Here is a 243,793-nt window from a genome sequence, read left to right on the forward strand (position 1 = left end):
CCTTCAGAGAACAGGTGTCTCTATACTGCACTGTAATTAACAAGCATGGTACAGTTTTGTTTAGGAGTCGAGTGGAGTTGTAAAGTTTCTCACTCATGGTTCTCAGTCATCCTGGCTCCCTGAGCAGTCTATGACCCTCTTCCCTATTCTTGCCTGCTGCGAATGAGCTAGGGACAAGGGGGAGACGAGCGAGGTTACTCACTCCAGGTGTAAAATGTAAAATGTGTCAAAAAACTCAGTAATCAGGGCGCCTGGTTGGTTCAGTCGATTAAGCGTCTGCTTTCAGCTCACATCACGATCGCAGGGTCCTGGGACCAAGTCCCACGTTGGGCTCCCAGCTCAGTGGGAAGCCTGCTTCTCCCTTTCTTCCCCACTCATGCTCTATCTCATTATATGTATGTGTCTCTCTCTAATATATAATAGCTTTAAAAAAAACTCAGTAATGAAAATAAATATTTTAATGCAATATTTTTCGAATTAAAATTAATACAAAAATGTCTTTTCAGGTCTTCTGCCCATTTTTCATTGGATTATTTGATTTTGGTATTGAGTTGTATGCATTCTTAACGTATTTTAGATATCGATCCATTATTCCATGTTCACGGACTGGAAGAACAAATATTGTTAAAATGTCTATACTACCCAAACCTATCTACACATTCAAAGCAATCCCTATCAAAATAACACCAGCATTTTTCACAGAGCTTGAACAAACCTCAGCACCAGGGAAATACAAATCAAAACCACAATAAGATACTATCTTACACTGGTCAGAATGGCTACGATGAACAAGTCAGGAAACAACAGATGCTGTTGAGGGTGTGGAGAAATGGGAAGCCTCCTACACTGGTGGTGGAAATGCAAGCTGGTGTAGACACTCTGGAGAAGAGCATGGAGAGTCCTCAAAGTTTAAAACAGAACTACCTTATGAGCCAGCAACTGCACTACTAGGTATTTACCCAAAGAATACAAAAACAGTGATTCGAAAGGACACCAGCCCTCCAATGTATAGCAGCAAGGTCCACAATAATCAAATTATGGAAGGAGCCCAGATGTCCATTGACAGATGAATAGATAAAGATGAAGTAGTATATACATATATACATATGTGTGTGTGATATGTGTACACACATCACACACACATACACATGGGATATTACTCAGCCATCAAAAAGAATGGAATCTTGCCCTTTGCAAAAATGTGGATGGAAGTAGAGGGTATCACGCTAAGTGAAGTAAGTCAGACAAATATCATATGATTTCACTCATATATAGAATTTAAGAAACAAAACAGATGAAGAAAGGGGAAGGGAAGGAAAAATAAAATTAAATAAAAACAGAGGGAGGCAAACCATAAGAGACTCTTTAGGAAACAAACTGAGGGTTGCTGGAGGGGAAGGGGTTGAGAGGAAGGGGTAACCAGGTGATGGGTTTTAAGGAGGGCCCTTGATGTGATGAGCAGCAGGTGTTATATGCAACTGGTGAATCACTAAATTCTACCCCTGAAACTAATAATATACGAAATGTTAACAAAATTGAATTTAAATTAAAAAAATTTTTTTAAATCATTATCAAGATATATCACTTGCAAATATTTTCCCCGATTCAGTAGGTTGTCATTTTGTTTTCTGATGGTTTCCTTCACTGTAAAAACTTTTTGGCTTGATGTAGTATCAAATTATTAATTTTTGTTTCTATTTTCCTAGCCTGAGGAGACAGATGCAGAAAAGTATTGCTAGGGCTGATGTCCAAGAGATTACTATCTATGTTTTCTTTTAGGAGTTTTACGGTTTCAGGTCTTAAATTTAGGTCTTTTTTAAAGATTTTTATTTATTTAAGATAGTAAGTGAGCACGAGTGAGGGGGAGGGGCAGAGGAAAAGGGAGGCATAGACTCCCTGCTGAGCAGAGAGTCCAATGCAGAGCTGGATCTCACAACACTGAGATCATGATCAGAGCTGAAGGCAGCCACTAAATCGAATGAGCCACCTGCCCCTTGATTATTATAGCTTTGTAGTATTATCTTGACACCTGGGATTGTGATACCTCCAGATCTGTTCTTTCCCAAGATTGCTTTGACTATTTGGGGTCTTTTGTGGTGCTATGCAAATTTTAGGATTTCTTTTGTTCTAGCTCTGTGAAAAATACCATTCATATTTTGATAGGGATTGCACTTTATCTGTAGATTGCTCTAGGTAGTACAGACATTTTAACAATAGTAATTCTTCCAGTCCATGAGCATACTATATCTTTCCATTTGTTTGTGTCATCTTCTATTTCTTTCATCAATGTCTTATCATTTTCAGAGTATGAGTCTTTTACCTCATTGGTTAAATTTATTCCTATGTATTTGATTCTTTTTGATACTACTGTAAATGGGGCTGTTTTCTTAATTTTCCTTTCTGCTACTTCGTGATATATAGAAATGCAACAAAGTTCTGTATACTGATTTTGTATCCTGCCACTTCACAGAATTAATTTATTAGTTCTAATAGTTTTTTCACAGTCTTTAATATTTTCTATATATAGTATCATGTCATCTGCAAATAGCCAACTGACACATGAATAGATGCTCAACATCACTAATCATCATAGAAATGCAAATTGAAACTGAACCGCAAAACAGTCAGAATGGCTAGTATAAAAAAGCAATAACAAGTGTTGGTGAGGATGTGGAAGAAAGGAACCCTTGTGCATTGTTGGTGAGAATGTAAATTGGTGCAACCACTATGGAAAACATTATGGAAGTGCCTCAAAAAAACTGAAAAGAGAAGTACCATATAGTCCAGTAATTCTACTTCTGGGTATTTATCCCCCAAAATGAAAACAATAATTGGAAAGACATATATACTCCTACATTAATCACAACATTATTTACAATTGCCAAGATATGGAAGCAAACTAAGTGTCTACTGATATATGAATGGAAAAAGAAGATGTATACACACACACACACACACACACACACACACACATACATACAATGGAATAGTACTCAGCCATAAAAAAGAATGAGATCTTGCCATTTGTGACAACATGGATGGACCCAGAGGGTTTTAGGCTGAGTGAAATAAATCAGACAGGGCCACCTGGGTGGCTCAGTCGCGTAAGCACCTGACTCTTGATTTCAGCTCAGGTCATGATCTCAGGGTCATGAAATTGAGCGCCACATCAGACTCTGCACTGGGTGAGGAGTTTGTTTAAGAGTCTCTCTATCCCTCTTCCTCTGCCACTCTGCCCCCAACTTGCATACACTCTCTAACAAAAATAAATGAAAATAAAAATAAATCAAAGAAAGACAAATATGATTTGACTCTACTTACATGTCAAGAGATGGGTCGAGGGATAGACAAAATAGATGAAGGAGATTAAGAGGTACAAACTTCCAGTTATAAAATAAGTCATGAGGATGAAAAGTATGGCATAGGGAATATGGCCAATAACATTGTAATAATTTTATATGATGAAACAATAAAACCACGCTTACTATGAAATGCTTACCACAATTGTCAAGTCACTATGTTGGATACCTAAAACTGATATGTCAACAATACTTCAATTTTAAAAAATAAAATTTAAGAAGTAATTTTTAAAAATTAATGCAAAAATTCATGATGAAGATAATATCAGGTGTTTAAATGATAACAAGATCCACCAAGGCTGGGATTAGGGCAAGGTAAGGGAAGTGGGTCATACAAATTCTAGGATGATACTGCCCCTTCTCTTTGCCCCACATGTCTCTCAGCACCCTCAGACAATGGGGCCAATTTCCTGTTGCTTTCCTAAGTGCTCAGTTTATAGTGCTGAGTAAACAAATAAATGAATGAGCAAACAAAGAAAAAAGTCCTTTCTGACCGGTTCTTTAGTATTTAGTCTCAAATTTGGTTTTAATTAAAAGCAGTAATATAGTGGTTTGACACAATTATAGTCAAAATCCCATTAGAGCTTTTTTTAAAATATTTTATTTATTTGACAGAGGGAGAGAGATCACAAGTAGGCAGAACAGCAGGCAGAGAGAGGGAAGCAGGCTCCCCACTGAGTGGAGAGCTCAATCCCAGGACCCTGAGACCATGACCCGGGCTGAAGGCAGAGGCTTAACCCACTGAGCCACCCAGGTTCCCCTAGAGCTTTTTTTAACTTGAGACATTGGTTCCAGCATTTCCATTGAAGAGTAAGTAGATGAGAGTAGGGAACAGAACATGAAAGAGGCCTTTTCACAGTCCAGCAGCCCTCAGCCACCTCCACACGGTTGTGACCCAACAGCAGCTCTCCACTGTGGGGCAAATCACATGGTGAGGGATCCCCTGCAGATCTTTTTAATCTCTCACTCCTCCCCCTAGACTATCCTCCACTCCTGCCCCAGGTCCTGGCAACCCTGCACCCACCTCTCTTCTAGCAGCACATACTGGTACACTGCCATTTCTCCTACCTCTTGACCATCTCTGGCTGCCCCCTCTGAGTGGACCTCAAAACCCAAGCTGAGGAGGGCACTCTTGCTTGGTCTAACTCTATCACTCGAGCTTTTCTCCACCTTTAATGCCCTATCCTCTCCCTCATCTCTCTCGCTCAGTCAAGCACATGCACACACGCCCCCTTTTTCTTGGTCCATCTGTCCCAGACAGTCTACCTGTTGCTCTTTCTCCCTTTTCTATCACCCGGGATGCATCTGCATTCACAACGATGCATTTGCCAAATTCTTCACTGCGGGACCCCCTTCTGCAGAGCAAAACCTGGGGTGGAGGGCCTGAGGCTGAGAATGGCTGCAAGCCTAACAAACTACACTCTATGCAGATGTGGGGGAGGTTGCAGAGAACAAAAGCTACCTAAGATGGCTGGTTGGTGGAACTTTCTCAGCTCCTGAGGGCTATGTGCATCCTTGGGTTGTGTCATTGGGTCGATGCCATGTGGCCTCAGTGATGCTAAGTGTCAAAGGATTTGAGCATCAGAAAAGGGGCTCTAAGAATCTACCTAGCAGAACTTTGAATATGGAAATTTAGTACCACTACTGTCAGTGGAAGACCATGTCCCAGTATCCTGATGTCACACCATACCCTCACTTCCTCTAACACCAGAGGGAGAAATGGAACAGGAGACGAAGAGCTAGACTCTTTCCTCTAGAATGATGTCTCAGTCCATTCGAGCTGCTCTAATGAGACACCATAGACTGGGTAGCTTATAAACAACAGAAATTTATTTCTCACAGTTCTAGAGGCTAGAAGTCCAAAATAAAGATGCCGGCAGTTTCAGAGTATGATGAGAACCCACTCCCTGGTTCATACATGGCCATCTTCTGTGTCCTCAAATGGCAGAAGAGGTGAGGGAACTCTCTGTTGTCTCTTTTATGAGGCCACTAATCCCATTCACGAGGGCTCCCTCTCATGACTTAAGTCCCTCCCAAATGTCCTACCTTCTGTTACCATCACTTTGAGGGCTGGGTTTCAACATACGGATTTGGGGGAGACCCAGACACTCAGACCATAGCAGGTAGGTAGGTACTCATTTCTTTCCTTTCTCCCCTTGAGGTAAAGAAGCTTGTCCTTTTGGGATGACCTCTGGCTTTCAGCTCTTTGGCCTTTGAAAATATACTCTGTAATCCGGCTTCTCTCCAGAAGGTAGTTATGGCCCAGAGAGACAAAAGTTCATGGTTACAGCTTGGGCCATCCTTGACCGCAGTGATTGTGACTCTGGGAGTGAGGCCCTGTGTCAATGTCTGGGCGCAAGTCTCTGCCACGTGGCTTCCTTTCAACTCCCCGTAATCTTCTACCCGTTCTTCCCCCCTTCCATCTTCTCCTAGTACCAGACTCTGAGACAGAGCCTTGAGGAATCTGGGTACATTCCTGCATCACCCAGAGCCAAGGCAACATTTATAAAAGGAAAGTTGATCCAAAAATAACTGCTAGTTAACATATTCCTGTGATGACTGAAGTAGTTCTGTACTTTCTGGGAAGAAAATATGAACTAGCCTGTTAAATGGGTCTTCTTCATCTGATAGGATCCATGTTCTCTGACCCTCTGCTACTCCTTCCCTGTTCATCAAAGCGTCCTCATCAGGTGCTCACGCCATCAGGATTTTCACGGTGCCTTATCAGCTAATTCATAAAGCAGTGATTTTCCAGCTGACCTGCCTAAAGACTTAATATGACTTTTTGCCTATATATAAAATATTTATATTATTTTAAAAATCCATTATGTTTCAATAGTTGTGGGGGGAAATGGTGCCACAATTAATAGGCACATGAATGTTGCTGAACTTCAGAATAGTGTCTCCTATTGTCTCTGAAGACATTTTTTTTTAAGATTTTATTTGACAGAGAGAGAGTAGGCAGAGAGGCAGGCAGAGAGACAGGAGGAAGCAGGCTCCCCGTAAAGCAGAGAGAGCCTGATGCAGGGCTGGATCCCAGGACCCTGGGATCATGACCCGAGCCGAAGAGAGAGGCTTTAACCCACTGAGTCACCCAGGCGCCCCACTGAAGGTATTTTTGAGCTTCTTGTGAGTGAGCTCTCTGTCAGAAAGAGAATGCCTAGTGAAAATCTTAAAAAAAAAAACAAACTCCAAGGCTGCAACATCTGCTCATATACTGCTTACACGCCTGGGGGTGGCGGGGGGAGCACAGAGCCAAACCTGGATGGTAGGCATTCAAGAGCCTGTCATAAAATTACACAACACCATGAAGTGAGGCAGCATGTTATAGGAATAGTCACTGAAATATTTCGCCTTGGGGGTTCTTCTTTTCTGTATTTCCTTGCAGCTGACTCTTGTCTGGACAGCCGGGGCACCCGTGTTGCCTTGAGGATGACTGGAGGCAGAATGCAGAGAGAGGACGTTCAGATTTTACTGTCCAAAGACCTTGAAGCCCACAGGAGGGGAAAAAAATCATTTTGAAGGTGAAATCAGGATTGGCTGAGAAAAAAAAAAAATCCTGATAAAAAGAGAAAGGCAGTGTTCACCCTACCCAGAAGGGCAGTTCTGTCACGGAGGTACAGTCCATCCCATCGTAACTAATAAAATACCTGGTGATAGAGAGCAAAGAACCTAATGGAAACAGAGAGCAAATGTCAAAAACTGTGGGCTAAAATAAGTTTTCTTCAAAGTAATGAGGTAGGTTTTCTAAGAATATGCCCTCCGCTCAAAGTCAAGTACCTCAGTTTATGAATCTACACAAAGAGGAACTTGACCAACAAAAAAGAGAAAGAATGTCCTTCCTTTCAGGCTTTTTTTTTTTTCCCTGTGTAGCTGAAGATTTAAGTTTATCTGTCATTTGTCATTTAACATTCCTTCACATTAAAAGGCAGGGTGCTATTCCAAAACACAAAATTTAAAAAGCCAAAGCATAAAACAAGTTCTTCCTTTTTATCTTAAAGAATTTTCTATTAGATGGAAAGAAATTCTTAAAACCCTAGAGCTATCTTTTTGTGCATATCATAAGTCTACACACTTTTTCTTCTAGAATGAATTTTCCTTGTGTTGTACCTATTCAGTCAAAAACACTATAATAGACCAGATAGAGTTTTCCCGATCAAATGTGCATGGGTTATAGAATGTGCCAGCTATAGAATGCACTTTGTGTGAACTTTAAACTCATTCAGTCCCCAGTTTTATTACTGTTTTTCTTCTCCGTATAATTTTCTCTATGTTTCTACTCTGTTCAGGGAACAATTGGGAAGGAAGCGCGCAGGTAAAATTAAAACCTGCCACTTCCCACATAAAATATGTAAATAGTACAACGCAGTTTGCCATTTTTTAAGGCAGCAACTTCAAATTCTCTTAAGTAGTTTAAGAAAAAAAACAAGGATTAGTTTAACCCCGTGACCTCCAGCCCTTCACATTCCACGGGATTTTTATTCTAATTAATGAGAAGGATTAAACATCTGGATGTTTGGCTTCCCTCTAACATCTACCATTCAGTTGACTTGGTTTATTATCTGCATATGACCGAATGAGCCCCTTAATCTCATTCTTCTACTTCTTTTTTTTTTTTTTAAGATTTTATTTATTTATTTATTTGACAGACAGAGAGCACAAGTAGGCAGAGAAAGAGGAGGAAGCAGGCTCCCTCCTGAGCAGAGAGCCCGATGTGGGGCTCAATCTCAGGACCCTGGGATCATGATCTGAGCTGAAGGCAGAGGCTTTAACCCACTGAGCCACCCAGGCGCCCCTCATTCTTTCATTTCTATGAAAAGCAACCAAAATAAAAAAATCTCTTCTGGCTCCTGCCTTGGAAAAGAAAGTACTGGTCAGCATTATCAGAATCAGACTATGGCAAAATGATACACACTGCCTTAGAGCTCACTACCGACACTCTTGGGTTTCTAACTGGGATGCTGGAGTTTTCCAGAGAAGAACTGAGGGCTATTGAAGGGCTTGATTTCACATATATGTTTTTTTGAAATTGTAAATATTTATAATACATAGGTTTACAGTACTGGAAATAAATACACATTGTTGATTGAGACACATAAAAACTGATGCCTGCCCCTACATTTCCTCAACTCTTCCAAACTTTTAGAGTTGCCTTTTTTAATTTAAATTCAACTTCATTAACATATAGTCTATTATTCATTTCAGGGGTAGAATTCAATGATTCTTAAGTTGCAAATCACACCCAGTGTTTATTACATCAAGTGCCCTCCTCCCCCCTACCTCCCTTCCCACAACCTTCAGTTTATTTCCTGGACTTAAGAGTCTCTTATGGTTTGCCTCCCTCTGTTTTTATCTTATTTTTCCTTCCCTTCTTCCTTCATCTGTTTTGTTCCTTAAATTCCACATATGAGTGAAATCCTATGGTATTTGCCTTTCTCTGACTTATTTTGCTTAGCATAATACCCTCTATTCCCTCCATATTATTTCAAATGGCAAGATTTCATTCTTTTTGATGGCAGAGTAATATTCCATTATATGGACTATTCCATTCTTCTTTATCCATTCATCTGTCTATGGACGTAGAGGATCCTTCCATAGTTTGAGTACTGTGGACTTTGCTATAAACATTGGGGTGCAGGTGCCCCTTCAAATCACTACATTTGTATCCTTTGGACAAATATCTGGTAGTACAATTACTGGGTCATAGGGTAGTTCTGTTTTCAACTTTCTGGGGAACCTCCATACTATTTGCCAGAGTGGCTGCACCAGTTTGCATTCCCACCAACCGTGTAATCTCTGCATCCTCGCCAACATCTACTGTTTCCGGAGTTGTTCTTTGTAGCCATTCTGACCAGTGTGAGGTGGTATCTCATTGTGGTTTTGATTTGTATTTCCCTGATGCCAGGTGATATTGAGCATTTTTTCATGTGTCTGTTCGCCATTTGTATGTCTTTTTTAGAGAAATGTCTGTTCATGTCTTCTGCCCATTTCTTGACTGGATTTTTTTTTGTTTTTGGGGGGGTGCTGAATTTGAGAAATTCTTTATGTATTTTAGATACCAGCCCTTTAACTGATATGTCATTTGCAAATAACTTCTCCCATTCCATAGGATGCCATTTGGTTTTGTTGACTGTTTCCTTTGCTGTGCAAAAGCTTTTTATCCTGATGAAGTCCCAATAGTTCATTTTTGCTTGTGTTTCCCTTACCTCTGGAGCAGTTTCTAGCAAGAAGTTGGTACAGCTAAGGTCACAGAGGTTGCTGCCTGGGTTCTCCTCTAGGACTCTGATAGACTCCTGTCTCACATTTAGGTATTTCATTCATTTTGAATTTATTTTTGTGTATGTGGTCCAGTTTCATTCTTCTGTATGTGGCTGTCCAATATTCCCAGCACCATTTGTTGAAGAGACTGTCTTTTTTTCCATTAGATATTATATCCTACTTTGTCAAAGATTAGTTGATGACAGAGTTGAAGGTCCATTTTTGGATTCTCTCTTCTGTTCCATGGGTCTACGTGTCTGTTTCTGTGCCAGCACCATCCTGTTTTGATGATTACAGCTTCATAATAGATCTTAAAGTCCAGAATTGTGATGCCTCCAGCTTTGGTTTTCTTTTTCAGCATTACTTTGGTTATTTAGTGTCTTTTCTGGTTTCATACAAATTTTAGAATTGTTTGTTCCAGCTCTGTGAAAAATGCTGGTGGTATTTTGATAGGGATTACACTGAACGTATAGATTGGTTTGGGTAGCATAGACATTTTAACAATGTTTTTATTCCAATCCATGAGCAAGGAATGTTTTTCCATTTCTTTGTATCTTCCTCAATTTCTCTCAGAAGTGTTCTATAGTTTTCAGAGTACACATCTTTTACATTCTTAGTTAGGTTTACTCCTAGGCATCTTATGGTTTTTGGTGCAATTGTAAATGGGACTGATTCCTTGATGTCTCTTTCTGCTGCTTCATTGTTGGTATATAGAAATGCAACAGACTTCTGTGCATTGATTTTATATCCTGTGACTTTGCTGAATTCTGGCATCAATTCTAGCAATTTTGGCGGTGGCAGTAGAGGGGAGGGTCTTTCAAGTTTCCTACATAGAGTATCATGTCGTCTGTGAAGAGTGAAAGTTTGACTTCTTCTTTGCCAGTTTGGATGGCTTTTACTTCTTTTTGTTGTCTGACTGCTGAGACTAGGACTTCCAGTACTGTGTTGAACAACAGTTGTAGTTGCCGTATTTTTTAGTATCAAATGTTCTGAGCCTCTGAACTAGTGAGGTTAAGCTAGGCTATGCTGCAGTAATTAATTGCCAATTCTAACATATATTACTTCTCACACAAAATCCAGCATGGGTGTTCTTGTTGACAGGCTCTCCCTGGTGGCTTTCCTTCAAACCATGACTCAGGGGTCCAGACTCTAACCTCATAAGCCCATCATTCCCTACATGCTTGGGATTCTCTAAATTTGGTTAGCTAATAAATAAAGTGACTGAATACAGATGATCACATGGTATGATTTAGGGGCCAGACTTAGAAGTGACGGACAGCACTTCCAGCCACTTTGAGTTAGCCGGAACAGATCACATGGCCCCAACCTAGAAAGTTGAGAAATGCAGTCATAACTGAGTGTGCAAGAAGAGCAAATGGGTCAGACAAGCATCTAGCCAATCTCTGTCAGAACCCTATGCCATGCACCAAGAGAAACCACAGTTCTCTCTCCCACAAAAATATATTATTAAATATCATTATATGTAGTATTCTACATCGTGTTGTAGCAATGATTCACAGCTGAGGGTGATCTGCCTTCTCTCCAGAAAAAAACCTGGCAGTTGTGGTTGTCACAAGATGGCAGATGGCAAACTTCTGGTTTCTGTCCAGCATGTGAGAATCTTGGAAGTTACTACTCCCATTCTCACAATAAGAAAAAAGCTGAAGAAACTGAAAATCAACAACTTCTCTTAGGTCCATCCAAAAATTGAGGTCACAGTGCAAATCCAAAAGTTTAAAGAGATAAAATCACAGCTTACTATCAGGAGCAGAAACCAGTACTGGAACCCGTACCCGGGCAGGAAAATGTACACTTCAATTGATGAAATGCTGATGGCAAAGTATGGACAAGGCTGTGAAAATTAAAATCATGGAGGGGCCCAGCCCTAAGGTGAGCCCACACTTTTATGAGTTTAACCTTCAGGAGCCCTGTCAGGTTCTCATAGTTAAGACAGATGTGGGGCAGGGGGGCAGGGGGGAGTCTCCCCTTGCTTCTAGTAGGGGGAGAGGAAAAGTGGTCATTTTAAAATGTGCCCAGAGCATGCTGTTTTTCTTAACAAGGCCTACGCTTAAGAAAAACTATTTTGCTAGAGCATAACCAATTAGGTGTTTTACTAGAGCCTATGTGATCTGGGAGAAGGGAAACACCCAACTTTAGCCCCATCTATCCTTCCTGTTTCATCTAAGGTTGGAGAGGGATGAAAAGCACTTGTGGAGGTCACAGCCCAGGGGCACAGACTCACCAAAAGGCCAAGACCTAACCATAGGGTTAGAAAATGTGTCCCACCCCCAACACCTTACCATCACATCAGTAGGGTTCTTGTATAATAATAGAGGAATACAACTGAGAGACCTGCACATCTCAGAGCATATTTAAGAAGTCTGTAGGGAAACCCAAAGGCAACAGCAGTACAAATATACGGACACCAGAGAAAATTTTAGCCTTTCCACCTACAGCTACAGCAAACAGTAAACACAGTCTAACTCCTAGCCAGGTAGAACATAAAACCTCACATTAGTGGCCTATTTACCTCAGTTCCTTTTACCTATTATATCACATCTGGCTTTCTTAAAAAAAAAAAAATTACAAAGCACACAAAAAGGCAAAAATCACAGTCTAAAGAGACAAACCAAGCATCAGAACCAGACTCAGATATGGTATAGATTTTGTAATTGTTAGACTGAGAATTTAAAGCTCCTATAATTAATATAACAAGAGCTCTAATAGAAACTGTAGACAACAGAAAGAAGCAAACAGATAATAGAAGCAGAGACATGGAAATCCTAAGAATCAAAAGGAAATTCTGGAGGTAAAAACACTAAAAGCATTGAAGAATTCCTCAGATGGGCTCAGCAGCAGGTTAGAAATGGCTGAAGAAGGAATTGGTGAGCTTTAAGACATGTCAACAGAAACTTCTAAAACTGAAATGCAAAGAGACGAAAATGAAAAGAGAGACTGGAACTATAGGATAATTACAAGAGTGTCACATACACATACTGGAATACCAGAAGGAGAAGAAAGAGAGGAAGGAACAAAAGAAATATCTGTAATAAGAATGACTGAGAATTTTCCAAAATTAATGACAGACATCAAACCAAAGATCCAGGCATTCAGAGAACACCAAGCAAAATAAATATTTAATTCAGAAAATCAAAGACAAAGAAAAATATTGAAAGAAGACAAAGGAAAAAACACCTTACTTACAGAAGAGCAAAGATAAGAATTACATCTGACTTTTCTTCAGAAATCATGCAAAGAAAATGAAGTAAAATACTTAACATGTTGAAAGAAAAAAACCCACCAACCAAGATTTCTGTATCCAAAAAAATTATCCTTCAACAATGAAGGAGAAATAAAGGCTTTATCAGACAAATAAAATTAAGGGAATCTGTTGCCAATAGACCTGTCTTGCAAGAATTGTTCAAAGAAGTTCTTCAAAGAGAAGGAAAATGGTACGGGTCAGAAAGTCAGATCTACAAGGAAAGGAAGGATGCTAGAGGAAGAATAAAGAAAGGAAAAATAAGACCTTTTATTTTTCTGAGTCTTAACTGACCGAACAGATAACACTTTGTTCAATATAGCAATAGCAAGAACATATTCAGCAAATACAGCTTATAGATAAGTGAAATAAATGAGAGCAGTGCTATAATGGATTGCGAGGATGGAATGGGAGTATTCTGCTATAAGGCGCTTGCACTACCCATGAAGCAGTACAGTGTTATTTGAAAGTGGACTAGAAATAGTTATATATGTATACTGTAAGTTCTAGAGCAGCCACTAAATAAAAGTTATTTTAAAAATTTAACTGTTATGCTGAGAGGAGAGAAAATAGAATCATATAAAATGCTCAGTTAAAGCCAGAGAAGACAGAAAAACAGTGGAAGACCAAGGAAATAAAGAACAAGAGGAATGAATAGAAAACAGTGACAACTAGAGATATGCTACTGGCATCTAATAAGAGATCAGAGATGCTACTAAACATCCTAAAATGCACAGGATAAGCCCCCACAACAAAGAATCATTCAATCCAAAATGTTAATAGTGTGGAAGCTGAGACACTCTGTATTATAACAAATTCTCTTCTACCCCATGGATTACATACCTGAAAATCTGCTTAGTAAATGTGGCAGAGACAGCTAATCATACAATAAAAACCATACATTCCCTTCCATGATATAGAATTATTGTTAGGAAATGCCTTTTCAGCCAGGTTCTATATTTCTAGCATCTAGATAGAGCAATATAGCTAGTTTTTGACAAAGGAAGGTGAGCAGAAGTGACGTGTGCCCCTTCTGAACCCAGGGGATTAGAAAACAGGTGTGCCTTCTTTACCTTCTTTTCTTCCACTTGGCTACTAGCTAAATGCAAAGGATTAAATATTGAAGTGTGATGCCCTAGGGACAGCAAAGACACAAGATGCAAGGAGCCTGGTTCCCTGTATGACTTCATGGAACACCGACTGCTGACCAGGAACTTTCTCTTGAATAGTTAGGAAGGCAAGAACAAATTCTATTTTGTTAAACCACTAAAACTGGGGGGGGGGGGGGCGGGCTACCTTTCATAGCACCAAGAGTCTCCCTAACTAATACAGTAAAAGTTTATTTTTGTTTCTGTTTTAGAGAAGGAGAGAGAGGGGAGGGAGTGGCAGAGGGAAAGAGAGAATCCTAAGCAGGTTCCACACCCAGTGTGGAGCCCAATGCAGGGCTCCATCTCACAATCATTACCCGAGCCAAAATCAAGAGGTGGACAATAAACCGACTGAGCCACCCACGCACCCTCAGCAAAAATTTTAAAAGGCACTTTCTTCCAAAAGAATCCTGAATCACCAAAGTCAAAACTTAGCAAACTCAACACCCAAAGAACAAATAATCCAATCAAGAAATGGGCAGAGGACATGAACAGACATTTCTGCAAAGAAGACATCCAGATGGCCAACAGACACATGAAAAAGTGCTCCATATCACTCGGCATCAGGGAAATACAAATCAAAACCACAATGAGATATCACCTCACACCAGTCAGAATGGCTAAAATCAACAAGTCAGGAAATGACAGATGCTGGCGAGGATGCGGAGAAAGGGAAGCCCTCCTACACTGTTGGTGGGAATGCAAGCTGGTGCAACAACTCTGGAAAACAGCATGGAGGTTCCTCAAAATGTTGAAAATAGAACTGCCCTATGACCCAGCAATTGCACTACTGGGTATTTACCCTAAAGATACAAACGTAGTGATCCGAAGGGGCACATGCACCCAAATGTTTATAGCAGCAATTTCCACAATAGCCAAACTATGGAAAGAACCTAAATGTCCATCAACAGATGAATGGATCAAGAAGATGTGGTATATATACACAATGGAATACTATGCAGCCATCAAAAGAAATGAAATCTTGCCATTTACGACAACATGGATGGAACTAGAGCGTATCATGCTTAGCGAAATAAGTCAAGTGGAGAAAGACAACTATCATATGATCTCCCTGATATGAGGAAGTGGTGGTGCAACATGGGGGCTTAAGTGGGTAGGAGAAGAATAAATGAAACAAGATGGGATTGGGAGGGAGACAAACCATAAGTGACTCTTAATCTCACAAAACAAACTGAGGGTTGCTGGGGGGAGGGGGGTTGGGAGAAGGGGGTGGGGTTATGGACATTGGGGAGGGTATGTGCTTTGGTGAGTGCTGTGAAGTGTGTAAACCCGGCGATTCACAGACCTGTACCCCAGGGGATAAAAATATATGTTTAAAAAAAATAAAAAATAAAAGGGAAAAAAAACTTACTATTGGGGCACCTGGGTGGCTCAGTGGGTTAAAGCCTCTGCCTTCAGCCCAGGTCATGATCCCAGGACCCTGGGATCGAGCCCCGCATCAGGCTCTCTGCTCAGCATGGAGCCTGCTTCCTCCTCTCTCTCTGCCTGCCTATCTGCCTACTTGTGATCTTTCTCTGTCAAATAAATAAATAAAATCTTAAAAAAAAAACTTACTATCAAGGTAACACATCTCTTGAATCAATTTCTTGAACTGTTTTAAGACACTGCAGAGTCTGTCATGAGGGCTATGTTATGAAGATGCCACAACTCAAAGTTTTCAAATAAGTTTTTGTTATCTTGAAATAATGACTTTTGCATGTCATTCTACTTTATCCTGCTCCCTCCCCAACCCAGTTTAGTAAGATGTATCTATTTTTTAATAGCAGCCCCTAACTAAATTGCCTAGGAACTCTAGAAGCCTATAGGTCAATGACCTTCCAGCACTTCCACGAAGACAACTGTAGATGCCAACTCACTTGCTAGTAGAAAACCAGTTCTGTTTCTTTTCTCTAGAAGACACTGAGTTCAGTAGAGTCTGGTCTAATTGTTAATACTTTGCATATTTAAAAAAGTGAGTCCTTACTTATATCTAAACATATCCCACTTAAAGCTATAGTGAACGGTGACAGACAAATACATATAAGAATCTGGTATGTAACCAAGGTCATCATACTAATCAGTGGTGAACAAAAGCGTTATTATATAAACTATCCCAGGTTAAGTAGTTGACTCAATCAGAAAAAAAAATAAAACAGTTAAATTCATATATCCCCTCATAACACAAAATAACTTCTTGATGGGTTAATGACTAAAAAAGACACACAAATTTTAAAACAAATGCTTAAATTACACTGACATCGTATCAAATTATCTAAGCATAAAAGCAGAGGAAAGGATACTTTCAGGGAAGATGGAGGAGCAGGAGGACTCTAAGCTCACCTTGTCCCACGGATACAACTAGATACACTCATATCCATGTAAATAACCCAGAAAACAACCAAAGACTAGCCAAACAAACTCCACAACTAAATGTACAGAAGAGGCCACATCTAAAAGGGTAAGAAGGGTCAGAGATGCAGTGGGGAGCTAAACTCCATGGGACTGGCTGGGACTGGCTACTGGAGGGAGGAAGCCCCAGGCACGGAGAGGAGTGAGAAATAGACTATCACACCCGGGAGGCTGCATGGGGAAAATAAATCCCCATAGCACTTGGCTTTGAAAATAAGACAGGCCAAATTTTGTGAGTTTTTACAATCAGTGGGACTTAAAGTCTAGAACTTTCAAAAAAATTAGCAGGTTCAGCTCTGGGAGAGCCCAGAGGGCAATAAGAAGCTAAGTCTCTGCCTTTAAAGAGACAGCACAACAAACAGCCTGTGGAAATACACTAGAGAAGCAGTAGTTTTAAAAAACACCTGGGGCGTGTGGGAGAGTTATTTAGTTATTTAGAATTCCTTGAGGGACTTCTCCAGAAAAAGAGTTGCTGCTAGGCACAATTTCTCTTCCCCAACCCCAGCAAAAACACACCACTACCCGTAGGAAACAGCCTGGAACCAGCTTTCCGTACCTAAACTTATGCTGTGCCGTGCCCCACACCACCCCCAACCTCAGTTCCAGCACTGTGGGTACTTTCCCCAGACGACTGTTGCAAACCTCACCAAACACTGTGTCTCCCAACTGTGTGCCCTGCAGGGTCTTGGTCTCAGCAGAAGCCACTGGTCACCTCCTTCAGAATACAGTTAAAACTGTATTCCCACCCCACCCCACATACTTTGCAGACCAGTCCCGTCCAGCGCCCCCCCCCCCAGTTTCCACAGCAGGGGGAGTATCCCAGGGTGGGGGGAGAGGGCTGGCACACAAAGCTTGAGAGGTTGCACACACACACACCCCCGTGTGCATTTTGCAGAGTGGCCTCAGCCAGCCCTGGTTTCAGCAGCAGCTCTGTGTCCACTGTGGAAGAGGACCAGCCCCACCTTGTTAAAAGTACATGCCCTACCCAGTACTTTCAAGAGTAAGAGACAGAGCTGACTTTCCTAACAGAAAAACAGACAAAGAGAGGGTGTTAGACAAAATGAAGACACAGAGGAATATGTTCCAAATGAAAGAACATGACAAACAGGACAGCAAGAGACCTAGGCTGAACAAAGATAAGTAATATGCTGATAGACAACTTAAAGTAATGATCATAAAGATACTCACTGGACTTGAGAAAAAAGTGGAGGACATCAGTGAGACCTTTAACACAGAGATATAAAAGAACCAATCAGAGATGAAGAACACAATAAGTGAAATTAAAAATACATTAGATGGAATAAATAGCAGGTTAGAAGAACTAGAAGAATGAATCAGCAACTTGGAGGACACAGTAATGGAAAGTAATCAAGCTGAGCAGATTTAAGGAAAAAAATTGCCAAATGAGAACAGACTTAGGAAACTCAGTGACTCCAAAAGTGAAATAAACTTTGCATTATAGAAATTACAGAAGAAGTCTGTAAGAGACTTCTTACAGAAGAGAGAAAAGGGGTGGGGTAGAAGTGTATTTGAAGAAATAATAGCTGAAAGCTTCCCAAATCAGGGAAAGGAAAAAGAAATTCAGGTCCAAAAGGCACAGAAAACTCCCAAGAAATTCAATCCAAGGAGGTCCACACCAAGACACACAGTAATTAAAATGTCAAAGAGCAATAATAAAGAATTTTAAAAGCAGGAAGAGAAAAGAAAACCATTGCATACAAGAGAAACCCCATAGGGTTATCTGATTTTTCAGGAGAAATTTTGCAAGCCAGAAAAGAGGCATGATATATTCAAAGTGCTGAAATTAAAAAAACAAAACAAAACAAAACAAAAAACCCTGCAGCCAAGGGTACTCTATCCAGCAAGGGGATCATTCAGAATAGAAAGAGAGATAAAGAGTCTCCTAGACAAACAAAAGTTAAAGGAGTTCATGACCACTAAACTAGCCCTACAAGAAATGTTAAAGGGGACTCTATGAGTGGAAAGGAAAGACCATAAATAAAAATAAGAAAAGTAAAAAGCACAAAACCAGTAAAAATAAGTATATCTATAAAAATCAGTCAAGGGATTCACAGCATAAAACACTGTAAAGTATGACACCATATACCTAAAATGTAGAGGAAGAGGAGTAAAGAATGAGATCAAACTGAAGTGACCATCAACTCAATATCGACTGCTATATACAGATGATGCTATATATAAACCAAATGGTAACCACAAATCAAAAACCAGTAACAGATATAAAAAATAAAAAGGAATCCAAGTATATTAATAAAGAAAGCCAACTTGTGGTAAAAGGAGAGACTAAGAGAGGGAATAGAGAGGATCCATAAAAAACAAACAGAAAACAAATAAAATGGCAATAAATATATACCTACCAATAATTACTTTGAATGAAAATGGACTAAATGCTTCGATCAAAATACATAGGGTGACGGAATAGACTAAAAAAAAAAAAAAAAAGACTCATTGATATGCTGCCTACAAGAGACTCACTTCAGACCTAAAGACACATGCAGATTGAAAGTGAGGGGATGGAGAAATATTGATCGTGAAAATTGATGTGAAAAGAAAGCTGGAATGGCAAGACTTACATCAGACAAAACTGACCTTAAAACAACGACCGTAGGAGCCCCTGGGGGGTTCAGTTGGTTAAGTGTCGAACTCTTGATCTCAGCTTAGGTCTTGATCTCAGTGTCAGGAGTTCAAGCCTTGTACTGAAGCCTACTTTAAAAATTAATTAATAAATTAATTAATTAAAATAATTAATTGTAGGGCACCTGCTGTGAAGTGTGTAAACCTGCCGATTCACAGACCTGTACCCCTGGGGATAAAAATATATGTTTATAAAAAATAAAAATAAATAATATTTTTTTTAAAACTGTAGGGTACCTGGCTGGTCCAGTCAAAAGAGCACACAACTCTAGATCTCAGGGTTGTCAGTTTGAGTCCCACATGGGGCGCAGAGATTACTTAAATAAAAAAACTTTCAAAATTTTTTAAATAAAAAGCAAAGACTATACCAAGAGAAAAGAGGGACACTATATAATCATTAATCAACAAGAAGTCATAACAATTATTAATGTACCCAACACAGGAGCACTCAAATACATAAAGAGTTAATAACAAATATATAAGAACTAATTGATAGTAATACAATAATAGTAGCAGACCCTTGCATCAATGAACAGATCATCTGAACAGAATATCAAGGAAACAGTGGCTTTGAATAACATACTGGAGCAAATGGATTTAATAGACATACATACTCAGAACATTCCTCCTAAAACAGTAGAAAGCACACTCTTTTCAAGTGTACACAGAACATTCTCCACAATAGATCACATATTTGCCCAAAAAACAAACTTGAACAAATTCATGATCAAAGTCATACCACACATCATTTCTGACCCCAACACTATGAAAAAAGCTGACCACAAGAAAAAATCTGGGAAGAATACAAATACATAGGAGTTAAGTAACATGCTACAAACAATGAATGGGTCAACCAGGAAATAAAAGAAGAAATGAAAATTATATTAAGACAAAAGAAAATGAAATCACAATGGTCCAAAACATTTGGGATGCAGCAAAAGCAGTTCTAAGAGGGAAGTTTATAGCAATATAGGCCTACCTGAAAAAGCAAGAAAAATCACAAGTAAACAGCCTAACCTTATATCTAGAGGAGGTAGAAAAAGAACAACACATAAAACCATCAGAAGGAAAGAAATAACAAAGATAAGACTAGAAACAAATTTAATAGAAACTAAAAACAACTATAGAGCTGACCAATGAAACCAGGATCTTGATCTTCAAAAACATCAATAAACTTAATAAACCTCTAGCCAGACATATCGGGGGAAAAAAAGAGAAAGAACTCAAAAAATAAAATCACAAATGAGAGAGGAGAAACAACAACCAACACCAGAGAAATACAGTAGCTGTAAGAGAGTATTATGAAAAACTATATGCCAACAAACTATATACCAACATGACTTAGAAAAAATAAATAAATTCCTAGAAACATATAACCCACCAAAACTGAATCAGGAAGAAACAGAAAATTTGAACAGTTATCAGCAATGAGATTGAATCAGTAATCACAAAAGTCTCAATAAACAAAAGTCTAGGACCAGAGAGCAACAAAGGTGAATTCTACCAACATTTAAAGAAGAGCTAATACCTATTCTTCTCAAACTATTCAAAAAAAAAAAAGGAAAACTTCCAAATTCATTTCATGAGACCAGGATTACCCTGATATCAAAACCAGATAAAGATGCTACATGAAAAGAGAACTACAGGCCAACAACTCAGATGGACATAGATGACAAAATCCTCAACAAAATATTATCAAACCGAATCCAGTAATACATTAAAAGAATGATTCACGGATAAAGAAGATGTGGGGTGTGTGTGTGTGTATGTGTGCGTATAAATATACACACACACACACACATATATATATACACATACACACACACACATACACACACACAATGGAATACTATGCACCCATCAAAAAGTGAAATTCTGCCAAGGTATTATGCTAAGCGAAATAAATGAATCAGAGAAAGACAACTATCATATGATCTCTCTGATGTGAAGAATTTGAGAGGCAGGGCGGGGGTTATGGGGGAAGAGAGGGGAAAAAAATGAAATAAGATGGGACCAGAGAGGGAGACAAACCATAAGAGACTCTTAATCTCAGGAAACAAACTGAGGGCTGCTGGAGGGGAGGGTGGATGGGAGGGATTGGGTGGCTGGGTGATGGACATTAGGGAGAGTAATGTGCTATGGTGAGTGCTGTGAACTGTGGAAGACAGATGATTCACAGACCTGTACCCCTGGGGCAAATAATACATTATATGTTCATTAAAAGAAAAAATCGAATCATTCACCATGATCAAGTGGGATTTATTCCTGAGATGCAATGGTGGTTTAATATTTGCAAATCAATAATGACATATCACATCAATAAGAGAAAGGATAAGGAATATATGATCATTTCAAAAGATACAGAAAAAGCATGTGACAAAGTACAACATCCAATCATGATTTAAAAAAAAAAAAAAAAAGCTCTCGACAAAGTGGGTTTAGGCAGAATGTATCTCTACATAATAAAGGCCATATATGAAAAACCCACAGCTAACATTATTCTTAATGGGAAAAAACTGAGTTATTCCCCTAAGATCAGTAAGCAGACAGGATGTCCACTCTTACCACTTTTATTCAACATGGTACTGAAGGTCCTTAGCCACAACAATCAAAAAACAACAAGTCATCCAAATTGGTAAGGAAGAAGTAAAACTTTCACTATATGCAGATGACATGACACTGTATATAGAAGACCCAGAAAACTACTAGAACTGATAAACGAATTCAGTAATGTAACAGGAAAGACAATCAGTATACAGAAATCCACTGCATTTCTGTACACCAACAATGAAGCAGCAGAAAGAGAAATTAAGAAAACAAACCCATTTATAATTGCACCAAAAATAATAAGATACCTAGGACTGAAAGACAATCTACAAAATGAGAGAAGATATTTGCAAATGACCTGACAAAGGGTATCTGTATTATAGAAAGAACTTACACAACTCAATGCCCCAAAACCAAATAATCCAATTAAAAAATGGGGAGAAGACATGAAGAGACATTTTTCCAAAGAAGACATCCAGATGGCCAACAGACAAAGGAAAAGATGCTCAGCATCACTAATCATCAGGGAAATGCAAATCAGAGCCACAGTGAGCTCTCACCTCACACCTGTCAGGATGGCTAATATCAATAACACAAGAAACAAGAGTTGGTGAGGATGTGGAGAAAAAGGAACCCTCTTGTACTGTTGGTGGAAATGCAAACTGGTGTGGTGTGGCCACTGTGGAAGACAGAATGGAGGTTTCTCAACAAATTAAAAACAGAATCACTATAGGATCAATTCAGTAATTCACTACTGGGTATGTACCCAAAGAATATGAAAATACTAATCTGAAGGATTACATGCTCCCCTGTGTTTACTGCAAAAAGCCAAATTATGGAAGCAACCTAAGTGTCCATCAGTAGACAAATAAAGGAGATGAGGATGTGGAGATACATACACACATATACACAGATATATTATTCAGCCATAAAAAAATAATGAAATCTTGCCATTTGCAATGACATGGATGGAGCTGGAGAGTATAGTGCTCAGCAAAGTAAGCCAGTCAGAGGAAGAATGAAACAAAGGGGGGAAATAAAGGAGAGAGAAACAAACCAAGAAATAGACTCTCAACACTAGAGAACAAGCTGATGGCGACCACAGAAGAGCTGGATGGGGGAGACAGGTAGAACAGGTGATGGGGATGTCCAGGATGCACATGTCCTGATGAGTACTTAGTAACTTAGAGAATTGCTGAATCACTGTCTTGTATCCCTGAGACTAATGTAACATTGTACGTGAACTATACTATCCTGATAATACCACAGATTTCGGATTAAACTTCCCCACCCCACCTACACCTGGGAAAGAAAAGTGACTCACCCCCAACACCACTGATGGGGCTAATTTGGCTAAATGTAACTATACAGCCCCTTTGACAGTGATTGGACAGACTCCCAGGTCTAAGCCGGTCAGCACATGGTACTCTCTCAGGTTCCTGGATTATTCAAAGGTTTATGTACAACCAGATTTGGGCCAATGAGACACAAAGGATACTTTGGGGAAACTTCTTACAAGATAGCTAGTTCCTGTCTTCCTTGGGTGTTCTGGGGTGTGGAGCTGAGCCCCCAAGTTACTGCAGTATCCTCTAGCAGCCTGGGAATCAAGCCACCCTGTGGAGGAGACCTGAGAGACTCTCAAGAGAGAATAAGTCAGCGCGTTGGTTTTTTTTTCAAGATTTTATTTATTTATTTGACAGAGAAGGACACAGGGAGAGAGCAAACCCAAGTAAGGGGAGTGGGAGAGGGAGAAGCAAGCTTCCCGCCAAGCAGAGAGCCAGATGCAGGGCTCCATCCCAGCACCCTGGGATCATGACCTGAGCTGAAGGCAGACGCTTAAGAACTGAGCCACACAGGTGCCCCTAAGGGAGCCTTGATAGACCCAAGGCTCATCACCGCCCTGCCACCAGGCTCTTCCATATGTGGGGCTATTAACTTCCCATACTTTTCAAGCCACTTTAACATAGATTTCCTAATATATGAAACCAAAACTGATTTTTCCCACTTGCAAAATGGAGCTATCATGAGGCAAAAAGGAATGAGAACAAATGCGATGAAAACTAAGAAATTTTGCTCTTTAACATTACAATTACAGATAATGAGGGCATCTGGGTGGCTCAGTTGGTTGGGTGTCTGCCTTCGGCTCAGGCCATGATCTCAGGGTTCTGGGATGGAGCCCCACGTTGGGCTCTCTGCTCAGTAGAGAGTTTGCTTCTCTCTCTCCCTCTGCCTCTCCCCCCTACTTGTGCACTCGCTGTCTCTCTCTGTCAAATAAATAAGTAAAATCTGAAATAACAACAACATTAGGGGTAATTATATCCACTTGAACCAAACCAAAATTTAGGATGGCTCTCCTGTAACATGAACAAGGGTATTACCAAGAAGGTCAGGTCCAATATGTCCAGAACCAATAATGATTATGCCCACAGGCCGAACAGACAACTGCTCTGCGGAGTGCCTGAACAGGATGTGGTAGGGTGGGTCTGGGGTCCCAAAACGGAGAGCCAAAAGTTCTGGAATTCTGAGCTGTGGTGAGAAGCAGCAGGAAAGTCCACAGACTTGGTCGTCAAAATGGGTATGAAGCAGCCCTGAGAGGGCCACCACTTTCGGCCAGTGCCCGAAATGCCATGAACCCCTGGATTTAAGGCTAAGAAGAGGCACATGAGGAAGTTTAGGAGTCCCTAACATCTCACCACAGATTTGGGGATTTTAGCCCCACTGGGATTTGTGTAGAATATTTGTATGGAATAAGGGAACAGTGAGATGGGAGTCCCCATGACACGAAGGTGAGGGGAGAGAGAAAGAGATCCCCAAATCTAGAGGGCACTGAGGACCCACTGCTGAATCACACTTTTACAGATGGCAGAGAAATGTGGCTGACACAGTTTTGCCAATGGCAGGCCATTTACGTTTGTTTAAGGGACCTCTAAATAGACCTGCTATATACCAGGCACTGTTCTGAGTGCTTTACAAACATTTATTCATTCCCCCTCAACAAGCCCATGAAACAGGTATTCTTATCATCCTTATTTGCAAGATCAGCAAACTGAGGCACAGAGAGGTTAAGAAACTTGCCCGAGTTCGCACAGCTAGAAACCAAGGCACAGAGAGATTAAGAAATTGGATCTAGGTCACACAGCTAGAAAGTGAGGTGCAGCTGGTCACACAGCTGGGAAGTGGTCGAGCCAGGACTCGGATGCAGGGTTTACAGCCAGGGCCCATGCTTCTAATCACCACGCTCCACTACATGCTGTCACATTTCAGTGTCATTGCGTACTTGCTGCTCAATATCCCCTCCTAGGGATGTTCCTCTCTGCATGACAGTTCCCCCTAGGGCCTTGGTGAAGCTACAACAGATTTCAGTACATGTGGTGGTTGTGGGTGGTTCTTCTGTTGGGTCTGGCCCGCAAGCCTGGGACCTCGCGTTGCCACAAACTCTGGTTCTGTCACCTTTAACCACCCCAAAGAACAGCCAAAGCTTTGGGTTTGTTAGAAATGCAGCTGACCAGGAGGCTCAGGCCAACCATTTCCCTCTTTACCCAAGCTTCCTGATCATTCCAGTCCTCTGCCCATCACATACCCTCCTTCTTAAATACTATCATCAGTGCCGGGGTCATTAGGGAGAAAACCAATGAAGAGGAAATGATTATAAAAGTTACATCTGCTGTTCAGGCAGCTGTTCCCTTTCCTCATTAGGACAATCAATCATTTTTCAACATCATTTTTGTAACTAGGAAAAGGCTTCATTTATTCTAACACTAAGGAGCAGGAATGAGGGAATTAAATCCCATAGGTCTTTAACTGATAGAATTTTTTAAATATTCTGTCCTCACCAATGACCTAATTAAGCTTTCAGAGAATGATAAACTCTCAGCTCCTCTGTCTCGTTTCCATCTGTGCCTTTGCAGAAGGGGAGCTTCACACCCCTAGGAGTCCATGCCTTCTCTTCTGGCTTTCTCTTTAGCTTCGTCTTCATAGATTAAGCCCAAATTTCTCTGACTTTCTGCAAGGGCTTCTTGGAAATGTGTCATCATCACTAAAACCTTACCATTAAGCTGCAGATTTTCTCAGAGACATTAAGTCCTATTTCTGTGGAATCACAGAACAGTAGCGTAGGAAAATTTTCCCTTGTAATGACCATGAGCCCCAACCAGGGAGAGAAAATGTCCAGGTTCATGTATCAACTTTGTCCCTTACTAGCTATTTGACCTTGGGTGCATTACTTAGCCTCTTGGTGCCTTGGTGTCTTCATATGTAAAATGGAGAATGAAAGTACACACCTACCTCCTAGGGTTGTCATGAGGATTAAGTTTACAGTACATGTGAGGCACTTACAATAATGCCTGGCACACAGTAAAGGCAAAATCGTAGGTTTCTTTATTATTGTGGCTACTACTGTTGCTGCTGCTGTTGACATTACCTGGTCCATCTGGCTCTGATGCCTATGTGCCCTCTTGAACATCCTCTTCTTCAAAACCTCAAAGTCGGATCACCCCAACCACATGCCTTCTCCATGCCTACGCCCTGGCTCTCAAGAGCTTTGGGGAAAATCAAATAAGCGTGTGAAATGCAAACTCATGGTCTCCCAGCTAAGCACACTCCCCAGATACTCTGTTGTCTGTGCCTCTCTGCATCAGTCATGGTCCAGGGAGAAAGATAAGCAGCACAGTTAGTTCCGCAGAGGTAAAGCAGGGATTGGAGGTGAAATTGCTGAAATGAGTATTGGAGGAGTCAAAAGGTAGAGAGGGGGATGCTGAGATAACACGGAGATGGGAGCTATAGGAATCAGAGGCCACCCCAGCGATGTGGGGGAATGGAACGGAAAGAATGGGGTTATCAAAACCTAGAAGTCGGGAAGAGGGATCCCATGGAACTGTTATCCAGATCCCCAAAGAGGGGCATTACCCATCTCTGAAGGGACACAATAATGCTGATTATGAGAGTGTTGGGAAAACCACAAACTAGATGTTATGAACTGCAACTGCTGGGCTGACGGTCACAGCAATAGGAAATAGACACGAAACCCACAGGAAGCAAATGGGAAGGAGTAGCCACCTGTTCTGTCTCCCATTGCCAGACTGATCTTTCTAAATATCAAGCATGGCTGGGTCACAAACCTTCTTAAAGTCCTTCTGTGGCTCTCTCTGCATCTCCAGCGAGTCTGGAATGTAGTTTGGCATAGCGGGGGACTGGAGGTGGCCCTCACCTATGCCTAGTACTTTCCCACACTGGACACTCTCTCTCCTATGACACCAGTACCAGCCATATTCATCGCATTCTTCCAAACACTCCATGCTTTGTTCCAGCCTGAACAGCTCTTCTCTCTGAAGTCTTTGTTGATCACCTAAGCTAAATGGCTCACCTAGTGTGTATCACGGTAAGCCCTTCATACTTCTTTTAGCTGATGCTGCTGGGGCCCTTCCCACATCTCTTTGGCCTTTGCCTCTACTGCTTACTATAAACACCAGTGGCTCCACTAAGGGCTGTGGATCTGCCCACCAAAGTGCATCTGGCCAGGTGGTCAGGAATTAGGCTAGGGAGTTAATCTCCCTTGAGGCAGTCTTCAAATAATGACTGGCATAGCTGTGTAACCCCTTGGTGGGGAGAATAAGACACGTTTTATGCTCCCAGAGCTCCCTGGGGAGGTTGAACCCCAGTTTACTATAGTACTAACTACCTGGCTTTCTTCGGCTCTCTTCCTCAATTCCTTCATCTTTTCTACCAGTACTTCCTGGGATCGCTTTCCAGATAAACTGCTTACACTCAAATCCTTCGCCCATCGCCTGTTTTGGGAGAAAGCCAAATGAAGATACTTTTCTCATAGCCCATTACACAGTGTTGTACTTAATTGCTTAAAGGTCCCTATCACCCTAAGTGCTCTCAGTTCTCTGAGGGCCAGGACGTTATATCATTCTTTTTTCAGATCTTCAGATAATAACACAGTGCCAGGCACATAATAGGCCCTCCATCCATGCTTACTGACTGAGGGGAGATATGTGAAAACCAGAACAGTGTCACTGTAGAATGTGATGTGTGATGAGCACGGATTACTGAAGGACGCTGGCAAGGAGCTTTGAAATTAACAATTCACATTTTTGGAGGTAGGGCCACTCAGGGAGCCAAAACAAGGGAGCAGAATTGCTACTATTAATCTTTCCATTTCTTCAGAGGGGAATGAAAGAACAGTACCAGAACTTTAGACACATACATGTATATACACACACAATGAAATGTGAGTCACAGGAATTTTGCCCCCTTCACCATATCCCATAGGTATGGTCCCAGAGCAGCTGTCACCTCTGATTCTTACAAGCGTAGATCCCTTCACCCAGCTTGAAGAAATGTCATGCCAAAGTCCTATCAGTAAGCCAGTGCTTCTTCTCTGAGAAGCTCAGAGAACAGGCAGTCCTAATACTGTCTGACATGGCTGATGTCCAGATTAAAGGCCATCTGCTCCCTCCCTAATCAGGACCGACCATGTTGGGCACACTCCCTCCAGCTTAATCCTTCCTTTGAATGAGACTGACCATAAATAAGAGTCCTGCCTCAATGCCCAAGAGTGTCCCACTTCTCTTATGATGGCCAGCATCAGAAATAAAACCTCCACATACCAGAGTCATCTCAGCTTCTTGACTGGGAAAACTTCTGTAAAGCCTAAGGACTGGATTCTATGAAGTAAGTCAGTCTGACCTCTTCTAGCCAAATTCTACACCAACAGTTTCCTACCATATGCCCTCCTGCCTGGACAGCTTGCAGGTCTCTAAATCAAGACATTTCATTACTTTTTCCAATACTGTAACTACTAGACAGGATTTTTAAATAACAATTATTTTAGTATCTAGCTTTTTGAGGCCCTACAATACACAAGAACCAGTTACAAAGCACTGTGCAAAATGTTTTTCATAGAGAAGCCCATTCGAACCTCCGAACAGCTAGACAGGAAAGGCAAGCGGATTAGCTTCATGTCACAGCAGGGGAAACAGTGGGTGTGCATAACTTGCTTCAACACAGGCTTTCCAACTCCAAGGCTGGACACTCCACCACGGTATTATTCTGGCATTATTTCAAACTTCATACAATAGAGTTTTAGTTCTGGAAGGGACCACAGAGATTAACCAAACTCCAATCCCCTTTGAGGTGCTCTTCTCTGGTAACTGAAGGCATGGCCTTGGCAGACAGACAGACTTCAGTATAGGACTTACCAGGTCTGCCACTTAATAATCTGTGTGATCACAGACAGGCCTCAATCTCCCCATCTATAAAATGGAGGTAATAATAGGTACCTCTTGAGTATAGATTGCTATGAGGGAAAAATGAGATCCTGTATGAAAAGCACTTAGCCTGTTGCTTAGCAAATGCTGATTAAATATTAGCTAACACATACATAGTACTAACTACATCCCCGGTACTCTTCTAAGTGCTTGTCACATATTTAATTAATCTTAATTCCCACGATATGATGTAGCTATCATAATCCCTACTTTACAGATGGATTAACTGAGGCACATGTTATCCACCAAACCACAGGTACAAGAAGCTCAGAGAACACCGAGCAGGATAAATGAAAACAAAACAAACCACTATGCCTAAGCATATCATATTCAAACTGCAGAAAATCAAAGATAAAGAAACAAAATCTCAAAAGAAGTCAAAGGAAAAAACATATTAGCAATAGAGAAACAAGGATAAGAATTGTTGGACTTCTCAGAAACCATGCAATCAAGAAGAGAGTGAAATGAAATATATAAAGTATGAAGAGAAAAAAACGCACCAACCTAAAACTCTGTACCATATGAAATTGCCCTTCAAAAGTGGAGGAGAAACAAAGACTTTCTAAGACAAAAATGAAGAGAATTTGTTGCCAGTAGACCCACCTTGCACGAAATGTTAAAAGAAGTTCTTCCAGTTATAGAATGAGTAAGTCATAGGAATAAAAGTCATAACATAAAGAATATAGTCAGTGATACTGTAAAACTTATGTATTGAGATAGATGGTACCTACACTTGTAGTGAACATAGCATAATGTGTAAATTTGTTGAATCACTATGCTATACAATTGAAACTACTGTAATGTATGTCAACTATGTTTAAAAAAAAAAAGTTCCTCAAAGAAAAGAAAAATTGTATAGATCAGAAACTTGCACCTACATAAAGAAAGGAAGAACATCAAAGAGAAGATTAAAAACTTACTTTTCTTATTCTTAACTGCTCTAACAGATTATCTGTTCAAAAAATAATGGCAAGAATGTATGCAATTACATATGCTTACATGTATGTATGTATGCTTACTTATATGTAAGTAGAAGTGAAATGAATGACAGTAATGATTCAAGAGATGGAAGGGAGAAATTCAGATTCTTTTGTCATTACTAAGTACCTGCACTATCTCTGAAGTGGTATAGTGTTACTTTAAAGGGGACTTGGGGCCACTTGGATGGCTCAGTTGGTGGAACATGTGACTCTTGATCTCAGGGTTGTGAGTTCAAACCCCATGTTGGGTGTAGAGATTAGTTAAAAATAAAATTAAAAAATAAAGTGGACATGGATTCACTGTACTTGTATACTGCAAACTCTAAAGCAGCCACTATGAAAGTAAATTAAGTAGTAGATATACTAAAAAATGAGACAAAAAGAAATCGTATAAAATGCTCAGTCGCACGTATTGCATGGACCACTGGGTGTGGTGCAAAAACAAGGACTATTGTTACGCTGAAAAGAAATTTTAATAAATAAATAAATAAATAAATAAGATTGATGGAAACATACACACAAAAAAAGAATAAAATTATTTCCTTTTTTGAAAAAAAAACACAAAAGGCAGAAAATACATGAAAGACAAAAATAGGAACAAAAAATAAGGGCAACAGAGTAACAAATACTGTAGATAGCAATCCAATTGTATCAATAATCACTTTAGACATCAATGGTCCAAATACACCAATTAAAAGGCAATGATTATCAGAGTAGATTAAAAAAAAACAAGATTCAACTATATGTCATCTACAAGAAACTCATTTTAAATATAATAACACAGGAGCACCAGGGTGGCTCAGTCAGTTAAGCATCCGACTCTTGGCTCAGGTCATGATCTCAGGATGGGATTGTGCCCCACATCCACATTGTGCATGAAGCCTGCTTAAGAGTCTCTCTCCCTTGCCCTCTACCCCTGCCCTCAACACCCACATGTATGCCCAGGCTCGCTCGCTCTCTCGCTCTCTCTCTCTCTCAAAAGTCAAGATAAAAATCAAGATAAAAAGCTTCTGCACACTGGGCGCCTGGGTGGCTCAGTGGGTTAAGCCGCTGCCTTCGGCTCGGGTCATGATCTCAGGGTCCTAGGATCGAGGCCCGCATCGGGCTCTCTGCTCAGCAGGGAGCCTACTTCCTCCTCTCTCTCTCTGCCTGCCTCTCTGCCTACTTGTGATCTCTCTCTGTCAAATAAATAAATAAAATCTTTAAAAAAAAAAAAAAAGCTTCTGCACAGCAAAGGAAACAGTCAACAAAACAAAGAGACAACCCATGGAATGGGAGAAGGTATCTGCAAATGACACTACAGATAAAGGGCTGATGTCCAAGATCTATAAAGAACTTCTCAAACTCAACACCCAAAAAACAAGTAAGTCAAAAAATGGGCAGAAGAAATGAACCAATGCTTCTCTAAAGAAGACATACAAATGGCTAACAGACACATGAAAAAATGTTCAGCATCATTAGCCATCGGAGAAATTCAAGTCAAAACCACATTGAGATACCATCTTACACCAATTAGAATGGCAAAATTTGACAAGACAAGAAACAACAAATGTTGGAGAGGATGTGGAGGAAGGGGAAACCTCTTACACTGTTGGCAGGAATGCAAGTTGGTACAGCCACTTTGGGAAACAGTGTAGAGGCTCCTCAAAAAGTTAAAAATAGAGCTGCCTTATGATCCAGCAATTGCACTACTGGGTTATTTACTCCAAAGACACAGATGTAGTGACAAGAAGGGCCACATTCACCCCAATGTTCAGAGCAGTAACGACCACAATCACCAAACTGGGGAAAGAGCCAAGATGCCCTTCAACAAACAAATGGATAAAGATGATGTGGTCCATATACAAAACGGAGTATTACTCAGCCATCAGAAAGGATGAATACCCAACTTTTGCATCAACATGGATGGGACTGGAGGAGATTATACTAAGTGAAATAAGTCAAACAGAGTTTCACTTACTTGTGGAACATAAGGAATAGCATAGAGGACATTAGGAGAAGGAAAGGAAAAATGAAGTAGGGGAATCAGAGCAGGAGACAAACCATGAGAGCCTATGGACTCCAAGAAACAAACTGAGGGTTTTAGAGGGGAGGGAGTTGGGGGAATGGATTAACCCAGTGATGGGTATTAAGGAGGGCATGGATTGTATGGAGCACTGGGTGTTATATGCAAACGATGAATTATGGAACACTACATCAAAAACTAATGATGTACTATATGGTGACTAATATAATAAAATTTTTAAAAAATAAAAATCATAAATAAATATCAAATAAATATTATTTCTTTAATATAATTTAATGTATTTATTTACTATAATTAAAATTATTAAATAACATATAGATGAACTATAAAGGAATGGAGTAAGATATGCCAGGCTAACACTACTTGAAAGAAAGCAGGAGTAGCTATATTAATTTCAGACAAAGCAGACTTCAGAGCAAGGAAAGTTATCAAGGATAAACAGGGGTATTTCATAATGATTAAAAGGTCAGTACTCTAAGAAGACTATGTGTATGCACCTAACAACAGAGCATCAAAACATGTGAGGCAAAACAGATAAAACTGCAAGGAGAAATAGATAAATCCACTATTGTAGGTGGAGACTTGAACATCCCTCTATCAGAAACAGACAGAGCAGGCAGAAAAGCGGTAAAGCCAGTTGAACTCAACAGCACCATCAATCAACTGGATTTCATTGACATCTATAGATGACTCCATTCAACAATAGCAGAGTACAAATTCTTCTCTAGCTCACATGGAACATTCACCAAGATAGACCACATTCTGGGCCATAAAATGCATGTTAATAAATTTAAAATGTATCTTAATACATTTAAAATATATGTTAATAAGTTTAAAAGGATGGAAATCCTATAAATGTGTGCCCTCAGACCACAATGGAATTAAAGTAGAAAACAATAACAGAAAGGTAGCTGGAAAATACCAAAATACTTGGACAGTAAGAATACATTTCTAATTAACACATGATTCAAGAAGAAATCAAGAGAAATTTTTAAATATTTTGAATTAAATAAAAGTGAAAATACAATTTATCAAAGTTTGTGGGACACAGTGAAAACAGTGCTTTAAAGGTTATTTATAGCATCTAATACATATATTGCAAAAGCATAAATATCTAAAATCAGTAATCTAAACTTCCACTTAGAAAACTAGTAAAAGAGCAAATTAAATCCAAAGTAAGAATAACAAAAATCCAAGCAGAAATCCATGAAACTGAAATCAATAAAGAAAATCAATAAAACCAAAAGCCATTTCTTTGAAAAGATCAATAAAATCAATGAGTCTCAAGCTAGGCTAACTAAGAAAAAAAGAGAGTAGACACAAATTACTAGTATCAGAAATGAAAGAGGAGACAGCACTCAAAGATAGACATTTAAAGATCTCATGGACATTAAAAAGAAGATAAGGGAATATTATGGACAACTCTATGCCAGAACCTGATAACCTAGATGACACAAACCAATCCCTTAAAACACAGAATCTGCTAAAACTCACATTTGATAAACTTGATTAAAAAATAGCTAAAAATACTCTTAACATATGCTTGGTCCTCGGTATTTATCCAGATGAATTAGAAACTTATATCCACAAAAACCTGCACATGGGTGTTTGTGGCAGGTTTTTATTTTTAATAAATTTCCAAATTATTAATAACTGCAAAATGTGGAAGCAATCAAAATGTTCTTCAAAAAGTAAATGGATAAACTGTAGTATGTCCAGACAATAGAAGAGTATTCAGTGCAAAAGAAAAAATGAGCTATCAAGCCATATAAAGACATGGAGGAAACTTAACACGTACTACTAATCAAAAGAAGCTAATCTGAAAAGACTACATACTGTATGATTCCAAATATATGGAATTCTGGAAAAGGCAAAACTATGGAGAGGGTGAAAAATCAGAGGTTGGCAGGGCGTAGCAGAGAGACAGGGATAAATACAGCACAGTGAATTTTAAAGGCAGTGAAACTATCCTGTTATGGCACTATCATGGTGGGTACACGTCATTATACATTTGTCCAAACCTCAGATTATACAATATCAAAATTGAACCCCTAAGGTAAACTGTGGTCTTTGGGTGATTGATATGTCAATATGGGTTCACTGATTGTAACAAATAGCCCAGTCTGGTGGGCAGTGTTGTTAGTGGGCGAGGCTGAGCATGTGCATGTACGCGACCAGGGGTTAAAAGGCAACTCTGTACTTTCTCTCAATTTTGCTGTGAACCTAAGACTTCTCTAAAAAATCAAGTTTATTAATTTTTTTAAAGATTTTATTTATTTATTGGACAGAGAGAGAGATCACAAGTAGGCAGAGAGGCAGGCAGAGAGAGAGAGGAAGGGAAGCAGGCTCCCCGCCGAGCAGAGAGCCTGATGTGGGGCTTGATCCCAGGACCCTGAGTTCATGACCTGAGCCGAAGACAGAGGCTTAACCCTCTGAGCCACCCAGGTGCCCCAAGTTTATTAATTTTTTAATAAGTTAAATGGTACATTCTGCAACCAGCAAAAGAGTTCAAGCTTCAGCTAAATGTAAAATAAAGAAGAAAAAAAAGTAAGAAGCTGAGGTACAGACTGTTTTAGGTAATAAGATCAGAGCCAGAACTTGAACCATGGCAACCTTTTTCTGGAATGTGTTCACTTGCCCTCTATTACCACCTTGCCTCTCAACTGTTTGTTGCTATTATTACTATTATTTTGCAAATGGGAAAAATGAGACTCAGAGTGATCTGCCACTTGCCAGAGTCCTAGATTCAGTGAGAAACAGTCTAAGATTCTGGGTTTCCTGAACCCCTAAATCCTAGTTCCTCCTCCACTCTCTCATATTACCTCTACATTTCCCCATGTCCCCTCCACCCAAATATCTGGACAGATCCATGTGTATTGTCCTGGAAAAGGGGAAACTTTTGTTCCAAGCACATTTCAGTACTCAGATTCTTTTGAAAGCAAAATGAACTCCTCATTTTCAACCTGGCTTTACCATCAAACTGAGAAGAGGATATGGCTAATGCTAGCTATCAGTGAATAAATGGTAGGGTGGCCAATCTGCTTCAGGACTCCAGCACTTTGATCATGCCTGGTTTAGGCACCAATTTGCATGGATGCATGAAACACATAGCATGAGTAGAACAAAGACCAGAATGAAATTCAAGTAGGTATATAACTGAGAAACGACTGGTAGATGCAGATTAAAAAAAGAGGAAAAAACACCCACTGAGAAGCACTAGAAAAGAGCTAGAGACCTTTTTTTTTTCTTTTAAAGCTTGTCCAGCTGAAAGAGATCTTCTTTGGTATAATTCCCTGACCCACTTTTTTTTCCTGATAAGAGATAGATAGCCAAGATACCCAGATGTGAGGGATAGTCTATTTGTAGAAGGCACTTATTTGATTAGACACTGCTTTCATTTTATAGCAATTCATATTTCCAAGGGCATCTCTTTGTTTCATTTTACATCCCAATTTCTATTTCCTTCCACAAAACCCAAAGCTCTGTATTTTTCAAGTTAATACCACAGTGCGCCAGAATGCATGATTATGTGCAGTCTAATTTCCTTTAGGTCACGCGCTCACATTCAGTTATTTTATACATATTGAGAATAGAGCTATCTTTGCTTTGAATTTTTAAGCTGTGAGTTCTGTCTGCTCTAAGATAAATTAGACATAATTCCTAAGGCTTAGTGTGCTCTGGTGAACTACCCTAAGGCCCCAGAATTTCAAACAAATGCCTTTCTTTTTCTCCTTTCAGAAAACTAAGCTGGGTCTCAAAGTATGTCCCTTGCTATTGTGATTTCTTATTATTTTCTTTCATCCTTAGAAGAAATCTTGCAGTTCAGTATGATCCAATGTCTCGGTCACAACTGGCTGAGTGATGTTTGTTTAAATAATAACCTTCCCAGATGGCTGATGTTAGCTTTGGGTCAAAACATCATGAAATTAAAGAGTGATCGACATTCAGAAATCACCAGCATGTTGCTGGGTATGTAGGCATAATGCAATTCTACCAGATTCTCTGATTCATAACAAACCTGAGAATAAGAAGTTGGAGGAGGCAATTGGGGGGGGGGTTGCTTAGTTGGGAGGATAGTGGTAAGAAGAGTTTCCGACCCCTGAGGATGAAGAGCTTCAGAAAAATGACAAAGGCCAGGCATCTGGGTGGCTCAGTAGATTAAGCATCTGCCTTCAGCTCAGGTCATGTTCCCAGGGTCCTGGGATGGAGCCCCATGTCAGGCTCATGCTCTCGCTCTCTCTCGTTCTCTCTGTCTTTGTCTTTTCTATCAAATAAATAAATAAAATCTTTATATATGACAAAGGAGCTATGTATGTGTATGTCCATAATGAGATGTCATGCACAACAATCCTAATAGATATCCCATCTACAATACCCAGTCCTGGGAAGATTTTCAAAGAGAAAGAATGTACCACCTATTATCAAACCTATGGTAGGTTTTATTGTTTGGAAGGTTAGAAGTGTCTTCAGTAGCCTGGCAAAAAATTGGGCTGAACACAAAATGGTACTTTCCCTTAACTCCATCCTAGTATAATTCCACCAAGGCATTCAAATTATGAAATGTCAAAGGTTCATTTATAATCTCTACTTTCACCCCATATGAGAAAATAGATTATCCCATTAAATATACTTATATTTGATAATATACTGTGACCAACTAAGGAGTCCCACCAAAAAGAATACCTTTTTTCCACTTTTTTTTCCACTCCTAAAATTAACACTCAAAGGTAGGTAAGCCAAGGATTAAGGATTCCCTTCCTGTATATTCTGTATACATTGATTTACACTTTTCAAGACATTTTCACACATTTTCTTTGACCTTTACAAAAACTCTAGGAGAAGGAAGAATAGATATTGTTTGATCATTTTACCATTGAGGAAACCAAAATCTAGAGTAAGGCCAATTATTTGGACCAAACTATGCCCCTTTTCCTTTTTGGCATACATCAAGACTACAATTTCAATCCTTTGCAGTTAGGTGTGAATGTGTGATGGGCCCTGTCCAATAGAAGGTAGGTAGAAGTGATTTGTACCACTTCAAGGCCTGACCCATAAAATCCTCAAAAATATAAGCTCCCCATTCTTTTTTTTTTTTTAACACCAGCAGTTTAGCAAATATTTATTGGGTGTTAACAAGACCAGGTGTCAGAAGCTAGAGTACAGATGTCAGGGAATAAGCAGAGAGAGAACAGCATTCCAAGGTGATGGTAGAACAACTCCTATGAAGAGCTGGGAGAAAACTGGGTGCAAGAGAACAGATTGCCCAAAACAGGCCCCAGCAGGAGCCCACTGAAGAAGAACCAAAGGTTTAGAACACTGGTCTTGACTGTCCCCTACTGAACTGGGCAGTGGTCCCAGTGAGAATGATGGATCAGCACAGTCAGAGAGAGCACACACCCCCATTTTTTCCCTCAATGACTAGCTGAATGAAGACTACTCAAAAAACTTAGAGAATAGCGAGGCGATAATCTGGAAGAAGTTTGAGTCACCACTTGGAGGAAAGTGTCCAGGAAAACCAGTCAACTAGGAATATGTATTGATATTGTATGAGTGAGAAAGAAGCTTGTGTTGTTTTAAGTGATCACAATTTGGGGGTTGTTTGTTGCAGCAGTTACCTTACATTAATACAGAGAAGTTAAGTGATTTGCCCAGTGTTATACAATTAGTTTTTAAAAATAAATAAATAAATAAAGTCACCGAACACCTGGGCGGCTCAGTTGGTTAAGCATCTGCCTTTGGCTCAGGGTCCAAGGGTCCTGCGATGGAGCCCCACATTGGGCTCCCTGCTCAGCTGAGAGTCTGCTTCTCCCTCTGCATCTGCCTCCACCTGCTGCTCCCCTTGCTAGTGCTTTCTATCTTTTTCTCTCGCTCTCTGCCAAATAAATAAATAAAATCTTTTTAAAAAAATAAAGTCAGGACTAGAACTTTGTTCTTCTAGTGCATAGTTTAATATTCATTTGTTTACCAGCACCAACCTTAACAGGCACCCTGCTGTACCCTGTTGCTACCTAAGTAACTGAAAGACTGAAAAGTACAACAAATGAGCCACATATAGTCAACTCTCTGAAGGTGACTTCTTTCTGTTTCTTCCATGTGTTCTTCTAGTAGTTATCTGAAAATTATCTCTCTTGAGTTCCTTTCCTTCCTGGTAGTACAACCAAAAGCTAATAAAACATATATTGTCTCCTACTGAGATAAACTCAAACAGACTTCCTTTAAAAGGACACTGATGAATGAAGCTGCCAGTACATGCAGATAAAAAAACAGTGACTAAAGTCCCACTAGGCATGGGTCACAGATAGATTGTGTCAAGGAGCTGGAGTCCAGAGGACAAGTGTCAAGGCAAGAAGAGGCAGTGAATCCTTTAAGGGGAGAGACATTAGTGAGATGAAGATTCCATCAGGTTGGAGAGAGGTGCAGGCAGTGTTTCAGCACCTTGGAGAGCTCCTATGACAGCTCTCAGTATTTAGCCTGAAACCCAAGCACATAGTTTGCCTGTTCTTCTGAACTCTCTAACTGATAACAAGGCTCATGTGCTTTCTGTGAAAAGCTTCATCTGTATAGAATAAGAGATTCATTCTCATTCCTTCTGAGTTCAAGGCCTGAGTCCAGTAGGTAAGTTGGAGCTGCCTCATCTAACCTTACTGAAAACCACATGAGATGTTCACACCGTGGAAAATCTAGAAAAGTACATTCTCAAGGGACTTTACCCTCTTTATGTTTTAGAAACTCTCTTCTGGGTTAGAGGCTGGTTCTTAGGTGGGCCTGGGCACCAAACACTTCACCAAAGCAAAACCATATTACTATATGAACTACATCATAGCCCTATAATCTTAACAGGATGCTCATTAAAATTATGGGTCCCTTTCTTTCTGAAGGTGTGTTCTCAAGATTCTTTATAGTCTATGAAAAAGAATTCTATAGAAAAATTAATTTTAATAAAACTTGGATTAAAATACTTAATACTTAAGGTGCTGTCATATATGTTTTCTCTCTACAAAATACAATGTGATGAGCATCTTCAGGCATATAATTTTTTCTTCCTCTCTTGGGATTATTTTTCCCTTTAAAGATATGTTCCCCGGGACGCCTGGGTGGCTCAGTTGGTTAAGCAGCTGCCTTCGGCTCAGGTCATGATCCCAGCGTCCTGGGATCGAGTCCCACATCAGGCTCCTTGCTCGGCGGGGAGCCTGCTTCTCCCTCTGCCTCTGCCTGCCATTCTGTCTGCCTGTGCTCGCTCTCTCCCCCCTCTCTCTCTGATAAATAAATAAAATCTAAAAAAAAATAAATAAATAAATAAAGATATGTTCCCCAAAGTGGAATTCCTAAGTTAAAGGATTTGAACAATGCTCTCAATTGACAGGTATGGCCAAATCCAAATAGGATTGTGTAATTTTACTTTCATTGGAAGTATATAAAAGTATCAGTTTTGGGATGACTAGGTGGCACAACCGGTCAAACATTCAACTCTTGGTTTTGGCCTAGGTTATGATATCAGGATTGTGAGATCAAGCCCTGTGTCAAGCTTCACACTTCACCCAGAGCTTGCCTGAGATTATCTCTCCCTCTCTCTACCCCTCCTGCTCATGTTCATTCTCTCTCTCTCTCTCTCTCTCTCTCTCATGATTTCTCTAAAATAAATAAATCTAGAGGCACCTGGGTGGCTCAGTGGGTTAAAGCCTCTGCCTTCAGCTCAGGTCATGATCCCAGGGTCCTGGGATCAAGCCCCGCATCAGGCTCTCTGCTCAGCAGGGAGCCTACTTTCTCCTCTCTCTCTCTCTCTCTGCCTGCCTCTCTGCCTACTTGTGATTTCTGTCAAATAAATAAATAAATAAAATCTTTTTAAAATAATAAATAAATAAATCAATCTTATATATATATATATATATACATACATATATATATATATATATATATATGTATCACTTTCACTAGTATCTGATTAGTAATTTGATTTGTAGTCTTTGGTGTCTATACCTAGAACTCCTTTGATAAAGTGCCTAGAACTGTGCCTGGCCCACTGTAGATGCTCAGTAAGTATTTAAGATTGAAGTGAAAGGCTTAACACTTTTCCATTTATATCTGTTTACTGAATATAGTTCCTCGTTTGGAATTGTCTTGTCCTTTTTTTTATTATTGTGATATTAATATTTTCCTTTTAATTTGTCTAAGATATTAAGCCTGTTTTCCATTTGTTAAAAAATATTTCCTCTATGCTTTTAAAATTTCTTATATATAAAGTTTTAAGTTTTTTATGTAGTCAGATTTTTCAGTCATAATTGTAAGGTCTATCACTTAAAGGCTTATAAACTTTAGAGAGAACTCCAGAGACCTCATAAAATTCAGTGTTTTTCTTTATGAATTAAGTTTCTATATATATTTTATTCATCTGGCATTATGGGGTGAGGTGTGGGTCTAAATTGATTTTTCTCTAAATTAGTAACAGATACACCAATACAGTTTATAGCTAGAGCTTCTTTTTCCGCAGTGTCTTTTGACTTTTACCAGTGGCACTCAGTAGGACATCTGGGTTGGGGAAAAAAAGCAAGGAGATGAGAAAATGAGAAAATATAATATGAGGTAAAAGAGAATTATCTAACACTTTGCTGTGTGGGTTACATGACCCCACTCTCAAAGGGTTTACAATCTTGTTTGTCAACGGTCAGATTTTTGTTTACTTCATTTATGCGTTTGAATGCAACAATCTAGCTGCCTTCAAGTGTTTCAAAGTAGGCATTGAAATTTCACTTTTACTACAACCTAGATGCACGGTATAAATATAGTTTCTCTATTTCCTAAAAACCTGATATATTATTCTGATCCCTGGGGGCTTCTCAATGGAGCCTGGTCAATGGAAATGGAACTGGTATTGGAGAAAAGGTGTCCTTGTATTCTCTGGTGCTGTGTTCCCTGCTAGCCTTGAGGTCAGAGTCCAAAGCTGATGACCTTGTTGTCTATTTCTGTTTTTGTTTTTGTTTTGGCTCAGTCACTATTCTAGGAACATATTGGCCCTCTCCCTCTAGCTGCTTTAATCTCATCTCTAGAAATCCTTCTCACTCCCCATCACAACTTCCTTCTCACCCTGGGAAACAGGATTCACTCTTTATTCTCTGTGGTGGCCAGCCTCTTGCAGGCTTCCAACACAGGGTCCATACCACATGGAAACTAAGGTTGACTCGGGTTAACCTAACTAAGGTTGACTAAGGTTAACCAAGTCCTCACTGCAGAGGACACTCTTGGTGCTCCACAGTGATCCCCTTTGCCAACCAATTCAACAATCCTTCCAGAGGCTGTGTGTTGGTTGCTAACTGCTTGCAAATGTCCCTTTCTTTAAAGAATGTCACCCAACTGTGTGGGGGCCATTTTACCCAGGAAGATAGGCTTACCCCCTCCTTTGGGGTACAGCTCACAGCCAAGGACTAAATGCTACGGGGGGGGTGGAATTCTGTCCCCCTTGACTCAAGGGGAACCAACTCTATGGTACAATTCATACTAAAGAACTCCCTATGAGATCAGGCTAGAGCTAAGAACACATCCTTGCTTAGTACCTTCCCCTGCCCTGTCCCACTTCCCACTTCCCTCACTCCCTCTCTCCTGAGAGCACTCCTCCAATAAACAGCATGCACCAGAATCTTTGTCTCAAGCTCTGCTTCTATTGAACATGACCTAAGACACTCACATTGTCTAATAATTCCTCTCTTGACTAGGCTAAGTCATCCCATGTTGGCACACTGGTCTCTGTCCAGAGGACTCTTCTGAGACTTTCAAACCATGAATGAGACAAAAGTTCCCTGGCCTCAGTTTTCCCCAATTTTTTCTCTCAACACAACCCCAGCCTTTTCCTCAGGCCATGCCTATATGAGAGTTCTTATACATCAAAATACTAGTTTTCTCAGTTTTCTGAATTGAAAATACCTTACCTCACTCTGTGGTTTATCTTTTCACTCTTTGTTTGTTTGTTTTGTTTTGTTTTGTTTTTTTATGAACAGAAGTCCCTTTTCCTTATAGTTAGGATATGTTTTGTCCCTTTTTTATGAAATTCTTCCCTATTCACAAGCTCATGAAGATATTTCCCTATATTACCTTCTACAAGCTTTTTATTTCTCATGTTCAGGTTTTTAATACATGTGTAGGAATATATTAGGGAGTACAGTGTGAGATGGGGTTTAATTTAACTTAATTATCACTCATCTCAGTACTATTTATTCTAAGGACTGACATTTCTCCTCTGTTCTACAGTACAAAATATGTCAAATACTGACCTTCTGCATGGCTATATTTCTGGGTTCTTCATCCTATTCCACTGGTCTATTTTTTTTTTAAGATTTTATTTATTTGACAGAGAGAGAGATCACAAGTAGGCAGAGAGGCAGGCAGAGAGAGAGAAGGTAGGAAGCAGGCTCCCCGCAGAGCAAAGAGCCCAACGCGGGGCTCGATCCCAGGACCCTGAGATCATGACCTGAGCCGAAGGCAGAGGCTTTAACTCACTAGCCACCCAGGCGCCCCCTATTTTTTTTCTATCCCTGAAGAAAATATATACTGTCTTGATTTCTAAGGCTTTGTAATACTCTTGTTATCTAGTGGATAAAGTCTTCCTCTTTATTCTTCTATTTCAAAAGGGTAATGGCTATCCTTAGCTTCTTGTATTTGTATATGAATTTTAAAATCAGTTTGTTAAGTTCCACCAAAACACATGGGGCATCCTTGTCTTGTTCCTGATCTCCAAGAAAAAGTTTTCAACATTTTACCATTTAGTATGTTTACAGTAGGTTTTTTAGAGATTAAGAATATTCTCTTCTGAGCACCTGGGTGGCTCAATGGGTTAAGCCTCTGCCTTTGGCTCAGGTCATGATCCCAGAGTCCTGGGATCAAGGCCCACATCGGGCTCTCTGCTCAGCAGGAGCCTGCTTCCCCCTCTCTCTCTGCCTGCTTCTCTGCCTACTTGTGATACACCTAGATAACACCACATCAGCCTTAATAACCCAGAAAAAAACCCGAAGACTGGCAGAACATACTCTCCACGGCTAAATATAGAGTAGAGGCCATATTAAAAGGGTAGGAAGGGCAAAAACATGGTCAGGAACCAAGCTGACCTGTAGGACTGTCCACGGGAGGGAGGGGTGTTGTGGGCATAGAGGAAAGAAGAGCAGACCCCACCCCAGGCAGCCCAGGAATGGGGAACAAGCACCGGGAAGACAAATCCCCATAACATTTGGCTTTGAAAACTAGAGAGGCTTACCTTGATGAGTTCTTACAATCAGTGGGACTTAACAAGTAGAACTTTAAAAATCAGTGGGCTTGACTCTGGAAGCGCCAAAGGGTGACAGGAAACAGTCCCCACCCTTAAAGAGACAACACAACAAACAGCCCCAGAGAGATACAGCATAGAAGCAGCAGTTTGAAAAATGCCTGAGGTATACAGGATGGAGATTTGTTTACTAATCTCAGGATGTGGTGGAGGGGCAGGAAAACTTCTTTAAGAAACTGCTCAAGGAACAAAAGAGCTTGTAGGCACCATTTCACTCCCCATCCCCTAGCCTAGATACACAGACATCTGTGGGAACCAGCAGAGTGTGAACACTCTCCCTCGAGCTTGCTAATAGTGCACTCACCCCTGCACTCTTCTGCAGACTCACCCCCTCCAACCAGCCATGGCAGGAGTTTTCCAAAGCAGCAACGAGTCCCCTCCCACAGCAAACCAGCCCAGACCTTGCTAATATCACACACCCTATGTCTACGTGTACTTCTGTGTACTTCTGCAGACCCTCCCACTCCAGCAGCACCTCCACAGGAGTCCATCCAAAGTGGTGCCACAAGTAGCAGTATGAAAGCAGCCCTAACAGTGATTAGCACCACCCCAAAGTGACTCCTGCCCTGAACAGAAAGGAAAAGACACACACACACACACACACACACACACACACCAGTCTAACTGAGGCCCCAGCAGTCAGCTGGGGGCAGACATCTGGTCTGCCTGCAGGCCCCACCTACCAATGAAAGCTTTTCAGGGGATAACACAGGGAGAGTGCCCTGCAGTTCACTGCTACTGCAGCTCGGGCAAACACCTGGTCTGACCGAACTCAAGCCCAAGGTAGCCCCAATCTGGCACACTAACACCACCATGACCAAACCCTGCCCATAACAGGCAAAGAAAGCTATTGCAGACTGAACTGCAGGCAAATGCAGCTCAGCCACAACAGTAGGGTACATGCAACACACATAGGAGACACCCCTGAAGAACGAGGTTCTGGCACATTGCACTGCAGGGAGCTCAAGACCTCTTCTTCATAAGCAGGAGAAGAAGCTGACTTTCTTAACACAGAGAAACAGACACAGAGAATTAGACAAAATGAGGAGACAGAGGAATGTGTCCCAAATGAGAGAATAGGACAAAATCACAGTGAGAGAGCTAAACAAAACAGAGATAAGTAAGCCTGACAGAAAATTTAAAGTAATTCTCATAATTGTCACTGGACTTGAGGAAAGAATGGAGGATCTCAGTGAGACCCTCAACAAAGACATATAAAACATAAAAAAGAACCAATCAGAGATGAAGAACTCAATAGCTGAAATTAAAAACACACTAAAGGGAATAAATAATAGAATGAAAGAGCATGAGAATGGATTGGTGACCTGAAGGACAGAGTATTAGAAAGCAGCTAGGCTGAACAGGAGAGAGAAAAAAGAATAATAAAAAATGAAAATGGACTACAGAAACTCAGTGACACCATCAAGGTCATTATATTATAAAGATCCCAGAAGGAGGGGGGGGCAGAAAATGTATTGAGGGAAAAAATTGCTGAAAATTTCTCAAATGTGGAGAAGGAAATAGAAATCCAGATCCAAGAGATCCCAACAAAATCAACCAAAGGTGGTCCACACCAAGACACACAGTAATTAAAATGGCAAAAAGTAGAGACAGAGAATTTAAAGGCACCAAAAAAAAAAGAAAGAAAGAAAGAAAGAAAGAAAGAAAACAGTTATGTACAAGGGAAAACCCATAAGCTATCAGCTGATTTTTCAACAGAAACTTTGCAGGCCAGAACAGAGTGGCATGCTATTTCCAAAATGCTGAAAGGAACATTTGCAGCCAAGAATACTCTATCCAGCAATGGCATCATTCAGAACAGAAGGAGAAATAAAGAATTTCCTAGACAAACAAAAGTTAAAGGAGTTCATGACCACTAAACCAGCCCTAGAAGAAATGTTAAAGGGGACTCCTTGAGTAGAAAGGAAAGTCCATAAGCAGAAGTATGAAAAGTAGAAGGCACAAAGGCAGTAAAATTAAGTATATGCATAAAAATCAATCAAAGGATTCACAAAATAGCAAGATGTAAAGTATAACACAATATACCTAAAATGTAGGGAAGAGAGGAGTAAAAATTTAGTGCTTTTGGAATGGGTTCAAACTTAAGCAACCATCAACTTAATATAGAATGCTATATGCAGGGGTGCCTGGGTGGCTCAGTAGGTTGAAGCCTCTGCCTTCGGCTCAGGTCATGGTCTCAGGATCCTGGGATCAAGCCCCGCATCAGGCTCTCTGCTCAGTGGGGAACCTGCTTCCTCCTCTCTCTCTCTCTGCCTTCCTCTCTGCCTACTTGTAATCTCTATCAAATAAATAAATAAAATCTTTTAAAAAAAAAAGAATGCTATATGCAGAAAATGTTATACATAAACCTAATGGACACTCTATATAAGTCAATAACTTGAAATGGATAAGTAAAATACAAAGAAAAAGGAATGCAAACCTGTCACTAAAGAAAGACAGCAAGCTGAAAGAGAGCAAGAGAAGAAAGGAAACCCTAACTACAAAACAATCATAAAACAAGTAACAAAATGGCAATAAGCACATATTTATCGATAGTTACTCTGAGTATAAATTGACTAAATGAATCAATCAAAAGACAAAGGGTGACAGAATGCATAAGAAAGCAAGACCCTTCTATATGCTGCAAACAAGTATTCGTTTCACACTTAAAGACATATAGATTGAAAGTGAAGGGATGGAAAAAGCATTTATCCTGTAAATGGAAGTTGAAAGAAAGCCAGGGTAACAATACTAATATTGGACAAAACAGACTTCAAAACAAAGACTGTAACAAGAGACAAAGAAGGATACTATATGATCATAAAGTGCACAGTTTGACAAGAAGATACAACAATTGTAAATATTTGGGCACCAACATGGGAGCATCCAAATACATAATACAACTAAAAACAAACATAAAAGGAGTAATCAATAGTGATACAAAAAATGGTTTGAGACACCTCACTTACATCAATGGATAGATAATCCAAACAGAAAACAAACAAAGAGTCTTTGAATGATACATTGGACTAGATGGCTCTAACGGATATATTCAGAAAATTCCACCCAAAAACAGAATACACACTCATTTCAAGTACATATGGAATATTCCCTAGAACTGATCATGTATTGGGCCACAAAACAAGTCTTAGCAAATTCAAAAAGACTGAAGTCATATCATGCATCTTTTCCAACCACAGTGCTATGAAACTAGAAATTACAAGAAAAAAAATCTTGAAAGAACACAGATATGTGGAGGTTAAATAACATGCTATTAAACAGTGATTGGGTCAACCAAGAAGTCAAAGAGGAAGTTAAAAAATACACAGAGAGAAATGAAAATGAAATACAACAGTCCAAAATCTTTGGGATGCAGAAAAGGCTGTTCTAAGAGGGAAGTTCACAGCAATACAAGCCTACCTCATGAAGCAAGAAAATTCTCAAATAAAGAACCCAACTTTATACCTATAGGAGATAGAAAAATAACAACAAACAAAACCCAAAACCAGTAGAAAGAAAGAAATAATAAAGATTAGAGCAGAAATAAATGTATTAGAAACTAAAAAACAATAGAACAATGAAACTAGGAGCTGCTTCCTTGAAAAGATAAACAAAAGTCATAAACTTCTAGCCAGAATCATCAAGAGAGAGAGAAAAAGACTCAAATAAGCAAATTCAGAAATGAAAGAGAAATAACAACTGACATCACAGAAATACAAACAATTATAGAAGAATATTATGAAAAATTATATGCCTACAAATTGGACAACCTAGAAGAAACAGATAAATGCCTAGAAACCCATAACCTACTAAAACTGAATCATGAAGAAATAGAAAATTGAACAGACTTATTACCAGCAATGAATTGAATCAGTATTCAAAAAACTCCCAACAGACAAAAGTCTAGGACCAGATGGCTTCAAAGATGAATTCCACCAAACATTAAAGAAGAGTTAATATGTATTCTTCTCACACTATTCCAAAAAATAGAAGAAGAAGGAAAATCCAAATTCATTCTATGAGGCTAGCATTATTACCCTGATACCAAAACCAGATAGAAAACACTACAAAAAGTGGGGGGAGAACTATGGGCCAATATCTCTGATGGACATAAATGCCAAAATTCTGAACAAAACATTAGCAGACCAAATCCAACAATACACTAAAAGAATCATACACCATGATCAAGTGAGATTTATTCCTGGGATGCAAGGGTTGCAAATCAATCAACATGATACATCACATCAATAAGAGAAAGGAAAAGAAACATATGATCATTTCAATAGATGCAGAAAAAGCATTTGATAAAATACAACACCCATTCATGATAAAAACTCTCAACAAAGTAGACTTATATGGAACATATCTTAACATAATATAGGCCACATATAAAGAATCCACAGTTAACATCATCCTCAAAGGTGAAAAACTGAGAACGTTCCCCCTGAGGCCAGGAACAAGACAAGGATGTCCATTCTCACCACCTTTACCCAACACAATCCTGGAAGTCCTAGCTATAGCAATCAGACAACAAAAAGTAATAAAAGGCATCCAGATTGGTAGGAAAGCAGTAAAACCTTCACTATATGCCGAGGACATGATACCATATACAGAAAATCTGGGGTGCCTGGGTGGCTCAGTCAGTTAAGCATCTGACTCTTGATTTCAGCTCAGGTCATGATCTCAGGATTGTGAGAGCAGGCCCCACATCAGACCCCACACTGGGCATGGAGACTGCTTGAAATTCTTTCTCTTCCCCTCCCGTGGCCCCTCCCCCTCTATAAAAAAAAAAACAAAACCAAACCTGTAAGACTTTGCCAAAAAATTCATAGAACTGGCAAGTGAACTCAATAATCAACATACAGAAATTCATTGCATTTGTATACACTGATAATAAAGTAGCAGAAAGAGAAATTAAGAAAACAATCTCATTTACAATTGCACCAAAAATAATAAAATACTTAGGAATAAACCGAACCAAGAAAGTGAAAGACCTATACTCCGAAAAGTATAAAATATGGATGAAAGAAATTGAAGTAGACCAAAGAAATTGGAAAACCTTCCATGCTCATGGAACAGAAGAAAAAATACTGTTCAAATGTCTATACTACCCAAAGCAATCTACACACTTGTGCAATCCCTATCAAAATATCAACAGCATTTCTTACAGTGCTAGAACAAAGAATACTAAAGTTAGTATGGAACCACAAAAGACTCCAAATAGCCAAAGCAACCTTGATAAGGACAAACAAAACTAGCATCACAATTCTGTACTTCAAGTTATATTATAAAATTCTAGTGATCAAAACATTATGGTACAGCATAAAAATAGACACATAGCTTGATAGAACAGAATAGAAAACCCAGAAATAAGCCCATAATTATATGGTCAAATAATCTTCGGCAAAGGAGGAAAGAACATACAATGGGGAAAAAGTCTCTTCAACAAATGGTGCTGGGAAAACTGGACAAGCCACATGCAAAAGAATGAAACTGGGCCACTTTCTTACAGAAAAATAAATTCAAAATGGATTAAAGACCTAAATGTGATACCTGAAACCATAAAAATCCTAGAAGAGAGCACAGGCAGTAATTTCTCAGACATTGGCCATAGTAACATTTTCCTAGCTGTACCTCCTGAGGCAAGGGCGGGGGGAAGCAAAAATACACTACCGTGACTACACCAAAATAAAAAGCTTCTACACAGAGGAAATAATCAACAAAACTAAAAGGCAACCTATGGGATGGGAGAAGATATTTGCAAACAACATATATGACTAAGGGGTTAGTATCCAAAATATATAAAGAAAGTATACAACTCAACACCCAAGAAACCCACAAATAATCCAAATTAAAAATGAACAGAAGACATGAGCAGACATTTCTCCAAAGAAGACATCCAGATGGCCAACAGACACATGAAAAGATGCTCAACATCACTCATCATCAGGGAAATGCACATCAAAACCACAAAAAGATAGCACCTGTCAGTATGGTTAGCATCAAAAACACAAGAAATAAGTGCTGGTGAGAAGGTGGAGGAAAGGGAACACTTCTGCACTGTTGCTGCAAATGCAAACTGGTACAGCCACTGTGGCAGACAGTATGGAGGTTCCTCAAAAAATTAAAGACAGAATTACTATAGGATCCAGTAATTCCACTACTATTTACCCAAAAAGTACAAAAACACGAATTTGAAAAGATATATGCACCCCTTTATTGCAGTGTTATTTACAATAGCCAAATTATGGAAGGAAGCCAAGTGTCCATCAATACATGAAAGGATAAGACGACATGGGGGGGGTGTCTGTGCATTGATGTATGTGTGTGTATAATAGATTACTGAGCTATAAAGAGGAATGACCTCTTGCCACTTGCAAAAATATGGATGAATCTAGAGTATAATGCTCAGTGAAATCAATCAGCCAGAGAAAGACAAATACATAATTTCACTCATATGTGGAATTTAAGAAACAAAACAAACAAAGAAAAAAGAGACAAATAAAAATCATTCCGAAGGGGGGCCTGGGTAGCCCAGTTGTTAAGCGTCTGTCTGCCTTCGGCTCAGGTCATGATCCCAGGATCCTTGGATCAAGCCAGGCATCGGGCTCCCTGCTCTGTAGGGAGCCTGCTTCTCCCTCTCACACTCACCTGGCTTGTACTCACTCACTCTCTCTCAAATAAATAAATAAATATCTTTACCAAAAAAAAAAAAAAATCACTGTGAAATACAGAGAACAATCTAGTAGTAACAAGAAGGGGGGGGTGATAGATGAAATAGGTAAAGGGGATTAAGAACACACTCATCATAGGGCACCTGGGTGGTTCGGTCATTGGGCATCTATCCTGGGTTCAAGTCATGATCCCAGGGTCCTGGGATCGAGCCCCGAGTCAGGCTCCCTGGTCAGCGGGAAGCCTGTTTCTCCCTCTCCCACTCTCCCTGCTTATGTTTACTCTCTCCATGTGTCTTTGTCAAATAAATAAAATCTTTAAAAAAAAAAAAAAGAATATACTCATCATGATGAGCACTGAGTAATGGTGAATGTTCAATGTTGAATCGTGAATTGGGTAAGATGGTAGAGGCCATTCCACAGCGGACCTAGACCAAGGAGCATCAAGTAGCTACCCAAGAAGGGCATCATCAAGCTTTTAAAGAACCACGGTTTGGATTTGTTTCTTGCAGAACAGAAGTTACTGGGAAACACTGAAAATGTGGACAAAACAGCTACCAAGGACCATTTAGTTATAGCCTTTAATCATCTTTTTAAAAGTAAGCATTTCAAGGGTACTGAAAGTGTAAGTAAAGTGTCTGAGCAGGTGAAGTGAAGCTTAATGAAGATAAACCCAAAGAAACCAAGTCTGGAGAGACTCTGGAGGAGGGTCCACCAAAATATATAAATTGTGTTCTTAAAAAAGGAGTTAAAAACCAACACTCCCAAAACAGGAAGTGCTGTTCACTGCTGGTATACAGGAACGCTACAGGATGGGACTGGTTTTGATACTATATTCAAATGAGTTCAAAGAAGAAAAATGCCTGCCCTTAAGTTTTAAGCTTATAACAGGCAAAGTTCTCAGAGGATGGAATAAAGCGCTCTTGACTATGAGTAAAGGAGAAAATGCGCAACTAGAGACTGAACCAGAATGGGCTTATGGAAAGAAAGAATGGCCTGATGCCAAAATTCCACCAAATGCAAAACTCCATTTCAAAGTGGAATTAGTAGGTATTAAAAGAGCACTGCTTCAGATATAAAGACATTATGATGCAACAATAAATCATAGCTTTGAAAAGCTTATGGAACTAATGAAACCTGGTTACCACTGTTAGGGAGGAGTCAACTTGAAAATTCGGGAAGCTAAATATTGTTTACTCAATCCCCAACTTTTAAGATATGTAATCCATTATAATTCCCTAAAGTTTGAAATATTTTACTACAGCTGTATAAAATACTGGTTAAGAACTGGCTTCCCTTTTACCTCCTGTTGTAAACTAAAAGGCTCAATAAATATACATCCATTGTCAAAAAAAAAGAATTTTGAATCATTATATTGTATACCTAAAACTAATATAGCACTGCATGTTAATTATATAGGATTTAAAATTTAAAAGAAAGAATACTCTCTTCTCCTACTTTGCTAAGAGTTTTTATCATGAAAGGATATTTAATATTGTCTATGAACTTTCTACATCTATTGAAATAATCACATGATTTCCCCCTTTGTCCTCTTAATGGGATGAATTAAATTGTTTGATTTTTTTTAAAGATTTTATTTATTTATTTGACAAAAATCACAAGCAGGCAGAGAGGCAGGCAGAGAGGAGGAAGCAGGCTCCCCGCTGAGCAGAGACCCCCCCAATGTGGGGCTCGATCCCAGGACCCTGAGACCATGACCTGAGCCAAAGGCAGAGGCTTTAACCCACTGAGCCACCCAAGCGCCCAATTGTTTGATTTCTAAATTTAAACCCAACTTTACATTCCTGGATAAAGTCACATTTGGTCAGGACGTGTCATGCCCAATGAACATTCTTACACATGTCTTTTGATGCACTATGCACACATTTCTTTCAGCTACAAATATAAGAGTGGAAATGCTGGGTCATAAAGTATGGAAGTTGGTTTCAAGGAAAGAGTAAGGCGCTAGGTACACTGAGTCAAGGCTTCAGGAGGACTGGCGGTAAATGTCAAGCAGGCAATTAAAAATGTGGGACTGAGTTTGAATAGAAGTCAGAAGTGTGGATTTGCGAGTCACCAGCATTAAGCTTCCGTTTGAAACCACTGGGAGGGAAAGCTCCGTGTTGGGGAGGGTTCCGGGAGAGAGAAGAGGATTCCAGATCGACGCTTGAGGAACATCTGTAGCTAAGAGGCAGGATGACAAAGAGCCAGGAGAGAGAAGCATGACTTCAAATGGGTGCAACAAAAACAAAGGAGATCAAGTTTTCACCATTACGGAGAAAACAGGGGTAAGGAGTCTGCAGTCCCGGTGACCAAGAGACCTTCATACTATTTTCTCCCGTGCTGTAGCTGCTCTAGCCTTCCGTTTACTTTTCATCTTTCTAAAGTTCTTTGGCTACTTTTGGAATCATGCCAATGTGCAGGACTGTTATCACCCCAGCAGCTGCTAAGAACATTCTCTACCACTCCAGTGAAACACTCAGGACACAACACTTAATGAGCACTTACTAAGCATAGGCCTATCAGTCAAAATTAGGACCTCCAAAATAGCAGGCTTTCAAAAGTCAGCTGAAGGTGCATGTGCCACAGGACAAGGCAGTCACACTAATGGACAAAAAGAAAAAAAAAAAAAGAGGTTCCCTTTAAAAAACTATTAACTTCATAGAACTGGGCAGCTGAGATTTCCTGACTTGCTATACTGAACTGACACCCACACTACCTCTTACGACTTCCCGCCGCACTCTTCAAGGAGCCTTTCTAAAGGCTAGTGGAGAAAAACCATGAGAAGAGAGAAAGGGGAAGAAGAGGACAGGTCAGCTGAGTTCTGAGGATAGAAACACTATAGCTTGCCCCTATACTCTCTGTGAGCAGGAAGTAAAGCAATAGACACGCTCTGCATCATTAGGTACACAGCAGCATCCTTCAATACGCAGTGAATGTTAGTCCACAAAATAAATATTTATCATGCTTTTACTCTATTCCAACAAAAACAGTATTTACAAAAAGTAAATATCTTATCAGCGGCATAAAAGGTTAAAAGGCAATGGAGAATGAGAGCAGGCACGCCTGGGTGGTTCCGTAGGTTAAGCGTCCGCCTCTTGGTTTTGACTCAGGTCGTGATCGCACGGTTTTAAGATCGAGCCCTGTGTCAGGCTCCACACTCAGTGCACAGTCTTAAGACTTTCTTAAGGCTTTGTCCCTCTCCCTCTGCCCCTCCCCACTCTCCAATCTCTCTCTTTTCCTCTCTCTAAAATCAATAAATAAATCTTAAAAGAAAGAAAGTGAGAGGATAAAATAAGTGTTTAAAAAAAAAAACAGAATGGATAACTTCCAAAACAGAAGAAAGCAAAAATCAAACAAACAGGAACAACAAGAAAGCAAAAAATTAAACTCAAATATATCAGTAATCTAAATTTTTAGTCACTATCTTTAGTAGGTAATTAAGTCTGTTTATATTGGGTGATGAAAACAAAAGCTAGAGCTGGGCACACCTAAAACACAATGACATACATAAGCTAAAATAAAAGGAATGGGAAAAAATATACTAAACAAATAACAAATAACCTAGTAAAATTAGTAACAGGCAAAACAAAATTTAACGGGGAAATATTCAGTAGTCATAAAGCAGGACCTCATTCGATGACCAAAAAAAGCATTCTATAAGAAGCTATAAAAATTTTGAACTTCCAACCATTAATAACATAGTTGAAAAATATATAAAAGAACACTTTTATAAACTCCACCATTATAGAAGATTTTAATTTCTCTCAAAATGTAAACAATAAGGTGAGCTAAAAACACACATATTAAGAATAGCAAAACTTTAATCATGTCAGATTCCAAGAAGGCTTCCTGATGAATCAGAAAATAGAACATAAACTAAATCACTGGAAACTCCATACTTTGGGGTGCAGAAGCAAAACCAGTTTAAAACAATATAATGAGAAATGATCGTGATAGTTTTATTTTACAGTTTACTGCTTTCTTTGGCTCATGTTTCTATCCAGTTGCAAAGTATCAAATCATTTCAACTGCCATCCTCTGTTTGTTATACTTTCACAGATACTAATTAACTTGATTCTCATAATAAACGTGTGAGGTTGAAAAATTATTATTCTTGTCTATTAAACTCAAGTAAATTAAAACTGCTCCTGCCCATGACCAGAAATAAACACGTTTTTGGTGGTGGAAGTCCCAGAGCTTGTTGAAAATTATCTGAATAATATTCTGGATATACGATAGCATCTTTGTGGTACCCACCCATATCCCTAACCCACCAGCACTTTTTAAAAAGATTTATTTGATGTATTTATTTTAGGTGGGGGGGGGGGGAGCAGGAGACAGAGTTCCAAGCACACCCCATGAGGAACGCAGAGCCCGGCAGAAGTCTGTTTCACAACCTGAGCCAAAAGCAAGAGGCAGTAGCTTAACTAACTGGGTCACCCCGGCACCCCACTAACCCACCAGCATTTTAAAGCCCATTTTTACCACCAGGGCAGCGGCCTGAAAGGCCTGGAAAGTTAGGGCTCCCCCAACAGTCCTCAACTCAGAATTGAGAGGATTTTCCAGCTTCCTCACCCCCAGGAGGGAGCGCTCTGAGGCACATTTTCTCCCCTTCCCAGAGCTCCCCAGCAGGCTTGAGCTCTAGTGGCGCCCTCTCGTGGTTCCTTCCTTGGCCTGTCTCATTCCAGCACCCCTCTACAGTGCTCCTTCCCCTCCCCCCCAGTTCGATGATTTGCACTTGAGTCTTTGTCTCCGGTCTACTTCTACAGGAACCCAAACTAAGATAATCTTTCATTCTGAAGCAAAAATGCATGCTTTACACAATTTTTGTTTATTTTTTAATGTCAGAGATGACAGAGTCATCGAGGTATGTTTCTGATCTCCCGAAACACAGAGAATTCGCAATAAAATGCAGTGAGCACCCCAGCATGCACAACCGGGACTAATGGCCTTATTTACAACAGAACACCACAAACCAAGTACCATTCTGGCTACTGCTGAGGGAGAAGGAAGAGTAGAATATTAAGGAATTTATGAAGGATGTAGGGCCAGGGAGAGATTCACAATTCTTCATGCTATAGGGTCGCCTAGTGGCTCAGTCGTTAAGCGTCTGCCTTCAGCTCAGGTCATGATCCAAGGGTCCTGGGATGGAGCCCCCCACCCCCCTCCACCCCGCTCAGCAAGGAGCCGGCTTCTCCTCTGCCTGCTGCTGCCCTTACTCGAGCTCGCTGTCTCTCTAATTAATTAATTATTAATTAAACAATTCTTCATGCTACGGGGGTATCACAAATGACTTGCCTGTGTGTGCTCTGAGAAGCTGCACAGGTCAACTCTCCAAAGGCTCCTTGAGATTGCAACGGGGGTTCACATGGCCCTGATTCCAAATGGAAACTGCTACGCTCAACATCACTGCCACATTCAGTGGAGATCTCCCATGAAAGTGGAGACACTGTCTGGGCAAACTCGCTCACTCTCTGAAAGATCAGAGAGAAGCCTGGCTCCAGACTGCCCAACATTACAGCTCCTACCACTTGTGGAGTAAATTATTAAGGAACATTTCTTCTGCCCTTTATCCTTTACAAGAAGATTTGCAACCAATGATCCTATGAGGAAATCAAGGGAAAACTGGGAGATTTGTGGATGAGTTACTTGGTTCAAATTATACTTTCCAGCCTTCTTTCAGCCTTCCTTGGACGGAAGAAAGTCTCTAAAGATCATGCCAGATCTTCCTTTGAAGTGACAGGTAGGACAGTGAAAAATAGTTCAAAAAGACCTTTCATTTTCTGAAAGAATGTAAGACCTTGCTTCACCACTCTGCAGTTTAAATAGCTTTATAGAGATTTGGAGGTTATATTTACATTCCCCCTCCTGCTTTGTATCCATGTTTTAAAAGGCCAAATCCTCCCTAAGATAAATAAAGCTTTATCCCCAGGAAAAGTGACTTTGAGTTCTTTGCAATGCATGGCTTCTGCTTCTGGAACTATTGTTTTTCTTCTCCAGTGGGATAATGTTTTCCCCTTGTCTGAATAAATGAAGCACATATTAAACCTGGGGCCAAGAGGGGGAAAAAGAAAAGCAGAAGGAAACTAATGTTTACAAAAACAACGCGAGAACTTCCCTTGTTCATTCTTGTCCTAGTTCCAGAAAGCGGCTAGTGCGGGCAGAAAGGGCAAAGTGTTCTTGCTCAGTTATGATCACGGTGGAGAGGCTCGGCAGAGTCAGATGCCAGTTATGTTTAGCAACACAAGCCTTTCCTTTTTATCTATTATTGTTTTCAGACTTCACATTCCTATGTGGAAGTCCAGAACTATCCCATTGTGGCTAGAGATAGGAGAGGGACTGGAGACCAATGGTTTTCAAGGGGCAAATTCCTTCCTAGGCAAAACAATCATATGTGAATCTTCAACATAAAAAAAGCAACTTTAGGGGAGCCTGGGTGGCTCAGTGGGTTAAGCCTCTGCCTTCAGCTTGGGTCATGATTCCAGGGTCCTGGGATCGAGCCCTGCATCGGGCTCTCTGCTTGGTAGGGAGCCTGCTTCCCCCTCTCTCTGCCTGCCTCTCTGCTTAGTTGTGATCTCTCTCTCTCTCTCTGTGTCAAATAAATAAATCTTTTTTTAAAAAAGCAGCCTTATAAGTGGCATTTTGGGGCACCCGGGTGGCTCAGTGGGTTAAAGCCTCTGTCTTCAGCTCAGGTCATGGTCCCAGAGTCCTGGGATCGAGTCCCACATCAGACTCTCTGCTCTGCAGGGAGCCTGCTTCCTCCTCTCTCTCTGCTTTCCTCTCTGCCTACTTGTGATCTCTGTCAAATAAATAAATAAAATCTTTTTTTAAAAAGTGGCACTTTGTCTAAATTTATTTTGTAAGCTCTAAGTCAGATAAGAAGCACCCAAGACTTACTAGGAAAAAAAGAGTAAATGAAAAAAGGAAAGAAAAAAACTAAAAACCTACAACTCTATGCAACCTGATATGGACACAGCAAAAGCTATTACATTTTCCCTTTTGGGGGGACAATGACATTTCATCCAGAGTAGTACACATGAGTTGAGAAGGTGTTTTCCATGAGCGCCAACCCAGAGGCTTGAATTAGTGAAACAAAACAGAACAAACACACTTGACAAAGCTGTAACCTTGCAAAACAACAAGACATGTATAAGAATGGGACTCCGATAAACAAACACACCATAAAGAAAAGCTGTGTACTGGATGCTGTGGGGAGCCACCCAGAACCCTCTGGAGGAACGACACATCCATCCCCCGTGAGGGCTGCACTCTCCCACACGGGAACCCTAGCCCCTCAGCCCACCCCTGACTCCCCATCCCCAGGGTAGCTCACATCCAATGACTGGTGAGTGAGGAGGCATAAAGCCCTGGCCCTCTTGCCTCAGGGACAGCTGTCCCAACTGCTGAGCCCCCAGGACTGGGGCTCAGCCTGTGGTTAGCCCTGCTGTCCTGCTGCCTCCCCAGCGAGAATGCGCCGCCCTTAACTTCCACAGAGAAACATCAGTGGGTCTCAGGCAGGTGAAAGTCCAACCAGGACCCACATAGCCTACACATGAATCCAATAAGCACTCTCATTTTACTATATTTACTTTCACCGTCTCTCCACATAGACACATATTTAACAGGTATATAGTTCCCGAACTTTTATCTCGAAAATTCTCAAGCCCACGCAAAGAATATCACGAATACTCCTATACTCCCACTGGGTTCAACAATTCTTAACATTTTAGCATACCTTGTCCTTACAAACCTATGTTTTCCTTTGCTACACCATGTGACAGGGTTGCTGACACCTCACATCGCTTATCTCCTAAATACATCTGCGCACACCGCCCAGGAAGAAGTGCCATCTCCACCAGCACAATATTGTCATCACACTTGAGAAAACCAACAATTCCATTCATTACAGGCTTAAAATATTCTTAATGCTGTTTTCAATGATACTCTAATCAAACATTTGTAAAACCTGTGAGGCTTCTTACACTCAAGTTCAAGAAACATTTTTTGAAGGGTGCCTGGCTGACTCAGTGGGTTAAAGCATCTGCTTTCAGCTCAGGTCATGATCCCAGGGTCCTGGGATCAAGCCCTGCATCGGGCTCTCTGCTTGGTAGGGAGCCTGCCTCTCTGCCTACTTGTGATCTCTGTCTGTCAAATTAATAAATGAAATCTTTAAAAAAAAAAAAAAAACCTGGGGCGCCTGAGTGGCTCAGTGTTTTCAGCCTCTGCCTTCTGTTCGGGTCATGATCCCAGGGTCCTGGGATCGAGCCCCACATCGGGCTCTCTGCTCAGCGGGGAGCCTGCTTCCCTCTCTCTCTCTCTGCCTGCCTCTCTGCCTACTTGTGATCTCTGTCAAATAAATAAATAAAATCTTTAAAAAAAAAAAAAAACCTGAAGCGTCAACACTCTGAGGGTAATGAACATATTAGCAATGCAATTGTACAAGCCCCTCCTCCGGCTGGGCTTGGATAGTCCTGTTTAAGTCAGACACCTCAGTTAAGCACGGCTCATATCCGGTCATTTAGGGACAAGGAAAATATACTGGACATAAGCATGCATATATATGTACCTTTTCCCCCTCCCCTCTGTCTCTTGCCTTTCCCCCGCCTCCCGCCCCACACCCCTCTTCCTGTGTTTGAGAGGGGAAAAGAAAAGAAACCTACCAATGCCTACACCTTGAAGGCTGGTGGCTGGCATTTCCTTTAAACAGACATCTGAAATAGCTTCTGTTTAAAACAACAAGGATTTCAAGGATTAAAAAGCAAGTATTTCAAGGGTCAGAGGATGGGTGGAATGTAAAAAGTTCATTCCAGTAAATACAACCTACTATGGTCCAATCCCTGCGTCCTAAGCCTGATGTGGATGCCAAGTCATTTGTGGCTCTGCCTAAAGGAAAGCTCATGTTCTCCTCGTAGCCAGAGGTAAAGTCCTTCCCACTCCCCTTGGCCCCCAGATCTCTTGAAATTACAGGGTAAGAGAAAACCAGTCACCCTACACTCGTCGATACAGTGAGGTAAGCAAGCAGAAAGCTAAACTTACTAGAGCCAGTGGCTTTCAAACTGTTTTGAATCGTGACCCAAATAAGAAATGCATTTTACAGGGCAACCCAGTTTCTATATACAGCAGGAATACAGCACTAAGAAAACATTTTCCAAAATCACATTGTCCTCTGATATTTTCTATTCTCTTTCTTTGAAATGCTAGTCCCAACTCATTAAACTGATTTTATCACCCACTGACAGGAAATGCCCTGCAGTGTGAAAGTCGTGCTGGAAAGCTGAGATCAAAACTGTATTTTTGGGTTAGACTGCATTCAGAGAAGATCTTTGGCTGTGGCTTTCTTTAGAGCTGACTAAAATCCCACTCTTTGACCATACATTCACATGGCTGGTAGGAGATTCGAACAAAAGTGCCTCTCCACGCCCATTCCCATTCACTGCCCTGCACAGCCACAGTAAATGACCAGACAAGTATCTTCCAACTTGTGTGGTGCATTCACATATCACACGTAACCACACCCATGGTTTTTAATCATGTAAATGGAACTGTATTACATTTGCTTTTGTGTGACTCACGGAACTTAAGAGATGTCTTTAGCATCAGGATATGATTTTCAAATCAGTTTATCCAGATTGACAACGTTCTTTTTGTCAATAGTACTTTGTTGAAGTATAATTTATACAGGAAGTGCACATAACTTAAGTACAGCTTGAGGACTTTTTACATATGTATATCCCTGTGTGACCATCAACCAAATCAATACAGAGAACATTTCCATGATCCCAAAAAGTCTCCTTCGTGCCCCTTCCAGTCAATACCAGGCCCGCAGAGGTATCCACTATTCTGACTTCCGACACCATCCAGTAAAAATTTTATATTCATGATATCATAGAGTAGCTATTCTTCTGTGTCTGGATTCTTTCACACAATCTAATATTTTTGAGGTTCATTTCTGGGTTTGCATGTATTAGTAGTTTGGTGGGTTTTTTTTTTTCTTCTTTACCAAGTGCCATCCCCATCATAATTTTGGTTGTTTTCAGTTTGGGGCTCTTGTGAATGAAGCTACTATGAATGCTCTTTTAGAAATCTTTCTGTGAGGGGCGCCTGGGTGGCTCACTGGGTTAAAGCCTCTGCCTTTGGCTCAGGTCATGATCCCAGGGTCCTGGGATCGAGCCCTGCATCGGGCTCTCTGCTCAGCAGGGAGCCTGCTTCTCCCTCTCTCTCTGCCTGCTTCTCTGCCTACTTGTGATCTCTGTCTGTCAAATTAATAAATAGAAATCTTTCTGTGGACATATGCACTAATTTGAGAATGTACTTCTGGGTCATAGGTTGTGTGCAACTTTATTAGAGACGATTTTGTGACCATGACTATGCCATTTTACATGCCCACCAGCAGTGTAGAAACTTCCAGTTGTCCAATCCTCATCAGCACTTTGCATTGTCAGTCTTTACAATGTTAGCCATTCTGGGGGGCGTATGCTGGTTTCTTGTTACAATTTTAATCTGCATTTTCCTGATAACCTACGATGTTGAGCACTTTTTCATGTATTTATTGGCCATTCCAATATTTTCTTTTATGAAATACTCATTTGAGAATTTTGCCCAATTTTTTAATTGGGTTGTTCATCTTTTTGATTGGCTTATAGAATTTTTAGATACATAATGGAAGGGTGCCTGGGTGGCTCAGTGGGTTAAAGCCTCTGCCTTTGGCTCAGGTCATGATCCCAGGGTTCTAAGATCAAGCCCCGCACTGGGCTCTCTGGTCAGGAGGTTGCTTCCCCCTCTCTCTCTGCCTGCCTCTCTGCCTACTTGTGATCTCTGTCAAATAAACAAAATCTTTAAAAATAAATAAATAAATACATACATAATGGATACAAGTCCTCCATCAGACATATGTATGCTGAATATTTTCGATCTCTGGTTTGCCTTTCACTTTAGTATCTGCCATATTCTTTGCAATAGATGCATCTTTCCCAATGCAGTAGGTTTTTTTTTTTTTTTAAGATTTTATTTACCCATTTGACAGAGATAGAGAGCCCAAGTAGGTGGAGTGGCAGGGAGAGGGAGAGAGAGAAGCAGGCTCTCCACTGAGCAGGGAGCCCGATGCCGGGCTCCATCCCAGAACCCCTTGATCATGACCTGAGCCGAAGGTAGACACTTAACCGACTGTGCCACCCAGGCACCCCTGTAGTAGCAGTTTCTTAATGTTACTAGTTCTCTGTTAATGGATATTTATACCAATGGGTAAAAATCTGTGCTTCAGTGGAAAACTGCTCTTTGTTTGGAGCAGATCATTCCTGGTTAGCTGGTTCTGATTTTCCATTCTGTAAACTGTATATAACTGATAGCAATGGAAAATAATCCTTAGCTATAGACACACAAGTAAATTCTCCAGTGGAGAGTCAATTAATTGCTGTCCACCACTGTGGGAGAAGCCAGTTTTGCGTCCATTTGCACTTTCCTTTCAATATTCCTAATCTAATAAAAATATGTTGTTTGGTTATCCTTTGAAATGATCGTGCCATCTTATTGGTTCCCTAATTAGTAGTGAGTTAAGCAAAATCTCTAACATATGTTTATTTTATATCTGTATGAGAGCCATAATTTTACTGTTTTAAAAAATATTCTTTAACACATTGTTGCCAATTTTTTATCCTATTACAGAGAATGCCGCAACCCTTCTCACACATTTATCTTTGTGTAAAAGTCTCTCAAGACTAAGAGGTCCTCAGGCTCTCATGCTCCAAACTGAACCAACTTTGAGCAATGGATTTAACAAGTTCAACTCCATGAAGGCATACAGGATGAATATACAGAACTTAGAATTTTTACAGGGGAAAAGGTCAAATTAGGCTCAAGCCAAAGAAATCAAATTCATGGTGAAATTTCAGACATGGTAAGGCAGAGTGAATGAGGAATGCCTTTGTTTACTGAGCACCTACTACTCCCAGACCACTGAGTTAGGCGCTGAAGACAGAAAGGTCAGGCTAGAGGGGGAGAAAAAGACTTCAGCAATTAAGGAATGCAAAGACAGACTGTGTGTGCTCTAATATACCAACTGGAAGAAAGGGAATTAACCCATCTCTAGTCTTCAGGTAATGGTCTCTGAAAGCTTTCAGAGTTCCTGGGAATGCTTTCATATGGGAAGAGCCTTTTATATTTGAAAAAGAAAAACTGAAATCGTCCTTTTGAGTTGTTACTGAAATACGACATGTTAGATTAGTTTCAGGTGTACAACATATTGATTCAACAATTCTACACATTACTCAGTGCTCATCACAGTAAATGCAGTTACTGTCTGTCACCATATGATGTTACTGGAATACCGCTGACTATACTAAGTACTAGGCTGTACTTTTCATTTCTATGACATAACTGGAAATTTCTACCTCTTAACCCCCTTCAACTATTTTGCCCATCCCCACATGCTTCCTTTCCAAGCAACCACCAGTTTTCTCTCTGTATTTAAGAGTCTGTTTTTACTCTGTTTGGTTTTTTTGTTTCTTCATTTGCTTTTTTAGATTCCTCATATAAATGGGATCATATGGTATTTGTCATTGTCTAACTTATTTCACTGAGCATAATGCTCTCTAGGTTCATCTAGGTTGTCATAGAGGACAACAAATGACAAAATCTCATCCATTTTTATAGCTGAGTAGTATACCATTGTCTATATATACCATATCTTCTTTATCCATTCATCAGTTGATAGATAGCTGAGCTGCTTCCGTATCTTGAATACTATAAATAATGCTGCAATAAAGATAGGGGTGCATGCATCTTTTCAAATTAGTGTTTTCTTTTTCTTTGGGTAGATACCCAGTAATAGAATTACTGGATTGTATGGTAGTTCTATTTTTTTTTCTTTCTTCCTTTTTTTGTTAATTATTTTTTTTAAAGATTTTATTTATTTATTTGACAGAGATCACAAGCAGACGGAGAGGCGGACAGAGAGGGAGAGAGGAGGAAGCAGGCTCCCCGCTGAGCAGAGAGCCCGATGCGGGACTCGATCCCAGGACCCCAAGAGCATGACCTGAGCCAAAGGCAGCGGCTTAATCCACTCAGCCACCCAGGCGCCCTTGTTAATTATTTTTATTAACATATAATGTATTATTTGCCCCAGGGGTGCAGGTCTGTGAATCATCAGGCTTACACACTTCACACCACTCACCATAGCACACACCCTCCCCAGTGTCCATAATGGTAGTTCTTTTTTTAATTTTTTGAGTAGCAGCCATACTGTTTTCCCCGGTGGTTGCACCAACTGACATTCCCACCAAAATGTCTGAGTGTTCCCATTTTCTCCATACCCTGGCCAGCACCTGTTACTTCTTGTCTTTTTTGTGAGAGCCATTCTGACAGGTGGGAAGTGATATCTCATTGTGGTTTGGATGATGATGAGTGATGTTTGAGCACCTTCTCCTGGGTTAAGAAATTAAGTCTTGATCATCACTCTTGTCGTGTAGGAACACCCATTCTGACAAGCCATTCTGATAACAAAGATGTTCAGCTTTATTGCTCGGAACTGTCTGAAGTAGTCATTCAACAGCTCGTGGGTGGATATGGATATGGGAGTGGCACAACTGACTTGTGAGTTCCCCCATCTCTCACGGTGCCTTCCTCCTGGGCAGGGAGAGGATTAAACGCATGAACACTTGTACTCTGTCAGGAGTCAGTTAAGAGAGCAGGAATAAAGGGTTTTAGCATAGGAATTACTAGTTTACGGGACTACTAAACAAGGTAGAAAAGACAAAGACAAAGGAGGTGTCACCAAAGGTCAAGAAAGCAAACACTGGAGACCTCAGCTTGAAGCACCAACGAAAATTCTTGAAGGATTACTGGAAAGCTGCTGAAGAATCTCCAAAAATCCCTTCACTCTACCCCCACCTGTCTGCAGCAGGGAAGTATCTAATCCTCATGAATTCTTCAGGAAGCTTCTGTAAATCTCACATCTGTCCATGCATCCTCGCTGTGTGGCAAAACAGCTGCTTCTTTGCTTCTGCCTTCAAATTTCATGCAAGTTCCTCTCATCAACAAACTTGAAACTGGAACCACACTGAGACGGGGGTTATAGGAAAGGTGGCTCTCAGCTTCTCTTTTGCAAAGCCAAAGTTCTAGAAGCGGGAGGTGCTGATGCTGAGTTGAGACCTGGCCCAGAGCTGAAGCTCACTCAATAGTGACCAAAATCACCACCGTCCATGAAGCAGCAGGGACACTGAGCAACTGCTTGAGTTCACAGTGTTTGCATTTTTCTCCGTCGTTATCTGTGCATTAATGGTTCAGCCTCCCCTTGCCCCTATTTCATTGTGCAGGCACCAAAAAAGGACTCGAGGGTCACCATCCTAAAAGTCAAATGCTTAAGTCAGTAGTTTAGAAAAACATCTGAGAAGATTTATAGGTCTGTGTTAACAGCCTTCACATAAAAGTGAGACTTGAGGTCCAGTCCTGGCTGTGGTGCTAACAACTCTAGGTCTTGGGGCAAACTGCTGAACCTTCTAGTAACTGTTTTATTGAAAAGTTCAAGGCTGTGATGCTTTGAGAAGAACACATCATTCCCAAGACTGTACAACCTCCGTCTTATCAAGGGAACACCAGACAAACCCAAATTGAGGTACATGTTGCAAAATGTCTGACCAGTACTCTTGAAAAGTGTCAAGGTCAGGAAGAACAAGGAAAGATGGAGAACTCCCATAGATTGGAGATTAAGAGACATGAGAATTAAATGCAATATAGGATCTTGGATTGAACCCTGAGAGAGCTTTCTTTAGTGGAAAACCCGGAAAAATACAAAGAAAGTCTGGAGTTAACAGTATTGCACCACGTTAATTTCTGAATTTTGGTAATTGCACCGTGATTACGAAAGCTGTTAACATTAGGAGAAGCTGGGTGAAGGGCGTACAGGAACTCTCTGTACTATTTTTACAATTCTTCTGTAAGTCCAAAATCCTCCCCAAATAAAATGTTAAAATATAAAACTGTGCTACTTAAATAGTTCCGAATCTTAATTCACCATCTTCATTGGGCCCTGCAAATTATGTAGCCTGTCCTACATGGAAGTCTACGGAGAAGTGGATAAAACCCTTCCCATGACACAAAATAACAAAACAGCAGCAAAATGATTTCCCTGAGCTTGAAGGGAACCTGGAAGGAGCAGGATAGGCGCTTCTCCAATCGCATGGGTCTTCAGGGCAGGAATAAGAATGGCTCTAGGCAGCTAAAGCCCAGCTGAGACAAATAGATACCCCAGCTGATGATGGCTAAGAAAAATGACAAAAACCTGATTCCGAACCCTCTCCTCAGCTCTGGCAATGTAGAAGACCACTAAAACTTAGAATCAACTCTGGAAAAAAGGATAAAAACACCCACCCATTGGTATTCTCCCAGACCTATCTCCATGCATGTCCTGGGCTCTTTACTTGCATTCTTGGGAAACCCAAAAGCCTTGAATGATTAAGGTGAAGTTTCTACTCCCAGTGCGGGAAGGGTCAGAATAGAAATTAAGAGTGACGTCACCAAGATGGAGACATACGGGGGGTCCTGATTTCACTCTCCCGCGCTAGAACTATCAACTATTCCCCAACAGGACACCACTGAAAGAATCCCGGAACACCGGGCTGATGCTGAGGTACTCCCTGCATCTCAGGGAGCAAGGCAGACGCCTCCGAATGGTAAGAGCCTGACACAGGGACCATGACCCAGGGACCATGACCCATGGACCGCACAGCCCCTCCCCAGCCCAGCACCGCGGGAAGAGGCCTCCTCTGGGCCTCAGGTTCCTGCGATGGGAAAAGAGCCCAGGTGACAAGCAGTGCCCCAGCATTGCAGGTAGCTCCGCGGGGACCCCTCCCCTGGTCTCCTCCACCGGGTTTGCAGGGGAATCTCAGTGGGACAGAGAAGGGGGAGGGGCTTGCAACAATTCTCGCAGGGGCCTGGCGGGCACAGCTCCCGAAGGCAGTGCCCAAGCCGTGACCTCAACCACGAGTTTTGCTCACCTGCAAAACCAATGAACTTGGCAGGGTGCACGTCTGCCGCACTCGGGTCCTCATAGGACGAGGCGTTCTGCCTGCCTTAGAGTCCAGTGGGCCCAGGCCCCAGCCAGGGGCACAGTCACAGCCGCACGTGCGATGTGGAGAGTCTCGGGACGCACTGACCAGCGAGCCTGGTGGGAACAGCTTGAAGCCTGCGCCTGCGTGCCTGAGCTCAGAGGTGGGTAGGCAGGGCTGCTCGCCTGGGCCCTGCGGGGCAGAGCTGGTACCGCAGTTGGCAGGAGGGGTTCCCTGCCCCTCCCAGACCCGGGATGAATTCACAGCCAGGGCTGACGGTAGCTGCCCGCTTCTCCCCCACTGGAAAGCCTGTTTGAAACAGTGGGTGCTTCCAGGAGTGGCCCCCCCCCCCCCCCCCGTCACACCAAGGCCTGGGAGCTGAAGCAGAGCCCCACCCATCATGGGTCCCAGGTCCATCTAACCTGAGGGTCTAGTGAGAACACCTGGAGGCTGTGTAATCAAAATAGCAATTAAGTTGTTACAGAAAAATAAAGGAACATTTCTTGCCCAATTATGTTGGTGTGGACATTGGCGCCTGTCACCTGTCCATCTTACAAATTAATTTTACTACTTGAGATTACCAAGTATTCCATCTCAAAGAGGACCAGCAGGATTTTTATCACGGTGAAAAAAAGTCATTGCAAGCTTAACGAATTGTGAGTTAAAATAAGTTAGGCTGGGAGGAGGTGGCAGGGGACATTTTAAAAAAAAGAGAAGTTGCAGTGGAGGAAGCAAGGAACTTGAATGTGGTTCGACCACCACTGGTGCAGAATGCTGCAGAGATCGTCCTCCACCAGGTGAGGAGAGTCTCTAAAAAGTGGAAAACAGCTGAATATCTAAGCCTTGCTGGCCAAAATAAAAATCTTACCATATATTTAGAGAAGTATTAAAGTATAAAATGCTGTAATGCTTTAGTAACACTTCAATTTTACCCAGGAAGGGTAAAACACTTCCGAAGTTTTCAGTATCCTTATGACTATGCCCACAATAGTAAATTACTGTATTAAGCAAGAAAGCAAACATGCTAAGGGTGCCACATCTATGGACCTGAATGAAAAATATGTTATCATTAATTTTTTTTAAATCACTGTGGATTGCATTAGGAAAAGTTCTGTAAAATTACTCCATTGGAAAGAACAACCTAACCATCTGAATTAAGAATATCTTAAATGGGGACGCCTGGGTGGCTCAGTTGGTTAAGCAGCTGCCTTCGGCTCAGGTCATGATCCCAGCGTCCTGGGATCGAGTCCCACATCGGGCTCCTTGCTCGGCGGGGAGCCTGCTTCTCCCTCTCCCTCTGCCTCTGCCTGCCTCTCTGTCTGCCTGTGCTCGCTCTCTCCCCTCTCTCTCTCTCTGATAAATAAATAAAATCTAGGGGCACCTGGGTGGCTCAGTGGGTTGGGGCCTCTGCTTTCGGCTCGGGTCATGATCTCAGGGTCCTGGGATCCAGCCCCGCATAGAGCTCTCTGCTCAGTGGAGAGCCTGCTTCCCCCTCTCTCTCTGCCTCTCTGCCTACTTGTGATCTCTGTCTGTCAAATAAATAAATAAAATCTTTTAAATAAATAAATAAAATCTAAAAAAAAAAAAAGAATATCTTAAATGTCTGTTCTTTGTATTTATTTGAAAACAAGACAAGAAGATAAACTTATTTATCAAAAACAAGCCTTAAGGGCACCTGGGTAGCTCAGTGGATTAAGCCTCTGCCTTCAGCTCAGATCATGATCCCAGAGTCCTGGGATCAAGGCCCGCTTAGGGCTCTCTGCTCTGCAGGGAGCCTGCTTCCCTTCCCCTCTCTCTGCCTGCCTCTCTGCCTACTTGTGATCTGTCAAATAAATAAATAAAATCTTTAAAAAAAAACCAAAACAAGCCTTACGAACAGGCATTTTAAATCTTTAACATTGGATTAATGCAGTAATGGAATGAACCTGTGAAATTTTGAAGGCAGAAAAGGTCTAATTTAGTTTAAAATAAAATATGAAGCACCTTTGTGAAATTTATTTTGCTCAGTGTGGTTGTGAAGAAACCATGTGTAAAAAAAAATAAAAATAAAGAAGTTGTGTATATATTTTTATAATTCAAACCATGGGAATCATTCTAAAACACTTCCTTAAAAAATGGATATTATAAACTGTGCTAGCCAATACAGCAGCCACGATTCACATATGATTATTTAAATTTTTAATTAGCTAAAATGAGGTAAAATTTAAAATTGGGTTCCTCTAATTTTTTAAAGATTTTATTTATTCATTTGACAGAGAGTGAGAGAGCACAAGCACCGGGGGTGGGCAGCAGAGGGAGAGAGAGAAGCAGGCTCCCTGCTGAGCAGGGAGTCCAACACGGCTCTCCGTCCCAGGACCCTGGGATTATGACCCAAGCTGAAGGCAAACCCTTAACTGACCGACACACCCAGGCAGACACATAACCAACTGAGCCCTCCAGGCACCCCCCCACATGTGGCTCTCAAGCACTTGAGATGCGGTGATTAGAGAAAATAAATTTAGGTGCACCTGGGTGGTTCAGTCGGTTATAAGCATCTGCCTGGGCAGCTCAGTCAGTTAAGTGTCTGCCTTTGACTTGGTTACTGCTCCCGGGATCCCGAGATGGAGCCCCACCTTGGGCTCCCTGCTCTGCGGAGAGCCTAGTCTCCCTCCCCCTCTGCCTCTCCCTCTGCCTGCGCACCGTACACATGCACATGCTCGCTCGCTCTCTCGCGAATAAATAAATAAATAAGATCTTAAAAAATAAAAGCCCACATGTGGCTAGCAACTACCATGCTGGACAGCATAAATTTATAGAGCATTACCAATATAATGGTACTGGACAGCAGTGGTCTAACAAATTATATAAGCAGCCATCATAATAAAGTGAACCATGTAATTCCTGAAAAATTTTTGTAAATATAAAGTTTTTGCTTTTGTAATTTTGTTTCTAATCCAGGGAATATTTCACATAGCACAAAATACAAATCAAATTTGAAATCTGCATATATAGTTTAAAATTTAATCTTGCCTAGAATGTAATTTTACTTTTCTATATTAGCTGTATTACGAATAGTGTGTAAAATTATTTGTAAAACTGAATGGTGAAGATGAAGACTAGCTTAGATGAATTAATCTAAATAACCCCGGTCAAAACTCTTTTGCAGTCTATGGAAGATTTTTTGGCTTGAATTATTTATTTTTTAAGACCACTGTAGGGTGCCTGGGTGGCTCAGTGGGTTAAGCCTCTGCCTTTGGCTCAGGGTCCTGGGACCAAGCCCCAAATCAGGCTCTCTGCAGGGAACCTGCTTCTCCGTCTCTCTTTGCCTGCCTCTCTGCCTACTTGTGATTTTTCTGTCAAATAAATAAATAAATAAATCTTTAAAAAAAAAAAAAAAGACCACTGTAGGCATAGCCTAAACATAGAAAGATATGTGTAGAAATACTTTAATTTTATTAACATAAAGGTAACCAACAACAAATTGTTTATGTGGAGAATGGGGTCATAAAAATCATACCTTACATTTTAATCTTCCTAAAATTAGTTATACTATATTTCACTAACATACTCTAAAAACTGAATTTAATTTTCAAAAAATATATCATTTGAAAAATTGTATCTATTCTACAAATGGACCATATAAGGCCATCCTAAACTACTTTATGAGTCACAAAAATAACAATATTTGTCAACTTTCACACAAATTACCTGGACCAACTTATTACTTTTTATTGAATTTCTTCTTTGCCTTATCAAAAGACAAAGTTAATTAATGTCCACTAAAAAAGAAAATCCATGGGTTATAAGCAAATGTGCATAACTAAAGACTGAACTCTCACAAGGAAAAAAGCTGTTTTTTTGAACAATACCTAAGAATGCAATAAAAGCGAATGTAACTGAGAGTTGTTCCATACTAAAAGTTGAGATGACATTATAACTAACAAACATTTCTCTTTTCTCTGACAAAATGTTTCTTAAACACAAAACAATGAAATTATACAGTATTTTCTATGGCTAAAACATTCAAGAACTTTAAAGTGCTTAAGCTAAACATAAAATTCTACTCATAAGCAAAATGGAATTTTTTTTTATTTGCCAATATTCCTGCTAATAGCCTTCAAGATCACTTTTTTCTAATTGAATTTCTGATCAATATTTTCATTTAAATATGTAAGATTCAAATTTGTATGCACTTCAACTAGTAGAATCAATCAGAAAAACAAAGTAAATATATTAAACCTTTACCCAGACATTTCAGAAACCATAAAAACAAAAAAAATCAGTGTCTGAACCTGGTCAGATTCTTTTTATTCATAGTGATATATTCTTAAATTTGAACTACTTCAACAGAAATAAAAAGCCTCCTGACATGATTTTCTGTGATGACTCTTAGAAAACTGTTGTGATAAAATATTATCAGGAGGTAAATAAAAGGATGCTGTTCTTACCAGAAGCAAATCAAAAAACCATAGGTCTCATGCCTGGAAAGTTTGGGTCAAACAAAAGTATGTCAATCCTACGAATGCCCTGCTCGTGGATATACAAGAAAGCCAACATGCGTGTTTTGGTTATGTGTAAACCGTGCCTCCCTTCTCAATCAGTGGAGCTTAGACCTCAGATCTGCAGTGATGGTCCACGTGACAAATACGCCACTCCCGGCATCATGGTTTGCCTATCCAAACAACTACGTCTACCTCACTACCTATGCATGTGTCCCTGATGCTCAGATCATACCTATCGCTAAGAGCTAAACATGCTATTCTCATTCTACCTTGAAACAGCAATGAAAATGACCTTTAGGAGTATACTACCATTCCCTTAATCAGAGGTTCTTATCGGAGTACTGCCCATCACTTCGTTTACAAGATGAAACATTATACATCTTCCGAATGCAATTCTGTCTGCTATGTGGGCAGAGAAAGAACATCAGATATTTCTTCAGTTGTGAATGTAGAACCACACTCCCGCTACAACAAGCTAATTTTGGAATGACAACTTGAGAAACTTACAGGATGATACAACAGTGTTAAAAAAAAAAAAAAAAAAAAAAGAATGTAGGGTGGCTGGCATTCAAGTAGTTGAGTCAGTATCTCTTGGCTCTGACTCTGCTGGAGGAGTTGTTGCGGGAAGCCACTATACTTTGGATGTGGACTTCTTGAGGTCATAGCGAAGACTACGGATGGAGCTATTGATAGCTGTCACACACAACTTCCAGTCATATCCAGTTTCCGAGAGACTGCAAGTCGGGTAGATGTCTTGAAGAAATTCTGGTGGTAAAACCCGAAAACATAAGTTACTTAGAAAGCACTTCTCAGACAAATGAATTTATTCAATCTCTGTTCTATTGTGGTGACTACGGAATGGTCATTAAAACTTTAATTAAAACTCATGGAGTATAACTATTATTAAATGAGCTGAACAAATCCTTTCATCTAAAAGGATAATAGGAAAAAGCACCATTCTTAAATCACAGTAAAATAACAATATCCCATGACCTCGCCACATAACCAGAATGGAAGTCCTCTCGGGAGTAAACTTTTCCCATTCTTGAATTTATCAAACGTGCGTGTTATTCATTGTATCAAGACCTGCTAAGACTTTGTAACACACAAGAGGCTGCAATGTCTTTTATACTCTGAGAGGCAAGAAGCTGTAACTGCTAAATATTTTGGTACTGCTTGATTTCTCTCCCACGAGAAAGAAGGCGTCTCCCCATCTTGCAGTTGGAGGAAAACGTCTGTAAGGGAAGGCTGCAGAGCAACGTGGCTCAGCGCTTAGAGAAAGTGGGTGGACAGACAAAGGGAAAGGTAGAGAAGAGATGTTTTTAACCAGAGGAGCAGAACTGTCCTCAGATATTTTTTTAGGTGACTTCCAAAGTGCCTTTGAGGCCTTAGGATAGGATCTGTTGAGCACTACAGGCCGGCATTAGCTGACTACATTAATTTCACTTGTTTTTCTTTTTTTAATATAATTTTTTATTAACATATAATCTATGATTAGCCCCAGGGGTACAGGTCTGTGGATCGCCAGGTTTACACACTTCACAGCACTCACCATAGCACATACCCTCCCCAGTGTCCATTACCCCACCCCCCTCTCCCAACCCCCCTCCCCCCAGCAACCCTCAGTTTGTTTTGTGAGATTAAGAGGCTCTTATGGTTTGTCTCCCTCCCGATCCCATCTTGTTTCATTGATTCTTTTCCTACCCCCAAACCCCCTAATTTGCCTCTCAACTTCCTCATATCAGGGACCACTTGTTTTTCAGTAAGATTAAAAAGTTGGGAAATCAGGAGAATGTCATGAACACAGCATAGGTCCAAAATTTTTAGCAAGGCAGGTGACAGTTAAAAAGCTTTTATACTCAGGACGCCTGGGTGGCTCAGTTGGTTAAGCAGCTGCCTTCAGCCCAGGTCATGATCCCAGCGTCCTGGGATCGAGTCCCACATCGAGCTCCTTGCTTGGCAGGGAGCCTGCTTCTCCCTCTGCCTCTACCTGCCACTCTGTCTGCCTGTGCTCACTCTCGCTCCTCTCTCTCTCTGATAAATAAATAAATAATCTTAAATAAAAAATAAAAAGCTTTTATACTCAAAGGACTACTTACTACATCATGGGGTAGCCTAGGAGGATTTCAGTGATATGTTCCTGGATTCAGTATCAGGGAGTGGTTTTTTATGTTGCCAGACATCTTTTTTAATTTTTTTTATTTTTATTTTATTATTTTGCTGCCAGACATTGTTATTAACAATAACTAAGAGACTGTAAGAGAAATACAAGCACCCACAAAGCTCCTGAAGTGGTTAGTGTTTCCCCAAAAGTGTTCTCTGAAATACTATTCACGAAGAAGTTTCCCGGGGAAAAGATCCTGGTTGTGCAAATGAGCCATGCTACACTCCAGAGGTGGTTCCCTCTGAAAAATCCCGCAGTAAAGAGACCCGCTGATTCAAAGGTGACAGAATCAGATGCGTGAGTTGGGCATATAAATGAGGAAGGTGGCAATGCAGAAAACAACCGAAGGTCAAGACTATGGAGATCTGGGTGGGCTTCAGAACTAAATGCATTCAAAACGTGTTTCAAAACAGAGTCAGGTGAAATAGATCTATAGGGTAAGGCCCTGGGGGTGCCTAATCAAGAGCTTCCCTAGCCATTTGACTATAAAAAGCACCTTATTCATGAAGCGCCCATTACCATTCAGGTGTTTTTAAGAAATATTGTTTGGGGGATGCTTGGGTGGCTTAGTCAATGAGTGTCTGCCTTTGGCTCTGGTCATGATCCCAAGGTCCTGGGATCGAGCCCCGCATCAGGCTTCTTGCTCTGTGGGGAACCTGGTTCTCCCTCTGCCTGTTCCCCTTGCTTATGCTCGCCTGCTCTCTCTCTCTCTCTCTGACAAATAAATAAATAAAATCTTAAAAAAAAAAAAGAAACATAGTTTGGGGAATGCTGCTCTACACTAACAGGATAAAATGCAAGGGAATAAACATAAAATCCTACACTTACATAAAAAAAAATACTAACAGTATAAACAGGAATAGTCCAAACACTAACAACATCAGTACTAGATAAACATCAGTATATAGAAAAAAAAGATCTAGGGGTCTTAGGTGACTGTAAAATTAAAAATGGCAAGTGCCATTTTAGTCTGCATTAACATTGACATTGGTCTCAGCAATGATTTTTTTTTTAAGCTGACACCAAAAACAAAAACAACAAAAGCAAAAATAAACCAATGAGACTACATTAAACTACATTTGCTTCTGCACAGCATTAAACTACATTTGCTTCTGCACAGCAAAGGAAGCCATCAACAAAATGAAAAGGCGATCCACTGAATGGGAGAAAATATCTGCAAATCATGTATCTGATGAGGGGTTAATATCCAAAATATAAAAATAACTCAGACAACTCAACAGCAAAAAAAAACCAACCACATGACTTAAAATATGGGCAAAAGATCTGAGTAGATGTTTTCCCTAGGAAGACAGACAGATGGCCAACAGGTATTGAAAAGATGCTAAACATCATTAACCATCAGGGAAATGCAAATCCCAACCACAATGAGAGATCACCTCACCCCTGTCAGAATGGCTACTATCAAAAAAAAACAGTGTGGGAGAAGATGTGGAGAAAAGGGAACCCTCGTGCACTGTTGCTGGGAATGTAAACTGGTGTGACCACTACAAAAAAAAAATAATAATGGAAGTTCCTCAACAAATTAAAAATACAACTACCATACAATCCAGCAAGTCCGCCTCTGAGTATTTATCCAAAGAAAACAAAAATACTAACTCTAAAAGATATAAGCACCCACCCTGTTCACTGTAACATTATCTAGTGCTTGCCCTGGCAGCACATACACTGTAGCATTATCTACATAGCCAAGATATGGAAACAACCTAAGTGTCCAAGTATCCACGATGGATGAATGAATAAAGAAACTGCGGTGTATACACGTACACAAATACACACATACACACACACTGGAATATTATTTGGCCATAAAAAATAATGGAATCTTGCCCCTTGGGACAACATGGATGGACCCTGAGGACATTACACGAAGTGAAAATAAGCCAGACAGAGAAGGACAGATACCCTATGATTTCACTTACGTGTGGAATCGAAAACAACAACAAGATACAGAGAACAGACAAGTAGTTGCCAGAGGCAGGAGGTAGGGAGAGGAAGAAATGGGTGAAGGGGGTTCAAAAGATAAAAAAAATAATAATAATAATAAAATGAATACATGTTACAACACATATACACATAGAAAGGAAGGAAGAAGAAAGGGAGAGAGAGAGAGGGAAGGAAAAAGGAAGGAAGAGGAGAAAGAATGACTTGGCAGGAACAATTTGCAGAGACAGCATGTTTACCAAAAAAATAAAATTTAAAAATTAAAATTAAAATGGCAAGTGTCATTTTAGACTGCATTAACAGCCTAATAAATAACAGTATTATTGTATTCTGGGTTAACTTGAGAACATCTGAAGTTAGTCACTGAATCAGATCATGAAAGATTAGGCAAATATTTCTATGAGGAGTTCCTGAAGGAAATGGAGATATTTACCTGTAAAAGTAGAAGACATAGTGGGGAAAAGTTGTGAATAACACTTATATTCTCAAATTCTCATGCTTCCATGTAGAGGAATCTCCAAGTTGGGAAGTTTGGGAAAACTGGGCATGTATGAGCTGATATTTTTATCTCCTCCTTCCAAATTCTAGTGGTTCTCTCTCGCTTGGTTCCAAACTTGAAAGTGGGGAGAGAGGGTGTATTTACTCTCTCTCAATGCTCCAGCAGGAAGTAATAGCTCTCTCTACATACTTGAAGGCCTATCATGTAAAAAGTAATTGGACCTACCCTAGTTAGCTCTGGAAGGGATAAGTAGAACAGATGTGTATTACATGCAGGGAAGTAAATTTTAAGTCACTTGGAGGAAAAACCTTCTCATGAATTAGAGCTCCTTTAAAATGTCTTGGGTTGCTGGAGGCGGGAGAATATGGTGATGGAGTAGGAGGACCCAAGACTTCTGTCACCCCGTGAACACAACTAGACAGCCATCAAATCATCCTAAATACCCCAGAAATCAACCTGAAGTCTGACGGAACAAACTCCACAACTGATGGAAGAAAAGAGGCCACATGGAAGAAGGTAGGAAGTGTGGGGATATGTTTAGGGGAGAAATGGGTGGCAGGTGCTATGGGGTGGGGGAGCCACGCAGAGGAGAGAGAGAAAGAGAAAGGGAGAATGAGAAAGAGAGAGTAGCATACAGGGAATGATACACAAGAAGAACAAGATTGGCTGAATTTCCTGAGTTCTTGCAATTGACAACAGCGATTAAAGCTTGGAGTTTCAAAGGTTAGTAGGCTTGACTGGGATAGAGCCCAGAGAGCACCGCCCTGCTCCTGCCAAGAAGGCAGCCAAACTCCCCGCAGGGTGTGGAAACAGTGATTTGAAGAATGCCTGGGGCACACAGGGAGAAGATGACTCTCTCTTCTTGGAGCATTGTCCCTGAGAGGCAGCATTCATGGAGGTGGCTCTCTGGGAACAAAGGAGCTGGCTGGGGCTCCATTTCCCTCCCCCAGCCCTCAGCAGAATCTCAGAGCCACCTATGGGAAGCAGCAGAGGGAGGACGCTGCTTGCCTAACTTGCTTACACCAAGCCTCACCCCACCCCATTCTGGCAGGACTGCCCTTCTCGGTCAAGCTTGCCTCTGTCCCAGCCTGCTGGGCCCCTTCCAAGAAGACCAGAAGAAGTCCCTGCCCACACCATGTCTCCCGACCAGAGAGCTCTGTGGGCCTTCAGTTCTAGTGGAAGTAGCATCAGGTCTCATTTCACAAGCAGATCAGAGCACACCTACTTAAAACTCACCACATTCTGGCCAAAAATCAAACTCTGCACCGCAAGCAAGGAGAGCTTCTGCAGATGGACAAAGCAGCCAAAACACAACAGCAGAGTGCCTGGAGCACCCAGCAGAGATACTCCCTGAATTGCCAGGCCCTGGGCGCAACATGACCTCTTCTTCATAAAGCCATACTCTCAGAAGCAGGAAACATAACTGGCTTTTCTAACACAGAGAAGAAGACAGAGACCGACAAAATGCCAAGGCGAAGGAATTCATCCCAAATGAAAAAGCAAGATAAGGCCATGGCCAGACATCTAAGTGAGAGAGATCTAAGTAACACACCTGATGGAGAATTTAAAGCAACAATCATAAGGCATCAGGGAGACCCTTACCACAGAGATAAAAGAGTTAAAAAAAAGAATCAGTCATAAATGAAGAATGCAATAAACGAAATTGGAAACAGGCTTGATGCACTGAACTGTAGGCTGGAAGAAGTGACAAAGACAAGAAAGGATCAGAGAAAATCTCCAGAAACAATAACAAAATGAGTAATATAATAGCACTGAATACAAATCTATCAGTAATCACTCTGAATGTAAATGGACTAAATGCTCCAATCCAAAGACCTAGGGCGTCAGAATGGATAAATAAATGAGACCCATATATATGCTGCCTGCAAGACACTCATTTAGACCTAAAGACACCTGCAGATTGCAAGTGAGGAGACGGGGGAAACATGTATCACCCAAAGGGACATCAAAAAAAAAAAAAAAAACAGAGTAGCAATAGTACATCAGACAAACTAGATTTTTAAACCAAAGACTAATAAGAGATGAGGAAGGGCACTATATCACAACAAAGGGCAGAATCCAACAATTGTAAATACTTATGCAGCCAACATGGGAGCACCAAAATATATAAAACAATAACAAACATAAAGGAACTCATTGATAATAATACAATAATAATAGGGGAATTTCACATCCCACTTATATCAATGGGACAGATCATTGAAGCAGAAAATCAACAAGGAAACAATGGCTTTGAGTGACACACTGGACCAGATAGACATAACAGATCTATTCAGAACATCACAGCAGAACACACATTCTTTTCAAGTGCGCACGGGACATTCTCCAGAATGGATCACATATTAGATCACAAATCAGGCCTTAACAAACACAAAAAGACTGAGAGCATACCATGCGCATTTTCTAACCACCAAGCTATGAAACTAGAAGTCGACCACAAGAAAAATCTATAAAGACCATAAATACATGGAGGATAAAAAAACATGCTTCTAAATAATGAATGGGTCAACCAGGAACTCAAAGAAGAAATTAAAAAATACATGGAAACAAATGAAAATGAAAACACAATTGTCCAAAACTTCTGGAATGCAGCAAAAGCAGTTTTAAGAGGTAAGTTTACAGCAAGACAGGGCTAACTCAAGAAGCAAGGAAAGTCTCCAATATGCAACCTAATCTTACACCTAAAGGAAATAGAAAAAGAACAAACAAAGCCTAAAGCCAACTTAAGGAAGGAAATAAATATTAGAGCATAAATAAATGATATAGAAACTTAAAAAAAAACAGATCAAAGAAGTCAGGAGCTGATTCTTTGAGAAAAGTAATAAAATTGATAAACCTCTAGCCAGACTTAACAAAAAGGAAAGAGAAATGATGACCCAAATAAAATCACAAATAAGAGACAAGAAATAACAACGAACATCACAGAAATATAAACTATCATAAAAGGATATTTTTTTAAAAAAACATATTCCAAAAAATTAGACAACCTGGAAGAAATGGATAAATTCCTAATAACATATAAACTACCAAAACCAAAACAAGGAGAAATAGAAAACTTAAACATCTTGATAACCAGCAAAAAGAAAAAAACAATAATCAGTAATTTAAAAATCTCCCAATAAATAAAAATACAGGACCAGATGACATCACAGGTCAATGCTACCACATATTTAAAGAGTTAATACCTATTCTTCTCCAACTATTCCAAAAAATAGAAAAGGAAGGGAAACTTCCAAATTCTATGAGACCAACATTACCTGATACCAAAAGCAGATAAAGACTCCACTAAAAAAGAGAACTACAGGCCAATATTCCCAATGAACCTGGATGCAAAAATTCTCAATAAAGTACGAGCAAACCGAATCCAACAGTACATTAAAAGACTCATTCACCTCAATCAAGTGGGATTTATTCCTGGGTTGCAAGGGTGGTTCAATATTCCCAAATCAATCAACATGATATGCCATATTAATAAAAGAAAGAATAAGAACCATATGACAATTTCAAAAGATAGAGAAAAAGCTTTCGACAGATAAGTTGGGTTTTTTTTGTTGTTTTATTTTGTTTTAGTAGTCTCTATACCCAATGTGGGGCTTGAACTCACAACCCCAAGATTAAGAGTTGCATGCTCTTCCAACTGAAGTCAGACAGGCGCCCCTCACCATTATTTAACACAGTACTGCCCAACAATTGGACAATAAAAAGAAATAAAAGGGGGCGCCTGGGTGGCTCAGTGTGTTAAGCCGCTGCCTTCGGCTCAGGTCATGATCTCAGGGTCCTGGGATCAAGTCCCGCATTGGGCTCTCTGCTCAGTGGGGAGCCTGCTTCCCTTCCTCTCTCTGCCTGCCTCTCTGCCTACTTGTGATCTCTCTCTGTCAAATAAATAAATAAAATCTTTAAAAAAAAAAAAAAAGAAAGAAAGAAAAGGCATCCAAATCAGCAAGGAGGAAGTAAAACTTTCACTATTTCCAGATGACATGATACTCTATATAGAAGACCCAAAAGATTCCAGCAAAAAATTGCTAGAACTGATACACGAATCCAGTAAAGTTGCAGAATACAAAATCAACGTGCAGAAATCTGTTGTATTGCTATACACCAATAATGAAACAGCAGAAAGGGAAGTCAATTCCACTTACAACTGCACCAAAAACTCCAAGACACCTGGGAATAAACCTAACCAAAGAGGTGAAAAACTTGTACTCTGAAAATTATAAAACACTGATGAAAGAAACTGAAGATGACACAAACACTTGGAAGAATATTCCATACTCTTGGATCAGAAGAACAAATATTGTTAAAATGTCTATACCACCCAAAGCAATCTATGCATTTAATGTAATCCCTATCAAAATACCAACAGCATTGGGGCACCTGGGTGGCTCAGTGGGTTAAGGCCTCTACCTTCAGCTCAGATCATGATCTCAGGGACCTGGGATTGAGCCTTCTACTCAGCAGGGAGCCACTTCTCTCTCTGCCTGCTTCTCTGCCTACTTGTGATCTCTCTTTGTCAAAAAAATAAATAAAAATCTCTTTAAAAAATAGCATTTTTCACAGAGCTAGAACAAACAATCCTAAAATTAGTAGGGAACCACAAAAAGACTCCAAATAGCCAAAATAAACTTGAAAAAGAAAAGCAAACCTGAAAGCATCACAATTCTGTACTTCAAGTTATATTATAAAGCTCTAGTGATCCAAACAGTATGGTACTGGCACAAAAATAGACATATAGCTCTATAGAACAGAATAGAAAACCCAGAAATAAGCCCATAATTATATGGTTAAATCATCTTCACCAAAGGAGGAAAGAATATGCAATGGGAAAAAGAAAGTCTCTTCAGGGCGCCTGGGTGGCTCAGTGGGTTAAGTCACTGCCTTCGGCTCAGGTCATGATCTCCAGATCCTGGGATCGAGTCCTGCGTCGGGCTCTCTGCTCAGCAGGGAGCCTGCTTCCTCCTCTCTCTCTCTCTCTCTGCCTGCCTCTCTGCCTACTTGTGGTCTCTCTCTGTCAAATAAATAAATAAAATCTTTAAAAAAAAAAAAAGAAAGTCTCTTCAACAAATGGTGTTGGGAAAACTGGACAAACTACACGCAAAAGAATGAAACTGGGCCACTTTCTTACACCACACGCAAAAATAAATTCAAAATAGAAGAAAGACCTAAATGTGAGACATGAAACCATAAAAATCCTAAAGGAGAACACAGGCAGTAACCTCTTCAACATCAGCCATAGTAATATTTTTCTAGACATGTCTCCTGAGGCAAGAGAAAGACAAGTAAAAATAAACTATTGGGACTTCATTAAGATAAAAAGCTTCTGCACAGCAGAGGAAACAATCAAACTAAACTAAAAGGCAACCTATGGAATGGGAGAAGATATTTGCAAATGACATATCCAATAAAGGGTTAGAATCCAAAATATATAAAGAACTTACAAAACTCAACACCCAAAAAATTGGATAATCCAATTAAATAATGAACCAAAGACATGAGTAGCCATTTCTGCAAAGAAGACATCCAGATGGCCAACAGACACATGAAAAGATACTCAATGCCACTCATCATCAGGGAAATGCGAATCAAAACTACAATGAGATGTCACTTCACACCTATCAGAAAGGCTAAAATCAACAACACAAGAAATAACAGGTGCTGGCGAGGATGCAGAGAAAGAGGAACCCTCCTCCACCACTGGTGGGCATGCAAATTCGTTCAGCCACCCTGGAAGACAACATGGAGTTTCCTCAAAAATTTTTGAAATAAGTCAAGCAGAGAGAGTCAATTATCATATGGTTTCACTTATTTCTGGAGCATAACAAATAACACAGAGGACATGGGGAGATGGAAAGAAGGGAGTTGGGGGAGATTGGAAGGGGAGGTGAACCATGAGAGACTATGGACTCTGAAAAACAACCTGAGGGTCTTGAGGGGGCGGGGGGGGGTGGGCGGTTGGGTGAGCCTGGTGGTGGGTATTAGGGAGGGCACGGATTGCATGGAGCACTGGGTGTGGTGCATAAACAATGAATACTGTTACACTGAAAAGAAACTAAATTTTTTTTAAAAAGTTAAAAATAGAACTACGCTATGATCCAGCAACTGTTGTACTGAATATTTTCCCAAAGAATATAAAAAGGCTAATTCAAAGGGATACATGCCCCCTGTTGTTCACAGCAGCATTATCTACAACAGCCAAATTATGAAACCAGCACACATGTCCATCAACTGATGAACTGGTAAAGAAGAGGTGGTATATATGTACATTGGAATATTACTCAGCTATAAAAAGAATAAAACGTGGGACACCTGGGTGGCTCAGAGGGTTGAGCCACTGCATTTGGTTCGGGTCATGATCTCTGGGTCTTGGGATAGAGCCCCACATTGGGCTCTCTGCTCAGCAGGGAGCCTGCTTCCTCCTCTCTCTCTGCCTGTTTCTCTGCTTACATATGATCTCTCTCTTTCTCAGTGTCAAATAAATAAATAAAATCTTCGAAAAAAAAAAAAAGAAGAAGAAGAAGAAAACCTTGCAATTTGCAAGGACATGAAAAGACTTAGGAAGTATTATGCTAAGCAAAATAAGTCAGTCCAAGAAAGACGAATTCTACTCATATGTGGAATGTAATAAACAAACAAAAAAGAATGAACAGATGGAAAGAGAGAGGCAAATGAAGAAACAGACTTTTTTTTAATATTTTATTTATTTATTTGACAGACAGAGATCACAAGTAGGCAGAGAGGCAGCCAGAGAGAGAGAGGAGGAAGCAGGCTCCCTGCTGAGAAGAGAGCCTGATGTGGGGCTCGATCCCAGGACCCCGGGATGATCTGAGCCGAAGGTAGAGGCTTTAACCCACTGAGCCACCCAGGTGCCCAAAAAACAGACTCTTAACTATAGAGCACAGAGATGATTACCAGAGGGGAGGCGGTAGGGGGTTGGGTGAGCCAGGTGATGGGGATCAAGGAGGGCACGCGTCCTGATGACCGCCAGGTGATGTACGGAAGTGTCAAATCACTACATTGTACACCTGAAACTAATATTACACTCTATTTTAACTAACCACGATTTAAATAAAAACTTAAATAAATACAAACAAAATTTTTAAAAATGTACTGGATTGCCATCAGTAGAAGTGTTTGAGCTGAGGGAAGGCAACTATGTCAAAGCTGAAATCAAATTCCTGCTCTGGGGGAAAGGTTGTCTTGGAGGATGTGTAACGTTCTTCCTATTGCTAAGACTTTACGGTTCTGTGATATGCAGAAATGGGTGGAGAGCACAGGAGTAAGGTTGTGCACTGACTGCAAATCTGCCACCCACGAACTGTCTCCATGTAAAGCACTCTCTAAAGACCCCTGAAGCGATACTGAACTCTCATCAGAGAGCATCAAACAACAGTTTCTTCGTAAAATCAATACCTTTGGCTAGCAGATATATTTACTTTTGATTATTAGTTTCCAGAAGAGTGCCCCCAAATAATAAAATCTTAGAATAAAAAATTATATCAGAATAGAAGAATCAACTACTTTACTTAGTCAGTGGGATACCAATCAGCAGTTAAAATCCATGAGCAAGATCTCAAAAACATAATGTTGAGTGATAAAAATTTGCAGAAGGGGGCGCCTGGGTGGCTCAGTGGGTTAAAGCCCTTGCCTTTGGCTCAGGTCATGATCCCAGGGTCCTAGGATGGAGCCCCGCAGCATCAGACTCTCTGCTCAGCGGGGAACCTGCTTCCCTTTCTCTCTCTGCCTGCCTCTCTGCCTAATTGTGATCTCTCTCTGTCAAATAAATAAATAAAATCTATAAAAAAATTTGTCAAAAGGACACATACTATATATCCCTATTTCTGTACATTAAAACAACCATAGAATGACATTATATATTATTTATAGATCTATCAATATAGGTAGCAAAAGCATAAAATACGTATGGGAATGATTCATCTAACTCTAAGATTATGGTTACTTTTGGGGAGAAAGACAGGGGAAACAGTTGGTGAGATGAGTTTTAATTATATCAGTAATGCCTTATTATTTAAAAAAATAACCTGTAGCACAAAAAGCAAAGCATCTACATCTGTACTGGGCTGCCAGGTTCTTATTATATACTACTATATCATTTTCTGTACATTTTTGTGTGTTTTAAATTATACTGAATCAATAGTTCTAAAGAAATTACACTGGAGACTATAAGGTCCAGTCCTTCCACGAGTGCAGAAATCTCTGGTCACTCGGCCTTTGTTCCGACTCTTCATTCTCCAAGTTCATTTTATCCCTATATTAAAGTAAAATATGCTTTCTGGTCAGATTCCCCTCCTTGGGCCTGGCTCTGCCCACAACCCTAGGACAATGATGATGATTCTCTTGCATTCTCTCTGCTGAAACAATTCACATGGCTGCCCTTCCATACAGGAATAGAACTTGGAGTCTTACAGCAAATTTGTTAAAATATGCCCCATGTGGATAGTATGTCAAACTCATACTGAATATTTTTTACTACAAAAGACATCTTCTCAGCTTGTAATATAATCCAATAAGGGATAAAACAAAATGAAATGCATAGAATAATATCTTTAGTCCACTTTTGAGGAACTAATATATTCCAGATATTTAAAGAACTATAAAAGTCACCTCTTTTCCCTCACTTAAAAAAATGTTTTTAGAAAAAAACATGTTTTTAGGGCACCTGGGTGGCTCAGTGGGTTAAAGCCTCTGCCTTCGGCTCAGGTCATGGTCCCAGGGTCCTGGGATCGAGCCCCACATCAGGCTCTCTGCTCAGCAGGGAGCTTGCTTCCCCCCGCCCTCTGCTTGCCTCTCTGCCTACTTGTGATCTCTGTCTGTCAAAACAAAAAATGATTTAATTAGACTGGGGTGCCTGGGTGGCTCAGTCAGTTAAGTTAAGCTTCAGGCTCTTGGTTTCAGCTCAGGTCATGATCTCAGGATGGTGAGATGGAGCCCTACATCAAGGGGAAGTCTGCTTCTCTCCTCCCTCTCCCTCTGTCTTGCATACACGTTTTCTCTCTCTCTCTCTCTCTCAGTCTCTCTCCCAAAAATAAATAAATAAATCTTTAAAAAGATTATTTTAATTAGAAAGATATTTCTCCTATAAATACCTTCATTTCCAAATTGTTTACAAAGTCTGTGTTCTTTTTTTTAACCAGAAGAGGTATTAGGTTTTGGTTTTTTGCCCAGTGGGTTAGCTCCGTGATGTCCAAATTGCCAACTGTGACCAATTACTAGGTCGTGATGTCAGTGATGGCAGCACTTTTAAAAAATGTAATAGAGGGGTGCCTGGATGGCTCAGTAGGTGAAGTATCTGCCTTCAGCTCAGGTCATGATCCTGGGGTCCTGGCATCAAGCCCACAGCTGGCTCTCTGCTCAGTGGGGAGCCTGCCTCTCCTCCCTCTGCCTGCCGCCCCCCCAATTATGCATGCTCTCTCTCTCTCTGTCCAATAAATAAGTAAATAAATAATCTTTTAAAAAGTGTAATAGAATAGAAACCACTGGAATGTAATCTCATCGAAATAAACATTGTGAAGCTTTTGCTTGCATTTTTTTTTTAAAGATTTTATTTATTTATCAGAGAGAGGGTGGGGAGAGAGCGAGCACAGGCAGAGAGAATGGCAGCAGAGGCAGAGGGAGAAGCAGGCTCCCCGCTGAGCAAGGAGCCCGATGTGGGACTCAATCCCAGGACGCTGGGATCATGACCTGAGCCGAAGGCAGCTGCTTAACAACTGAGCCACCCAGGCGTCCCTTTTGCTTGCATTTTTAAAAACTCATACACACATCTCCTGAGTCACAACATAAACCATATTTTTTAACATGGAGTTGCAATAAAGAAAAAAGACAAGTTTGAAAACAAGTGGGTAGACGATAGCGAATGCTTACAGAAGGTCCTGCAAGCCAGGCTTCTTTAGTTTAGTCTGAAACACGAAGTGTTCAGATTTGCTGGGTATGTGTGATATGAAGACAGGAACCAAACAAGAACCAACTAAGATCAGTCTGGGGCTCAGAATCTCTCTTTGCTGGGGCCCAGTGACACAAGTAAGAAGTATTCTGCTTCCGGCTTTGTCCAAATTTAAATTTGCACAGGATCGCTTTTGGAAGCTGTGTTATATCATCTCTACACATCACAGATAAAGACTGCCCTGAGCTCACGTGCACAAGAAAAATCTAGCAAATTACCCTGCTGTGCTATTGTTGACACTCTGGCAAACTGACAAAGCCCGGCAGCTTTGACCTTGATCCTCAGTAAACCAAAGTGTTTGGGTTTCCCTATGCCTGGCAAGACAGAGCAATTAGCCTGGAGAGCCCGAATGCAGAAGAGAAACAATTCATGGAACCGTTCCTTGTTATACCCTAAGGAGGGAATTAGTAAGAGTTCCCTCTCTCCTCAGAACACAAACAAACTGAATGGATTGTAGTTTCAGCCCTTCTGTAATGTAACTAGCTTTTTATTTATTCTCACATACTGAACATGCAACCAACCTCGAAGAGCGTGAATCCTGTTGGGGTTAAGGGCATACATGCCATACCCCAGATTTCCATAGACATTACTTTTTATCAAGACTTCTTCTGTGAACAGGTTGCGAATGAGGTATCTGGCTGCCAGTTCTGGGCGAGACTTCCCTTTGGCTATAGTCAGTACTGAATGTGGCAACTGTATATTTCTACCTGGATTTCCAAGATATTCTAGAAGCAAAAGAGGGAAAAGATGTCAATGTTCATGGCAAGGTCAAGTTGTTTGTTTTTTTTTAAGGCTTTGATTTTTCTGAATTTTTAGGCTCCAGAATCTGAGAACTTAAAAAATAGTAAGCCCTTAAGCTTTTAGTGTATCATGAGATAGCATGAGAAACAAAACAGGAATCACTGCTGATGTGATTACGGATACTCCAGTGGTTTAGGGAAACGACTCAGTGCTCTTGTACCTAGTAGGACAGAATCAGTTTTATTAACATTATGTTTATTTTTCATAACAAATTCTAACAAAGTAATTTCAGTGCACTGTTATCCTCTTTATAACAAAGACTTGTTCAAAAAGAAGCAACAAGATTCTTACTAAAATATTTACAATTTTTAAAAAGCAGGTTTTCTGTTGGGTATTAAAGTCATCATTTAAAAATCAGCAAACTCAGCTATCATATTTTAGTTACCTTACTTGAACTGAAAAATAAATTTTAAGTCTATTTTCATTCCTCAACCCCACAGCCTAACCATGTTCATCTCACCTCAGTCCTAGTGATTCAAATTAACTACATTTAAAAATATTCTATTTTATATACAATAAAGAATTGTTTATTGGAGAAAATATGTTAAAGAAATATAATATGATTCTTACATGTCAATAAGCATATTTTTCATCTTGGAACATTCATCATTTAATGGGTGGCTGTATTAATTACTGAACCCCCCAGATCCAGCATTTACCAAGAGACACTGAATTATTTAAAAATAAGTTCATTTAGCGGGTCTTAAGACTTCACTCTAGAAGATTCTCCTAGTAGTATTTATCAAAGTCAGAAAAACAGGTTAATACTCTTTAACCTGGTAATTTCAATTCTGAGGACCTAACTTAACAATCCAAGGGGTGCCTGGGTGGCTTAGTTGGTTAGGTGTCCAACTCTTGATTTTAGCTCAGGTCATGATCTCAGGGTCTTGGGACTGAGTCTTGCGTCCAGCCCCAAGCTCGGCATGAAGTCTCCTTGTCCCCCTCCCTCTGCTCTGCCCCGCCACTTGCATGTGCACACTTGCTCTCTCTCTCAAATAAATAAATAAATAGAATCTTTTTAAAAGATAATGCTAAGTCTTCTGTTCATGAACATGGGATATCTATGTATGTAGGTCTTTCCTAATTTATTTCAAAAATATCTTGTAATTATCAGAAAGCACACCTGGCACTTCTTTTAATAAATTCATCCCTAAACATTTTATTAAACAAAAGGCTCCATGCTCAGCGGGGAGTCTGCTGGAGATTCTCTCTCTCCCTCTCTCTCTCCCCCTCTTCCTGCTCACTTGAACTCTCTTTCTCAAATAAATAAATAACCTTTAGAAAAAGAAAGAAAGAAAAGAAAAGAAAAGAATCTGGGACTCCTGGGTGGCTCAGTAGTAGAGCGTCTGCCTTTGGCTCAGATCATGATCCCAGAGTCCAGGGATCAAGCCCCACATCGGGGTCCCTGCTTGGTAGGAAGCCTGCTTCTCCCTCTCCCACTGCTCCTGCTTGTGTTCCCTCTCTGGCTGTGTCTCTCTGTCAAATAAATAAATAAAATATTTTTTAAAAAGTAAAGAATTCAAAGTATGTACAAAGCTATCCAAATGAGTTTTTTGGCAGCATGATTTGTGTGACTGATAATCCCCTCCCCCAAAAAAAATCCTCAAAAAAAAAAAAAAAAAGTAAAGAGGCAGGTAGTTAAACAAGTTAGGATATACTTACTCAATGGAATATTATACACTGTTAAAAGCAATGATCATAAACAATGGAGATTCTTGAGGAAAACACACATATCATGTTTATTTTCTTTTTTTTATTAAAGATTTATTTATCTATCTATCTATCTATCTATCTATCTATTTATTTATTTATTTGACAGAGAGAGACACAGCGAGAAAGAGAACCCAAGCAGGGGGTGTGGGAGAGGGAGAAGCAGGCTCCCCGCCGAGCAGAGCGCCGGATGCGGGGCTCAATCCCAGGACCACGGGATCGTGACCTGAGCAGAAGGCAGAGGCTTAACGACTGAGCCACCCAGGCGCCCCACACATATCATGTTTAAAAAGAAGCGTGAATATATAGAGACCATAATGTTTTAAAAGGTAAGAAAAAAATTAGAAGAAAATTAAAATATTCATCTTAGTTCTTTATGGTATCTTGATCATAGGAACCTTTCTTTCCTGCAGAATATTTTTGACCTTTTCAAAACAAAACGGTGTAAGAGACTGTACACAAAGTGGGCAGCTGCCTGGCTCACAGTTCATTATGTTGGACCTATCTCCTGGTTCTAGACCTGGGACCTAAGCGCTGTAGATCAGATTCTTTGTCCTAGGAATCTAACAGGGACGAGAGAGAACTAGAACGTAGAGATCATGGAAGATGCAGACAGAGCCCCCATAGACCTCAGTGGGCGAGAGAGGTCACAATCTAAGGGTTGGTGGTTTGGCTCCTGTTTACGGCTCGGTTTGCTCCACGCTTCTTCAAATCCAGGAGCTCTTCATCCACTGATTTTTGCTATGGTTTAATTAGGCCAGGGTTTGTTTCTGCGGTATACAGCCTGAACAAATACAGTAGTTACAGGGGCGCCTGGGTGGCTCAGTGGGTTAAGCCTCTGCCTTCGGCTCAGGTCATGATACCAGGGTCCTGGGTTCGAGTCCTGCATCCGGCCCTGCTTCCTCCTCTCTCTCTGCCTGCCTCTCTGCCTACTTGTGATTTCTCTCTGTCAAATAAATAAACAAAATCTAAAAAAAAAAAAAAATCCAAAAAACAAACATAGTAGTTATTTTACTTTTATAATGGAAAAAATATATATAAAGATGCACCTTTTAAATAATTTCATTGGAAGAGGTTCACAGGTCATACCCTACTGAAGGTTAGCAGGGGAGAGACGGAAAAGAGTTTGACCACCTCAGGTGCCACTAAACCCAAGCAGACTGAGGAGGAGGTGTCCGGAAGCATGAGTGGCAGGTGCACAGTCACCTACGGAACCCACCGCCTCTTGATACGAATGCAGTAGGATGTGCCTCCAGCCGACAGCGAGCAGTGGGGGCAAAATGTTTTGAGGAATGAGATTCATTAATTCACACAAAAACCGTTTAAGGAGCACCTGTCATGTGTCAGGCACAGAGAGAGCAAGACCCCTGAGTCGCAACCCGCTGTAGCTCCTTCTGCCTAACCAGAGAGTTTGCCCGGCTTGAAGGAACAGACCCAGAGTTGCTTTCTGAAGGAAAAATAGCAGATGTAGCTTAATGTTAAAAACTATCAGTCTCGGGGCGCCTGAGTGGCACAGTTGGTGAAGCATCCAACTCTTGGTTTCAGCCCAGGGCGTGACCTCAGGGTCATGAGATCGAGCCCCGGGCCGGGCTTCGTGCTCAGCACAGAGTTGGCTTAAGGTGCTCTCTCCCTCTCCCTCTGCGCACTCACGTGCTCTGTTTCTCCTGTCTCTCAGATAAATAAATAAATAAACCTATCAGTCCCAGAAGTAGGTTTCTATATTTCATTAACCCATTAATAGGAGAGATTAAGTTGTTTAGATGTCTCATTATGAAAAGTTTCAAAAATCTTTGAAAGTAGAACAGTACACTGAGCCCCAGGAATGTACCATCCAGACTCAACATTTAGCATCAAGAGAACTTGTATTAATAACTCACCCAGTGCTTCATAACATATCACTGAATTCTCAGTGGGACGTTCTTGAACTCCTTGAGGGTAAACCCTGCTGTTCCACCAAGAATTCCCATTTTCTCCTGTTCTGAAGGCAATGGTTCGCTCACAAAGCTGGGAACTGCTTTCATGGCCATCAGTCCCCCCTTTATCGTTCAAATCTGTAGGCGCTGGGATGTCGAGACTGGGGGGACCTTTATTGCTGTCACCAGTTTTCTGCTGAAACACAACATTGTGTCTATAATAACCAAAGTCCCCCTGTGAGAAGATATGGTCACGCTCCATCACCTGCCAGGGCCCCCCAGGTTGGCGAGGGAGCAACGGTCTTTAATAAGGTCACCAGAAACCCCCAGGTAGTGTGCGCCGTGACAGAAGCAGACATGTGGCTTAGCCTCTTGGAGGGCTCGGTAGCTTTATCTAATGATAACTGCTGGCGCCAAATAAGTGCTTAGTAAACATTTCCTGAAGAAACGCGTAAATGAGTCTGTTCTGAGTTGACAATTTGGGGGTTTTAATTTTTTTACCATTCTTGTTTGTCTTCTCTTTTTCCCCAGTGGCTAGAGACTCTAGGAATCTCTAAAGACCTTGGGGATTTTTTTTTTTAAGCTGTGCTTGAGACCCACTTTCTTGGCATATGTCACCAGACCCTCTGGTGCCAAGGGTGGGAGAGCTCCAGCATTCACGACTTTCTTTGAAAGCGTCTCCCGTGATTCGGTGACAACCCGCGCTCTAGGCCAGGACTTCCCACATGGCTCTGTACACGCGAACCCCCTGGGGTCTTGCTAAAATGCAAATCCTGCCTCTGCAGGTCTAACGGGACCCTCAAGACTCTGCATTTCTCACAAGCTTCCCTGCAGGGCTGCCGCTGTCGCCCGTCAGGGACCGTCCCCCTCGGAGTCAAGGACGCAGCAGGTACATGGCAGCTGCTGCTTCTCTCCTGACGCTGAAGCACATATGCAAATTAGCATTTTCCAGGCAGCATCATAATTTTACATTCAAATGTTGAGGGTGCAATTTTTGTAGGATAGAAAAGGGAATGTGAAAAATAAGCAGATTTGGTTTCAGACAGATGGTGCTTGAGCTATCACTGAAATCAAGCCGTTCACCAGGAAAACAGAAGCTCAGCTACAGATATTCTGGGCAACTAGTTTCCATGCACTTACTCTAGAGATGCAGGACCAACGAGACATGGCGAGAATAACATGGGCTTTGTAGAGAGGTGGGTGGAAATGAGAAATTGTTAAGTTAAATGCTTCAACAGGAGAAAGCAATAGACGTGACACTCTCCACTGCAGGCCCATTTGTGTTAAAAAAAAAAAATCTCTAATGCACTTTCATGATTGAATGGATGCGAGAAAAGCCAGATTCCTGTTTAACAAGTAACTAGGGACGTGGTAAGATACCGGCAGCAGCTGAACCTCACGGCCAGCACGACATCCACCAGGTTCTGCCATCACTGAAAGTGGACAAAGACAGAAGCGCCTCCCTTTGCTGCCATGCCACAGTCTCCCCTTCTCTGCGGTACTCAGCGGGATGCTGAAAAAGATTTCCCAAACATCTCTGCAGCTGAGAACTCTTCTTCATATACCCTATGCCTTCAAATACACTGATCGTAACACTTCGTAACACTCCATTTGATTCATTTTCTCTTTAGGATATTTGTATGGAGCATAAATATCAAAGAGTAAAATAAACAGGCAGAGACCATACACTGCCCCCAAAATTAAATAAACAAGATTTTGAACACACGACCTAAAGATGCCATGTGTCACACTCTCCATTCTGGAACTGTATACAGTATGCCCTGATACAGCAGTGACCATATTTAAATAAAAAATAACTTACTGGTGCTGTGAGGGATTCGGCACATAAACAATAGATCAGAGAATTGATATCAGCAACACAAGTTTTCCAGTCTTTTCCACATTCACGCAAATCATGGTTGGGAAAATTTGTTGCCAGATGTTCTGCAAATAGTGGAAAACATTGATGAAAATTTTATAAAAAGAAAACAAAACCCAAAGAACTGATGAGACTTTTTTAGTTGAAAATACTGACATTTTCTATTTTGAATTGCTGCTCTTTTCTCTCTTTCTGAGAGTTTAAAAATTCTACCAAAAAAGGATGTTTTGCTGAGTATCTCACTTCTTCTAAGGTGCAATTCCCCTATAAAACACTGATGTGGGGAGCCACTAACGAGGTTGTGGTGCTTTTATTAAACTAAGAACAGATACTATACTTAAATCTTAGCCAAACAGCTGAGAAGCGATGAGGTTATGGTGCTTTCAAAAATAAGTGTGTAACAGAATGTCAACTATTTCTGGGGGCTAATGCCACTGAATAACCCTATGGATATATTAAAACTGAAAAGGAAACCTGTAAGCAGAAAATGGTGTTATAGCCAACACTCTTAGACTGCAGTGTATTTATTTGGGACACTACGTGTCCGTCTTCCCTAGAAGCTATTCCCTCTGCCTAGAATATCCTTCCTATTTATCTAGCTAAGGATTTCAAATCTAGCTCAAGTGTTCTGTCCTTAGTAAGCCTCCCCCAGTGCCCTCAGAGTAGTTGCTTACTCTCTGAGCTTCTACAACATTATCGCCCTGGACTGGGATTGATCTGTTTCCCTCAACAGTACTTTCTAGACTGTGAACTCCTTGAGGTCAGAAATACTTATTCGTTGTTATGGTCTCAGTGCCCATGAGTTCTACAACCTTCAACCAAATTGCTGGAAGCGGGGAAGGCAGGAGGCTGAATTAGATTAATCATGACTTTCTATTTCTCTTTTGTCAAGTTAGTAGCACCAAAGTGTGTTTTAATCCTCCCCATTTTGGGGGGCTTTTTTCTTTATTTTTTTAGTACCAAGCTTGAGCACTAAAAAATTGACTTAGTTCTAGCCATAAGCAGCTATAATCAATAAAGCTTGTCTTGGGCGCCTGGGTGGCTCAGTCGGTTAAGCGCCTGCTTTCAGCTCAGGTCATGATCCCGGGGTCCTGGGATGGAGCCCCATGTAGGGCTTTCTGCTTAGCAGGGAGCCTCTCCCTCTGACTGCCACTCCCCACCCCAACTTGTGCAGTCTTTCTCTTTCTCTCTTTCTCTGTGAAATAAATTTTTTTTAATCTTTAAAAAAATAAAAAATAAATCTTGTCTTATTCCATTAGTCTATGGACAAGTTGCATTCTTTACAAGTTGTTACCCATTACGTAATGTTAAATTGTAAAATCGGGGTCAGACAGGTGAAAAACAGCTCTAAGATTTACACAGTCTTCCTCACTAGCTCTTAAACTACCAATAACATTCATCAGACAACCCAGTGATGATCAGACAAGACTTCACAAAGAGTTTACATACCTCTTATTGCAGCCACTTTGTTTGGATCTAGAGGTTGGCGGCCTTGGGAGTTGATGCCTACCCAGCTGCGCACCAGAATTTCCTTGGAGAACAAAACATGAACCAAGTAGCGGGCTGCATGCCTCGGATGGCTCTTCTTTTGTGCAGTCAGCAAATTAATATTAAGCAACCTGACATTCCTTTTTGGATCACCAAGATACCCTTTTAAAACACAGAGAGAAAGTAAAGTCTTGGTTTTCTCATGCAAGGCTACCAAGAAAGTGCCCAAGAAAATTAAACTAATTGATTTCTAATTCACTAATTTCTACTTGGATAAATCTTTTCCTATACTTCTCTCTCCCTTCAAAAGGTCTCTGATGCCATCTGCATAACTTAGCATTTTTCACTTTTGCTCTTCTTGAATTTTTGGTACTTGAACTAGTCATTTCACTGTCTTGAATAAATTCAACTCTTGGGCCAAAGATGCATATGCAAACATGTGGCTCTGAGATCCCACTGCTTCCTTTTATCATCTAAAAGTACACTCGGAGCCATATTACTGTAGGAGTATATGTTCCCTAAAGATAATCTAGAAAGTATGGGCGGGCATAATTAAGAAAATTTTGAAAAAGCTAGCATTTATTGAGTAACTACTATATATATCAGGCACTAGGCTAAATATTTTATGTCTATAAGCTCGGTTTCATTATCCTAACAACTTGTTACCCCTTCGAAGAGGAAACTGAGGGTCATAGAAGGTAAGGCATTTGAATAAACTCACAGAGCCAGGTTTTAAATCTGTTTATAAGCAAAGTGCTGTGAACCATTACTCTGCTAATGCCTTCTAGTCTTTTTGTTATTTCTTCTTTTTTAAACACAGAATTAAAATCATACTTTGTATATAGTCTGAATCCTGCTTCTTCAGTTACCATTCTATTTCAAGCATGTCTTCATTTTCTTTGGGTTTTTTCTTTCAAGTCGGCATTCCTATCTTCATGATTTTCCTGACAGGTGACATTTATGTTACACTTACCTTCTGAGCACTGTGTTAAGGGTTTTCAGTGAATTATTCCATTTGAGTCTCACACTTCTATGAAATAGGTACGATGATTTTTGTCACTTCCCCAAAGGAAGAAACTAATATTTAGGTTAGAGACGTGGCTGAAGACCACATGGTTAGTAAGACACAGAGCTGGGATTTGACCCCAGATGGTCTGACCTAGGAGCCCATGCTCTTGACCATTGTGCTTTACTGTTTCATACCCCACGGATATACCAGGAATAACTTAGTTAATTCCCTATGGTTGCTTGTTTGGCTGCTCCCGATTTTTCACGATTCTGAAAAGAACATCCTGTACCAAAATTTAAATACAAATCTTTTCTATTGATTGAATTTTCAGATATCAGTGGGATTACTGAGTCAACTGGCATGAATACTTCCACGGATTTTTATACAGACTACCTTTCAGAAAATTCTCACCACCGTATACTTCTAACCACAGCATATCACAGTGCCCATTTAGTAATAAAGAATACAATATTTGAAGTTTTTTTCTAGTTTAGTTAGCAAAACAATTTAAAAGAAAAGCATCTCCTCTAGGACAGGAGTCAGCAAACTCCAGTCCCCAGGCCAATCCCAACACCAGTTTGTGTAAAGCGAGTTACACTGGCACAAAGCCACACCCATCCATCTACCTACATCTGTGGCTGCTTTCATGCGACAGCAGCAGAGCTAAGTAGTTGTGACAGACACCAGATGGCCCAGAGAGCCTAAAATAGTTCTGATCTAGCCCATTACTGAAAAAGTTTGCTGAGCCCTATGCTAGAATATTAATAAGAGAATAGCTACCAGAAGTAGAGACACAAAGGAACTATACAATATTAGGAAGGCTTGCCCTTAGAAACTACAGAACTTAGGGTCCCTTCCTCTCTGCCACTGTGGCTTGGCAGGGAATACAGGAGGGTGTGAAGAAACATGAGCTTTAAGTCAGAGAGGACCGAGAGTTCCAGAACTGTCACTCACTAGCTCTGTGACTTTGAGAATGGGAATAATAAAAACACCTACTTATGAAGTCATTTGAATATTAATAGAGAAGAGATATGTCAGTTGATTAGCACAGTGTCTTGTGCATAATACTCAATAAGTGTTAGCCATTCTGATTAATATAACCTAAAACCAACCTTTAAAATAGAAAACAAAAAGCTTCCATTAGCCTGTATCAAGGATGTTTGAAGAATATAGGTTAAATGGCGCTGCTTGTAATACGTGTCATTTCGCACTCACCAAAACCAGAAGGGCCACAGAGAGATGGCGAGATAGAATCTTGGCTATTGTCCTTTTCCAATACAACTGGGTAGTTCATTATCTCAGGGACGTCTCCCACGTTGTTTTCTGCTTTTAACAGTATTTCTACAGGTAAAAGCGCTGGAAGAAAAGGAGTCTCAATTGTAAATTCACCATCCAGCAAACTATCGCTCAGGTGTGAAGGGGAAATAAACACATTCTCAGACAAAGAAAACCACAAGTGTTTGTCACTAGCAGACCTACTCTTAAGGAGAGGCTACAGGAAGATCAACAGAAAAGTTATGATGACATAAAGAATCTTGGTGCATCAGGAAGGAAAAGGGAACAACAGAAATAGCAGAAGTATGTATGAAGGGAAACTTGATCTTCATTCCGTATAAAATGGAATGGCTACACTGGAAAACAGTTTGGCAGCTTCTTATAAAACTGAATCTTCGATGATCACATGACACAGAAATTTCGCTCTTGGGCATTTATCCCAGAGAAATAAAAGCTCATGATATGACACCAAAGCCTGCACATGAGTGTTCTTACCTTTATTCATAATAGCCAAAACCATGACAACCCAGCTGTCCTTCAGTAGGTGAATGGTTCAACAAGCCATGGTAAATCTAATACCACAGAATACCATTCAATAATAACAAGAAATAAAGAACAGAAGAGGCAGAAATATGGATGAATATAATGCAATCATGAGTTCTATAAATCATGCTTCATGACCGAAACAAAAATGAAAACACCATCTGACATCCAAGACAGTAAGTTAAAAGTGAGGAGGGCACAGGAAACTAAGTGGAATTAAAAGTTTCAGCACTTCATTCCAAGTGGTAAAATGCTGAGACCAGTAGACTGTGATAAGTCACATATATATAAAATAACATCCAGAGCGACCACTGGGAAAACTGTACAAAGCAATATATTAAAAAACATAAAGATGGAACATAGAAAAATATTCAGGTAACCCACAGGAAGGCAAAAAAAGATAAACAAAAAAAGAATGAGAGGGGCGCCTGGCTGGCCCATTCAGTAGAGCATGCAGCTCTCAATCTCGGGGTCGTGAGTTCAAGGCCCACATTGGGTGTAGAGATTACTTAAAAAAATTAATTGAAGGGGCGCCTGGGTGGCTCAATGGGTTAAAGCCTCTGCCTTCAGCTCAGGTCATGATCCCAGAGTCCTGGGATGGAGTCCGAGGACAACAGGCTCTCTGCTCAGCAGGGAGCCTGCTTCCCCCACCCCCACCTCTCTGCCTGCCTCTCTGCCTACTTGTGATCTCTCTGTCAGATAAATAAATAAAATCTTTTTTAAAAAAAATTAATTGAAGAAACTTTTAAAAATGAGAAAATAGGAAACAAAAGAAATGTAACAAAATGATAGACTTAAGTCTATGATAGCAATAATTATCTGGTATGTAGTTAACCTAACAATATCAGTTAAATGAAAACAAGTGATAATGTGGATGAAAAAGATCAACTCTGTGGTGTTTACAAGAAACTCTGTAAGTTCAATTACATAGATTGATTGAAAGTAAAAAGATGGAGAAGAATATACCATGCAAACATGAGTCCAAAAAACAGCAGAGTAGCTGCGTTGACATCAGATAAAGTAGACTTCAGAGCAAAGAAATTTACTACAAACAAAGATGAAAAAGATCAACCCGAGGAAGACAATGATTCTCAACATGCCAAATGATAAATTCTCAAAATACATGAAACAAAAACTGAAAGAGCTGAAAGAAGAAATAATGAAATCCATAATTCAAGTTGAGGATCTCACATCCCCCCTCTCTTAGCAACTGGTGCGATAAGCAGACCAAAAATCAGCAAGGTTATAGAAGATCTGAACAACACACTCGACCAACAGGATTGTCATTATAGAACATTCCACCCAACAAAACCAGAATAGATTTTTTTTTTTTTCGAATGCCTATGGAACAAATGTTCCTCTGTGCCAGGGAATATGTGCAAAGTTGAAATGCCTGCGGAGCTTTCACCAAAACAAGGCACATCATACACCAGAGGAAAAAAATCTCAAGTTTAAAAGAAAAGATATCATATTGAGTATATTTTCTGACCATAATAGAATCAAAATAGGAATCAGGAATAGACAATAGAAAGTTTTCAAAGAAATAATAAAATACATAGGAGTTCATGAAAATAAAACACATCAAAATATAATTAAGGCAGTACTGAAAATGAAATCTACAGCATATATCTGTAATCTGAAATCTATAGCATAATATAAATGCTTACATTAGAAAAGAGGACAGTTCTAAATCTATAATCTAAGTTCTTACACCAAAAACTAAGAAGAGTAAAATAGACTCCAAATAAGCAAAGAGAATGAAATAATAAAGAATAAAAATCAATGAAACTGAAAAATATGAAATCAATGAAACAAAAAACTGATGCCTCCAAAAGATTAATAAAGCTAATAAAACTCTAAAAAGAAAGAGATGACACAAACCATCGATACCAGGAATGAAAGAAGTAATCCAGCAGCCATCAAAATGATAATAGGGAATATGACAGACTGCTTTACGTTCATAAAATTTGATAACCTAGAAGTGTTGAACCAATTCCTCCAAAATTACACAGACCAAAACTCAACCAAGATGACATAGATATCTAAGCAGTCCTATATCCACCAAAGACATTAAATTTGCAATTAAAAGCCTTCAGAAAAGGAATCTATAGGCCCAAATGATTTTATCAGAGATTTTTCATCAAACATTTAAAAAAGTAACACCAATTTTTCATATACTCTTCTATAAAATACTATAAAATTATAAAGAAGGAGAGAACACATTAGCCTTTGAATGGGTTAGAGATGAAGCCAGGGAAGGAACAACACACGACATGGTTATAAACAGGCAACGAGAGGGTTCTTGGAAGTAACTCACCACTATAGTGGCGAATACCTGAACGCAAGCATCTTATAAAAGTACAGAGCACAAAACACACGCGAAAACATACAAATGAAAACAAATCAGTCTGGGGACATATGAATAGATGTGTAGACTGTATTGATGCCAAAATCCTACTTTTGATATTTTACTCTATTTTTATAAAATATTAGCCTTGGGAGAAATGTGGTTAAGGGTACACAAGATCTCTCTGTATTAATTTCATGTATTACATGTGATTCTGAAATATCTTCAAATGAAAATTTTAATTTTGAAAAAGCTATCACTAAGAATTCATATTAAGAATGTTGATGAACCTAAATTAGAGAGTGCTACTCACAATACGTATCATTTCGAACTCACCAAAACCAGGAGCAAGAAAGAAAGATTCTGAGCCAGTATCTTGTTCGTTGTCATTTTTCATTAAAATTGGGGAACTTGTTGTCTCAGAATTCATTTCTTTGCCAGATTCTGTTTGAACAACATTTTGATCAGTGAAACATTTTCAAGCGCTGCAAGACAAGACATCTCAACAGTGATTTTTCTATCACGCGAAACTATCTTTTAAGAATGAAGCAGAAATAAAGACATTGCCAGACAAAGGAAAACTACAAAAAAAAAACGTTGCCAGCTGACTTATCTTTAAAACGTGGCTAAAGAGGAATATGAGCAAAAGGATATGATGAAGGAAGGAGTCTTGGAGCATAAAGAAGGAAGAAAGAAGAACAGAAAGAGCAGACTCGTGCACGCAGAAAAAACGAGATCTCTCATAAATCACTGGTGGGAGTGGAAATGGTACAGTGACACTGGAAAGAAGTTAGGCAGTTATCTTACAAAACTCAACTTACCCTTACCGTAGGACCCAGCAAATGTGCTCTTGGGCGTTCTCTCAGAAAAACGAAAACTGATATTCACACAGAAGCCTGTACACGAGTGCACATGGCAGCTTTACTCCTAATAGCTCAAAACTGGAAACGACCCAGACATCCTTCAACCAGGGGCAGATAAACAAACCACGGTAGATCCATACTGTGGAATAGTAGTCAGCGATTAAAAAGGAAGAACAAGAGACATACATGGCAACTTAGATGAAGCTGGAGGGAATCATGCTGAGTGAGGAAAGGCCATTCTGAGAGATTATATGCCATGAGAGTCTGTCTGCAGAAAGCTCTTGAAAAGACAAAATTCTAAAGAAGAAGAGCAGATGAGTGGCTGCCAAGGGCAAGGACAGGGCAGAGTAGGCATAAGCGAGTAGGAAGAGGGAAGCAGGTGTGGGTTTACAGGGTGATGAAGGGTATGAAACCCTACTCACATCATGAAATTACTAACATAAAACTGAATACACACACACATAAACCCATGCACAGATACAAATAAAACTGAGAACATCTCAATAAAATCCGTGGATTATATCCATGTCTATACACTGCTTGTGATACTATAGTTCTGCCAGATTGTAACATTGGGGGAAACAGGGTGAAGGGTACACAGATGTGCAGCCAAAATTTTCTCAATACAGAGCTTCTAATTTTTACCTGTTAATTTTAATTAATTTTTAATTAGGAAAAGCTACCATTAGATCACATGAAGGGTACTAATGATTCTAGATCACATAGGGCTACTTGTAATATGTTTCATTTTAACTCACCCACATTGGAAGGAATGAAGTAATATGCTGAAGTTTCTTGACCACCATCATTTTCCACCAAAGTTTGATAATCTGTCATCTGGGTGCTATTCTCCAGGCTGGTTTCTGCTTTGACCAAAACTTCTATAAGGACAACATTTTTTAAATGCTACCAAAAAAGACTACCAACCTCATGTTCTATAGCCCATGAAACTATTCTTCTGTACTGAAGCAAAAATAAAGATATTTATGGACAAAGAAAACCAAAAATATTTGTCACTAACTGATTTATGCTTTAAAAAAAGGTTAAAGGAAAATCTTCTTGCAAGAACACATATAAAAGAAAGAATTCTGGAGCATTGGGGAGAAAGAACAATGGAAAAAGCAGAAATATGGATGCAGAGAAACTGGATCACCCATACATTGTTGGCAGGAAAATGGTACAAGCTACACTGGAAAGCAGTTTGTCAGTTTCTTATAAAACTAAGGATGCGATTACAAAAGGACCCACGGGGCGCCTGGGTGGCTCAGTGGGTTAAAGCCTCTGTCTTAGGCTCAGGTCATGATCCCAGGGTCCTGGGATCGAGCCCCGCATCGGGCTCTCTGCTCAGCGGGGAGCCTGCTTCCTCCTCTCTCTCTGCCTGCCTCTCTGCCTACTTGTGATCTCTGTCAAAAATAAATAAATAAATAAATAGATAGATAGATAGATAGATAGATAAAATAAAAAATAAAAAAGGACCCAGAAATTGTACTCTTAGGCATTCATCCCAGAGAAATAAAAACTTGTGTGAAAGAGTGCAATGAATTTGAAAAGCAAAACTAAAAATGATAAACAAGTATTCATAGCAGCTCTAACCCAAACAGGAAACCTGGAGGTTTTGAACAGATGAAGAGATTTTTAAAAATCTTGGTGTATCCCTACATTGGAATAGTACTCAGCAAGAAAAAGGAAGAAATGACTGATCCCTGCAGCAACACGAATGAGCCCCCAGGAAATTACACTGAAGGAAAGGAACCAGTATCAAACACCATGCAATTCCATTTATAGAACAATGCTGAATGGGCAGATTATAAATCTGAAGAGTAGATTCCAGACTGCCAGTAGTTAGAGACAGTGCAGTGCAATGCATGGAACTGGGGAGAAAAGTCCTCTGGAGGGAGTAGGTGTGGTTACAAGAGAGCAATATGTTGTGATTATTTTCTACTGTTTTTGCAAGATGTTACCATTGGGAGAAATCGGAGAATGGGAACACAGGTTTTATCTGTATTCTTTTTTACAACTGCACGTGCAGCTAAATTTTTCTGAAAATAAAAACTTTGATCAGAAAAAGTTACCACTATCAGGGTGCCTGCGTGGCTCAGTCGGTTAAGTGTCTGCCTTCAGCTCAGGTCATGATCCCCGGGTCGTGGGATCAAGTCTCACATTGGGGGTTCCCTGCTCCATGGGGAGTCGGCTTGTCCCTCTCTCCCGGCTCCTCCCCCCCCACTTGTGCTCATTCTCGTTCTCTCTCACTCTCTCTCAAATACATAAATAAAATGTCTTTCTAAAAATTAAAAAAAAAGAAAAATCTACCACTATCTTACACTAAGGATGTTGATGAGTCTAGATTAAAAATGCTACGTGTCAAATGTGTCATTTCGAACTCACCGAAACTGGGAGGAAGGCAACGTAACGATGAAGTGTCTTGACCAATGCTGTCTTCCAATAAAACTGGATAACTTATGGTCTCAGGGTTCTCTTCTGGGCTGGTTTGAGCCTTTACAAACATTCCTACAATTAAAATATTTTCAAATTACGGAAAGACGCAAAATCTCAGCCGTGAAATCTCGATCGCGCAAAACTGTCCTTCAATAAAGAAGCAGACTTGTGAGAACATGAGAACATTAACAAATGGACTTGGAGGGTATTATGCTAAGTGAAATAAGCCAGACAAGTAAAAAAAAAGACAAATACTGCATGGTATCACTTACATGTGGAATCTAAAAAGAAAAAAAAAAAGTCAAACTCATAAAAACAGAAGGCAGAATAAATGAACAGCAATTGTCAGGGGTCAGGGGGGTGAGGAAAGTGGGGAGAGGCTGGTAAGAAGGTACCAACTTTCAGTTATATGGTAGGTAGGGACAGAGGATCTAGCATACAACCTGGTGACCATAGCTCGTAATACTGTATCGCATCACTGAAATTTGCTTAAGGTAGAACTGAGCATTCTCCCCGCCAAAATATGAAAGGTAAATATGCAAGATGGCAAATATGTTAATGAACTCAGTGGCAGGAATCATTTCACTAGGTACAGTACATCAAATCATCACCCTTTACACGCTCTAAATATATTGCAACTTTATCTGTCAATTTTACCTCCATGATGCTGAAAACAAGAAATGAATATCCAAACTGTTAAAAGAAAAAAAGAATGAAGGGAAAATCATGACATTCTCACACAAAGGAAAGCCAAAAGTCTTTGTCACTAGCTGACTTACATTTGAGAACAGTTAAATGAAAATCTATCAGGAAAGAATGATGAAAAAACAAATTGTGGAGCATTAAAAAGGAAGAAAGAATGACAAACACAGCAGAAATCTGGATGCAGAGAAACTGGACCACTCCTACATTGCTGGTGGGAAAGTAAAATGGTGCCGCGTCTCTGGAAAACCACGGGGGCAGGTTCTTATGATATTAAACATGCAATTACTGCACAAGCAAGCATTTGCACTCTCCAGGCATTTATCTAAGAGAAATCAAGATTTATGTTTACACAAAAACCTGTCCATAAGCGGTCACAGCAATTTTACTTGTAATACTGAAAGCTGGAAGGAAGTCCAGATGTTCTTCAACCAATACACAAACCGTGAACCCCCGCACCATGGAATAGTACAAAGCAACAAAAAAGAAGGAAATGCTGATACACGCAACAAGTCAGATGACTCTCCAGGGAATTATGCTCAGATGGGTGCGGTTTCAGAAAGGCAAGGTGACGCATCCTCATGGTGATGGCAATGTTCTCTATCTTGACCGTGGTTGTGGACACCAAACCTACTCATATGATAAAATCAAACAGGATTAACACATACACAAAAACCAATACAGTGGAATTGGGGGCCTTTCAATAAGACCCGTGGGTGGCATCAATGTCAGTACCCTGGCTGTGATGGTCTATCATAGCTCTGCAACATGTTATCATTGGCAGAAATGGGTAAAGCATAAATGAGATCTCTCTGCATTATTTCTTACAACTACATGGGTATCTTAAATTACTACGATATCACAAGTTTAATATTCAAAAAAAGCTATCGCTAGCTGGCATGAAGAATGTCGGTACTTCTAGATTAAACAGTGCTACTTGAAATACGTATTGTTTCAAACTAACCGAAATCAGGCGGGATGGAGAAAGATGAAGAGGCAGGAGCTGGGTCACTGTCATTTCCCGATGAAGTTTGGTAATACACTGTCTGACAGCTGTTTTCCAGGCTGGTATCCGCATTTTCCGGCGTTTCTACAAGTACAACTTTTTCAACTGTTGAAAGACAAGAACTCTTAACTGTGAATTCTGTACTGAGTGAGATTATCTTTCAGGAAAGAAAGAGGAAATAAAGACACTCTTGCACAAAGAAAAATCTTTCTAAAAACTGTTCCTAGCAGATTTACTATTAGAAGATAGCTAACGGAAGATCTTCCAACAGAAAGGATGGTATGAAAGAAGGAAGCTTGTGGCATCAGTAAGGAAGAAATTGTACTAGAAAGATCAGAAATATAGATGGGGAGAAAGTGGACCCCCCCCCATACATTGCTACTGGAAATGTAGAATAGCCCAGCCTCTCTGGAAAACTGTTTGGCAGTCTTTATAAAACCAAACATGCTATTATCGTTAAGACTCAGCAACTTCGGGGCACCTGGGTGGCTCAGTGGTTTGGGCTGCTGCCTTCGGCTCGGATCATGATCTCAGGGTCCTGGGATCGAGCCCCGCATCGGGCTCTCTGCTCCGCAGGAGGCTTGCTTCCCTCTCTCTCTCTCTCTCTCTCTCTCTCTGCCTGCCTCTCTGTCTACTTGTGATCTCTGTCTGTCAAATAAATAAATAAAATCTTAAAAAAAAAAAAAAGACTCAGCAACTTCGCGCTTGGCATTCATGACAGAGAAATGAAAACTTGTATTTACATAAAAATCAGTACATGAATGTTCACAGCAGCTCAACTTTACTTCTCGTATCCACAAACTTGGAAAGGAAAAAAAAAAAGCAGATGTCCTTCAATGTGTGAATGTTTAAAAAAAAAAAAAACTGTTGTGTATCTATACCACGGGAAACTCTCCACCAATTGAGAGAAATAAAAACTTATATTTACCCAAAAATGTGTACACAGATATTTATAACTGCTTTGCTCCCTAATGGCCAAACACTGAAAAAAATTCAGATGTCCTTCAGTAAGTGATCAGACAAAATGTAATATATCCATAACACTATTTTCATCAATAAAAGGAATAAACTATTAATATAGAAAACAAACTAGAGGGCGCCTGGGTGGCTCAGTGGGTTAAGCCGCTGCCTTCGGCTCAGGTCATGATCTCAGGGTCCTGGGATGGAGCCCCGCATCGGGCTCTCTGCTCAGCAGGGAGCCTGCTTCCCTCTCTCTCTCTCTCTCTCTGCCTGCCTCTCCGTCTACTTGTGATTTCTATCAAATAAATAAATAACTAGATGAGTTTCCAGGCAATTCATCTGAGTGGGGGGAAAAAAGCTAATCTGAAAAGGTCACATCATGGAAGACTTTACTTCTATAACAAGCTGAAGAGACAAAATTACAGCAACAGAGAAAAGATCGGAGATAGCCCGGTGTTGAAGATAGGTCTTGGGGGCAGGGAAAGTGGGTAGGGTTGTAAAAAGAGGCACTAACGAGGGATCCTTGAGTGATGGACGTGATCTCTACCTTGACTGTGGGAGATGTGCGAACCCACTCATACATTCAAATTACATAGTAATAAATACACACATGCACGCACATACACAATACACACACACACACACGGGTGCAAGTAAAACCGGAGGCATCTCGATCACACCTGTGAACCGTATCAAGGTCAATGGCTGGGTTGTAACACTCAAATACGGCTCTGACGGGTGGTATCACTGGGGAAAATACGGAAAGCATAAGCGGGATATCTCTGTGTTATTTCTTACAACGGCACCAAATCTTGAATTACGTCAAAATTAAAAGTTTCGACAAAAGCTGTAACTGGCTTGTATTAAGGATGTTGATGAACCTAGATGAAACAGAGCTACACGTTGATATGTATCATGTTCAACTCACCGAAATTGGGCGGGAGTGAGGCAGATGAAGAGTCAGTCCCTGGGCCATTGACACTTCCCAGTAAAGCTGGGTAATAGATTGTCTTAGAGCTGTTTTCCTGGCTGGTTTCTGATTTTTCCGGCACTTCTATAAGTATGAATTTTTCAGCCGCTGAAAGACAGGAACCCTCAACTGTGAATTCTCCATGAGGCAAAACTACCCTTCGGGACAAAAGTGAATTCTGCAACAAAGGAAATCTAAAATCTGTCCCCAGCAAACTTACCTGTATAGAAAGAGGAAAGGAAACTCTTCCAACAGAAAGGACATGATGGAAGAAGGAAATGTGGAACGTCAGGAAGAAAGAAAGCACAACGGGAGGAACAGAAATGTGGCTGCAGAGAGACACAATCACTCTTCCATTGCTGGTGGGAATGAAAACTGGTAGTGTCTCTGGAAAGCTGTTTGACGGTTGCTTTATAGAACGAAACACGCTATTACCAGAAGATCCAACATTGTTGGCATTCATGACAGAAACAAAAACGTATTTACACAAAAACCGGGACGTGGATGTTCACGGCAGCTTTACTCCCAATACCAAAAACCAGGGGGGAAAAAGCAACAATAACTCATGTCCTCCGGTGGCTGAATGGCTGCAAACAACTCTTGCACCCTGCAGCTACAGAAAAGCGGGAAGGGGCTGCTCCATCCAGCCATCTGGACAAATCTTCAGGGAATTATGCTGACTGAAAAACACCGAACAATCTTCAAAGGTTAATACCATAAGATTCCCTTTATAGAACACTCTTGGAGTGACAAAATTATAGAGAGCGGTGTTTGCCAGGGGCTAGGGGAATGGACAATGGTGAAGGAAAGGACAGCCCGATAGAGGGGGGTATGGTTCTAAAAGTGCAAGACGACGGGGCGCCTGGGTGGCTCAGTGGGTTAAAGTCTCTGCCTTCGGCTCAGGTCATGATCCCAGGGTCCTGGGATCGAGCCCCACATTGGACTCTCTGCTCAGCAGGGAGCCTGCTTCCCCCTCTCTCTCTGCCTGCCTCTGCCTACTTGTGATCTCTGTCTGTCAAATAAATAAATAAATAATCTTTAAAAAATAAAATAAAAGTGCAAGACAAGGGATGCCTGGGGGCTCAGTCAGTTAAACCTCTGGCTCTTGGTTCCAGCTCCAGTCATGATCTCAGGGTCATGGTCTCAGGGTTGTGGGATCAAGTCAGACTGTGTCAGACTTCTCCACACTTGGTGAGGAGCCTGCTTGAGATTCTTTCTCTCCCTCTAGCCCTGCCCCTGGCTCGTGCACTCACACACACACACACACACACACACTCTCTCTCTCTCTCTCAAATAATAAATAAATAAATAAAATCATTTTTAAAAGGAGCAAGATGAGGTATTTCAATGGCAATGGAAACATTCTGTATCCTGACTTGGGTGGTGGACATCAAAGCTACTCACCTGATAAAATGAGATTGAAATAAATACAAATGCACACAAATCACCACAAGTACAGCTGGGCACATCTCAGTAATATCTGTATATTGCATCCATGTCAATACCCTTGTTGGGGCATTTTACTACAGTTTTGCAAGATGTTATCAATGGGAAAAATGGGCAAAGCATAAAATGGATGTCTAGATCTTATTTCTTATAAATATATGTGAATCTAAAATTGTTTTAAAATAGCTTAATTTAAAAAAAACTACCACTAGCTTCCATTAAGGATGCTGATACATCTGGATTAAACATAGTACTACTTACGATATGCATTATTTGAAACTCACCAAAATTGGGTGGGAGGCAGACAGATGAACATTGGTCACTGTTATTTCCTGGTAAAGTTTGGTAATTTGTCATCTCAGGGTTGTTTTCCAAGCTGGTCTCTGTTATTACTGGCATTTGTACAGAAAGAACATTTTTCAAGTGCTTAAGAAAAGATCTCCCGACCATTAATTCTCTATGTAGCAAAACTATCCTTCATTACTGTATAGGAAATAAAGACATTGTCACATGAAGAAAACCTGAAAGAACTTGTCCCTTGCAGACTTACCCTTAAATAAAGGCCAAAGGAAAATATTCAAACATAAAAGATATGATGAAAGAATGGATCCTTAAGTATCAAGGAGAAAGAACAATGGAAAGAGAAGATAAAGGCATAAAGAGAAATTGTGTCATTTATATATTATATGTGGAAGGTGACACAGCTCCTCTAAGAAAATGTTTAGCAGTTTCTTGTAAAACTACACATGAAATTGTCATATGACCCAGAATTGCCCTCGTGGGCATTCACCCCCCAAAAAAATAAAACTGGGGTGCCTGGGTGGCTCAGTGGGTTGGGCCTCTGCCTTCAGCTCAGTTCGTGATTTCAGGGTCCTGGGAACGAGCCCCACATCAGGCTCTCTGCACAGTGAGGAGCCTGCTTCCTCCCCCTCTCTGCCTGCCTCTCTGCCTACTTGTGCTCTCTCTCTGTCGAATAAATAAAAATAAAAATCTTTAAAAATATATATATAAATTTAAGTGTCCACAAAAGCCAATACATAACTGTTTACACAGTTAAACCTCTGATGGCCAAAAGTTAGAAATCTCCTGGATATCCTTCCATGGGTGAAGAAACAAACAGGTGTACATCCTTACCATGGGAGAACATTCGACAATAAAAAGAAAAATTATGTTTAGGGGGAAAAAAAAGTCATGCCCAAAGGCTATATCGTATTTTAATTCCATTTAAATAACAATATTCAAGGGACAAAATTCTAGAAAGGGAGATCAGGTCACTCTTCGCTGGGATATGAAGAAAAGGTGGCCAGAGGAAGGTTGTTGAGGTCATAAAGAGCAATGGGCAGTGACAATGAAAGCATTCTGGGTCACAACTATGATGATAAATAAAATTCATGGAATAAAATTGCACTGAACTGAAAACACACACACACACACACACACACACACACACACATACAAATGTGGACTGAATCAATGCCACTACCTAGTTGTGCTATTTTACTATGGTTTTCCAAGAGGTGATCATTGGGGAAAATGGGTAAAACATAAATGGGATCCCAGATATAATTTCTGACAGCTACATGCGAATCTACAATTACCTCAAAATAAAAAGCTTCATTAAAAAAAGAGCTGGCACTGAATTGACATTAAAGATGTTGGGGAAGCTAGAGGCATGACTTGTAATATGTATCACTTCAAACTCACCAAAATTAGGAAGGATGAAAACAGATGAGACAGTATCTTGGCCACTGCCATCTCCCTGGGAACTTGGGTAATATACTGACTCCATACTGTTTCCAAGGCTGGCTTCTGCTTCTCCTGGCATTTCTACAAATAAAAGGTTTTCAGGCGCTGTAATACCAGAACTCGCATCCACAAATTCTACATTGGATGAAACTATCCTTCCAGAAAGAAGGGGAAATAAAGACATCGCACACAAAGGAAAACAAAAAGATTTTTGTCCCTGGCAGGCTTACTCCTACAGAAAGCTTAAAGGAAAATCTTCTGTCAGGAAGGATATGAGGAAAGAGGTCTGAAGAAGGAACAACGTAAAGACAAGAAATAAGGATGTGGAGAAACCGGATCACTCATAAAAAACTAAACATGCAAATAATGTATAACCAGGAATTGCACTGCTGAGTATTCGTGTCCGAGATACGAAAACTTGTATTTACTCAAAAACCTGTACGTGAACATCCATGGCAGTCTTACTCCTAATAATCAAACACTGGGTTTGGGGCAGGGGGACAGGAGGAACCAGAAATCCGCTTTGAGAGATGAACAATTAAACTATAGAACACCTATACACAGAACAGGACCGAACAATAAAAAGGAAGGAGCTAGTGATACACGCAACAACTTGGTTTAGTCTTCGGGGACCTCCCTGGAGTGGGAAAAAAAAAAGCCAATTTCAAAAGGTGACATACTGTATGCATCGACTATGTAACAATTTTGAAGCAACAAAGTTCTAGAGAGAGAGAACAGATACAGGGGGCCAGGAGTCAGGGAGAGGAGAACAGAGACGCGACTCAAGTAAATGTCCTGGTGATGGCAACGTTCTATACCTTGACTGTGGCCATGGACGTGCAAACGTCACGTGATAAAACTGCAAGGAACCAAATGCACCGACACACAGTGAAACAAGTCAGTCCAGGGTGAGTAAGATCTGCACATTACAGCACATCAGTATCCAACTCAGGATGTTTCACTGTAGTTTTTTACAAGATGCCACCTTTGGGGGAAATTGGCTAGGGGGCATCACTCGATTATTTCTTAAAACTACATGTGAATCTACATTTATCCCATAAAACTTTTAACACAAAAAATAGCTGTAGCCAACCACGCTTCAATTTAAAAGCCAGCTATTGCTAGTTCCCATTAAGAATGTCTTTAGGGACGCCTGGGTGGCTCAGTCGTTAAGCGTCTGCCTTCAGCTCAGGTCATGATTCCAGGGTCCTGGGATCCAGCTGTGCGTGGGGCTCCCAGGTCAGCAGGGAGCCTGCTTTTCCCTCTCGCTCTCCCCCAGCTTGTGTTCCGTCTCTCGCTGTGTCTCTCTCTTCCAAATAAATAAATAAAAATTTTAAAAAATAAATTTTAAAAAGAATGCTTTTTAATGCGGATGAGAGGATGCTATTTATAATATAGGCCAGGTCAAACTCACCAAAATTGGAGGGGATGCAGAAAGCCAACGGAGCCGGGTCAGGGCCCGCGTGGAAAGGCCCCTGTCCAGTTGAGCAGCTGGCCACCTCGGGGGAGAGTGCCACGAGGGGTTCTGCCGGGGGCAGGAGTGCTGCAGGCAGAGCCGGACGCTGGGCAGAAGAGAGATCCCCGGTGACCTCTTCATCTCCTTCACTGAAAACATAGGACAGGACAGGAAGCCCAGGAGCTGGGCTGCCTGGTGTGACACTGGGCTGCAATGAAAACGTGGAGACAATTTTGGGAAGGGGAGGACTCTCCCTGACGACCAGCTCTGGCAGCACAGCTGGCTGAAGAGAGATCTCCGCAGGGTTGCGCAGGACATGGTCCTCCTTCCTTCCCGCTGGTCCAGGTGGGTGGTCGTCTCCCTGTCCAGGGTAAGAGAACACAAAGGGTTATGCTCTTGTCTTTGGTTCCTGGACTTGAACTTGTTCATGAGGTAGACAATTAAACCTTTTTTGTGTAAATCCAGATGACCACAAACCCATTATAAATCATCTAAAAAAGTTGATACAAGCATGAACGGCTCCTTTCTTTGCAACATCATTTTCCATGGTTAATGACAAAGCCTGAATTTTTATTACATGATTTTTATTCCTCTCCAAACCTACATTTTGACTGCATATTCTACATTACGGTTACAAACATAAAAATCTTCAGTGTCATGATTTCTCAAACCTGAACTTCAGCATTCATCCAAAAGATGTTGAGTGTCCCATCTGTTGCTAAAGTAAGTATACATCAGCCCTGCTAATCTCAGAGTCATAGTTCTCTCTCACTTCTAAGATACTGGTCTCTTTAGGAACTACAGGTTTATCAAAGTAGCATCAATGTATTTATAATACTTACACAGTTTGGCAACAGTGGTTTCTCCCAAGGCTGTTGCATTTTTGAAATGATTCCACAAAGGTTGTTTACCTGCCTATTGGTGCTTTCAATAAGTTCATGCAAGTCCTATTACAATAAAACAAGTATTTTAGCAGTTCCTATTTCAAAAGAAAAGTAACATATGAGAAAATACCATTAAGCCACATTTTAATTGATACAAACAAAAAAAGCTCTCAAGTCCTCAAAAATGTCTTGTTAATGCCACAGGATGCCTGGTTTTGGTGACACAGAGCGGAGCTGAGGGAGATAAGCAGCCCAACCTCCTACTCAACAACTCCAGGCCATGCGGGCATTTTAAGAAGCTTTAATACTGGAAAGTAAATGTACCACCATTCTTATAAGCCACCATATTTATGATGGAGTCGTTTTATATCAAGGAAGGGGCTATTTTAGGAAAGAAAGCTTCAAATCTGCTAAAAAGGCCAAAGAGCCTCTTTCCATATAACCATGGTGAGAACTCAGAGGCAGTGGGCATTCTGTGCTGCAAAGAACAGTGAGCCAAATAGAACAGACGAGACTTTTGGCTTCAAAGTATTTCAAAGGTAATCAACAATTAACCTTATAAAACCTTCCAGTATATGTTCCCTATTGGCCAACCAGGTATGTGGCTAAAGAAACCTGAGAATTTTTCAAATACACAGAAATTTTATTCAGGCCAAAAATACACTTAAGCAGGAGGCCAGGACCATTTCCTTATTCATTCACTCAAACATTTATTGAGGGCCTACTTACTACCTCTTGGAACTGCTTTGCCAGGTGCTGGGACTGTGGACAGAAAGGAAAACAGGAAAACGACGAGAGCCTGCCCTAAGGAACAGCCAGGTGAGTCGGGGAGAGAGGATTTCAATAAAGTGATGGGCAGCCTAAAGCAGTGGTTTTCAAAGTGTGGTCTTGGACCAGTAGCATCCATGTCTCCTACTGGCTTGTCGGAAATGCCCCATCACCCACACCACACCTGCTAAATCGGGAACTCTGAGAGCAGGGGCAGCGATCTGCTTTCACGAGCCCTCCAGGTGGTTCTGGTGCATGATCAAGTGACCCAATGACCGACAGCACTGAGGTGAACCGTGCAGGCTTTAGGGGAACACGCCTGGGTGCAAGGACTAGCGTTCTGCAGCTTATCAGCTGTGTGACCTTGGGCGAGTCACTTAACTTCTCTGTGCCTTAATTTCCTCATGTATAGAATCCAGATGAGAATCTCAGAGTTCTCTCAAGGACAAAGTGAGGCGCTGTGGTGTGTTAGTACTCCCATCCTAACAACAATACTACATGACAACGCGCCCAGTAGTGCTCAACCATCCATCAATAGTCATATTATTGCTGTGGCTCTGATGGCTACGACACAGGTAAGAATGGGAGGCCACGTGTGCACAGAACAGGAAGACCTAACCCAGGCTACCGGTCGTGGCAGTGTTGTCAGAGGAGATGTCCCCATTGAGGACTAAAAGACGAGACGGTGTTCACCAGGAAAGATGCACGGAAGGGCAGAGAGGGCAGAAGGAATAGTAGATTCAAAATACCCAGAGAGAACACAGAAGTCAGATGTGTAGACAGTGAACATAAATGACGTCCAAAGAGCCGGCTGTCCTAAGGGAAGGAGAGAGAAGGCGTGACAGAAAGAGGGACCGGAGGCCCCACGCGGAGGTGAAGCTGTGGGAGGGATGCGGAGAGTGATGGAGACGGAAGCCGAAGGGCCAGTAGGGGGCCACTGACCAAGGGAAGCGTCCTGGCACAGGGAAAGAGGCTCAGAGGCAGAAAACAGGACCGCCTTCGCCATATAGAGGGAGATGCCTGAAGGACAGATCCCAGCCTAGTGGCTGGCTGTGGGGAGAGGAATTGCGACTCAGAGGGATTTGAGCCTCACGCTCCACCCCACCTTGGCCTCCCTGAAATAAGCAGCGAGGGCCGGGCCCTCCGGAGCTTGCAGGGGACGGAGAGGGAGCTGACCAGAGTGCTGGCGAAGGGCCACGGGACAGTGGAGGGATCCCGGCAGGCGCCCCCTCTGCTTCCCAGCCTGCACAGGGCTGGAATCTTCCTGAAGAGGACACTGGGCAAGGACAGAAGAAGAAAAGACGGAAGTGTACAGCGACCGGTCTCGGCCGGTAAGGGAAGGGGTTGAAGAAAGGAGAGAGCTCGCACGCCGGGAGAAACGGGGAGGATCCCCGATGGTCCGTTTCGGGGCTGGGATGGGACACTGGGCACTTCTCCTCCTCCACGTTCTAGCTCACCACATCTGGCACCATCGCTCAGAAAGAAGGCCCTGGCAGAGCAGTGGCAGCCTGGGGGTCGTGGGTGCTTACATGAGGCAGGCCGGGAATGGCCCCCCTGGAAATCCGAACCCCCCCCTCACCGCCCACCCTCCATACCTCCTTCCCCAAAGACCTGCTATGTTCCTTTGAAGCAGTCCACTTCTGCTCTCAGTAACAGTGATACTCACCTAAACACACTTTATTAGACTGGGTAGCTCATCTTAATCCAACAAACTTTGTATGTTAACAACTAGTTTTTAAAAAATAAACTTCCATTACCTCTAGAGGATGCAGCTCACAAAATCCTTGATAATTACCCCCATCAATCTCTACCAGCATGCTAACTTTCACAAAATCCCCTCAAAACTACGTAAGATATACTCTTTAAAAAACAATGGGATGGGGGCACCTGGGTGGCTCAGTGGAGTAAGCCGCTGCCTTCGGCTCAGGTCATGATCTCAGGGTCCTGGGATCGAGCCCCGTATCGGGCTCTCTAATCAGCAGGGAGCCTGCTTCCCCCTCTGTCTCTGCCTGCCTCTCTGCCTACTTATGATCTCTCTCTCTGTCAAATAAAATAAAAATAAAATCTTTTAAAAAAAAAAAAAACAATGGGATGCTGCCATTTTCTTTCAATTGAGAAATCTTGATAAGCATTTAGACACAGACTAAATTTCACTGAACTAAGCTAATTTCCTTAAGAGAGAATATTGGAGAAATTAAATACTAAACAATTTAGATGAAAGAGATTTAACGACATTTAATCAGCTATGGGTTTTTCAGTTTTGTTTAAGCTAAAAAAGCCGTATTTTTATTTCAAATTTTTCACCTAGAGATACTCTTCTAACTAGAAAATTTTCTTGAAACGCGTCACAATAGAGTGATAATCATACAGAATTTGACATGACAAACTTTCTACTAATAGCACAATGACATTAAATGAGGTTAAAAAAAAAGAACTTCACTCAAAATTTTGAAAAAATACATTTAACAGATAGAAATTTGATACCTTGCAATGGTGGTGTAGTTCTGTAAGTCGGTTTTGATGACTTTCATCATGGAAACCTTCAAATGAATTGCTTGCCTATTAATATTATAAAAATAAGAAGTTAAAGCTTAATATCAGTAGGACCCAAACTAAGCACTAGAAAAATCAGTACTTTATATATTTGTCTTAATTATTTTCTTTTTCATCTGCATTCCAAAAGCATTTCAAACATCTTATAAAACAGAGATAAAGTAAAACCAAAATCCATATTCACATGAGAATGAAACAGATAAGAGATGATTAAAAAGGGGATGAGGGGCGCCTGGGTGGCTCAGTGGGTTAAAGCCTCTGCCTTCGGCTCGGGTCTTGATCCTGGGATCCTGGGTTTCGAGCCCACATCAGGCTCTCTGCTCAGCGGGGATCCTGCTTCCCTTCCTCTCTCTCTCTCTGCCTCTCTGCCTACTTGTGATCTCTGTCTGTCAAATAAATAAATAAAAATATTTTTTTTAAAAAGGGGGGGATGAGGAAAGAAGTTATCATATAAGAACTTGGGTTTAAGAAAAGCTGCTTAAATCCAAGTTCTTATATGATAGCATGAATACATAGTTTATAATATATATAAAGACAGATATAGAAATAAAGATGTATGTGTATGCTTGGAATAGTATACGTATGTTTCCTAGCTCTGTCCGCTGGGAAGGCTTAAGGTCAATGACACAAGACAACCAGTGAAAATATCTGGTGTCCAGATAATGGTTTCTAAATACCATTCTCCAATAAAGGAACCAGGGCTCCTTGGAGAGAGGTGAATTCCAGGGCTAGGTCCCTAAAAGTATGAATGAGCCTAGAACATCTTATGATGTCAGAAAATCAGGAAGTGCTCAGAAAAAAGTTGGGCCATGTGAAAAGGCCACAGGATCCAACTGGAAGGAGCTTCCAATAACCAAAGTTGGAAAATTTGATCAATAAAATAATGATAACATGGGATTATAAAAACTCATATAATATACAGTGAACGCTCATGCATCCATATAAATATAAAATACATAATTGAATAAATAAATGGAATAGAAAGGATAGCTCTTCCTGACAAATGAATTCCTTTTAATACATACATGGGAATGAGACAAATAGAGAGTCACCATTTGGCAAACACCATACTAGTGATTATTGCAGGTAAAATCCACAAGCTAACTCAACTCAGTGTGGGTAAAATGGTGAGGAGAAAAAGGATATCAGCAGAGTCCCCCAAAGTACTTCCCGCCTAAGGAATTTCCCCACAAGGGGAAAAGCAGTAACTTTACAGTGGAAAAATCCAGAAGATACCACGTTAACCAAGAGATCGATGATAACATCACCAGTAAAAAGATACACAGACACCATGTGTCCCTGATAACGATTCAATAAGGAGACAACATTTGCGTGGTGTTCTTGCCAAAAATGGATAATCTCGATCTATTCAAGAGAAAAATATCAGACATACCAAAACTGAGGGACATTTTACAATTGTACAATGTACATTTGTAAATGTACACTCATCACAAATGTCAAGATCATGAAAGACAAGGAAAGAATGAGAGATCGTCAGAGACGAGAAGAAACTGAAGAGAGAAAACTAAACTCAATGTGGGATCCTAGATTAGATCCTGGAACAGAAAAAGGACAAGGGGAAGAATGGTGAAACTCAAACAAGGACTGCAGTTTAGCTAATAGTACTGTAGCGACGTGAATATCGTGGTTGTGAAAACGGTACTGTGCTTACATAATTGCCATAATTTTAAGTTAACATTAAGGTAAGTTAACATTAAGGGAAGTTGTATGAAGTGTATACACGAGAACCCTCTGTAATATATTTGCCCCTGTTCTGTAAATCTAAAATTATTTCAAAAATGAGAAAGCTACTCAGAGTACAAGACTGCTGTGAATTCCCTGTTAGTCAAGGAAAAGAAGGAAATCAAATGGTTAAGTGTTCATTTGTCTTGTTATGGAAGCATCTAGTCATGAGAGAGAAATATTTCCTTTAGCTCTCAAGTTCAGAGTAACTCCACAGTATGTGAAGGTTGAAAAAGAACTTAAATCATTTTCCTTATGATAGTAAGTGTGAATACATTTGGCAATTAGCAATTAATATTATGTAAATATTCAGTCTGATATGCATTCATTGATGACACTTCCAACTTCTTCCCAATCGGGTATTTGTGTTCTCGTCCAGGGACGATTTATTAATAAACCAAAAGAAAAAGAAAGAACTGAAGAAACATTCAGGACTTCAGTTCTGCTGTCAACAAGCACCAAAGGCGAAGGTCCTTTGCCCACTGCAAATACTACAGCAACACACAAAGATATACAGCTGACCCTTAAACAACATGGGGGTAAACTGTGCGAGTCCACTTATATATGGATTTTTTTTCAAAGAATATAGTGCAATACTATACACGTATTTTCTCTTCCTTGTGATTTTCTTACTAGCATTCTGTACTCTAGCCAGCTTTTTGGTTCGAATACAGTATATGATACATATAACATGCAAAATACGTGTTAATTGACTATCGGTAAGACTTCTGGTCTACAGTAGGCTATTAGTAGATGGGTTTGGGGGAGTCCAAGTTACACGTGGATTTTCGACTGTGCAGGGGTCAGCATCCCTAACGCCCACATTGCTCAAGGGTCAAGTGTACTTGTTGACTATTTTCTCATTCACCCAACTACACTTAAGACACCATTTTTACCAAGCTTAACCCCTTGCGTACTTCAGGGTAAAAAGACTAGTCTTCTAGTAATCTGGCACCAGAACTGCTTTAAAAGCAAGTATTTCCAACCGGAAACAAAGAACCAAAGGTTTTATGGCTTTTGATTCTCAAATAATCCAACAGTGACACTCTGTGGACAATCTAAGAAGCACTAAGGCCCCACCTTTTCTCAATCAATTAATCTCTAAGATGCCTTAAATTGTTTTTTGGAATAAAAGAAGGTATAAGTAAGTAGACAGACAGCAAATAACCATTATATTTAATTATAACAACTCTAAGGATGAATTATGAACTATAATAATAATTTTAATATAAACATACCAAGTAAATATTAATGTTTTTATATTAAAATGTTATCAATCAGCCCTGCATTGCCAACTTATTAGACAACAAAAATTATATGGAATTACAAAAGAGACTAGTCATTATAGAAACAATATTGCCATCTTACCGTTGTGTAATGCTTTATACTTTTCACAAAGTGCTTTCGCGTAACTATGTCTCTCAGTAGGCATTTAACATTATTCCCAAAGATGAACATAGTGGGGCTGTTAGAAGTGCCTGTACTACTTAGGTATTTACGAATGTCCTCATCCTTATATAAGTAAGTAAATATATTTTCTGGTAAGCTAGATTATATATAGTCTAATAATCTATTTCATTCTACTTCAGAGATCAAGAAGCACGGCAGAGTAGGATGGAATTGTCAAACAGTACAACTACATCAAGAACTGGCAGTTTCTTCTAAACTTTATCTATCCTGTGACCCAGTGTTTGTACTCCTGAGTCCTTACTCAAATTAAATGTAAACATACATTCACAAAAACACTTCCATAATCATCTTCAGAGCCACTTTACTCATAATACCCCAAACTGGAAACAACCCAAGTATCCATCAAAAGGAGAAGGGAGGGGTGCCTGGGTGGATCAGAAGGTTAAAGCCTCTGCCTTAGGCTTAGGTCATGATCCCATGGTCTTAGATCAAGCTCAGCAGGGAGCCTGCTTCCTCCTCTTTCTCTGCCTGCCTCTCTGCCTACTTGTGATCTCTGTCTGTCAAATAAATAAATAAAATCTTTAAAAAAAAAAAAGGAGAAGGGATAAACAAATTATGACATTCATGCAACAGAATATTACTCAGCAATGAATGGGAATGAAATGTCAGTAAAACCAGATGAATCTCTGAAACATTATTCTAAGAAAAAGAGACTGTGCCACAGGAGTACATACTGTATGATTCTGTTTATATAAAGTTCTAGAACAGGCAAAAATAATCTATAATGGGGAAAATATTAGAATGTTGTTTCTCCAAGGTTTGGGAGTAGAGAGACATTCTGGGAAGAGAGAGGCATGAGGGAACTTTCTGGGATGGTAGAAGTGTTCTCTGTCTTGATGGCAGAGAGAGGTATACACATTTGTCAAAACTACTGAACCGTTCACTGCATGAAATTAAACTCAATTTAAAAAAAAGAAGTAAAGCAGAATGAAAAAACAAAAAAAAGATATTCAATTTAATATACAAACCATATTACCCACCCTTAAAAAAGATGAGCATCCTCTTTTGAGCTGTGGGGAGAGAAGCTCCATTTCCACTGAGTTCGAGCTGTATCTTTTTAAATTTGCTAGATGGTTCATTTGTGGAACTGCTTGGTCACTTAGGGCTGGTAAACCACCTACTCCTGAAAAGCAACACATTAAAAAAGTTATTTCACAGACTTACTACCGTCATCAACTTAATAGGGATATGTTCTCCAAATGCCACTCAAACTGAACCGGAGTCCTGGCTGAATTTTAGAGAGTGACAAAACAATAACTCTCCCAGTAGTGATGTAGAATATACCCTTAAAAATTGAAGGGCTAGGTTGCCACTCCTAGGAATAAGAATCAAGATCACACACAAATTCTAAATTATGAAATGAACGCTTCACAACCGAAAGGCTACAGAGTAAATGCTGGAAACAAATAACAAGAGAACCTAACTGCTTTTTGAAAGGAGCCCCCCAAAACCTTTTTACTTAGGGAAGCAGCAGGCCTCCAAATGTGAGTCATGAGTCTATTCTGGCATGGGCCACTCCCTCCACAGTGTGGACTGGGCAGACCACAAAGACATGGCCTCCTCATCTGCCGGGTGAGAACTGGTCCACATTAGCTCTAAGTCACTAGAACTCTAAGATTATAATTGTTTCCCTAGTTACACTTCATATTAAACCTAAACAAATGTACGTGAAATATAAGCCCCAGAATATTCTAGAATGCTGTAGGCTCGGTGATGGTTCTGAACTCCATAACGAGGAAAAGATACAGAATGCAGTGTTCCCATATTCTGTCTTGTAGTAGGAGAGCCTTGGGGGCTGGCATCACTGTCCTGGGAGGGGGACCTGCGTGACAGACCTAGATGTCATTAGCCATCTTGAGCCAGGGAAGCAATCAGAAGCAGAGTGAAGGAAAATTAACTCTCAAGTTAGATAAAGGCAAGCCAACACGGTGGGGAAAATTCAATGATAAACTAACTCCAATTTGAGGTGTAACTTCAATTTTTATTTTTTAAACTGGTTGTTTTATTCGGATTGTAAGACTGAGAATGAATAATTGAACCGGGGTGTTTTCACACAAAGAAAGCCTACACAGCGATGAGGACGAGCCAACTATTGATACACAGGGAAGAAGTTCACAGCCCCAACTCGGAACAGAAGCCAGACGCCAAAGTATATAATTATGAGTTATATTAAGAGATATATATTTTGGGGGCCTGGGTGGCTCAGTGGGGTGTCTGCCTTCCGTTCAGGTCAGGATCCCAGGGTCCTGGGATGGAGTCCCGAGGTGGGCTCCCTGCTGAACGGGGAGCCTGCTTCTCGCTCTGCCTCTGCCCCACCCCCTGCTCATGCAGGCGAGCGATCCCTCTCTCTCAAATAAATAAAATCTTAAAAAAATATATACATGGGGCACTTGGGTGGCTCAGTGGGTTAAGTAAGCCTCTGCCTTTGGCTCAGGTCATGATCTCAGGGTCCTGGGATCAAGCCCTGCATGGGGGTGGGGTGGTCTCTGCTCAGCGGGGAGCCTGCTTCCTTCTCTCTCTCTGTCTGCTTCTCTGCCTACTTGTGATCTCTGTCTGTCAAATAAATAAATATTTAAAAATATATATATATATATACATATTTGGTCTCCACGTGTTTCTGGCAGATCCCCTAAAACCCTTGGAATTTAAGTGAGGAGAGTGATAAAGGTGTCTTTTGTTATGTTAATGAAGTGTAAAGCCTCTAGATCACCTAAGGCTGAGGGCTGGGCCGCCCGGCGGAAGGGAGCTGGGATGAGAGGGTTGGACCTTTCAGTCCTACCCACTGACCTTCAGGAAGGGGAGGGGGCTGGAGGTTGTTAGTTGCCAGTGGCTAATGGCTTAATCGATCATGCCTATGCAATGAAGCCTCTGTAAAGACTCAAAGCGCAGGGTCCTGGAGAGCTTCCGGGTTGGTGAGCACAGGGAGATCTGGAAAGAGTGGTCCCGGAAAGGGCGTGGAAGCCCCCCCCTTCCCCCATGCCTCTTTTTTCGTATCGCTTCTGGCCGGCTGTTCCACGGTTGTATAAACCAGCAATCTGGTAAGTAAAATGTTTCTCTGAGTTCTGTGGGCTGCTCTAGGAAATTAACCAAACCGGAGGAGGGGGTCACGGGAACCTGTTCAAGTCACTGAGTCAGAAGACTGGGTAATGCCCCAGGCTTGCAACTGGTGCCTGTAGGGGAAGGGGGGTGCGGTCTTGTGGGACTGAGCCCCGCACATGTGGAACCTGACGCTGTCCCTGGGTGGATAGTGTCAGAATTGAGCTGAATACTCAGACACCCGGCTTGGGTCCAGGAATTGCCTGGTGTTAGGTGAGAAGCCCTCAGCACCAGGACCAACACAGTCTGGAACTCGGTCCAGGAACCTGAGTGAATTGTGTATGATTCAGTTGTTCTGAAGCTCAAAAATAGGCAAAAGTCATCAGTGGTGGGAAATGTCAGGATAGTGCTGCTTCACAAGAGGGCCCGAGACTGGAAGGGAGGTGAGGGCTGATTCTGGGGCTCCGCACCTTCTATTTCTTGGTGCTGGTGCTGCTTATACTTGTGTTAACCTGCAAAGTCTTTAAGCTGAGTATTTGTGATTTGTGCATATTTTTGTGTGTGATAGATTTCTATAAAAAATCTACCTAAAGGGGCACCTGGGTGGTTCAGTGGGTTAAGCATCTGCCTTTGGCTCAGGTCATGATCCCAGGGTCCTGGGATCAAGCCCTGCATGGGGCTTCCTGCTCACCGGGGAGCCTGATTCTGCAGCTCCCCTGCCTGCCACTCCCCCTGCTTGTGCTCGCTCCCCCTGATAGTGGGAGGGTTTCTATTTTACCAAATTCATTAATGTTACTACGATTTCTTGAACTACTGTTACACTTAGTCTTCACTAGGAATAGAAGAACATTCAACTAGATTTTCTCCTAGTTTTCTATACTTCCATTCATTAGATATTCAACTCTTTAATCCATCTTGAAATTATTTAAGTGTGTGATATGAGGTGAAATCCAATGGACTTTTTCTGCCAATAGTTAGCATCTGTACCAGTATGATTTACTATGTTTCTCTTACTAAAATACTACAGTGCATTAACTCCAAATTCTTTGTTTTTATGAGCTTCCTGCTGCATTAAATCTGGCTCCTTATTTCAAAACTTATACCATCGTATTTTAATAATTGTAACTTTTAAAATGTTTTAGTGTTTCATATGGTAAAATACCACCTGTCCCTTAAACATATTTTTCCAAGATCTTTTTTTTTAAGTTATATAAGAGTGTTTTTTCTCCTCTAGGAACAATTTGTTTCTCTTCACTTAATCAAGTCTTATTTTATGACCTTCATTAAAGTATTTGCTCCCCTTTCATACAGATTCTGCTATTTTTGTTCATTTATTCCTTAGGATTTTTAATATTTAGTTGTAGCCATTATCAACTGGGTTTTCTTCCATTTTATGGAAAATACATATATATTCTTTTTATATACATAAAATTATATTATTTATTTATTACTAATATTTATTACTATTTATTAATAATTATTATTTATATTTATATGTGAAAATATAATTGCATATGTAATATATTTAATAATAAAAATACATAATATATAAATATATATATTCTTTTTTTTTTTTTTAAGTAGGCTCTATGCCCAACATGGGGCTTGAACTCATGACCAGCCCCAAGACCATGAGTCCCATGCCCTAACTACTGAGCCAGCCAGGTGCCTCAATCCTATATATATTCTAAGTGCTTAATGTTATATAAGAAAACAATTTAGGGATTTTTGGTTTTGTTTCTGTTTTTAGATTTTATTTGTTTATTTATTTGAGAGTGAGAGAGGATAGGCAGGGGGTGCAACAGGGCGAGGGAGAAGCAGGCTCCCCGCTAAGCAGGGAGCCCAATATGGGGCTTGATCCCAGAACCCTAGGACCATGACCTTAGTCAAAGGCAAACACTTAACCAACTGAGCCACCCACACACCTCAACAATTTGTTTTTATAAATTTAAAAAATTATCTATAATGACTCAAGAAAAAAAAATAGAAAATCTCAGCAGACCCATAACAGGTAAAGAGATTGAATCAGTCATCATAAACCTCCCAATGAAGAAAAGGCCTAGACCCTCTAGAGGGCTTCACTGGTGGATCTACCAAACATTAAAAGAATGAACACCAATCCTTCTCAACCTCCTCCAAAAAACTAAAGAGAGAACACTTCCTAATTCATTCTATGAGGCCAGAATTACCCCAATACCCAAATGCCCAATAGCCAAAGCTAGAAAAAGGCACTACAAGAAAGGAGAATTATAGACCAATATCCTTTATGAATACAGATGCAAAAATCCTCAACAAAATAATAGCAAATGTAATCCAGTAGCAAATTAAAAGGATTATTCACTATGCCTAGAGGGATTTATCCCAGGAATGCAAGGGCGGTTCAACAAAAGAAAAACCAATCAACGTAACACATCATATTAAAAGAACAAAGGGAAGAAGCATGATGTTATGTATATTTTACCACAGTAAAAATTTACCTGGCCAACTTTTCTGAAATCCCTTATCCTAAATTTTTACATTGGTTGGAAAGATAAAAGGGATCAGACGATAAGGACTGCATTGCAACTTCCTTTTCTTTACTAAACATGTATTGGTCTTTCCAAACTAACACTTTTAGATATACTGCAACCCCTTTAACAGCTTCTTACTTTTCTTTTTTTTTTTTAAGATTTTATTTATCTATTTGACAGACAGAGATCACAAGTAGGCAGAGAGAAGCAGGCAGAGAGAGAAGGAAGCAGGTTCCCCACCGAGCAGAGAGCCCGATGCGGGGCTTTATCGCAGGACCCTGGGATCATGATCCAAGCCAAAGGCAGAGGCAGAGGCTTTAACCCACTGAGCCACCCAGGCGCCCTGCCTCTGACTTTTCTATCATGCAGATAGGCCATGATTCATTGAACTAGTCCCTAATTCACGGATATTCAAGTTACTTCTCAAGCTTTGCTCATGTGAAGAACACTGCTGAACAGTCTTACCCATCTGCAAATAGTTCTGTGGGATAAAGTCCTAGATGTAGAAATGATAAGTCAAAGGGTATCCACATTTGAAAAGTCTCCTAGTTCTCTCCCACTAAAGAGGGCTTCTGGAATCAGCCAGACATTCTGTAACACACTAGAAAGTATTCTGCTGGTTCTGCACATAGTTTTAAAACCAGAACAGAAGACAAGTGCTATCAACATGTTTTGACGTCAGTTCGATCAGGGGTTGGCAAACTACAGCCTACAGGCCAGATCCACCTTGCTGCCTATTTTTTATGTAGCCCACAAGCTAAGAATGCTTCTATTTTTTGTTTGTTTGTTTGTTTTTACATTTGAAATGATTAAAAAATGGGCGCCTGGCTGGCTCAGTCGGTGGAGCATGCAACTCTTGATCTTGGAGCTGTGAGTTCGAGCCCCAACACTGGGCATAGAGCTTACTTAAAAAAAATTAAAATGTAATTGTATTTGAAGTGTATAAAATTTGAGTAACTCCTAAAAATGGAGATTAAATATAAAATATCAAAAAACTATTTTAATTATTTTAATATGAAAAATTAGTTTCAAAAATGATTAGAGAACAAAACCAAAAGAGTATTTTATGAAATGGAAAAATGATAGGAAATTCAAACTTCAGTGTTCGTAAGTAAAGTTTTACTGAAACACATCACACTCCTCTGTTTATATATCAGCTGCTTTCTTCACCAGCAGAGTTGAGCAGTTGCAACAGAGCCTTTATGGCTGTAAAGCCAAAGATATTTACTGTCTGGCCCTTTACAGAAACAGTTTGCTGCTCTCCGATCTAAGCAATAACTTTTTTTTTTAAGATTTTAATTATTTATTTGAGCGAGAAAGAGCACACAAGCAGGGAGGAGGGTGAAAGGGAGAGGGGGAAGCAGACTCCCCACTGAGCAGGGCTTGATCCCAGGACCCCAGGATCATGACCTGAACCTAAGGGAGATGCTTCACCAACTGAGCCACCCAGGCATCCCTAAGCAGTAACATTTTTAAGGAGTAGGAAACCCAATTTTCTACACAAAGGGCAAAGAACAAATTGTCCCATAGCTAACAAAGAAATGTTCCAAGGGCTTAAGTCTCTGGGCTCTGTGTGTGAGGGAGGAGGTGAATGACCTCACATTTCTTTCACTGCTGTGACTGAGAAGCAGCCACTGAAAGGCCAAGTAGTTACTGCACTTCTGGTTACAAGACTTCACTTTCCATGGACTCTTTTTTGGGTTAGTAATGTAAAGGGTGCTGCATTTTTAATTTCAAGTTCCAGCTGTTTACTGCGGATATATAGGAAAGGGATTGGCTTTTGCTATTAACCTTGTATCACACAATCGTGCTATAATTGCTTATTAGTTCCAGTTTGTACAGATTTCTTTAGATCTACATAGATAATTGTGTCATCTGTTCAACAAACTCTTGATCCAAGTTGTTTCTCCCATAAATTCAGTTTTCCTTTGCCACCAGATATTTACAGTCAGAGTTACCAGCTATAAACAGTTTTTCAAAGACAGATAATATATTCTCCCAACGCTTTCTGAGGCTACCCTCCCAGCTCCATAGAGTGAAAATGGAACAGGAGACATGGCAAAGCTTAAATGAACAGAAAAAGCAAGCACACGTAAGCACTGTGACATGACCATGAAACTTGTCCTGATAAGAACTGACAAGTGTAAAAGTTATAAGAATATTTAAGCAATTTACTGGATATCAGGACCAAGGAGAAAAATTTTGTGGAGAAGGAAATAGAACAAAATTACCATATCTCATTTGGGATAGTTGCTGATAGTTATCATGGCTGGCTTGAAAATTTGGTTCTATAGTCAACATGCCATCAGTGGGAAGTGTGTTCTCTGTAAGTTCTGTTTCAGAGTCTTCTATTATCACAACACCAATGTCATCATCGCCTTCACTGTCATCCTCAACAGTTATAATAATATAATCTAGGAATAAGCAAAGAGAAAGTTTAGATACCACATAAAATAATCAGTGTCTAGAAGAAACCACCTTATAAAGTTTTGGAGTGTTTAAAAAACATTTTAGCTGAAAAAACATTAAATATTTTCATGTCTCTAATCCCTGCAAGTCAGCTAAGAAATAAATTGCTTTGTATGAAGCTTTGAGATATATATACAGATAAATATATATGTGTGTGTACATATATATATATTTATATGTGTATATATACACACATACATTAGTATTTCTAGTACTTCCAATTTTAGAGCAGTAAATTTCTCCCCATTTAAGAAATGTAAATACCTAGCCCACGCTGCTCTGTGTTCAGTGATACGCTTTTAACTTTTAAATGATACAGCTAACGTTACATAGCCACACTCTACTGACCATGAGTTCCCGGACATGTTCTCTAAACCTTAATATTAATCTTTATGATAATAAATAATATAGAAATAAAACACAGTCATAACTATTGTTATGAAACAAATTCAAATTGAATCTCACAAAACATAAAATAAGTAGCCACAAATAAACGAGATGTGAAATATCAACTCCATAAACCATTCTAATGACCATGAAAATTAGCACACCACGCAAAATGTATGCTACATGAACAGGCTGTTTTACTTTTTACGGTTGGCCTGAAAAAGAAGAACATGTTTAAGCTTGAAGTATTAACTCGCAGATCACGCGCACTGTGCATCACAACTTGGATTCAATACAGTTATTTGAAATAGACCAAAACTTTAGAATCGAGTAATTAGCCAGTGTAAGGGAATGTGCTGGTGTGAAAATGATACTGAATTAGGAATCACATGATATGGGTTCCAATTCAGGCTCTTTAGCCATCCAAAGGTATGACCTTTTGGCCAGATACATTTATTCTTTCGCCTCTGTTTTCTCATCCATAAAAACACAGGACTAGGTTTGGAGATTCGCTGTGAAATCTACTTAATAGTCTTCATGGAAAAAATGGAACATTAGAAGCTACCTAATTATTCAAACAAAAGGGAATTGCTTAAATAAATTATGGCATACTGCCAATGAGAAACACATTCTCATTTAGTGATAACAGAAATGCTGGTGAAATAATGTCAGGCAGGAAGGGTTAAAGCATTAAAAGCAGGGTCAAAGCAGAAAAAATATGATGTAATCCTAATGTTGCGAACAGAATGTAACATACCAGTTGTTATCTCGTAGTCACTATCTCTGGGTGGCAAAATGACTTTCATTAGACTTCTCTTGTGTTTGTTAAGATTCTCTACAATAAACTTTATAGACTTCATAATCAGAAGAAAATAACAAAGGTAACTGAAGTTTTATTTTTAAGACAAGCTTTTATATGTTAACAGATTTTTCACACTAGACCCAGTAAAACTACTGACAACTCCACCCAGGTTTCTCAGTAAATTTGTAAAATTCCAATTAATTCCTTTAGGTATATACATAACCTCCATGAGCCAAGACATAACATTTAGAAGCTTTTTGAAGATTATGCTTCTACCGTGCAAGGATCCAAGTTGCCCTGAACTTAACCAGATACAGCACAGTTCACAGTGATGCAGACTGCAACCTTCCTTTCACATGAGGACCACTGTAAGAAATCCAACCCAAAACACAGCAGGTGACAGTGGCCAGACTGGTCTGCTTTTCTAGCAAAACTGTGTCAATACATTGAACAATACTTTCTAAATCTCCCAGAAGAACTCTCAAAAGAAGTCCTTCCACATCCATGTCAAACTTTAGAGAGGACAAAGTTGGCCAGGTGAGAGCTTATGCCACCAAAACTGTATCCCAGAGACCAGTCCTTGCAGCAGGCAGGCTTGAAACTAAATCGAGCCCAGCCCTGCTTTAGAAAACACAGTGCAGAAGAGTTGCTTATAAAATCATTATCTGTAAACATTAAATCAGTTTACCACTTAATGTTCTAAAACCACAAAGCAGTCCCAATTTGGGGAGAAGTGGGTAGAGGCAAAAGGGCGGTTCCCAACACACTACGTTAGAGCCTTTTCTGTCAAACAGTGGTGCTCAGTCATACAGCAGGTGGGATGGGCCCTGAAGCATGGTTGGAAGGGCACCCCTATTTTCTAGGGGTCCTCACATTTTGTTGTATCCTCCGACTCCTTTTTAAGTCTCGTCTGCCCTCTCAAAGCAAAGAACTGGCTCTTTACGTGGGGACTTTTATACACCTTCATTTTTATTTTCTTTCTGCTTGTTTGTTTTTACAATAAAACAAGGCTGCGCTGTCTTCGAGCAAACGTGGTTACCACCAAAGCCTCAAGAAATCAAATCTCAATTTCAAAAGATGTCATAATGAATCAACTGCTGGTTTGTCAATCCTTTAAATTCAAAGTCTTGGTCCTTTAGGACCCCCGCTTCCTCTGACAGGGAAAGAGAAAGGATAAAGGATCAATACATCCCAAGAAGTCAACACCAAGTACTTAATGAGTGGCCATATCTCAAAAGCTTATGAACACAGGCATCTCAAGAGAGGTCGTGGGAAACCCCAAACCACCCCACTGCAGCGCTGCTGAATACGAAGCTGTAAAGTGAAGATTTAACCTTCCGCAAATCAAATAGTCTCCTCTCGGGAGCACCCCCGGCCACTAAGCCAAGTCACTTTCATGCTCTAGTGGTCATGCTGCACAGCTGTTTACGGTGTGGACACATCCCACAAGGCCTTTGGGGAAAAAGTGCCGCCGTACAGACATAGTTTGGCGCCCGCACCCTCCATGCCACCCTGCAGAAGGCGCACAGAAACAGGTCACAGCTCCCCGGTCTCCCAAATGGATACGGCTGAGACTGCTTTATGACCACTAGGGGTCCTAGAAAGAACCACCTCCCTCGTGCTGGAAACTAGGCCCCGCCTCTCACCGTGCAGCTCTCTTGAGCCCCAGTGTCACTTTGAGCCTCTCAGATGCTATAAGTCCTGGAAACGCCATAAGCCCCAGAGACCCCTCAAACCCCAGAATCATCTCAAGCTCCTAGGATACCACGAACCCCAGGAATCTAGTGAGACCTAGCGTCAGCTCAAGCCCTAAGTACACCATGAACCCCAGGGACCCCTCAAATTCTGGGATCACCTTGGCCAATGAATTCTAGGGACACCATGACCCCAAGCGTCACCTCAAGCCCATGGCACACTGTGAACTGCAGGGACCCCACAAGCCCCAAGATCAATCAACTCGAGCTCCTGAAACACCATGAACCCCAAGAATGCCCCGGACCCAGGGCCAGACCTAGCCTGTAACACCTGGGTTCCTAAATGCCCACTAAACAGACAGGGATAGTGGTCCAGAGGTCATCACCGGACACGCCCTGGTAGATGACAAGACAATGCCTTGGTCCCCTGCGAGGCCCTCTAGGTGGGCACAGTGCGAACCCTGTCAGTTTCCCCTCCCCCCCTGCCCCCCACCCCCGGCAAGATTAAGAAAGAGGCAGAAACGAGTGGAACAGCCTTGGGAAGGGCACCTTACCCTCCTCTTCAGACATTGTGAGGAAGGGAGTCCCACTCTGAGTGCTGTAGGATCGGCGTCTGCGCTGCGGATGGACCCGCTGTATCGCGACCGTGCCCACGAGGCAACTGCAGCAGATAGAGGCGCCAAACGGAAGGACTGAGACTTCCCCTCCTAAGAGAAGCTTCTGCGACTGCGCAGTAGCGCCCAGAACCCACCATGGGAGCGCGTCTGTTGGGGGTAGGGTAGAGGTGGCGCCAAATGTGGCGCCTTGCCTCGCTCGGTTTGTACCTACACATATACATTTTATGAAATGTGCTTTCCCCTGCCCGCAAAATGTGAACCGGTAGCCACCAGTGTAATTCTGCTCCTCCCAAAATGCTCTTCACACAATACATCATAGAAAAAATGTACAACGTCAGAATTCAGACTTCCTAATGTTTTCCGGGTTGTGTATTCATGTCCAGCGCCACCTTTGGGAACAAATCTGAAAATAATCCAACTTTTAAAATATGTCGCTAATAAGACTCCGCTAAATACACACCACCTTGCGCTTTAGATGTCCTACTCCCTATTTGCCATTTTCTAAAGAGCCATGTCCTTCATTCCAACTTAAAATAATAATAGGTACGGTTTACTGAGTGCTCACCACAAACCAGCCCCTTAGTATGTCTGACCTCATGAGGTCCTCAACCACTATAACAAGTCAGTATTATTGTCCCATTTTAAAGATACAGGAACAGATGCTTAGAGAGTTTAACTTGCTCAAAACCACAAGGCTGGTAGCCGAGTTATGATTTGCACACACTGCCCGCCCCCCCAAGCACATGCTCACATCCCCGTACGTTATTCTCCCTCTTACTCGGTTGCTTCTGGAAATTTTCCACACCCTTAAAAGCTTGTTCAGACATCTATTCTTTTTTCTTTTTTAAGATTTTTAAAATTTATTTCAGAGGGAGTATGAATGGGGGGAGGGGCAGAGAGAAAAGCGGGGTCCCAGCAAGCAGGGTGCGGGACTCTGACCGTTGGTGGGGGCGGGGGCGGGGGAACTCTAGGATCATGACCTGAGCCAAAGACAGAGGCTTAATTGACTGAGCCACCCAGGCGCTCCCTCCACCCCACCCCACCCCCGCAGACATCTATTCTAATATCTGCACCAAGACACTTTCCTAGAGTGCGCTGGTAAGAATGCGGAGCTCCACCATGCACTGTTTCTATTAAATGGCATTTCCATCACAAGGTTCTAAGAATTAAGTGTTACAAAATATAAAGCGCCCAGCACAGAGCCTGGAATTCTGGTTCCATTTCACTGGATCAGTTACACAATGACTCCTGGCACCATGCATCTCCTCATCCTGGGGAAGGGTAAGTTTCTTCACTTGGGAGAAGAAAAGGTGCATCTTGTTAGGTGGAAATACACAGTTGTTTCAGTGTTGCAAGGGGGCGGGTAATCATGCACAGGAGGGTGTGTAAGGAAGCTGACCAGAAGAATGGACGCACTGTACAGTTTATTGATACATTACCTCTCAGTGTCGAATCCAGCCCTTTGCCCTGCTCTGAGAAACTAGGCATGAGCCCTGTAAGTGTTTTCCCTTCGCTGGTAGCACCGTGGAACACTTTTCAGTGGGAAACACAGGAGAGCAAGTGTAGAGGAAACAAGTTGTGCTTCCTAGTCCCGTTTGCCTATAGTCAGGCTCCTGCCTATAGAGTGCAGTGTGCAGCCTTCTACCCCAAACACACCCCTGGCAGGGCAGGTCTCTAGCAAGTTCTCGAGGGTGGCTCTGCGACAACTTCCACCAATGCTGCCCCGAGGATGCATCTCCCTTGGGGAGTCAGAGTGGAGCCTTCCTGGGTGTAATGTCTGCTCCTACAGGTGGTAGCTGTTTATAGTTCGTATTCCTATACACTCTTTTGGGTTTCCTTTATTTCTAACCAGCGGTCCCTCATTACTCCAATCCTGATATACTAAGTACTTCTTCATATTAAACTTTCTCTGTTCAAATTACTCTACGGTCTTTCTCTTCATCTTGGACCCAGGCTGATCCACGTGCCCTTTTGAGTTTCCATCCATCACCTAGCACTTGAAAGGAACACACTGTCTGTTACTATACTGTAACTAAGCATCCAGTAGATGGTCGACAACCACTTCCATTTCGTATCTAGTCAGTCCTCTATCCATTCCTGTGACCCCATTTCTCCATAAAGAGACACAGAATGCTAAAAAAGCTGGATAAACTGTTCTTAAAATAAGCTCAAGAACATCAAAAAGTTAATAAAACAATAAGGAATTACTGAGCCAGGAGCTGTGAAACACCAGAAACCTAAAAAAATGTGAAAACGTGGCAAGACTGCTTTTGCTTAAAGACACTGATGCAGAAAAGTCTGAAAGAGGCCAAGGTATACTTCTGGTGACTTTGGATGACTAGTGACAAAAGTCAGAATCTGGGACCCTCTAATGATAGAGGGCTGGTAAACCACCCTTGCTTGAACAAGGACCATAGTGGCCCCTTCAGAGTAAAAGTGATCCAGGGACACCTGGGTGGCTCAGTTGGTTTAGCATCTGCTTTCGGCTCCGGGCACAATCCCAGGGATTATATTCTGCATTGGGGTCCCTGCTCAACAGAGAGCTGGCTTCTACTTCTGCCTGCCTCTCCCCCTGCTTATGCTCTCTCTCTGTGTCGAATAAATAAATAAATAAATAAATAAATCTTTGATAAGAAAAAACAGAATTAAACAAGTTAACCACACAGACTATAGTTCAGTCTCATATCATCTGGGGATTTAACACCCCGGGGTGCCTGGCATAGCAAACAAAAATTCTTTCCCATGAATATAAGATCAACATATTTCTACAAACCGTATTTAAATAGAATATCCAGGGGCGCCTGGGTGGCTCAGTGGGTTAAAGTCTCTGCCTTAGGCTCAGGTCATGATCCCAGTGTCCTGGGATCCAGCTCCTCGTCGGGCTATCTGCTCCGCAGGGAGCCTGCTTCCTCCCCTCTCTCTCTCTTTCAAATAAATAAAATCTTTTTTAAAAATTAAAAAAAAATTTAAATAGAATATCCAGCACAAAGTAGAATATAACAAAGTTTAAGAGAAGAAAACACAGAAGAAATAAGCAATGAAAACAACTGAGTGACAGCGCCGCCTGCTGGCAGCCACCACCACAACCACACCGCACTGACACCCGCTCGTGGCTAGTGACATTGTTCTGGAAGCAGCTACTCTGTGAGCATCCTAGGACATCCAGGAGAAGGATCCACATGGAAAATCCCCAGGACCCCAAGTTCTCAGGAAGGCGCCACCTCACCCTTTGGATGGAAAACGTCATTTCGGCAAAGCGGGGGAGAGAGGCTGAACTGGTGGGGCTCTCAGAAAGCAACAGGGAAGGGCAGAAGGTGAGGTCTCCAAGAGAGCACAGGCCCCAACCTCGAGCCACTGCGCTCGAGGGAAGGGGACAAGAAAGTCACCCATATCACAGCTGTCACAGGTCGCTCCTCTGAGTGCCCCTTCATCACGCTGCCCCCACGTGGATCCACCAGGGGAGCTGTGCAAACGACTGGGGCCCAGGCCTGGACTCTGGATGTTCCCCCCGGCACTGGTCAGGGGAACTGGGGTGCTGAGCTCCGTGGGGCTGGGGCGTCTCACAGGCATCAGGCCGAGGGGGGCTGCTCTGTACGCTTTGTGGAACCAGTCCCAGGATTGTGGCACTTGACCCTTGCGTCTCTCAGGCAGGCTCACATCCCACGCCTGGTTTCTAGGCAACAGGAGAGGGCAGGCCATGGCCACAGCATAGGAAGAGGGTGTGAAGTGACCTACGGGACCATAACCCACTCTGCCCGCGAGACAGAAGGGGTGCGACACTCACAGAGCAGCACGGCCCCGCGTGCTACGCAGGACATTCTGCCGGTTTCATTCAGCTCCGTGAAAAGTGCCGCCAGGGGCTGGACTCACGAGGCGCGACGGATGACGGGTCGCCACTCCAAGGGGGTGTGCACAGGGACGGGTCTGTGTGTGCGAGTGAGAGAGAGTGGGGGGAGGTACAGAATGTGTGAGAGACACAGGGAGACACGCAGAGATGGGGGGGGAGTGGGGCTTTGGTGGCGGCAGAGACTAGGAAAGAGACTCTCCAGAGGTCCGTAAATACAAGGGGACACGTCCCCATTGCTGTGGGAGTCTGACCACGACCAGTCTGCCTTCCACCCCGAGTCTGGCCTCAGAGCCCTGGGAGGCTCCCACCAGGGAGCACTGGGGACAGCAGGCTGGCCCCGCTCTGGGGAACACCATGGCACAACCTCCCCACACCACCCTGCTCCGGGCTGACACCTTGTCCTAACCAGAGGCCACACGGTGGCCACTGCTGCAGAAGTCAGAAGCTCTCCTCCCTTGCCTTTACTCCGGTGCTGACGCCAGCCCCACATTGTCGCCTGGCTGTGGTCCCAGACCTCGAGCAGCCTGAACGTGATTCCGTCTCCCATTCTAAAGACAGAGGTGGTTGTGCCTGACCGTTCGTGGCTATCACGAGCCCAACGACGCGGGCCATCCTCAGAGGGACACCTCCTCCTCTGAAAACAGCCCAGAAAAAGGTTACCGTGAAATTGTTGGAGTGGCCGTCCCAAAGCATACCAGAATGGGATTCCGTCAAGGACGCTGTGCACGCTGGAGGATGGATTCTGTTCACTGAGAGCTCGCCCCGGACCCCCAACCGCTGCCAGAACGATCTGTCCAGAATGCCTACAATGCTGGTCTGCTGTGTGACACCCACCCCCGTTCAGAACTCCTTAACTGCTTCCCTTGGACCTTAAGACGCCATCCGGAGGTGACCCAAGGGCCTTCCTGTCCAGGCCTCGTTCAGCTCTCCAAGTTCGTAATGACTCCCCAGTGTCCAGCCCACGCTGTGGTCTCTCTCAACACTCGTGGCTTACTAGATGCCTCGGGATCACACAGCCTGGCAATGACCTGGGCGGAATAAGGGACTCTGTCCTCCTTCACGTGTGGCCCCAAGTGCCCCTGTGGCCGGCTGAGCAGGGATTGTGGTCAACACGGAGGACGTGAACGGGAACCAAAAGGTGGACAGAGAGAATGAATGCTCACAGGCAGAGCCAAGATTCTTCTTGGAAATGTGGGGTCAGCTTTACCTCCCAGAGGAGTAGAGGGCTGGCCGCTCGAGATCCCAAGCGCTGAGACCAAAGGGCTAACAAACTACGCTGACAACACAGAGGTCACATTAGGTCCGCGTCATACACATTTTATCTGGCCTGGGTTTTCGTATACTTGGGCGTCTGTCTTACAGTTGGGAGATTTCCCATGAAAACCTGTATTTCTACTTGCTTTGGAAAAACTGGAAGGTCTGGGGCGTAAGACTCAACAGTTTGCATGTCCACAACTGCCAGGACGACTACTCTCCTTGGGGGCAAGAGGCGGGCTCCAGCCAGACTCAGTCCCCCGCACCCCCGCTCACCTGTGCACACGTCGGCACTGCACCCCTACCTTCTCAGTGAGGCCGCCAACCCGGCCCAGCTCCAACGCCATCTGCCATCACCCTCACCTGGAAACACAGGAGGCACAGCCTCGTGGAAGAAACGATGCTACATGTTGTCCAAGCCTTCCGTTTCCCTCTTCTTTTTTTTTTTAATGACTCAAAATATTTATTGATAGATTATGATGTAAGTTTTTGAATATTAAAGAAAACCCTAGAAATAATTTGGGCAGGAATGATCCCTCTTCTTGAGAAAACCACTCTCTCCTTTGAGTGGGGACACATGCTCGTCTTACCAATGAGCCCTGAGAACTACCAAGGGTCACCTCCGGGCTGAGGCGATGAAAAGATCCTTGCAGGGGCACCTGGGTGGCTCAGTGGGTTAAGCCTCTGCCTTCAGCTCAGGTCATGATATCAGGGTCCTGGGATCGAGCCCCACGTCAGGCTCTCTGCTCAGCGGGGAGCCTGCTTTCCCCTCCCTCTCTGCCTGCCTCTCTGCCTACTTGTAATCTCTCGCTCTCAAATAAATAAATAAAAATCTTTAAAAAAAAAAAAAGAAGAAGAAGAAGAAAAGAAAAGATCCTTGCAGGCCACGCATTCCACGAGCGGTGCCAAAGGAAAGACGTGGCAGCAAGGGAGCATCAGACCTCGCCTGGGAGAAGGGGAGGAAAAGCAAAGGCACGGAGCTGTCGGGGTCTGTTTGTTACTGCAGCAAAGCCTGGGGTACTTGGACCAATCCGAGCATGGTGACCAAAACCACATCTGCCTCAGGCAGTTTGCTTAGTATGACGTAATAACACAGCTGAAGTTCCTCAGCACTGTTGTCATCAGTATGTCCAGTTAGCAGGCAGTCCAGGCACTGAGCCCTCACAGTTGCCAGGAACTGGCTCACGTGCGCTATCATGAGCTTCCCGAGGCTCCTTTCCACGAATGCTGGGTCACCAACGTATGGTGGAAGCAGCTTGTGGCAAGGAGTAGGTCTCTTACTCCTTATGCCCCCCCCCCGGGGTTGCCAGAGCCCCTGGAGCCGAAGCAGGTGGTCCCGCGTGTCCAGAGTTGCCTCTAGAAGAGCAAGGAGAGTGGGGACGCTCGGGCTGAGGCCTCTCCGTGGAGAGCTGCTTTCAAGGTGAGTTTCATCAACCTTCAAGACAAAATGGGAAACGTCGGGGGGTCGAGGACGGAACCCCGTCTGCCATGCACTCTGAACGTAGGCCCCGGGCCGCACGTCCCCCGTGCCCGAGAGCCCTTCCTGGTTCCCTCCCTCGTTCCCTGGATCAGCCTCAGAGGACTGCGAAATACAAGCGAGTCCCAGCATCCCAGCGAACCAGCAGCCCCGGAAGTTCAAACGTACTTCACTCACTCAGCCGACTGTGAATGCGACCCCTTCGTGGCTCGGAAAGCGGGGCTTTTCCTCCCAACTACATCGTTCCTCCTCATGCGGTTCAGTTCTTTTCTAGTCGTATTACAGAAGGGCATGTCTTTTTCATGCCTACAGAGGGGGCCTGGGTTTCAGTCTGGGAAGTCCCACCCTGGACACACACTCCGGAGCCGCTGCAATGATCAGAAATCACGCAAAGACGAAAGCAAACGCTCCATGCGCCCAGAGGCTGCCACAGTCAGCTTGCAGAATTCTGCCTGCTGGTGTTGGAAGGATGGCCTGAGAGGCAGAACCAGAGGAAAGATCATTTTAAAAGCCCAGAGAGTTCCTGAGAGCCTAACGCGTCAGACCGTGTCTGGACTACAAGTTGACAAACCGGGGCTGAGAGCAAGCGGGTCTGAATCACCCAAGTCCCAGACAAGCACAGTGACACCCCATTCCCACCACTAAAGCATCAGCCCTGGAGGCTCGGTGGGGACCTTGTCAACCGGCAGACGTGCTGCTGCAGCGGGAGGAGTTTGTGGGCCTGAAGGCGTGGAGCAGAAGTTCCTGGCATAGCCGAGAGGGGCAAGGGGTCAGGTGCCGAAGGTGACGCAGCCCCCATCCTGAGCCTCTAAGGCTTTTGCACCCCGTAAGCTGGGAGAGCTGAAGGCAGAAAGGCAGTGTGGCTCCTGGCCCCCGGTGACAGAAGAGCAGCCAGACCACCAGGCAGACGTAGGAGCTCGGGGACGGGGACAAGATATGCGGGGGCCCTGGCCTCTTCTAGTGCACTCGCATCCTCGGTACCACTGCGAGCGGCAAGTGCTGAGCACAGACACAGCTCGTGGATGGAACTTCGTGCTGCTCCCCTGGGGGCTCGTTTAAGGTCCTACAGGAGATCAGCCCTTCGCTGCTAGCGACCTGCGTACCTGTAGAATGAGGGCAAGTGTTAACACTCAACTATCTGGACGTGCACGTAGACAACCACAAGCTTAGTAGTGCTTTTTTAAAAGATTTTATTTATTTGTGAGAGAGGAAGAGAGAGAGAATGTGAGCACTCAAGCAGAGGGAGAAATGGGCTTCCCGCCGAGTGGGGGGCCCGACGTGGGGCTCCGTCCCAGGACCCTAGGATCATGACCTGAGCCCAAGGCTGACACTTAACCGACTGAGCCACCCAGGTGCCCCAGTAGCATTTATCAACTCTAATAAATTTGCATATTAATGTCATGCAGTGAAAGCAAACAAAATAAAATCTGAGGCATTGACATTATTGTGGTTTTAAAACTTTATTATATTTTAAAATCTGAAAACTGTAAAACATAGTATTCATACAAACACCTGAGGACTGTTCAACTGGGCACAGCATCTTTATACAAACAATTTGAAAAAAGATTAGGTTTAAATTACGATTTTGTCTCCTAACACAAAAGGAATAACATAGATAAACCATCCTTTAAATAGTTTCATTCTTATATAAAGTACATTTGGTTTTCTGAAAAAGAAAATGTACATTCATGCCCCTGGTGTATATTTTATTGGCATTTACAACAAATGGCTAAGACTTTTAGCACAGATTCTCATAGCTTATCAACATTACCAAACTTAGACAAAGCAATTACTATAAACATATAGCACCATTTCCCCTTGAAAGTTCTAACTTTAAAAATACAGCCCCAAATGATAAGTCAGATTTAATGCATCTTCCAAAATTTAGCAGAATAAATGGCTCAGAGCTAAGCAAAGTAAGTAGAAACATTGCATAGGACAGAGAGCTTCCCTGTATGGAAACCAACCTACGGATTGTTTCTTATCCCCTGAAGACAAAGCTGAGAGGTAATAATAATAGCAAATGATGCACATATTTTTTTTACAGAATAAAGACCTCTAACTATATAAATAGTTCACCATTACCTCTGTGGCAGTACAAAGTGCCATATTAAATTCAAAAAAGAACAGATTTACTTGTTTATATACCTACACGTATGGAATAATATATAAATAGGGTATAGTATCCATATGAGGAATAAGCACAGACAATAAAATATTTATCTTTAAAAAATTTGGGCACAGGTGTCTTCATATAGAGATGTGAGAAATGACTGCCCAGTCAAATGTTTACACTTAGCGAAAATATGTAATGTTTTAAAATAATAGGTATATTATTGAAAAAATTTAATCGGACTCTATCCAAACCACCCTTGTAGTATAATATCTCCTGCATAAACAACCATTCTATTTATCGTACAATTGTTCAAAAGTTATTAAAAACTGATTAAGAACACTTTATGAAAGTTTATAAGCTTGCTTTTTTTCTTTAAATATGAACAAATATAACATACAGAGAAATAATAACAAAAGGATAATAATTTATATGGCTTTCCCTTTCTAGAAACTGGCAGAACAGAAACAGAACTTGCAGTAACAGACACAAAATATTTGGAGAAAGAGATCGTATCTACAGTTGCATCTTTAAATTTTCTTCTAAGGAAAACTTCTCACAGATTTCATTAGAGAACTTGTCAGTCCCTGATACTTCCCCCTTTGGGATTTAGCTGTTTTGGTTCTATATATAAACATTAACTGAAATCAAAGGTGTTTCTCTGTTTCCAGCATGAAAATACATTTGTAAAGTGTATAAGAAAATGATGGAAAGACATAAAGAACTCCCAATTTGAATATGCTAATACTAACATGTAAATGGTTTTTAAAGAAGTAGATTGGACTATCATGTTGTTCTGCAATTCTGGATATCACAGATTTTAGAGGAACTGTCTACCAAATGAAAGCTTCTAAGAGAGTTAAAATATTTTTTAAATTAAAAGTTACCAGGACAATAAAGAATTCTGTCCAATCTAAACTTACACATTTTTTTCAATTGTATTTTCCTTCTTTAAGTTTTTCAATGTAGTAACACAACTTTAATGCTGGCCCCAGCTTCAGCCCCATGTACTTCATCATCACATCACTTTTGAGTAGTAGCAGAGCCTTCCCATCAATTTCCTACAGAGAGAAAGAAATTACAATGAGTAATGCATTCATATTTTATCAAATTGTATATAAAAACATGTAAAATCGAGAGCAGTTGTACATTCTCGATATATAGTCTCTGAATATGTATTTATTTCCTGAAAACTATTAAAAGTATAATTCATACAGTAAGATATCATTTGATAGTTTTTAAGTTCACTTCAAATTTTAAGAAAAAGGAAATTTAATCCAGTATCTTTCAAAATTGGCCTAAGCACCAAACTATCTGGTTTTAAATACTGTGTGTTGAATAAAATACTACATTATCTATGACAAAGTTTAGAAAGTTATGAATTGTAGAAACAAATTTCAGACGGTCACTAACTTTATTTAAAAAGGCTGGGGATATGAGGATGTCAGCATCAATGCAAACTGTAAATGTGTTACACAGTGTTGTCTTTATGTTGAAAGCTAATCGGTTAGTTGTCTGAAGCTAAACTAATTAAATGCTAAAACTAATTACTGACTTCCTTTAGAATACTGAAAAGGACAGAAGACATTTGGTCACCGATTTCTTAGAGAAGACTATAAACATTACTTAATAGACACAAGGCATCCTCCTAAAATTTTGTATTTCCTTAATTAACCAATTTATGTCAGAGAAGCCATAGTAATTGGTATTCATGAGCTCCTATTTAAAATAAAACTACACTTAATCTTACACAGCTGCTGGATTCATTGGGCATCATTAACAGGGAGGACACCCTGTCACAGCTTGTGGTTACCCCCTCCTACTCACGGTCCTGGGGCCGAGCAGGGAGCAGGTGGGGAGGAGGATCCTTGTGGGAGAAGACATCTGAGAGTGGCCATGCTGAATCATCTTCTCTTGAGAACTTGAAGACTTGTAGTATTTTAGGTACTCGGGTACCAATTTAAAGCACAGATCCAGCCTCTACCATTTAAGAATCTAACTTTGGGTCAAGTAACCTTTCTCACATATGAAAAAATCAGTTGATAGGGTTCCCCCACCATCCACACCAATCAGCATCCATCCAACTGAAGGGCCTGCACAGAGGTCATTGAAAGGCATTACGGCAGGAAAACCGGATCAAAAGATACATTACATGTTGCCTGAAGAGGTCGGCGAGGGGGCCTGATATCTGAGGATCTTTATGTTTCATAAACTGTATCACTTCATCCACAGACCAGGTTGAAGGGTCCTTAGAGAAGCCTTGTTTCAGGACACTGGGGTCAGGTACAGCTATATAACTTGGAGCTTCAATGGGGGGAAAAAAGACAAATCATACTTGACCTGATCATTATCCTGAAAGAAGAGATGTTAGGTAGGGAGAATTGGTCCCATTCCAGGAACCTTCTGTTAAGCACCCCGGCAAGGACTCAGGTCTCCGAGCGAAGAATCCAGTGGAAGCGTAGATTAGGATGACCTGAGGATGGCTACCCGAGAGCACCCCATCTGACCTCCCCCAAACAACAAAAGTAGCTTCAGAGTTTACATTAAAGCGTCAAAAATCATAAAGCAGACTGATCAAATCTGAGGCCTTGTTGGCCACAGGCAAAGACAGCAAAAGATCTGTTGCTTGGGTTAAATTAGGTTAATCTAAACTAACCTATTACTCTTTAAGTATTTCAGTGAATTTCTCTCTATCTCTCTTATCTTGGTCTGTCTGGATTAGGTTTCTTTTACTAGCTAAATACAATGGAAAGTCTCCAGATTTAGTTTTATAGTTGCTTAAATTTACTCACTTTAATCAAGGAATTTCAATAACCCCATTATCTTTGAGAACCAAAGTAGTTCTATTGAATCTCTCCCATGTATTCAATATGGATATTGTTAGCACCACTTTACTCTTTAAATTCCTGTCTCTTAAGGCTTAAATGCCTATCTGAATTTTGAAGAAAAAAGGATTATTTTCTGCTTGGCTAGGTCAGAAGTAATTTTAACATTATACTGAATACCTCTCTCGAGTTTAATTGCATAGTAATATTCTGGTTGAATGTTTATAGGTAAAAAAATAATAATAATTTGAGACATAGAATAAAGTAAGTACTGATACCTCAAAAAGTTTTAGCTGTGCTATTCACCAAGTTGTGCTGTAATTTCTTTGTGTCCAGACAAGTATTCATTTTACTCAACCAGAGTGCTTGTCTCACAAAAGTAAGTGTGTAATAAGAGAAGTGAGTTTTGTAATTGCCAGGAAGATCTGTTTCTTTAAACCAGGACCGTCAACACAAATTTGGTCTTTTCTGGTGTGAATTAACCAAAGATATACTTTATCTTTCCTATCATCTGGGCTCTAGCCATTTTAAGGCCATTTTGAGTATTTACCCAGGTAAAGGGCAAAGAAAAACAAGATAAAGGAACTCAGAATGGTAAGTTTTTTTGTGTGAAGCTCAAAAGAGTACTTATTTTCTCTTTCAATGTCACAGCTTTGATGTAAAACAAAAACTCTTTACTAAAACATATTTTCCCTTTCTCTTGTCAGAGATAAAAATGTTGGTCGTATCTACTAAGAAATGTTACTGTAGTGTTTCAACCCAAATGAAAATGATGATGTTAGAGATCATGCCATGCTGAAGGCAGTCTAATAATTTAGACAGAAAGTCTTCTCCTTTAGTTCTAAGGAAGACTTAATTTAAGATGAAAAAATTATTGGCAAAGCTAATCAAGCTAATCATACCTCTAATTAACTTTTTTGTGGGGTTCCTGGTTTATGTCATCAGAACCTGGTATAGTTACGTCTTAAATAACATGTAACCAGTTTTATAGTTACTACAGAAAAACTATATGCAAAAATATACTTTATGGTATAAAATTACAATTTTATCTTAAAAATAAAAACTGTAAGATCATCTATTTTTAATTCATTATGGAAAAATCATTTAATTGGGCCCATATCTTCAGAACAATCAGAGAAGTTGCAAACATTAGTGTTATTCAAATAATTATATGTGAAAAACAATCAAAGTCCAGTCGTGCTTTTCTCCTGAATGGCTCTGTTTTACATACACTAGAATATCAGTTAAGTGTTTCTGAAATAAAGAAACGTGATTTGATTTTATCCACAACATTACTGGATTTCTTTCCTATAATAAAAACGAACAGTTTATTTCATTAAAATAATGGGGCAGGACAGGAGGTTGTAAGAGCATCACCAGCAATCAGGGGCGGACTCAGCTTTAAGTAACAGTTCCAATACCTTGAATGACACCTCGATACAGTTTCCAAGTGAAATGCTTACCTATTCTCTGGAGATGGAAGCATCCCAGCAGTTAAGCATACAGCCTGGAATCAGAGTGCCTGGACTCAAGGACTAACCCAGCCACTTTCTAGCTGGGGACCTTAGTCAAGTGACTTCTTAGATTTCTCACATGAAAGTGTTTACCGGCATCTACATCTTAAGGAATTATTGTAAAGATGTACCATATAAGGCCATATAAAATATTACATGCCTGGCACATGTCAGATAGCGATGAGGATGATGCTGATTTCCATTACTAATAAGTAAATTACCAGTAAGTAATATTATTACTATTAGTCTTTCCACTCCTGGAAATACCAAAATATTGGCTTCTCAAGCCCAAGTACAGGCTACTTTGGCATAGCAGTGTTAGTCATACATTTGAAAGTGAGACATTCAGTATCAGGGATAACCTTTTATAGCCTTTTACTGAGAAGACCTGTCTTCAGAGCTTATTTTGTGAAAATACCTAAAAATTCTGGACACACTACCCCTTCATGAGATACGCATCTACCACCAGACTCCTCGCACACATCACTCTGAAAGCGGAGACGATCTACATGAGGTGGGAGATGGGGGGATGACATTCAATATGTCAGCATGTATGCAGCGCAGTTGCCCATAGAAAACATCCATGAAGAAAAGCAATCAAGTCGGATGGTTCCTACTGCCTTCAATACTCACCTTGCCTAGATGCCTACCAGGAAAAAAGGGACAAAACACATTCCCACCCTTACCCCACCTTGCCCCACCCCCTTCATCCTTGAAAGGGTACAGGGTAGCTATCTTTGCACATGGAAAACTAATCTGGCTTTTTCCAGATGGCAACAGGACGCTGCCCTGTGTACACATACTGTGTACTCCTGGTGGGTCAGAGGGAATAACTGAAGGTATGGAGAATGGGGAAACAGCTATAGCAACAGAGTACCAGAGCCAGAGCTGGGAGCCACATGCAAGCTGGAGTCAGGAAAAGTCTCAAGAGAGACAAGGAAGAGAGTACATCAGAGAGGAGAGGAAGTGCATCTTTCCAGGCCTCAGAGTCACAGGAGGTTTCTGAGTCCAGACGGTATCCAGTGAAATGATCGATTACAATGGAACCATTAATCAGAACAACTGATCTACGAAGTCTCTGTGAGAGACATGGCTGGTGACCCAGATCCCCAGGGACAGTTCTATGCTGCCATGAGGATCAGAGCATCTATTGACAGCAACGAAAACAGGGAGGACTCAAAACTCCTCAATGTTGGCACTTTCTCCAATGTGATACACTCTCAGAGGATGCTGTTAGGCAAAGAAACCTTAAGGAGAAAGAAACACATTGGTTGAAAATCACTGTTTTTAAATATACCTTCACTTTTCCTCTGCATTTGGAATTTAACTTCATGGTGACTGCTCTTGGTAGATTTGGTCCCCACTAGTGCTGAACTTGAGGTGCTTGGAGCACTCGGAGAAAAACTCCAGGAGACTGCAGCGTGAGTGCTTACAGGATTTCTGCTGGTAGGGCTTAAAGAATTTGCTGGATTTGGTGGTGAGTTTTCGGAATCTTCAGGAAGCTTTTCCTCTTTGGGCATGCCACTTCCCTCACAAGACAGTTGTTCTTCTACAAGAAAAAAAGACAAAGACAATGATCTTCAGTAGACTTATAGCTTAAATACTATTAAAAGTTCAAAACATCTCCAAAGCTTCAAGAGTTCACTTAAGCCAAGCTATACTGAACCACAAACCTCTCACATAAATTACATGGCCACCTCCATTTCTTGGCATTTACAGTAATGGACACTGTCTTAAAATCCAAATTGATTCCACTATGTCTCCTGTATTTCTCATGGCAATTGTCCCTTCCCCATCTTGCTACCTAAGGCTGTAAACACTTCACTAAAGCATTCATTTTTAGGAATGCAGTTCTTCACAACTATTATAATATGATCATACAGTTGGCTTCTAACATTTGCTTACTACTTGGACACTCAAAAATTCCAGTGGGGAAAGGCACTAGTTTTTCTATTCACTGTTTATCAGCTTTTAGCAATACAGAGCTGAATGGAAAATGTTACTGTAATTGTTTCATTTTTATCTAAGGAGAAATGACCATTGTGTACTTCTGAAGGGAATGAAATGCTCAAGAAAACTGATGAAGTAGTAGTAGCCTAAATGCTCAACTGATTTGGGCAAATACACACCCCCACCCAAAAGCATATAGTTAAATGGTAGTCGAGTGACTTTTCTTCCCATTCCAGGAACATGTAAATACTATTTACCTTTAGAGGCATACACCTTTGTTTTGGGGAGTTTAGGTGACACAGGAACAACATAAGGTGGAGGTTCCTGAGAAGGCCGTTTGGGGCTTTTTTGTGTTATATCTTCTTTAACTGTTTAAAAAAAAGGTGTTTGTTATAACTAACATTTTTTGAGCATTTTCAGATCATCAGCATATAACACTTCTGTTTCTAACGCATTTGCCTACTGTAACTTCATCAACAATTTATCAATTATTTGATTATTTATGAATAATATTTGTTGATTTCATCCCATTAAATTTCCAGTGACATCCCATTCAGGAGCTAAAAGCATTATATCCAGGCATCATTTATTCTAGGGTCATCACATATCTCTAAATATCTCAGGAAGCAGTGAGGCGATCAATTATAATGTGTCTAAAAAGGCCTGAGAAAACTGTTCCCATGAAAAAAATAAAGAATTCAGAGAAGGAGGAGGCAGTGTACAGTGGACATCTCGCTTTATAGGCAATAGTCCTGGCCCAGAGCTACCCTTACTATAGCTCTACAGCTTACTTATTATTAAAGCAAATGCATTTTTACCTAAAGGACCACTCTTTAAGGTATGATCCTGAAAGTAATCACATCTCAAATTATTAATTAGACTCTAAATATCAGTCAGTATCTTGATTTAACCTCCAACTAAAAGGAAAAATTAAGTGTAACAGAAATCTAAAAAATCTGATAACAGAACCTGAGTGAGAAGAAAGATTGCAATGAGAAAGTACCAAAGTCAAACTTCAACTGGTTCAAAATAGCTGGGGGCCAGGCGTAGGTGTGCTTATTCTTAAGATCATCTGCCATCTGGTTACTGGCTGATTACTAAACAGTCTAAGAGAGTTCTTACCACTTGGTTTTATTTTTAATCACGGACTACAAAAACCAATAGGCAAAACATATTTCAGTGAATGGCAAATATTTCTACAATTAGGACATTTAAATTCCTATAAAGAAAAAAATTGACTTTTTTCATACTCATTTAATGCTACAGAAAATTCAAATCCTAATGTATAGTTTTCTATAGATACACGTTACCTCAGAACCTTAGCAAGATCAGAAAATGTCTTCTTTTACTTATAATATTCTAATGCTTTCTTACAAAGTTAATGAAGCTGGTGTATGGTCTACTATCTGAGGCTGATAAAACATAAAAATGACTCTCGACTTCTGCTTCTGGGTATTGTAGGAAGCTCAGGCACAAAACTTTTCCTGCAGAGATAACTAGAGAAAGCCAAATAATTTACAAAATACTTTAAAAGTCCTCATAGAGAGACACTTCCAGGATGACTGACTAAAGACCTCCAAAAATCCACTTCTTTATAAAAATAACAAAGAGATCAGCAAAATTAATTTTTTCAAAAACTCTGGACATTATGTAAAGGCTTACAACAATCAAAAAGGCATTTGTTCCAGAAAATAGTGGCAGAATCTCCAAAAGAACAGCAAACTCTGTGGCATTTTATCTTCCCTACCATCATCCCCTTCACTGTTTTTGCAGTAGCTTTGCAAACCAACAGGTTCATAACTACTGTGGCTGTGAAAACCCCCACATCGTAGCAGTCACTGGAGGGAACACAATGGGTTTGGAGCTCTCAAAAGGCCCTATCCCCAAAGAACCATCACAATTTGACCAACCTTGAAGCTCAATAGAAAGCTCTGCTCTCAGGGCTTGTTTTATTGGACCTAAATCAGAGCGTCCTCGGTGTGAACAGTCCTATTTCTAAGGCATTGCTCTAACAAGCAAACAAACTAAATAAAATCCACAGTAGTAATTGTTTAACACTATAGTTGCCCAGTCGGCGCTGACAGGAAACTGACCCAAAAGCTTTAAAAACAAACCTGGAGAATAAAATGTCCATTGGGAGACTTTGAAAACCACAGATATACTCCTGGGAATCTAGAAGGCATACATATGCATGCATAAGGCTGTATCCATGCCCAGGAAAGACCTAAGACCTTAACTTAGGTCTTTCATTTCTTGCTGACCTTGAGGCTCTGCACAAAGCAGACTCATAAACTGCCTCCTGGAATGTTCAAGATAAAGTCCAACACATACATAAACTCTGTGGCAAAGGATGGGAGACATACTGGTTGCACACATTTATGAAAATCCCTATCCAATCATTTGCTGAACACTAAGCTAAATGAGCAGAATTCAGTGGCCCCATACAATAAATGAGCCTAGGAAGTCATTAGGATTGTCCAGGAAAGTCACTATACCAAAGCACCAGCAAGGGAAGGGGTAAAATCTGATCTTCAGAGTTACTGCTTTACACTCTTAGGTCCAGTTTTCAATTAAAAATTAGGAGACATGCAAGAAACATCAAAGTATGGCCCATAAAAAGGGGGGAAACAATCAATAGAAACTGCCTCTGAGAAAGTACAGATACTAGAGTTAGCAGACAAGGACTTTAAATCAGCTGTTTATGTTCAGAGATCTAGAAAAATAATAATCATGTCTAAGGAACTAAAGGAAAGTATGCAAACAAAGTCTGATCAAATAGAGACTATCGATAAAATGATAAAAATAACAAAAAAGAACAAAATCAAAATTTAGGAGTTGAAAAGTAATATAAATAAAATGAAGCATTCACTAGAAGGGCTCCAGAGGGGCGCCTGGGTGGCTCAGTGGGTTAAGCCGCTGCCTTCGGCTCAGGTCATGATCTCAGGGTCCTGGGATCGAGTTCCACATCGGGCTCTCTGCTCAGCAGGGAGCCTGCCTCCTCCTCTCTCTCTCTGCCTGCCTCTCTGCCTACTTGTAATCTCTCTGTCAAATAAATAAATAAAATCTTTAAAAAAAAAAAAAAAAAAAAAAGAAGGGCTCCAGAGCAGATTTGAACTAGCAGAAGAAAAAAATCAGCAAATTTAAAAGAAAGGTCAACTGAGATGATAAAGTCTAAGGAACAGAAAGAAAAAAGAATGAGGGCAAATGAACAGGCCCCAGAGACCTGTGGGGTGCCATCAAGGACACCAAAATACACATAATGTTAGATTTCCAGAAGGAGAGGTGACAGAGAGAAAGGGACAGAAAGACTATTTGAAAAAGTAATGGCTAAATGTTTCCCAGATTTGATGAAAAGCATTAATCCAAACATCCAAAAAATTCAACTACCTCCAATGAGGATAAATTAAAAGATATCCACACCTAGAAAAAACACAAACTATCAAAAGCAAAAGACAAAGAGAATCTTGAAATTAGCAAGAGAAAAGCAAATCATCATACAGGGGATCTTCAATAAGATTAACAACTGACTTCTCATCAGAAACTATAGAGGCTTGGGCGCCTGGGTGGCTAAGTGGGTTGAGCCGCTGCCTGTGGCTCGGGTCATGATCTCATGGTCCTGAGATCGAGTCCCACATCGGGCTCTCTGCTCGGCACGGAGCCTGCTTCCCTCTCTCTCTCTCTCTTTCTGCCTACCTCTCTGCCTACTTGTGATTTCTCTCCATCAAATAAATAAATAAATATTTTTTTAAAAAAGAAACTATAGAGGCTAATAGGAAGTAGTATGATATATTCAAATTGCTTAAAAAAAAAAGACAGTCAAATAAGAATTCTACCTCCAACAAAACTAGAGTTTAAAAAATGAAGGAGAGGATGCCTGGGTGGCTCAATGGGTTAAAGCCTCTGCCTTCGGCTCAGATCATCCCAGGGTCCTGCGATCGAGCCTCACATCAGGTTCTCTGCTCAGCAAGGAGCCTCTGCTGCCCCCTCTCTGCCTACCTGTGATCTCTGTCAAATAAATAAATAAAAATCTATTTTTAAAAAATGAAGGAGAAATAAGAAATTCTTCACAAATAAAAAGTGAGGGGCCCCTGGATGGCTCAACTGGATAAGCATCTGACTCTTGATTTTGGCTCACATCATGACCTCAGGGTGGTGGGATCAAGCCCCGTGTCAGGCTCTGCCCTGAGGGGAGTCTGCTTGAGATTATCTCTCTCCTTATGCCCCTCCCCCTGTTCTCTCTCTCCCTAAAATACTCCTTTTTTTTAAAGTGAGAAAATTTGGGGCGCCTGGGTGGCTCAGTCAGTTGATCATTTCCCTTTGGCACAGGTCATGATACTGGGGTACTGGGATTGAGTCCCAAGTAGGGCTCTCTGCTCTGCAGGGAGCCTGCTTGTCCCTCTCCCTCTGCCTGCTGCTCCTCCTGCTTGTCCTTGCTCTCTGTCAAATAAATAAACTCTTCAAAACAATATTTTTTTTAAAAAGTGGGAAAATTCCTCACTTGAACAGCTTACCTACAAGAAATGAAATAACATTCAACAGTGACTCAAATCCACATAAAAAGTTAAAGAATACTGGGGCATCTGGGTGGCTCAGTCATTAAGCATCTTCCTTTGGCTCAGGTCATGATCTCTAGGTCCTGAGATAGAGCCCCATGTTGGGCTCCCAGTTCAGTGGGGAGTCTGCTTCTCCCTCTTCCTCTGACTCTCCCCCTGCTTGCGCTCTCTCTGTCTCTCAAATGAATAAATAAAATCTTTAAAGAATAATAAAATGTTTAGAGATGAATTTAGCAAAAGAAGTACCAGATGTGCTTTTTTTTTTTTTAAAGATTTTATTTATTCATTTGAGAGAGAGACAGTGAGAGAGAGAGCATGAGCGAGGAGAAGGTCAGAGGAAGAAGCAGACTCCCCATGGAGCTGGGAGCCCGATGCGGGACTCGATCCCAGGACTCTGGGATCATGACCTGAGCTGAAGGCAGTCGTCCAACCAACTGAGCCACCCAGGCGTCCCCCAGATGTGCTTTTTGAAAACTACAAAATACTACTGAAATAAAGGAAGACCTAAATACATTTACATCCCATATTCATGAACTAGAAGATGTGATATTAATTTTCAAGAGATCTTATTTACTTACTTACTTATTTGAGTTGGGAGGGAGACTGAACATGCAAGCAAGGGAGGAGTAGAGGGAGAGGGACAAGCAGACTCCATGCTGAGCATGGAAGTGGATGCAAGGCTCAATTCCAAGACCCTGAGATCATAACCTAAGCTGAAATCAAGAGCCACCCAGGCACCCCGAAGACCCAATATTATTAGATGGCAACAATCCCCAAATTGATCCACAGATGGAACATAAATTCTACTAAAATCCCAGCAGAAATTGACAAGCTGAACTTAAAAATCATATGGAAACTCAGAATTGCCAGAACAGTCTTGAAAAAAGGAGAACGAAGTTGGAAAACTCACACTTCCCAATTTCAAAACTTACTACAAAAAGCTACAGTGATCAAGATCATGGGGTACTGGGGTGCCTGAGTGGCTCAGTTGGTTAAGTATCTGCCTTTGGCTCAGGTCATGATCTCAGGGTCCCACTCCCTTTCTTGCGTGCTCTCTGTCAAATAAATAAAATCTTTAAAAAAAAAAAAGGGTAGTATGATACTGCCATGAGGATTGACATACAGATCAATGAAAAATAAAATCCAGGAATAAATCCACATATTTACAGCCAACTGATTTTTCACAAGGGTGCCAAGACAAGTCAATAGGGAAAAGAGTAGTCTTTGCAACAAATGGTGCTGGGACAATTAGATATTCACATGTGAAATGAAATTAGACCCTATCTCACTGTATATAGAAAAATTAATTCAAAATAGATCAATAACTATACATATATCAGCTAAAACTATAAAATCTTAGGAGTAAACATAGGAGTAAATCTTTGTAAAATTGTACTAAGGAATATTTTCTTAGGTATGACACCGAAAGTACAAGAAATAAAAGAAAAAAATAGATAAGTTGGACTTCATGAAATTAAAAACTTTTGTGCTTCAAAGGACACCATCAAGAAAGTGAACAGACAACCTATGGAACGAAGAAAATATATGCAAAGGATATTTCTGATATGGAACTTTATCCAGAATATATAAAGAATATAACTATAACAGAAAAAACATAATATATAAGAAGCACAAATATATTTTATTTCTATGTAGTAAAAAGACAAAGAACCCAAATAAAAATAGAGAAAGGGTTTAAATAGACATTTCTGCAAAGAAGATCTACAAATAGCCAATAAGCACATGAAAAGATCCTTAACCTCAGCCATTAGGGAAATGCAAGTCAAACCACAGGATACTTTTCATGTTTTGAGACTCAACTTCATTATGAATATAAGAAACTACTTGTCCACTTTGAATGAACAAAAACTATATATTATACATGTCTAATTAGTTCATGGTGGCTAAAACTTTTACTTTGAGGAGGGCACTAAAGTATACAAGATTCTCGTATTAATTATAAAATAGAAGCACAGTATAAAATTTTACATTTTCTCTCACCTGATTTTTTATCATGCTCTGCAGGACTAGAAGTATTACCTCTGTAAGAGCTAAAAGGCTGGCTACTCAAAAGGTTATCACACTGTAAGCTGTGGCATAAAGTCTCAAGAAAGCGTAGAGCAAATGATGCACTATTCACCGGGGGGAGCTGGATAGAGTGGGTTTCCCCATCAAAGGAAGCTATTGGGGGTAAAAGAGATGTCAGAGTTACCTCGTAGAAAGATAAAACTACAACATCAAAACAAGTATCAATTTTGGAAATGTAGGATTAATCTAACTTGCGGTTTTTGTAATTTGTAAAGGAATATTCTTAAATTACAAAGGCCCTTCTCATTCAAACACAATAGCCTATATTGGTAAAAGCATTCTCATTTAACAAATATTCATAAGGCAAACAACATCAAGGGCAGCAGCAGCAACCCAGTGATCTATAGCACTTCTGGCTACTCTAAGCATTCTGTGGGCATAAATGTAGTATCTGATCAGTCAGGAAAGGCAGTTGTATCTTATCTCATAAGCACTTCTTGAGTCACATTTTCACTTACAGCTTCTTACAGATCAGTCTTTTTTCTAAAAACATTAAAATATATTATCAACCAAGGTATTTTGCCTATAGTGAACTTAATAAAGCATGTAAAAAAAAATATTTTGCCTCCATTTACAGTATGACTCTGACCATTGTCTACTTTGAATGTAAAGTTAAACTTTCCCAGAGTTAAAAGTCTATCAACAGGCACTTATTATAAATATTCAATTATATCAATGTAAGTATGCCAATATTATAAGTAGTTAATAAACTCTAAGTATAATAAGATCATCTATTTATTATAAAATCCTTGCCTTTTTCAAACCTAAAATCAATTCATAAGTAAAGCTGAATAAAGGATTAGCTGAGCATACCAGTTATCACTTCTCCTCCACGATGATCTGGCTTAAGAAATCCAAAAACAGTCTTACTTTCAATGGCACAATCGACACAAGCCTGCACGGTCCGCCGGAGCACCACATTCACGGGGCCCGGGCCAAAGTGGTCAGGAAGCTGCTGGATTTTCTTCTGATCCAGGTGAGGACCAGAGTTTCCATGTTTGTTTACATAGACACAGACTTCAGGAAACATGTGTATATAAATACAACAAAGATTGGTTAAAAGCAACATAAACACTACGTGATTATTCACTATATCCCACTAGCCACACTTCACTCAAAGAGAACCCAAATATAAACTATCAACAATCATCTCTGCTACCTAAAAGTATATATGTAATTAATTTTTACATTTGTATAAAGATATTAAATCTAGAAATAATCCAAAGCCTATTCAGTTTTCTAGAATTCTGCCTAAAATAATAATAAGACCTATCCAACTTTTAGTAGCATCATAAAATAATTTAAGATTTTTTTAAATTTATTTGAGAGAGAGAAAGAGAGATAGAGAGGGACACGAGCAGGGAAGTGGGAGAGGGAACACAAGCAAGGAGAGTGGGGGAGGGTTGAGCGGGGAGCCGGATGCAGGACTCAATCCCAGGACCCTGGGATCATGACCTGAGCCTAAGGTAGATGCTTACCAACTGAGCCACCCAGGAGCCCCTCACAAAACCATTCTTCACACATTCCCACACCATGTAAAATGGTATAAAGATAAATACTTTCACCTTTTAACTGTATACACAGTACAAGAATTTTGTCAAAACTGGTCATGTTAATATACTCTTTGGACTGAATTTATTTTAAACCACCAACATTGCACCTTCAGTGTATTTTCTAAAGTAACCAAATAATTTAAGATACATGTCACACAGTAAGTTCTAATGACCTAGAATAATTTTTTTCATTAACCTAAGGAAAATAAAAATGGCCTTTATATACTGCCAAGGTTCACTAAAGAAAATTTAAAAATAACACTTTCCTACGTATAATAATAGCATATGACTTAGAAGCAATCATCTGTAATCACACAAATGTCACATTTCCATAATATTTCTTCACTGAGAATCAATAAATATAAATCAACATACAATGTAACAATATGAGTACATTATTACCAAACATAAAATATACTGTCCCCTCAAATCAATAAGCATGTGATTTTTATCCATTACCTAATTTATATTGCCAAATTTTACATTTACATGGTCGATATTCAGTACAATAATCTCACTTTCACTATGCTGAAATACAAGATAATTTAAGCTTGGGGCAATAGCCAAAGAAAGGATGGACTCCGTCACAGAAATGAAAGGGCTGTTAAAAACTTAACCAGGGGGTGCCTGGGTGGCATAGTTGGTTGGGCGTCCGACTCTTGGTTTTGGCTCAGGTTGTAGTCTTGGGATTGTGGGATCAAGCCTGGGATCCACACTAAGTGCAGAGTCTGCTTGAGAATCTCTTTTACCCCTCCAGCTCATGTTCTCTCTCTCTCTCCCTCTCTCTCTAAAATAAGTAATAAATCTTTTTTAAAAAAATAAAAACCCATGGTGCTGATGGGATGGACAAAGTCCTACTGAACACAAGTGATGCTAAACAAAGATTTCAATGTTTTATCTCCTTTGTGTTATACTTATTTAGCTAGTCTCTCCTGCCAACAGACAAAAAATCAGGAATAATAAACTGATAATCTGTAAGTGATTTCGATTTCAAAAAATAATTTCTTTTTAATCAGGAAAAAAAAACTGGGGAGAAGGGTCCAAGGAACAGAAGAGTGTAAGAAAGACAAAGAACTAGGAGAAAAAGCAGTGTTACATGCTTTAAAAAAATAGGAAGGGAACAAGAAAACATAGAAGAGATGACAAATAAAAGGGGGATCTGTTCAGTCTAGGTTAGTGTCATTTCATACTCTTCACATAACTGAGAATAATTTAAAGTCATCATGCCCCTTGACAGGTAAAGCTATGTCAAGATTTTAAAAGACATTTTAAAAACATTGGAAATAGCTTTAAAAGTACATACAAGACAAAAAGACACTGTGAAATAAGACAAAGGGAAAAGAAAAATAGATTTGACAATGTTGTAAATTTTGCAAATCTTACCAAGTTAAATAAAATACTTTAAGAATAGTGAAATTTCAAGTGACTTGTGTATTTAAACAGTTTTTCCTTAACATCAAAATGAACTAGAATTTCAAAATACTTTAATACGAAAAATGCTAAGAAAAAAACCCCAAAAACGTGTCTTATCATCTTTTTTCCTCTTATTTTATTCCTCAAATTCAAAGACACTAAAATAACACAGAGTGAAAGATTAGTAATTTTACACCTTTTAAAAAAATACTAATTTACCTGTTGACATCACTATTTTAGATGTACCAGGAGTGGCATCCTTATCATATGAAACACGACGGTCTCTTGCCAGGGATTTTATAGAAGCTGAAGATGTAGAACACAAAACAGGAAAATATTTTTCCTGTTTAAAAAAAAAGCACAGGCATATATTATACATTTTTTAAAGATTCTTAGATAAGGAGGTTAGAAAATTGTCAGCATCACTGGTCACAAATGATCAGCTGTCAGAAGTCCTTACGGTTGGAAACCCCTGTGTGTGTCACAAATTACAGTACTTTCCGAACTCTGCTCCTCAGAGAGGCCTATGAGCCAGTCAGGCAGGAGAAGAGACCAGGAGTATGGGATTCCCAGCATTACCCCTCCTCCAACAGGTCACACCTTAGCCAAATAGCTCACTCTACAAAACTTGTTTTTATTTTCTGAGGCTCCCTGTTAGGCAAGTTTTTTTCACACTGCTAAAGTAAAGTCTGCAAATCCAATTCAGCAACACATCAAATGGGGGTGGGGAACTTTAACAAGGCAGCGGACGGACTTTGTCTTTACAAAGCAGTCACTCATCTGGTTTTTACTGCATCTGGCCTGCATTTCTCCATATTATGTATGATAATTTTGACAAAATTACAAGTGGTTTCCTAAAGTCCATATAAAATTATGCCTATTGTATATAAGAAACAGATGTCTTCTGGACATTCTTAAATATCACTAGTGTTTTTATTTATTTTATATCAACTTTGAGGTTTTCTTGGAGCTACCTTCAAACACGGCTCTCCAATGTCAGAGAAGGGGGTCTTGTACCTAGAAAAGGTAATAATAGAGGATATTTTAAAAGCAGGGACAAAGGAGGATAAAATAGGATAACATTCAATGTTGTATTTTCCTTGTTTAAATTAATGACTGTCATTTGGGTTCACTGTATTCTAGTAAATCGTGGTTTTTTAAAAAGATTTTTATTTATTTGTCAGAGAGAAAGAGAGCACAAGCAGGGGGCGTGGGAGGGGGAGAATCAGACTCCCTGCGGAGCAGGAAGTCTGCCGCAGGACTCAATCCCAGGACCCTGGAATCATGACCTGAGCTAAAGGTAGATGCCTAACCAACTGAGCCACCCCGGCATCCCAAAATCACGTTATTTTTTAAGAACTGAATTATAATTATAGTGTTGATACATTCTCATCCTTTCAGATATTAAAAATCTGAATCTTTTGACTTAAGACATACCAAGACAGTATGCTTCTATTAACACTGTAAATTGAATAAAGGGACATTTATTTGAAAAATGTGCTTCTGTACCTCTAGAATCCTTAAAGAGGGGGGGTACATGGACAGTTGACAAAGAGTCTACTGCAAGAATTATTTGTACTTTAGTTCAAAGACTTCCTAAATAATTAAATTATGGGGGCACCTGGGTGGCTCAGTTAGGTAAGTATCTACCTTCAGCTCAGGTCATGACCCCGGGGACCTGGGATGCAGCCCCATGTCAGACTCCCTGCTTCACCCTCTCCCTCTTCCTTTCCCCACTCCATGCCTCCTCTGCTCCTGCTCACTCTCTCACCCTCTCTTCCATATAAATAAATAAAAGTTTTTTAAAAAATCATTAAACTAGGGTGCGACAGTACTGAGAAAGGGATATCGATAAATCCATGAGACTCTTCATCCTTTCATGATGAAATAATAAAGTTAAGAAGATGGTGAACTAAAATTCTTCCTTCGAAACAAAAAACAATTATCCAAAAAAAATATAGAGAAAAAAAAAACAAAAAAAAATTACAGACTCTGTCTTGTGCCCCACCCTACCACCTTATAAACAATATTTTTTTAAAAAGACTTTATTTATTCATTTGACAGAGAGAGATAACTCAAGCAGGGGGAGTGAGAGAGGGAGAAGCAGGCTCCCTGCAGAGCAAGGAGCCCAATGTCAGGCTCAATCCCAGGATGCTGAGATCATGACCTGAGTCAAAGTCAGACACTTAATGACTGAGCCACCCAGGCACCTCTAAACAATATTTTCAAAAACACCTTTTTAAAAATTGTCAAATTAGCACTGGAATTATTTAAAAATAAAGGAGTGAAGAGAAACTTTATGGACTTAAATCTTCATCATTCTACCAAATAATCACAAAGACTTTTTTCAGTAGCTGGAAAATAAACATTAAAAGTATGCATCAAGGGCACCTGGGTGGCAGAGTCAGTTGAGCCTCTGACTCTTGGCTTCAGCTCAGGTTGTGAGCTCAGGGTCATAAGATCAAGCCCCAAGTCCTGCTCCATGCTCATCGCAGTCTGCTTGGGACTCTCTCTCCCTCTGCCCCTCCCTACTGTGCTCTCTCTCCCTCTCAAATAAACAAACCTTAAAAAAATGCATCAATGACATCCTCAATACATTCCAGTTTTCAAAATGCATTTAAAATAAAGCATCATTTCCATTTAAGTATCACAACCTTCGTTAATTTTATGCAATTTATTTTGAATTTGAACTTTAATCTGCTAATGATTTACATTAGAATAACCTGCTTATTTGATTTTTTAATGCTTATGATTTTATATTTGTAATATATCCACTGTTACTTTTAATTTTTATTTAAAAATTTTTAATGCTTTTTGAAATAAAAATACCAGTATTAATTTAAGCATTTTAAAATCAGGGGTGCCTGGGTGACTCAGTCGGTGAGTGTCTGCCTTCGGCTCGGGTTGTGATCCCGGGGTCCTGGGATTGAGCCCAGCATCAGGCTCCCAGGGAGCCTGCTTCTCCTTCTCCCTCTGCCGCTCCCTTTGCCGTGCCCTCTGCCACTTCCCCTGCTTGTGCTTTCTTGCTCTCTTTCTTAAAGAAAAGAATAAATAGAATAAAATAAAATAAAAATGGAATTGTCATTTTGCTCCATACTATAAACATTAGTTGAAACAAAACAGAAATGTCATATATATGATACCAGATGGCTGAACTCAGAAATGTTTATTACTGCTTAAATTTAATTTAGTTCTAATAAGATCTAGGAAGATTCTATGTCCTTCTATTAAGAATATATCTCTTGGGGCGCCTGGGTGGCTCAGTGGGTTAAAGCCTCTGCCTTCGGCTCGGGTCATGGTCCCGGGGTCCTGGGATCGAGCCCCGCATCGGGCTCTCTGCTCAGCGGGGAGCCTGCTTCCTCCTCTCTCTCTCTCTCTCTCTCTCTGCCTGCCTCTCTGCCTACTTGTGATCTCTGTCTGTCAAATATATAAATAAAATCTTTAAAAATATATATATATATCTCTTGTGGGGCCCCTGGGTGGTACAGCTGGTTAAGCATCTGACACTTGGTTTCAGCTCAGGTCCTGATGTCAGGGTTGGGCTCCAAGTTCAGTGAGGAGTCTGCTGAAGTTTCTCTCTCTTCCTCTCCCTCTGCCCCTCCCCCTGCTTGCTCATTCATTCTCTGTCTCTAAATAAATAAATCTTAAAATATATATATCATGTAAAAAAAGGAAAAAAATACATCTCTTGTAGAACACATGTATTTGGGTATTTTTTAAATCTATTTTTATAATCTCTGTCTTTTAATTGGAAAATTTAGTCCACTAACTTTTAAAGTAATTATTAATATTTTGGGGTCTGGGTATACCCTCATTATTTTCTTTTCTCCCTCCCTGACCCTCCTTTATTATTTCCTTTCTATTTGTCTCCTCTGTGTTTTATTTCTCCATTCAGTCTTTCCTTTTTTTTTAAGTACTTGTTGAATATTCCTTAGAATTCCATTTTAGTTTTCCTACTGGCTTTTTTAGCTAGACTTCTTTGCATTTGTGTTTTTACAATATGCCCTGGGGATTACACTGTATAACCCACGTAGTTAATATTCTACTACTTAACATAAAATGTTGAAACCTTCCAATAACAAAAATCCATATCCCCACTCAAAGCCTTTATACTGTTATATGCATTACATCATATTATGTATTGATGTTATGTAATGATGTATTATATCATGCAATTTATATTACATTACCCCACAAGACCATATTATAATTATTGCTTTAGTCACATTAGTATAAAGAAATTAAGAGGAAAAAAAGCAAAAAACAAATCATTTACATTTACCCAGACATAAACTTCCTTCATGATTTCTTAAAGTGCTTATCTGCCAGTGTGGAATTCTCTAAGTATGCTTTTATCGAAAATATCTTTAGTTTACCTCACTCTTGAAGAGTATTTTTGCCAGATACAGAAATCTTTATAACACCCCTACCTTCTGTGCATACTCCCCCCAACGACAGTATGTCTGCTTCCATTCACTCTCCAGTATCTTCAAGTAGCTGTTTTTTTCTATTATTTCTAGATTTTAAAGTTGTTTTCTTTGGAGAAGTCAGTTGGGTGGCCAGCACCATTGAATTTATCGCTTTGATTCCCCTTCCTAACCTGCTTTATTGAGGTATAATTTATGTACAGTAAAACTCACTTCAAAGTATACTGACTTTTAAATAAATTGGCCTAAACACAAATATACCCACATAGTATTTCCAATGTGGTTTTGAGAAAGTTGAACACTATTCAAAATTTAAAGATTACCCAAGAAAAGAAATACCAATCTTGATAGCCAGCTATGTGAGCTTTAAAAAGCATTATATATGCTCTTCGTACAGTACATTGCTCAAGGACTTCATCATACTCTTAGTAAAACCTAAACCCTATGTTATAAAAAAGGCACTGCAGAGACTTATAATACAAATTAGAAGGAGATTAACTCACCTTTTTTGGGCCTTTTTTCCTTGGTGTGATATTTTTAACAGCACTTCCCTTCTTAGGGACTGAAGTCTGCCCAGGTGGTTTAATGCGACCTGATTTCCTGATCTGCTGTGTTGGTAGTATTACAGCAGTTTTCTGTGGAGACTGCATTGAATGCTGGGTTGCTTTGGAAAGAGAAGACTGTGTTTTTGCTATATTCTTTGTAACGGGCACTGAGAAAAACAAAAAACACAACATAAAAATAAAACTAAAGTAAATGACACAGGTATTGCCTTCTTAGGACTCTAAAGAAATTTAACTCAACCTTTAAAAATATTCCAAAGGTTATTCATTAAAAACCACTTAAAAGTACCATTTAAAGTGAAGTTTCAGGGGGCGCCTGAGTGGGTCAGTCAGTTAAGTGTCTGACTCTTGATTTCAGCTCAGGTCGTGATCTGAGGGGTCATGAGATCAAGCCCCACAGGGAGTTCACTCTCAGCAAGAGTCTGCTTGAGATTCTCTCTCTCTGCCCCTCCTCCCACTCACACATGTGTGCCTTCTCTCTCTCCCATTAAAGAAATAAAATCTAAATACATACATACATACATACATACATAAAATGAAATTTTAGGTATTTAAGATTTCAGATTATCAGCAAGTAGTCAAATTCTCCAGAAAAAAAAAAAAATGAAGAGGCTTTTATAAGACAAACCAGTAACTTCAAACTTAGCATAGTGATAATTTCTAGCAATTTACATTGTCTGCTTCTCCTATTTTTAGTTCTTAGCCAGAAAAGAGTTTTCCCTTCAGAAAATACCAGGCCAAAATATCTAACCACAATGTATGCAGGAATCACTCTTCTCATCAATATAGAAAAACACAGCAAAACCACTATCAACTCGTAGTTCGTCTTTCAGAGGCCAGAGGAATTCCCTACACTTGATTTTTAATGGTTCAAGCTCATTATGTTCCTATATGTATGTCTAGTACTGAAGCTTCATATACCACAATGTAGACTCTACATTAACACTGTCATGGAAGGACCACTATCATATGCGAGTAAGCCCTATCCAGACAGTCTGAGCATGTCAAATTAACGTTATCTGCCAGGTTACTTTTCTCGATGTTCACAGTCAAATAAAAAGAGATGTTATTAGTATTAATCTCCTAATAATTTTATTATTATAAAAAACATGAATTTTATATAGTAAGAAGTACTAATGTCAAAAATTCTTTACAGGAAGAATGTGTAAGAACAACATTTATACATTTATGCAAAATTCAACTACTTTTATTTTGAGGGCTCCATTTTACAACTTGAAACTAATCCACAGCTTTGCTCTTCCCACACTCCAAGACTGTGTATGAATCTGACCTTCAATGGAGAATACCACATCTTTCCTGTAGCCTTTTTAATCAAGGTTTTTACTTGCCAAACCAAGAGGAGAAACAGTCTTCTCCCAGCTGCCAGGGCAAAGGGAAGAAAACTTAACTGCCACCACCGCTTTCTCCCCTTATTTACAGTAATTCCTGTACCTACCCCAGTCTTCTTACCTCTTTACCATCATCTACCTCATACTCCACCCTCACTTCTGCTTTCTTCAGTAATCTCAGTGACCTAATTCACACTATTTCTTCTTACACAGTCTCCTTGTCATCATCTTCAGAAATTTAAACATCATAATTCAATGCTTCATCATTCTGACATCACCAACAGTTCAACCCCTCCCTAAAATGGTTATACTTAGCTATTCTGGAACTCTTCTATCTCCAAGACAACCACTGCGATACCTTTCTTTACCTCCAATTTTCTTACCTGTCATCTTTGCTTCATACCAACTGACCAGGCTTTTTTGCTCGTTATGAGATCTAGCCACAAACCCTCTCTATTTTCATTCAATCTATTAACTTTCTTCTGGCTTTACTTTACTCCTTATCGACCTCCTATCCACTTCTAGCAATATCCCCCTAACTAGTATCCCTTACTTTATCACCCCTTGATCTTTGATCATGTCTAGCATGCTGGTTTCCACCTTTGAGGCACACTATCATTTGCTTTCCCTGGCCTTGAGCTGTAGAACATGGGTCAGCAATCTTTTTCTATAAGGAGCTAGATAGTAAATGTTTCAGGCTTTCAAGGCCACATACAGTCTCCACCACACATTCTTCTTTGTTTGTTTTCTTAAATCCTTTAGGAATATAAAAACCATTCTTAGCTCACAGGCTACATGGGCTGGATGTGGCTTAGCCCTTGGGTTGCAGTTTGCCAACACTTGCTTCGGAACATAGGAATATTATTGCTATAAAATCCACACTGACTTCAATTTGGGTGTCACTGCTGCAACTCACTAATTTCCAAGGATGCTCCACAACAGAATGCATTTCCCTGTTAAAGGTTCCATCTCCTTCTTACTCTATTCCATTCAGCAAATGACCCTACCTTCTACTTTATGGGAAGATTAAAGGGTATCTTTGGGAGTGATCATAACCATCTCACTTCTCCATTTTAAAATGCTTTTATTTTCATTCATTCTCACCTCTTCTTCTTGCACCAAATGAAAAGTCTTGCCTCTACTCTTCTAAGTCCAGTCAATCCCCTTTACTTATCACCTAATAATTGTCTTATTTGGTTCCCATGAGACATTATGGTTTCTATGTCCTCCTCGTTCTTCACAGTATTTAATCACTTGATCCCCAACTATTCTTACAACACTCATAAATCCTTTATTTTGAAGTTAGTTCTCCTAGTTTCTGGTATACTTTCAAGCCCTTGCATGAATCACCTTCTAGTCCTTACCAAAATACCAAGAAGCAGCACCTATACTTAATACTCCAATTTCCTTATTATTCTGAGTCTCCTTAGCCTCCTGTAATTAGCTTTCCTTCTTACAAACATATTTTAAGGAAATTCTTTCCCAGGTCAGTAATGACACTTCCCTAGTTACTAAATCCAAATAAATCCTCACTGTCTTGACTAATCTGTTTATCTCCACAGTTCTGGTCTCCACCTCTGAATACATGGCATGAAGAAAAGGAAACAGATTGGGCTTTGGACCTGAGTTCAAATTCTTGCACCAGGCTGGTTTAAGACAGAACCTAAGATAATAGAAGGTCCTCAAAAAATGCTGAATGAACAAAAACTATTTTCAACCTGCAAGCCAATGTTATTCCTTTAAAACCAGTATATTCTATATAAAATATGTAATTAAGTTGTAATGCATAAAACAGTAACTTGTTGGAACATGGCAACTATAATGAAATCATTATTTGATCTAAGAATTTTGGTGTTTTAAAATTTGAAATTTGGCATTTGAAATTAATAAATGTTAGGACACAAATACTTTAGCTACAGCTTCAAATATTCCCCTAAAATGTAATATTCTATATGAGCTCCTTAATTCATAGTATATACACATGTATGAGCAAAATAAGAAAAAGCATTATAAAAAATTTTGTGTATAAAAAGAAATTTTCACTTTGTTGATTTTTTAAGATTTTATTTATTTATTTGACAGAGATAGAGACAGTGAGAGAAGGAACACAAGCAAGCAGAGTGAGAGAGAGAGAGAAGCAGGCTTCCCGCTGAGCAGGGAGCCCAACGTGGGGCTCAATCCCAGGACCCTGTGAACAGGACCCGAGCTGAAGGCAGATGCCCAATGACTGACCTACCCAGGTGCCCCAAGAAATTTTCACTTTAGAAAGCAAGCTTTTCAAAGGCAAATACTCAGTTTCATTTACTGTCATGTCCTCAGCACCTAGAACAAAAGACTTTTTCAAATATTTTAACTAAAGAGGAAAGAGTAATCATCCAATATATTAGACATCAAAATTAAACTATACATTATACATGTATTTATCTCCAAAAAGCAATCATATAACATATACACTATGCTGAAACTCTATTATTAATTAAATTATTTCCAATACAAAATAAATTTGTTTAAATGATAAGGTTCAAATTATATCTAGCACTATAACCGTGTGTTCATAGTGGCCACAAAGTGAGTAGAAACCTTTTTTGACAAAAGTATGTGAAATATATAGAAGGATATACTAACCATCTTTAATAAAAATTTTTATGTGAATACCTAACACAAAACCTACCTGGTTCTTCAGCTTATCTTCAGATAGAACAGAGAATGTTCAGCTAAGAAAAATATCCAGGAGATGAGAAGTTAGTGAATTGTGGAAATGCAAAAGAAATTAATAAATCTTGGGAAATGATCAGAAGGCAGTCAAGAGGAGGCCTGGAAGCCTGGAACAGGGGAACTCCAGAAAGGAAACAGATGCCAGTATTTTCTGGCTACCCATTACATGCTAGGCATTTCTATTACTGCTATCCCACATCATCCACCCAAACATCCTATGAGGTAGGTATCATTTCCCCACTTTCTACATGTCAGGAGACTTGGGCTCTGTGGGGTTAGATAATGTAGCCAAGATTACCCATTTGGCTAAGAGAGTTTGGTCTCCTAAGTGCATACTTTTTCTTATATGCTGCCTTGCTTTCAGCAAAACAGGCTATTAAATGCACTCCCCTGAGTCACAGTGCACATGTTTACAAAAAGCAGGAGGAGGGACAAAAGACAACCTTGTGAATTCCTACGAGATCCTTCACTAGAGTCCATAGGTGCTCTCTGACAGAGGGAGTCTTCGGTTTTTAAAAAAACAGATGTAGAGGCATACAAAGAGAAAACATTAACAAGTACAGAAAAAAACATGCTGGTAAAACTTTTCATGTCTGGCGATTTAACCTTATTTAGTGTTTATTTCCAAATAACACTCATTAAATATACATTTCTGCTAACATATGAAGATGTTTTATTATTGAAAGACAGTGCTTGCCTTCTCTGAATTGTGAAAAGACACCTGCACATACAATTACCACAGAAAAGGAAATACACTTAGAAATGAACAGCAACTTCCTATTTTCAGCTACTGTTACATATGTGCTGGTTTAGCTTAAACAAAGCTGAGTTGAACCTAAACAAAAATGGATCGGAGATATAAATTAATATGTATCTTGCTTTTGATCTATAAAGACTTAAGAGGAATGGTTGCTTAGTGTTCTCCAGATTTTTCATCCACTATTTACTCAATACTTAGTGTGTACTTTTTACCAGCTGAGGCAATCTAGGAAATCTGGAAGAAATAAATATGGTCCCAGTCATATAACTCATGTCTCCCATGAATATATTTGTGGATCCATAAAATTCCCATTTCCTTAAGTAGATAGATGATATATGATTTCCTTCTCCTCAAATAGACTGAATGCTACATATGTAGCCATATGACAAGAGCAGAAATTACTATAAAAATATATTCCTTGAATTTGAGGCAAGAAATAAACAAAATCAAATTCTGAATAGCCAAAACAGAAAAGTAAGATATGGTCTGGAGAAACCAAAACTCTTTAAAAAAAAAAAAATCTGTCATTATAAACATTTGATTTTGGAACTTTTTTCATGTTTAGAAATATTTTGCAAGTCATCTTCCTTGTTCTTAAAACTGTATGTACAATTTACACTAAAATCTTTCGTGCTAACTACAAACCCAAAGAAAGAATATAAACCTCAACAGTGAAAAATACAGAGATACCAACAGAGATGGTTACACTTACATGATCATTATCCAACATTGAGGCCTGGTATTCACAAAAGCTTGGCTGAAGTGCCCAATACCTTTATCTGGAAACTTGGCCCCCTGACTCACTGAGCTCATAATGCCACAAACTGACTAGTCTTGGGTCACAGTAAGAGCAAAGGGGATGTAAGTCAGGTGTAAACCCCTGATCTTCCTTCATTCACTCCTACTGCCAGCCCATGCCATCACACTGGCTTCCTTGACAGGTGTTTTCAAATTCTGTCCCATTTGTGCTCGCTTCTCTCCCAACCTGTATCAGAGGAGCCACCATCCTATCCCAGAAGCCTAACCTTGCTTCAGAAATTAAATGTTCATAATAGCCAGAGTCTGCTTTTCCTCTGAAATTAGCCTTTTAGAATCCCCAAGGACTCTTCTTGTCACATAAGAGTTATTTTCCCTTTCCATAATAAACGAGCTGATAGTCTTCTGTTTTTTTAAACATTTAACATCAAATGGGTCTTTTGTTGTTTGTTTTTGAAAGATTTTGCTCATTTATTTCGGAGAGAGGGAGAGAACATGAGTAGGGACAGGGGAGAGGGGCAGAGGCAGAGGGAGAGGGACAGGGAGGGAGACCCAAGTAGACTCCATGCCAAATGCAGAGCCCGACACAGGGCTTGATCCCACAACCTGGAGATCATGACCTGAGCAGAAACCGAGTCCGATGCTTAATCGACTGAGCCACCCAGGCATCCCTGAGAGTCTTTTGAAAGCATGTTTATAAAACAAAGAGGCAACCCACGGAATGGAAGAAGATATTTGCAAATGACAGTACAGGCAAAAGGTTGATATCCAGGATCTATAAAGAACTTCTCAAACTCAACACACACAAAACTGATAATCATATGAAAAAAATGGGCATAGGATATGAACAGACACTTCTCCAATGAAGACATACAAATGGCTATCAGACACATGAAAAAACGTTCATCATCACTAGCCATTAGGGAGATTCAAATTAAAACCACATTGAGATACCACCTTATACCAGTTAGAATGGCCAAAATTAGCAAGACAGGAAACAATGTGTGTTGGAGAGGATGTAGAGAAAGGGGAACCCTCTTACACTGTTGGTGGGAATGCAAGTTGGTACAGCCTCTTTGGAGAACAGTGTGGAGATTCCTCAAGAAATTAAAAATAGAGCTTCCCTATGACCCTGCAATTGCATTACTGGGTATTTACTCCAAAGATACAGATGTAGTGAAAAGAAGGGCCATCTGTACCCTAATGTTTATAGCAGCAATGGCCACGGTCGCCAAACTGTGGAAAGAACCAAGATGCCCTTCAACGGACGAATGGATAAGGAAGATGTGGTCCACATACACTATGGAGTATTATGCCTCCATCAGAAAGGATGAATACCCAACTTTTGTAGCAACATGGACGGGACTGGAAGAGATGATGCTGAGTGAAATAAGTCAAGCAGAGAGAGTCAATTATCATATGGTTTCACTTATTTGTGGAGCATAACAAATCGCATGGAGGACAAGGGGAGTTAGAGAGGAGAAGGGAGTTGGGGGAGATTGGAAGGGGAGCTGAACCATGAGAGACTATGGACTCTGAAAAACATTCTGAGAGGTTTGAAGGGGCGGGGGTGGGAGGTTGGGGGAACCAGGTGGTGGGTATTGGGGAGGGCACGTATTGCATGGAGCACTGGGTGTGGTGCAAAAACAATGAATACTGTTACACTGAAAAGAAATTTTAAAAAATAAATAAATAAATGCATGTTTATTTCCTGATTCTTAGCGATAAAAAAAATCATTTTAGAAAACCTCAATTAAGCTAAGAAAAACTCTTAAAGGAAACCACAGGGGGGTAGTTACTAGTAGAAAGGCACCACAGCAGGCATGTGGAAGCCAGAAGCCAGCTGAGGACTATGAATTCTCAGAAGAAGCAGGGTAAATATCAGATGGACATGGGACTCTGGTACCAACCACTTGTTATACCTATTCCTTTCTCTGCTTCTCATTATCTATAGCAGGGACACTGCTTTTAGATTAATTAGGTTGAAATCCAGATTTACCACATAATAACCATGAGACCTTGGACAAATTATTTAAATTCAGCATGTGGTACATGGTAGATATATTCAATAAATGTTAACTGTTAAGTCACAGCAGCAGCATCGCCACCACCATCAGCCCTGTCGCTATTCTCACTCACCCTTCCCAGGCCATTACCGTGCTCCTGGCCCTCTTCTATCAATGGATAGGGTATCAGGGAAATCTTGTTGTCAACGTCTATCGAATGCAAGAAAAAAACTTTCTCCAAAAGAGGAATTCCTATTTACCTACTTCTCTCCAGCTAATACCTTTACTCCTTCCTTTCACAGCCAAGCTTCTTGAAAGACTAGCCTACATTCACTATTACTGCCATTTTCTTATTTTCAACCGTCTGCAATTACACTTCCAGACAACTGTTTTTAGGGAACCTCTAGGTGCTAAGGTCACCCACAACCCCCTAACAGCACTAAGCACTTTTGATAGTGTTTTCTTTTTTAAACTCTTTATTGGATCTCACACAGCCAGCCACGCTCTCCTGATCTTCCTTCTACCTGTCACTTTTCCTGTGGTGTTCCCCAGGATTAGCCACCTTCTCCCTACCCCCACTTCAGTTTCAAGTGCTTTAAGCTTACTATCTTGACTTCAGCTACTGCCTACATATAATAATGACTGCCAAACCACTTGCTCTCATATTTTCCTGCCCACCCCCCATCCATCATAAGCCTCTCTCAAGTTCCAGAGCTGTGTTTTCAAGACCCAACTAGATAATCTGAATAGGCATCTCTTGGGGAGCCTGGGTTGTTTGGGCATCTGACTCTTGGTTCTGGCTCAGGTCATGATCTCATGGGTTGGGGGACCGAGCCCTGTGTTGAACTCTGTTTGTACTCATGGGGAGTCTGCTTCAAGATTCTTTCCCTCTGCCCCTCTCCCAACTCATGGGCACATGTTCTCCTTCTCTCAAATACATAAATAAATCTTTAAATAGGCATCTCTCACTCAACATGTCCAAAACCAGAACATACCATGCTTATCCGATATGCTCTATCTTGAACGACATTACCGTTTACACCCAACTATCAAAAGTCAGGAATCTTGAAGACATTTTAGTACTCTTCCTCCATCCACATGTTTAACCAAGCCTACCTAAGTATTTCCTAACTGTATTCTTCTTTATGCTCATGAAATGACTTGGTTCAGATTCTCGTGACTTCTCCCGTAAGCTATGACATTAGCCTCTAAATTGGCATTCCTGGCTGCCCTTTCCAATCCATACTCAATAGCACATTATCATGATCTTTCTGAAATACAAACCATGTGAGGCACCTGGCAGGCTCAGTTTGAAAAGCACGTGACTCTTGATCTCAGGGTTGTGAGTCTGAGCCCCAATGTGGAGTGTAGAGATTACTTAAATAAATAAAAAACTTTAAAAAAATAAAATGAAGTCCAAACTGTGATATGTCACTTTTCGTCTTAAAAATCTTCAGGGATGCCTAGGTAGCTTAGTCAGTTAAGCATCCAACCCTTCGTTTTGGTTTAGGTCATGATCTCATGAGTTCTGAGACTGAGCCCCACATCAGTCTTCATGCTCAGTGGGGAGTCTGCTTGAAAATTCTCTCACTCTGCCCCTCCTCCCACTTGCACATGGTTTCTCTCTTCTCTCTCAAATAAATAAATCTTCAGTGATGCCACATTATCCATAGGCTAAAATCTAAACTCCTCGGTCTGGTGTCCAAGGCCCTCTATATATCTTCACAGCCTCATCTCCTCTATTCTCCAACTATCATTATATTCAGCCATAATCATCATTTCAGGTCCCTTACTGCCTTTGAAGAAGTTGATCCAAGAAAGGCCTTCCCTTCCCCTGTCAATGGCTTACCTATTACACATTCGAAACTCTGCTCAATTATCAGCCCTGCAAAATTCTAGCACTAAATTCCCAGGCACACCATAGGATCTAATACTCATAAACCACATTTACTGCATGCACCTCTGGCAGCACAGATATTACATCTTATCTTTACTTACATATCTGTCTGTCCCACCACACTGAATTCCTTTAGGGGAAGGAACTATGTAAGTTCAAACCATCATTATACCTCTAACATCTGGTCTGAGACCTGCCACATAATGGGCTTCCAATAAATGTTTGTTAAATGAATAAATGTTTAATATCCAAGTTTTGTCTCTGGTCATATATTCCCATAGAAACAATGCAGGTAGTTTACACATCAAATTGACCACTGTGGCTTGATCTCAACATTTTACAATTTTCTTGGAAAAATACACTTCATCTCAACAAAGTAGGTTACAGAGGGAACATACCTCAACTCAATGAAGGCCATACATGAAAAACCCACAGCTAACATACACAATGATGAAAAACTGAGAGCTTTTCCCCTAAGGTCAGAAAGAAGACAAGGATGTCCACTCTCACCACTTTTATTCCACATAGTACTGGTAGTCCTATCCACAGCTTATCAGACAACAAAAAATAAATAAAATGCATCCAAATTGATAATAAAGTATTAAAACTTTCACTACTTGCATGTGACATGATAGTATATATAAAAACCCTAACGATTCCACCAAAAAACTACTAGAACTGACAAATGAATGCAGTAAGGTCACAGAATATACAATCAGTGTACAGAAATCCATTGCATTTCTACACACTAATAATGAAGTAGTAAAAAGAGAAATTAAGAAAACGATCCCATTTACAATTGCACCAAAAATAATAAATTCCTAGGAATAAACTTAACCAAGGAGGTGAAAAACCTGTACTCTGGAAACTATAAAATACTGATGGAAGGAACAGAAGATGACACAAACAAATGGAAAGATAGTCCATGCTCAGGGACTCGGAGAACCAATATTGTTAAGATATCCATACTACCCAAAGCAATCCACAGGTTTAATACAACCCGAATGAAAATACTAACAGCATTTTTCATAAAACTAAACAAAATAATCCTAAAATTTGTATGGAACCACAAAAGACCCCTAACAGTCAAAACAATTTTTAAAAAGAAGACAGAACTAACTGGAGGTATGATTTCAAGATATACTACTAAGCTGTAGCAATCAAAATAGTATGGTACTGGCAAAAAAAATAAACACATAAATCAATGGAACAGAATAGGGTGCCCAGAAATAAACCCACAATTAATGTGGTCAATTAATCTTCAGCAAAGGAGGCAAGAATATGCAATGGGAGAAAGACAAATGGTGCTGGGAAAACTGGACAGCTATACGCAAAGTAATGAAACAAACAAAAAAGAATGAAACTAGACCACTTTCTTATACAATACACAAAAATTAACTCAAAATGGCTTGAAGATCTAAATCTGACATCTAAAACCATAAAAATCCCAGAGGAGAACACAGGCAGTAATTTTACCAATACTGGCCATAGCAAATTTTTCTAGATTTGTCTCCTGGGGCAAGGAAAACTAAAGCAAAAATAAACTATTGGGACTACATCAAAATAAAAAGCTCTACACAGCAGAGGAAAGAATCAGCAAAACAAAAGGCAACATACGGAATGGGAGAAGATATTTGCAAATGACATATCTGACTCCACCCCAGAACCCTGGGATTATGACCTGAGCAGAAAGCAGACGCTTAACCGACAGAGCCACCCAGGCACTCTAAATAAATAAAATCTTTAAAAAATAAAGAAAGGGGATTCAAATTCAGGACTGTCTGACCCAAAAGCCCATGCTCTTTGCTGAAACTGAATACTATTTTTAATTAGTGAGGGGAAATAATGAAAAGATGTCTTCCAATTAAAATATTTTCTTCCCTAAACTTAGCAAAACAAGATACAGAATTAAATAGTTGGTTTAACATTTCTTCAAGTTCAAATTTGAAGGAACTTATGTGTAAATCACAAATAAAAATTTCTGAAGTAGGGGCACCTGGGTGGCTCAGTGGGTTAAAGCCTCTGCCTTTGGCTCAGGTCATGATCTCAGGGTCCTGGGATGGAGCCCCCCCCCCCCCCCCCCCCCCCCCCCCCCCCCCCCCCCCCCCCCCCCCCCCCCCCCCCCCCCCCCGTGTTGGGCTCTCTGCTCAGCAGGGAGCCTGCTTCTCCTCTGTCTCTGCCTGCTGCTCTGCCTACTTGTGATCTCTTTCTCTGTGTCAAATAAATAAATAAAATCTTAAAAAAAATTTCTTAAGTAGTACTACAAAGTATCAACATGCCTTTAATAATCCAATGTTTAGGGGCTTTTCTTTTTTTCAATTCTCTTGGCTAAATAAACCCTTCAGAAAAAATTGCATCAAATAATGGAGGAACACCTTCTTTACTCTAAATTTTCTTGTGAGGGGCGCCTGGATAGCTCAGTGGGTTAAATTTTCTTGTGAATTTTCTCAAAATCAAACATCTAATAACCTGAACACGTTTCATGTCTATTAATTACTAGAATAACACAGTAAGAATACTTAAGTAGCTGGGACCAAAGCAATATAATTCTGTATACACAGAACAGAATACAACATATGCATCTGAAGACATCATCAGTTGGTCTCAATGACAACTGGCAATTAACATTTGATTTTTTAATTAAAATATTGTGAGGTTTATATACCAAAATATTAGCAGATGGCAAGAATACAAGCAATTTTTAGATTTTACTCTTACCACTTATCTTTGTTTTCTACAATACCAATTTTGTCATTAAAAATATAAAAATGCCCCGGGACGCCTGGGTGGCTCAGTTGGTTAAGCAGCTGCCTTCGGCTCAGGTCATGATCCCAGCGTCCTGGGATCAAGTCCCACATCGGGCTCCTTGCTCCGCAGGGAGCCTGCTTCTCCCTCTGACTCTGCCTTCCACTCTGTCTGCCTGTACTCGTTCTCTCTCTCTTACAAATAAATAAATAAAATCTTTAAAAATATATATATATATATATATATAAAAATGCCCCAACAAAGATAAACCTAGCCACTTTTTTGAATAACAGAACAAGTCATGTCCCTAAAGAAAGCAATTATTCAACATAAGCATTATAATATTTTATTTTGATAAAAAGCCATACAACTTGTACAAGCATACATGAATCCACTAAAAATAACAGTAGGGATACCCATGCAGCCTCCCTGCATACTGGCAGTGATCTTTAGAATCTGCACCTGTCTCCAGCAGTTTCAGAATTAAAGAGTAAATCCCCTCAGTAGCACAGGCTGACACAGCAGAATATAACTGTAAAAGCATCTCTATTGCCCAAGCAGTTGACCAGCAGAGACACGTGGTCTGTATTTCATTTCACAGTAGCAGGGGTGCTCTTGGTCTTGGTCAGACACCTCCCACAGGACCTTAAAGACCTCTAAGATACTTTTATCATTACTTGAAGACCTCTAAGATACTTTTCACTTTTCTCACGTTCTATTATGCCTAAAACAAGTGTAAGAGTTCTACCTACCTACCACTTCATTTTCAGAGTTTGTTTTACAACGAATCATTACATGGAAAAAAGATGGCAAACACTGGAAAAGTTATAAAGGAAAAAAAAAGGTCTCTAATTTTTAGTGGTAGCTGTCCCCAGTTTTAATGACAATGGCACTGTCTTTTCATATTTTAACCACTGTTGGACCTATTCTAACTTGGATGTTCTGCCCAGTTCCTTGCTCATTTACCAAAAAGAGATGGTTTAGTTGGCATGGCGGGCATCCAATAGTGTGAACAAGCCCAATCCTGTTGCCTTGGCTCCTCCATTGTCCTTTCTGAGTTTTATTGGTGACCCAAGTAGGTTTCCCTCTCAAAATCAAGAGCCACAGTTTTACAGTATTAAAAATGCTTTAGGGGCGCCTTGATGGCTTAGCTGGTTAAGCGTCTGCCTTTGCCTCGGGTCATAATCTCAGGGTCCTAGGATGGAGCCCCACATCCGGCTCCCTGCTCATCAGGGAGTCTGCTTCTCCCTCTCCCTCTGCTCCTACCCTGCTGCTCATGCTCACACACTCTCTCTCTCTTTCTCGCTCTCTCTAATAAATAAATCTTTTTAAAAAATAAAAATTCTTTAAACATACAATAAAAGGTAATTCCCACATATAAAAAACAAATAAACCACTCACTCACAAAAGTAGAGATCTCATTTAAAAGAGTTTGTTTGGGGGGTCTGACAGAGCATACCCCATTTTGGAAATGCTGCTATGTCTTTTCTAGGAGCTTTTAAAAATTACATCTGGATAACTGAACCAAAACCAGTATACTGAGAGGCTTTGTAGCTTTGATTTGCTCTTGTCTCCCCCGTTTCAATACAGGGCTTGGAGATCAAAGACAAACAGATTCAAGAAGAGAGAAGAAACACTTTGTACACCTTACAAAATATATCTTAATCTGCATAGAATACTCATTCTTAAGGTTATTGAAAACTTATAAAAATGCTATTGGGAAAAATACCCCAAATGCAATTAAAAGGTCAAAGTATAGCTTGCTACCTTAAACAAAATACAAAAGTCCAGTCGAAGTTACTTATCTCCATACCTAAATGACACTGCCTTTTTTCTTGGCATACATGCTAAATTAAAATAAAATCTAATTTACTGGCATTTATAAGGTTCTCCTAACCTGTTATATAATTATGTAAGTATTCAGCCTAGAAAGGAAATTTTAAAAAGCCAAGAAGCAGCTAGAAATCACAGTTAAATTTTAGAAGGGTTTTAAGAGTGTTCTTTTAACAATACTTGCTGATCACAGATGCTTTGTGAACTACTCCCTTCAGCTTCATGGGGGGTGCTTCCCATGAAGACCATTATATTTCACAATCTCTACTCCTATCTGTTAACTTCAAAAGAAACCAAGATTTTGGTCACAATGACATTAAAGAAGATGACAATTTCCAAAACCTTTAATAGTTTCAGAAGAAAGTTCACATAAAAAGAAGCAACTTCAGTTGTCTGGGGCCAATTCACAACTCATCTAACAATTCTGAGCTTTTAAAAGCCACTCAATTTTTAAATCATAGCATCTTTTTTCTTACCAAACTACTTCTCTAGAGTGACTTCCATTATGCTGTTAAAAAAAAATCATAGCAGTCACTGCTATAATTTCCACAAAACATATTAAATGTATTGACACAATATTTAATTAGCAAAATGTTATCTACATTTCTGTATCATAAAAATACTTCTAATAAGTCTCATATAACACTAGTGAAAAATCATGTCACATTCCTCAAGGCTATAGAAAAATACTTGACAATGCTCATCACAAACTGGAGATTTAAATCATGAAGTTTGACTTACAATAGGGTTGTTCCTTTTTATTTTAAACCATTTTTATGCTAGAAATAACCAAAGACTAACTTTTCTCTTGTCCTATATAACAGTTTTTAGAAATGACTGATCAAATAATAGTACTAATAATTTCAATAATTAATATTTAGAACAAAAAAGAATTTTTTGAGATAATTTGGAATATTTAGTATACAAAAGCTAACAAAGCAGACAATGAATTTCCTTAACCATACTTTAACTACAATATAAAGAAACTTTAGGGGTAATTCCTACCTTTAGAAATATTCCAGAGGAACAAGCTGTTGCTAGATTTACCATTAAGGCGTCTTGGGTTCCGCTTGATAGCCTTTCTCCTTTACCAGAAATAAAACTGCCTTTCTGCAGAAAGCGAGTTAACAACAAAGCCCATGCTGCCAGAGCAAGCCTGGATTTCTAGCAAATGGGGATGAAGCTATTTGCATTTGTTGGTTTAAGGGGAGGAGGTGTGGGAGGAGGGCCTAAGAAGACTGTTAAAGTAATTCCCATATTGTCTGTGGGCTGTATGGACAGTGATCATCAGTCACCTACTCAAACTCCCTTCACTCCTGCCTTCAGAGAAGAACCAAAGGTTACCCTGGGTCAGAGAATCTGGAAAGAAATGAGAAGACATGCAAAATCTAACTGCTAACCCATTGCGTCTGTAGACAAAGTTATCCCCGTTGGACCACACGTCCTAAAAATCAAGACGTTTCAAAAGTCTCAAGAGAATTTGTTAAAATATATCATAGAACAGAAACAAGAAAGAAGCTCCAGGCTCTGCTTGCAATTATTGCCATATAATTTAGCTGAAATACTCAAAACAGAGAAAGGACAATTGCTGGGTTTCTTTTTTCTCCAAGATACTTTTTTGCATCACAATAGCCATCTCATTTGCACAAGCAAAACATTTGTTCCAAGCTGTTAGTACCAAAAAGAAAATATCAGCTGTTTTAAATTTCATGGCTTTTGAGTAAGTAATTTGGGTTGATAGCATTTCTATTTCATTTATACTAAACAAGAAGAATACTAAATAAACTAAGTATATTAGTCTGTATTTTACCATAAGCTACTTTAAGGGCAAAAATCTAAACAAATGCTTAAGTGTTCATTCAGAAGCCAGTGGGACTGACATCCCTTGAACTTTTTACAGCCTTAATTATTTGTATCTCTTGTTACTTTTGACCCACTATAACATAAAGGAAAAATGCAGTTTTATGTGGTTTTTACTAAATATAACAATCCTATAAAAAGAGAGGAAAAGTTGGTAAAGATACGTTTTAAAAATTATAAAATCTCAATTTTAAAACTTAGAGAAAGGTGAAGCCCAAGTTACAGGAACCACATACAACTCTATGCACATCTGCACAAAAAGCAAAAGCAGCCATAATTTCTTTTGTTTCTTAAAAAAAATGAGAATGAGGTGGGGGTGGGGAATACAGCACTTGTTTATTCAACGGAAGCTTTGAAATGCTTCTCAAAAGACTAACTTTGAAACAGTTCGATACGAAAATGCTCCATAGGAAGGACTTTACGAAATACGGCCACCATATAAAATGACTAGTTTCAATTTTTAAAAAGATCAAAAGTTTAGATTTTAAAACCCACACCCCTAAAATTTTAATTTAAAAAACCCCTAAGCCATAGATATACACCACACACACACACACACACACACACACACCCCACAAAATAAGCCCGCATTCAAAGCAGCAGCTGACAGTGCCCAAGACTTAAAAATCTGTTTGAAACATTTCACTTGAATCTTCAGAAGGAAGTTCCTATTCACACAAATTTTGTCTGAATTACCAACAAAGAAAATCTAATATGCCAGTTTCATCAAACATCATCTAAAGTGTTTTACAAAGTTGTGCAAGAAATGCCATGTTACCTCTGAGTTCCACCTAGAAATTAAAGCTTTTTCTGTGAGAGATGGGGGCGGGAAACCCAGTAGTTGAAGGATTTTATCAAGAAATGAGTTAAGATAGTCACTGATGGCCTCTAGTACCACTAGACAGGAATGCTTCTTGATTCTAGGTTTTCCCCTCCTCCACAGTTCCCTTTGGAGCAGAGGAATTCCTCTAAACCCTTGGGATCCTGCAACTTTATACTCAAAGCATCTGGAAGTTTGCTGCCCTCCTTCCTGGTCTGTGTGGTCACAATTGCTTAAAAAATTAGGCTACAAGATGACACTTCGCACCAATGTAGGTCATTAATTTATAATCAGTGATGCATGAAGCTAAGTTAAATAAAACTAATTCATTAATGTTTTAGGAATTATGTAACTTCAATTTACATAGTTAACTTTAAAAGTATTTAAGTACCTCTAAAGCCAGGTAGAATGGTTTCCAACGTAGCAATTTATAAACAAAACTTTTTTTTAAGATTTTATTTATTTATTTGACACAGAGAGATCACAAATAGTCAGAGAAGCAGAAACAGAGGGGGAAGCTGACTCCCAGCCAAGCAGAGAGCCCCATGCAGGTCTCGATCCCAGGACCCTGAAATCATGACCTGAGCCAAAGGCAGAGGCTTAACTCACTGAGTCACCCAGATGCCTAAACAACAACTTTGAATATCCCACAATATGAGAATAAAGTTAGTATTAGGGCAAATTTTTCTAAGAATCCTCTTCTTCTGGGAGTGAAAGACCCCTCCCCTAGAAGATAGATAGGATAACTAACCGCTTGTTTCCTTTTCTGTGAACCGCTGGCTTTTAGGCGTAAATTAGGTTATTAATTGCTTATTAATTGCTCTTTTGCCCTTCTGTAACTGCTTGGCTTATAGAAATAATAGAAGACGCCATGATGGCATTCCTACCTTCCCCCTTCTTGTTCCCCCTCCCTGCCTCTCTCCTAACGCGCGCGGGCCCTCAGAACCAATCAGCTTGTTCCCCCTCCCCGCCTCTCTCTTCGCGCGCGGGTCCCCAAAGCCAATCAGCAAACTCCACGTATGCCTTTTTCAAAAGTTCTGTCAACCAATCAGTTGCGCCCCACCCAAAACTTGTTTGTACCTGTCTATAAAAACCCGGCACCACCCCAGCCTGGTGTGCTCAGCTAGCAGGAGCTGCTGACCACCCGCAGGCGCGCGCTGACAATAAAGAACCTCTTGCTGATTGCATCCAGTGGCAGTGTTGGATTCTTGGGTAAGGGGATCCGCGGGTCTTTCAGGAGCACCTCTGTGGCTCAGTCAGTTAAGCATCTGCCTTTGGCTCAGGCCATGATCTCAGAGCTCCAAAGGGGGTTTGAGCTCCACAGGGGTTTGTAGGGAGCAGGCTTCTCCCTCTCCCTCTGGTTCCCCACCCCCACCCCCCAAGCTCTCTCATAAATAAATAAAATCTAAAAAAAAAAAAAAAAGAATCCTCTGCTTCTGAGTATTTCTAATTTCTCAAGACTAGAAACCTACATTTCTTGTGTTTATAAATAAAATTAAAGAAACAAAATAGTAATCTATTTGTCTAGAAGCTTTCCCAAATAAAGGAAAAATTTAAATATTAAATTTTTTAAAAACCCATACATTGCCTTTAAAATCGTGGTAATTCCAGTTCTGATTCTAAGTTGCTGGATTCCAGGTACTGCTCTTTCATGTATTTAATATGTGGACTTTAATGAGATGACTGGCTATAAATCCTGTAACTATATGTGCCAGAGACAAAACAAGGGCAATGTGAGAAAAAATCAAGAGTTTACAGAGCATTCTTAAATTTCTATCATTTTTTCAGAGAGAACAAAGATATAAAATACAAAGGAGGTAGGGAACGAGTTGAAACAGAAAACAGCAAGATCAGATAAATTCTTCAAGAAGAAAAAAATCTACAATGGGCCTTGTTTTAGTTTACTTGACTCAGCCTTCTTTAAGTTGTCAAGGACATAGTAGCACACATAGTTCTTTCCTTTTTCTCACCAGATACCCTGTACAGGTCTCCAGAATAAATCTGATGAGCAGTGACAGCACCAACCAGAAGTGAGGGGCTTTGAAAGATTGTAGGGTCATAACAAGGGCCAAGAAAGGAAAACCTAAATAAACAAGAGGAAAACAAGACACGTAGCTTGCTGAATTTTCTACCCAAGGTAAATTTCCCAGTGAATTTTTCTACCAATGATAAGCATAAAAAGAACTTGGCTGTTTCTGATTATAGAAGTGTTAACACAGGGAGAAAAAAAAATAAACTTCACTATTCTTGAAAAAAAAAAGCCAGTCAAGCTTTAATAAGTAGTTTTTTTAATGTAAAGTAAAATCAAGTGGCATTCATGGATACCTCATTACATTTCTTTAAGAAGCTATGCAAGTGAATTATCTTTAGTCATTAAGTATTTGAAAAAGCTTTAAGTGTAATATCCGTAAAAAATGCTGGAAAAGCAGTTATATGAACATTGAACACCAAACATTTCCAGTGTGTTTAAGAAATATTCAAATGAAAAAAAAAGAAATATTCAAAATGGACAAAAACAATGCAGATTTTTTAAAATTTATGAAATTCAATTCATTAAACATTATTTGTGTGCCTTTTGAAATTATTTAGCTAAGAACCTTATTTTAGACCCTTATATAATATTCAAGCCAATAAAATTAATATTTCTGCATATTTTTAAAGACCATAAATAACATTAAAAAGCAAATGACTGAGAAAATAATTTTTACTTTATGACACTACACACCATACACAAAATTAAAACCAAAATGGACTAAAGACCTAAATGTGAGACCTGACACCATAAAAATTCCAGAGGAGAGCACGGGCAGTAATTTCTCTGACATGAACTTTAGCAACATCTTTCTAGATATTTCTCATGAGACAAGGGAGATAAGTAAAAAAAAAAAAAAAAAAAAAATGCTGGGATTACATCAAAATAAAAAGCTTCTACATAGCAAAGGAAACAATCAATAAAACTAAAAGACAACCTACAGAATGGAAGAAGGTGTTTGCAAATGGCATATCCAATATAGGGTTAGTATCCAAAATAAATAAAGAATTGATACAACTCAACACCTACAAAAACAAATAACCCAATTAAAAAATGGGCAGAAGATATGAACAGGCATTTCTCCAAAGAAGACCGCCAGATGCCAACAGGCACATGAAAAGATGCTCAGCATCACTCATCATCAGGGAAATGCAAATCAAAACCACAATAAGATACCACCACACACCCGTCAGAATGGCTAAGATCAAAAACACAAGAGACAAAAAACACAAGAGACAACAAGTGTTGGTAAGGGTGGAGAAAAAGGAACCGCTGTGTACTTTTGGTGGGAATGCAAGCTGGTGTAGCCAGACACTCTGGAAGACAGCAGGGAGGCTCCTCAAAGAGTTAAAAATTGGACTACCCTATGATCTAGTAACCTGTACTACTGAGTACCTGCCCCCAAAATACAAAAACACTAACTCAAAAGGATATATGCACCTTGGGTTTATTGCAGCATTATTTATTCAATAGCCAGATATGGAAGCAGCCCAGGTATCCACTAATAGATAAAAGGATAAAGATGTGGTGTGTATACACACACACACACACACACACACACAGAGCAGAGAGATATTATTCAGCCATAAAAAAGAATGAAATCCTGCCATTTGCAACAATATGGATGGAGCTAGAGAGTATAATGCTAAGTGAAATAAGTCAGAGAAAGACAAATACCATATGATTCACTCATACGTGGATTTAAGGAATAAAACAAATGAGCAAAGGAGAGACAAACCAAGAAACAGACTCTTAACTATAGAAAACAAACTGATGGTTACCAGAGGGGATGTGTGAAATAGGTGAAGGGGATTAAGAGTACACTTATCATAGGGATGCCTGGGTAGCTCAGGCAGTTAAGCATCTAATTTTGGCTCAGATCATGACCTCAGGGTCCTGGGATCAAGTCCTGCATCAGGATCCTCACTCAGTAGGAAGGCAGTTTGTCCCTCTCCCTCTGCTCCTCCCCCCTCATGCTTTGTTTCTCTCAAACAAATAAAATCTTTAAAATAAAAAAATAAATTAGAAAAGAGTACACCTATCATGATAAGCACTGAATAATGTACAGATTTATTGGATCACTATATTATGCACCTAAAACCAATATAACACTTTATGTTAACTATACTATAATTTGAAAAAAAGCAAATGATTAACTTTTTATTTTTATTTTTTTTTTTTTTACTTTTTGACATTTATTGCTATGTGCAATAAATGAAGCACTCAAAACAAATCAACAAGAGGGGCGCCTGGGTGGGTTGAGGCCTCTGCCTTCGGCTAGGGTCATGATCCCAGGGTCCTGGGATCGAGCCCCATGTCGGGCTCTCTGCTCAGCGGGGAGCCTGCTTCCCTTCCTCTCTCTGTCTGCCTCTCTGTCTACTTGTAATCTCTGTCTGTCAAATAAATAAATTCTTTAAAAAAAAAATCAACAAGAAAGGAAATGATAAGAAAAAAGGGGAAAATGTAATTCACAGGAATATTATAAAGGGATATTAATGGCCAAGGTACATGGGGGGAAAAAAAAGATCAAATCTAACAATTTAAGAAATGAAAATTTTAAAAACTTTTTTTAAAGATTTTATTTGTCAGAGAGAGAGAAAGAGCACACATAAGCAGGGGGAGCAGCAGGCATAGAGAGAAGCAGGCTCCCCAGAGAGCAAAGAGCCCAATGCAGACTCTATCCCAGGACCCTGGGATCATGATCTGAGCCAAAGACAGATGCTTAACCGACTGTGCCACCCAGACGTCCCTTAAAAATGTTTTTTTAATTAGCAACAATAATAAGATAATGCCCAAAGATGACCAGAGAAGGAAAAAACCACTTTCACACACCTCTAACAGGAATGGAAATGGGTATTTGTCAACCTAACAAACATATCCCCTAACCCAGCAAACTTATTCTACGGAAACAGAGGTATGCAAAGATATATTCATCATATCATCTATGTCAAACAAAATAGAAGTTTGGCTAAATTATGGTATACCTATATGATGTAATACAACACAGAAATATAATTTTGTAGGGATATATTTTACATGGGAACACAATCACCTTGTATCATGAAAAAGTAGGTAAAAAACCAGAATATGCAGAATAATCCATTTTCAAAATAAAAGTAATTATTTTAAAGTACAAATGTAACCTACAGCATGTTCTTGTTTTTTTTTTTTTTTTTTAAAAAAAAGGCCACAGGGATGCCTGGGTGGTTCCATCATTAAGCATCTGCCTTTGGCTCAAGTCATGATCCCAGAGTCTTGGGATCAAGTCCCACATCAGGCTCCTTGCTCATCGAGCAAGAACAAATATGTCTGTAATCACAATAAATATAAGTAGTTTAAAAGCTCCAGTTAAAAAACCAGACTGGCTGATTAGCCAAAAAATCAAAATCCAAATATTTACAAGAAATGAATCTTTTTAGATAAGACTAGATAAATGTTGAACATTAGAAACAGAGAGACCAAGAACACCAACCAAACAAAAGCTGGTATAACTACATTAATATAAGATAAAGCAGATTCTAAGGTTAAAAAAAAAAAAGTCACCATAAAGAGGGTTACTACAGCAGGTTCAACTGACCAGGACACTACAGCAGTTCAAAATTTGTACATACCAGATAATGTAGACACAAAAATAGATAAAGCATAAAGTAAACACTAGAAGAACTAGTGCAAAAACAAACTTAAAATCATAATGGAATCTACAGAGGAAAAACAATTCGAGTAACACCAAACCTCTCAGCAGAAACCGCGGAAACCAGAAGGAAGATACAGTACATTTTTCAAGGGCTTAAAGAAAAGAACTTTCAGCTTTTCCACTAAGGTCAGGAACACGGCAGGGATGTCCATTATCACCACTGATACTCAACATAGTACTAGAAGTCCTAGCCTCAGCAGTCAGACAACAAAAGGAAACTAAAGGCATCCAAATTGGCAAAGAAGTCAAACTATCACTTTTCGCAGATGATATGATACTATATGTGGAAAACCCAAAAGACTCCACTCCAAAACTGCTAGAACTTGTTGTACAGGAATTCAGTAAAGTGTCAGGATATAAAATCAATGCACAGAAATCAGTTGCATTTGTATACACCAACAACAAGACAGAAGAAAGAGTAATTAAGGAGTTAATCCCATTTACAACTGCACCCAAAACTATAAGATACCTAGGAATAAACCTAACCAAAGAGGCTAAGAATCTATACTCAGAAAACTATAAAGTACTCATGAAAGAAATTGAGGAAGACACAAAGAAATGGAAAAATGTTCCATGCTCCTGGATTGGAAGAACAAATATTGTGAAAATGTCTATGCTACCTAAAGCAATCTACACATTTAATGCAATTCCTATCAAAATACCATCCTTTTTTTTTCAAAGAAATGGAACAAATAATCCTAAAATTTATATGGAACCAGAAAAGACCTTGAATAGCCAAAGGAATATTGAAAAAGAAAGCCAAAGTTCGTGGCATCACAATTCTGGACTTCAAGCTCTATTACAAAGCTGTCATCATCAAGACAGCATGGTACTGGCACAAAAACAGACACATAGATCAATGGAACAGAATAGAGAGCCCAGAAATAGACCCTCAACTCTATGGTCAACTAATCTTCGACAAAGCAGGAAAGAATGTCCAATGGAAAAAAGACAGCCTCTTCAATAAATGGTGTTGGGAAAACTGGACAGCCACATACAGAAAAATGAAACTGGACCATTTCCTTACACCACATATGAAAATAGATTGAAAAATGAAACTGGACCATTTCCTTACACCACATATGAAAATGGATGAAGGACCTCAATGTGAGAAAGGAATCCATCAAAATCCTTGAGGAGAACACAGGCAGCAACCTCTTCGACCTCAACTGCAGCAATGTCTTCCTAGGAACATCGCCAAAGGTAAGGGAAGCAAGGCAAAAATGAACTATTGGGATTTCATCAAGACCAAAAGCTTTTGTACAGCAAAGGAAACAGTTAATAAAACCAAAAGACAACTGACAGAATGGGAGAAGAGTTTTGCAAACAACATACCAGATAAAGGGCTAGTGTCCAAAATCTATAAAGAACTTAGCAAACTCAACACCCAAAGAACAAATAATCCAATCAAGAAATGGACAGAAGACAAGAACAGACATTTCTGCAAAGAAGACATCCAGATGGCCAACAGACACATGAAAAAGTGCTCCACATCACTCGGCATCAGGGAAATACAAATCAAAACCACAATGAGATATCACCTCACACCAGTCAGAATGGCTAAAATTAACAAGTCAGGAAATGACAGATGCCAGCGAGGATATGGAGAAAGGGGAACCCTCCTACACTGTTGGTGGGAATGCAAGCTGGTGTAACCACTCTGGAAAACAGCATGGAGGTTCCTCAAAATGTTGAAAATAGAACAACCCTAGAACCCAGCAATTGCACTACAGGGTATTTACCCTAAAGATACAAACATAGTGATCCAAAGGGGCACATGCACCCGAATGTTTATAGCAGCAATGTTTACAATAGCCAAACTATGGAAAGAACCTAGATGTCCATCAACAGATGAATGGATAAGGAAGAAGTGGTATATATACACAATGGAATACTATGCAGCCATCAAAAGAAATGAAATCTTGCCATTTGTGACGACGTGGATGGAACTAAAGGGTATCATGCTTAGCGAAATAAGTCAATCAGAGAAAGACAACTGTCATATGATCTCCCTGATATGAGGAAGTGGAGATGCAACATGGGGGGGTTAAGGGGGCAGGAGAAGAATAAATGAAACAAAATGGGATTGGGAGGGAGACAAACCATAAGTGACTCTTAATCTCACAAAACAAACTGAGGGTTGCTGGGAGGAGGGAGGGTGGGGAGGGGGGTGGGGTTATGGACATTGGGGAGGGTATCTGCTATGCTGAGTGCTGTGAAGTGTGTAAACCTGGCGATTCACAGACCTGTACCCCTGGGGATAAAAATACATTATATGTTTATAAAAAATAAATGGAAAAGAAAAGAAAAGAACTTTCAACACAGAATTCTTCTATATCCAGCAACTATCCTTCAAGAATGAAGGGGAAATAAAGACATTCTTGGATGATGGAAAACTAAGAATTTGTTGCCAGATGACCTACCATAGAAGAATGACTAAAAGTTCTCTGAAACAGAAAGGAAATGATTTAAAAAAAAAAAAAAAAGGAATCTGAAAATCAGGAAGAAAGAACTGAAATGGCAAAAATGTGGGTAAATATACTACTTTACTTCTCCTGAATTTTCTAATTATGTTTAACAGTTGAACAAAAATTGTAACACTGTCTAATTAATTCATTCTCAATGAATGTAAATAAGAAAATTTTATTATGAATGAGGGAGGGTAAAGAGATATAAACAGAAGTAAAGTTTCTAAATTTCACTTTAACTAGTGAAATGCCTAGTGGGATAAAGGACAGAGGAGGCAGATCTCAGAAAGTATCCACGAAACCACATTTTTTAAAAAGTGCTCTGCATCTATTTACTCAGCTCTCTAAATCTGGCTTTTCAAAAGTAGTCTAGTAACCATCCTATTTTTTTTTTTTTAACCATGCTATTACTTAAGGCCACTAATGAGCTCTCCTCTCCTCTTGACGTTTATGCTGTACTTGACAGTGTTGAATACCTCTTAAAATCTCTCATCACCTGTTGTTAGGGAAACCAACCTATTAATCTCCTACATTTATGTATACTTTTTCTCAGTGTCCTGAATTGATTTCTATCTTCTTGTCATTCCTTATTTTTGTGTTTCTCAAAGTCTGGGCCTCAAACCATGTGCAGAGGAAACACCCGAGCCCTACTCCAGACCCACTGATTCCTGGGTATGAGTTCCAGGGCATCAGCCTTTGAATAAGTTCCCTCTCCCACCCCACCAAAGTGATTCAAGTGTGAAAATTGTTTTAAATATTTACCCACAGGGTTCTGTCCTTGGTCCTTTTCTACTTCTGTTACACATGCACAATTAACGCCACACCCAAAACCTCCCCCACTTACTGCTATCAGTTGAATGTGTAAGCTGTCTACCATGGGCCTCTGCCCCAGACAGCACCTATAATCCTACCTGACACAAAGCATATTTATTTGAATGAGCATGATGGCTCTCAAACCTGCTTTGTCAATTAAGACCTATCTCTTTTGGACTCCATACCTGTATGTGCACCTGGTGTCCGACCCTGAATTTGTTAGGATTAAGTTCAGCCAACAGTAACAGAAAAACCTAAAAGAACAGTGGTTTACTCATAGAACACAGGAGTTTATTTCTCTCAATAACAGTCTGGAACAGGCCAGTATGAAAATTCTGCTCCACAAAAAGTCTCAGGGATTTTGGCTCCTTTCTGCTTTCCACTCCACTATGCCTAGAAGATGGTCCCCATTTCATGGTTCAGGAGGGAACTCCACCCAAAACAAGCACATAACTAGCAGCAGGACAGATGCAGAAAGAAGGAAGATAGAAGGGTACATTCATCTCTAATATACTTCCTATAAGTAGAACATACTAGCTCTACTTTTATCCCATTGGCCAGGACTTGGTCCCGTGGCCATATATATATAACTGCTAGGGAGGCTGTAAAAGTAGTCTGCATGTTAGGCAGCTAAACTGTGTTATAAGAAAAAAGGGAGACCAGATAGTAGAAGACAACAGAATTCTTGGCCATGCATTCCAAAGTCACCATGTTCGAAACTGAACCACCTCATTTTCAGAGTAAACTGTGTGATTTTATACATTTGTGATGTGTCTGCCCTACCTGTATCTCTATTCTGCCTGGCAAACTCCTCCTTTCTTAATACTCATATCATGTGTCTTTCTGTTAAGAATTCATTTACCCAACCACTTTTCCCTCCAGCCTAAAAAAACTGGATGTCTTTGGGCCCCTTTCATATCTAGCACACATCTGTATTTTTGCATTGCTAGTTCTGCATATATACATATTTTTTAAAGCCTATTCTTCCATTTATCCTTCTTTGACTAGAAGGTAAACTCCTTGAGGGCAGAGACTGCCTTAGTATCATACATACATAAGATCTGGAACACATTAAATTTTACAAAAATCATCCATTAATATCTACTTCCTAGAATTATGGCAGCAGGGAACTGGTAAAATAGGTCCCTGAAAAGGACAACATCATATGTAGCATTGTAATATAATGGGATGTATTAAAGTCCCAAATCCAAAAAGATTCTAACAGCAGTTACAAGAATATGACTATATGCTTTTATCTAGCCATTGCTCTCGTGCTACGTACATTACTTACACATTTTCTACACTCACCTTTTTTTCCGGTGTAAATAAATTTTAGTTGGATAAATTTTAAGTATGTTTACATTTGATTCTACTAATAAGTTTATCTTTAACTTAAGCCAATGATTAGGTTCTATGCTTAGATCCCACTTAAATCTCAGCACTTATTCTATCTCAGAAGACCAGGTTAGGCATGTCTAAGCTTTTGGAAGAGTCCCTAAGGAACCTCAGTATTTGATGATTTTTTTTCGGAAAGAAAATACCTAGGTCATCATAGAATTCAATTTAGGAAGAAGCACAGCATTACAACTGATAAACAACTGACTATAACAACATGTTTATCTTCCATAGTCTAAAATTTTCAGTGACATAGGCACCTGGGTGGCTCAGTCGGTTAAATGTCCGACTCTTTACTTCAGCTCAGGTCATAATCTCGGGGTCATGAGACGGAGTCTCATGCTGGGCTCAGTGCTCAGCGGAGAGCCTGCTTGAGAGTCTCTCCCTCTGCCCCTCCCCCAACTCACTCACACATTTTCTCTCTCTCTCTCTCCCAAATAATCTTTTTAAAAAATAAATAAATAAATTTTTCATATGCAGACAGGTAGATTTTACTTAAGACTATCAAAGTATCAGTTTAACGTGAAAAAACTGACCAAAATTGTGCAAAATATGTATATAACAGTTGTTATGCCTTACCCTTTAAAAACTACCATTGAGATATACACAATGGAATACGATATGTAATTTTAAACTGAATATCAACTATAAAGATAGCTAAGCACCCCAAAATGCTTACAGTAGCAAGGTTTCAATGGTCCATGTGTGACCTGTAGCTTGCCCATATTCTCCAATGTGGACTATTAATTCAGATTATGATGCTGAGGTGGCTCTCAAAAATTCTAATCATTTCCCATCTTCTACCTCCACTTCTCTAGCCTAAAGTGCCCTTCCTGTTCTGTCTGCTGCTTCAGCTGAGCAAAAGTCCTAACCTCAATGCCAAAAGCTGTGAGAACTAAATTTAATAAAATAAAAGAGTATATAGTCACTTATTATCTTACCATGAGTTCCTGGTGGTTGTAATACATCTCCTGTCAGGCGACACCACCCAACTGGGAAAATATCTCGACAATCGTACTTGCACCAATAATCAAAAGCTCCACTCCAGCCATCAAATGTGATATAAACTTCATCTCCTCTAACATCTCCAATAGTTGCAGGGCAGATCAGATAAGGATTCTTTTTGTCTATAGCTTCCAGTTTCATTCCCACTTTAAAATTATTTAGAGGTGGCTTTGGTGGTTCCTACCAAAACATTTAAAAAAAAGTTTTTTGTTAAGATGTTATAAGAAGCATTTGCTCAACTGTTATCTCACAACTTTTAGCAATCAAAAATTAAACTCCATGTTTATCAATTAAATACAGGAAGACAACTTTTCTCAGAGATCTCTCTGAAACTCTGCTCTACATGTCACTTACTCTGGAGCAGAGCCAAGAACCTGGAAGGAAACAAAACCAGACTGATAGTAATTTATTCAGTCATCTAAGAAATATGTGTTATATAGTTTATACCAGAAATTGAGGATTCATTAGTGAACAAAAAAATAACAAAGATCCCTGCTCTGGTGGAGCTTACCTTCTAGTGGTGGTGGTGGTAGTGGTTGGGGTGCGGATAGGGGAAAAAGAGACAAGCAATCAACAAGAAATGTAGAAAAAGGGACTCATACATACCTAATAAATGTATAAATTATAGTGTATGTTGAAAGCTGCTAAGTCCAAGGAGAATAAACAGCAAAAGAGAATATCTTATAAAAAAAAAAAAAGAAAGAAAGAAAGAAAGAAACCACCTCCAAGTATAAAATGCAGACACAAGATCATGAAAATCATATAATCTGGGGTCACTTATGATATCCAATCCAGAAACCAATATTTAAAAAGCATAATTTAGTTATAAAAATTTAAAGCAAGCAAATGCTAACCCAATTCTTAGAAAACATAAGTGCTATGTTAAAAGCAACACCTTTTCTTTCAATTTGCTTTTTATTCTAGTAAATAGCACCATCATCGACCCAGTCATCCAAGCCAAAAGACTGGAAATAGTCCTAGACCAGGGGTTGTCAGTCCAACTAAACATCAAAATCACTTGGGGCCACACCCCCAGGATATTGACTGAATTGGTCTGGAGTGGGGCCCAGACATCAGCACATTTTAATTACCCAGGTAATCCTAATGTGCATCCAAGGCTGAGAACCACTGTACTAGACACATCCTATTCCCTTAACACTCACATTCAAAGACCAAGACCTGCCAATTCTATCCCTTAGATCGCTAGGATAATGACATTAAAAGTCAACTTTCAATCATTAGTATATGCCAGGCACTGTTCTAAATGTTTTTCATATATTTAATTCTCACAACAACCCTATAAAGTCAATGCAATTATTATCCCCATTTTATAGATGATAAAACTGATGCACAATTGCCTACGAATATATCAGAAGTATCAGAGCTAGATTTTAAACGAAGGCAGACAACTCTTTGGAACATCCTACCACATCAACTGCTTGGACAACTCCACTGATCCACTTCAAAGCCCAGGTCCTCTGGTCTCTTTAAGGCTTCCCTGGCCAGTTCCTGCCTACTCCTACAGCCCCTTAGTGGAGATGCTCTTGCCTTCAATTGCAAAACTACTCTTGAAATATGTTTACTCCACTGAGACTAAGGGATTCTCAAAAGAAGATATACCTTATTCATATTATTTCCAACAGAGTACTCAACAGCAAGATCTATTCTCTAAGAAAAAATGAATTAACCAAGTAATCACCTGAAGAACAAGCTTTAAACTAATTCTTTCACTAAGATAAAATTTAATAATATATCTGGTAGGCTGATTCCCTTTTCAAATGTCCCCTTTAAACCCACTCATTGTCCTGTACTTTTCCAGTGATACCCTTTATACCCTTGAAGTCTTAAAGTTCCTTAATTATAAGTCTTCAAAGTCCTTTTAATTACATAATCTTGATTTGATTCTTAAAAAACACCCAAAAGTCAGCAGGGCAAAAGTCAGCTTGATCAAAGATCAAAGTTATTTGATAAATAAGTAGCTGGTAAGTAAGAAGCAGAATCACTGCCACTTCATGAAGGGTCTAAAGGTTAACTAACGGTTACTACATAAGGAAGGAAAAAAAGGAGGTGGATTTAACAAAAGATAACTTTGGCAGTTGATAAACTCGTGCTGCATGTGCACAGAATGGAAGAAATATCCAAGGCACACATAAGGTTCCTAGGGCCCTACACTATCATATAACCAAATAAGAATAAGACTTTCTGTGGCAAAATGAACTAAATTCAAATGGCAATATACATTTTCTGCTACAAAACAGAATTAAGACAGGAATGAGCAGGAAAGAGAATTTTAAGATTCAAGCTATAATCTAAAAAGAGAACCCAAATGCAACAGTAGGTCATCAATGCCACTATTAGCTGACAGGTTAAAAAAAAAAAAAGATTATGGACAAAATGCAATTTATTCTCTAAGATTTTCATATTGTTTATTAATTCTTCTACATTTCATGAATACGCTATCAAAGCTACTTACATCAGTATAGCCATACAAACAAATATTAACAGAGCTCTGGAAGAAAACCAATATGGATTTTTAAAAAATCAAAGGAACTGCTCCTTTTTCATAAATAAATGAAAGGGTTTTATCTCAAAACAAGCTACCTCCAGATTTAGATAACTGGCAAAATGGTTCCCTCTGCTGTCCACGAAAGGTAATCATATAAAGTTGCTTTTAAACACGTTTTTCAAGAATATGGTTTGTCATCATCAGTTCTTGAATGACTTCCTAAACACAAAGATATAATTTGTAGGGGTGCCTTGTTTGCTCAGTCAGTAGAGAATGCAAATCCTGGTCTTGGGGTCCTGAGTTCAAGCCCAACGTTGAGCAGAGAGCTTACTTAAAAATAAAATTGGGGTGGGGGCGCCTTGGTGGCTCAGTTGGTTAAGCAACTGCCTTACGCTCAGGTTATGATCCTGGAGTCCTGGGATGGAGTCCCACATCCATCCGGCTCCCTGCTCAGCAGAGAGTCTGCTTCTCCTGATGACCTCTCTCCTCTCTTGTTCTCTCTCAGATAGATAGATAAACAAATAAATAAATAAACTTATATATACATATACATGTATATATGTGTGTGTGTATATATTTATATTTATATCTATATAATTTGCGAAAGCAAGAGCTTAAAAAAAACAAGGGCTCATTCTTTTCACTGTGAGAAAAAAATTATTCTCTTAGAAGGTAGTATAGAAGATAGTAAAGAATGCTCTTTTAACCCCTCTCCTTGCCTACCTACATACAATACGGCTCTCCTTAAAGGCTATTTCTTCTCATATCCCACAGATTCTGAAGCTAGTGTGAGCATCATCTGCATTACCCCTTTGCCGCCATATTCTTACCCCTGTAACCTCATGGTTCCTTCTCTCCCTTTCTTCAGATCTTCATTCCAATGGCATCTTCTCAGCAAGACCTTCCTGGCCACCTATCTAAAATGTCACCCTCCCTTTTCCTTAGCAGGTACAACCATCAAACATAATATAGACTTTATTTACTTTGCATGGTTTATTATGAATTTCCCCAGCTAGAAGGCAAGCTCCGTAAGGACAGGAGCTCTTTTACTGTTTTGTTTATGGCTGTATTCCCAGAGTCTACTTCTGACCACAGACTTCTATCCTTAACTTCTACTTCCTTACTTTTTTAATCGACTACTTCTTTGATCTCATCAAAAATTTTAGTCCCTTAAACTTCATTTATTTATTCACAAATATGTACAAAGTGCCTACTAATGCCAAACACTACTGAAGGCTCCTAATAAACATTAAGCAGAGAAACAGACAGAAATCTCCCCCTTGTGGTATTCACATGCTAGTAAAGAGAAAGATGAGAAACACCATAACATAAGCATATTTATCTAAGTTAGAAATGACAAGTGCTATGCAAAAAACAAAGTAAAGCAGAATAAGGGAGATCCAGAGAAAAATGTATGGAGGGGTTGTGTTAAACTTAAAACAGGGCGAGGCACCTGGATGGCGCAGTCGATTAAACCGGGTGAACTCTTGGTTTCAACTTAGACCGTGAGAGTAAGCCCTGTGATGGACTCCATGCTCAGTGCAGGTTCTGCTTAAGGCTCCCTTTGCCAGCCCTTCCCACCACACTCTACCCTCCGGCACACATTCTTTCTCTAATAAGATCTTTTAAAATAATAATAAATAAACAATTTTAAAAAGAAAGACCTTTTTTTTTAGGATTTTATTTATTTATTTGAGAGAGGGGGTGGGGGAGCACATGAGTTGAGGGGAGGGTGGAGAGAGGGAGAAGCAGACTCGCTGTTCAGCAGGAAGCCTGATGAGAGGCTCCATCCCAGGAAGCCAGGATCATGACCTGAGCCAAAGGCAGATGCTTAACCGAAGGAGCCACCCAGGCACCCCACAAAGAAATACTTTAAATAGGGTAATCAGAACAAGCCTCAAATGGAAGATGACATGTGAGCAGAACCCTAAAGGTGATTATTAACCATGCAGTTACCTACAGGCAGAGAGAACAGCCAGCGCCAAGTCCCTAAAGCAGGAGATGTGTCCACATGTTCAAAGGACAAGGAAGTGAGTATGGCTACAATTTAGTATGCAAGTGGGAGAGCAGTAGGAAACAAAGTTAGAGAGATAATGAGGTGTCGTATGTAGAACCATGGAGGCCACTATAAGTACTCTGAGTTTTATTTTGAGTAAAATGGTGAGCCCCTGGACAATTTTGAGCAAAGAAGTGATATAATTTCATTTATATTTTTAAAGGAATATTCTGGTTACTGTATTGATTACAAACTGTAAACTTACAAATAAAGAGGTCAATGAAGAAGCTACTGAAGTAATCTAGGTGAGAGATAAAGGCAACTTACACAAGCTGATAGCAAGGGAGATGTTAAAAAGTAGTTGGATTTTCAATATATTTTGAAGGTAAAGCCCAGAGGATTTCCTTATGGACTAGATGTAGTGTGTGCAAGAAATAATCACCAAGGTTTTTGTCCCCAGCAACTGGAGTAACAGTTGCCACTCTTCGAGATGGGAAAGGCTTCAGGCGGAAGTTTGAGATGTCTGTTGGACATCCAAATGGGGTTGATGAGTGGATATTCAAGCCTGAGTTGGAAGCAAAGCCTGAACTGGAAATATGGATTTGAAAGTCACCTTCACATAAACTGTATTTAAAGCCAGAAATTAGGGGCGCCTGGGTGGCTCAGTGGGTTAAAGCCTCTACCTTCGGCTCAGGTCATGATCCCAGGGTCCTGGGATCGAGCCCCGCATCAGCCTCTCTGCTCAGCGGGGAGCCTGCTTCCTCCTCTCTCTCTGCCTGTCTCTCTGCCTCCTTGTGATCTCTGTCTGTCAAATAAATAAATAAAATCTTAAAAAAAAAAAGCCAGAAATTAGATGAGATCACCAAGAAATTAATACAGATCAGAGTTTTTCAACCTTGGCACTATTGCCATTTGGAGTTAGAACATTCTGTTGTGGCAGCTGCTCTGTGCATTGTTAGGATGGTTAGCAGTGTCCCTGCTCTCTACCCACTAGATGTAAGTAGCTCCCCACATACACTCAATTGTGATGAACAAAAATGTCCCCAGATATGCCAAACGTCTCATGGGGGGGGGCAAATCACCCCCTTTCCAGGTTAAGAACCACTGATAGAGATAAAAAAGTGAAGGGGACCAAATACTCTAACATTCTATAATACTTTTCCACATCCAGGTTACAGAACATCATGTCAACCCAAAATCAACTTATCCCACTGTCATTTTATTATCTCTAAACCTTAATTCAAGATCACCATGGGATGCCTGGGTGCCTCAGTCAGTTAAGTGTCTGACTCTTGATTTTGGTTCAGGTCATGATTTCAGAGTCATGAGATGAAGACCCATAACAGGCTCCACACAGAGCATGGAGTCTGCTTGACATTCTCTCTCTCCCTCTGCCCCTCCCCCTGCTCATGCTCCAAGTAATTAAGTAAGTAAATAAATAAATAAATAAATAAAATCTTTAAACAAAAAAAGATCGCCGACCACTTACCTATTTATATTTAGTTGCTTGACACTACTGGAGTAAAGTCCCACATGTTTATTACATGTAGTACCATATATTTAGTGTTCATCCTTAGCTGAACCCTCCAAAATATTATCATTTTTTACATTAGGCCATTCTTTTTCGCTAGGCCATTCCTTTTCCCATCTCATATAGCTGCTGTTCCATTTACCATTCACTTTAAGACAAATTTTATGTATCCTCATTATATATTTATTATTTTGTTAACTTTCTTCTCAACCAGAAAGTAAGTTCTCTACCGCAGTGCTGGAACACAGTAGACATTCAATCTATGTATGAATCCTTCCCTCCCAGCCTTCCTCAGTTTCCTATTTCACAAAGTAAACTGAGGCCATCAGGAATGAACACTATCGATGTTGTCGCCACAACTACAGATTTAACTCTACCTGAGGACACTTTTCACCTGGTCTTCAGTTCTTGCTAATGTAACCACACTTTCTATCCACCAAATAGTCAAGAATCAGCTTTCCTCTCAACTGACCTTTAGTAATTACCTCATATAGCTACTCATATATCATAAAGCTGAATGGGTATTTCTCAAGGTTCTAACCTTGACACTCCCCTCTTCTCCTAGGTATACTCTCTGGACTAGCTTATTCATTCTCAAGGCTTCCATCGTTACCATTTAAACTAAAAAACTCCCATATCCACGTACACAAGCCAAACCTTGTTTTTAAGTTCTAAACACTTTACGTCCAACAGTCTGCTAATAGTCATCCCTCCTCAAATTTCCCAGAGGTACACTGACATATCCAAAACAAAACCCATTCTCTCCCTCTATATGTATTCATCTTCCTATATTCTCCATCTTTCTTCATTTATCAAACAAGTATGTACCAGGACCTATGACAGACACTGAGAATACAAAGACAGTTAACTGTTCCAAAAGGAACTCACAGTCTAGAAAGAGACAATGAAAATAATAATGTAATCCAATTCCTATAAAGATTGAAATATGCACAAGGTGCTAAAGAAGTATAAGAATACAAAGGGAGAATTAGGGAAGAGACACTGGAGGATTTAATGCCTAACTAGAATCTTAGCCCTAACCAGAGATAACCAGCTCTAAAAAGGAACATCGTATTGGCAGGCTATCAGAAGCAATTCAAAATATAAAGTATAAAGCAAGGAAGGAGTGGCCACTATAATCCAGATCATACAGAACCTTAAAGGTAACAAACTTACACTTCATTCTGAGTGCAACTGGTAACTTCAAGAGTTTTAAGCAAGAAATGATGTGGTTAAGGCTCCTATATTAGATATTTCTGGCAGCTGTGTGGAAGGGTGAAGGTTAGAGGCAGTTATAAGGCTAGCTGAACCGTTCAGGCAAGAGGAAAGCCTGCACAAGGGGCAGTGGTAGAAGAAAAAAATAATTAGGAAGCTAAGTGGGTGGGCCTTCCTAATTAAATGGCTTTTCAGAGGCCAGGGTCAAGAAAGAGTGGTGATTTAAGATGGCTCTTGGCAAAGTTTCAAACTTGGCTGAAAGGGCACCCACAAATCAATGAGTAAGAACAGAAATCCAACAGAAAAACAGGCAAAGGCTATAATCAAGTAATTCACAGAAAAATAAAAGGCCATTAAACACGTTTTAAAAGCTCAGTTTCACTGGTAATTGGTTCAGTGTAAATGAGAGCAATGAGATACCATCCCCACCCACCCCAGTTCCCCCCAAAAAAGATATATAAAATTTTTAAAGATGAATGATACTCGATGCTAGTGAAGATGTGGGAATAGAAACATCTATACAATAATAGTGGAGCATAGCTTGAAACATCCTTTGGGGATGCAATTTAATAGTATATATATCAACACTTAAAGCACATATTCCCTTTGAACCAATAATTCTACTTCTAAAAATGTAGCCTTCACACTTACACAGAAAGCTCTATACTACAGATGACTTAAACAAGAATATGGACACAACCTAAATATCCATCCTTAGGGACAGAGTAAACCAATTATGGTAATCTATACCACAGAATAGTAAAATGCAACCTAAAACATATACGAAGCAAAATGGAAAGACTTCTAGAATATACATATTTTATGGGTAAGAATAAATCACAGAACAATATTCACAATATATTCAAGTTTATGTTTAAAAAAATAAAAGCCCATATGTGTTTGTGAGTGCACAGAAAAAAAGTCTGAGAGAACACAAAGAAAACTTCTATTTAGAGAAAAAAGGTTGGAAAGGAGGAAAAGATGGGATGAATAAAAAGATATGCATCCTTTAGTCTAGCTAAGTATGTATTTTGATATCCCCTCTCCAAACACGAATTACTTTCATAATTTTAAAAATGAAAGATATAATGTGTGACATGTGGCATGTAACTAGCTAATAAAGCAATCTGATAATAAGTAAAATAAGTCTGATGGCTTTTCTAAAGTCACAGCCCAAACTAGTAGTGTTTAATAAAGACTACTACTAAACATCTCTCTTTTTTGTTACTTTTCTCACATATGCTTTACACACGGCCCAAAGGGCCTGTGTCCCTACTGGGAGGTGGTAGGGCTAACCCACTTTCAGGCACTCTTACTACTTGAAGCGGCACTCAAAGTATTTTTCTTCACAATGCAAGAATCATATTAATTGATGTTTTACATCCTTATGTCTTTAAGGTTCTCCAAAAACTTTTAAAACCTTAGCCAAAACAATCTTGAAAAAGAAGAACAAAGCTGGAAGTATCACAATCCCAGATTTCAAGATATACTACAAAATTGTAATAATCAAAATAGTATAGTATGGGCACAAAAATAGACACATAGACCAATGGAACAGAGTCCAGAAATAAACCCACACTTATATGGTCAAGTGATTTACAACAATGAGAAGAGGGTCTCTTGAACAAATGGTGCTAGAAAACTTGCACAGCTACATGTGAAACAACAAAACTAGACCACTTTGTTAAACAAAAACAAACTTGAAATGGATTAAAAACCTAACTGTGAGGGTGCCTGGGTGGCTCAGTCGGTGAAGCATCTGCGGGAGTCCCGGGATCAAGCCCCACGTCTGGCTCCCTGCTTAGCGAGGAGTCTGCTTCTCCCCCTGCCCTTGCCCCTGTTCATGCTCTCTCTCACTCTCAAATAAATAAGTAAAATCTTAAAACAAAAACAAAAAACCTAAATGTGAGACCAGAAACCATAAAATTCTTAGAAGAAAACAAAGGCAGTAATTTCTTTGACACTGGCCATAGAAATATTTTTCTATGTGTTTCTGTTTTTCCATCTTTCTACGTTTTTATATGCCTCCTCCGACAAGGGAAACAAAAGCAAAATTAAACTACTGGGACTATACCAAAATAAAAAGCTTTTGCACTGCAAAAGAAACCATCAACAAAACAAAAAAGCAACTTACTGAATGGGAGAAGATATCTGCAAATGATATATCTGATAAGGGGTTAATATTCAAAATATACAAAAAATTTAATAGAACTCGACAACAACAACAAAATAATAATAATAATCTGATTAAAAAATGGGCAGAGGACCTGAACAGACATTTTTGCAAAAAAGACATCCAGATGGCCAAAAGACACATGAAAACATGTTCAACGTCTTATCATCAGGGAAATGCAAATCAAAGCCACAGTGAGATACTACTTCACACCTGCCGGAATGGCTAAAGTCAAAAAGATAAAAAATAATAAAGGTTGGTGAGGATATGGAGAAAAAGGAACTCTGGTGCACTGTTGGTGGGAATGCAAACTGGTGCAGCCACTGCGGAAAACAGTACCGAGTTTCCTCAAGAAATTAAAAATAGAATTACCCTATGATCCAGTAATTCCACTACTGAGTATTTATGCAAAGGAAATGAAAACACTAATTTGAGGGCGCCTGGGTGGCTCAGTGGGTTAAGCCGCTGCCTTCGGCTCAGGTCATGATCTCAGGGTCCTGGGATCGAGGCCCGCATCGGGCTCTCTGCTCAGCAGGGAGCCTGCTTCCCTCTCTCCCTCTCTCTGCCTGCCTCTCCATCTACTTGTGATTTCTCTCTGTCAAATAAATAAATAAAAAAATCTTAAAAAAAAAAAAAAAAAAAACACTAATTTGATAAGATAAATGCACTTCTATGTTTACTGAAGTATTATATACAATAGCCAAGATATGCAAGCAATCTAAGTGTCCATCCATAAATGAATGGGTAAAGACGTGGTACATACACATATATATACAACGGAATATTAGCCATGAAAGAAAGAGATCTTGCCATTTGAAACAACATAGATGGAGCTAGAGTAAAATGCTAAGTGAAATAAGTCAGAGAAAGATAAATGCCATATGACTTCATTCATGGTTAATTTAAGAAACAAAACAAAGAAAAAAGAGACCAAAAAACAGACTCTTAAACAGAGAACAAACTGGTAGTTGCCAGAGGGAGGTGAGCGGGGAAAGGGGTAAAATAGATAAAGGGGATTAAGAGTCCACTTACCTTGAGATAAGCACTGAGAAATGTACAGAATTGTTGAATCCTTTTTAAAGAAAAAACTACAATATTTACCATTCTTGACATGAATAACTGTAATAAAATTTAAGTGACTGAAAAAAGAATCAGGACAGAGGGTGAAAAAGAAATATTTTGACCCATAATTTAACTAGAACTTGGCTATTATTCACTGTTTCTTAACATAGTGTACTCTTTCAACATTTTCTCAAGAGCATAAACTATCTTTGGAATTTTCCCTCTTTGTTATATAACAAATATTTCCCTATAACAAATTCTTTCTGATGACTGTTTTTAACATTCTTTTACTTCTGAAACCAAATCTAAGTAACTTTCAAGTGGTTTTCTGGCCCATCATCATTTCTCCAATGTCGAAAGATGACTAATACAGCAAACAGCAAAGTGAGGGGAAGCTTCACTTCTGAAGGTAAAGAAAAAATAGCAATGAACATTTGCTTCCAGTAGAGCACTCCTTTCATATCTAAGGTGAAGAAAGTGGATACAAATTCATTTTGACTAGTGGGTGATTCTAACTGAGACTTTTTAATGACTTGCTGTTATGGGCTGAATTGTGTCCCTACCCCTGCCAAAATCATGTTTAAATCCTAACCCCAGTACCTCAGAATGTGATTTCAGTCGGAGACAGGGTCTTTAAAGAGTTAATTAAGTTAAGCTGAGGTCACTAGGGTGGGCCCTAACCCAATGACTGGTATACCCTCCTAAGAGGAGGAAAGGAGGACACAGACACACAGACCCTGTGAAGACAGGAAGAGAAGACGGCCATTTATTTACAAGTCAGGGAGAGAAGCCTCAAAAGAAACCAAGCCCGCTGATACCTTGATCTTGGACTTCTAGCATCCAGAGCTGTAAGAAAATAAATTTCTGTTGTTTAAGTCACTGTAATGAACTGAATGATGTCCTCCCAAATTTGTAAACTGAAGCCTAATCCCCAATGTCACTGCATTCAGAGACAGGGCCTTTAAAGAGGTAACAAAGGTTAATAAGTAAGGTCATGTGGGTGGAGCCCTAACCCAAAAGGACTGGTGTCCTTATAAGAGGAAGAGAAACCAGAGATACCTCTCCTTCCCCACAGGCACAGAGAAGAGGCCATGTGAGGACACAACGAAAAGGTGGTCATCTATAAGCTGAGGAAAGAGGCCCCACTAGAAACCAGCCCTGATGGCACTTTGATTTTGGACTTCTAGCTCCCAGAATTGTGAAAAAAAATAAATCTCTATTGTTTAAGCCACCCAGTCCATGGTACTTTGTTAGGGCAGCCCTAGCAGATTAACACACGTGTCAATCCAGTAATTTAAAAAGAATTTTTTTTCCCATATCCAAGAAGATGAAACATTTAAGTGCCCCCATTAAAATAATAAAGCTATAGCCCAAGTGATGGAAGATTTTTGTATCTTTCTTACCTTCTTAAAGATTGTTGCAGGTGCCATTTCAGATCCATTCAGTGTTCGTAAGAGGAACATTGGCCAAGATGACGCATTCATCTGATACCCTATTTTATAAAATAAATCAGTATGAAAAAGTCTCTCCGTGATATTAGAGCAAATTGGTATAAAAAAAAAATAGGTTTTGTTTACCATTCTTCCCCAGAGAATGACTTTCTTATTGAGAAACTAAGGAAATAGCTAAGAGAAGCAGATGCACCCTCTGATCAGTTCCACTGTCCCCACTGCACTATTTGGCAACAATGCTACAGTTGGAGTAAAAACTCTCATTTGAGAGAAGCCACTAGCTAGAGTTCACCAACATACACATATGTACGTTAGGAATGGGCCCCAATACTAGGGGTGAACCAAGCTAAAACCCACAAGAGCTTCCAGTCCCTACCAACAGCCACACAAGCACAGCAAAGGCTGCAGACTTCCACCCCTTCTTTTTCCTTAGAATCCCTGCCTTATTTCTTTTCAGAAAGACAGTTTTCTGTGAAGCTCAGCAAACGTACACTTATGATGTATTTCACTGTATAAAAACCTCACCTCAAAATTAAAAAAAAAAAATACACTGAACCCTAACTAATGACATCCATGCTAAAGTATTTAGGAGAAATGTACTAACATCAATAACCTCCTCTGAAATACACGTAAAACTAAGATGAACTGATGAAACAATAGAAGAGCAGATAGTTAAGTGATAAAGCAAGCATGTAAAATAACAGTGGTAGAACCTAGGTAGTGGGTATGTGGATGTTCACTGTAAAATATTTTCACCTTTTCTGTATGTTTGAAATTTTTCATGTAATATTGGGAAAAAAGATAGGTCTTACTTTAGCAATCTTTACAGACACTAAACAAGATCTTCTTTTAAAATTTGTATCAGATGAAATCAAAATACACTCATCGGATGTCTTTTTTTTTCAAGATCTCATCAATTAATGGTGAATATCACAGCATCTGGCACATGCAACAGGGGGCAGAGGTCTGCTAGTTTTATTGCTTTCTGGGGGCAATCCGTTTCATACACCACTTGCCTGCCCTGATGCCAGAATTAAAGAGAACTTGACATGCATCCCTGATGGATACATGCATTAAGATAGGGAGGCACAGGAATCACTGGCAATCACTGGCACTGGGTCCAGTAGGATTAAACATGCAAAAAAGTCCAGACAAAATGTCATCTTATAATAATCCTATACCAAAATCCCCTTAATCTGAGAGAAAAAAAATGGGGGGAGAGGGGATTTATTATATGCTCCCTTATATCAGTATTATCAATGATATCTAATAAATAATCAACCACAACATGGATTCACCACATTGTGGTTAGAATATTGCATAAAAATAATTCTCTGGTCCTTGTGCCTTTCTCTTAACCCCCATCTTATCCTATTACATCATGCAATCATCATCACTGCCATCATCATCATCTTAATTTGACATTTTTCTTAATTCTTTAGTTGCCTAAAGTAAAACAGAGATGAAAAGGCCAAAAACAGATGAAAGGGCATATAAAAATTCAAACACAGATAAAACTAATCTGTCATGTTAGGAAGTCTAGACAGTGGTACCTTTGGGACTGGGAGGTTTATGACTAGGGATCAGCAGGAGTGGGGCTTCTGGGGTGCTAATAATATTCTGTTTCGTGATGTGGGTTATGGTTATATGGATGTGTTAATTTATAACCTGTACACTCACAAATTACCCATTTTTCTGTTTGCATGCCAAAACTTTTTAAAAAAGCTTCTAAATAATAACCTTTAATGTTTAAGTAACCTTTGAAAAAAGAAAACCAAGTAAGTGGTGTTATATTAAAATGGAAAATAAACTATTCAAAGCACCTAATGAGCAAATTGGCAAAAATTGTGCATTTTTAGTATGTATTGTCAAAATACGTATTAATCGGGGCGCCTGGGTGGCTCAGTGGTTAAGCCTCTGCCTTCGGCCCAGGTCATGATCTCAGGGTCCTGGGATCGAGTCCCGCATCCGGCTCTGCTCAGCGGGGAGCCTGCTTCCCCCTCTCTCTCTGCCTGCCTCTCTGACTACTTGTGATCGCTGTAAAATAAATAAATAAAATCTTAAAAAAAAAATACGTATTAATCATCATGCACTGCTAAGTATTTCATACTTTTAATTAAAAAAACTCTAAAAGTAATTTGAAATAAGAATGATCATAAATCTGGCTATGTGTTTGAAATGTTGGCAATCACAACAGTTATACTTCCTTTAAACAAAATTCACAAACATATTATCATTTGTAAACAGAAATCAAATCCAAACAGGGAAACACTATGCCTCAGATTTACACTTCTATCTCGTACAGAATTCTATATGATTTAAGAGCTATTTAAAATATAAATGATATGAAGAAAGAAAAGAAGGCAAAAGGCAGAAAATTCACACACCCCAAACCACCTTCTTGGAATAACATATCTCTAATTAGTTACTTTTTAGTATGTTAAACCAAATTAGGAATAATTAACAATTAGAGCAAGAAAAGCATAAAAATATATTGCTGAAAGAGTGGTAATTATTAAAATCTTAAATTTGGGGATCTCAGGGTATTTTTAACTATAGTAGGAAAAAAAAAAGAAATCCATTCTCTCATTGTGCTTTACAACAGAGAATGTTCATTTTCAGCATTGTAAAGAAGAAACAAAAACTAATATATACCATTCACTCAAGACTACAGAAGTAATAGGGATGCTGGGTGGCTCAGTTGGTTAAGCATCTGCCTTTGGTTCCAGTCATGATCCCGATCCCAGAGTCCCAGAATCAAGCCCTGCATCGCATGGGGCTACCTGCTCAGTGGGGAGTCTGCTTCTCCTTCTGCCCCTCATCCTGCCCTCATGCTCTCTCCTTCTCTCTCAAACAAACAAATAAAATCTTTTTTAAAAAAAAGACTGTAGAAGTAATAAAGGAAATAACTTATTTTCTACAGAATATCAGAGGACATCTAAATATTTGGGGAGACCAGGCTTTTAAAAAAAAAAGATTTTATTTATTTATTTGACAGAGAGAACACAAGCAAGGGGAGCAGCACGCTGAGGGAGAGGAAGAAGCAGGGAGAGGGAGAAACAGGCAGAGGGAGATGGGCAAGGAGCCTGATGCAGGGCTCAATCCAGGAACCACTCCCCCCCCAACCCCAACACAATCCTGGCAATCATGACCTGAGTCAAAGGCAGACGCTTAACAGACTGAACCATCCAGGTGCCCCCAGGCTTTTTTTTTTTTTTTCAAACTTATTTATTTATTTGGGGGGTAGTGCACGTGAGTGCAGCGGGTAGGAGCAGAAGGAGAGGGAGAAAGAGTCTCAAGCAGACTCTGTGCTGGGAACAAAGCCCAACATAGGGCTCAGTCTCACAACCCTGAGATCATGACCTGAGCCAAAACCAGCAGTTGTATGTTTATCCAACTGTGCCACACAGGCACCCCTGGAGTACATCTAAATAAATATTAAGAGAGAACAGGGATGCCTGGATGGTACTGCTGGACTCTTGGTTTCCTCCCAGGTGGTGGTCTTGGGGTTGTGGGATCGAGGCCTGCGTCAGGCTCTGCACTGAACACTGAGTCTGCTAAAGTTTTTCTCCCTCTCTATCCCACCCCACCTTGCACACGCACGCTTTTTCTTTCTTTAAAATAAATAAATCTTTAAAAAAATAAGTAAATATTAAAAGAAAACAATTTTTCCAAAACTGGAGTCACATACTTTTTAGCTTTCAATAACTTGGTCAAAATTGAGAGCTTTGTCCTTAGAAACCTTTGTTATAACGTTCCATCAATCTCCTCCTTTTCAAAGATCTAAAGGTCCTGATCCCTCCTCCTCTTACTATGATTTCTTCTCATTGCAGTTATAATGAAACTGCCAGGTTTGAAACTGGGGTCTGGATGTGGAATCCTACCTTTCCCCTGTTCCCCCACCCATGATGAAAATGCTGAATGGGTCAAAAGACAATAATGAGGGAGGAAGTGACTCAGTAACTTCTCCCCCAGAAGGGTTTCTGAATCTGCATGTGTGACTTGGTAGAGCTGCTTTTGACATGTCACGTTTGAAGATAGCATATGTCTTGCCCTGGAGTGGAGAACCTTTAGCACATATATACCAAATATGTATTTACATGAAACTCTGTAACATATGGTACTAAGCTGATCTCTCATACGTTCTCCACAATAACCATCTATTTGCAAAAATGCCTAGAAGAGATTTCTAAAAGGCTACTTCGGGACATCCAGCTGGCTTGGTCCATACAGCATGCAAATTGATCCTGGGGTCTTGAGTTCGAGTCCCATGCTAGGTATAAAGATTACTTAAAAATCCAATCTGGGATGCCTGGGTGGCTCAGTTGGTTAAGCAGCTGACTCTTGATTTCGGCTCAGGTCCTGACCTTGGGTCATGAGATCAAGCCCCACATGGGGTTCGGTGTTCAGTGCAGAGCTCCCTCCCCCTCTGCCCTTCCCCCTGTTCATACACACTCTCTCTCTCTCTAATAAATAATAGAATCTTTAAAAAAATAAAATCTTCAAAATAAATGAAAGGCCACTTGAAACTTTTTCTACTGAATATTACATTAGTAAAAATATGTTATTTTAAAAACTGTTTATCCTTACCCAGTGGAGGCTGAAGTAAGTCCCCTTCCTTTTCACATGTCCCAATAGGCTGTATGTCTGGAGAATCGACAAGTCTCCAAAAATCATTTCTGTTGTCACTACCATCCAATCTTAAACGTAGCCTGGCACCAGTAATTCCAACGACCGTGGCTATACATATTGAAGTCATATTGCGAGGGTCATGGGCTTCCAATTTCATACCAACTTTGAAGTCATTAGCTGGTGGAACCTTGGACTGTATATGTTACAGATATGTGTGTGCGTGTGTGTATAGACATGCGCACGCACACACAAACACACACACACACACAAATAAAGTTTTGTTAAAATGCATCAACTGTAAGAAAAACGAACAGTCAGTTATGTTACCAGAATACCTGTGAAATGTTTTAAGTAACAATCATAGCAGATGGTGGGCAAAAGAACTATAAAGGTCAAGGAAAAGATCTCCAAACCCTCTCTTTCTATGGGCATAAAAATACTGCCTGTTCTGATCTTATTCCTTTGCCCACTTCCAGGCAACCCAAATACAGCCTATAAAATGTACCCTGAGTAGCTTTCTAAAATAAGAACCTGATTAGACCATTCCCCTTTGAATAGACCACTGGTAGCTCACCACTGCCTAAGTCCAAGTCCTCAATACAGTTTAAGAGCCCCCACACCTTTAACCTTATGCCCACACTATCACCTCTACCCACTTTGTGCTCCATGCTATCCCTCAACACTCAGGTTCTTCTACACCTATGTGCCTTTGCTCTGGTTGTTCTCCCTGCCTGGAATATCCTTCCCCTCATTCCAGCCATCTCAGATGTCACCTCTTCTGTGAGCACTCCCAGTATAGAGTTATCATACTTTTCATAATTAATTATTTACATGTCTGTCTTTCCCTCCAGATGGACAATCACGAAGGCTAAGTATACCAGACATAGAGTAAATTCTTAATGAATGAATGCAAAGAAACCATCTGGCCCTTAAGTGGCACTACCACGATCCCATTATCTCCTCACACTGCTAGAACCTAACAATCACACAGACATCCCTCAACAAATTAACCGTTCACATTAATATATACAACATCTATAGAATTTTGGCATACCTGTCTGAAACACTCCGAAGGGGCACTCAAAGATCCAGTCTCTTTCAAGTAATTTTCCCAGTGGAAATCATCTGGAAAAAAAAAAGAACACATATACAAAATAGGTGTTTTTTTAGTATATATAATATGTATACTAACTTTCAGGGGTAAAATAGGGCTTTAGTTCCTTATCTCTTTTTAAAAAAGACTTCCTAGGGGCGCCTCCGTGGCTCAGTGGGTAAAGCCTTTGCCTTCGGCTCAGGCCATGATCTCAGGGTCCTGGGATCGAGCCCCACATCGGGCTCTCTACTCAGTGGGGAGCCTGCTTCTCCCTCTCTGCCTGCCTCTCTGCCAGCCTCTCTGCCTACTTGTGATCTCTGTCTGTCAAATAAATAAATAAAATCTTTTTTAAATAAATAAATAAAGACTTCCTAAAGAGCGAATTCAAATTTCCTGATCTGCATTTAATTATCAGCATAGAAATAAAAAATAAGACAACTTTCTGATAATAATGGCTCTGATACAATTATACTCCAGATCTTCTCCCTGTAATAAGGAATTAGCACAATGATTCTAAAAATGCAGACTCTAAGAACAACTAAAGAAATTTTTATCAAGTAATAGCAAATTCTACTCATCTGTCTCTAATATAAATTTACTCAGTACATGTGTGGGGCGCCTGATGGTTCAGCCGTTAAGCATCTGCCTTCAGCTCAGGTCATGATCCCAGGGTCCTGGGATAGAGCCCTGCATCGGGCTCCCTGCTCAGCAGGAAGCCTGCTTCTTCCTCTGACATTCCCCCTGCTTATGTTCCCCTCTCTCGCGGTCTCTCTCTGTCAAATAAATAAATAAAATCTTAAAAAAAAAAAAAGACTGTATATACTCAAGACCATTTTATCCCATTAATATAAAGACACTTCTTTCTTTTTTCATGGAGAACTAAAGGTGTTTAGGTATGGGGTCTAACAGAATCTTACCTCTGTAATGCTTTATGGAAAGAAAAAAATCTGGGAACCAGAGTTGCCTCTCAATTGACTTTTAGATCTCCATACATGGTATCAAGAATATGGTGGCAGAACAAAGCAGTAAACCAGTCCAGTACAGTCACTGATATGAATTATTTTAATGATCTATATTTTCTACCAACATTTGCTGTCCCTTCTCTCACTCAGTCTTCATGATGTATTACAATGGTATTGAAGGTCATAAAGCAGTGTACTTTGCCTGGCTTGCACTCTTCAATTGTTGTTCCAGTCAGACTGCTAAGACACTAAGAAAAATACTTGATAGCAGTATCAAAAGTACCATTAATTCAGACAAAGCTTTTTTGGTTTATTTTTTAAAGATTTATTTATTTATTTTAGAGAGGTAGAAAATGTGTGTGCGCATGCGTGCAGGTTTGTGTGCAAGGAGAGGCAGAGGGGAGACAGAAGCAGACTCCCGGCTGAGTGGGGAGCCCACTTGGGGCTCGATCCCAAGACCCCAAGATCATGACCTGAGCCAAAATCAAGAGTCAGAGGCTTAACCAACTGAGCCACACAGGCACCCCACAATTCATATGGAGTTGAATTCTCATCAACCACCTATGCTCTTGATTAATTTCCTTACTATAAAAATATTGGGTTTGACAGTTTCCCTTCCTAGGGGAATCTGCATAACCAGGATCTTATACACCCTTCAAAGGGTAGAATACTTATGCACACATACACATACACACAAATGGAGTGCTATTAAATGTTTAACAGTCAGCTTTCCAGAATATACAAATAAAAAGCCTGACTGGTAGTGTTTACAATAGTATAAAGTGTATATAGTAGTATAAATACTACCACCATGGCTAATCAGAAGGTGACAAAGTAAAGTCGATAACTACAAAGCTGGGAAGAGATGCGCACAAGTGACTCTCCCGAGCTGGTGTGAGCCGGCTTCAGCAAACCACTGTTATGTGTGTTTATGCATTTATATGTATATGTACACACATTATACATGGTATTAAGCATGTCATACATAATACTATATACCCTGCTTTTTTAACAATAAATCTAATAGATTGTTCCATTTGGTTTTTTTTTTTAGATTTTATTTATTTATTTATTTGACAGAGATCACAAGTAGGCAGAGAGACAGGCAGAGAAAGAGAGGGGGAAGCAGGCTCCCTGCTGAGCAGAGAGCCCGATGCAGGGCTCGATCCCAGGACCCTGGGATCATGACTGGAGCAGAAGGCAGAGGCTTTAACCCACTGAGCCACCCAGGTGCCCCAAGATTGTTCCATTTTTTTAAAAAATCCTGGGTTTAATTCTGCTTGTAGATGATAAGAAGTGCTGAATGGCATGCAGAAGAATGTCAAGAATATGGGCTCTGAGGTTGAACCTGCCTTTTTCCAGTCTGGCTCTTCTTCTTACAAGCCATGTGACCTAAGAAAGTCATTTCAGTTTCTCAGCCTCAGTTCCTTCATCTACAAAATGCAGAAAAGTAATACACACAGTACAAGGTATTTTGAGAATTAAGTGATGTAGCATACATATGTCCCTGAGTAAAAGGCGAGCATTATTATTCTAAAACTAAATGTCATAGTTTTGCCTAAATTTATTAATACTGGATAGCTTTGTCAAAAGTGAAAATTGGGGTGCCTGGGTGGCTTAGTCGGTTAAGTGTCTGCCTTCATCTCAGGACATGATCTCAAATCAGGGGTCCCTGATCAGTGAGAGATCTGCTTCTCCCTCTCGCTCTGCCCCTCTCCCCCGGCTTGTGCTCTCTCTCTCACCCGATCACTCTCTCTCAAATAAATAAATAAAATCATATTTTATTTATATAAAATAAAAAACCATGATAAAAAATATGATTTTATTTATTTATATAAACAAAATATGGTTTTATTTATATATATAAATAAAATATGGTTATATATATAGAGAGAGAGAGAGGTTTTTTTTTAAGGGAAAAATGTAGGGCACCTTGGTGGCTCAGATGGTTAAGCATCTGCCTTTGGCTCAGGTCATAATCCCAGTCCTGGGACTGAGCTCTACATCAGGCTTCCTGCTCAACAGGGAGTCTGCTTCTTTTGCTCCCTCTCCCTCTGTGTGTGCTCGCTCTCTCTCTCTCTCTAGCTCTCACCCTCTCTCAAATAAATAAATAAAATATTTAAAATAAATAAAATAAAATAGTGAAAATGGGAGATCCATGGTTCCAAAATTAACCAGAATATTTCAGTGACCTCCTAAGCATTAACCTGACAATCAGGAAACCCAAGGTTCTAACTAAAGCTCTACTATCATATGACCTTGGAAAGTATTAAAGAAAGAACAAAACAGGGGCACCTGGATGGCTCAGTTGGGTATGCATCGGACTCTTGGTTTCAGCTCAGGTTATGACCTCGCGGTCATGGAATCAAGCCCTGCGTTGGGCTCCATGCTGAGCACAGAGTCTTGCTTGGAATTCTCTCCCTCTCTCTCTGCCCCTATCCCTGCTCACACTCTCTTTCTCAAACAAAATATATAAATATTTTTTTTAAAACAGGGGTGCCTGGGTGGCTCAGTCAGTTAAGCTCCTGACTCTGGATTTCAGCCCAGGTCATGATCGGAGTTGTGGGATCAAGCCCCACATTGGGCTCCACACTTAGTGGGGAGTCTGCTTAAGGATTCTCTCTCTCCCTCTCCTTCTGCCCCTCCCCCTGCTCATCTCTCTCTCTCTCAAATAAATGAATCTTTTAAAAAAAAAAACACACACAAATGGAGGAGGAAATCTGACTATTATATCATTAAAGAGCCAACATTCCAGGAAGAAAGGAGTGTAAGGTAAAGATAATGACAGGGAAACTATAATTATTTCACAATAATACCTCAAATAAACCAGCTGCATTTGTAAAATTTCTCAACAACACTGGAAAAAAATTCATTTAACACAATTTCCTAAATATTTTATCACTAATTGTGTCTGAATGGGCTACAGTTTGAGCTAGCAAATCCTTTATACGAGTATTCTGCAATATGATCATTTTCTATCACATTGCTAGCTAATGATCCTATGTAGCATTTAACCGTTGGAGCCTTAACTTTTTTCTTTATTCTTGAGGCAGTATTTTCAGTCCCCAAAACTGCTCAGTTTGGCTGCCCACATGCTGAGACCCTACCAATAACACAGGGGAAACACACATAGCAAAAGGCTTTATTTAGATTTAGATTCACTGAAATTTAGATTGACATATCTTCAATAATACCACAGCTGGAATTCTTGACCCAGAGCCAAAATCGTCAGAAAGTCTTACCCAAACCTGAGGACCCAGTCTGCCTCTGCATCTTATCCTAATGGACAGACTGGATCAGAGGAACTTTATTCTCCCTCAGAAAAGAGGCCTGGCAAATGACAGGTTTGTTCATGAGACAGGTATACACATGTACACTTCCAACTGTCACTGATCTGTAAGATGAGATGTTAGGGTCAGGGCCCTGAGAAATATCCACAGGTATCTGTCAATTTGATTAAGTAATCTCATTTTTTTTCTAATCAAGTTTGAGAATTTTGAAAAGTTACTAGTTTTAATCTTTAAGAATATATTTTTTAAACTTTATTTTTATGAAAGGTCCAGAATAGCAAATCTATAGATAGAAAGCAGGTAAGTGGTTGCCTAGAGCTAAGAGAAGGAAAAGGTATTGGGGAAAAACAGGGAATGACTACTAACTGGGCACAGGATTTCTTTTTAGGATGATGAAAATGTTGTCAAACTGATTGTGGTGATAACTGCACAAGTCTGTGAAGATACCAAGAACCAATGAATTGTATACTTTAAATGGGTGAATTCTATGGTATGTGAATTATAGCTCAGTAAAATGATTTAAAAAAACAGATGGAGAATCTCTAGGGATAAGGAAGAACATTTTACCTTAATGGCCTCCATTTCCTTGGAGGGTTTTGGGGGTTGGAGGGAATTGCTGAAGAACAAATAAGGTCAATGGAAAAGGGGAGCTAAGGAAGCACTGGGGGTCCAGCCACAGGGAGAAAGAGTGATTCTATGCAGATTACCTCTCCAGGCAACCTTCCTGTAGGAACAGGTGAACTACCCCAAGAGTGGGGTTGGCAGGACAGATACAACAGAAAAACAAGGGGCAAAGGTTTGCCTGGAAAACTCCAATAAACACAGTAAATTTGTTATTTTTGTTATTCAGATTTTTGTGTGCATATGACTGATTTTTTTGTTTTCCTTAAGAGCGGGTACAGTGGGATGCCTGGGTGGCTCAGTCATTAAGCATCTGCCTTCACCTCGGGTCATGATCCCAGAGTCCTGGGACTGAGCCCCAAGTTGGGCTCCCTGCTCAGCAGGAAGCCTGCTTCTCCCTCTACCACTCCCCCTGCTTGTATTCCTTCTCTTGCTGTCTCTTTCTTTGTCAAATAAATAAATAAGATCTTTAAAAAAAAAAAAAGAGCAGGTACAATGGGTCAGATCCTACCTTCTGAGTCTCTGATGCAGTGCTATACACTTGCTGTACATGATATGAAATTTAAAACATGAATTAATAACTCAAGGTTAATAAGCATTTACTGAAAATTTACTGTATGCCAGGCATTATATTAGGTGCTTTACATTCATTTTCTTTAATTCCAACAGTCCCATGAAGTAAGTAGTATCATCCCTGTGCTACAGAAAAGGAAAAAGAGACTAAAAACATTGAGTAATTTGCCCAAGGTCAAAAGGCCAGTAAAAAATGAAGTCAGGATTCTAGAACAGGTCTCTCAGACCTCCCAATGCCTCAGCTTTTATCCAATGAACTACCTTTTGACCATCAAAAAAAGGATTTTCACATTGATTCTAATGCTAGAAGAAGAGTTTCTATTAATAATCAAAGTATCATTTTTAATTGTTAATAAATGGTAATTACTAGCTAGGTATCTTTAATTTGGCAAAAATTATACTGAAAAGTATGATTTTTTTTTACTTTAATTCCATACCAATTTATGTCTAAAATAAAGCCGAAGTAAAATTTTCAAAATAAAATCTTTTACCGTTCCTATTGCTCAGATTTTATATTTACAGGAGTTTACTATACATAGACTATACCGAAAGCAAGATGAGTTCATATTAACACTGAGTGAAAAGAAAAATATATTATACTGAACTACTTTAAAACCTACCATTTTGCACAGAAGTACCTGAGTGAGGAGGTTTCTCTTGATTTTCCTTCTTGACATCCATTGAATCTAAAAAATGAAAGAAATTAGTGATCAACATTGGAAGGCCATAGCAAAAGTCTAAAAGAGCTCTTAAGAAACCTATAAATTAGGGTGCCTCAGTCGGGTGAGTGTCATACTCTTGGTTTTGGCTCAGGTCATGATCTCACAGGTCATGGAGTCGAGCCCTGCATCAGGCTCTGTGCTCAGCAGGGAGTCTGCTTGAGATTCTTTCCCTTTGGCCTATAAAACATATAAACTAAAACTATTTTCTAACAGGACCCAGATTTAATATTATAATTAATATCCTCATTTTCTGCATAGGATTTTACTTTCTAACATACTGTGTATCCTACAATTTGATCATTTATTTTGTTTATTGTATGTCTCATTCGACTCAAATGTAAGCTCCAAAAGGGAGCATAACCTCCTCTACCTCATCTCTAAAATTAAAAAAAAAAAAAAAAAGAATTAACATACCCTAGAAATAAACTGCATGCTTTTAAGAGTTTAAAACATAAGAGGGAAACTTGAATATGATGTAATTCAATAGACTAGGCAGAGATTTTTCTCTGTCCCAAGCTGAGGAACTCCAACAGCACTAGACCTTGTGACTTTACAAATCTTAAAGGACTCATTTTTTAAAATTAATCATAATACTATTATACTAAAAAAAATTAACCATAATTCCTTAATAACATCAAATAAGCAGTCAGTGTTCATATTTCCTCAAATGTCTTATTTTAAGTATGTCTCTTTGAATCAGGACCCACATAAAGTCCATATATAGAACTGGCTAATAAATGTCTTAAGTTTTTTTGATACGTATAGGCTCCTCCTCCCCCTCTTTTTTCCCCCCTCTTCCTCTGGGAATTTTTTTTGCTCATGGTATCAGTTTAGTTTTACAGTCTGGATTGCGCTGACTAGCTCCTGTGGTGCAGGTTCTTCTGGTCCTTATCTTTTCTCTAAATATAATGTATTAGTGGGGCACCTGGGTGGCTCAGTCAGTTAAGCGTCTACCTTCAGCTCAGGTCATGATCCCAGGCTCCTGGGATTGAGTCCCACATTGGGCTCCTTGCTCCGCAGGGAGCCTGCTTCTCCCCCTACCTCTACCTACTACTCCCCCTGCTTGTGCTCTCTCTATCTGACAAATAAATAAAATCTTAAATAGAAAACTAGCTAGATAGACAGTACTAGTATTTTGATTCAGAAAAGCTTAATCAGATTCAGGTTTGGCTGTCGGAGGCAGGCCCCTGGCCAGGGCGGCCTCCGCCATTAAAAGATGGCACCTGGCTAGTTGCCAGGTTAGGATTGCCTCGTGAGACTAAGCTGAACGCCCAAAGAGGAAGTAAACAGCATTGGTTGCTAGCGAAGTTGTTCATTTAGGTGCACAGCCTGATTCGTTCCCTCCTGTACCCTGCTCGCTGATTGGTCATGTAAGCGTATATAAGTGTGTAGACTTGCGGAAATAAGGAGAGAGAAGATGCATCCGAACTGGGGCTTCTTGTCGTCCTTGCGGGTCGAGGGTGATAAATGGCGCCGGCACCCGGGAACTAAATAAAGGAATCTTGCAAGGTAATCCGCAGGAAAGCAAGGAGTAAAGGTCCGCAGGTAAGCGGGGACATTAGCCACGTTCAAAAGTGGGAATTCCGCGGTAAAGCGGGGAGTAAAAATAGAAAAACCTTTCAAGGGAGAAGTCCGCAGGTAAGCAGGGTAAAACCACGACAAAGGTGGTGGGAAACTTGTACAAGACCGCAACAAGAAGCGGGGTGGCCATAGAGCCGGGATTTTCTTATCGAAACCGCAGGTAAGCGGGGAAGGGACCACGATCAAAGTGGTGGGAATCTTGTACAAGTCCGCAATAAGAAGCGGGGCGGCCTTAGAGCCCGGATTTAGCAAGTCTGCAATAAGAAGCGGGGCGGCCTTAGAGCCGGGATCTAGCGGCGAGTATACGTGGAACAGCCATTAGGTTGGGATTCTAATTATGGGATCTGGACTGTCAAAGTCGAGGTTAGAGGGTTCCCTAAAGGACCTTCTAAAGGCCAATGGCACGCCGTTAAAAACGAAAACTGCTAGGATAAAAACGGTCAAGCAGCAGCTGAAAGACATTCAGCCCGGATGGATTCTTCCCCGAAGCCCTTAGTTCTTTGGAGGACACTGCCCACCGTAATGCAGCGGCTGGAAATCCTCAGTGGGACCTAGAAATGTTAATGGGAATAGGACCGTATATGGGAAAGCAGGCCCAAATACAATACAACCCTGTGGTGTATCTGCAAATAGCCGCAGCGGCCACTAAAGCATGGAAGACATTTCAAGGCAGTGGGGATTTACAGGGTCAGCTGTCTAAGGTAATACAAGGACCAAGTGAAGCATATGCTGATTTTGTAGCGAGGCTGATGCAAACAGCTGGTCGAATATTTGGGAGGTAGAGACAGCCATGCCATTGATAAAACAGCTGGCTTATGAGCAGGCTAATAATGGTATAAAGAAGCCATCAGACCTTGGAAAAGCAAAGACTTGAGTACATATATTAAAGTTTGCAGGGATATCAACGACAGTGTTATTCAAGGGCAGGTTATGGCTGCAGCTATCACTCAAGGTTTACAAGGATTACAGGGAGCTCAACAATAGAAACATAGGGGTACTCCTGGAGTTTGCTATTACTGTAAGAAGCCAGGACACCTGTAGGAGCTATAGTTACCAAAGAGAGTTGGACCTTCCTATTTCAAAGCTCCTCTCCCCAAGAAACCAAGCTGTTCACAGTGATAAAAGCATTTCAAATGTTTCATCAAGAACCCTTCAACCTTTTATCAGATAGTAGATATGTGGTGCAAGCTGCCTCTATCATTGAAAATGTGGGTTCTATTAATGCCAGGTCTACTATCTCTAAGGCATTACAAGAAATCCAAACATTAGTTTGGGAAAGGAAGGTTCCATTTTATATTGGCCACATACGAGCTCATATAACCTTACCAGGCCCCCTGACAAAAGGTAATCGGTTAGCAGACTCCTTAACCAGAGGAGAATTTGTCTTTGCCATTGAGGACCCGGTGCAACAGGCAAGACATTATCACAAGCTGTTCCATGTGAATGCTTTAACTCTTCGCCTCAAATTTAACATAACAAAAGCACAGGCAGGGGACATAGTAGTCTCCTGCAGAAATTGCGAGATCTTACTACCTGCACCTTCCTTGGGGGTTAATACTAAGGGTTTGTTACCTAATCATATATGGCATATGGATGTCACACATGTTTCAGAATTTGGAAAGTTAAGATATGTTCATGTCTCTATAGATACCTGCTCTGGAATAATTTTCGCCTCAGTGCATACGGGGTGGGGGGGGGGATCCAGAGATGTTATCGCCCATTGCCTACAGGTTTTCGTGGCATGGGGAAAGCCACGCCAATTAAAGACAGATAATGGTCCAGGCTACACCTCACAACCCTTTAAAGCCTTCCTACAACAACTTGACATTCACCTGATACATGGAATACCCTATAACCCACAAGGACAGGGTGTTGTGGAGCATGCGCATCTTACAATAAAAAATGCGCTTTAGGGGCGCCTGGGTGGCTCAGAGGGTTAAAGCCTCTGCCTTCGGCTCGGGTCATGGTCCCGGGGTCCTGGGATCGAGCCCCGCATTGGGCTCTCTGCTCAGTGGGGAGCCTGCTTCTCCTTCTCTCTGCCTGCTGTTCTGCCTATTTGTGATCTATCTCTCTGTCAAATAAATAAATAATTTTTTAAAAAAATAAAAAATAAAAAAATAAATACTTTTTTTTTTTTAAATGCGCTTTATAAACAAAAAGGGGGAATAGGGGACACCTTCAGGTCCCCTAAAGATAAGCTCAACACCATTCTCTGTATTTTGAATTTTTTAACATTGGACAAAACGGGTAAATCAGCTGCAGACAGACATGCAAGTGATGCTGCTGCTCCCCCTAAGCCTTTAGTACTTTGGAAGGACATCCTCACAGGAAAGTGGAATGGACCAGATCCAGTGTTAGTATGGAATAGGGGGTCTGTATGTGTTTTTCCACAGGAAAAGGAGGCTCCAATTTGGATCCCAGAGCGGCTGGTGCATGCAGCCTTGCCTCCAAACACCAGTCATGATGCTGAAGATGGTGATGATAACTCTGGGGATGCTACACCTCCTGCGGCAGACTCAAACCAGAGAGCTGTGAGCAGTGCTTAAAGCATGGCCATATCCTTTACCAGTGACTAACTCTTCTCTCATATTCCCTCCTCTCCCTTTGATGCATGGCAGGTCTGTAACTTGCTAGGAGCATGTACTGATATCTCAGCAGTGTCCATGTTAAATGGTGGCAAATTCCTCAACTGTTCTTATAAACAAAATGACTCTAGTACCTTTGAGACAACAGTTAATGTGTCTTGTCCCAATAATATTACTTATCAGCCCACTCCCATATGGGTCTCTCTACCATTCCTTTTCCTCGTAACAAATGCTAGCGAGCTGAATGATACGTTGAATTGCACTAAGAATTGCTGTCTTTCCCAGTGCTGGAATGTTACGGCCTTCAAGCTGGCTGTGATTATGTGTATCCCTACCCATGTTCCTATCCCAGTTTCCATTCCAGAGGACAAGTTACCGGGGGTGCTATCCAGAAAGAAGAGAGATTTTGGTATCACAGCCGCCATTGTGACAGCATTGGTATATCTACAGCAGCTGCCACAGCAGCAGCAGTCTCGCTTGCTGCAACTATACCCACTGAGGAAGCTGTGAACACCTTGCAGAAGGAACGGCGGCTGCCCTTCAAACATAGACTCAGATCAATGCACATCTGCAAGCAGGAATCCTGATAGTCAACCAGAGAGTGGATTTGGTTCAAGAACAAGTGGACATATGGGGGGCCCTATTGGGACTGAGATGTATAGTACCCTTCCCGGCAATTTATGTAACTCCCATAGCCTATACTAATATGAGTGACTTACAGAATGTCTCCCGACAGCTCTCCCAATACTTGCGGGGGAATTAGTCCACAGAATTCCAAAACTATACTCAGCACCTGCTACTAGGCATAACAAGGATAAATAACACCAGAGTTGAGCTTGCAACCCTCCCAGAGATAATCAAAACATTGCAAGATGTGTTAACCTTTGCGAAACAATGGGCTAGCGTAATTGGTCTGATGACAATCCTCGTAGTGGGCTTGATTCTGCTAGTAAGGAAACTGCAAATTTGGAGGCGACAGCAACCTAGGCAACAGCAAGCCATGGTGCAGGCCTTGTTAGCCATCAAGGCTGGAACATCCCCCCAAGTGTGGCTAAGTATGCTGGATCGGTAGTCAACGACGGGTAAGATTGGTGGGGGAAATATACCAACCTAAGACAGGATGCAGATCCTTGATATCTGCCCTCTGATGACGGGTAAGGATATTCCCCGCCACTGACAACCTAAGACAGGCACGATCCCTGCCATAAAACAAAAAAGGGGGAGATGTCTGAGGCAGGCCCCTGGCCAGGGCGGCCTCCGCCATTAAAAGATGGCGCCTGGCTAGTTGCCAGGTTAGGATTGCCTCGTGAGACTAAGCGGAACGCCCAAAGAGGAAGTAAACAGCATTGGTTGCTAGCGAAGTTGTTCGTTTAGGTGCACAGCCTGATTCGTTCCCTCCTGTACCCTGCTTGCTGATTGGTCATGTAAGCGTATATAAGTGTGTAGACTTGCGGAAATAAGGAGAGAGAAGATGCATCCGAACTGGGGCTTCTTGTCGTCCTTGCGGGTCGAGGGCGATATTTGGCTTTATTGCGGAGAGGAGAGAAGAAGGTGACTTCACAGGTGGTGTTGGGTACTTCTCACAAGAAGCTCCTAATATCTAGCTCTCTTTCTTTTTGTGATCTAAACAGCCACAGATGGCTACTGCCTAGATCCATTAGTTCATTAATGGTTACAAAATGGAGATATTCTAATTTTATCATCCTGTCTTTATTAGTCAGTAAACTTAAACAGAAAGAAACCTCTCCTCTTTAAATATTCAATTACCTGAGGTACATATCACATAGGAAAGTCACAAGCAACACTTCTTTTCTTTCCTTTACTTTCTAATTTTCAAAATAATTAGCTGGATCCCAAGCATTCTCCACAGATGACCAGTGAGTTTTGTTTTGCTCAAACATGAGCTCATGAATTTAACCACACTTAATGTGTTGCCAATCTATCACTGTTTTCTCTTACTGATGCCCAAATTGTCAAACGACAAGCTTCTCAAAGAAGGATCTATGAATGATACCAGGTATACAATTTAAGGTAACAGATCTACTTTCTGGTTATGACTCAGTGCGCCTCTTCAAGATGTATGAACATTTAAGACGGATATATAAGGTGCTTTCTATTTAAACGATTTGAATGTACAAAGTTTAAATGTATAAAATTAATGTACAAAAATTAAATGTACAAAGAAAGTACAGAGTTGTATTTACTAAATAGTTCTACAGCAAGACTTTCTAATAGGAGAGAAAGTTAAACCGTAAAGGCATGGTTCCTGCTCTAGAGAAGCTGAGAATCTAGTTAGAGACTACACTAAACACCTGACAAAACTGAGAATAGCAGAGGACAACATTTAGCAGTCAGCCACAGAAAAGCTGATAAGAGACACAGGACTTGAACTGGGTCTTGAAGGAAGAACAGGATTTAGGATGGCAAAGGTGTGTAGGATGTATTATACAAAAGAAAATACAGGTGACCCTTGAGTAACATGGAAGTTAGGGGTACCTATTACCTATAGTCGAAAATCCACAAATAACTTTTGACTCCCTAAAATCTTAACTACTAATAATCTAGAAATGGTTCATTTAGGAGTTTTTTCAAAATGCCACAAACCTCCAAAAAGTTTCCTAACATATTTATAAGAAAAAAAAACCACATATTAAGTGGATCTATGCAATTCAAACTCATGTTGTTCAAAGGCCAACTACACGACACAAAAGAGAGAGTGAAAATGACTGTGGTATATCCAAGGCAAGGTGAGCAGACTTTTCACTAAAGCAAGACAAGATGAAGCATTTTTTTAAAATTTATTTGTTTGTTTATCAGGGAGGCACAAAGGCAGAGGGAGAGAGTGAATCTTAAGCAGGTTCCATGCCTGGCATGGAACCCAAGATGGGGCTCAATCTCATGACCCTGAGATTGTGCCCTGAGCCAAAATCAAGAGTCAGTCGCTTGGGGCACCTGGGTGGCTCAGATAGTTGAGCATCTACCTTGTGATTATATAAGAGAATATTCTTCTTAAGAAACATAATGCAGGGTGCCTGGGTGGCTCAGTGGGTTAAGCCGCTGCCTTCAGCTCAGTTCATGATCTCCAGGTCCTGGGATCGAGCCCCACATCAGGCTCCCTGCTCAGCAAAGAGTCTGCTTCTCCCTCTCTCTCTGACCCTTCCCCAGCTTTGTTCTCTCTGTCTCTCTCTCTAAAAAAAAAAAAAAAAAGCTCAGTCGCTTAAGCAGCTAAGCCACCCAGGCACCTCAGGATGAAGCATTTTTTAACCAATCGTATTAGAGTTAAAATATATGGATTCTGATTTTGACTCTATCACAGACTGTTGTATGACCTGTTCACTTAAAATCCCTGAGTGTCAGTTTTCTCACTTATAAAACCGGGAAGAAGGGGCACTTGGGTGGCTCAGTTGGTTAAGCATCTGCATTCGGCTTGGGTCATGATCCCAGGGTCCTGGGATCAAGCCCCAAATTGGGCTCCCTGCTCAATGGGGAGCCTGCTTCTCCCTCTCCCTCTGCTGTTCCCCCTGCTGTTCTCTGTGTGTCTCTGTCTCTCTCTCTCTCTCCCCGCCAAATGAATAAATAAAATCTTATTTAAAAAAACTAGGAAGGAAAAACAAAATTATCTTTAATAGCTACTCAGTTCTGAAATCCCAATTGTAAGCACCTAACATCTCTTATAACTTTATTTCTTTTTTTTTTTCAAGATTTTATTTATTTATTTGACAGAGAGAAATCACAAGTAGGCAGAGAGGCAGGCGGGGCGGGGGGGAGCAGGCTCCCTGCTGAGCATAGAGCCTGATGCGGGGCTTGATCCCAGGACCCTGGGATCATGACCTGAGTGGCAGGCAGAGGCCTTAACCTACTGAGCCACCCAGGCGCCTCCTATAACTTTATTTCTAAAAGGACTTCTTGGGGCGCCTGGGTGGCTCAGAGGGTTAAGCCAATGCCTTTGGCTCAGGTCATGATCTCAGGGTCCTGGGATCGAGCCCCGCATCAGGCTCTCTACTCAGTGGGGAGTCTGCTTCTCCTTCTCTCTCTGCCTGCCTCTCTGCCTACTTGTGATCTCTCTCTCTCTGTCAAATAAATAAATAAAATCTTAAAAAGAAAAAAAACTTAAAAAAATATATAAAAAATAAAAGGACTTCTTTTTCAAAAGTTTAGTCTAGCAGAAGGTACTCATCCCAAATGAATAACTAAAAAATCATCATGTTTAGAAAGTAAATCTTAACCTTCGTTCACTGTTTGCCCCATGATATTGTTTTCTGGTACTCTCCTATAAGGAGAAAGATCAATTAATGCCTCCTTTTAGCTTATTTCTGAAAGGCATTATTATTAGAAATCGGTTATAGATTTAGATCATTTTAATTTATTTCTCTTGAATAAAAATTAGTTCAACAGATCTGTAGTTGGCAGGGGCTGGGAAAAGAGGGACTAGGGGAGTGACTACTAATGGCTATGGGTTAGGGGGTCTCTTTTTTGTGGTGATGAAAATATTTTGGAATTAAATAGTGGTAATAGTTATACAACCTTGTGAAAACACTAAAAACAAATGAATTATAACACTTCAAAAGGGTGAATTTTATGGTTAAATGAATTAAAAAGAGGAGATGGTAAATTGATAGAGTTAGGATTTAATCTGAGGCCTATCCCAAAACCCACTTAATAAGCCCATATTATGGAGAGGTGGAAGAATCATGACTGTGTTGATAAAACTTTTAAGAACTATAAGAGTCAAGTCTTCTAACAAGATAATTACTTGTTCAAAGACCTATGTATTGTGAGCCATTAATTCATTCATTAATTCAGACTTTTCCTGCATGTCCTCAATATGCCTGGCAATCTACAGCAAAGACAAATAATACACTGTCCTTGCCCTCCAAACGCTCCATCCGTTCAGAAATAGGCTTATGAATAAAACACAATATGAAAGCTATAGAAGAGGTACGTACACAGAAATATTTAATATAGCAATAAGATATCCATCTCCCATTACTCTGTGTGCCTGTGGTCAGAACATGATAATGTGTATAATGGAAGATAATTTGTTATTTAAAGAAGCCCATGAAGAATACATTCATTAAGCTACCCAGAACACCTTCTGTATCTCTGACTCTAAAGACTTAAAAACTCAAGCATCATCTCCTCAAAATATGCTCCTTTTGACATTTTTGTTTCTTCTACCAACACACTACTATTCCAGGTGCTTGGGATTTAAAACCTCAGGTATGACTGAATGTGTGAGGTTTTTTTCTTTCACTCACACATTCAATCAGTAGCCAACATGCACTCTCTTGTATCTCTTCCCCCTGGCACTAACTAGTTTATATGCTCATTAGCTCCTGCCTGGTCTAATACCATAGTAACCTAACTTCTTTTCCCATAAGGGTCTTTCCCCGCCACGACCTACCCAATACATGTCAGATATGGACTAAGCTGATTTCTGCCCAAATCATCTATCTGCTTCAGTGATTTCACTGCGTACTGAATTGAACAAAAAATCTTCTGCTGGGCCTATTTAAGGTCCCTCACAATTGCAAAGCCACCTGATCATCTACCACCTACAGGTATCCTGTGGCCTAGCTCAAAACTCATCATGTTGTTCTATCCGCATGGAATACCCTTTCTTCTGCTGCTTCTTGAAACCCTATCCATCCTTTAAGACAAACATTAAATCCCACCTCTTTCTTAAAGACTTTCTTGGTGCTTTCTATATCACCACCATCTGTTTCCAGGTGTGATACAGTCATTTAACAAATATTTAAAGAATTCCTATAAGCTTGGTACTATGTAGACAGAAGAAACACAATCTACTACAAATGACCTTGGAAATCTAGTGAGAGAGACATATTAACAAGTAATTATTGAACAAAGAATAAAATACAAGCTCTATTAATAGAGGTAAAATTGGTGCTCTGTGCGAAAACAAAAACACAATTAACTGGGAATATAAAAGCCTTTTCAAAAGAAGTGGCACTTGAACTGGTCCTTTAAAGATGAGTATTTCAATGAGCAGAGAAGACAAAGAGAGGAATTTCAGGCTGAAGACACTATGAGTGGACACTAATGAGTGGACACTAAAGAGGATCCTGCCTCCTTTACTTGATTATGAAATGCTAGAGTTGCTCAGTTTTCTACTGAGCTCTTATTTCCCTCTACAGTCTCTCATGGTCCATGCCCTCAGAAGCCACCTGTACAGAGATGATCCACAAACCCCTTCTGAGACATCAGCCCTGAAAGTCAGACTGAAATAATCAAATGAATTAAATATTCAATACTACTGTGAGTGAGGATGTTTTCAATTAAAGACCATAGTGGAGTGGCTAAAGAAAAAGACAAAGTGAGGGCGCCTGTGTAGCTCAGATGGTTAAGCCTCTGCCTTTGGCTCAGGTCATGGTCCCAGGGTCCTGGGATCAAGCCTACATTGGGATCCCTGCTCAGCATCCCTTTCCCTCTGCCCCCCTACCCCACTCGTGCTCTCTCCCTCTTACTCACTCTATCTCAAATAAACAAACAAACAAAAATCTTAAAAACAAAATTTGAAAACAAGAAACAAAGCCAAAGGGGAAAAAAAAAAGATAAAAGGAAAAAAAAAAACAGAAAAAGAAGACAAAGTGAAAATCCTGAAAGTAAAGGGCAATGAGCTATAATCCAGGTAGGGAGTCAGAGAGTAAAAAGTTGTGAATTACATTAAAATAAGTTCTACTACTATACATAGGGGCTCAGTTGAAAAACTGAGGGATGCGTCACACACAGAGGGTACATCCAGGTTCCTATGCCCTTCTCTCAAATCTCTAAACCATTAACTGAATTCTTCGGGTGTTGTTTTTTTTTTTAAGATTTTATTTATTTATTTGACAGAGAGAGACAAAGTAAGAGAGGGAACACAAACAGGGGGAGTGGGAGAGGGAGAAGCAGGCCTCCCACTGAGCAGGAAGCCTGATGCAGGGCTCCATTCCAGAACACTGGGATCAATGACCTGAGCCGAAGGCAGACAGTTCACAACTGAGCCACCCAGGCACCCCCCATAACTGAATTCTTGATCTCAACTGTTATCCCTTGCTCCCATTAGTTGAGTAAGTAATCCTACAATCCTTGAAGGTGAAGATACATGTATAGAAATGATTAAAAGTAAATCTTTGAAGACTTAGATAAATAAATCGACCTACCATGCACATAAGTTGGAAGATTTCTTAAGTAGGCATAAAACTGCACTAACCATAAAAGAAAATAATAAACTGTACTTAATAATGTATCCAAAGGCAATATTTAATCAAAACAGTGGTATTAGCATAAGGATTGACATATAGACCAATGGAACAGAATAAAATCCCCAAAGATGCACATATATATGGTGAATAGATTTTTAACACAAGTGCCAAGGTAATTTAATGGAGAAAGGATACGTTTGGGTTTTTTTTCTTTTTTCAACAAATAGTACTGAAACATTTCCATGTACAAAAAAAAAAAAAAAAAAAAAAAAGAAAGAAAAGAAAAACAACTCTTATCTTAGAAGTGAATACATAAAAATTACCTCAGAAAAGATAACAAATTTAATGTAAAGCCCACAACTATAAAATTTCTAGAAAAAAACAGAGACCTTGTGACTCTAAGTTAAGCTATGACTTCTTAAATATGACACAAAGAAGCACAACACATCAGAAGAAAAATTGATACACTGGTCTTTATCAAAACTAACAACTGCTCTTCAAATGATACTGTTAAGAAAAGGATAGGCCACAAAATAGGAGAAAATACCTGCAAAATATGTATCCGATATATTATATATATATCTGCATCCAGAATATATAAAGAACTCTTAAAATTCAATTTTTAAAAGGCAAACAGCCCAATAAAAACATAATTGGCAAAAGATTTGGGCGATCACTTTGCTAAAGAAGATACACAAATGGCCTGTGAAGCACGTGAAAGATGGTCAACATCATTACTATTTGGGGAAGCACAAATTAAAATCACAGTGAGGTACAACTCATAAAATGGCTAAAATTAAAAAGACTGACAATACCAAACATTGATGAGGATGTGGAACAACTAGAACTCTCATACACTGCTGGTGGGTATAAAATAACTTTTTTAAAGATTTTACTTATTTATTTGAGAGACAGTGAGAGAGAGAGCATGACTGGGGAGGGGCCGAAGGAGAGGGAGAAGCAAGCTCCACGCTGAGTGCAGAGTCAACATGGGGCTCAATCCCAGGACTCCAGGATCATGACCTGAGCCACCCAGGTGCCCATAAAATAAGTATTTTTTAATAAACTTTTTTAAAAGATTTTATTTATTTATTTGACAGAGACAGAGACAGCCGAGAGAGGGAATACAAGCAAGAGAGAGTGGGAGCCAGATGCCAGCCTTGATCCCAGGACCCTGGGACCATGACTCGAGCCTAAGACAGATGCTTTAACAACTGAGCCACCCAGGTGCCCCCAAAATAAGTACTTCTATAAAAACAGAACTTTCTTGGGAGTTAAATGCAATGCAAATATTCTTAACTTTAAAACCAATGCTCTGGAATCCAAACCACTTATTTTAAAGGTAGAACCACAGACCAAGGATCTACTTATCTACTTATCCCCAGATAAAGACTGGAAGAATTCCAGATCCCTTTAGTTTGAGATTAGCCATATTAAATAAGATCAACTCTTTCAGAGTTTGGAACTTTTCCTTTTCAGTTATCGTAGTCACTCAGTACCTGTGAGCAGATATATCTCTTTTAAAGTCCAAAGTCATGCCAAATAAAGCCTTCAATACACAAAAAGAACTCAAACTGTTTATGAGTACATGCGTCAGGGACTCAGTAAGCTTTCCCTTTCAGTCCTCATGGTGTTAAAGTGCAGTGAGTTGTTTGAAGACACCATTCAGAATCTTAGCTATAGAGAATAAACTTAAGGTCATCAGAGGAGAGGTGAGTAGGGGGATGGGTGAAATAGGTGATGGGGATTAAGGAGTGCACTTGTCATGATGAGCACTGGGTGATGTATGGAACTGTTGAGTCACTCTAAAATATTTCTTTTCTTTTTTTTAAATTTTATTTATTTATTTGACGGGCAAAGATCACAAGTAGGCAGAGAGGCAGGCAGAGAGAGAGAGGAGGAAGCAGACTCCCTACGGAGCAGAGAGCCCGATGCAGGGCTTGATCCCAGGACCCTGGGATCATGACCTGAGCTGAAGGCAGAGGCTTTAACCCACTGAGCCACCCAGGCGCCCCAAAATATTTCTTTTCAAATATTCTGAAATTCATATATTTCCTTGATTCACTTTTCCTTCCCAACTCTCCCCAATATTTCTACTATCAAAGGTTTATATTTGGCAATGCAAATGTATATATTCTTTTTTCTTTTTCTTTTTAAGAGAGAGAAGGGTGCCTGTGTGGCTCAGTCAATTAAGTATCTGCCTCTGGCTCAGGTCATGATCCCAGAGGGAGCCCTGTGTGTGTGTGTATGTGTGTGTTGGGGTTGGGGGGGGGGTCCCCTGCTCAGCAGGGAGTCTGCTTCTCCTCTCCCTCTGCCCCTCTCCACTACCTGTGCTCTTTCTTTCTCTCTCTCTCTCTCTCTCTCCCCTGTGTTCTCAAATAAATAAAATCTTCAAAAGAAAAAAAAAAGAGAGTGCACTGCGTGGGGCTGGGGGGGAACGCAGGGGGCAGTGGTAAGGGAGGAACAGAGGAAGAGGGAGAGAGAGAATCTTAAGCAGGCTCCACCCCCAGTGCAGATGCCCAATGCGGACTCAATCTGAGCACCCTCTGAAATCAAAGAGTAGGATGCTCAACTGACTGAGCTACCCAGGCACCACGCAAATGTGTAAATTCTCATTCAATCTAGGCACTAGATGTAAAATCAAATGAATGATTAACCTTCCTTCATTTTTAATTTTTTTTTTCTAATTATAAGATGGGGCACCTGGGTGGCGCAGTCACTAAGCGTCTGCCTTGAGCTCTGGTCATGATCCCAAGGTCCTGGTTTGGAGTCCTGCATTGGGCTCCCTGCTCAGCGGGAAGCCTGCTTCTCCCACTCCCCTGCTTGTGTTCCCTCTCTTCCTGTGTGTTTCTCTGTCAAATAAAATCTTTAAAAAATAATAATAAATTAAAATAAAATAAAATTGTAAGATAAGAAAAGGAGAAAAAAAATCACCTATAACCTTACCATAAAACAGTAACTGCTGTTAACCATCTGGTGTATATCCCTTCAACTGTTAAAAATCACATATGTAAATCCATACATAATATACATTTGAACCACTTTTTTTTTTAAGATTTATTTATTTGTCAGAGAGAGAAAGAGAGAGAGCACACAAGCAGAGGGAAAAGCAGACAGAAGGAGAAGGCTCCCTGCAGAGCAAGGAGCCCAGTGTGGGAATGGATCCCAGGACCCTGGGATCATGACTTGAGCTGAAGGCAGATGCTTAACCAACTAAGCCACCCACGCATCCCTGAACCGCTTTTAAATATATACTTTCCAAATTCCATATATCAACAATCTAATAAAATTCTGCCCATATTATAATTCATAAAGCCAATATTTTTAGAAAAAAAACTGGACAATAATGCCTTTTAAAAGTTCATGCCTTGGGGTGCCTGGGGGGCTCAGTGAGTTAAGCATCTGCCTTTAGCTCAGGTCATGATCTCAGAGCCCTGGGATCCAGCCCTGCATCTGCTCCCTGCTCAGCAGGGAGTCTGCTTCTCTCTCCCTCCCCACTCATGCTCTCTCTCTCTCTGTCTCTCTCAAATAAATAAATAAAATCTTCAAAATAAAAAAAAAAGTTCATGCCTTAAGGAAAAACTCCACTATTCTCAAGATTACACTCAAAACAGGAGAAAAATTAGTGCTTATTTTGTAATCTAAAAAGTGACAAACACTGGGGCACCTGGGTGGCTCAGTACATTAAGCTTCCAACTCTGAATTTCAGCTCAGGTCATGATCCCTGGGTCATGAGATTAAGCCCTGTAACAGGTTCTGCACTGGGAGTGGAGCCTGCCGAAGTTTCTCTCTCCTTCTCCCTCTGCCCTGCCCCTTAAAAAAAAAAAAAAGTGGTAAACACCAAGTTACATGGTGTTATATTTACTAGGGCATTGGGTTAATTTTTAAGTTTATGACATATTTATCATTTTTAATATTGTTTGATCACCAAAACCTTTCACCATTTCTATACAATTGTTATGTCCTATACCATGCTATTTTTTTTAAGATCTTATTTATTTACTTGACACAGAGAGAGAGCACATGCAGGGGGAGCAGCAAGCAGAGGGAGAGGGAGAAGGAGGCTCCCTGTGGGGCTTGATCCCAGGACATGGGGATCAGGACCTGAGCCAAAGGCAGCCATTCAACAGAATGAGCCACCCAGGGATCCCTATACCATGCTGTTTTTTAAAAAGGATTAGTGGTTCTAACATAATAACATACTTAGAGAAAGATGGGGTTTTTATTATTAAAAAGAGAAAATAGGGGCGCCTGGGTAGCTCAGCTGGTTAAGTGACCAACTCTTGATTTGGGCTCAGGTCATGATCTCAGGGTCATGAGATCCAGCCCTGTGTTGGGCTCTGTGCTGGGCATAGGGCCTGCTTGGGATTCTTTCTCTCTCTACCCCTCCCCACCCCTTTAAAAAAAAAAATCAAATAAAAAGATACTAGTTGGAAAAAAATCAGTACTCAACCTGAATGGTTAATTTCTCTCTTGTCTATATAAGTTTTACTACAAGATAAAATTGCAAATTCAATGAGAAAGATAAACCTTTTCCTAGGATTGAGTACTAGAAGGAATATGTAGAGATCTTGAGGTAAAGGAATGCTGGTTAATTTAATAGAAACTATTTTTGAGTGTAATTTAAGAAAACATGAAAGTTCTATTATCCCTCTTAAAATGCCCCAGCACTTCACTGTAATTCAACTATGTTTTTGTCACAATACAAAGGTAGAGATTATAGATAGAAGCCAAAGGAATAGACTGGTCTACTGGTAAATACTGCTAGCATCAACTCAGAGTTGAATCCCCAGTGCCACAAATAAAGATATGCCATGAAGCTAACAACATATCTATATGACTTACATACCAGATATGCAGATAGCACAGCTGCTGTCTTTCTGGAAAAAATTAAGAGCCTAACATTCTTTTAGAAATACAAACGCGCCTCACAAAGTCATCGTCTGCACAGGAAACAACAGAAAAGCTTAATTTTGTTCTCAGTATACTTTGAACTGCTTCAGCACTTTTAAGAAAGACTCAAGACTCCCAAAGTAGTTCTCCATGTTATATGAAAGAAAATTTGGGCAAGAAAAAAAAAATTAAAAGCTTTGTTTTGTTTTTGCCAGCATACAGAGAAGTTGCTTCACTGAATGCATATAGGAAGCAACTCCACTGTGTGAAAAAAATAATTTTTTTTAAATATAAATCAGCCAAAAGAAAAGTATTGGGTAAGCATTATTTTTTTTTCTAATATTTCATTTATTCATTCGAGAGAGACCACAATCATGAGCCAGGGAAAGGGGCAGAGGGAGAAACAGACACCTTGCTGAGCCACTGCAAGGCTCCAACCCAGGACCCTGGAATCATGCCCTGAGCAGAAGGCAGACGCTTAACTCACTGAGCCACCCAGGCGCCCCTGGTTAGCACTATTTTATAGTAAGTGTCTGACACTGACATCTCCTTTACCAACATACCACAGTTACACTAAATCTAGTTGCTGTATCTAAGCAAACTTTGAACAAGCATTGATATTCTGGGATCTTTTATAAAACCATTTGTTCTGAAGAATGTATCTTATAGAATTAAGAGCTGATAAGAGATCAACAAATGCTTTAAAAATTCCTGCATTGTCTTCGGCCATTTTCTCAGTACGATTAAACAATGAATAATAGTGGAATTAATTAATTAATTATTTGTTTTTAACATGACAGAGAGAAAGAGAGAGAGCACACACAAGCAGGCAGAGCAGCAGGCAGAGGGAGAGTGAAAAGCAGGTTCCCCACTGAGCAGGGAGCCCAACAAGGGGCTCCATCCCAGGACCCTGGGATCATGACCTGAGAAGGCAGACACAACCAAGTGAGCCACCCAGGCGCCCCAACAGTAGAATTATTAAATCTAAAATTCCCATTGATCTTATATGATTCTGGAGGAAGTTCTAGGTGGTTATTTTTCTCTCTTCGAGAAAGAACTATTTAGCACATTTAGCAAGTTAATAGGTCTATAATTTTACCATTACAGAGCCTTTCCATTACTTGTTTGTTTCAGATTGTTTTTCTTTTCTTTTCTTTTTGTTTTGTTTCATTTTGAAGATAAGGTAATACACCTTGAGTCTCTAATTAGAGACCACTATGTGAAGAGTCAATAAGGATAAATATTTTGACCCGGACAGGAACTTAACAAGTCTGACAAGGAAAAACTTTAAGCCATTGGTCAGATGTTATAAAATGGATGGAATTTATATGGAATTTCAACCTGAGAAGGTATAAAAACAAACAAAATACAGTTGAAGAAGAAAGTTTGTTCCTCTACCAACAGCAAAATTTGCTGCATAGTTCCCAGACAGAAGTCCCATAGGTGGGAATACATAATGTCCAAACTTAAGCATTTATTATTAGACTTGTTCACTGAACCTCCCATCTGGCAGATATTAAAATCCACATTTTCTGAAAGAGCAAAGTTAGCTTAAATTGAGACAACATCAAATTTTTATCAGTGTAAAAAAGATTGTCTACTTACTACATTATACATTTACCAGAATAACCGTCTCCTGATAACTAAGATTTTGGTAATAAATATAACAACACTCAAAATACAAAGATTTGCTGGAATACTTTACTTTTTGCAATCTGGCCACTACCCTCCTTCTTTTCCCACAACTGCTTTCCAAAACCCTATTTACCTCCCAAGCATCAGACCCCATTTCAGTATTTCAGTCCTTATTCTCTTGACACTTCAAGAGCGATAGGTCAGCCCTCATTCCAGACACCTCTCATCTCTGAGCCCCAGGTTCTCTGGTTGTCCTGCCTCTATTATCCCTCTATGTCTACTTCCTCCTCCTGCCTTAGCCATTGATCTTCTCTAGTCAGTATCTTCTTCTAGATGCTAGTAATTTTAGAGTCTAGACTCTCATTCTATTCCACGGTGATGCACCATCCCTATGTGGATGACTCCTACATCAGCATCTCTCTTTTTTTTTTTTTTTTGAATTCTCAAATATTTGATTTTATTATTACTTCTTTAAAGAAAGGCTCAGAAACAAATGTACATCAGCAACTCTAATCTCAAACTCTCTCCAAAATTTCTAGTCTGGCCAACTGAACATCAGTCTAAATGCCTCACAGCCACTTCAAACATTACATATTTAAGAAATCAAACTCTTTTGCCTTTCAAAATAAGTGACTCTTCCTCTGCTTCCTTTTTTAATAAGCATTACTAATACCCAATCCTTCTGAATTAGAAGTCATCTTTGATTTTCTTCTTCCTTTGTCCAGTATCTTGGCAATTACCAAGTTCTGCTGATCCTTAAAGATCAGAAAGCTGAAAGTGAAAGAAAAATGATTCAAACCTAATTCTGTTAAGACCCCCAAAAGACAGGGTTTCCATACACTGTCCATGCTTTGAAAGGGAGAAAGAAACATACCATGCACTTTGGATAGAATGGATCCATGAGGCACAAGAAAATAAAAATTATGGTCCCTAGGGTCTAATGATGGTAGTGATGAAAATGGTAAAAATAAATACTATGAGTTGGCACTTACTGAACTCTTGCTAAGTGTCTGGTACCCTACTAGGGCCTTTATATACATTTGTCTTATCTAAAGCCTGTAGGGTTGTTACTGTTATTAATGTCCACTTGAAAGTTAAGATTATCAAGGCTCAAAGATCTGCAAGATCACCCAGTTAGATTGGACATAAGTCCCTGAATACCTAACCATTTTTGCTAAAATTTCTTCTGCTGCATTTGTGTACATGCTTTATCTCCCCTGGTAGAAACAAGCTTTTAGGGGCAGTATTATGTCTGGTTCATCTTTGTATTCTCCATTGTCTATCTACAGTATCTTTCACATGTAGGGCCCCCCAAATATTTGTTAAATAGGTAAATATAATCTGCTGTGCTACTGGCTACTTACACCTAAACCATACAGTCCCAGGACATTGTGGTTTTAAAAAAATTGCAGGGGGGTGGGACGGGGGCGGTGCTGGCTGTCGTTCTCTGTTGCTTCCTGCAGTGTTTAATCTACTATGGTCTAATTTACACAAGTCTAGGTCAACGGGCCAAGGAGAAAATTCTGTGAGATCTAAGATAGTCCCCTATTCCTCACATCATCTTCCCTCCCCACATCTGATAAACCTTTAATTTTTTACTCTGAATTTGATTTCTAGGATATTTGAGTTCTCAAAAAGTCAGTACTTAGTGTAAATTGGTCACTACTATAAGTGGTTTTTTAGGGAGAAGAACAGCTAGGAATATATGCTGTACCAGAATTCAGTTTATAAATTCCAATTACATTACAGTCAGAACTAAACTACATCGTTTAAACCAATATTCACACATACAAAAAGGAAAAGAGACTGTCCCTACACAAAAAATAACTTGGTTGCATAAATATTTCATTATATTCCCTTGAGTATATCAATAGTATAAGAAGTTTCAAGGCCAGGAAAGGGTCACAAATATGCTTGCTGGTATTTTTTTTAATATTTTATTTATTTATTTGACAGAGAGAGACACAGCAAAAGAGAGAACACAAGCAGGGGGAGTGGGAGAGGGAGAAGCAGGCTTCACGCTGAACAGGGAGCCCGATGTGGGGCTCGATCCCAGGACCTTGGGATCACGACCTGAGCCAAAGGCAGACACTTAATGACTGAGCCACCCAGGTGCCCTCCCTTTTTTTTTTAAAGATTTTATTTATTTATTTGACAGAGGCTTGCTGGTAGTTTTAATGAAAATGTTGGAATAAATGATAAAGTTACACACACACATAATTCACCAGAAAATACTAATGAAATAGCATAAGTAGAACTTTTTTTTCTTTCTTAATCTATCTTGTTATAAAGACACTGTTTTCAAAATTGAATAACAAACAAAAGAGCTCTTTTTTGCTGCCCAGTCAATATATAAGAGAATGATAGGGAAGTCTGAGTTAACTGCATTAAGATAGCACCTTTAACTTTTTCATTTTGACTTGAAAATAGTTTATTACTTTGGTTGCAAAAAGTACTTCACATTTCTACCTAAATGCAAAAACTCAGACTGATTAAAGTGAAATACATTAGAGTTGTATATTTTTCTTTTACAAAGAGCAGCTGGCTCTTTTAACTTTTTTTTTGTTTCTGGTAATAGTTATTATCCTAATAGAGGATAGGAAAAAAATTATATATCCATTATATAGCCATATATAACTTGTTGGAATTGGACATGATTCATTACTTAAGGATTTCACAAACACCCACTCAATTCACTCAAGTAAATAATCAAATTTCCCATTCTCTGATATATCTATAAAAGTAATCAGGAAAAAAACCTCTCAATTCCAATGGTCTAATTACCTTTAACAATAAAATTCCATCTCTGAATTGTGAATAACCAATATTAAGAATGAACATTTTTGGTAGTGAGGATTCATCAAATCTAGCCTCCTAGAGGAAATTAGGATTTCTAGAGGAGCAATTTTAATTATGCTTTAGTAAAGAGCACCCCAAAAATTAGAAATTAATCTTTTTCTGTTACAAAACAAACCCAAGAAAATAACTATTTTTAAGAATATTTAATTTATCTCAAAAATTATAGCTTACAATTGAAATAATTACTTGCAATTTTAAAACAATTTATCTGAAAGTTATGCATTTACTTAAGTATGTTATGTCAGAAAACAGATAAATGAAAGACAAGTCAAGGGTTGCCCAAATCCCAGTTTATAGTTGTAAATTCCTAAGGTTTTAAAGCACAGCCACAGGCTAATGTCCCAAAGACCTGCTGCCCACCAACATGTGCAGAGGACTGAAGTTAATAGCAGGGCATGTCAATTTACTACAGGCAGCTCTCAGTGCGACACTTTGACAAAAGAACTGGGTCAGGTTACAGCCTGTTCCTATTATCACAGCAGTCTAGATTTATGGTTTCTAACACCAGCCCTACAAGAAGTAATGGAAATGATGACAACAACAATCCCTGCTAGACAACAGACTACAGAAAAGCATGCAATAAACCACAGTCTGAAGTGACCAGAAAACTAAACATCCCTGACAATACTTAAAACGTGAGGCAGGTGTCAGTAAATTATTCATTTAAGTATTTCTAGAACCTCTCAAAATCTCAACCCAAAAAAATCTCAAAACAGATTCTAATCTAAAACAAAACAATATGTAAAGGTACTTACCAGTATCAAGTAGTGCATTTTAATACCTTTAATAACTACCAAAGATACTGTGTTTCATTTGAATAGATTTATGAAACTCTACCAAGTCAATAAAAAATAAAGATAATATTGATCATTATTTTTCAAATAACATTAAAGTATATTGAGAATTACTCCAAATAATACTTTAAACCTTTCAAATGGAAGAAAAAAGACAACAGTTTCACAGCAAAAACCTCATGTTTACAACTGTACAGAGAAGCAAGACAACAGAAAAAACACATGATTCAATCACAGTCAACTTAGAACTAAAAATATAAACACAATCTTAAACTAGCTAAGAATGATGAAAGGTGAGAAAATTGACCAAATGATAAAGAAAATAAGAACTCTCTCACTACAAATAATGAATTTAAAAGACTACATCAAGGTTACAAGGTACATACCAAGCAAATGAAGCTCTTGACTACAATTCTGCACCCGTTAATTCTTATGAGAAACGGAGGCTGAGAAAAATCAAATATGTATTCTGAAGACAAAAAACAAAGACAGCCACCAACTTTTCCCTGAGAAAAGAAAGTATCCTAAAGGTATGCCCTAGAATTGCAATATATCCCTGTCCCTTCTGAAGTTTACAATGGTGCATTACCACAAAAGGTGGGCACTCTCTTTCCGCTCTTACAACAATTTGCTCCTATAAACTTAGGAAGGGGCAGAACCACAGCCATAAACACAGGTCACAAGTAGTAGGTAGTCAAATGTTATCTTCAAATGTTTCTCAGCTCTTTACTCATAATAAAAGCTTATTCTCTTTTTTTTTCTCCTTGGTTAAATAAGGACTTCATCCAGCTTAAGGAAATGAGTACAAAATTAAATTGAACAGCACCACCATATAAACTGCTTAAAGGATTCTCAAATCTTTCACTTCTCAGGCAACAAGATATCCCTCATTTTTTGTCAAAACCTTTCCACCACATGCCCAAAAAATGAAAGTAGGGGAAGGTTAAGGGATCTATGTCTAGTAGAAACCATTTAGCATAAAAATCACTTGCATTATTATTTCCAAGGTAGCCAAGGTTTACTTAAATCAGACAACATATAGACAAAATAAGCAAAAATGCCTTACTCACAAAAAATAAAGACTATATATATGCACATTGTAAATCTCAGATGGTTTTTAATATTTTTTTCAAGTTATCTGGCTTTAAGAACCATCACTTCTGCTATCTTTTTAAAAATGAGGTGTTATCACTGTAATAAAGGCATTTCTCTACTTAGAGTAACCAAAGCCCAAACTAGTTAAAGCCTTAGAACACTTACCACTAAATTATACCAACCCATTCTAATATAAGATAAACAGCAGTGGTTTCTTTCAACTATTTCCCGAAGAAAAAAGGATCACAAATATTAAAACCCTAAGCCAGGGAAGGGTGAACTTTTTCTTTTAAAATCATCAACATCAGCCATTTCCAAAATTTCCAGGATTTTGGTTCCTGAAATTAACTATCTATCCCTTCAAATCCTAAGATATTATGCAGTAATTTTCAGACATCAATAATGTTCTTAAAATTCTTAGGGGTACTCGATTCACTCACTCCAAGCTACAAATGCCAGACCTATATTCACAACCACAGCCTCACAGCTCTAACACTGATGGCTGGCAGAGCTCACGTTGTTCTATCTTGTGTATCCTATAAACCAGGAATATGACTATGAGGAGACAAAGAAACTTCCAGAAAGAGAGAACTAAAAGAGAAAAATGACCTCAGATTTCCATTCACAGCTGGAATCAGACTAGAGCTGGCATAAAGGGGAAAAGGGGAGCGGACAGGGTAACCTGGCAAAAAAAAAAAAAAAAAAAAGACTAGAGACGACTAATAACTCAAATAGCAGAGGATCCCTTGCATCCTCCAGTGTTCCAGTTACTAAAGTTACACAAGCATTCCATTTAACCCAAAAGAGAAGGGCAATAAAATACTCAAGTGAAATGCCCCCACCAAGAGCTCAAACTAAAATTGGGATTTGGATTTTCCTTAAATGCAACAAGAGGCTACGTCATTTTCATTCAAAAGACTTGGTATTTACTCAGCCCTTTCAAGGCACTTTATTATCATCAATTATTTCTCAAGGAGGCAGCGCAGGATTACCCTGATCATTTCACTGATGCGGAAACAGATACCAACAGCAAAGGGAATGGGGGGGGTGGGCAGGAAGAGGGGAGATAGGAAGCATCTGGGGGGAACAGTCAGGCAGCTAAAAAGGAACAAACCCAAAATAAAATGAAAGTCACATCTGGTTTATAGCTGGCCATCTTAACCCTTGTTACTTTTTAGCTCAGAGATTTTTGAAACATTTTGAAAAAAGAAAATGCTCTAAATTATGAGTCAGTTAATATTTAGTTATAAACTAAACTACTTACTTGGTCATAGAAGTGAAGTTGTTTAGCATTAAAAAAAAAAAAAAAACCTCAATCCCCAGAGCACACAGATTTCAATTTATACCAATAATTCATTTTTCTTCCCAAGCCTAAACATTGTATTTATGTTTGACCTAGAAAATAATCTCATGAAAATATATAGCTTTATTTAATCATAAAGACACACAAAGTTAATATCAACCCAAGTAAGAAATAATTCACAGTTACACCCAGAATTTTATTTGGAGAATTATATCCAAAATACCGATTCCCTGAATTTGCCCTTGAAACAAAGTAACTACTTGTTTTACATTCATATTCATTTTCTTAGCTACAACTTTGAAATTTTCAGGAATAAACTGCTGATGGGTAGCCTTAAACACCCAGAAGCCAACATTCACAGCCTCTGAATAAATGCACCTTGAACTAAACTCCATACTACAGACAACACAGGCACTTCAAAAAGATGAATTGATTGAAACAAAAAGACTGACCAGTTGCCTCATGAGAAAAACTGATACCACCTCTTTAAGACTGACTCCAATGATTTCTGTACATATTATGACATCATTAGCTTTAAAGCAACCTCACATAATGTAGTTGAGTTACATTAATCTTTTTTTCCAATTTCAAAACAAATCAGGTTCTCTAAAGGAAACAGGCACACATCCTTAAGTTTATAAGGTTGTGTGATACATGTGATATTCATTTAAAAGTTTCAGAGCTGTTTTAAATATGTTTACGTTTTTAAAAAGATCTTTCAGACTGTTTTGAAGACTGTGGATAAAACTATAGCCAAACAAATACAAAGCATCAGGTGAGTGCTCATAAAGTCACTCCTTTCTCAAAATCCCAACTGGACTTTTTTCCAAAAGCTTATTTTTGCATTCCTTCCATTAAATATACAAAACCAAAGACTGACCAAAAAAAATTTCATCCCTGGAAATACGTTATTTAATGAGTAATTTTAAAAAAGAACGGCAAGAAAGGCAAAATTGTGATTACTGAAGAACATCCCAAACCCTGCTTTTGAAAAGAATTAGATCAATCTATGAACTATTGTTATAATACAACTGCTTGTCATAGAAAGTTTTATTCCATAAATGATATACATCATATAATACTGTTTCCCCAAAGCAGAAATATGAATAGCTCTGGGAGCATTAAAAATGCAGCAGCATGTGCAGTTGTTTTGGTAAAGGAAACTATCCCTGAAAATTTTGTAAATCATATGATCATAAGTATCCACTTTCCCTGCCTTACCTTCCCCCTACTCACAGATCCATTCACTTTCCAGAGATATCCTAAAGTCACCTTAACACATCATTCATAAAAGCTAATCTAATTCTTCAAGATAAAGGCTAAATTCAAATTATAATCACACCTTGTAAAGAATAACAAATGCTTTACAATCTTTAAAAACATCAATAGTCTTAAATGGGGATGCGTAAATACCGGTGCGGGCCAAACACTGGGGCTCGGGGGAGGGGGCAAATTACAGACCTCAAAGCTCTGTATAACCTCAAGGCGTAAAATCTATTAAATTCGCCTTCTCGCTCTTCCTCTAGCGATTTGGCGATTTACACCAGGATGCAGCACAACCACTAGTCAGGTGGAAAAAGCAAGAACGCTGCGCCTTAAAAGCACCAATGGTCCCTAGACCAGGTCATGCCGCGAGAGCACAGCGCTGCCCTGTAGCTCCTCCGAAGAGCTGGAGCCCCCCCTTTCTGCCCCACCTCCCCCTCACACACACAAGCAAGGAGGGCCGTCCCCCCCCACCCCAATTCTCCCCCAGGGCGAGCCATAGGCGCCGCCACCCACCCCCCACCCAAGCCTCAGCCGCCCAGAGCCCCGGGGCGCGAGTCCGACGGGCACCTGGCACCGGGACCGAGCCCGCGCTCCGCCACAGGCGCATCCTTCCGGGCTAACGTTTCCCTCCCAAACTCCAAAAGTTATCTCACAACTCCTCAGAAGGCAATCGGCGGGCTTTAGCCCAGACCACGCAAAGTCATCGCTGCTCCTCAGCCCCACCGCCCACCCGCGCTGCCCCGGGGCCCCAGGTCGGCCCCCCAGCCCAGCTTCTCCAACAGCAAGAAGATGCTCAGGATCGTGCAGTCCGCGCTTCGGGGCAGGGGGCGGCTAGAGAGCAGCACGGCAACCAAACGCGGCGCAAGGGATGGGCCCGCGACTGGCGACGGGGCCCCGGGGGAATGCGAGGGGCTGCGCAAAAGCAGCTGTGGGGCATCGTGGAGAGCGCTAGGTGGGGCAGGGGAGCCCTGGCCTCTGGGGTGAGGCTGCCAAAGGTGGGCAACTGGGGTGCGGGGCCGAGCTAAGGCCGGACCCCGCGGGGCGGTAAGGGGGCGTTACTCGCGCGGGACGCGCCGCGGAGGGCGCCCGGCCACCCGCCCGCCCTCGGACAACGACCAGAGACCGGATGCCACGGCTCCGCCTCTCTGCTCCTCACGGGGCCCGGAGTCGCCACGCACCTCGGGTCTCGCCAGCGAAAGGAGCCAAATTGTCACACTGGTCCCGCGAGCCGGTACCGGTCTTCAAACCGCCGCCGCCATGTTTGAGAAGCCGCGCGCGGAGCCGCGCATGCCCCGCAACCGCCACCACCGCCCCGCCCCCGCCCCGGCTGGCCCGCGTGCCCTGCGGTTGCCGCAAACACGCCCTATGACCGCTGCCGCGTGCGGGGCCCGAGCTGGGGGCTTCGCCGGAAGGCAGCGTGAGCGGCGGCTGGCGACGGGGACGCTGCAAACCCAGGAAAGCCCTGGGTAGTTTTCCTGTATCCTCCCCCCCACCATCTGCCCTCCCGCCAAAAAGAAGCCCGTGGCTTGCACCCAAGACTATGATGGGCCCCCAGCTGAGACCCCGGGGTCCGCGTCAAGTTCCATCGCAGGAACTCGCGCCCCTTGGCTATCGCCTTTGACTCTTCGGTCACCACCCACACTGGCCACGCACCGAAAAGCCAGGCTCTTCCCTAGGAACTGAATCAAGTTCGATGAACAAGGAAAATGCAACTTTAGAGCAGCTTGAGCAAAGCCACTCCTCCGCGGGCTGCCGCATATTCCTTGAAACAGTTTTTCCCCCCATGGGCTTTTTTTTTTTTTTTTTTTTTTTAAGATTTTATTTATTTATTTGACAGAGAGAAATCACAAGTAGACGGAGAGGCAGGCAGAGAGAGAGAGAGAGGGAAGCAGGCTCCCTGCCGAGCAGAGAGCCCGATGCGGGACTCGATCCCAGGACCCTGAGATCATGACCTGAGCCGAAGGCAGCGGCCTAACCCACTGAGCCACCCAGGCGCCCTCCCCCATGGGCTTTTGCCACGCATTCCCCTCCAGCTCCACAGTCTGAATTTAGTTGTTCCTCTAAACCCATGCTTGAGCTAACGGGACTAGGTTAACCCGGAGGGGGAAGTAATTTGCTCGCTGGTTTGAGAGTGCTTGGGAGCGTCCTCGAGAATGCCTTCTGGGGTCTCCTCTGCATTATCTTCCTTGCCCAGAGGAAAGCGGTTGTGCAGGTGGTGGAGGTCGCACGGAGGGGAAGGGGCGGTCGCAAAAATAACCCCGAAACAGCCCATGACTCTCCCCGTACAGAATGTAGCAAACAAAACGAGAAAAACATCCCTCGTTGTGAGGTTGGATATAAGCAGATTTAAAACTTTTGTTTGAAAAATAATACAATGTGCTGTGTTAGCAAAAGGTAACCCATTGGCAGGCCTTCTCTCTCCAACTCTGAAAAGCTGGCTGTGGGCTTTTCATTTGTGAGCGCCTTAACTTAGTATATAGGGCATACTGTATTTTTAAAGTCATAATTAGGAAACTGAAGCCTAAAACTTAAAAAAAAAAAAGCAAAACATATTCATTTTTCCACAACACAGAAATTATTTTCATATAGGGCTTTTGCTATATTAAAGGCCAAATTAAAGGATTTTTTTTAAAAGATTTTATTTATTTGACAGAGATCACAAGTAGAAAGAAGCGTGGTGGGGACGGAGGGGGCGTGCAGGCTCCCTGCTTAGCAGAGAGCCCAACATGGGGCTCGATCCCAGGACCCTGGGATCATGACCTGAGCTGAAGGCAGAGGCTTTAACCCATTGAGCCACCCAGGCGCCCCAAGGATTTTTTAATTGTATCTAAGGATGGACGACTGGCACAAAATCAAACAGCCAAAATAAATGTTAGTGCAAATTTCATAGAAACTTTAAAGTGAAACAGAAAACCTACGCCACTGTTACGCAAATATTAAAAAAAGATTTGGCCTCAGCGATTGTGTAATATATACCATATAGAGGGGAATGTTGAAATGGTCCAAGATGAAGGTTCAAAAATGTTTTTAAAAGCCAGAAAGGTATCTTTAAGTGAAAAAAAATTAAAACAGGTTAAATCTAAGCAGACCCTTAGTATGGACTAGAGCACGGCTTGGAGGGATGAGGGGACTTAAATTTTTAACTACTGGCCATTGTCTTTCTAATCCTGATGCAATGGAAATATTTGAAATTCATCTCTACATTCTATATTAGAAAGACTTGGGTCATCACTTACGCATTTTTTACATCTATGGACTCTATCAAGTTGTAGAAATACTACTCTGTTCAATCGCTTATCTGACAGGCACCTCATCTATTTCCCATATTCCTGTTTTTAATAAGAAATTACTAAAGCCCTTTCTCTAAAAACGTATTTCACATTGTATCAGAACATCTTATCAGTAACTATGTTCATCAAAGCATGTATAGAAGTGTAACTCTGTTACGTTAACTATGAGTTATTGATAATGATGACAGCTACCATGTGCTGAGAATTCTGCTAGCCTCTTTACATACATAATTGTCAATTCTCATCATATTCTTTCACAGTGGTCTTGAGGTAGGTGCCCTTATTCTCATTTTATAGATGAGGAAATTGAGTATTAAAAGGCAAATAAGCGGCCGAATCAGCTTCTGAACATACACATACCTAAACCTTTCCTATCCCTTTTACCCTGTCCTGAATCATATATTTTCATCATAGACTATGTGTATAAGCACTTAATAATAATTCTTTTATGTACTTATACTCTGCCTTTCCTTTTCCCACTTTGCCAAAATAAACTTTAGACTGCTTTTTAATGCTGTTAGCATAGGTCAGACTATCACTGTTTCTTTTACATTATACGGCAGCACCTTGAACATAACAGCAATTTGGTAAATATTTGTTAAATGACTGAATGGATGAATGAATACTTACTATTAGGACATTCAATTAATTTTGCCATGAAAATATGAGAAGGAGAGTACCTGAACGAAAGAATAAGAATTAAGGCAGATAAAATCCAAATTTTCATGATTAGTTTTCAAGTCTCAGATTTGTTTCTGCCCATTTGTTCCTATAGTTCTGACTCAGCCCAAAACGTGTGACAACCTTTAAAGAGGTCATCCTCACCCTGCCCAAACCCAAAGCAAAATACCCCTGTATTGAAAGTGCGTTTGATTACTTCCTTTTGTACATTTCTTTAGAATTTAATAGTAGTCCATCAGAATAAAAAGATGGTCTTCTTTCCTAGATAAGCAAAATTGAATCTAGATTTCCGTCAGCACACCTGTTCATACTGAAATGATATTGCATAGGTAAAGTTAACGTGTCAGGATGATTAGTGAAGGCTCCCTCTAGTTTTCCCACTTCATGTACTGCTTTCTCCTCAAAACACAGAAACCTAACTAAACCTGGCAGAGGCGAGAGATCTGAGTTATTCCTGGTAAACTCACCAGTCGTACTTTCACTTTAGTGAAAAAAATCCATATAGTAGGTACTAAATAACAAATTAGCATAGTAATTGAGTTGACAAACATCTTCAGATCCTTGTTTCTAATAAATTGCCCTTTTTCCCCTATTAAACCAATAACACTTTTCAGTAAGATATAAGTTGTTTCTAGTGTTATTGTTGATCATTACATTAAACCTCTTTTCCTAACTTCAAAATAGTAACTTCCTTGGAAAAACATTGAAGTCCATGATGTGAAGAAAGACTCTAGTCTAACAAGACGGTCTTGCCGAAGGATAAAGCTGTATCAGGAGATCTGAACGCTTGTCTTGAATCTTAAGTTTATCATCCACTAATTAGATTTCCTTAGAATCTTTCCATGCCTCAGCTTTTTTTTTTTTTTTTCATTTTAAAACTAAAGATAATAGAGTCTGTCACACTTACTTCACGGATGAGAAAGTGCTATTCAAATCCATCAGAAAAAAAAAACAAATGAACATGGTCTTTCCTTAATGGATCCCACATTTTTTTTTAAGATTTTATTTATTTATTTGACAGAGCAAGAGAGAAAGAGAGCACAAGTAGGGGGAGCTGCAGAAGGAGAGGGAGAAGCAGGCTCTCCACTGAGCAAGAACCCCATTGTGGGACTCCATCCCAGGACCTTGTGTTCATGACCTGAGCTGAAGGCAGACACTTAACCAAATGAGCCATACAGGCATCCCGATCCCACACTTTTTAAAAAAACATAAATTAGCCTTTTACCAATTAAATATATGAAATATATAAAAATATACGAAGCTGACTTTGGCTAAGTCAAGTATTTTATATGCCCTGAAAACTGGCATAAACTCAATGAACATTATACACTACACTTGGCCATTATTACATTCACTCAGTCCTTCATTCAAACATGAAACATTTATTGAATGCTTGTTGTATCCAGCCCTGCTACAGGTGAGGATACCAAAATGTCTAAGACAAATTCAACACTCCAGGATCTTAACACTCAGTCCAAAGAGGAGAGAGAGAGAGAGAGAGAGAGAGAAAGTGCTCACAGAGATATTAAGATGTTCAAAAGTACGGTCTCTTATCACACCCTTCATTATATCAAACATTTTTTTAAAGATTTATTTATTTGAGAGAGAGAGAGAGAGTGCAGCGGAGGGGCAGAGAGAGGGAGAGATTCAGATTCTCCACTGAGCCGGACCCCACCACCTTGAGATCATGACCTGAGCCAAAGCCAAGAGTTGGACATTTAACCAATCGAGCCGCCTCATAGCAAACATTTTTAGATGTCCCATGTAATATTGTATAACTAGATGAATGAAATTGCAGCTGGTCAGTTGACAGTCCTTTGCATATTTAATTAAAACATTTATTACTTCTGATTTTATACTTTCTGTGCTGGTTATTCTGCATTGGAGCCGCCCTCCACCCCCATGAATTTCCACCCTTCTTTGCCTTATTCTGTGCACCAGGGGACTTAACCTTCAGTAGTGTATCACACTCCACAGCTGGTTTGGCCAATGGCATGTACCATCAGGAGTAACTGAAGTCACGTATTGGGGAGGGGGGAGGTGCAGAGTTCTTTCCCAAGCACTTCCTGCCTAGGACCTCAGTCTGGCAGTCAGCAGTGGCTCCGTGACAGCTCTGAGCAAAGGCTCCCCTTTCTGGGGTTGTCCTCACTGGGTCTTCAGGAAGTGGGAGGAACAGGAACAGTTTTTCCCAATCCCTGAGCAACTTCAGCATCCCTTGCTAGATCCTTAAACCTCCCCACACGTCTGTAAATAATTCATTCAATTCTCTTCAAAATCGCATGTGACTGTACTTCCTGTTCCTGCTGGGACCATTATTGAAATGCTTCTTTTCATATATCGAGCCAACCGACTGAGATGACACGGTAGGGTCTGCAAACATTTCTGTAAGGCCTTTGAGAATTTATATTCAAGGCACTTGTGTGGGGGGCCTGGGTGGCTCAGTCGCTTAAGCAACTGCCTTTGGCCCGGGTCATGATCCCAGGGTCCTGCTCCACAGGGAGCCTGCTTCTCTCTCTTCCCCTCCTCCCACTTGTTCTCTCGATCCCTCTCTCTCAGATAAAAAATAAATACAATCTTTTTTTTTTAAGGCACTGTGTATGGCAACTACAGGTTTCACAGCCCGTTATATGGAATCAAGTCGCTACAATACTGTGAAATGAGAGTGATAAAATGAACTGGAGAAACTGTCTTAGAGTGAAGGTGAGAGAAGGAAATGTATGAAAAGCACCTAAAAGCCGCCTGTTGATTCACCCCACAATTATTAGTTCCCTACGTGCCTCTTTCTTAAGAGGGTAAAAGGTGACATTTGAACTGAAAAGGGGAAAATGAAAAGTGTGCCAAAGAGATGTGGAAGGTCACAGGGGACAGCATGTGTGCAAAGTAATGAAGTTCTTGCCTGGTGTTTGAACAGTAAAAGGTTCATTGTGCCAAACAAAATAAGGAGTCTGTTTCGAGAGGACGCTGAGGGCCAGGCTAACGTGTTTGAACCTTATTCAGTGAATGACGGGGCACCTTTAAGAAAAGTGGTAGAGGAGGCGCCTGGGTGGCTCAGTGGGTTAAGCATCCGCCTTCAGCTCAGGTCATGATCCCAGGGTCCTGGGATTGAGCCCCGCATCAGGCTCTCTGCTCAGCGGGGAGCCTGCTTCCCACTTTCACTCTGTCTGCTGCTCTGCCTACTTGTGATCTCTCTCTCTCTCTCTGTCAAATCAATAAATAAAATATTTTTTTAAGAAAGGAAAAGTGGTAGAGGGTTGCACATCCTTGCAACTAACTCCGCCAGCTGCTGCGGCAACGTGGGAACGTTCTGCTCTCCTCTCCCAACCGAAGTCACACCTCTGCAGCCTGAGATCAGCCTGACATGAGGCAAGTGGTAGCGGGCCACCAGTCGTCGACCTGGAGAGCCTGGGCTGCAGTGGGCAGAGGCTGGGAACAGTCAGAGCGGTTAGGGTTTGATGGTCACAGGGAGGCGGATGAGGACCAGAGCAAGCACTTGAGCCAGCTGGACTGACAACCTCCTAAGGGCACTCCAACCAGTCCACTAGCAGGGCTCCTGGGGGGCTCAGTCAGTTAAGCATCTGCCTTTGGCTCCCATCGTGATCCCAGGACCCTGGTATCCAGCCCCATGTTCTGCTCCCTGCTTGGCGGGGAGTCAGCTTCTCCCTTTCCCTCTGCCCCTATCCCCACTGCGCCCCCTGCTCATGCTCTCTCGCATGCGCATGCGCTCTCTCTAAGAAATAAAATCTTTTTTAAAAATTTTTTAATTAAAAAAAAAAAAACAAGTATGGTATTGTCCTGGACATTTTTTTAACTGAACTTTAACCTACATGCAATAAAGTGCACAAATCATAAATGTACAGCTCAATTAAGTTGTACACAGTTACATACTAATGTACTCACACTGACATCAAGGTATAATTTTCAGCACCCCAGAAAATCTTATGACTCCTCCCAGTCAAGAACAACCCCTGTTCCCCCCACCCCCGCCCCTGCCAACCAAGTAACTATTATTCTGGCTTATGTCATTATAGATTAGTTTTGCCTGTTCTTGGCTATCTTGTCAATGGACTTACACGGTACACGGTATATCCTCTTTGGTGTCTGGCTTCTTTCACTTTAAGGCATGTCTCCAAGATTCGGCCCTGATGTTGAAGCCCCACCCTCATACTTACCAAGTCTTGCAGACAATCTTGCTGTCCCCTCTTTTCCACACGCTGTTCTTTATTTTTTTTTTTTAAAGATTTTATTTATTTATTTGTCAGAGAGAGGGAGAGTGAGAAAGCGAGCCCAGGCAGGCAGAGGCAGAGGGAGAAGCAGGCTCCCTGCTGAGCAAGGAGCCCGATGTGGGACTCGATCCCAGGATGTTGGGATCATGACCTGAGCCAAAGGCAGCTGCTTAACCAACTGAGCTACCCAAGTGTCCCCAAGCTGTTCTTTATTAAAGCTACTGTAATTTGTCTTACAATTATTTTCTCTTCTTCTTATGATGAGTTCTCTTTAAGGCAGTAATTTGGCCTCCAATTATGTTAAACCTTATTATTCTGACAGTGAAAGCTTT

At 40.2% G+C, this 243,793-nt stretch overlaps 2 protein-coding genes and 1 pseudogene across 5 annotated transcripts; 1 reads left to right on the plus strand and 2 right to left on the minus strand.

Annotated features, from left to right (window-relative positions):
- Positions 1 to 11,459: 11,459 nt before the first annotated feature.
- Positions 11,460 to 70,664, plus strand: LOC101670153 (annotated as a pseudogene).
- Positions 69,425 to 132,198, minus strand: BEND2 (BEN domain containing 2). Its single transcript, XM_045089203.1, has 20 exons — positions 131,886 to 132,198; positions 128,437 to 128,646; positions 124,762 to 124,944; positions 117,965 to 118,107; positions 113,703 to 113,777; positions 110,409 to 110,513; positions 109,525 to 109,927; positions 108,069 to 108,191; positions 106,649 to 106,756; positions 104,877 to 105,026; positions 102,947 to 103,093; positions 101,230 to 101,352; positions 99,603 to 99,725; positions 98,318 to 98,425; positions 95,032 to 95,172; positions 92,769 to 92,969; positions 91,263 to 91,384; positions 89,405 to 89,636; positions 85,538 to 85,741; positions 69,425 to 71,180 (listed from the first exon to the last, which is right to left on the minus strand). Exons 1-20 carry the CDS (start codon positions 132,196 to 132,198, stop codon positions 71,047 to 71,049), a joined length of 3,348 nt encoding a protein of 1,115 aa, XP_044945138.1. The 3' UTR covers positions 69,425 to 71,046.
- Positions 132,199 to 137,978: 5,780 nt separating this feature from the next.
- SCML2 (Scm polycomb group protein like 2) lies at positions 137,979 to 236,547 on the minus strand. 4 transcript variants are annotated; one of them, XM_004758927.3, is made up of 14 exons: positions 236,446 to 236,547; positions 209,968 to 210,015; positions 203,845 to 203,915; positions 202,749 to 202,983; positions 198,111 to 198,199; positions 186,161 to 186,404; positions 158,017 to 158,225; positions 153,306 to 153,429; positions 150,934 to 151,137; positions 150,034 to 150,213; positions 143,737 to 143,847; positions 142,827 to 143,078; positions 139,343 to 139,494; positions 137,979 to 138,251 (listed from the first exon to the last, which is right to left on the minus strand). In XM_004758927.3, the coding sequence occupies exons 2-14, from the start codon at positions 210,008 to 210,010 to the stop codon at positions 138,123 to 138,125; spliced, it is 2,043 nt and encodes a 680-aa protein (XP_004758984.1). In that variant the 5' UTR covers positions 210,011 to 210,015; positions 236,446 to 236,547; the 3' UTR covers positions 137,979 to 138,122. The 4 variants fall into 4 exon arrangements, 3 of the variants coding, with proteins under 3 accessions (XP_004758984.1, XP_004758983.1, XP_004758985.1); XM_004758926.2 differs by having other exon boundaries at positions 209,950 to 210,015; XR_006609474.1 differs by having other exon boundaries at positions 138,148 to 138,251; positions 139,018 to 139,494; positions 209,950 to 210,015.
- Positions 236,548 to 243,793: the final 7,246 nt, after the last annotated feature.

The sequence above is a fragment of the Mustela putorius genome, unplaced genomic scaffold, assembly GCF_011764305.1.
Source record: "Mustela putorius furo isolate JIRA1106 unplaced genomic scaffold, ASM1176430v1.1 tig00003836_pilon_pilon_pilon, whole genome shotgun sequence".
NCBI lineage: Eukaryota > Metazoa > Chordata > Mammalia > Carnivora > Mustelidae > Mustela > Mustela putorius.

Excerpts from the sequence above, each read along its gene's own strand:
- SCML2 (XM_004758926.2), bottom strand. The coding sequence starts at position 210,010 with ATGGATGTCAAGAAGGAAAATCAAGAGAAACCTCCTCACTCAGGTACT. Across the intron at positions 202,984-203,844 it reads CTTCGGAGTGTTTCAGACAG|TCCAAGGTTCCACCAGCTAA; the intron begins GTATGCCAAAAT and ends TAACATATACAG. Across the intron at positions 138,252-139,342 it reads CCGACCTCTTCAGGCAACAT|GAAATTGATGGGAAGGCTCT; the intron begins GTAATGTATCTT and ends TTCTCTCTGTAG.
- BEND2 (XM_045089203.1), bottom strand. The coding sequence starts at position 132,198 with ATGGCCTGCCCTCTCCTGTTGCCTAGAAACCAGGCGTGGGATGTGAGC. Across the intron at positions 110,514-113,702 it reads AACTACACCACCATTGCAAG|GACTTGCATGAACTTATTGA; the intron begins GTATCAAATTTC and ends TTATTGTAATAG. Across the intron at positions 95,173-98,317 it reads CTTTCTTGCTCCTGGTTTTG|CGCTTTTACCTGTAGAAATA; the intron begins GTGAGTTCGAAA and ends CTTTTCTTCCAG.